Source organism: Pongo pygmaeus, chromosome 5, assembly GCF_028885625.2.
Source record: "Pongo pygmaeus isolate AG05252 chromosome 5, NHGRI_mPonPyg2-v2.0_pri, whole genome shotgun sequence".
NCBI classification, from domain to species: Eukaryota; Metazoa; Chordata; class Mammalia; order Primates; family Hominidae; genus Pongo; species Pongo pygmaeus.
In genome coordinates this window covers 153,444,612-153,732,969 of record NC_072378.2, presented here as the reverse complement: position 1 = coordinate 153,732,969, position 288,358 = coordinate 153,444,612, and the positions used below count along the sequence as shown (strand labels likewise).

Sequence of the window (288,358 nt, the reverse complement as noted above, 5' to 3'; positions counted from 1 at the left end):
TATCTTTTGATTTTTATTTTTTTGAGACAGGGTCTTACTCTGGCTCCCAGGCTGGAGTGCGGTGACTCAATCACGGCTTACTGCAGCATTGACCACTCCAGGCTCAGGTAATCCTCCCACCTCAACCTCCCAAGTAGCTAAGATTACAGGTATGCACCACCACGTCCAGCTAATTTTTAAAGTTTTTATAGAGATAAGTTTTCACCATGTTGCCCAGACTGGTCTAGAACTCCTGGTCTTAGGCAATCCTTTCACCTTGGCTTCCCAAAGTGCTGAGATTATAGGCATGAGCCACCGTGCTGGGCCTGAGGGAAGTTTTGAATGAGATAAGGCTGAAATTGTGATATTATAAAATTTATGTAATTATGAAACTGTGCCAAAACCATCTTTAAATGACAAAAAATTATGAGGTTGCCTGCCCCAAATTTTGTCCAGAAACTAGAAAAAAGCCCCCAGATCAGGATTTAAACTCCAGAAAACCCAGGACTATATATACCTAATAAGTTATATAATGAGAAATTTCTTGTTCTTAAAATTTTGTCTGAACCTCAAAGCAGAGGAGTAGGTAGGAATTCTGCATTCTAGGGAGTGATCAAGAAGCTGCCATTCCTATCTCTCCAGGGATTGTCCAGCAATTGCAACTGGTTGTCACCCTGTCCAGCCCACATCAGCAGAAGATTGAGGTATGTCTAGAAGAAAGAACCTGTGCTGGAAGTAGGTTTTTGGCCTATGGATGAAGAAAAGAGGAGAGATGCTGCCCCCTGCTCACAGTGAGCTCCAAAAGAGGGCTCTCCAAGAGATCTGCTTGAAGAGATGGAAGTTTTCTGTAAGAATGAGAAGTTGGCACCTCCCTCCCTGGCTTGATGTTTATTTCCACACCAGTGCGCCAAAGTCAACTGGTAAAAGAGTTCTTGGGAGAGTTCAACTTGGATGCCCTGGATTTGGTAACCAAGGAAGAAAGGGAAACTTGGAAGCATCGAAATGATGGGAAAGTGGAAGTGAAAAGCAAGGAAGAACAGAATAAACAGACTTCCTCCCACTCTTCTCTCCTGAAGGCCCACTAATGATAGCTGGGGCTTGAGCTGGAGAGAAGGAGAAGGTTTCCATCAGATGTGAGCTTGAACCTGATTGGAAACCTTAATACCTCTAAGTGAATGGGTCGGCCTCAAATACCATTAAAGAAATGGGGAAAGGAGAAATAGGCAGAAAATGTTTGAGGGCAAAAAGACAAACACATTTGCTACTTGTATCTCTTTGAGTTTAGTCCATTCAGTAAAATGCAAAGCACATATAAATTTAGATAGAGAATAGACAGTTGTACAACTTAACATATTAAAGTGTGAAGTATCATGAACATATTTATTCCTTTTTTAGTAAATGTTAACTTATCTCTGTTTTTTCTATTTTTTCTATTAATATGAATTTTATTCATTTATTTCCTAATGTTGAACTATCTTATTAGTTCTATAATGGATGTATTTATGATGAAATCGTCTTTTAATATGTTGATGCACTGTTTGCTAAATTTAGAATTTTTTAACCTTATATTTATTTATAATTAACCTTAATTATTTATAATTAAACTGAACTATAGTTTTATTTTGTTTGTGTTTTGTTTGTATTACCTTATCTTTGGGTTTCAGTGTCAATCATCTAATTTCATAAAAAGATTTTTAAATGTTCATTATTTTTTCCATCTCCAGAATAATTTTTTTTTTTTTTGAGATAGAGTTTCACTCTTGTTGTTCAAGCTGGAGTGCAATGGTGCGATCTCAGCTCACTGCAGCCTCTGCCTCCCAGGTTCAGGTGATTCTCCTGCCTCACCCTCCCAAGTAGCTAGGATTACAGGTGCCCACCACCACACCTGGCTAATTTTTTGTATTTTTAGTAGAAACAGGGTTTCACCATGTTAGCCAGACTGGTCTCAAACTCCTGACTTCAGGTGATCTGCCCGGCTCAGCCTCCCAAAGATTACAGGCATGAGCCACTGTGCCCAGCCTCAGAATAATTTTTAAAACACTACCATAATTGGCTATTGTTCCTTTGTAAAAATAACTTTTCTAAAGTATCAGTTTCTGTATCTTGTGTGGGCAATTTGGTCATTTGTATTGCAAAAATGCAATGCTAAATTGACAAATTCACCATCATAAGGTAATTTTTAACATGGGTCTTATTGATAAATCAGTCAAGTTTTAAAAAATAAAAAAAATTTGAACAACATAAATACCACCGTTTCAAATTTTACAACTTAAGGCCTATAAATGCCTAGATTATGACAGCATTTGTGGGCTAAAGGACCTTTGTCTGCTTTCCTGATCCTTCTGTCTGTATCTCTGCACACTCACAGAAGGCGGTCAGTGGTGGTGCCTGCCTCTTGACTAAAAGCAGGGAACATCAGATAACTGATTCCACTAGGGGATGATCTATGAATGTGTGAGAATATCCCATGTAAGACCGATTTCAGAGGGCTCCAACTCCTAAATGCAATTCTACAAATGCCATTAAGATTGCTGCCCTGGTTCTCCCAATGCACAGTAGTACAGCACATAGGCGCTGAGGCTGAAGAGCTGCAAATGGACTTGGAATGAGGAAACAGAAAACCTCATTGCAGGCACATCCTCTTCATGAGGGCAGTGCCTTGCCTCTGACTGTCAACTTAATGACCACTTCCTCGGGTGTTTGGCCCTTGCGACCCACCCACTCTTAGGGTCACATCTTCCCTCCAAGCAGTGCTGTCCAGTGAGATTCCTTTCAAGATAACCTCATGCTATGTCCCTTTCACAGGAGTCACATCTGGTCCCCAGACACCTATATCACTGCACTGTTATCTACAGAACAGTAAATGTCTCTCCATGCAAGCGCCTTTACTCCATTATCAAGCAGAGGCAGCCCCAGCCTCTTGTTTTTATGTTTCTCTTAGTGAGAGTCAGTCTCAAACCCTTAAGCTGTCTCATAGACAGAGAGAATAAACATCTACTCTATAAAGAGAGAATATTTTAGAAATTAACGTTCTTGGAACTATAGAAGAAAATAAGTGAAAACAGGAAAATCTGAAAAATAGAATAATAAGGGGAAGACTAAATTTAGAACATATTCAAATATAAAGCTACAAAATTCCAATCTTATTTGAAATCAACAGTGTTGGGAGAAGGTCTGGGGCTATTTCTACAAACATCACAGAGTGTGAGTGGGAACCCACAGGAAGAGGACACAGATGTTTCCCATCTCTCCCAATCCCATGGAGACACAAACTTGGGCTGGGCAAGTTACACTTTCATCTTGGAATGTGCTCCGACAGTAAGACCTTACCAGCCTGCTGCTCTCATTCCTGTAGGTTAATGTAGGTGCTGTCTGGCCAAAGAAGCTGCATAATTGTGCTAGAAGCACCTGAAGACCTTATGGAAAATTGAAGCCAAGTGAACCCATCTTATCAGGAGGAAGAGAAGCCACAGTTCTCCACTAGTGTGCTGTCAGGCAATGCAGAGAGAGCTATCAGGGATAGCAGGGGACAACTGTCTCTCCACAAATTGGAAGAAAAAGTTCATAAAAAGATCCAAACACATATAGGGACTCAGTACATGATAAAGGTAGAATCCCAAATGATGGAGGAAAGATAGATTACTCAAGCAAACAGTTTTGAGACAGTGAGATAAATACTTGGAAATACATATGTCAGTGGGATCCAAACGACGCCTAAACATAAATAAATTCCAAATGCGTCAAACATTGAACTTGTTTTAAATTATAAAACCATGGCAACATAATTCAACATATACGTAAACACATATACATATATACTTGTAGGTATTTTATTTTTAAAATACAAATAGAAACACTATGTGTGCTCCTCTGCATCCTGCTTGTTTCTACCTAATAATACATGGACACACACAGACATCTCTTGGAAGATTAAACAAGCAACTGATAACAGTGGCTGCTTCTGAGGATGAGTGCTGGTGGCCTTTGAAAGAGACTCCAGATACTTTATGCCTCTTACAATTTTGTCCCATTTACTTATATTGCACCTTATAAAATAATAAGTAAATTCTTGAGGAATCAAAAAGAATTCAAGACAAAGTGAGTTTTGAGGAACTATATGTTATGGGCTGAATTGCATCTCCGCAAAATGTATACCTTGAAGTCTTAATCCCCACTACCTCAGAATATGACTGTATTTGGAGATAAGGTCTTTATAAAGGTGATTAGGTTAAAACAAGGTCCTCAGGATGAATCCTAATCCATTGTGACTGGGTGTAACAGGAGGAGATTAGAACACAGACACGAGCAGAGAGAAGACCATGTTGGAAACAAAGGGAGAAGACAGCCATCTACAAGCTAAGGCAAGAGGCTTCAGAAACCAACCCAGTCGACACTTTGATCTGGAACTTCCAGCTGCCAGAATTGTGAGAAAACAAATTTCTGTTTTTTAAGTCACCCACTCTGTGGTATTTGGTTACGGCAACACTAGAAAACTAGTATCACACACACACACAAACACACACACACGTATGTATATACAGATATTTACATAAACGTACATACATATATGCAGTAATGAAAAATTGAAAGCTGAGTTTAATTGGATTTTGTGGTTTTATCTGTTGTACTAATTGGAAATGAACGTTTTCTTTAAGATTTATATTAATTCGCTTGGATATTAGCATTCTTTACTTTTTAAATAAACTCAGGATATTGTCTTTTTTTCCTAACACAAATGCTGAGTTTTAAAGGGAAATCACCCCTCATTACCCAGACAAAACAGTTCAAGGAATCATATGGTAGCCTCTGTAGGGCTTTCATAAAATTAATTGGTAATCTCATTATATTCCTTATGGAAAAGACTTTCATTAATTATTTTTAGACCTCTTAAATGGAGTGGCAATTAACACTCATTTTCACTTCTTTTAATAATCAACACGTGGGAACCAATAGCTAATTGCCAAAGCTCAAGCATCCTGATATACGGCAACTCAAATCTCAGGATTGCCAGAGTCAGAAATAGGGATTCCATCACGGAGTGGATGGGGAGGAGGGGACGCCAGAGTGACTTACTAGATATAGAAAGGAGGGTAGGAGCTCTGTTCAGTTTGGAAAACCAGGCACGTCAGTTGTTCTTATTTTTCACTCTGCAGCATCATATTCACAATTTAAAATAACCAACACACAGTGTCCATTTTATAATATACAGTGAAAATGAACCAAGCGTGAATATACCATGGTAAGTCATTGAATTCAGATTAGGAAATTTAGATTTTTTTATTGCTTAACAGCAAGATGATTTGAAAGGAAAAACAGGAAGAAGCCATATTTTCTCCTGTTGTCCCCCTCTCCCCATTCACCTCTCTGCAAAGTACACTCCCTTTCCAAGCTCGCAGGTTTCCAGAAGCAACTGCACTCCTTGCTATACACCAGACTCCTTCTTTATTTTCCTCACTCTCAGCTTCCAAAATATTTAACATTTTTCCAAGTCATGCTGGACATGATCATTGAGGGATATCAATTGTAAAAAAAAGAAATGATGTTTCTGCTGCAGCTTGGAGCTCTACTCATTCATACGGCAGCAAGAGCAGAAAGGGTTTTTTTTTTAAGTGTTTAAACCTTTGTGAAGTTAAAGTTGATAATGAATTTCAATAATGAGGAAGGCATAATGCCTGCCCCCTAGAAGTTTACAACCTATATCATTTTGTTTTATTTATAAAGAATATATTGATACATTATTGCCCTTCTGGTATTATACTGTTATTCTTCATAATACTGGAAGGGCAATAACATATCAATATCAAAGGCAGTTTTTAGTAACTTTTAAGGAGAACGATTCCTGATCAGATGAATATCTACATAGGGACTGGGGGCTGAGGGCAAGTACAGGTTAAGTTGGCACACTTCTTGTCTGGATTTCCAACAGATCTGGGCAGATTTTACAACAGAATGAGATTTCAGTAGCTCTTAAATGATGAGATAGAGACATGTTTTTCCTAGGGCATGTAATTTTCCAAATATTCTAGCATTTACTTCCATCCTACCCTCTTACTCAAGAGCATGACTTAAGACTATGTGTTTAGCCTGTATCTGTCCTTTTCCTAAGGGTTGCGATTTAGATAACCCACAGTCAAGGACAAACTTGAGATACTGAAAAGCCAGCTTTAATCTTCAGCAGGTATTTGTTGTATATGAGTAGGCGGGTATTAACTGAAATAAAATGATAAGATCATGTCTATAATATTGTTACAACTTTTTCCCCACCATGTATCACCTAAATTACTACCAAGTCAAGTGTGTGCACAGAATTATCCTAGTGTTCTTTCCAAATGCATTTTGAGTTTTTTCAGGATTTAACATTTTTTTCTAAATGCAAAAGTATCTTTTGATGTAGCTTACCCTCATTGGGTGAAAAGCAGCAACATGCCAGAAATATTGTGGAATAAGAATGAAGAAAATAATGCCAGTGCAAACCATCTATTGCCTCACAGTCCAATACAGTAACCACTAGCTACACACAACTATTTAAATTTAATGCGTTAAAATTAAATGAAATTTAGAATTCCTTTTCTGAGCCACATCAGCCACATTTCAAGCGCTTAACAGCAACTGGCAACTTGTAGCTATCATATAGGGCAACAGAGAATGTGAACATTTCTCTTATTATAGATTCTATTGGATGCTATTGATCTAGAGACATTTTTAAGTTGATGCTGAAAGTATTACTTGATGATTATTTCTGCCAGAGCATCCTGAGTTTTCACTAAGTAAAAGATAAAGTAATTCTGAATTTTTGTTTGGTATTATCTATGCACAAAAACATATTTAAATGGCTTGCAATTATTAATATCCATAACTACCCTCTGTTTTGTAAGAATTATTTAAATAAAAAAATCATTTTTGGCAGAAAAATAGAATGGAAAAGAGAGGCTCAAACTTCCCACTAGTGTTGGAGCAGTGGAGGAGGAGGAAAGCTGTTGGTCTCTTCTGTGCAATCAAAGAGGAAAATGAAAAAGGAGAATGGAAGAGAAGATTATCTTGATAGAACTCTATATGAAAAAGCCCAAGATAAAACTACATTCCCATAGAGCTGGAGCTAGCAAACTTTGAGGTTTTCTTCCCATTCATAGAGACACTTTGAGGTTCTTCAGCAATCCATTCATTTTGACTTCCTTTAATAAAATACTTAACAGAAGGGAAAGAGGGTGAAGGAGCAAAATATCCATTTGATACAGGCAGTTCCAGCTGAGGAAAATGAATTAACATTATCACCTCATGTTTTTTCATCTGTAGAAAGGTTAAAAGCACTGCTTTTAAGCAATCACTTTCAATAATTTTGTCACCATCCTTAGGGTACTTGTAGGAAGAAAGAGAGGAGCAATAACCTCCTTTTTAAAAGCACCAGCTTTACAAATTATCTTAAATAATTTGTTTTTATGTCATTTTGTATCACCATAATTTTTCCTTCCATTCTAACTTTGGTACTCTGGCTTTTCTTCACCTAGCAATTAAAGTCCTTCAGAGAAGCCAAATTACAAGTAAAGCAGCTGTTCAGAGCTGAGATAGAGACAGGAAATTGTGGTTTCCTTAGCAATGAGAATTATTCGAATGCTTTCAGAAGCGAGTTTCTTGGCTTCTCCTTTCTCTTCTGTCTGTTCGCCTTGCCATCCCTCACAACCTCATTCACAAATTTATTTTTCTCTTGGTCTTATACACGTTTTTGCTATTTACCTTAGGATATATTTTAAATTTATTTATGTATGGTAATCACCATAATTTGACAATTATCCTATGTATATATGCAGTGAGACATTACCTTGTACCCTGTAAATATGTACAACTATTATGTGTCAGTGACAAGGAAAAAACTAAATTTAAAAAGTGTCCAAAATAAGTAAATAAATTAACTTTTAAATTCCTTTTCTTCAAATACTACGATATTTAAAATCACACGTATCATATTTACCATCAATTGACAGTGCTGCTTACCAAGTATACTGACTGAACAGTGGCCTCCAAAATGTCAAGTCCTAATTCCTGGAACCTGGAAATGATGTCACCTTATTTAGAAATTTGGACTTTGCAGGTGCAGTTAACATAAAGATGTTGAGATGGGCGTGCTGTGTTAGACTACCTGGGAGATCCGTAAATGCTATTACACATGTTATCATAGGAAAGACAGGGGGATCGCTCCCACACACACACAGGCATTGTGAAGATGGAAACAGAGATTGGAGTGATGTGGCCACAAGCCAAGGAATGCCAGCAGCTCCCAGAAACTGGAAGAGACAAGGAAGGATCCTCCCCTAAAGCCTCTGGAGGGGGCATGGCCCTACCAACACCTTCGCCTCAGACTTCCAGCCTCCAAAACTGTGAGAGAATAAATTTTTGTTATTTTAACCCACCAAGTCTGTGATAACTTATTATAATAGCCACAGGAAACTAATACAACAAGAATAATTTAAAAGTGTTACTATCCTTTTCCAAACAGGCATAAAATATAAGTGTTATCACATGCCAGAAGTCCAGTGAAAATGAGCACACCATAACTATTAATAACTGGAATCTCTGTTGGGTTGGTAGTTGCAGATATTGTCAGAAAAGTGTATTGCTAATTCTTAAGACTGGAAATCAACCCACACCTCTGCTTTAAAAAAGCAATTATAACCCTAACAATATTCTGTGCTGTAACCAATAACGGTTACCAGCCGTTAAGACATTCCTGCTAACATTAACTACTGAAATTAGTGACTACTTCCAAAGCAGACATGAGAGAATATTGGCTGTCTTCATTTTCTCTGTAAAATCCTTTCTGTGTCTAAGATGGAGTGAAGCCACTTTATCCTCTGTCTCTGGTTAGTAGACAAGCAGTCCTATGTAGGGCAAGCAACTAGGAAAGACAGCCCCTGTGCTGCACTTGATGGAGGAAAGGGCCATGCTGTCCCCTGCCAGCTGGATTGGCTGCGACAGAGGGAGCAGCTGTGCAGGAGAGGCTCTCCAGCTGTCAACTGAGAACATGCAATGACTATGTGCAAGTGTCTCTCCAGGCTTGCGAGTCAAGCCATCAAGTGTTTCCTAAGCATGTGGGATGCGATTTGGGATAAATGAGCCTTTCTAAAAGAAGGGAAAAAAGGATTTTCTGGAAAGGTACTCTGTTCCAATTTGGATATAGATCATGTACAAATGAGACCGTGGCAGAGTCTGCTTGAGGGAAATGCAAAACAGAACTTCCTCTCCTAGTGCAATCTTGAAGGTTGTCCTACTCAAGTGAGTGTCTTAAAGACATCCCCTAAGCACTGGCTGGGGTGTCCAATATATTTCCCACCCCACTAACTTAAGGACTGGGGTAAAGTTACAGACTTTATATATGCTGTACAAAAGTGTGGCTTGACTGTATCACTTGTGAAAGGGGATATGAATATCAAGGGGGTGGGGGGACAATAAAAACAGAAAAAGCTAAGATACTTTTCAAGTCCTCTGAATGGAGTCTTAACATAATTCTGAGGGGGGAGGGCTCCAGTGTCTACAGACACTCAGCAGGAGAAAATGAAACATCTATAGGGTACTTAACACATGACAAGCACTGTACTAGGCACTTTAAGTCTGTTATTTCATGCAATCCCTAACAAAAACCCTGTAGAATATCATTCTCCCACAAGCTATGAGATTTTCCTGTTTTTATAAACAGAGACAGACTAAATAACTTTGCTCGAATCACACAGACAGTAAGTGGAGAAATAAAATTTTGTATCCAATTCCGCATGACCTGAAATTCCATCATTATATCCAACCAGGAATTCTAAGAGAACTTGGTGAACCCCAAAAACCCATCAGATTAGTGAGTCTTCCATTTCTTTATAATCATGAGAGAGGAGAAATCAACAGTTGCCATGGTCTTCAAAACAGATGAGGTGAAGAACAGCTTCTGTAAGGCTATAAAAGCAGCTTGAATCCTTTAGAAATAGACAGATTTATAAGCCTACTGTTAGGACAAAGTAAGCTGAAAATTCCTCAACTCCAGTTTTGTTCACCCAGCTCCCAGTCCCACATATACATATCCTACCCTTCTATTAGGATAGAAATGGAAAACTTTCCTTCGTGGCAGTTGTGTCTTTGTTAATTAAGATGATAAGCCTTTACAATAAAAATCAGGCCAAGAAAGAATGTGTATTTACATAGCAGGGTCAACTACATCATTTTTGCAAGGAAGTTATATTCGCAGAAAGAATGTGCATCCCACACGTAAACCAGCAGTCTCCAGCAGAAACAAAATTAATTCTTGTATTGACAAAGTATGTTTACCTTTGTGTGTTTTAGGAAGGATCACTGCCATGGAATAACTGGAAGTGAAAAACCAGATGCATTTTTACCCTTTACCCCCATCCAATAAAATAGAATTCAAACTACCCCAGCACTTGGAATCAGCAAAAGGCTAATCCGAGGAAGATCCCATGATATCTCACACAATGTGGTCAAGAAAGGAGGGGCTGCCATGCTGGTTTCATTTGAATGAAGGTAATTTATGTGAAGAATAACAGGAGATGGGAGGTTGTAAAGAAAATAGAACTATAGGAAGAAATTAATGATGAAGGAAAGAGACAATTGCAGGGGCAAATCTTTGTGTTCTCTAGAAGGATGACTATGCTCTTGAAGAGATGGGCAATCACTCTTTGTGACAAGAAGGATATCAGGTAGCACTAGTTTGGCAGATTTGATGGAGAAAGAATGTGGAAAGCCTCTTCTGGTTGTCTCTATTTTCTCAGTAAGCTATCAGCTAAGAATAAGGAAGTGGATATTGAAGAGTTGAGGAAAGAGGAGGACGTGTTACATAGTTACTGAGAAAGTTGACTATATAACAATTATCCATATGTCCCTAAAAACATAGTTAAAATAGATAAAACTTTAATGGGAGTTTGACACCTCCAAAATCATTATCAGGATGTATTGGCACATGGCTCTCAGAAACTCCTGGACCAAGCAGACAAAAATAGAGAAGGTAAGGAAGATTTGAGGAACGTGATTAATAAGTTTGAGCTAACAGAGATCTAGTCTCCTATACAACCCCTCTTTCCAAAAAAAAAAAAATAGCAATAATGTGCTTTAAATCAACTACATGATGTCTCAATGAGGCCCAAAGTTATTATCACATATATTGTTCGTTAACCCATTCTAAAAAAATTACAAGTCAATAAGCTCTTCCTATCAAAAAAAATAAGTTAAGAACCTAAAAAAAGAATTCACTCACAAATAACTTGTGGGTTAAGGAGAAAATAATAATATACAGTACAAAATATTTAGAACTGCATGATTATGAAAGTGGTATTTTTCAAAAAATAGAGGATACAGAAAAAAAGCAAGAAATGCACAAAGCCATGTAAAGAAAAGTAAATTAAATCTTAATTGTACCATCCAAAACTAATCAATTAACATGTGTTGTGTAATCTTTCAGGCTATCTACACTACTGCAAGGCAAGTTCCTTCATTCTTAGGAGTGTGTTTGCCAGGGTGAACATTCAGGTCTAGTGGATAAAGTGCTTTACACAGAGCATCCTCCAAAATAAAGGTAAGTTTTTTCCTAAGGAGAATTTCATGGAGCAAAAGATTTTTTATTTCATTACTTAATGAAATATAATATTTTAATTAAAATTTCTATGTAAGGTGATGCTTACAATGAACATTCTTTCTATTTCCAATATTTTTATTCATCTCAAATTCAGTATGGCTTAAGACGGGAGGTGTGTTTCTAACTTGATTTGCTTGCCAATTTATTTTCAAAAATGTTACCCAGTTACCACGTATTAAAGAATCACTCTTTTCCTCTAAATACCCCAAGGTTTGTCCTTTCTAATCTCTTTATCTGTGTTTAAATTAACCCTTGCTGTATAAGAAAACCCCACAAAGCTCAGGGACCCAAACACTAAGAATTTAGTCTTGTTTAGGAGCCTGAAAGTCAGTTAGAGTGCTTTCTGATCACTGCTGAGCTCAATCACATACCTACAGCTAGCTTCAAAGTGGGTGGAAAACTCGAGGCTCTTGGGTGAGTTATTTCATGTACTGGGGGTCAGGTGGCCCTAGAATAGCCTAGGATGGCTTTGGTTGGAACCAAAGAGAAGAAAGAGAGCAAGGATACAAAAGGATAAGTTCTAATTTGTAAGAATCCCTCAAGTCTATGTTATATCACACTGGCTCACCTCTTCTTGGCCCAAGCAAGACACATGACTGAGCCAAATCAGGGTAGAAGAGGACTGCTAAGTTATAGTGCAAAATACAATGGAATACAGGGAGGCCATCAACATAAGTCATTAGTAAAATTAGTCTACCATGATCTGTGTTCAGGGATGAAAGCTCTATAAAGGAGTTTAATATAAGGTAGAAATATTCAACCTAGCAGAAAATTTTTTTAAATCTTATTCCTGAGAAATTTATGAAGTAGATTTTATTGTGAATGCTATATCTTTTTTATTCTACTTTTTAACTATTTAATGATGACTATTTTCATTTATGTATTTCTTTTTCAAACAAATATTATTTGATTTGGCCATTTTATACTTTTCATCTGTGTAATGACATGGTCTGAAAATAACATAACTACTATTTATGGTTTTGTGTCTAATTCAATGTGCTATAACTTACAAAACAATTTCTTGTTCCAAAATAGATTGTAGATGTTTCTAATTTTTAAAAATGTAATATAAAGCTAGCTATTAATTCAAGATATTTCTTATAAAATGAAAATCTTTTCATTCTATTTTATAATCTAGAATGAAGTTGCATTTTATATAACTTGATATTTATCCAGATGATCAAAAAGTCTCCCTTGGATATGAATATGAAAAACTATATTAATAAGATTCCTATTGATGAATTCCTTTAAAAAATCATTAGCACTATTTAATTATTTTTGTGGTATTTGGCTTTATTTACTCATGTTTAATATTTTTGTCTATATTTATAAGTGGAATATCTCTGTAATATGGTGTATGTTTGGAGAAAACTACAGAAGTTTTGCTGTCGAGTTGGATTGGGAAGACATCTATGTCCCCAAGGAGCTTAAATAATATATAAATTATCTGTTTCTGTAAAATTTGGTGGCTATCACCTGTCACATCTCTTCAGCTTGGTTTTAATTATCAGAAGCCCAATCTAAACTACATTAAGCACAAACACATAATACATACATTTGTGTTGGCTTATAGAACTGACAAGTCCAGAGTTACATAATTGACTTTGAACTTTTCCTGCTTCAAGTGCTCAAATGTAGTCTTGCAGCCTCTATACCATTCTTCACTACTCAGGTCTGCCTTCTTTTGTGATTACCTTATTCTTAGGCAGACGTACTCCATGTAGTAGAAAAAAAATGGTCAAGAAAAGCTCTAGGTTTCTGATACCTACAGAGAAAAAAAAAAATGACCCTTTCTCACTCCACATCTACACATTGAGTAATAACCTTGGCTGAACTTGTTTGAATGACAACAATCACCTGGGCCAGCCTGGAAAAGGAGGTGAACAAATAGGATTGAATGCACCCAAGTCACAAACCTACCTGTGGACAGGATGTTTAGTGCATTGTGAAACCTCATTAACAAGTCATCTTCTACACTGTCCTTGGTGAAAATTTTACTTTCCACCCTATCAATTATTATATCTGTATTGTAAGTATTCCTTGTTTTATCCTAGGCCATTGGATTTTTTTAGAAGAAAAAAATGAACGTGTAATTAGGGAAGAACAAATTACTATAGTGAAACTAATATGAAAAACTAAGAAGTTAGGATACATAAACAGAGAGGGGATAATCAAACACATTTTAATCTAACAATTGTTAGTGTCCTCATTACTCAGCTAATTCTATTAAATCTCATACCTATAATGCATTATGAATATTTTATATTAGATTATTATATTTTATATTATCCTCAAGAATAATCAGAATACTAGAAAATTTCACTTCATAAATGTTTACACTATGAAAATTCATATGAATCTTTATGTTTTCAACAAAATAAAGTCACAGACTTGAACAAATTACTATAGTGAAACTAATATGAAAAACTAAGAAGTTAGGATACATAAACAGAGAGGGGATAATCAAACACATTTTAATCTAACAATTGTTAGTGTCCTCATTACTCAGCTAATTCTATTAAATCTCATACCTATAATGCATTATGAATATTTTATATTAGACTATTATATTTTATTTTATCCTCAAGAATAATCAGAATACTAGAAAATTTAACTTCATAAATATTTACACCATGAAAATTCATATGAATCTTTATGTTTTCAACAAAATAAAGTCACAGACTTAGAATATAAATTTCTGATTTTCTAACCTGCAATCATCATTTAAGCCCAACAATAGAAAAAAGAAATCTTTCGATGCTGCTATTTTCTTTTGTAAAAAAAAAAAAATCAATAGTGCACATATAACTATCTTAAGTACACTAACTTCAAAACTATATAGACTATGAATTTGTGCTTGCATCTTGGCAATCCAATTTTAACATATTTCTACATAACTGAGTTTATCCTAAATCTAATTTTCTATAGTTTCCTAACCTTGATAAGAATTCCCTAATGAATATTCATTTTCAAATACAGCAAGAATAATATTACATATTTTTAATAATATAAATATAATATTTTTTAACATAAATTGAATGTTGGAAATAGTCTCAAGAGAAACTAGCTCTATGGTCACTTAATTTTAATTGATCAGGGATTTAGGACTAATTGCTAGTACTTTTAATTACCTTTGAATTTTCATATTTCAGCACTTTTCTCATGATTACTTGGCAACTAGATCAGATTCTTAATGTTTTTTCCCTACTTGAAATATTTTCCACTGCTCATCCTCTTTGCCTAATTGAGCTTTCAGGGCTCAGCTTAGACATCACAACTCAGGAGATCGTCTCAAACTTCTCGTTCAGATTATATCTCCCTAGTATACGTCACAATTGAACTCTGTAATATTTCTTCGCATTTGTATCAGTGTTTATAATTTTATATCAACTACAAAGTAACCTCCTTGAGAACAGGTATTTAATCATTTTTTTCACACTTTATTATTGACATCTAGAACAATGAGGAATACATAGGAAATAATAAGTATTTACTAAATTTGTTAAACAAACTGATTTAGACTGTTGGTGCTATAATTAATAACAATGTATTCTATGCTTGAAAATTGCTAAGATGGTAGATTTTAAGTGTTCTCACCAAACACACAAAAATAAATATGTAAAGTAATGAATATGTTAATTAGCTTGATTTAGCCATTCTCCAACATATAATTACTTCAAAACATCCTGTTGTCCACTATACCTATATAGGGTTTGTGTTTTTCAATTTGAAAAAATACATACATATTTTATTAATGTTTCTATTCTCCAAGATGTGAGCTCAGTGAGAACAGAAGATTGTCTTGTCACTACAGCTTGCCAGTTCCACACCCAGCTTCTAGCAGAAGGCAGGTACTTAATACACATTTGCTAAATGAAGAATGGAAAACACCAGCAAAAAACATTCAATTCTGAGATGGTGACAATGGAGAAAGTTTCAATAAGCAGATCTCAGATGGACAATGAGCATAGCAGACAACAATCTGGCCTGCAATGGAGTTTGGGTCAACCACAGGGAAGAGAAGAGATGACATTTCAACTTGCCCGGAGCTGAAATGCACAAGTTTTCGGAAGTCCCTGAATGATAAAAGTCTGCATATTTTGCCCTTTTTAATGGCAAAAACCACAACTACTTTTGCACCAACCTAATATAAAGGTGCTAGGAAAGTATACAAAATTTCTGGTAACCCTCTGTGTACCTAATTAATTGCCTGAAGAAATCCATGTAAAATAAATTGATTGTATTTGAGTTGATTTCATGGAATTCTGCTCATTTTTACACTGCTAGATAGTGACAAACATTTCCGAAATGATCTCAAGGTTTTGTAGATAGAGACCAGCAAAGCAAGGACTATAATCTCTTACTGAGCAATCCAAGTTGACTGCCAAATAGACTATGCCCAGTTTGGATCAAGTATTCAACCTTAGTCAGAGTGTCTATGGCCAAGGGAGCAAAGTGACATATCATTAAACTGGCTACTAAGTGATAAGACTTGACCTGTGACCTGTGGTAGGTGAGAGAGTTGAGTCTCCAGAGAGAAATGAACTAGGTAGATACCATCTAGGTAAACCAACTTTAACTCACTACTTTATTTCCTGACATCTTAAGCTTCAACTCTTCATGAAGGAATACCAAAAGCAATTAAGGAATGTCCCCTGAAATTTCCCTAGAAAGTATCCAGAAGTTATATGGACCATACCAAGCAAATATGGGGAAGTGGCCCAGATATTTACTTGCCCAACTTATTTTAGTCTTTAGCCAGACTCCATAACTATGCTTTCCTTATGCTGAAGTATTAAAAAAAACTATCTAAGGGCCCTTTTTCTGATGTCTGAAAACTACCTATGTTAATTCTCAGTGAACTCTTGCCAAATATGCCAGATACAGGGATTAATATTATTTGTAATGACTTTTATGCTTAGAGTTGTAGTGTTTTATCCTGCCTTACAACCAAAATACCTCTTCACTAAGCCTTCCTTTATTTAGAGGGAATCATTTAGAGGGATAGAAATTCAAATCGGAAGCCACAGAGATGTAGAATCCAGAAATCGAAAAGTAAATGCCTGCATTGGCCGTGACTCTCATATCACTTTGGAACAACTCCGCAAATAACTTTTTTCTGGAAATACTGCAAGAGAGAGACATAAGTGCATAGACTTTATTTATGGTTTAACATCATTTACAAGAGACAGATTGCAGCGACTTCTTCATGTCTAATCCTTTAAGTTTAATTTGGTCACTCTGAAACAATTTTAGCACAGACAACAGCAAGTTGGCCACACCCATATTTGTGTATTTGTGTCAAAGCTTAATTTTTGAGTCATGTAGAACAAGAAAAAAATCTCACCCTGACTCCCCCAACCCCTACCACAATTCTAGACAATTGTTCATCTCTACAATCCAATCAGTTATCCCAGAGCCTGATTCGAATACTCAAGTCTGCAATCAAGCCAGAATTTCCTTTCCCATTCTACCACTACTTATTTTCACCAATACATTGTCTAAAACATTGGATTTTTAAAAATGCAAAATGTTTTTAAAACCTGGAAAGTAAGTAGGCTTTCCCACAAATGCATTATCTATAACAACATCTTCAGCAATTTTAAATTTAAAAAACTGTTATCACAGAATTCATACAGACTCACTGGGGAAAAATTATAAAATAGAAATAGGTAAATTTTTTATAATCCCACTATTCTTTAATGCAGAGATAACTATTGTTATCATTTTAAGTAGATAAACTAATATATATTTTCTAATTATAAAACATGTATTTTCTTTTAGAAAAATGGGATAAAGCCTATTTAATAACCTAGTTTCTTGCCTAGTATTTCAGGAGCATACTTACATGTCAAAAAACTTAATGGCTAATATTTCATGATAGGAATGTGTTTTGGGCTGAAATATATGTCACTCAAAAAGATACGCTGAAGTTCTAACCCCTGGTACCTCAGAATGTGACCTGATTTGGAAACAGAGTAGTTACAGAAGTAATTAGTTAAGATGAGATCGTACTGGACTAAAATGGGCCCTAACCTAAACAACTGATGTCCTTATAACAAGACGGCTACCTAAAGACAGAGGCACATGGGGGAAGGCCATGCAATAACGAAGGCTGAGTGGAGAGAGGCTGCCACAAGCCAAGGAATGCCAAAAACTGCCAGCAATCCGTTAGAAGTTCAGAGGCTGCAAGAAAGGATTCCCCTACAGGTTTCTCAGGGTTTCCCCTATGCATTTAACACTACAAGTGTGAAATCAAGAACTATGAGAGACTAAATTCCTATTGTTTATGCCACCCAGTTGTAGTCAATTGTTGTTAGAGCAAACCTAGAAAACTTTGGTACTGTGGTAAAACATTTAAAACAATAATGACAGTAAAAAGTCCCACAGAATGAGTGTGTATATATAACAATACACAGAAGAGTTCTTCAGTTCCACAAAAGGATTAGTTTTAAACCCATACAGTAGCATGAGAACTCCATTTAATTCTAAGCTTTAACTTAATAAGTATTTTAATAAATTACAGAGGCTATTGTGAGAAGTTCATACCCAAGAAAAATTTTTTAGGAAGCAACTTACGTTTACCAGTCAGGATCCAGTCAGAAGACAGAAACTCCATCAGGAATTTGAAAAGGGAAAATGGAAAGAATATCTAAGAGGTAAAACCTGGTTGCAAGGGATACAGAGGGAGCAGCCACAGACCAGCAAATCTTCACAGGGCCGAGGGAATGGTGAACAAGGAGGAAACTTAGAAATATCGAAGAAGGGTTGGACGAGGTGGATCAGGCCTGTAATCCTAGCACTTTGGGAGGCGAGGCGGGAGGATCACGAGTTCAAGACCAGCCTGGCCAACATAGTGAAATCCCCATCTCTACTAAAAATACAAAAAAAAAAAAAAAAAAAAAATTAGCCCGGCATGGCAGTGTGTGCCTGTAATCCCAGCTACTCAGGAGGCTGAGGCAGGAGAACTGCATGAACCTGGGAGGTGGAGGTTTCAGTGAGCCGAGATTGCGCCATTGCACTCCAGCCCAGGAGACAGTGCAAGACTCCACCTCAAAAAAAGAAAAAGAAAAGAAAAAAGAAAAAAAGAAATGTTGAGGAGGCTGCAGGGCTGAGATTTAAACCTTGGAAGAGATGGCATGAGTGCCACATGCTGCCACCACTTGGTCATAGAGAAACGTAATGGAACCACTCATGGTGGAGCCACAAGAATATCATGTTGTTTTCATGACCAAGAACCTTGGTGGAGGATGCTGCTTGTGAAGCACAGAAGCAGTTCACTGCAGTGGTGATGAACATATGTGCCAGGGGTTGTCTTGAGTAAGACTGCACTTACTCAAGTAAGTAAGAGGGCACTGCAGCTAAGGGGTGTGCTGCTGTGTCCCCTTCATGCCAACGTCCTTAATGTTTCATGGGAAACAGAACACAGGAGCTGAAAAATCCCTCCCTCCTCTTCCAGCGCTCCAGTGTCTTCTCAGGAAAGCCTAACCTCAAGCCAGCTGGCCCAGGCACCTGCAATCTTCAGGATGTAGTTGCAACATCACAAAGCAAGGCAAACCAGGGTGAGCTGGGAGCTGAGAGGCAATAAATTAATAACTGGCATAAACTCCTCCTTTATATCTGTCATATCTACATATCTTTATTGACTTCAATGGTATTACAGCCACTCCGCTTCTACTTCTTGATTCCCAGACCCAGGTCTTATGATTACGGGGGAGAAAACATCCCATAGTGCTGATTCAAAGACTATACTGTGTCCTATAAGATAAAAGCCCCTCCTCTCGAGGTATAGTCTTCTAAGTAGCATTGTCACTGAGACCTCAGGAAGCCATTCCACCTTTCCAGTAGAACAGTTGATAGTGTATGTCTGAAGACCAGTGAATTCCCTGGGCATGAGGCACTGCTGCACTTCCTTCGCTATGAAATGAGTTCCTTGATCAGAGGCGTGGTGGCTCAGGCCTGTAATCCCAGCACTCTGGGAGGCCAAGGCAGGTGGATCACATGAGGTCAGGAGCTGGTGACCACCCTGGCCAATATGGTGAAACCCCATGTCTACTAAAAATACAAAATTAGCTGGGTGTGGAGGTGGGCACCTGTAATCCCAACTACTCAGGAGGCTGAGGCAGGAGAATCGCTAGAAGCCGGGTGTGGAGGTGGGCACCTGTAATCCCAACTACTCAGGAGGCTTGAGGCAGGAGACGGAGGCTGGAGTGAGCCAAGATCGCATCACTGCACTCTGGCCTGGGCAACAAGAGTGAAATTCTGTCTCAAAAAAAAAACGAAGAAGCAGCAGCAATGCTGAGCAGGATATTGTGACTGTAGATAGTGCATTTTGTGAGTTCATGGACAGTTGTACTGGCAAAAATGTCACAGTCAGGGAAGGTAAATTTATATGCAGAATACACACCTTATCCAGTGAGGGTGGCTCTACACCCACCATGATGGAAACAGTTTGGTGTAACCTCTCAGCTACCACGCCTCGGGCTGGATCACCCAGGCTTCAGTGCCACATTGAGGATCCAGCCTATTTTGGGGAGGCTGCGTACTCAGCAATAATCAGTAGCCACAACAGCCTATTTGGAGGGAAAGCCTCTGTTGTTCTGCCCATAGAGAAGCTTCATCTCTGTCATCACGGTCTCTCTGTTCTGAGGTCATCGAAAATCAAGCACTGATGGGGTGGAGGAAGAGGCAGATTGATATCCACCTAAAGTTATCCATCTGATTATTGAGATTGTTAAGAAGAACAGTTTTCGGGCCAGGTGTGGTGGCTTACACCTGTAATCCCAGCACTTTGGGAGGCCGAGGCGGGCAGATCCCCTGAGGTTGGGAGTTCAAGACCAGCCTGAACAACATGGAGAAACCCCGTCTCTACTAAAAATACAAAAAAATTAGCCGGGCATGGTGGCAGGTGCCTGTAATCCCAGCTTCTCAGGAGGCTGAGGCAGGAGAATTGCTTGAACCTGGGGGAGGTAGAGGTTGCAGTGAGCCATCACGCCACTGCACTCTAGCCTGGGTGACAAGAGCGAGACTCCGTTTCAAAAAAAAAAAAGGAAAGAAAGAAAAAAGGAAGGAACACCTTTCTCCAAAATCCTCTGCAAAATTCAGGACTCCTACTTTGCCTGTCTATGGAATGCTACATTCAGTAGTACTTTCAGTCCATCTCTGTGCATTTTTGTCTTTTCCAGTGTTTCCATTTTTCATGTGCAGATCTGTTCATTATGAATAGAATTTTAAATAGTTATTTTTAGGATGAAAAATTTGATTGTTGACATCTAACTTAAATATTGGATGTTTTCATCATGGAAGACATAAGTGCCGTGACACACTCTTTATTATATCATTAGGCATTTCCTGTGGTTGTGACTATTAAGTAGGTATTTATTTTTAATGGGGTTATATCTAAAGTCATGTGGATTATACATATAGACCACGACTTTAACCTGTGTCCCAATTCCATGTTCCCCCAGCTTTGAAGATCTAAAATCTGATTGAGTTTTTCAGTTACAGGTTTTAAAAATATATCCTTCCAAATTTGAAAACTTGTGTTAGCAGCACACTTTTCAGTTAATCAAGAACTGTCCCATCCTTGAGCCTGGCATGGACTTAGAGTAAAATTTCCAGGACTTCTAAAACTGTAACTTGAGTAGAAATAATCTGAACATATTATTAAAATGGAGAATCTGATTAGGTATATCTGGCATGGAACTTGAGATTCTGCATTTATAACAAATTTCTAGGTTGTGTTGATGAAGTGCCAGTCTGTAGGACTATATTTCGAAAACAAAGGAGTAAACACACAAAACATGTGCTGCTCTGGAGCCCACTCTTACCAGTTTATGGAAGCCTGTTGTTAAATTTTCAGGAATTTTGCAAGCTGGTTGTTAAACATAGTGTTTATTAAAAGTTAAATTACATGAACTTCTAATTAAATAAATAATACTAAAGCAAAGAAAATAAATATGCAAAACTCATCACTTCCTAATTAATTTCCTACATTTACTTTGATCTATGCCCTTGAAGTTATCCATGTCTGTCATGCCTGTGCGATGAAAATATTTATAATGGTGTCCCTCAGTACATCTCTTTCCAGCTGTATTTCGGTGACACTGCATTGGTAGTTTGAAATAGTGGTAGTATTTATAGCACGAAAATTGGCAAACACTACAAATCAGTTCCTTACTTTTTTTTTCGAACAGCCTGTTGTTAAAACGTTTACCAGCACACCACTGGTCCATAAGCAGAGCCTTGGTCCTTTAATCTAAAATATTACCTTAGTCCATTCTAACTCCTATGACAAAAATACCATAAACTAGGTAATTTATAAATAACAGAAATTTATTCCTTGCAGTTCTAAAGGCTGGGGAACTATAGTCAATGCACCAGGAGATTTGATGTCTGTTGAAGGCTCACTAGTTCACAGATGGTGCCTTCTCACTTGGTAGAAGGAAGAGACAGTTCTCTGGGCCTCTTTTCTAAGGACACTAATCCCATTCATGAGGGCTCTGCCATCATGACCTAGGTACCTCCTAAAGGCCCCACACTTTGATACTATTGCATTGAGGACCATGAACATTCAGACCATAGATACCCAAAGGGTAGACCAGGTAAACACAATGCTCTGTAACTACACTCAAATCCCACTTGAAAGAGACAGAAATAGGTCCCACTTTATTTCTTCCATATCTGAAAAGAACAGTACTCTGCACTGAAACGCATAATGACTAGGACAAAAGAATATATTTAGGGGCCACTGAAATTTGCAGGAATGAACACATGTTTAACCTGGCTGTTATAAGTGGCTGAGAACTTAACATAAATATTCTGATGATTATATTGTTTCTGCATTTATACCTTAAATAACACATTTATATTTGTTTTTAGTGATAATGTTCTTGTCACATTATAATAAATCAAAGGGTTTTAAAAATATTTCTTTGAAAGCTCTGGCTCTTTTGCTATGTCAAGTAAATGGCTTTTCATTTAAAAATTCCTTTTGAAGTGAAATTTTTGAGACTCTGTGGATTAGAATGTATGCAGGTTTTAGAAATCCATATCAATACTCAAAAAAAAATAGCGCAAACTAAAGTACTCTCTGCAATAAGGCTTTCCACAGTTCCTGGCTTTATTTACATTTTAATTGGTGCAAATATTCATATATTTACCTTCACAAGGAGTTTTCCAGGTTCTAATTTTGTCTTACACATATTTTTAGCCTTGATATATGTAGGAACACTTGGGTAAAGCTTATCTCCAATAATAAACTCTAAAAATATAAAATCTATTTTTCTTTTTTTTCTTTTTTTTATTATTATTATTATACTTTAAGTTTTAGGGTTTTTTCAATCTGTAAATACTTCACTCATTTAAGCTGAATTCAAATATTTCGTCACTCCTTAATCTCCTTTGATCACAAAAGCTCAAAATAATCTCACCCACCTCACCTCTGAATTCCTGTAGCATTTTCTGCTTGGGGAAGAAAATCAATCAGAGCACCATTCCCATAAGACTTTATTCAAAAATATCTGGCAGGAGAAGACCGTGAAGGAGGATAGAAGCATTCTAAATTGGGGAAGGAAGTGGAATATTTTAGGAAACTTTGAGGTTGGTCAAAGTTCAACTCTTTCTGGAAATACTTCTTATTTCCAGAAGGATTTTTCATGTGGATTAGCAGCCATTGTTTGGCAGCCTGGATTTTATCAAAAGAGTGAAGAGAAATAGTTAGGGTTTATGCTACATGCAAGAGAGGCTGGAACAGCTGCCAGGGACAGGGATATATTAAGGCCATAGCGGAAAAATCTCAGGTCTCTAGTCCTTCAGTTTTACATGTATCTATCCATCATTTGTCTTTTTTAAATGTACCCTATCCATCAGGGTTCTCTAGAGGGACACAACTAATAGGATAGATGTCTATATGAAAGGGAGCTTATTAAGGAGAATCGACTCAAATGCTCACAAGGTGAAGTCCCACAATAGGCCATCTGCAATTTGAGGAGTGAGGAAGCCAGCAGTAGCTTAGTCCAAGTCCCAAAACCTCAAAAATAGGGAAGCCAACCGTGCAGCCTTCAGAAGGCCCTAGAGCCACTGGAGTAAGTCCAAGAGCCCAAAAGCCGAAAACTTTGGCGTCTGATGTTCAAGGGCAGGAAGCATTCAGCACAGGAGACAGATGAAGGTCAGAAGCCTCAGCAAGTCAGTTTCTCCCACCTTCTTCTGCCTGCTTTACCCTAGCCGTGCTGGCAGTTGATTGGGTGGTGCCCACACATACTGAGGGTGTCTCTGCTTCTCTCAGTCCACTGACTCAAATGTTAATCTCCTTTGACCACACCCTCACAGACACACTCAGGAACAGTAATTTGCATCCTTCAGTCCAATCAAGTTGACACTTAATATTAACCATCACACTAACTAAGGTGACCATAAAAATTATCCTTGACACATAGATGAGTGAAAATAAAGGCTATTAATAATTACCCTGGGAAAATAGGCATGAACCACATACTCATCATACGTTCAGATAGTTTTATCATTTTTTTTCTGTTTACTCTGCCCAATTAAATTCTAAGTCTCCATGTATCACAAAACAGTACCAAAGAGACCTTAAAAATATCACTTGATTGACTGGAGTAAAATGATAAATATAAAAGACTCTTTCTATAGAGGATTCACTAATTATAGCTGCAACATCCTTTCAGGTAGTTTTTTTCCAGTTCATATTTATTACACTCTTCCCCAAGGCATACTTGCTGTTTGTGCCCTTACACATCAATGATACCGTGAGGTCATCCAGCTAGTTGCCCTGATACACACTACCCCATTATTTTCCTTCTTTTAAATTTCCAAAGGAAAAAAAGTATTACTTCTTTATGTAAAGGAGAAATGTAATATATATGAAAATTAGTAAATTCTACTGACTCCAGGCATTTCAATTTGTGGGAAATCATTGCACTTTTTAGTAGGACAGTCTTCAATTCAAGCATTATGGCTTTTTAATTATGAAACTATGAGATTTTAAAATTATACATTTTTTCAAGCCCAGTATTTACTAAAAATGTGTAAGTAAAAGGATTTTTATGTAGGTTACTTAGAACTATATCATATCTATGAAATAGAGAAGATAAATAAGATGGGACCAAATTACCTGAACACATAAATATTTAATCTGTTTCCCATTTAGAAAAAAAAGAAAGAAAGAAAGAAAGAAAAATGCAGCTTGCTGCCAGAGCTTATTTCTCAGGGTAAGCAGGAAATAGGTTAAGTTGGTAAATTAGGAGAATACAAGATTAAAAAATCCACATCCAAAGTGCTTTGTATTATTAACTGATTTTATAAACAACTTACTCTGCTTGTAAGTTTCTATCTCCATCATCAAAGTAGAATAAATTCATTCAACTCAGCCAATATTTAATAAGCATTATCAATATGTGGGAAACAGCCCATTGCTGAGGCATTTCATATTAAAATATTAATAGAATAGGATACCTAAAACTGAGGGACTCATAGTCCCTGATATGGTTTGGATCTGTGTCCCCAGCCAAATCTCATGTCCAGCTGTTCTTCTCAATGTTGGAGAAGGGGCTAGATGGGAGGTGATTGGATCATGGGGGCAGAATTCTCATGAATGGTTTAACACCATCTCCTGGTGCTGTTCTCATCATAGTGAGTGAGTGAGTGAGTGAGTTCTCGTGAGATCTGGTTGTTTAAAAGCGTGTGACACCTCCAGCTCCTGCCACGTAAGACATCTGCTCCCTCTTTGCCTTCCACCATCAGTAAAAGCTCCCTGAAGCCCCCCCAGAAACAGATGCTGCCATGCTTCCTGTACAGCCTGTGGAAACATGAGCCAATTAAACCTCTTTTCTTTATAAATTACCCAGTCTCAGGTAGTTCTTTATACAGTGTGAGAACGGACTAATATAGTCATAGTCCTAAAGATAGAAACAAATATGTTATCAACTAAGTCCAAAAAACCCCACGGTTTAGGTATCTTCAGAGAAATGCATAAAGCATACTGTAGTTGACACAAAGCATAATTCTACCTGAGGAATCAGGAATAACTTTGAGTTCGAAAAATAGTCAAATGATTCAAGCTAAGGAAAAAAATCCACATTATTTTATTTTCAGCACTAGGCAAGTATTTTTAAATCAAATTTTATTCTAACATTGATTTATGATTACAGTTAATTTTGGAAATACACCAAATAAAAAGTAAAACAGAAATCACTCAGAATTCTACCATGCTTAAATATCCACTTCTATTCTTATATTTTGTTTTATTTTTTCTATAAAGATACTTTATAAATAGAATTTGAAATGAAAACTTATTAATCTGCTCTTTATTATTTAACATTATTAACTATGGGGATTGTCTCTGTCATCATATATATTTCAGAAACATAACTTTAAATGGTTACAACATAGTCTACTTTAAAATTTGTCTTTAGTAAAATAGGAAAGAAAAACCTGTTTTTGTTTTTTAGTAGCACAAATACAACTATGATGAACTCTCTTATAACACATTATAGTGTGACTACATGCTTTTTTCCCCTAAAATAAATGCCGAGAAGTGAAATTACTGAATCAAAGGAAATGAATATTTTGATGCAAGAAACTAAACTCCCTTCAAAAAAGACTGGTAATTCATGGATCTATCAACAATGTATTAGAATTTTCAATTACCTACAAACTCAAAGTTGCCATTATTACTTTAAAAACAAAAGAACAAACAATAAACCCACACTTGTCATATTAGTAGGTGAGAAACAGATTGTCACTTTATTTTGCATTTCTTTGCTAATTGGGTTAAACTTTTTCACACTTATTTACTCCTTCCACTTCTCTTATTTTTTTTCCTCAACTATTTATGTTGCCTTTAAGAGGCGTTTTTTTTTTAAATGCTGAAAGCTTATTGACTGTAGTAAACATTGCAAATGTTTCCCAGATTTGCCTTTGCCTTTTAATTTTATCATTGATTTATTTTAATTTTTCTTTGCCCCACTTAATGATTTCCAACTATTAAATGACTTTTACCTGAAATTCTAAATCTCTAACACTAATATTGTAAACCTTTCATTTGCCTGGTAAATCTTTGCCTATTCTTTTATTTGGAAATCCTTTTGTACTTTTTTTATGACACTCCTAATAAGTAAGATTTTTGTTTTTACCTTACCAAAGAGCTGCATCTTTAAATTAAAACAGCCTTCTGAAATGTTTTATATGATTTTAGAATATTTTTCTTTACCTTTGTGATTTTAAAAATTGCCACAAAATATTTACAATGGGTATCTTTTTAATGCTGTTGCTTATAATAACACATTCCTCTCAAACAGAACACAAAAATGTTTTTTTCTTAGCTCAATTTTAGCTCATATATCTGCTCTAGCTTCTGTTTTTTTGTTTCAGGATCTTGCTGTTTCTTTTGTTTTCTTTACTATATAGGCTTTTTTAGAAGTTTTATTTTACTTTTAGGATCCGCAGTGTTTCAGAAGACATACATTCTATTCTACTGTGTTAACCTTTAAGTTTTTTGAGTTTTTCTAATTCCCATACTGGTCTTTGTTAATGTAATATTACATCAGCAATTATACAGCAATTGCTGTTAATATTATATGTTTTAAGTATCTTCATTTTAATTTAGAAAATATTTTGATTTTGTTCTTTTTGCTCAAGATTGCTTTAGCTATTCAGGGTCTTTTCTGGTTCCACACAGATTTTAGGATTTTTGTTTTCTATTTGTGTGAAAAATATCATTGATATTTTGATGGGGAATGCATTGAATTTATAGATTGCTTTGGTTAGTATGGATATTTTAACAATGTCCATTTTAACCCATGAGCAAGGGATATCTTTCCATTTTTTGTGTGTCTTCTTCAATTTATTTGATAAATGTTTTATAGTTCTTGATGGAAAGATCTTTCGCCTCTTTGGTTAAATTTATTTCTAGTGCTTTTTTCTACTTATTGTAAAAGAGATTGCTTTGTGATTTCTTTTTCAGGTAAGTCTATATTGGCATATAGAAATGCTACTAATTTTTGTATGTTGATTTTGAATCCTACAACTTTACTAAATTTATTAGTTTCATTTTAGGCGGGGATGGAGTCTTTGGGGTTTTCTGTATATTAGATAGTGTTGTCTGTAAACAGAGACAATTTGACTTTCTCTTTCTAATTTGGATGCCCTTTCTTTCTCTTGCCTGATTATTCTGGATAGAAATTTCAGTACTATGTTGAATGAAAGTGGTGAAAGTGGGCATCCTTGTCTTGTTCCAGATCTTAGAAAGAAAGCTTTTAGCTTTCCCCCATGTAGTATGATAATAGCTATGGATTGTTTATGTATGGCCTTCATTATGTTGTGGTATGTTCCTTCTATACCTACTTTGTCGAGAGTTTTCACCAGGAAGTGATGCTAAATTTTATCAAATTCTTTTTTGTTCGTTTGTTTGTTTCTATTGAGATGATCAGATGGTTTTTGTCCTTCATTGTATTGATGTATTGTATGATGTTTGTTGATTTGCATATGTTGAACCATCCTTATATCCCTGGGATTAATTCCATTTGACCATGATGAACAACTTTTCATATGCTGTTGGATTTGATTTGCTAGTATTTTGTTAAGAATTTTTGCACATATGTTCATCGGAAATATTGTCCTGTAGTTTTCTTTTTCTGTTGTGTCATTGTATTGTCTGGTTTTGGTGTCAGGGCAATGCTGGCCTCATAGAATTAATTTGGAAGAATTTACTCCACTTTGATTTTTTTGCAATAATTTGAGAAGAATTAGTATAAGTTTCACTTTAAGTGTTTTGTAGAATTTAGCTGTGAAGCCATCTGATCCTGGGATTTTCTTTGATGAAAGACTTTTTATCACTGATTTAATTTTGTTACTTACTGGTATATTGAGATTTTCTATTTCTTCATTATTCAATCTGAATAAATTGTGTATGTCCAGGAATTTGTCCATTTCTTCTAGGATTCCCCATTTGTTGGTATATAATTGTTCATAATAGTATCTAATGATCTTTTGTATCTTGTGATGCCAGACTCCATTTTTTTCTTTTCTTTTCTTTTCTTTTTTTTTTTTTAGAGTTTGATAGATTATTTAGTTTCTTTAGAAACATACAATGTACCCAAGTTATAGCAAATAGTTTTATGCATAGGTACGTGTCAATTGAACTTTTATTTTATTTAATTGTTGTTAGTAGACTCCTTTTTCATCTCTGACTTCATTTATTTGAGTCTTCTCTTTTTTTAAAGTCTAGCTAAAAGTTTGCCAATTTTGTTTATCTTCTCAAAAACCAACTTTTTTTGTTATTTTGGGCTTTTTGTCTGTATTTTATTTACTTTTGCTCCAATATTTATTATTTTTTCCCTTCCACTTATTTTGGGTTTGTCTGTTTTTGGATGGCATCACTCCACCTGGCTTCAAAATATACCACAGAGCTATAGTAACCAAAACAACATGGTACTGGCATAAAAACAGGCACATAGAGAAATGATACTGAATAGAGAAAGCCTAGAAATAAACACACACAACTACAGCCAATTGATTTTCAACAAAGTGCTAAGTACACCACAGAGAAAGAACAGCCTCTTTAATAAATGGTGCTGGGAAAAGTAGAAATCCACATATAGAAGAATGAAACTAGACTCTTATCAATTACTCAAAATAAACTGGAGATTTAAACATAAGACCTGAAACTGTGAAACTACTAGAATAAAACATAGGAGAAAAGCTCCCCGAAATCGTTTTAAGCAAGGATTTTTTGGATAAAACCTCAAAGCATGAGCAACAAAAGCAAATATAGACAAATGGGACTATGTCAAACTAAAAAGCTTCTGCACAGCAAAGGTAACAATCAAACAGAGCAAAGAAACAACCTACAGAATGAAAAAATTTATTTGCAACAAATATCCAAAATTATAAAGAATTGAAACAACTCAACAACAACAAAGCAAGTAACCCAATTTTAAAATGGGCGAAAGACCTAAATAAATATTTATCAAAAGAAGACAAATAGCAACAGATGCATTTAAAAATTGTCAATGACTCTAATGATCAGGGACATGCAAATCAAAACTACAAGGAGATCAGGCACTATCCAATCAGAATAATGACTATCAAAAAATCAAAAGATGACAAGTGTTGGTGATGTTGTGGGGAAAGGGAACTTTTATACCCTTTACACACTGCTTGTGGGAATGTAAATTAATACAGCTATTATGGAAAACATTATAAAGGTTCCTCATAATATTAAAAATAGAACTACTATGTGATCCAGCAACCACACTACTGGGTATATATCCAAAAGAAATGAAATCAGTATGTCAAAGATATATCTGCACTCTATGTTTATTTCAGCATTATTCCAATAGCCAAGATACGGAAGAAACTTAAATGTCCATCAATGGATGAATGAAAAAAAAAAGTTGTATATTGGGAGGCCAAGGCAGGCAGATCACAAGGTCAGGAGATCGAGACCATCCTGGCTAACACGGTGAAACCCTGTCTCTACTAAAAATACAAAAAAATTAGTCAGTCATGGTGGCAGGCGCCTGTAGTCCCAGCTACTCGGGAGGCTGAGGCAAGAGAATGGCATGAACCTGGGAGGTGGAGCTTGCAGTGAGCCGAGATCGCGCCACTGCACTCCAGCCTGGGTGACAGAGAGAGACTCCTTCTCAAAAAAAAAAAAAAAAAAAGTGGTATATATACACAATACAGTATTATTTGGCCACAAAAAAGGATGCAGTCTTTATGGATGAATCTGGAGATTATCTTCAGTCTCCAGAAAGAGAAATATTGCATGATCTCACTCTGAAATATACAAAGTTGTTTTCACAGAGGTAGAGAGTAGAATAGTGATAACCAGAGAATGGGGGAAAGGGGTTTTGTGAGAGTTTGGTCAATGTGTACAAAGCTACAGTTAGACAGAAGAGATAAGTTCTGGTGGTCTATTGCATCTATAGTAGGATGACTAGGGTTAACAATAATGTATCCTGTAAATTTCAAAATAGCTAGAAAAGAAATTTTTGAATATTCACATCACAAAGAAATGTTAAATGTTCAATGTGATGGATATGCTAATTACACCGACTTGATCATTACAAAATGTATACATGTATGAAAACATCAAGTTGTTTCCCATAAATATGCAGAATTATTATATGTCAATTATACATATTAGAAAATAAAATATTTCACTATTCTCCATCATTCCACTGAATCACAATATACTACAGTTCATATTATTCTTTTTTTTATCTCCCCAACCTGTCATTCAACATCTGATTTTCATTTCACTTCTGTGAACTGGTGTTATTAAGTGATTTTTTAAAAGAATATCATATAGGTGGCACTTTTATGTACCATTTCTATATTTGAATATATTTTTATCTCCCTTAACAAACAAAAGACAAGTTGGCTAATTATACAATTATTAGATCGAATTACAATTCTGCAAAATATGCTCTATATTTTTGGCATTTTGGATTGCATCAAACATTTTAGTAGATGATGTTTTTTTCTCCATGGGTGTTTTATAAGGAGTTTGTTATACTGGAAGGGGTTGGTCATTTGATTTTTTAATTTTGCTTTCTTTGTACAGACTTAGGATATGTCACAGTGTGAATCTGTTCTCATTATTAATGAGCCTTTCAATTTGCACATGCAAGGTAGTTTTAATCAGTTATAGCTTTAACTATTGTTTCTCTCTTATTCATTTTTAATATTTTTTTCAGCAATAAGATCAGTTCTTTTATTTTCTTATTGCTGTCATTTACCTCTGCATTCTCAAAAAACTTCTAAATATTATCTTCCAAATAACTATTCCCATTTCTCACTTTTTAATTCTGACGGTTACCCAATCCAGGGTGGATTATTATTCTATTTTCCTCACTGTCCTTCTTTGTCTCAGGTATATTTTTTGTCATCACATCCTATATCTCCCTTTAGGGTTTTTTCGATTGTTTCATTGGAATGATGTATTATTGCATCCTATTAGGATTTTCTGTTATCTACCTAATGTGTTCTCGTCAACGCTTTAGTAATAATTTTTAAATTCACCTTCTCCCTCTGCATGTTCATGATGATGTTTCTTACCCTGGTCCTGCACTGTTTCTTCACAGGATTTTATTACTTTTCTCTTTTTTCAATAAAGCAGAACATATAGAGATGAAGCGTTCACCAACAGATCTGTTATGTGATTTGCCCATGACACTGCTAATCTTATGTGAGTGACAGTTCAATTGTGTTCTCAGGTTTATAGCTAGAGAGCAGGTTACTGTGCAGAATCCCAAGGTCAATATCTAGTCTCCAATGATAATTTATCTGGTGCAGTTTTGCTTCACTGGGGTTGATTCTTTTCTTCTATTCATTATTTCATTTCTCTGAGTTAAAAAAAAAAATAAATCTCATACACAGAACCCACTTTTGCCATGCTTGTTCCACGTTTTTTTTGCGTGTCTTTTTTTTTTTTCTTTTTTTGTCCTCTACGTCTTGTTAATTGTTAGGTCAGTTGTTGTTTTATTTTTATGTTGCCATTTGAGCTTTCACATTTGTCTGTGTCTTCTCAGATATTGGTGAGAAATTTTAAAGTGCTACATCCAGAGCTTCTGAGTAGAGGTTATTTAAAAATTGAATATAAACCCTCAATTCTCACCCCTAGTGAAGTTCTTCCTCATTAATTCTTAACTCCCGACTCTTCTAGCTGTATATTGTCCATTGTTATGGAATGAATTGTATCCTCCCAAAATTCGTATATTGAGTCCAAACTCCCAGTACCTCAAATGTCACTGTTTTTGGAGACAAGGTCTTTAAAGAGGTAATTGAATTAAAATGAGATCATTAGGATGAGCCCTAATCAAACATGACTGAGGTCCTTTGAATAAAAGGAAATGTAAACACAGTTGGGTACAGAGGGCAGACTACATGAAGACTCAAGGAGAAGGCAGCCATTGACAAACGAAGGAGAGAGGCCTGGAACAGATCTTTGCCTTAAAGCTCTCTCAGACTTCCAGTCTCCCAGACTGTGAGAAAATAAATTTCTGTTGTTTAAACACCAGTATGGTACTCTATTATGGCAGCCCTAGCAGATTGACATGCCCATTCCCTCTCCCATACTGATAGAGGACTGTATCACCCACTCTCATCTTCCTTCAAACCCTCTTTCCCTTTTCCACCATCCTCACTCTCAGCTGACAATCCTGCTTATTATTTCACTGAGAAAAATAGAAGCAATCAGAGAAGAACGTTCATGGACACCACCACCACTTCTACCCAGGAACACATATGGCACATATATGGAGCAAATACAGAACATATAGGACATCAGAAAACTTTGCATTGGCTGTTCCTATTGCTGAAGCACTCTTCCTTGCGATATCCCAAGGACCAATGTATTCCCCTCCTTCAAATAAATGCTCAAATGTCACCTTCTCTGAGAGTTCTAGTCTGCCCAAACTAGTTAGAATAACAATGCACTTACAATACCAAACCCACCTGTACCCTGATTAATTTTTCCACAATACCTTCTAATATTCTATACAGTTTATGACTGTATTATATTCATTATTTATTGTCTGGTCCAAGTACGTAAAAACATATGTCTATTTGTTTGACAGTATATTTTATGCCTCTAGATCAATGCCTGGCACATGAGAGATATTTGTTTAGATACCTCCATATCTATTTATAAATAGGTATTTATTAAATCTATTAATAAATTGAATATCTTCAAACAATAACAACTTTCCTCAACCCAAACTCTCTGTATTGTTTGTATCATACTTAGAGAAAGAAAAAAAAAAGATTTGACTTGGCATCATATAATGAAGAGCAATAGGGACACCACTTTTCTGGGCGCAGCAATTGAATATCAGTTTCCTAAGACAGTAATGGATTTGGCATTATAATGAAACCACCTTCCTTACTAAGCAGAAGTGCCTTCTCTGCTACCTTATACCTGCAACAGTATAGAGCATGAGGTATCCACATAAACATCTAGCTGCAGTCTCCCTATCTAAACCACTATTCTTAGCAAACCTTCTTTACTGATTTACAGGCTCTTCCCTCAAAGCTGTTCCACTCTGATTCTCATTGTACAGCACCTGCCAGGCTCATTCCCCAGGGTATGTTTCTGTTCTTTTGCCCTTATGCTCATTCTTCTCTGAGATGAGGCAGTGTTACACAGAGCTCAAGGCTGTGAGATTTGGAGCCAAGTAGCCTGAATCTGGGTCCTCCCTCTGCCCCTTCTTGGTCAATTTGACTTGTCTTATCTTCAGTTTCCTTATCCATAAAATGGACCTAATGAGTGTAGAGCTTACAGAGTTTGTGAGGATTGAAATAGATGATGCATGCAAACTATTTCATAGTGTGCTTGCAAATAGTAAGTGCCATTATCAAATAATGTTACCTGTATCAAACATTTGTTACCAGGTATCAAAAAATGTTACCTGTTGTTGCTAATTGGCTCTGGTATCCATCCAATACAGAAGATGATTTTTTTTCTTAGAAACCCTGGCAAGGACAATTTGTTTCATCCTGTTCCCTTCAAATTGACATCAGCTACACTAGAACTTTATTTTGTATGTTTTCTTGGATATTGTCACTTGGGCTGCAGAAAGCAGACACATTCGTAGGTAAAACTAATTTTTATCTAACACTGCCCTGCACCAAGCTTGCCTTTGGAGCTCCTAAATGCTTGATGACTATGGATATCAGGGTTATCACAGGTCTCCAGTGGAGAATTGCCTGGCTACCTGACACTCAGCCTCCACTCAGCCTCCCCAGGAGAAATTTTTGTTGTTGTTGTTGTTCTTGTTTTTTTTTTTTTTTTTTTTTTTGCTTCATATGCTGTTTTACCTCTAAGACACCAATTAACTATCTGGACCTGTACTTAATTTTGTCTTATTAGATTTTCATCATTTTATCTCTAATGTCTCTGATTGTAAGCTAGATAGATTCATATGAAAATTCTCTAAATCTTGTCAATTCTCTCCCACTTAGACACAAACCATGGTTATATAGAAAGATGATATCAAGTCATACAAACAAGTCATACAAATTAGTTTTCTCAATATATCCCAATGTATGACAGCTTCATTTGGTAACATTTTATTGATTCCCTAGTGTGGGCTAGTCTTGAAAAAAATAATCATAGTTCCTGTTCCAGCATTTTATAATATAATAAAGGAAACAAATCTTAAACAGTTATTCCCAAACACTGACAAAGCAGTGAATAAAACAGCCTGAAATATAATATAGTGGGTTGTTAATTTTATTATGTCCAAATAAAGTTGCTTTACAAATGAGTACTGTTACACTCTAAGAATGCTTGGTTGTTTTAATACAAATTTTTGGTGAAATCTGTTAAATTACTTCTTTATAATCAAAGAAATGTGTGAAAGAAGAAATCTGTAACTTCTCATCATAATTCCTGATAAGAAATTCTTGTACATGATTGATATTCAGTGAATCTATTTTGAATTAATGCATGTATCTATATCTGTTATTTCATTAGAGAGAAAAGGACTTTATGAACAGGAGCTCAACTCTGGAGTTCAGCAAGAGGACCATTTTGATGTAGCCTCACAATTTACTGGAAAAATTTCACATTTTACCCTAGATTTATGGAGTGTTTGATCAAAAACAATTCAGTATGTTTCAGAGTCTCCTTCCAGTACCTTTGGCTTTTTGCCCAGTTTCAATCAAAGCAACATTTTTATTATCAAGTGGCTCCTTTCTGTCCCTTTGATGTAAATTTAGCTTGTTAAATGCATGCTCAGTTCATTCCTATCGAACTTTTTCTCAGCCTGATTCCTAAAGGTAGACAGCATTTTTAGACCCACCTCTAACTCTTCCACTTGCCCTATCAAATCTCAGAATTGCAAACATTCAGGTAAGGACCAGCAAGGACAAGGGGAATGCAAGCATCGATCAAAACCCAATACATGGCACGCATGGTGGCTAAAATCTGTAATCCTAGCACTTTGGGAGGCCGAGGTGGGTGGATCACCTGAGGTCAAGAGTTCGAGACCAGCCTGACCAACATGGAGAAACCCCATCTCTACTAAAAATACAAAATTAGCTGGGTGTGGTGGCACATGCCTGTAATCCCAGCTACTCGGGAGGCTGCGGCAGGAGAATCACTTGAACACGGGAGGCAGAGGTTGCAGTGAGTCAAGATTGTGCCATTGCACTCCAGCCTGCGCAACAAGAGCGAAACTCTGTCTCAAAAACAAACAAACAAACAAACAAAAACCAACACAATGATTTTGGAATCTGGCCAGAGTGAACCAGTGGTTACATTTCCATTTCCTCAGCTGGAAGTTCAAGTGTCCATCAAAACCCCTCAGTGCCATTAGGCTTCGGAAAATACCTATAGCTTCTCTTTACAAACTTTTGGGAACCCACATCATTTGTACATGAATATTGCTGAGAATAGTACGTTACTGAGGTAATTTTCAGCTGATGGTTAAGGCTGCCCACACTGTCGAATGTATTTACTTTATTAATGCCAATATCTATTTTTGAAAAAAAATCTAACAAATTACTTAACTATACTCAGTATATAAAAACACATCTGTCATGCCAGAAATTGTTGACTTATCCTGATGTGCTTTGGCTCTAGCTAGATTTTAGCAAAGACTATTGTCTCTTTAATTGTTGCAGCCCACATTAGATCTTAATCTTTCAATGAACAGAAACCAAGTCTATATTTTCCCCACTGGATCCCCAGAATTCTCATAATAAGAGCTTAATTGTTGCTCAATAAATATTTGTAGAATGAATAAAAGATGATTAAATACATAAATGAACAAACTAACTCTTAACAAATGATTTTTAGTTCTTGACCCAAACCTACCCCATGCCTGGAAACATGAAATCTGCAGCTAGATTGTTCAATAATGCTACATTCCTAAGCTTCCATTTTGTATTGCATCTAAGAGTCCTTCTCTAATTTCCATTTGTTAGAAATCTTTGATCTCATGCTTATTTTAATCCTTTTGTTGATGAAGCCTGGTTCTCTCATCCTCACCATGTAAACTGAAATGCCTCAGCTCTATTCTCAATTCATGGTCATCTGACTCTTCTCTGAGGCATACTGAAATTTCAAAGTCAACCAGCAAAGAAACATGAAACGAAAGAAGCTGGGTTTTAAAGACTTCCAGTAAAAGTTGCCTTGAGGTTTTTTTCAATTATTCTTTGTCACCCTAGATAACAGGTATTAGGCAAACAAAAACAACCTCAGTCATCATGGAAGATATCATAATTTGCTACAAGATTTAGATGTCTATCTTACTCTCATCTTCCAGGAAACTTTCAGGGGTTCACTTGACAGAGAAAACGGATGCCTCAATTATATCAGATTAGGATGTAGCTCTATGTCCTTGATGAATAATATTAAAAATGTAAGTAGCTACATGAATATTTCAAAGCATTATAAATATAGCAACTAATTTCTTTTACTTTTAATTTCAGGAGAGTTTGTAAAATCTTTCCAAAGAGGTGTCAAAAAGTCATTGTTAGTTTTCAGATCGAGTCTGATCAAGTCTGAGCAAGTCTCATCAAGAGTGCAGACTTAGAGTAGATGCTTGTCTCCATTACTTCCAATGACCCCAATAAAATAATCACACATAAACAAGCTTACTACATCAGAGAGAATGGTCCATCCTAAAACAAGAGGTTTTAACAAATGTCTGAAAGACAGAAACAGAGTAAAAGCTTGTTGACAGATTTAAAACAGCATTGAAAAATATGCACAGGAATATGACAGCAAAGGAAAGATTTTATCTTTAAGACAAGAGTCCAGAGGGGCTCCAGACACAGGTTAACAAGCAAAAAGGATGACACGAGAACAAAGGGAGCATGATATAGAACCTTCAGAACTAGTGCCTTAAGCTTGAAATCTCCTTTGTTTCACACTCCGAAGGCAGTCCAGGTTTTACCCTGGCAAACACCTGAGAACTCCAAATAAATCTACCAAATAACTATGGAAATGAAGGGCTGATGGAAAGATTTCTGGAGCTCCAGGAAAACCTTACCCATTCTGGCAGGTTGGAGGTCCCAGTCTAAAAACCAGCTCCTTTCCTGCTCATCCTCAAGTGAAGCCTGCCATTGATAAGCCCTTTCCCAGACACAGAGATCACAGTCTTATTTCCTATTCATTAAGACCTAGTGGGAAAACACCCTACACACACAGCATTGAGAGAGCAACCCAGACTAGCTTCCTTCAAATTCGACCAAGTCCTGAATCTTAGATGTGAACAAACAACTAAAGATCACCAGGCACATGGAGAAAAACAATAGCCCTAAAAAATAAAAGAAAGAAAAACCTCCAAGAGAACACACGGAACAGACTGAATAGGATAGTTTTATTTTTTTTGGAATCAGCCTATGAGCACAGATGAAATATTTCTTGTGGTTGCAAGTTTAGTACAAATGTAACCCTGAGAATGTAAAAGTAAAGGCAGAGTTGATATAAGGTGGGAGAGATGGGAGAAGCCGAAGCAAAGACAATGGTAGAGTCACTGGTAGCATCATCCTTCAAGGGGGTCAAGGGTCTCAAGTGATATTGCTTAAATTTGATGGAATAAGAAATAGAGTCTATTACTTAGTGTAACTAAAGAAGAGCCTTATCAAAAAGTATAATAAGAGGAGGGGAGAGCATACAGTAAGCTCAATCCTATTCTTTTGAATCTAAGCAAATAGGTAAGTCAGCAAATCAAATGATACAAGAGAGTAAATTACCAAAACAAAAAATATATGAATTCTTCATATTAGTTTTCTCTGGAAAATGGAACTGGAAACGTTGAAATTATACAGGGGACTATTGTTTTTCTATTCTAATAAATCTTTCTGGCTGGGCACAGTGGCTCATGCCTGTAATCCTAGCACTTCGGGAGGCAGAGGTAGGTGGATCACTTGAGGTCAGGAGTTCAAGACCAACCTGGCCAATATGGTGAAACCCCATTTCTACTAAAAATACAAAAATTAGGCAGGCTTGGTGGCATGCGCCTGTAATCCCAGCTACTCAGGAGGCTAAGGCAGGAGAATTGCTCAAACCCAGGAGACGGAAATTGCAGTAAGCCGAGATGGTACCACTGCACTCCAGCCTGGACAACAGAGTGAGACTCTGTCTCAAAAAAATAAATAAATAAAAGAAAAATCTTTCTGTTTTATTTCATTTGTATCTTGTACACAAATTGAAAATATTAATATTAAAATATTAAAGGAGATTAGTGGAAGAGAGAACGATTTTCTCTGACTAGTGGCTGGATTTCCAATGTTTAGATGTCATGAGCCATAACTTATTGAATTAGTTTCCCAATTGGTACAAGCATTGGGTGGGTTGACTACACAGTCCTTAAGGACATGAAAAGGTCAGATCCATTTACCCAGAAACTCCCAGCCAAAATCCCACATGTTTCGTCACAGAGTCATCGTGTGTGGCCCAAGGTGGAGAATCGCCATCTTGGGCAGCAGTCATTTAGACAGTCCAGACACAAGGCTCACTGCCTCTTCTCTTGGCTCTGTCCACTACTCATCTCCCCAATTCTTCCTGTCTCTGATCCTCCACGTTTGTCATCCTTTCTTGACATAGATTGTGGCCTCCTTTATTTTAACGACATTCAACCTGGACTTGTCTCAAGATCTGTCTCTGGTTTAATAACCCAATTCCAATTCCTGCTTATCCCCCGGATTTATGGTTTGGTTTTGGCATTCTTTGCCCTTAACTACTTTGGTGACCACATCATCATCATCAAAACCTAAACACCACAGTGTGAGACTGCCATAGACCAAATCATTTCTACAAGACACCATACAATTCTGAAGACATTGCAGTGACACCCCCTGAGGCTCACGAATTGATGTCATAACTTAATAGTTATATACAGGATAGTTCAGATTAAGGAAATGTCACCCAGCCAGAAACCTGGTTAATTTAAATTCATAGCACTCATCATTCTCTGAAGGGTCTTTCTAGGGCTCCCTTCCATTCATACTATAGCCTAAAATTTCTCTAGTAACTACGTTAACTATTTAAGTTAGAGTTCACTTTTACCAATTAACTAAATTAATGTGGTAAAATTCTGTAATTCACACTTCTTCATAACTTAATTAATTATTGCATATATTATAACGTATCTCAAAATTTACTTATTTTACACTGACCTTTGTACAACAGAGGGTACTCCAGAACGAGAGACAGAGACATCAAGATCATAATAATATTGGGCAGAGCATTTACCAACAAAAGTGCCACAAAATGAAGTTTCAGTAAATATCTTCGTATTCCAGTGGTAGTTGCCTCACATTGCTCAAAATAAACAAAACAAAACACAACCCTCTTTCAAATATCAAAGAACTCTATTTAATCGTTCACTAAATAAAAATATCAATTGATCTTGTCACAGAAAACTTAACAAAACTCAGTCATTATTTTAAAGGAAGCATTTCCAAGGATTTATTCTAGTAAAAGGAGCTCACGGTATTGCAGTAGGGATAATGCATGCTGAATTCTTTCTTAATTCTTCACTAGTTTCAAGAACTTGAGTAAGACTTGTAATTCTTCTGAGCCTCTTTTTCTTAAATATCCAAATGGGGATGTACTAGTCTGAGTTTTTGTTTACAAACAACAGAGGCCAACTCAGACTAAATCAAACAGAAAGCAATGTATTGGAAGGCTACTGGATTGCTCAAAGCCTGAAGAGTAGCCCCACTATAGGCTCATAAAAGGCTCAGAAATCAGGGGAAGTGAGATAACACAGAGGAACATTCCGCTTAAGACAACATCTCTGGAGCCTGCGGCACAGGCATCTCAGACGCAGGGAATCAGTTCAGACATACCCACTGAATCTTTGAATTTTTACCCAGGCAGGGACACCTTGATGACCATGCCTGCCACCTACCTTGGGAATCTCTGAAAATAAATATAATAGCTAATATTTTTATAGCACTTACCACGTGACTGGCACTTTTCTAAACCCCACATACATAATAATCCTCACAACATTACACAAAGATGACTTACTTTTATCAGGTAACTAATAGGGTTGTTCATTTTGATCAACTGACTAATGAGGCACATCCTATGATTAGCCCCATTACATAGATTAGGTAACTGAGGGACAGAGATGTCAAGTCACTTGCGGAAGCTGGTGAATGGTGGTGCTAGAATTTTAACCTGCCCATTACACTCACTTGTATGTCTTCTAATGGCAAATAATAGACCAATCTCACAGATTATCAGGATGCCTGGAATGTAGTGTCTGCTCAGTAATTACATGATAATGTTATTTTCCCCTAAGGCTTCATGAAACAGAAATAACTGATTATCAAACATTTCATAATGGCTTGCTAAGGTGTTTATATTTCAAAAATGCTGGCTGAATTCTTACAGTGTGAGAGGGTACAATCTCTCTTTAGTAGAAGACATATTGACATCTGCAGATCAAAATTCCACAGACAGTATGGAAATACACTGGTGATAAAATCAAGAAAAGGACCTTAGCACAGTGCTTCCCATCCATTTCCCATCATGACATTCAGAGAAAAGGACAATATTCATACAGCACAAGAATGATACCAACCAGAGTATTGGCAGCTGGAGCTGCCCCAGGCCCCGCCTGGCCTTTCCTGAGAAGAGAAGGAATCAGTATCTCTGGACACCTACAACTCATTCATGACCAATCAGTATGAGTGACATGCAGCACCCGTTTGCCTTAGAGAATGTCTCAAATATCAATAATTAATATTTCAGATTATGCTTTAATAAAATATTCCATTTATTCTTTTTAAAAAATCACCAAAAGATTATTCACCAAAATCCTCAAAGCTTCTACTCGTCTCATATGCACAGATTTTCAAATTCATGCAAGCAGCATTTTTAAATTATGCTGTCATAGCTCTCAAACACGAACATGGAGGTTAAAAGAAATAACTGCTTCGTTAGTGTTGATGCGCCGGACTGTTGCTCTCTGTTGAGTGTCTACCTCTGCTTCCTGGGAGACATCTTCACGCTTGTGGAAGGATGCCATAGTTCACAGAATGCAGCGTGGAAAATGCTGCTTTACATAAAATAATCTTTTCTCTTTCTCTCCCTATCTGTACACCCCTCTATACTAAGCTATTTATATTTCTGCAAAGGTAGCCTCCTTTGTTCACCCCCGGCCTTCGCATTTGCATAAAGCCAGAGGGATCCCATTTCTATTCTAGGAAACATAACCTGAACCATAATGGAGGATCGTGGGCAATTCACACTTTTTTGGCCACCTAAACAACCAAAGCTACCTGGAAAACCGTCACATAGGAGAAGCTACTCCATTGAGACCCTGGCACAGTCTTCCCCACATCTCCCCGTTGGACATTCAAGGATCTTTGTAACAGCAGAGTCTTTCTCATGACTGAATAAATTAGGAGCCAGGAAAATGAAGCTATATAATAAAACCAATTTTAAGACGATAAACTGCTCTTAATGAGACTATTGCATGCCAAAATCAAATTATTTTATTAACAATGTAAAAGACCAAAAAAAAAAAAAAAAGAAGCCCAAAGGCTTAACAATAAATCTCTTCCATTAGTTGGGATATTTTAGGCAAAATATTTAATTGACCTCTTTCAAAACTTCTCTTCACGAAACACAGTGTGAAAATCACTAGAGTAAATAGCTATTTTTTATTGCAAAGTTAGCCATGTCCTAAAAGTCCTAAATTCACCCCAAACATGCCAATTAAAACGCAATTGTGCTCTTAAGTAAAATGTACTGCTTTCTTACAGCCTCAAATGACTATAGCACAATACCAATTAAATTAGCATAAATCTTTCTTTCCCAAAGTAAGAGAGGATTATTAATAATGCATCAGGACACATTCTCTGGACAGGCCAGGTTTTCAAAGTAAAGTTCCCATTACCTGACTGTGCTTGGAGCTTTTTGGATTTACATTTTAGTGTGTGAACAGCTTCCAGCCTCTGAATAGATCACAGGTGGAGCTGCATGGCAGAGTCTCTAACCTGTTGTCACAGGAGATTTCACCAGTGCACAGCCATGTGACAACTACAGCCATCTGGGGGGCATCTGGGAGGCAGCTTCAGCCTCCATTCTCCAAGCACCAAAAGGGAAGATTTCACTTAGTATGAGGGAAGATGTGAACAAAGTTAATTGTGTGCATTGGTGCCATTATTACTTATTGTTACATCTCTTCTTGCAGCTTTGATAGGTGATCTTAGAGATCCCATCCTAATTTTTAAAATCATTATTTTAGGAGGAAAAGGTTTACTAATAACAGCAAAACAAAACAAAACCATTCTCAGTTCTGAACCACTTCTATCAAAATCCCTGGATCTTCCCCTCCAAGTTCGCCAGCAGAGTCCCCAGTCTTGTTCAAAATCCTATCTGCTGCAGCTGCAGTCTCTGCTTGCCCCTCTCTGCCATGGGGCTCCTCCCTCCTGGAGGGATCCTTGTGCCTGGATGCAACCACACCCTGAGACTGGCACAATGCTGTTCCCACCGGGACCTCTGTCCTAAGGTGGGTGCAAATGCCTCCCCACAAAGTATGGAATTTAGAATCCCAGAAAAGTTAGATTTATAACCCAGCCATATTTTGTAAGGGACTAGTCTCTATTCCCTGCTCCCCCATTCCTGTCTGAATGCTGTATTCAAAAATAATTGAGTTGTGTTTGTTATCAAAGGAAGTTATACACCTTTTGAATCTAGAAGTAATATGTGGGCTCACCAATTAGTTTCTTGGGATTATAGGATAAACCATATCACATTTCATAGACATATAGAAATGGAGAGTTAGAGTATGTGACTACTCATAATGACAGTAAGTCTACAAACCTTTAAAAATTAATCTAATTTTTGTGTGTGTTTCTGTAGGTGTCTATATTCACAGTGTACACACACACAGACACTGCACACACAGTGTCTATATTCACAGTGTACACACACACATATTCACATTCACGTGTGTTTATACACTGCACTCTTCTCACTATAAACTCTCTCTCTGGCAATGCCATCCATACTCATATCTTCAGTTATCGCCAATAAAAAATAGCTCACAGATGTGTACCTTCAGCCCAAATAATTCCTCTGAGCTCCAGCCTTGTCTATTCAATGTCTTCTCAAAATATCCAAGCTGAACATACATCATGCCATCCTGTGGCTCCCGTTTCCCATGGGGCAGGATGGGATTACAGGGAACCTTGGGCCTCTTTCAGTGTTTTCCATTGTACCTGCATCCACTAGGTACGTAGAGTATAAAACAGACACTTAACAGTCATCCTGTTTCCTTCTTTTTCCTCACCCTCGATATTCAATTGATCACCATATAATTTGTGTTTTGTTTGTTTGTTTTTTTATTTTTCTGGGACAGAGTCTCACTCTGTTGCCCAGGCTGGAGTGCAGTGGCATGATCTTGGCTCACTGCAACCTCCACCTCCATCTTCCAGGATCAAGCAATTCTCCTGTCTCAGCCTCCCAAGTAGCTGGGACTACAGGTGTTGTGCCACCAAGCCCAGCTAATTGTTGTATTTTTAGTAGAGACAGGATTTTACCATATTGGTCAGGCTGGTCTCGAACCCCTGACCTCAGGTGATCCACCATCCTTGGCCTCCAAAAGTGCTAGGATTACAGGTGTGGGCCACCACACCCAGCCATAACATGTGTTTTATCAGGTATTTTTCTGGCCTAGCCAAGCCTTTACATGTCCTTTGACATCATTACAGGTCCAAACCATACAGGATTCTGCGTAAGTTGCTTTTTGCCACACTAGATCAAAGCAAAAGCCAGAGTTGGGAATATAAAGTAAAAATTATTTCACATGCTAAACACCCCAGAAGGCATTTGGGGACCAGATACATCCTTGGGATTTATTAAATATCCAAACCAGCTAAAACCTATAGCTATCATCCCATCATCTCTCTCCAGCCTACATAATAAGGTGACTATAAGGAAGGAAGGGACTCAAGGAGAATAGTAGAAGTTATGGTTACAGCATCGGTCTGTAGTTTTGTGATGCACCATCACGCCCACTGACACCATCCCTACTCCCATAAACTCAGGTGAGGTGGGCTCCAAGAAAATCTCTTATAGAGATTGGAAGATGGATTTTCATTAGCTTCTCTTTTTCTGGTAGATTTGTTTATATAGTTTACATATACTTAAGTAGTCACAATACACTTGTGTCTATTAAGTAAAGAAAATAAAGAACTAAAAAGAGATGTCAGTTTAGATAGGCAGCCCAGAAACAGCCTGATTTCCTACCTTTGCTTGGGCAAGGATGAGTAAGTGTCCCATGGGTCTGGTAGACACTGTGGAAGTTCCTTGGGTGCGACTCATCTTGCCAGCACCTTATGCAGGATGGTGGCTCCTGGGCAAGGAAGAGCCAGCAGTAAGAAGGCACAAGCAGGATGTGAGAGATGGGAGCAAGGGCAGTGGAGCAATGAGGCAGCAAGAAGCCCCACTATGTGCTACGGAAAGAACCCACACATGCTCCATGGAAGACGGTGGCATTTGGGGAGCTGTCCCAAAGGGGACACTTGAAGCACATTAGAATTCACCAGAAAAACAATGATGGTCAAGAGAGGATGGCATCGTCATCACCACTAAGAAAAAAAGCATCTGACCCCTTCTCCCTTCATCTCTTCTCCAAGTTCTCAACATACGAAAGGAGAAATGGCTAGTGGAATGGGGAGAAGGTATGGAAACACAGATAGCACTTTGTCATTTTTGGAAGTTCTTTAGCCAAAGCTGGAAGAGAGGAGCATTTGAATGTGAACATGAGACTGAAGTTTTAAATGGGCCCAACGTGAACTGGACTAAATGATTAAACATGTGCAATCGGTATGGATCTGTTCAGATGTCACTAAGGGATGGGAAAATGAGATCTGACAAGGTTTACTTGAAAGAAGTAAGGGGATAAAATAAAACTATTTCATTTCATATTTGTGCTTAAAGAAATGTAGACCTTTTAAAAAACCAGATGTAAAACCTACTATCATCTTTCAACTAGACAACTATGTTAAATTGCTCCAGGTCTACCAGCATCCACTCTGGTCTCTCTCAAACGTGATTATGAAAAAATTACATCTAACTGTGTCACCCTCCTACCTCTAATTAAAACCCTCCCATTTCAAGACCCATTATTTTTAAGACAAAATGAAATGTTTTTATGTAAACTATGAAGATCTCAATTTGGATTCCACCTAACAACCCAGCATCATGTTTTTCCAACCTCTCTTCCTTTGCTATTTACTCCAGCCTTCTTTCAATCCTTCTTCTTGCCACTGTCTCTCATGCCACAGGACCTTTGCACATGTTCTTCTCCCTGGATTCATCCCACATTTTTCACACTTAACTCTGAATAATTCCTTGGATCTTAGCTCAGAAATCGTTTCCTCAGAGCACCCTTTCCTCTGTCTGTTACATCCTACAATTAGAACTCTGAAAGCATGTGAATCACTCCTTCACGTATTTATCAGAGATGCAGTTTTGTATTAGTGTGTGTGTCGTTATTTGGTTATGTCTTTCTCTCTCTCTGTGTTTCTTGTCTTCTCCCGCCTCCCAACATTGAGCTCTGTGATGACAGAAATGACGTCTGTTAGGACTCATTTTTGTGTCCCCATGGTCCAATACAGTATCTGGCACATAGATATAATAAGTCAATGTTTAATGAATAAGTGAACTACAAACTTTATATATTAGGATAAATAAAAATAATTGCTACTAAATTTACAACCCTAGAGTCCATCCATAGCTTTTCTCTTAAACAAAATTATTGTTATTAAATATGCCAATGATCTTAGTATTTTGGTTTCGCTGGTCACAGTCCATAAAAACTCGAAAAGTTCACCCTGAAATCCAAGATGTAAACAAGATATCAAGTGTTAACCCTGTAATCTGTGTGCCCCGGGCCACAGAGATGCTGCTCCCTCAACATCCTTAGGTCCTAGAAAGCATTTAGGTAAACCAACTAGGGAACAAAAGGTAAAGAGTAGAAGAATACAGACCCACTAACAAGACCAAGCTCCCAATACAAAATGGAAGGGAAAGTATACCAGCAAAAGTACTGCAATAGTGGGTACATAGTTAAGTCCTCAGCAAATGCAGGAGGATTATCATAATTATTATATAGGCATGATGTTTTATTTGCTAATAAATCCTGACCATGTGCAAAATTCAGCTGCAATTTTGTGTTTAATTTTTAAATAAATCACTGTTTATAAAATTCTGACCAAGTTAATTTGTTTTTTTATACTCTTTATAGCAAACTTGTCTAAGGATCTAACTTTCTGGAACATTTTTTTCACATTTTTAAGGAACAAATAGTACACTATGTTATTAGAATTCAGAGACAGTATTAAATTAAATTATTTTATATTTCTCTCTGGACACAGCTGAACCTTACAAACATGCAACAGCCAACCTGCCCAGCACCAGGCAACACATGGAAAACCACCCAGATTTCTCTAAAATTATTGGTTAAGAGAAACTGTCATGGCTCAGTAGTACTTTGTGTTTTTGATACTGAAGCAACGTCAATGCTAGATGAACTTAGTGAGAATTTGGCTGCTCACCTCTGGGAATATCATTTGAAAATAACCTAATGTTTTTCAGGTTACTCTTAGTGTGATTAAATAATTTCCAAACGGCTGCTCCAGGGTGAAGGATTTTTTTTTCTTTCTGGAAATAACTTTACCATTTTTTTCAACCCCAAAATGTCATCCTCAATCTACAAAATAGATCATAAAATAAAACATTAAAGTAAAAATCAAACCTTATATGTACATCAAAGATTCAGCCTGTGTCAAACAGTGGCAAGCTTTATAAAGAAAGGAAAGAAGATAGGCAGCACTCTTTGGAATAGAAGTGCTCTAATCTCTTACTAACAACTCTTTGATTTAAACATGTGGTCTAAATACTGTAAGCACAGGAGTATCGTACAATTAGAAACATATTTAAGACGAGAATTTTTAAAAGACGTATTTATCATATTTATGCAATTCTGTACTTTACTCAATATAAAAAGAGTGTATGCAATCTTATTTATATATTAACCACTATCATGAAAACTATGGCTTAGATATAGCAGTGATAAAGTTTTTCAGTAATTTTTCTTGAGACTAGCAAGGTTAATCATTAGGATTAGTTAACATGAGAATGGCGAACTGCCTCTCTGTTTTTTCTTGAATTTCCATGGTGAGCAATAACCAAAAAAATTAGTATTCCATGTTATTCACGATTCTCCTATTTCATGACTTTATCAGTATCATTTGTAAAAAGAAATTATGTTTCTGTGGTCACTACTGTGAAAAGTCATTAAACAATGCAAGCGAAAAGCTTATGATAAAAGCAGCATGCTTTCATTCTATTGCCAATATTCCACCAGTGAAGGCTACACATCTATCCAAATCATGTGGGGAGGACTGAGATGCATGAGTAGGGTGGAGAAATAGTTGAGACCACTGCCCGTTTTATGAGAATATAATGTTCACAACTCATTTTCAGGAAGCCACGCTCTCTGTGTTTCAATAACAGTGATGAGTTTGTCCTGAGTCATCCACACTCTTGCCCAGATGTTTCTGTGAGTCAGCGCTTAATTTTCAACAAGTACATTCCAGGAAAACAAACATATAGCACAAGATATTTATATTAATTTTTAAATGTTTATGAAAATCAACATAATATCAAATTACTATAATTTCTAAACAATCTCCTATAATTATGTATAGATTTACTCCACAAAATGATTTAGGCCATCAATATTTTTTAGCACTGGTGGCTGAGGACTCTTGCTGACTTCCTGCAGCTTAGCAGGGACTCTAGGTAACGAGCAGCTTAACAGGACAATTTTGTATTACTCATCATTTTATTCATTCAGTAAAATGACCCCATTCATCCACTGGGGTCATTTCACCGCGATTCCCAAATCATTCAGGGCCACACAGATTTTCGGCGCTTCGTTTCACAAGACAGGAAGCAGAAAAGATTTTCCAACTTGGCTGCTTGCTTAGCAAGATTATAGACTGTTCTGATAAATCATTCTATTCACATTAGGCTGCACGATCATCTTTTCAAGGCAGTTTGTTTGAGGATCAAGTCATGATCATGAGGACTTTTTCATAAGTTAGTATGTTCTAATCAATGAAGTTGAGAGATGATAGATCAATTTGGAAAAGAAACCAACGATTATCATTCATATCTACTTAAGTCATAATTACTCTTATAAATGAAAACTATATAATTAAAACACTGCTTGAGAACAAAAACAAATCTTGCTTTATCAGGGAGTTGTGCAAAGGAATATAAACTGAGGCAACAGAGTCCTTTTTTGGGACTGATGCTTAAGATTACAGAATATAGCCAGTGCAGTCTGTTTATGAGAATCTGAAATACTAGACAAGGCCATGTCACATAATCGTTGAAGGACTGTCACAACCAAAAATGGCTGCCACTTTTCTGAAAAGTCACACTGGGGAAGTGCTAGACCCAGTCAATCACTCTACAGATCTCACACTTAGTGATAAGAACTGCTGAAACTCTGAAAGGAGAAAATTAACAATAGACATAGAAAAACAATTGGAATATTTCAGAAAGTACTACATTGCAGGAGTACTACTATGAATTTTAGTGGCCCTATTAAAAACCCTCTTCTAGAGAAGACATGATAGAATGTGCAAATTTACTTGATTTTTGTTAAAACCAAGTCTTGGTGAGTTAAAATAGGGAGTCCTCCTAAACTGTAGGACCTTCCTTTTTCTTGTCCTGCTCTATTTACATTGATTGTCCAATAAATAGAGGTTGTACAAGATAGAAATCATGAGATGTTCTGCATAGTTAATACCAGCAGTGGGTTTATAATAATCTGTATATCTATTTGATTATTCAATATAAATACTTAGAACGAGGAAGCTTAACTTGAAAAGTGACTTTATTTAGAAGGGTAGACATGTCATAGATAGGTAATTCCTATCCTTCCATTATTTTATGAAATAGAATTGTAAAGAAAATATGTCGTTACAGAAATTCATACAATATTTTTAAGCAGAGGACATTTTCACACCTGCATTTTGAAAAATATTTTTGAAAGACAATATAGAGATTTTGAAGAGCATAAAATCAATTAAAAGTCTATTTCAATGGACTTGGGAAAGCAACAGCCTAAGACTGGACATCTTATCTGTTTGATCTATGCCCCAGTCCACCACCACCCCTTATTCTTCCACCACTGTTCGTAAAAATTGAAGTCAAAGCCAAGTAAATAATCATTGCAGCTAAGGTATCTGATATGGTTTGGCTGTGTCCCCACCCAAATCTCATCTTGAATTGTAGCTCCCATAATTCCCACATGTCATGAGAGGGACCTAGCGGGAGGTAATTGAATCATAAGGGTGGGTCTTTCCCATGCTGTTGTCATGATAATGAGTAAGTCTCATGAGATCTGATGGTTTTATAAAGGGGAGTTCCCCTGCACACGCTCTCTTGCCTGCTGCCATGTAAGATGTAACTTTGCTGCTCATTCGTCTTCAACCATGATTGTGAGGCCTCCCCAGCTATGTGGAACTGTGAGTCAATTAAACTTCTTTCCTTTATAAATTACCCAGACTTGGGTATGTCTTTATTAGCATCATGAGAACAGACTAATACAGTAGTCATCCAAAGTGTCTAATTAGAGTCAAAACTCATGAACAAGGGAAGGTGATGGGCAGAGAAAAGACCAGCCCCAAACCACATTTTGGAAAGAAAGGCAGGAGTTAGAGGACTGAGGTGCCAGAACTTAGCAATGAGCACTTAATTTTATGTATATATACTTTAAGTTCTGGGATACATGTGCAGAAAGTGCAGGTTTGTTACATAGGTATACATGTGCCATGGTGGTTTGCCGCACCCATCAACCCGTCATCTAGGTTTTAAGCCCCACATGCATTAGGTATTTGTCCTAATGCTATCTCTCCCCTTGCCCTTCCACTCCCCAACAGGCCCCGGTGTGTGATGTTCCCCTCCCTGCGTCCATGTGTTCTCGCAATGAGCACTTTTTAATGGAGGCAGTAGGGAGATCCTGCCTTCAGCTGCTGGTAGAAAAGAAGCTCTCAGTGAGAGATGAGGCCAACTTGAAAAGCAATAGTACAGGCAAGCACTGGTGCGGGCTGAAAGACCCATTGCAAATGTGGTGGAGAAGCAACCACAAATGTGAGTACCTGATGTATTGGAGAACAAAGCACAATGCCACAGAGATTCTGCATGCAGGTGTGGAACGGGGGAAGCTGGAAAACTTTCCCATGCTTCTATTTGGTTCCAAAGGTTGAATGATCCCAGACCACCAGACCATATTCACAAGAAAGTTTAAAAATGCAACTAATATCAAAATAACTGGTTTCTATATTATTGTCTAGTTAGGATTGTTTCATCACCTACTCCAATTCTGCAGATAATTTGGAATAGACTAAACCTTTCTCTCAACTCTTTCCTATTTTCATATTTTATTAATTTTCATGTACTCACAATGTATCAGATATTTAGGATTTCATGATCAAATAAATATTATAATGTTTATTTTTAAAGTTACTAAAACTAGACTTAATTGATACAAGTTCTCACTATGATTGCTTCTTTATGTTTTAAAGTAATTTGGAAATGGCAGGGATTTTGAATGCCTTGAGCACAGCTTTAGAGATACACACTTTAGTTTCATGTGTAGACTAAAATTTAGATAGAATCCAGTTAAACATCTCAAAGGAGTTTGTGTGATACATAGAATAGTCAAGGAAACCACTTATCACATAAAAAGGGGACAGGAGCTTTACAGAAATTAAACTTCAACTGGTATCAACACTTATTTTTTATTTCTACCCTCTCATATGTTGTTTCCTTCCCTAAAAATTACAAATACAGATAAATATAAAAATACAAATTTTTATATGAAGGTTTTAATATTATAATTTAATCTTAAAAGTAGCCAATTTATTTTTAATATTTTTATTAAAAATAAATTTTTAATTGTGTAAATTTTTCAATTTAATTTTATTTTATTAAAAATTAAATATTTTTAATTTAAAAATAAATTTTTATTGTGACAAAACATATAACATTTGCCATTTTAGCCATTTTAAAGTGTACTATTCAGTTGCATTGATTACATTTACAATGTTGCACACTCATCACCACCATCTCTTTCAAAATTTGGCACCCATAACTGTACCAATTAAACAATAACTCCCCATTCTCTCCTCTCCCCAGCCCTTGGTAACCTCTAATCCAATTTCTGTGTCTAGTTGTCTAATCTAGATATTTAATAAAAGGGAAGTTATACAATATTTATCATTTTTTATCTGGCTTGTTTTACTTAGCATAATGTTTCCAAGGTTCATCCATGTTGTAGCACACATCAAAATTTTATTACTTTTTATGGCTGAATAATATTTCATTATATGTGTGTACCACATTTTATTTACCCATTCTCCTGTTGATGGACACTTCACTTGTTTCTACCTTTTGGTTATTATGAAAAATGATGCAGTGAACATTGTCATACAACTATCTCTTTGAGTCTTTTTTTTTTCAATTATTTTGAGTATATGCCTACGATGGGAGTTGCTGGATCATATTCTGTGTTTAACTTTTTCAGAAACTACCAAACATTTTCAGAATGGCTGCACCATTTTATATTCCTATTCACAATGTAAAGGAGGTTTCAGTCTCTCTACATCCTTACCAACGCTTGTTATGCTTTTTCTAAATGATACACATCCTAGTAGCTGTGAAGTGATAGCGCACTGTGATTTTGATTTGCATTTCCCTAATTACTAATGCCAATTTATTTGCAAAAAACACCTTTAATACACTAATTAATATTACATGTTTCTAAATGTTCATTTCTAATATTTTATTTTCTTAAGTTGCCTTTAAAACTTTATATTCTTAGTTCAATATTTTAAAATGTATTTTATAAGAGAGAATAAACTTATTGGCATTTTAAATTTGCAATATAATCTAGAGCCAAAATTCAGCAATATCGTGATGAAAATATAGCTTTATTAGGTTTGTGCAAAAGTAATTTTTTTAAAGTACAAATATGCATGAAGCATTTCAAACAAAACTGACAGCAGCAGAGAACACCTTCAAATCCAGATACTGTCACATTCTTTAATAACAGCTTCTCATCCACCTGACTTAAATAATATATAACACTGTTACAGTTCTGTGAGAGACTTTTTCAAAGGTTATATAGAGGACTTTTTCCTTCTATTGTTCCCTTCTTGACTAAAAGTACATGCCTGATTATTAAAAAATCTAACTTTATTTTAAAATACCTTAAGAATGTCATCTAGTCCACAAAACTTTGTAAGACACACACAAAAAAATTGCCTGTCTTTAAACTTAATCCTCTTTCCAATTCACGCCTGTGTTCATATTCTTATTTTATTTTTCTCAAAGTGTAAAAATTGGAATTTATTTTTTAGGTGCTGTTGTACATGACAACCTGGAACTAATTATCATACTTTAAACATAAGCAAAGTGATTCTACAATTATGATATGTAGACAACTTCATAATTAACCTATAATTTAGATATCCAGTAATTTACATGCATTAAACTATGTACTCTGTGTGGAGACATGCAGATTACCTATTCCTGATATTAACATATAGCTCCCTCCAAAGAACTTTTTGTTTTCATAATTTATTCTCCATTAAAGTATATATTAATTTAATATTTCCTAATTTCCTAATTTGCACTAGTGTGGAGAAAGAAATGAGTAATGGTTGAACATACTATGATTAAATTATATTCAGTAGTCCAGTAACTATGAAACACACACATCTCATTTCTTAATGGCATTCCATTAAAAGTTCTAAAGCAAGGAGTAATAGAAGGTTTTCTGTTTTCTCTTTTTAAAAATGAAAGTCACTTAAGAAAAGGATTGCCAATTTATCTTTAAGTTTTTCCTCTTTATCTGTTTCCAACAGCCACACTCACCAACAAACCTCTCCCACTCGAAAGCATTGAAATAGACATGCTGCAAATGCGAAGGATGTATGTCTGTGATGTGAACACAGGAGTGGGTTGCTTCACTTCCAGCTCCTTCTGGAGGATTTAACAGATACTAATCCTGAAAAATACACAGAGAAAAGCTTCTTTCCCAAAACATATGCTCACACACAAGTCATTGTAGTAGTGAGCAGGGGAGGATCCTTTAACAGCCCTAACTTTAAAAAGGGGACTGTGACTTTTACTTACTATCATCCTAGTTTAAAACATAAACAATTATTGGTAGGTTGAAAATACCTGTGGTCCAGAAGCCCCTAATGAATGCCCTTCACCAACAATTCTTTAAGTAATAACGTGTACTAATGGACTGAATATTCACCAAAAAGAAAGAAAATAGAAATATCTGGCCTAAAAATAAAAAGCTGGCAAGTGTTTTACACTGGTCTGAACTAGTCTTACATCTACTAATGAGGATAAAATACATCTTGACCACTTGGCTAGGATGTGTCATCTTAACAACAATTATATATATACTTAGAATGTTTGCCTTTGCTCCTAGAGGAAATTGCTACATCATGTCTGATTCTAAGGGACTTAACTTACAAAGTGGGATAAGGAAATATAATACTATATTGCAGCAAAATCCCAAGGTTTCTGTAAGGTAATAGTGAGAGAAGTACTGACCAGGTGTACTTCAGCTTGCCCGAGAGAACTGTAACACCCAATTCACCCTAATGCTTAAAAAAGGATGTGCCACTGAGGAAGCTCCATCTTTGTTTTTCTTTCAGACAAGCCCTAAGGAACAAAGTCAGGAGACTCTCAGGCAAGAGCTTTTCACTAACTTACTCTCTGAATTGTAAAGAAGAAGTCATTTAAGTGATCAAAGGGGTTCTGCTGTTAGCTAATTACCTGAGAAATCCTAAGGAATATATGAGTTCTCTCTCTCTCCCTCTCTATCTCTCTCTATTCAAAAGCATATCTGAGAGTGAGATAAGGAATTAGTTCTCTGCTATATATCTTTACCAAAAGAAATGCTTGGATATTTTGGTCAGTCATAGTACATCACCTGGAGTTCTCATTTGCCGTAAATTAAGAAAATGAAAATAATGGTGCTTCTAAACATCAATCACACACAAATACTTCCAGCTTCTCTTGATAAATTGGCACAGATATCTCAAACAGGAATGTATTTTCAGTTGTTCTAGGTATACCATGTATAATAACGAGCATGCTATGCTATATCTTTTACTATACCACACTTAGTTTTGTAATTTTATATTTCATATGTATTAGTCTGTTCTCATGCTGCAAATAAAGACATACCTGAGACTGGGCAATTATAAAGGAAAGAGGCTTAGTAGACTCACAGTTCCACATGGCTGGGGAGGCCTCACAATGATGGAGGAAGGTGAAGGAAGAGCAAAAGGATGTCTTACATGGCACCAGGCAAGACAGCGTGTGCCGGGGAACTCCCATTTATAAAACCATCAGATCTTGTGAGACTTATTCGCTACTACAAGAACAGTATGGGGGAAACTTCCCCCATGATTCAATTATCGCCACCTGGCCCCAACGTTGACATCTGAGGATTATTACAATTCAAGGTGAGATTTGGTTGAGAACAGACCCAAACCTTATTGTCATATAAATACCCCTAGACCTAATATTCAAGGATTTATTTAAGTCTATCTTCTCCAGCTTTCAGGAGAGAATTTTTATAATTTTAATTTATAAATTAAAAATGCAAAGACCATTTTTTTTCAAATTAGGAATCTACAGTCTTGCTGGTACTCAAAAGAGATATCTCACATTTGTCTTTGCAGCCAGTTTTCACCTATGATGACTACTTAATCACTGCTCCACCTTTCTCAAGTCTTCATCCGATGTCTAACAATAACTTTTTCCAGACTCTTGCTTCTCATATGAGCATAAACAATGCTATTAATTCTTCAGTGCATGGTTAAAATAAAGCTGTGGCGTTCAACAAAAAACTTTATTACTCTTGTTTTCTAGCAAAATCAGTGATCTCAAAACCCAAAAGAATGGCCCAGGGAACACAAAACAAATGCTAATGACCATCCAAAACCGAAATAAATATTGTCTTCCCCCTGGGTCTAGGTCAGAAACGGGAATTGTCCTAGACTTCTGTCTTTGTTGAAGGTTGAATAAACACTGAACAACAGCGTGGTGTCTATGAAAATCACCATGGTTCACCATATTTATGACATCTCACTGATGGGACCTAGTGAGTAGGAAGTAGCATGTGTGTATCCTCAATACCTTCTTAAGAAATGTGTATTCCAGAGTACAGATGATAAAGTACCAGGAAATTCAGGGAGCTGTAACCACAACAAAATTTTAGGTATCTAATGTTTGAACTGTTCCTTTCAGGTCCACAATGAAATGCATGTTGCTTTATTTTGTACATTCCATTGCTAAGAGAATGTCACAACACTCGGTTGTCTCTTTGAACTTTGGAGGCACTACATACTGCATTAGGATATTCTGCTCTATTTACCAAGTAGCCCATGAGGCTGACAGCTTTGAGTGGAATCTCTACAAGTAAAGACACTAAAACTGCATTCAGCTGGGTCAGGTCCCAATGTAAGAAGCCATGCTAACTAGTCTCTATGAACTATTGTCCAGTAATCTATTATGCCATAACAAATAACCCCAAATCATAATTATTTAAAACTACAACAATCATGTCTTTAACTCACAAATCTGAAATTTGGGCAGGGCTCTGTGGAGAAGACTCATCCCTCTTCTACAATGTCTGGGCCTCAGTTGAGCTAACGCAAATGGCTGGGGTCTGGAATCGTTCCATGTGGTCTCCACCTATGATCTTTCCATGTTGCTTGCATTTCCCTACAACATGACACCTTCAGGATATTTGAATTTCCCTTATGGATGCTCAGGGCTCTAAGTGGGAAAAGTAGAATCTGCCGGTCCTTTAAGAGGCTATCCTCAGAATTGGCTATGCATCACTTCTGCCATACTTTATTGGTTAAGCAAGTTAATAAGCCAGACCAGATTCAAGCACAGAGTGATTAGAAAACTTTTCAGTGAGTGTTGTAAAGAATATGCAGCCATCTTTAATCTATGATAGTCAATGGATCCAAAGCACTCAAATTATCTGTGGCTGAACAGGTTTCTGTAACAACCCTATGGTAGGCCTCAAATTCAAAATCATAGCTGTGGACAAAGGTATGCCCTCCTTTTTGTTTTTTGTTTTTTTTAAGACAGGGTCTTGCTCTGTTGCCTAGCCGGGAGTGCAGTGGCACAATCTTAGCTCACTGTAGCCTCCAACTCCCAGGCTCACACAATCCTCCCACCTCAGCCTCTGGAGTAGCTGAGACTACAGGTACTGGGACACCATGCCTGGCTAATTTTTGTATTTTTTGTAGAGATGGGGTCCCACCATGTTTCCCAGGCTGGTCTTGAACTCCTGGGCCCAAATGATCAGCTCACCTTGGCCTCCCAAAGTGCTGGGATTACAGGCCCTCCTTAACAAGTAGCTGCTCTCTTTTTGAGAAATGGTTCCTGTCTATGGCCATAGCACCCTGAACGCACCTGAACTCATGTGATCTTGGAAGCTAAGCAGGGTGGGGCCTGGTTAGTATTTGGAAGGGAGAAACTGCTCCTGGCTTGTTGTTAAAATCCTGATACAGATTAACACATGAATATAGACACCAAGTGATCAAGTGACCTGAGCATGACATCAAGTGGGTGTCATCTGATATAGTATAGACTTACTGAAGACAGGCAGGACTAAATAAGCCTCTGTTTCCAAGTGGGAAAGATATGTACTTTATCAGGCTGTGGCAGCTCCTGAATGTGTTCACAGTAACATGGGTGGGATCTTCATATTCCCAGGATGTCTGTCTTAGTCTGTTTTCACACTGCTGATAAAGACATACCCTAGACTCAGTGATTTGTAAAGAAAAAGAGGCTTAATAGACTCACAGTTCCAAATGGCTGGGGAGGAATCACAATCATGGTGGAAGCTGAAAGGCATGTCTTACATGGCAGCAGGCAAGAGAGAGAATGAGAGAACCAAGCAAAAGTGGTTTCCCCTTATAAAACCATCAGATCTCATGAGACTTATTCACTACCACAAGAACAGTATGGGGCTAATCGCCCTCCCTTCCCCTGTGATTCAGTTATCTCCCACTGGGACGCTCCCACAACATGTGGGAATTATGGAAGCTACAATTCAAGATAAGATTTGGGTGGGGACACAGCCAAACCACGTCAATGCGTACTCCTGCTGCATGTTAGTAGTTAGCCCCTAGGAAACACCTGGGCATCATTCAGCATTCCCTCTGACTAGTTGAGAAAAAAAACAAAAACAAACAAACAAAAAACCTCAAGTCTGGTTTACAGATGGTTCTTCATGGCATCCTGGCACTACGCAAAATTGGATCGTTAGGCCTCTGCTTTTACCATTTTGAGTTGTCCAAAAGGACAAAGTGAGGAAACACCTTCAAGTGGGAAGAACTTCAATTACCATATTCCTTATCTATTGTGTTATCTATGGTAAATGATTCTTACTATCAAGGAGAGAGGTAGGATTGTTAATGTATGATTGGAGATAAGAAGGAGTATGTCTATTATTCAGGGAATCCTGCTAGTTCCCTCCTAGTCTGCCCACATGCAGTTGAAGGAGTGAAGGAAATAATTCAGCATCTTATAAATGCAGGATCAAGAGTGCAAACTTCTCAGGAATAAATTTCAAGTGACCTGTCATCTCAGGAAACTTTCCAATAAAGGTGTTGGCTGAAAGCAAAGGAAATATGAAATGAGTAGTTAAAAAATAAATTATTGTATATCAAACATGACCTCAAGAAAAGCTGTAAAAATGAGAACTATCATGAGGACCCCTATTTTTTTCATTGCTCTGTTATGTTCTCATTTTTATATAATTCCTTTTATTTTCCACTCTCCCTTCTACCTGTGATTTTATACAGTATGTGTAGGTAATATCTCAGTGCAGAGATTACAGGATACAAAAATGCTGCTGAGTTATAAACTAAAAGGAGGATAAACATTAAGCAGAAATTAATGCAAGAACTGATGAGACTGTGTCATCACTTTCAAAGAGATGGTTTGTTTTTGTTTGTACAAGGAATAGATGCATTATGTTACGCAGTAGCACTTTGAAGTTATGATGAGTTTATTTGGAACTTTAAATATCAGAAGATGGAGAGGGATGAAATGTTGAAAGGTCCAAAGGATGTAGTGGGGCACAGATGATACATTGGCTCACTCAACACCAATTCTAGCCCTCTCTTGAGCTTTCCTTCCTATATTGTAATGACTGGAAATGGAATTTGCACACTAACTACCAAAGGAGCATAAATCCTATTTTAACAAATGCAAACAGTATCATCCTGTGAAAACCAACTTGTATTCATGATTGTTCAAAAGCTCTTAGCCAAAAAGAAATAGAAGTTAACCTCCTTAACCCGATAAAAGAATTAACCAACTACAGTAGCAAAAAATCACACCTCATGCTGAAATATAGATGCATTCCTATTATCATTTATGCTATTCCAAACTAACACAATAAATCAAGAAAAAGAAATGCGATGTAAATATTTAAGTAAACAAAAATGTGTCATCATTTTCAAGTGACACATTAGCATACCAAGAAAATAATAGTAATGAAAACAATTATAATACCATTTAACATTTATTAGGCCCTTATTATATCAGACACTTTACTAAGCTGTTTATATATATTAAATAACTTAGTGAAAATAAATTATTAACAAAAACTACATTTTTACAAAAAAATAGATTCTTTAGGTAAAATATTGTAATTTTTTAAAGTCTGGCAAGCAGTTGGATGTGTGCATAACATACACAATAAAACAATGTTCCTGTAAATAATAAAATATTTTTTAAAAGAAAAAATCTAGTTCCCAAAATAAATAAATAGATAAAAAAGCTAGGAATAACCAAATAGATGATGGATAACACCTATATGAAGAAAATTGGAAAATATCATTGAAAGACATAAATGGACAAATGGCAAGATATGCCCATGTCCCAGAAGAAAGAATTTAATACGATATATATTTCACTTCTCCCCAAGTTTATATATATATATAATTCAATGCGATCTAAATCAACATACCAATAAAATTTTTGCTAAAAATTGACAAGCTGATTCTAAAATACATGTGAAAAAGTATATGTATAAGAAGAACCAAGAAATTAAATGACAAAATACTAAATAAAGAAGCAGGACTTATTTTATAATAATGGTAACTAAAACATTTTGTTACTCCACAGGGAGAAACAAATATATCAACGGAGACAACTTTGGAAACAATGGAAACAAAGACCAAAAATAAACCTGCACATCAACAAAAACTCCATATATGACAAAGGCAGTGTCATGAATTAAGTCAGATGGAAAAATAAAATAAAATACGATCCTAAATGCATTAAATAAACAAGTACATAAAACAAGCCAAGTAATTCAAAACTCAGAAAAAAAATAGAAGAATTTTTTATGATATTAAGACAAGGAGAAATTTCTTAAAAAGATGTAGGAAACTCAAATCACAAAGAATACACAACAAAATCAACATATTCCACATGACAAATAGTTATAAACAAGGCTAAGAAACAAGCAATAGACTAGAGAAGATGTTTGAAACATATATAGCATGCAATAAGTTATTTTTTCAGAGTTTATTAAAAACTCCTGTACATAAAAAATTGAAAAATTAGTAAAGCATTTGAACAGCAATTCACTGAAAATGAAACTCAGATGGGCAGCAAATAAATTTTCCATCTCATTGGCCATTAGACTGGGTGCATATAACTGAGTTTTGGAAAATGGAATATGGGCAGAAGTGATGAATGCCACTTATGGTTCTGGGAAAAGAAGGAAATAAAATGGAGGAGGAGAAAAAAAGTTGTAAGAGGAAGAAGAGAGGGTAGACAAAGAGAAGGAGGAAAACAAAAAGGAAAATAAGGAAGAGAAGTAGAAGCAGCTGCCATCCCCACTCTCTGATCCTCCAGCTAGCTTTCCCTCTGCTAAAACGAAAGCAAAGAAAATGTATTCATGATGGCAGGGCTAAATGATAAAGGAGGGCCCCCCTTCCCCACCACCTTCCTATTTGTTATGCAATATATTAATTGTTTAGGGTTTGTTACTGCAATATGGCCTAACCCTAACCTAATAGGACACTCAACCTGGTTTAGCCACATCTGCCACATCCCAGCTAATGACAACTCCATCCCTTGAAATATTAAAAGACTCGATGCTATTTCCACCTCCTCTTTTTCTTTAACATCCAACATCCAGTCCATCAGAGAATCTTACCGTTCCACCTTCAGAAGACATCCAGAATCTAACTTTGACAGTCATCTTCCAAGTGATCATCATGTCACTTGGATTATTGTAATGGTCTAAAAATTATTCTTCCTGCTTCCTTACTCATCCTCCTATAGTCTAATCTCAACCCAGGAATCATAGTGATTCTCTTGAAATGTATGTCAGAATTTCTGGAACGCGATTATGTCAGCAGTGTAGTTGTTTTAAGTGTCCCAAACTTCTCTTGAAAACCAAATAGAGAAGCTAGTATAGCTAAGACGATGGGAACAGCAGCCCCAAGAATGTGGGTATATCCTGGGGACAAAGCAGCTACAGCAGCAGGAGATGCACTATCAACAGTTGTGGTGAGAGAGCATGAAGTGAAAGACAGCTAAATAGCTTAAAAGTCATAAAGACCAAAAAGTCAGTCATAAATAGACATGACTCCCCTGCCTCAAAAAAAAAAAAAAGATTTTTCCCCGAGAGGAAATCTGGGAATAAAAAATGACTAACAACAATTCGTGATATTGGAAAAAGTCCTTACAGCCTCACAGCTGCAGATCAGTGCCAAAATTACACAGATATTGGGGAAGCTAACATGGGTACTGTGGTTCTGGCCTTCAATAAAATCTCACATACTTCCCTCCAGTAGGACAATGCCTCATCCCATTGGAAATAGCAAAACTGAAAAAGGAAGGAACCATGAGAAATGAAAGGAGGGAGAGAGAATGAGAGAATGTTTGATAAGCTCAGAGAAAGGAAGTCTCAGGAAGTACTTTAAGAGCAAATGCTTTTTAGCTACTCTTGCCACCAAAAAAAAAAAAAAAAGTTGCTATGTGAGATGATGGATATGTTAATTTGCTTCACTATAGTAACCATTTTACTATCTACATAACATCATGCTGTAATCTTCAAATATACGCAATCCAATTTTTTAAAAAAAGAATTCAGAACATATAGGAAAATATTTATCATTATTAATGGATAAATAAAAAGAGAGCAAAAAGAGTAAATGCAAGACCTGATGCTGAGAGCACAGCCATGGAGGACAAGACAGTAGACCTCACAGATGAGTGGCAGGGAAGCCTTTCTTTTTTTTTTTTTTTTTTTTTTTTGAGACAGAGCCGCACTGTCGCCCAGGCTGGAGTATAGCAATGGCGCGATCTCGGCTCGCTGCAACCTCCACCTCCCGGGTTTAAGCAATTCTCCTGCCTCAGCCTCCCAAGTAGCTGGGATTTCAGTCGCCGGCCACTATGCCCAGCTAATTTTTTGTATTTTTAGTGGAGACAGGGTTTCACCATGTTGGCCAGGCTGGTCTTGAACCCCTGACCTCATGATTTGCCCACCTCGGCCTCCCAGAGTGCTGGGATTACAGATATGAGCCACTGTGCCCAGCCAGGGAAACCTTTCTTAACCAGATATGGCTTAGAGAAACAAAGTGACTTGTAGAGAGAGGACATATTTTTAACCTTTCCTGGTAAAAACAGAAAAAAATTCTTAAACTGTGCTACAGAGAAAGCTACCTTGTCTTGTCTTTCTCCTATTAACCCAGAAAGTTCCATCTTATTTTGTTCCCTGTTCAAACATCACGGACACAAAAAACAAAAATACTTTCTAGCACCATACCAAATTATTACAATAAAAAGTTGAATGAGGCCTTAATAAAATTAAGACAGAGAAAATTCGTCAGAAAAATGAGGTCATGGAACAGATGAAAACTGTAATATAATATTTAAGTATTAGAAAAGAATGAAAGCTTTGACAAAAACAGCACAAAGAAGCAATAGAAAAAGCTCAGAACAAGTGAATAATAAGTAAAAAAAATTAAGAAAAAAAAATTTCACAAAAGAGGACTAAATTAGAAAAACACAAAAGCAAAATGACACCATAAAAGGTATAGTAAAGGAAATAAGAACAAAGAAGGAAGAAAATTGAGGGGAAATGAAACAAATTTTTTCAATGATTCAAAAAAAAGGATTTGAGAAATATTTGCCTGATAGGCAGAATAATGGCCCCACAAAGATGTCTACATCCTAAACCCTGAGGCCTATGAGAGTTGCCCTGCATGGCAAAAGGCAACTTTTGCCTTTTGAGAAGTGGTTAAACTGAGGATGTCCAGATGAAGTAATTATTCTTGATTATCCAGGTGGGAGCAATATCATTACCAGGGTACTTAGAGGCAGCAGGTTTAGAGTCAGAGGAGAGGTGACAATGGAAGGAGAGGTTCTAGGGATATAGGCCCGTGAGTCAGGTCATACAGCTTCTAGAGGCTGGAAAAGACATGAAACTGATTCTCCCCTGTAGCCTGCAGAAGGAACAGAGTTCTGCCAACCCATTTTAGATTTCTGACTTCCAGAACTATAAGAAAATAAATTTGTGTTGTTTTAAGCCACTAAGCTTGTGATAATTTGTTACAAACATCAGCAATAGGAAACGAAAACAATGTGATAGACATACAATACAGGAAACCTAAGGGCTAACATACATAAAATTGATGTCTTCAAAGAAGAAAACAAAAATAATGAAAAAGAACAAATATTTAAAATTGTAATTGAAAAATATTTCCTGAAATAAAATATTAAAAAGCATAGCATACTCTGTGTCAGATTTTGGGGTCTGGGTCCAGCCTATGCTGAAGTCCGAGGGGAGTGGGTGAATGAGCAGAAAAAACACTCGGGGGGCCGTAGGCAGGTAAAAGATGATTTTATTCAGCAGCAGCTCTCATCAGCAGCTTCCTCACTCTAGCTCTCTACACTGCTCACCTTTATCTCGGCTGTTTGCTCGGGCTCTGTGGCTCCTGCCGCCCCCACACCTGCAGCAGCATGGCCAGCTCTCCCTAGCCTTCAGGGTCAACAGCTTCACTCTTTCTGTCTCTGGGCACCGGTGTGAGCCGTGCTGCGGCTCCCCTCTGTCCATCTGCAAGAAGGACAGCTCTGGTTCTCTTTCTCTCTTTCTCTGGGTGCCAGTGCACCCACCATGTTAAGCCATGTTGAGCCAAGCCGAGCCTCAAGAGCCCCTATACAGCATTAGCAGGGCAATTATACCTTTTACAGACGATAGTGGCTCAGAGCTAAGTATGAACTTACACAAACAGGTTATATAACAAATGGAGGTGTGCACCTGTGCCCCAAACTCACTGAGTCATGCAGGCCTGGACATCCGCCTCTGCTTATTTCTTGACCAAAGCACATTCATGTACCTTACACTCCACCCTCTAGGCTGAGGCAGACACAGGCCTTGGACACACAGGTTTGATACACAGGTTTGGCACATAGGCCTGACATATCAACTTTGGGTGTGCAGGCCCGATACATACACACAGGCTTGACACATAAGCCTCACACATAAGCTCTGGGCATGCAAGCTTGATACACAGGTTTGGGCACACAGGCCTGATACATACACATAGGCTTTGATAAACTGTCTGGCTAGAGATGCAGGTTACCACAGGTGTCACCTCCTTGGTGATTACCACTCACACTGCCCTGAGTTTAGCTTATTAGCTACTTCGCCCACACCTGGTTTTAAACCACATGGTGTCAGTACTAGGCTGTTGTCAATACTGCAGCAGCAGCAGTACTCTGGCTAGATCTATCTGTATACCACGCCCCATCAGGAATGGGGGTATACCCTTCCTTATGGTAAAGGCTCAGGATCTAGGGGTGCCTCAGGCCCCATGGCTTTATCTTGCATTAGGGCTACAGACCCTAAAACCTCTTGTAACTCTGCTGGTAAGGGACTTGTACTCAGTGTACTTTACTGCTCTAAATAGGCGCTCCACTTCGCTAAAGTGGATGTCTGTACCTTCCCAGTTTCAGGGCTTGTAACCCATGAACACACCCACCCTGCTGTCAGGTAAGTCATCTGCACGACGACTGTAGCCCATCCCGCCACACTCTTATGAGCCTGAAGGGCAGCATATACAGTTACCAACTGCTTTCCCAGTCCGAGGTGGTAGTTATCCATGAACACACCCATCATGCTATTAAACTGCTTCTTTATTAAGGAATACCAGAGCTCAGCTCCCTTCCATAGTTGGGACTAACAGCCCACTGGAGCTTCCAAGCATTCCATGCACTGCTATAGGCCCAGCCAAAACTATCTGTGATTGCATGTACATCTAGTGTAAATGGGCATCCTTGGTTAGAAAGGCTGTTTCAGCCTTATCATCCCAATCTCAGGCAAGAGGAGGTGTTGCCGCTTCTAAACCTGCAAGAGAATTGGAAGTTAACATAACGTCATTAACAAAATCATGACACACGATGGGGCTATGCAAATAGCCCCGCAGCAACACTGTAAAAGTCCATTGTCGCCCTCCCATGAAGGCAAACTGTTCCAGGCTCTCGGTGGATTGTCTCAGTTCCGTTGTCAAATGGTCCATTAAGTCCGTGACAGACAGCACAGCTGCCGAGCCATGCAAAACATCAGCCCCCGGAGTGTCCTCAGGTATGGAAGAGACATACAGTGCATAAGCGGAGAGCCAAGCGGCCAATGCCAAGATGCAGAGACACAGGTTTCACTTTCATTGACCAGCCTTTATAGCCATTAATAAACGCAGCTCTGCCTGAAAACTTATCCAGATTCAGGGACCAGTAAGTCCACATGTGGCTCTGGTTGTCTGGTGCCCCGCACGAGCCAGGCATCTCGGCCAGTTCTCTTATCAAACAGAAAAGGCTTTACACTTCCGCCAACTGCAGCAGGTACTTTTTGAACTGGAACTCTTGGGCAGGACAGGGTTGCATAGCAATGTCCTTCTCCCCAATGACTTGCAGTAATTTTGTACGTGACACCGACATTACTTACTTCACTCCCACAAGTCAGCGGGGGCACAGGGACCACAGGAAGTGTGCTCCACCACAGTAGAGGGGCTCTGGGCGCACCCTTGGGGCCCAACAGCTGCTCATGCTCTATTTTCCGGTGCATCGCTGGGCGAGCCTGTAATGGAGGTTCTTCCTCCTCCCTGTGCTGTGTCCCGCAGGGACTGGGCATGCACTTTCCGCAGCACAGTCACAAACGCCCATCTGACTCTGCAGCAAAGGCATACTTTCGGTGCTGTGCACTTCCAGGTGCTTCAGCTCCTTCTCCACACTCATAGGAGACCAGTCCACCGTCTCCCACATTTCCATTGGGACCCATCCAAGCAGCACCACTGCCACCGGGTACCACAGCTCTTGCTGCGGCCACATAGCCGACCCAGGAGCCCTCAGGGGCTGAAGACCCACTCACCTCATCCCATCCTCATGGCCAATTGTCAGATCCTGGGGTCGAGGTCCAGCCCATGCTGAAGTCCGAGGGGAGTGGGTGAATGAGCAGAAAGAACACTCAGGGGGCCGTAGGCAGGTAAAAGATGATTTTATTCAGCAGCAGCTCTCATCAGCAGCTTCCTCACACTAGCTCTCTACACTGTTCGCCTTTATCTCAGCTGTTTGTTCTGGCTCTGTGGCACCTGCCACCCCCACGCCTGCAGCTGCATGGCCAGCTCTCCCTCGCCTTCAGGGTCAGCAGCTTCACTCTTTCTCTCTCTTGGCACCAGCGCGAGCCTTGCTGTGGCTCACCTCTGTCCGAAAGACAGCTCTGGTTCTCTCTCCCTTTCTCTGGGTGCCAGCACACCCGCCATGTTAAGCCATGTTGAGCTGAGCCGAGCCCCACGAGCCCCTGTACAGCATTAGCAGGGCAATTATACCTTTTACAGACAATAGTGGCTCAGAGCCAAGTATGAACTTACACAAACAGGTTATATAACAAGTGGAGGTGTGCGCCTGTGCGCCAAACTCGCTGAGTCATGTAGGCCTGGATATCCGCCTCGGCCTGTTCCTTGACCAAAGCGCATCCATGTACCTTACACTGTGTATCTGAGAAAACTGACCAAAATTATGACCATCACGTCATATTCCAAGTAATAATTATTATATTCTTAAAATGAGTTGGAAAATCCCTATGGTATCCGGACAAGAAGTTAAAATCACTTACAAGGAAACAACCACCAGATTGATACAAGAATTCTCAATAGCAACATTTATGTTAGAAAAAGGATGTAGCCTTTTTAAAAATAATTTAATGGGAAGAAAATGTGAGATGAGAATTTTATGTCTAGCCAAAGTCGTCTTCAAAATAAAAGCCACAGACAAACAGCTATAAATATGCAAGATGTCAAGGGATGTCATTCCCATAATTACTTCCTGACAAATCTACCAAAAAACCCAAATCTACCAAACATACATTTGTTAAAGGTTTAGGAAATATTTAACTTAGTGGAACTAAGGTTAAAAGATGGAAAACTGGTGAAAAAATAATATGTACTTTTTATATGTTCAAATATTAACACTAACAAAAATACAAGGTAGGAATAATGGATAGTGAAATAAACTTTTCCCATGTGCATTAATGGGAGGTAAATATTACTTGAAGCTAACAAATGAAGTAGTACATGCTTAAGCATATTTAAGACTGAAAATATATCTAACAGTTAACAATATGTTGTAAATGAATAAATGAGGTAGTAGCATGAGTACTTTGTGATGTAATGGTGAACACTAAAATAATGCTAGTGATTAAACTTGGAAGGTAGGGGCAAAAGTGAGGGACTAACTTTAGTCTTATTTATAAGAAAGTCAACACAGAGTATATTAAAAAGAGGTGATTAAGTAACATTTTTAATGGTATAAATTAAACTACAAGTCTAAAAGTCAAAACTTCCTAAGCACCAAAAGAAATACTGATAGCAAAGATGAAAAAAAGGCAAACACATAATTGAAATAATTTAAGTAGAAATAATGAGCCATATAGAAAATATATTATAAAACAGAATAACAAACTGAGACCAAAAATATAAATCACTAAGTAAATGTAAACTAGCTTAAAAATTGGCTGGGCTTGGTAGCTCACACGTGCAATCCCAGCACTTTGGGAAGGCTGAGGCGAGTGGATTGCTCGAGCTCAAAGATTTGAGACCAGCCAGAGCAACATGGGGAAACCCCATCTCTACCAAAAAAAAAAAAAAAAAAAAAAAAAAAAAAAAAAATTAGCTGAGTGTGGTAGCATGCACCTGTGATCCTAGCTACTTGGGCTAAGTGTGGTGGCATGCACCTGTGATCCTAGCTACTTGGGAGGCTGAGGTGGGAAAATCACTTGAGCCTAGGAGATGCAGGCTGCAGTGAGCCTTGATCTTGCCACTGCACTTCAGCCTGGGCAGCAGAGTGAGACCATGTCTCAAAAAACAAACAAACAAACAAAAACCTAGCTTAAGTCACCTACTAAAAAATTCAGATTACTAATGCAGCCAAACACAATTCTTTCTTTGTACTAAAACAAAAGTGCTACAAGCTATATTTCAAAAAAGCACGTGACATAATAATGTCTACCAAAAAGCACAACAGTTCGAATCCCCTAATTCACTCCACAAGCAACCTCTTTTCCAGTTTTTATTATCATATATTTGATTTGCTTGTTCTTAAATCCATATAAATAGAATCATTTGGGTCTGATTTCTTTCTCTCAATATAATGTTTTTAGATTTATCGACATTGTTGTATCAAAATCATGTACATATTTTATTACAAATAATTATTTACTTTAAATACTGTTTTTTTAAATATGAACTAAAATGGAGGTCAAGGCGGGTTTTTTTCAGCAACATAAATGTCTGGCGCCATATGTTTAAAAGATATTCATTTCCTCCATTGATTCCCATTGGTCACTCTGTTGAAATTTATTTAACTGGTAAGGTGTGGATCTATTTCTGGGTTGTCTAGTCTGTGTCACTGACTATTTATTATTCTGAAGCAATTACCATAATGTCTTGATTATTGTATCTTTTACAGGAAGTTTTAAATCGGATTTTATATATGACTTCCAAATTTTTCCTCTTTTCCAAGACGGATGTGTCTGCTACAGGTATTTATGTTTACTGACGTTTATAAAAATTGCATTAGAAATACAATACAGATTCTTTTCCAAAATTGACTTTGTATCCTTAGGCCTTACCAAAGAAACTTATTGATTCTAGTAGTTCAGGTTTTTTTCTTAAAATGTACTATGTTCATAATCACATCATCTGCAAATAACACATTATTTCTTTCCAATCCTTATACCTTGTAATTTTTCATCATTTATTGCACTAAGTAGGACCTCTAGTACAATAGTGAATAGAACTGGTAAAAGTAAATTTCCTTGCCTCCTTCGTGATCTTAGAGGGAAAGCATTTACTATTTCACCATTAAATATGCTATTTACTGTAAGTTTGATGTAAAGTGTCCTAATCCAATTGAGGAAGTTCTTTATTCTTATTTGCTAAGAGTTTTTAACATGAACAGGAGCTGAATTTCATCAAACACATTTCCCCAATTTATTTAGGCAATCATTTGTTTTATTCTTCTTCGTTCTGATAATATAGAGAATGATATTGATTGATTTCCTTATGTTAAATCAACCTTGAATTCCTGAAACAAACCCAACTTTTATGATTTTTATGATCCCTTTAATTTATTGACAAATTATATATATTAATAACTTTGTTAAGAATTTTTTGTCTACATTTAAATTAGTACTATTGACCTATGATTATCTTTTCTTAAAATGTAATTGTCCTTTTCGGGTCAAAAGCAGGGATATTCTAGGCCAGGTGCGGTGGGTCATGCCTGTAATCACAACACTTTGGGAGGCCGAGGTGGGTGGATCACTTGAGGTCAGGAGTTCGAGACCAGAAACTCTGTCTCTACTAAAAATACAAAAATTAGCCAGGTGTGGTGGCATGCACCTGTAATCTCAGCTACATGGGAGGCTGAGGCAGGAGAATTGCTTGAACCTGGGAGAGGGAGGTTGCAGTGAGCACAGATCGTGCCATTGCTCTCCAGCCTGGGCAACAGAGCAAGGCTCCATCTCAAAAAAAAAAAAAAAAAAAGCAGGGTTAGTCTAGCCTCATAAAATGAGCTGGGAAGTGTTCTGCCTTTTATTTTCTGATACCACCCATACAAGTTTGGAATTATGTCTTTCTTAACTGTCTATAAAATTCATCATTAATGCCATCTGAGCAGTTTTCATGGTGAAAAAATTTTAATTACAAATAAAATTTTTTATAAAGTATCAGGAGAGTCGTGTGTTTGTCACTTTTCATGCCATATTAGGTAAGTTTGTGTCTTTCAAACATTTTGTCAATTTTATTAACTGTCAAATTTATTGAAAAAAACATTTATTATATTCCTTAATTATTCTTTTAATTGCTATAATCTGAGATACTATCCCTGCTTTTCCTCTTAATTTCAGCAATTGTGTTTCATTTTTTAATTGTTAAGTCTTGACAGAGGTTTATCAATATTATTCATGAGTTTTAAAAACTTGTTTTTGGTTTTGTTGGTCTTCTCTACTGTTTTTTTCTCTTTCCTAGATTCCCTTTCTAAACTTTATTATTTCTTTCCTTCTTACTTTTGGTTTGTTTTACTCTTCTTTTTCTAGCGTTTTGAGGTACAAGCTTATTTCATTTATTTTGTATTATTTTTAATTTCTAATCATTTCTTGGCCTGATAATTTTTTCTGCTTTTGTTGGAAAAAGGGAACAGAAGTTAGGACTGAAAAGCAGAAATAACATGAAACTTTGGACATTCTCACGATGTTTAAAACATTGGGCAGTGCAGCAAAGGTGAAAGTGCAGCCCAACTGACTCCGGACTCTTACAAAATCACTAAAAAATATAAAATCTAAAATAAAAAATACATTAAGTTTAACACGCTAAAGAACACTGCAGGAAAAAAACAGCAGTAAACTTAAAAGACAGGTTGAATGACATAAATTATTCCAAATAGAGTTAAAAATTTTTTTGCTTGGGTGTTGTAATATTAGAAAAGTAGACTTTAATACAAAAATTGTTATTAGAGATAAAGGAAATTGTGTAATGCTATAATCAATAAATCCAATTGTGTGGATAAATGTGTAATTCAATATCTTGGATAATAAAAGTTAGATGATTTTTTTTCTTTTTTTTTTTTTTTGAGAGGGAGTCTCGCTCTGTTGCCAGGCTGGAGTGCAGTGGCATGTTCTCTGCTCACTGCAACCTCTGCCTCCCAGGTTAATGCAATTCTCCTGCCTCAGCCTCCCGAGTAGCTGGGACTACAGGCGCATGCCACCACCCCCAGCTAATTTTTGTATTTTCAGTAGAGACGGGGTTTCACTATGTTGGCCAGGATGGTCTCGATCTCTTGACCTTATGATCCACCTGCATTGGCCTCCCAAAGTACTGGGATTACAGTCATGAGCCACTGCGCCCAGCCATCAGATGGTATTTTTAGGTGTTGATAACAGAACTGAAAAATATATCCAAAAAAGATAAATCATATAGAAAACATTATTTTATCAAAAAGCAGTAAGACTTAAAATTAATAACAAATTAAAAAACAAAAAGTCTCTTCCACCTAGAAATTCTTTTTTCCAAGGGCAAGAGAAATTAAAATTGTAATTGCTGGAAAAATACTATGTACTTTAATCCTTGAGAAACCATTTGAACAATCCTCAGTATAAAATTTATAAACTCAAATATTTATAACATTAAACATGAAAAATTATATTGTTCACATCCTCACTATTATCGCTTACTTTTTGATTGATGTATCATGGGCTAAGAGAGATTTATTAAAATTTTCCATTGTTAATGTATTTCTATTTCTCCTGCATTTTTTGTAATTTCTGCTATATTAAAATTTACACTGTGTTAAACTTATTATTTTGAATTTTGTTCTTTATAAAGTAGCCTTCTTTGTTTTAGTCAATGCATTTTAGCTTGAAATAATGCCAAATTTGAGGACTCTCCTTTCTTTTTAATGAATTTCCTGTTATACATTTCCCAACTTCTTCTTTTTAACTTTTCTGTATCATTTGTTTCAAGCATGTCTCTAGCATATAATATGGACTGGTTTTACTGTAATCTAACTGAAAAATCTCTTTTTGTGATAAGAGTAATAAGCCTATTTATTTTATAAGAGTGATAACCCTATGTATTAGTATATGAGCCCTGTTTAAGTCTCAATTCTGTCATATAATTTATACTGTTTACTAATTAAGTTTGTGAGCTTTAATAAAATTAGCAATAATAAAAATTTGTTTCTAGTCTTTTCCCTTCCTCTTCTCCTTCAACACCTAAATCTCTTCAATATTACTAGCCTTCTTAGCGTTTACCTTTCTACTAAAATATTGTTAAGTATTTGCTAGCTAACAATGTCTTGATTTCTCACTTTAAATAATATCTTTTGACTTCCTGCTATTGTTTAGGAAAACATTTGTGAGCTCATTCCGTTTTTCTACCCTCTCTCATTTTCCTCTAAATTTCTGTTAGCTCAATTGTTTCTACATCATCAAAGCACACAATATATACAGACTTAAGATGGTTTAACTTAACAATTTTTTGATTTTATGATGGTGTGAAATCATCACAATTTTGACCTGTCAAAATTTGAATTCTGATATTTTCCAAGGCCTGCAGTATGTGGCATGATACTCTCTTGCAATAGTGGGCAGCAGCAGCAAGCCACGGTTCACAGTCAGCCACTCCATCACCAGGGTAAACAACTGATACTCTATAATGCACTGTGTTGCCAGCATATTTTTGATATTGTGTTTTGTGTTTTTGCATCCCATTGTGTCTACAAAATGCCCATTTGTCTTACTGTGTTTAGTGTTGCTATAAAGGAACACTGGAGGCTGGGTAACTTATAAAGAAGAGAGGTTTGTTTGGCTCACAGTTCTGCAGACTGTGCAAAAAGCATAGCACCAGCATCTGCTTCTGGTGAGGGCCTCAGGCTGCTTCCACTCATGGCAGAAGGAGAAGGGGAGCCAGCATGCACAGAAATCATATGGCAAGAGAGGAAGCAGGAGGTGGGGAGGTGCCAGGCTCTTTTTAACAATCAGCTCTCATGGAATGTAATAGCATGAAAATTAACTCTCGACAAGGGAAGGTATAAATCTATTCATGAAGGGTTTGCCCCCATGACCCAAACACCTCTCATTAAGCATGGGTATTATGCTATGTTATGTGCAAATGTTTATAGCAAGTCCTCGGTAGCTCCAACACTGTAAAAGGCATCATGACTTTTATAATGTGAAGGTCAGTGGTGAAGCAACAAGTGCCAATACTGAAGGTACTGAAGCTTTTAAGGAAAAGCTGCATAGGATAATGTGGCTGAGAACTATTTGCCAGAGTAAATATTTAATGTTGATGAAACAGATTGTTCTGGAAGTGTATGCAGAGCATACTATACTACTCTGTTTTGCATTGCTATAAAGGAATACCTGAGACCGGGTAATTTATAAAGAAGAGAGGTTTATTTGGCTCATGGTTCTGCAGGAGGCACAAGCATGGCACCAGCATCTGCTTGTCTTCTGATGAGGCCTCAGGAAGCTTTTACTCATGGCAGAAAGCAAAGGAGAGGCAGATGTGTTGTATGGCAAGACAGAGAGAAGGACGTGTCAAGCTCTTTTTAAACAACCAGCTCTTGGGTGAACTAATAGAGTGAGAATTCACTCATTATTGCAGGGAGGGCACCAAGTCATTTATGAAGGATCCACCCCTATAACCCAAACACCTCCCACTAGGCCCCATCTCCAACAGTGGGGATCACATTTCAACATGAGATTTGAAGGGGACACACATCTAAACCATATGACATACACATATTGATCAGGGGTTAAAGACAATGCCAGGATTCAAAGCACTCAAAGTTTAACAATTCTTTAGGGTAGAAATGTTGTAAGGTTCCAATTAAATCCCTTTTTCAATCTACCACTTGGAGAACTCTAGAGCATTCAAAAATTTGAGCAAGCACACACTTCCTGTTTATTATTGCCATAGTAAGAAATATGTAAATACCAAAAAATCTACACAAAGTTTAAAGTGAAACTGCACAAGAATAAAGACAAAGAGAATATCTCAAGAGACCTCAGAGAGAAAAGATAAGTCAAAGAAAAATGCTAAAGAGACTGACAACTGACTTCTCGGGAGCAACAATGGAAACTAAAATAGATGAAATATATTCAATTCCACACCTAAATAAAACCTTAAGGAAACATGTGCTTCTATAAATCAGGGAATAGTTATGAGAATATTTATATTAGCAATGTTTTTAATAGCCCAAAGAAACTACTGAAATCTTGGACACGTAAATGGTGATATAGTCACATAGTGGAATAGTATGTAGTAATTAAAATGAACTACAGCTCATGTATAAATGTGGGTAAACTCAAAACTCTAAACCTAGCTTTGCAAATCACGAGAGAATGTTTACTATTGCAATCACAATGTTTACTATTGCAATCACAAGAGAATGTTTACTATTTAATTACGTTCATGTAAAGTGTGAAAATACCAAAATATTCAAAATTATTCAAAAATATTCCAAATATTTTTCATTTTGTTGTTTTTATTTTTGGTAGAATGATTTATTTTCCTTTAGAGAGATATCTGGTAATGGAATCACTAGGTGGAATGGTAATTCTGTGTTTACTTCTTTTTTAAATTTTTAATTTCTTTTTATTTCAATAGGTTTTTGGGGAACAGGTGGTGTTTGGTTACATGAATAAGTTCTTTAGTGGTGATTTCTGAGATTCTGGTGCACCTATCACCCAAGCAGTGTACCCTGTACCTAATGTGTAGTCTTTTATCCCTCGCCATCCCTGACCCTTCTCCCAAGTCCCCAAATGACACATAAGAATGTGTCATTCTTATGTCTTTGCATCCTCATAGCTTAGCTCCCACATGTGAGTGAGAATATACAATGTTCAGTTTTCCATTCCTGAGTTACTTCACTTAGAATAATGGTCTCCAATTCCATCTGCCATATATTTGAATGCCATATAATTGAATGCCATTATTTTGTTTCTTTTTATGGCTGAGTAGTATTTTATTTTATATATATATATATATACCACATTTTCTTTATCCACTTGTTGATTGATGGGCATTTGGACTGGTTTCATATTTTTGCAATTGAAAATTGTGCCACTATAAACGTGTGTGTGCAAGTATCTTTTTCATATAATGACTTCTTTTCCTCTGGATAGATACTTAGTAATGGGATTGCTGGATTAAATGGTAGATTTACTTTTAGTTCTTTAGGGAATCTCCACACTGTTTTCTGTAGTGGTTGTACTAGTTTACATTCCCACCAACGTGTAAAAGTGTTCCCTTTTCACCGCATCTACACAACATCTATTTTCTTTTATCTTTTGATTATGGCCATTCTTGCAGGGGTGAGGTGGTATCACATTGTGTTTTGATTTGTATTTGCCTGATAATTAGTGATGTTGAGCATTTCTCTGTATGCTTGTTGGCCATTTATATATCTTCTTTTGAGAATTGTCTATTCATGTCCTTAGCCCACTTTTTGATGGGATTGTTCATTTTTTTTTCCTTGTTGATTTGTTTGAGTTCTTTGTAGATTCTGGATATTAGTCCTTTGTCAGATGCATAGATTGTGAAGATTTTTTCCCACTCTGTGGGTTGTGTGCAGCCCTGCTGATTATTTCTTTTGCTGTGCAGAATCCTTTGAGTTTAATTAAGTCCCTTCTATTTATCTTTGTTTTTGTTGCATTTGCTCTTGTGTTCTTGGTAATAATTTGCCTAAGCCAATGTCTAGAAGGGCTTTTCCAACATTATCTTCTAGAATCTTTATGGTTTCAGGGCTTAGATTTAAGTCTTTTTTCCATCCTGAGTTGATTTTTGTATAAGGTGAGCGATAAGGATCCAGTTTCATTCTTCTATATGTGGCTTGCCAATTATCCCAGCACCATTTGTTGAATAGGGTGTCTTTTTCCCACTTTATGTTTTTGTTTGCTTTGTCGAAGATCAGTTGGCTATAAGTATTTGGCTTTATTTCTGGGTTCTCTATTCTGTTCCATTGGTCTATGTGCCTATTTTTATGCCAGTACCATGCCATTTTGGTGACTATGGCCTTATAGTATAGTTTGAAATCAGGTAATGTGATGCCTCTAGATTTGTTCCTTTTGCTTAGTCTTGCTTTGACTATGTGGGCTCTTTTTTGGTTCCATATGAATTTTAGGCTTTTTTTTTCTAGCTCTGTGAAGAATGATGGTGGTATTTTTGTAGTTGTTAGACAGAGTTTTGCTCCATCACCTGGCTGGAGTGCAGTGGCACGATCTCAGTTCATTGCAGCCTCCACCTTCCAGGTTCAAGAGATTATCCTGTGTAAGCCTCCCAAGCATCTGGGATTATGTGAGCCTGCCACCATGCCTGGCTAATTTCTGTGTCTTTAGTAGAGACAGGGTTTTGCCATGTTGGCTAGGCTGGTCTCAAACTCCTGACCTCAAGTGATCTGCCCACCTTGGCTTCCCAAAGTGCTGGGATTACAGGTGTGAGCCACTGCATCTGGCTGATGGTGGTATTTTGATGGGAATTACATTGAATTGATAGATTGCTTTTAGCAGTATGGTCATTTTTACAATATTGAATCTACCCATCCGTGAGCATAGGATGCGTTTCCATTTGTTTGTGTTATCTATGATTTCTTTCAGCAGTGTTTTGTAGTCTTCCTTGCAGAGGTCTTTCACATCCTTGGTTAGGTATATTCCTAAGTACTTTTTTTTCCAGCTATTTGAAAGGGGTTTAGTTCTTGATTTGATTCTAAGCTTGGACTAATTTTTGTACATTAATTTTGTATCCTGAAACTTTGCTGAATTCATTTACCAGTTATAGAAGCTTTTTGGGTGAGTCTTTAGGGTTTTCTAGATATACAATCATATCATCACTAAACAGCAACAGTTTGACTTTCTCTTTACCAGTTTGGATGCCGTTTATTTCTTTCTCTTGTCTGATTGCTATGGCTGGGACTTCCAGTACTATGTTGAATAGAAGTGGTGAAAGTGGGCATCCTTGTCTTGTTCCAGTTCTCAGGGGGAGTGCTTTCAATGTTCCCCCATTCAGTATAATGTTGGCTGTGGGTTTGTCATAAATGGCTTTTATTACCTTAATGTATGTCCCTTCTATGCTGATTTTGCTGAGGGTTGTAATCATAAAGGGATGCTGTAGTTTGTCAAATGCTTTTCTTGCATCTATTGAGATGATCATGTTATTTTTGTCTTTAATTCTGTTTATGTGGTGTATCACATTTCTTGACTAACTTATGTTAAACCATCCCTGAATCCCTGGTATGAAACCCACTTGATCATGGTGTATTATCTTTTTGATATGCTAGTTGGATTCAGTTTTGTTGAGGACTTTTGCATCTATGTTAATCAGGGATACTGGTCTGTAGTTTTCTTGCTTTTTTTCTTTGTTATGCTCCTCGCTGGTTGTAGTATTAGGGTGATACCGGCTTCAGAGAATACTTTAGGGAGCATTCCCTCTTTCTCTATCTTTTGGAATAGTATTAATAGGATTAGAACCAATTCTTCTTTGATGTCTGATAGAATTCTGCTGTGAATCCATCTGGCCCTGGACTTTTTTTTGTTGGCAGTTTTTTTATTACCATTTCAATCTCGCTGCTTGTTCTTGGTGTGTTCAGAGATTCTATATCTTCCTGGTTTAATCTAGGAGGGTTGTATATTTCCAGGAATTTATCCATCTCCTCTAGGTTTTCTAATTTATGCACATAAAGGTGTTCATAGTAGCCTTGAATAATCTTTTGTATTTCTGTGGCATCAGTTGTAATATCTCCCGTTTCATTTCTAATTGAGCTTATTTGGGTCGTCTCTCTTCTTTTCTCGGTTAATCTCACTAATACTCTATCAATTTATCTTTTCAAAGAACCAGATTTTTCCTTCATTTATCTTTTGTATTGTTTTCATTGTTGTTGTTTCAATTCCATTTAGTTCTGCTCTGATCTTTGTTATTTCTTTTATTCTGCTGGGTTTGGGTTTGGATTGTTCTTGTTTCTCTGGTTCCATGAGGTGTGACCTTAGATTGTCTATTTGTGCTCTTTCAGACTTCTTGATGTAGGCATTTAATGCTATGAACTTTCATCTTAGCACTGGTTTTTCTCTATCCCAGAGGTTTTGATATGTTATGTAGTGATTATCATTCAGTTCAAAGAATTTTTTAATTTCCATCTTGATTTCATTGTTGACCCAATGATCGTTCAGGAGCAGGTTATTTAAGTTCCATGTATTTCCATGGTTTTGAGAGTTCCTTTTGGAGTTGACTTCCAATTTTATTCCACTGTCGTCTGAGAGAGTACTTGATATAATTTCAATTTTCTTAAATGTACTGAGGCTTGCTTGGTGGCCTATCACATGGTCTATCTTGGAGAATGTTCTATGTGTTGATCAATAAAATGTATATTCTGCAATTGTTGGGTAGAATGTTCTGTAAATATCTGTTAAATCCATTTGTTCAAAGGTATAGTTTAAGTCCATTGTTTCTTTGTTGACTTTCTGTCTTGATGACCTGTCTAGTGCTGTCAGTGGTCTATTAAAGTCTCCCACTGTTATTGTGTTGCCATCTGTCTCATTTCTTGGGTCTAGTAGTAATTGTTTTATAAATTTGGGAGCTCCAGTGTTAGGTGCATATATATGTAGAATTGTGATATTTTCCTCTTGGACTAGTCCTTTTGTCATTATATAATGTCCCTCTTTGTCTTTTTTAAAAGCTGTTGCTTTAAAGTTTGTTTCATATGATATAATAATAGCTACTTTTGCTTGCTTTTGGTGTACATTTGCATAGAATATATTTTTCTACCCTTTAAGTTTATGTGAGTCCTTATGTTTTAGGTGAGTCTCCTGAAAACAGCAGAAACTTAGTTCGTGAATTCTTATCCATTCTGCTATTATGTATCTTTTAAGTGGAGCATTTAGGCCATTTATAGTCAATGTTAGTATTGGGATGTAGTCCCAATGTAGTATTGGAAGTACAGGTGCATATATATTTCATAATAAAGAGTATATAAGCAATTTAAAACATATTAATATAAAATAATGTGTATGTACACTTTGGAGAATTAAAACATTTGCCAATACCTCAGAAGTCCCTAAGCACACTCTTTAATTCTGGATTTTGTGTTGATTCACTCTTGTATATTAAAAAATAACTTTGCTACATGTATATTGTATTTGTTTTCTACTGCTTCTGTAATAAATTACCACAAACTTGGTGGCCTAAAGCAATACAAATATATGATCTTATAGTTCTATAGGTTTGGAGTCTAATGTGGGGCTTGCTGGGCTGAAATCAAGGTGTTCATAGGGCTGCATTTCCTTCTGGAGGCTCTCAGGGAGAGTCTATTTCCTTGCCTTTTCCAGTTTCCAGAGGCCACCCACATTCCTTGGCTCATTGTCATTTTCCACCTTTGAAACCAGCAACATTGCCTGTCTCTGACTCCTCTTTCTTAGTCATGGCTCACTCTAACCACAGATGGAAAAGATTTTATGCCTTTAAGTTTCCATGTCATTAGATCAGGTTCACCTGGACAATCTCCTCATCTCAAGGTCTTTGATGTCATCATAACTACAAGGTATTTTTTGCCGTGTAAGGTACTTTTTGCTATGTAAGGTAAAACCATATTCACAGGTTACAGGGAATAGGTGTGGATATCTGGTGGGGGGGATGCATTGTTCTACCTACCACATGTATATATTTTCAAAAAATATTTTGGAGGAGTTGTGGATTAAGATGGCAGACAGGAAGCAGGACTAGCTTGCAGCTCCTGTTCGGATGGACAGAGCAGCATGTGGAGACTCACACTGTGAACTTTTGCTCTAAGAACTACCACAGGAAATTACTAGGAAAGCCAAGAGACTCCACAGACACTTTGAAGGAACTGGATTACTGTTGCAGGCTCCCTGAGTTGCTGAAAAACTGTTAATGGGCTTGCTTTCTCAAAGGGGAGGTTCATTATCTGGGGAAAGTTCTCAGCCCTGGTCACCAGCTGCCTGGAAACAGACTTTGTGCCATTAGGGGAGCACAGTGGGAGTGAGACTTGCCTTTAGGACTGTCGGCTGCATGGCAGCGGGGTGAGGCCAGTGACTGCTGGCTTTCCCCCCACTTCTCTGGCAACGTGTATGACTCAGCAGAGGCAGCTATAATCCCTCTGGGAATATAACTCCATTGGACTATGAACCACATCCCCATCCCTTTCAGCAGCTGCAGCAAGCTCCCTCCAAGGAGACGGTGAGCTCAGACACATCTATCCCTGAGCCACCTGGTGGTCTTTCTCTACTCACCCTGGTGGCCAAAGACAAAGGTCATAATCTCTTGGAGGCTCTATGGCCCTGCCCACTGCCTGAGAAACCTGAATACTTAGCCAGGTGTCCCTAAGGCAAGTTTGCATGCTCTCTACAGGACTGCAGCTGATGCACTCTTGAAAGCACCACCTGCTGGCTAGAGGCCAACTAACACAAAACCAGTGCACTAAACAAAAACACAACCAAGGACCGTCAGAGAGTCCACTTGACACCCCTGCTACCTCTACCAGAGCAGGTGCTGGTATCCATGGCTGCAAGACCTGAAGATGGATCACATCACAGGACACTTTGCAGGCACTCCTCGGTACCAGCTGAGAGCCTGGTAGCTCTGCTGGGTGGCTAGACCCAGAAGAGCAAAACCAATTACTACAGTTTGGCTCCCAGGAAGCCCCATTCCTAGGGGAAGGGGAGAATGCCACTTCAAGGGAGCATGCTGTGGGACGAAAAAAATCTGAACAGCAGCCTTTGAATCTCAGATCTTCCCTTTGACACAGTCTACCCAAATGAGAAGGAACGAGAAAAACAATTATGGAAATATGACAAAATAGGGTTCTTTCACACCCCTAAATGGTCATACTAGCTCACCAGCAATGGATCCAAACCAAGATAAAATATCTGAATTGTCAGAAAAGGAATTCAGAAGGTCAATTATTAAGCTAATCAAGAAGGCACCAGAGAAAGGTAAAGTCTAACTTAAAGAAATAAAAGAGATGACACAGGATATGAAAGGAAAATTGCTCAGTGAAATAGAGAGCATAAATAAAAAACAATCACAATTTCTGGAAATCAAGGACACACTTAGAGAAATGCAAAATGCACTGGAAAGTCTCAGCAATAGAACCGAACAAACAGAAGAAAGAACTTTAGAGCTTGAAGACAAGGCTTTCAAATTAACACAATCCATCAAAGACAAAGAAAAAGGAATTTTGAAAAATGAACAAAGCCTCCAAGAAGTTTGGGACTATGTTAAACATCCAAACCTAGGAATAATTAGTGTTCCTAAGGAAGAAGAGAAATCTAAAAGTTTGGAAAACATATTTGAGGGAATCATCGAGGAAAGCTTCCCTGGCCTGCTAGAGATTTAGATGTCCAAATACACGAAGCTGAAAGAACACCTGGGAAGTTCATCGCAAAAAGATCATCAACTAGGCACATAGTCATCAGGTTATCTAAAGTAAAGATGAATGAAAGAATCTTAAGAGCTGTGAGGCAAAAGCATCAGGTAACTTATAAAGAAAACCTATCAGATTAACAGCAGATTTCTCAGCAGAAACCTTAAAAGCTAGATGAGATTGGGGTCCTATTTTTAGTCTCTTTCAACCAAGCAATTATCAGCCAAGAATGTTTTATCCAGTGAAACTAAGCTTCATAAATGAAGAAAAGATAGTCTTTTCCAGACAAACAAATGCTGAGAGAATTTGTCACTACCAAGCCAGAACTACAAGAACTGCTAAAAGGATCTCTAAATATTGAAACAAATCCTTGAAATACACCAAAATGGAATCTTTTTAAAGTATAATTTCACAGGACCTAAATAACAATAACACAATGAAAAAAAAACCCAAGGTATTCAGGCAGCAAGCACGATAAATAGAAGAGTACCTCAATAATGAAATATACACTTATGAAATATATATAGATATTATTATAAAATGCATATATTTATTATGAAATGTATTTCATAATAAAGTGTATATAAGCCTCCCAAGTAGCTGGGACTATAGGTGCACACCACCATGCCAAGCTAATTGTTTTTTTAGAGATGGGATCTTTCTATGCTGCCCAGGTTGGCCTGAAACCACTGATCTCAAGTGATTCTCCTACCCTGGTGTCCCAAAGCACTGGGATTACAGGCATGAGCCACCATGCCCAATCTAAATGATATATTTTATATTTAAAAAAACTGTTTAAAGACAAAAGCTATAGGCTAGAGTGTCTGCTACAGAGGAGCATCACCTTGAGTATACTGAATGGACATCTTCTAGATGGGAATTTTCTCAATGCCCCATGACTAGATGGATAACAGGGCAGAGAGTGGAGATGGCAGGAGAGCTTCCTGTATTCTCTACCCTTTGGGATAGCAAGGCTGTGTGAATTTCTCATGATTGTGTAGGGGTCATGAAACTCACCTGTGAGCCAACTTACTGCAGTCCCAGTCACAAAGGCCATCTACTAATTGAGCAGGCCTCAGCAATAAAAGTCTGTTGGGAGACCCCCCACCGCGTGGCATAAACTGGTGTGAGAGGGGCTTGTAGAAGTACTGGAGCAGCAGCTGCATCTGAAATATCAGGGAACTGTACAGGAGGAGTCTGCACACTACCCCTCCAAAGAATCCAACGGTGCACCTGTAGTCCCTGATATTCCCAGTGTCTGGTCCTCACCACACCCATGAACATGCCAGCCTATTAGTGTCTGTCTCCAAAGCACAAACAGCCACAGGGAGAGAACTGTGGCCAAGACCAGTTAAGCAAAGACATGCTTGCCCTTTTCTCTACATCTTTCCTCCCTGATCCCTCCCACCCTGTGGAACTGGACCCTAGCACAAGGAGGTGGGGAAGGGAATGACGGAGCAGACTGTACCCGGTCTGCATTCCAAGTCCCTTCAGCCAAAAGCCTGTCCTATAATAAGAAAAAAAGTTGTAGAACAGATAAATTAAAATTTTAAACTGTACTGGAGTTAGTTTAATAACGGAAAGTGACCAGATAATTATGGAATCTGCACAAGATATCATAAATGAATGTGAAAAGGAATTTCACACAGAAAAGTTTAAAACTGTATTTGGAAAAAAGAAGACTGTCAACTTAATATTCTACCCAACCGAGACTGCTAAAAACAATGTTACATAGATGTTTATGGGGGTCACAGGGCAGGTCACATGATCTCCTCTAAGCAGCAGAATGTAATGCTAAAACTCAAGGGGGATTGTAGCTCCTGTATCAAGGGCTATAGTTCAGCCACTCTTTCACCGTAGATAACTTATCTAAACTTCAGTTTACTCATGTATAAAATGTAGAATAATTTCTTAAAGTATGTTTTTAAGTTTGCAACTTAAAAAATGATAATAATAGTACCTTTTTATAAGATTGTTGTGAGGATTACATCGAATTATGGATACAAAGTACTCACCAGGAGGCTTGACACATGTGAGCTCTTATTGAACGTGAAGTTTAATGACTGGCTGGGAGTAAGAGCTAAAGTGTGAGTAACAGCAGAGAGAAAGGGATGCTGGTGATGGGGGAATTGTATTGGTGATGGAGTGGAAGGGAACATTTCAGGCAGTGAGAACAACATAAGCAAAGAAACAAAGCAAGAGAAACAAGCATTGTGATGTCAGCAGGGTGGGGGAGGGGTGGTATACAAACATTTTGGTGTTGCCAGAGCGTAAATTTTTAGTCAAGGAGAAAAGTCTGAAAAAGAGAAGTAAGGACTAAATGGTGAAAAGCTTCAAGTACTTAGTTCCTACTCTTTTTTTTTTTGAGACTGGTTTTCACTCTATCACCCAGACTGGAGCGCAGTGGCATGATCTCGCTCCCCCTCCCAGGCTCAAGCAATTCTCCTGCCTCAGCCTCCCGACTAGCTGGGATTACAGACATGCGCCACTATGCCTGGCTAATTTTGTATTTTCAGTAGAGACGGGGTTTCTCCATGTTGGTCAGGCTGGTCCCGACCTCAGGTGATCCGCCGGCCTCGACCTTCCAAAGTGCTGGGATTACAGGTGTGAGCCTCCGCGCCCGGCCTAGTTCCTACTCTTATGTGCTCTGCATACCAGAAAAAGGTACAAACTCTTTAGCTAGCATACATCCAAGGTCCTTTTTGTTTTTTTGTCTTCGTTTTTTGTTTTTGTTTTGTTTTGTTTTTTGAGACAGAGTCTCTCTCTTTCGCCCAGGCCAGAGTGAAGTGGCGCCATCTCGGCTCACTGCAACCTCTGCCTCCTGGGTTCAAACGATTATCCTGCCTCAGCCTCCCAAGTATCTGGGATTACAAGCGCCTGCCACCACGCCCGGCTGTTTTCATATTTTTAGTAGAGACGGAGTTTCCCCATGTTGGCCAGGCTGGTCTCGAACTCCTGATCTCAGGTGATCCACCTGCCTCAGCCTCCCAAAGTGCTAGGATTACAGGCATGAGCCAACGTGCCCAGCACCAGTAATCAAATCAAATCCTTTTTGATTTGATTACTGCCAACCTTTCAAAATTCATAATTTCATGCACCACATAGATAGATACATATCCTGGACTCCAGCGCTACTTCAGATTGCTTAAACACATGGAAAGGTCTCATATCTTACTTCTCTGCTCACATTATCCTTAATGCTCTTGAAACAATCTGGCTCTTCCTTCATCTGATGAATTCTTTTTTTTTTAATTTATGCAACTGACATCACCATCAGGAATTCTTCTATTATTTTTTATTGTTATTATTATTTAACAAATATTTATTGGGCACTTCGTCATATATGCCACTGTGCAAGAGGCTGGAACTGCCAACGTTAGCAAGCAAAGTCCCTGCCCACAGAGACAAAAGTCTCATGAGGGAGAGGGTCAAATAAACAGGCAATTACTAAACCATGTTATGACTGAGATCAGAGCAGGTCACTACGAGAAGCCTGGATTCCTATCCAGGCCACTGTGACCAGAGAATGTTTTCCTCCTACCAAGAATTCCCTTTCTCTGTTCCTTTTGCCCCCATTTAGACTATCAGAAAAAGGAGGAGGAGGAAGAGAATAAGAAAATGAAGACATGTTAAAATTTATTGTGGTTTTAGTACATGTCAGAAGCTATGATAAAACACTTTACATGAACACGTTATTTAATTTTCCCCAAAACAGTAAGACATCTAGTTGTTATTCCCATTTTAAAGATGAAGGAATCAGAGGTAAATTAACCTGCCAATGATACTCAGCTAGGAAGTGGGAGAGCCAAAACTCCAGCCTCAATCAGATTAACTCCAATCCCAAGCTGTAAAACATTGCACCACACTATTTGTAAGGGAAAAAAAAAGTCTCAGTTTTTTAAAAAAAGATGATTATAGATAGAGGGAAATTATCACAGTTCCCTTTCAAATATCTGTCTTCACCATTAGCCTATGTCCTCAACGCTAAGAGATTCTCTAGGACTTAGACAATAAAGCATACAGAGGCTCTATCCTTTTTTAAATTATTCACCTTTCTTCTGCAGATGAACCTAAGAGACAGATGAACCACAGTTAGCCTTCAATAAATGTTAGTCTGAATGCACAAATACAAACATGAATGAGTCAATCCTTAAACGAATGAATTAACTCAAGAACTGGTAAGATTGAACACATGGAAAGAGCCACAGAGCTTTAGGGGACAGTGACAGTGGGCAACTGGCAAAGGTCCAGGCCAGGATGGCAAGGTGCCAGCATCATAGAGGTCCAACCATAGGCAGCAGGCAGATGCCCTGGCAGTCAGGCAGGCCCTGTGTCAACAGATTTAGCAACAGGAAATAGATGGAAAATCAGGCAGGCAGGTGGTTGGCATCAAGGATTTTGGAAGTAGGTAGCCAGTAGTACAGCACTATATCAAGACCTCATCCCATTGAAGGACTTGGGTGATAGAATGTCACTCCTATCCCAGACAACAAAAGTGGGCATTCAGAGGCGTGAGGATCGACACAAAAGAGCAAGGTCTGAAGCCGGGGTACAAGGCCCAAGCTGCACCAGTATGAGAGGCTGACAGATGCTGAGCCGCCAGGCTGTGCTTTAGGCCCCTCTGAATTTCCTCTGTCTGGAATCCCTTTTGCTCTTTATACCTGGCAGCCTGGCAGGGACAGTGAGTTAAGCCTATTCACAGGAATTTATTGGTCTCAGTTGTGGGGACTGGAGGGCTCTAGGAGCAGAAATTCAAGCACATCATTATTAAAGGAAAGTTTCTGTGATTAGACTGATACCAGTGAAGTCTTCCTTGATTCCTCAAATTATTTTATGCCACATATCCAAAAAGCAAATCCTACAAACTCAACCTTGAAAATATCTCCAGCATCTGACTACTCTTGAACACTTTCACTGCTAGTACTCCAGTCCTTGCCATCATCATCCCTCGCATAGACAACTCCAATAGCCCAGCATCTTCTGCATTCTGTCCTTCCCCATACAGCCTATCCCCAGTGCAGTAGCCAGCATCATTCTATTCTTATTCTGCCTCATTTTCTATTTGGTTGTTGTCTCTTTCTTACCTACATTTAGCAGTTTTTTGTACAACAGTCCTTCAGTGAAAATCCTTTAATACATCTCCAAGTCACCCAGAGTACAAGCCAACCTCCTAAGCTAAAGGTGGTATATAATTACCTTCCTTTTCTCTAACATCACCTCTTGCCACTCCCTTCATTTGTTCCTTGCTGTTCTTTGTCTATGACTGGCATACCCTGACCTGAGGGCCTTTGCCCCAGCTGTTTCCTCTGCTGGAATGCTCTCTCTCCAGAGATCTAGAACTCAACCCCTTGCTTTCTTCAGACCTTGACTCAAAATTTCACCTTCTCAGTGAGGCCTTCTTTGCACCCCCACATGTAGTTCATAACCCCTTCCTACTCACATGCATACATACTTCCTATCCCCTTTCCCTGATCTGCTTTTTTCCCTTAGCATTTATAATTGTCAAAGTCTATATTTTTTTCTTATTTACATTGATCTTTGTCTGTCTACCTCTTTAGAATATAAGCCCTGTATGGGCAGAGACTTTTGTTTGTTTTTGTTCCTTGCTGTATTCTCAGTACCTAGGACAGTGCCTGCCAAACAGCCACATAATAAATGCTCAGCGTATATTGGCTGAATGAATTAAGAAAACTAGAGGTGAATTACACTTCTGTGTAGAGCAGATTCTGACTATGACTGAAGTTAATTTTAATTTTAGATTACAGTGTCAATAAAATTGAGATCCTTGATACCACATATATATGCATATGTGTATATATCTATGTGTGTGTGCATGTGAGCTAGAAGGGGTTAGGAATTATATGTGGGTTGCAAAGAAGACCTCACTGACAAGGTGATATTTTGAATCAAGGTCTGTAGAAAGCAAGGGGTTGAGTTCTGGTTCTACTATGTGTTGTGTGTATGTGGTGTGTGTTTGTGTGTGTGTGTGTGAAAGACAGAGAGAGAGAATGTGCATGTATTTAGAAGGCATTGTGCCTTTTTTTGATCAAGGGGCTTTTCAGAGCTGTTAATATGCCAATGTATTTATCAAATCCTAAGAAATGAATTTAGAAGTCAATTTTTTTATCACCCAAGCTTATTCACCAAGTGAATTCATTGTTCTCAAAGTACTAATTTTGGAGGGAAAACAACAGTGTGGGGGTTCTTCAAGAACTATGGCCCTGATACTTGTGAATCCCCTTTTTCCAGATTATTTGACCCCCTTGACTAAAACAGATATTTGAAATACTAGGTAAATCTGACTATAATAATTAAACATTGTCATGTTCTCTAGATAAGATAATTTTGCTTTTTTTCCAAGGAAGACTGTTATCCAACAATATGATAGATATGATAGGTTTGCTGAATGTGAATACGCAGGGTCCATCTAAAGAACACTTTTATAAAGTATTTAGGGTGACCCCAAACCAACTCTACATTGTCAAGCCTTGTGGGAATATTGTGAGAATATATGATATACAAAATTGGGCATAAATGATTTTAAAAATCCCATAAAGATGTTTATATCTATTTCTAGGGACTCACTCAATTACCTTGAGATAAATTTACTAGCACTATTCTGAAAGAGTAATAGTAAGCCTTTTAAGTTCAAAGTTGGTAAGTTAAACAATTAAAGGAACATTAATAGCTAATGACTTATTCAAAATTAAGTACCGGCCAGGCACAGTGGCTCACACTTGTAATCCCAGCACTTTCGGAGGCTGAGGTGGGCAGACCACCTGAAGTCAGGAATTCGAGACCTGCCTGACCAACATGGAGAAACCCTGTCTCTACTAAAAATAACAAAATTAGCCAGGCGTGGTGGTGCACCCCTGTAATCCCAGCTACTTGGGAGACTGAGGCAGGAGAATTGCTTGAACCTGGGAGGTGGAGGTTGCAGTGAGCCAAGATCGCGCCATTGCACTCCAGCCTGGGCAACAAGAGCAAAACTACATCTCAAAAACAAAACAAAACAAAACAAAACAAAAAAACAGAAAAAGATAATTAAGTACATTACACAGAAAATATAAAATTCTATATTTCATATTTTAGCTTTTGGGGAACAGGCTATCTTTCCTTTTTCTCTTTTCTCTTCTCTTCTTTGAATACTGATGAAGAAACACAAGTATTTTCCATCTAAATAAGTTCCCTGGGATGAATCTGTCTCAATGGTTTGATTAAAATCAGTTGGAGAAACATGTTTAGCCCTATTTACTAAAAGTATAGAAAAAGTCTTCTGAAGCAGTCATGTTCTAATTATCCTTCCACATTCCACTCTGGAAAAGTTTGCCTGGCTGGAGCAGTCAGGGTTTTCTAGATTCAAGCAAACAATTAATTTCCTTTCCCTCTGCTTTTCAAAGGAAAAACAGCTTCTTTTAAATAAATAAGCATGTAGGAAAAGAGAATGAAATTTTAAAATGCTACAAAGTTTCTTCCTGGAAATACTTTTGTAGGGTACCAAACTCACTGAGGTAATTTCCAGCTCTCCTAATAATGACAAATATTCCTAATTATGGATAAATGTACACTAAATACTTTGATGTTGATAGTCTGCACTTTTGCAATATTTTCTGTCTGCAAATATCTTCTCTGCGAATCTCCTTCATGCCTTACTGTAAAGCCATTATACCTAAACTGCTGCTGTGTCCAGAATTTCTCTACTTGAAAAAAGACACATTCATTATGGTAGGGAAATGCTCATGATCAAATGCTCCTTTTCATAATTACCACATAGCTGTTTAATGATGACTGGCCCAGTGAGCTCTGAAATTCTGTATAAAGAGAAGGCATCCCCATTGCCAAAATGAACTGAAATCCATTTCTGAGCCCTATAGGATAATTTTATATAACATTTACATTTTTTTGCAAAAAAATTGAAGACATAATACCAGGCATATAGTAGATATTAATGAAGTTTACTGAATTGAATTATTGATCCGGTCATCACTTGATGTCAGTGGGGTTGCAGATAACTCCCTAGACCAAGTGTCCTGGTCTGTTTCGTGTTGCTACAACAGAATACCTGAGACTGAGTAATCTGGTTTATTTAGCTCACAGTTCCACAGGCTGGGAAATTCAAGGGCATGGCCCTGCCTTCCACTGAGGGCTTTTATGCTGCATCACAACAGGGCAAAGAAGGTCAAAGGGGAAGTGGACACATGCAAAGAGACAAGGCCTGAGGAGCATCCTGGTTTTGTAAGAATCTCCCCTCTAGGGAACTTGTTTATTCCCATGAGAACTTTTCCAGTCTCCTCCGAGTGAGAATTCACTCACTACCTGGAGAACTGCAGCAAGCCATTCATGAGGGATCCACCCTCAGCACCCAAACACCTCCTGCTAGGCCCCACCTCCCAACACCACCAACTTGGGGATCAAATTTCAATACGAGTTTTGGAGGGAACAAACTCAAACCATACCACCAAGATATACACAGGGACTGCAAGTGATCAGACTCCACAAAGTGAATGTCATTAAAGCTGTGGTTGTTTCCACCCAACTAGTCAACTCTCAGATAGTAGGCAACATTTTCAGTCCTAGAATACTATTATTACAGATTCTGGCTCATGCATAAGGGATTACACAAAAAACTACAACCATGAAAGAAAGTCACCAAGGGGTTACATTTGGTTTAAGCAATTAAATGAATGGCAGAAGAGCCAAGTTGTCATACAAAAATTGCCCAAACAGCCATTATAAGCATTTACGGAAGTAAGGGTCCCTTTTTTATTGAATATGCTTGTTTTAAAAGTGGGTTCTGGGAACCTTACCCTATCATCTAGTTTAAATGAGCACCCCTGCATGCAGCCATGTGTGATGAGCTAGGCAGAGGAAACAGTGTAGTCTATCATGGCACCATCTGTGATAGGTTGGGCAGAGGAAACAATGTGGTCTATCTGTTCACTTCTGAAAAGCAACAGATTCTGAAAGGCGGCAATTAGGATCCAAGAAGAAGCATCAGCAAACAATAAAGAACACTTTTTCTAAGTTTGTTATTTATTCAATCCGTCCTTCATTCACTATTTACTGAGTATATACTATGTGTCAAATCTTGTTCTGGGCACTAGAGATAAAACACTGAAAAGTGAAAGCAAAGCTCTTGAGATTCTTTAGCAGGGGCTGAGGAGAATGAATAAGCAAACAAATGAATCCAAGCTGATTCAGACAGTGAAGTGTTTTAAAGAATGAAATAAGGGGATCCAACAGAAAAGAACTCACTGGGGCAGATTAGATTGGGTGGTCAGATGAAGCCTTCTGAAAAGTGATATTTCCGCAGACACCTATGTGATATTAAGGAGTCTGCTATTCAAAGATCTGGTGCAGAGGATTCCCAACAGAAAGAACAGCAAATACTATAAGTTAGATTTCTTCAAGAAACCCAAATAAGCAGGTCTACATGGCTAAAACACACTAGCTATGATCTACAGAAGCGTGGTATAAGATAACTAGTTAGGGACAATAGTATATAGAACCTTCTAGGCTGTGGTAAGAATTACAAATTGTGTTTGAAGTGCAATGAAACAAAAAACTCATTTGAGCGTGTTAAGAAAGGGTATGACACAACCTGATTGTTTTTATTTATTTTTTATTTTTATTTTTTTTGAGACGGAGTCTCGCTCAGTCGCCCAGGCTGGAGTGCAGTGGCGCAATCTCGGCTCACTGCAAACTCCGCCTCCCGGGTTCACGCCATTCTCCTGCCTCAGCCTCCCGAGTAGGTGGGACTACAGGCGCCCGCCACCACGCCCGGCTAATTTTTTGTATTAGTAGAGACGGGGTTTCATTGTGTTAGCCAGGATGGTCTCGATCTCCTGACCTCGTGATCCACCTGCCTTGGCCTCCCAAAGTACTGGGATCACAGGCGTGAGCCACCGCGCCCAGCCTCTGATTGTTTTTAAAAGATCGTTCAGCTCTTAGGAGGGTGTTGTTCGCGGTTGTGGAGGATAGAAATGAGCAGACAGAATAGGAGGCTTTTGTGGTTGCCCAGGTAAGAGATGACAATAGCCTGGACTAAGTTTATGGCATAGAGAAGGAGCAAAGTAGATAACTTGGAAATATATTTTGGAGGTGAAGAAAACATGACTAATTAATGGAGTGTGGGGATGAAAGAAAGCAACAAAACAAGGATGACTTCTAAATTTTTGGAATGAACAACGGAATAGAACAATTTGAGGAGGAACAGGTTTGGAGGGGGTGGATATCCACAGTTCAACTTCTGAGATGCCTGTTAACCATGATAATAATAGTTATCTACCTTGCAGGGTTGTTGTGAACAACGAATATGAAATATGAGGAGAATTTAGATCTGTACCTAGCATGTAGTAATTGTTCAATAAATACCAGCTACGACAATTATTCCTCAAGTGGAGATGTAAAGGTAGTTGAGGACATAAGAGTTCTGTGTGAGGCCAGGACAGGACTGAAGATATGAATCTGAAAGTTATATAGGATTCAATGCTGCTCAAACCATTTTTGGTGAAGAACTTTTATCTTTATCCACCGCGGATCAATACTGCAGTGGACTAGCTGTGTTTGTCTCTCCAAAATTCATATGTTCACATTCTAACCCTCAAGGTGATGATATAAAGAGGTGGAACCTTTGGAAGGTGGTTAGGTCATGAGGGTGGAGCCCTCATGAATGGGACTGGTGTCCTTATAAAAGAGACCCCAGAGAGCGCCCTTGCTCACTTCCACCACCTGAAGACATAGCAAGGAGTCAGCAGTTCATGAGCTCGGAATTGGGCCCTCACCAAATAAGGAATCTGCCTCCATCTTGATCTTGGACTTCCCAGTCTCCAGAACTGTGAGAAATCAGTTTCTGTTGTTTATAAGCCATCCAGTCTACGGTATTTTGTTACAGCAGCCTGGAAGACAAAGACAAATACTCTTGTGAAATCCAACAAAAAGGAAGACACTTTGAAGAGCACTAGTACTCAAAGCCATGGGAGGCCCTGGAGGAGGCCCTGAGACATATTTAACTCAAGTACCGGTGAGTGTATGAGGGTGGAGGCACAGGAGAGTTCAATAGGCTGAAATAACACAACCCTTGCTTACATGAACACACAAGCAAGGGGAACTCACGCAGATTTACAAGTAATCTGTTTTAATTAGGTGTAAGAAAAAAAGCCCATTCACTCCTGCAGGAACTCCCTCCTCTTCCTACAGATGTGGTATCTGAAGAGCAAAACACTGCTTCTCCACTTCCTCCGCACAAACACTTCAGTCTACTCATTGGAGATGCAATCTAGCGCTCGGGTTGCATTAAGTATCCCAAGCTCCTTCCCTACCAAGCTGGGCTCCACTTGGGCACAGAACGATTATCAGACCTGGTAACTACCAAGCTGTCCCCTAAGGATGCTCTAGGCCCCAAGCATCAGCACCTCCGTTAATAATTCACCACTCTTGCCTTGTCATCGGCTTTTCTCACTCAAAACTCTGCTCCAGCGAGTGGTCCGGGCGCCTGAGGCAGCTGGCATGGGCTAGGCCAGAGAGCACCTGCACTGATTCTCAGGAGAAAAGGTCCTCTTTCTGGGTGAGGAAGTCAATAAAGTAAACGACGCTTCACAAAGTCCTTCGGGAAGCAAAACTTGCTTAACTTCACACTTCCTTGAACCCCCACGCAGGGAATGCTTCCTCCGGGACCCGGGGCAGGCAGACTGCTGTGCCTGGCAGGCCAGCTCCTGGGTGCGAGGCTCTCGCGCAGCCCAGGACAGCAGCGCGCGGGCTGCGGGCGAGTGGAGTTGCAGGGGCCCGGGCGGAGAGCCGCTGTCACCCAGGGAAGCTCTCGGGACTCCGGGGCTCCCGCGAAGCTCCGGACGGGCGTCGCCGAAGCCGAGTCCCGGCCGAGCCCCTCCGCACGGTGGGCGCCGCGCCCAGGCTAGCGCGCGAGGTCGGGCGGGGCCTGGGGCCGCCTGGGGAGGGGGCGGGGCCGGGACTCTCGCGGCCGCGCGCAGGGGCTGGGAAGCTGCCCCTCCGGCCGCGCCGGGCGAGGGGCTGCGCCGGCCCGCGAGGCGCATGCGCGCTGTCGAGCGGCTCTCGCTCCCTCCCCGCCCACCGCTCCCTCCTCCCCCTCCCCCTCCTCTGCATCCTCGCAGCTCTCCCTCTCTCCTCGCCCGCTGGGTGCTGAAGTTGGGCGGATGGCAGCAAACCGGCTCCGCTAGAGGACCGAGCCGCCCAGCCCCGCTCCCCCGGACCCATCGGCGCGCTGCCCACACCTCCAGGCGACCGGGTAAGACGCTGCCTCCAAAACGAGTGGTGCTAAGTAAATGACATCAAAATGTCTGCTTTGCACCAATGGATGAATTTTTTTCAAGGTAGGGGGGAGGTGAAGGAAGGAGGGGGCGGAGAGCGCGACCGCCCATGCCCCGGCGGGGGCGGCTGCGCGGCACTGGGGTCTCAGCTGTGGCCGCGGCGCCCTGAGCGGGAGCGGGGGCCGCCCCACGGGTCCGGGAAGTTGAATCCCGCGTCGCTGCTTGGACGCGGTCCGCTCGCCGCTCTCAGCTGCTGCGGGGAACCGGGCGAGTGTCCTGCCCGCCGGGGAACGCTCGGCCGGGTCCCAGAGTTCCCGCGGAGAGCTGGGCGCCTGCTGGGGGCGGCCGGGAGGGCCGGGCCGGGGGCGCGGGAGACCCCGCGGGGGCGCGAGGTGCTGCGGGTTTTGTGCGGTTGGCTGGGAACGAGGAGAATGTGCCATCAACAGTGTCCAATCGACTGATCACCTCGGGTGCTGTGTTTCCTCCCTTATCTCTCTTTACCTTTGGGAAAATGCACTGCTCAGGTGGGGAAGGTGTTCGCCGAAGAGGTTGCGAAAATGAATCCTTTGACCAGCAGTAAAATAGCAGGGGTGTGTGTGTGTGTGTGTGTGTGTGTGTATGTATGGGGGGTGGGGGGTCTCTTTTGTTCCTTCCCCTCCCCTTAGTCAAAGGAAAGGGAGTCCTGGCGTGTACGGCGCGGGGTGGATTCCACAGCCACCGAGGGGGCGAGGACGAGGAACGCCCACCAACCGCGAGTCGCTGCCCGGGTGGGCGCATCGGAGCCTCCTTTGCTGTAGGTGATGATGGTCTTTCCGTGATCGATGGAATCATAGTTTAATCTCTGCCTCCCCGCCAGCCTCCCTGCTGTCCCTTATCGAGTGCTGCGGTAGAGGCTGGGTGCAGACACGGCCGCTTTCTCCTCTTCTCTCTGCCTCCCTGTCTCCCTGAATAAAAGCCGGAGGACTAGAGGATGGCGGAGGGACAGAGCTGGACTCGGAAGCCGCGGGTGGGAGCTGCTCCTCGCGAGCCGGAGGCTGATGGCACCTTGTCGCGGGCAGCCCGCGCCAGCCTCGGGAGTCCCTGGGCTCCGGGAGAGCGAGCCGGGGTCGCCTGGCCACAAAGATGCCCGCGCGCCCGCCCTGCGTACGGGACCCGCCCTGCGCCCTGAGCCCTGAGCCTCGCCCGGAGCCCGGGACGTCGGCTCACGTGGGAGAACCCCTGTCGCCCGGGGACGATTGACCCTGGCTCCTGGCATAACTCTCCTGACCTCCCCTGACCTTTCCATAAATGCTTCTTTCAAAAGAGTCACCGTAAGATTTGTCTGGAGAACTTCACACGCTTCAGAGTTATTTCTTTCTTTTCTTAAATTGTTTTACGGCGAGATTCTCTCCAGCGTGGGATGGCTTTCACAAATAATAAAGAGAAATCTTAGTTTGGTTCCCATCTAGAATAAGCAGTTCTGAGGCTGGGTGCCATCTGCATTTCCGGCTTTCATACATACTGGTTTTCCGGGTGATGAACCCTTCTGAAAATCATTTAATTGAAGACGTGAGAATTGATTTTTATTAGTTTAGTGGAAAATAATGCTTTCCTCCTTGATTCACAACTGCCAGACGCTGCGTGTACGAAATAATTTGCAAACCGTGAAACATTTAAAGTACATTGTACTTGTTTCCAAAGTCTTCTGTAGTGAGACTATTATCCAAGAAATATACATTATAGCACTCCTATCTAATGAAAGGCTGATTTAATACAAATGAATGAGAAGTTTGACCTCCTCCAGTTGTTACTATTGTTAAGCCATTTCTTCTGTTAACATGAACTAAAACAGTAATTAGCACACTCATGGAAGACTGGATTTATTCACTAGTTTTTATGATCTTTTGAAACCCACACTTAGAGCCACCATAGGAGAGGAGTTCATTTCGTTTTAGGTAACGAGAAAAGAAGTGTTTGTTATTACAAAAAGATTGGGTGGTATTATTTATTAAATAAGATAAATCTCCATGGCAATGACACGTGATCTCAGAGCCACGGGCACTCATCCTTCCTCCTGAAATTAGTCTGAACGACTAAGAAAACCGTCTAATTTACAGAACAAATGACATAAGGTATCTGTTATGCTGATTGATTTTGACCCTTTTTGCTATAGTTCCGCAACTACTCCTTGGCGTTTAGTCCCCACGAAAGAGAATTAACAAGGAGAGTTAATTTACTGTCCTGTTCATTCTAAGGCAAACAGCATTTCCTTCTCAAATAGTATCTCTTTGATTGTAGGGCTCTTCCTCTGAGGTACTTATTTATTTGAATTCATCATGTTTAAGGTCTAAGTTCCTTATCATTCCTATGACCATTTTATACTTTTGCATAATAATAAATAATAATAATAATAAACCTTCCTTAACATTTCCTACCACGAGGGCCACGGTCTTTGAAGAAAAGAAGAAATATATATTCTTACCCGTTTGATCTTATTGTAACAGCCGAGTAAAAGTGAAAATTTAAAATCTGAATTGATCAAAATTCTGGTTGACTTACAGAGTAAAGTCTAAGAAAGAATTTACCTTTTAATCTAAAGCTGTAGAGATAATAGCCTTTGTGTTAGAAGTCCGTTTGCTAAAATACATGGGCTTTCCTGGAAAAGGAAGGTAGGCATGGATGATGAGATACAGTGCTAAGAGGGCTGGGAGTCCATTCAACCACATTTCTGCTGAGAATCCTGTTTCTGATACTCTCCAACTCTGCTTACTTAACACTGAGAATACTACACTAGCAAAGAGGGCAAATCGAAGGACCACTATATACCCAGAGGATGAGAATAATGCTATGCGATGTTAAAAGCATTTTATTTCACCTGGTTGGTATAGTTAGAGTATAAGTGTGAATGCATTGTGGAGGCGTAAAATTATATGACATTTCCAAGGGAGTGTCATGGGTCCTCACAAATATATTTTTATGGAAAACCTTAAAATAATCCTTTGCTATAGGTAGCCAATAGGTAGCCAAGACTTTCAATGTGAGATTGATGGATACTCCCACCTTCCTTCTCTCCCTACCCACACTTATCTCTGAAAAAAAGACACTTTCCTAACTTCCAAAGAAATTCATTTAGACGATCATTCCTGCTATTGTGCCAGCACCTGGCACAGTATGTGGCAAAGGCAGGTGTAAAATAATTTTTCCTAAATTAATAAATTTTGCAGGGTTGACATGGCTTGCAAAAGTCTTCCAAGATAAGAATTGCATTTTTAAAATCAGCACTTATACTGTTTACCAAGTACACTAGTTGGGCTCCTAAAACTCATGTTTATGGGCCTACATCTTTGGAGGAAGCAATTTTCAGAATTGTCGTTCTGGGAATATATATGTGTTTAATACAACATTCATATTACTGATTTGTTTCCCAATTATAAAAGCAATATTTGCTTATCTTAGATCCCCTACAATACAAAATTACCTATAGGCAGATATGGATGTGAAGAGCATGAATTTTGGGTCAAGCTGGCCTTAGCTTGTATTGTGGCTCCTCCCTTTAAAAACTTTATTGCTGTAGGCAAGTTACTAATCTGTCCTGAGCCTCAGTTTCCTCAGACATACAAGAGGGACGAAGGCAGGATGCAAGCATAAATACAATGCAATATATATAAAGTACTGAACATAGTGCTTGGCATGTACTGAGTGCTTATACTTATCTCAATACCTAAAGAACTGCTATTGAAAACACAGCATAGTTTACCACAAGTTTATTTCCTTTATATAAATGTAGCATTGTTTTAAGAATTTGAATCATATTCTAGAACAGGGGTCCCCAACCCCTGGGCTGCAGACGGGTACCAGCGCATGACTTGTTAGGAAGCCAGCAGCACAGCAGGAGGTGAGTGGCTGGTAAGTGAGCATTACCTCCTGAGCTCCTCCTCCTGTCTGATCAGCGGCTGGCGTTAGATTCTCATAGGAGCGTGACCCCTATTGTGAACTGTGCGTGTGAGGAATTGCGGTTGTGCACTCCTTATGAGAATCTAATGCCTGATGAGCTGATGTGGAACAGTTTCATTCCAAAACTATTCCCCCACCCCTACTGCCATCCGTGGAAAAATTATCTTCCACAAAATGGTCCCTGGTGCCAAAAAGGTTGGGATGGCTGTTTTAGAACTTCATACTTCTAAAAAAAAATTAACATTCCTTTGTTGCTGTTTCTCAAGAAATTAAAATTGATATTTTTAATGTGATTTAGTGACTGCAAAATAGTTCACCTTATGGATGTCTTTATTTAGCCATTCTTTTATCTTTGGATTTTGATCCTTATGCCTAAATTTTGTATGCGTATCTCTATTGCAGTGTCTCCTTTGGGCACGATGCTTAGAACAGCTAGTTCTTGCCAACATAATGCCGTTCTTTAAAAAATCTTTGCTAACTTGATAGGTGAAAATAATATTTTTCAAACTTTTATTTCTTTGGCTACCAATAAGACTGATTACTTTTTGACATACTGATAAGCAGTTTTTGTCTTTGAGGATGGCTCGTTCAAGTCTTTAGACTGTGTTTCCACTGCTGTTCTGGTGCATTTTTCTTACTTGTTTGAATGCTAATATTAATTTTTTAAAAGGCAGAAGCAAACAAGGAAAGGAAATGCTCAGTGACAAAGGCTCCATGTGGCAAAGACTACAAAGATCACTGTGGTTAAACCAGAAAGGCTGGATCAGCCAGGGTATCGGGATTCATCATATACTGCTACACCCCTGAGTTTTCCAGCCTTTACAGTTCTTTTTAGAAGTCCAGAATCAGTAAACAATTTGCTCACAAACACCTTACTATGAGAAGCTTGTGTCTGAAGAGTTCCCAGATAGTCATGGATTGTTTCTGCCAGTTGCCAATGTTATGGAAGAACTTCTGAGTTTTTCTGAGATAAAGGGGTTGAAAGGAAAGATGGGAGTACACGGAGATCCTAGGGACATTCATTATGATTTCTCATCAGAATGAATCAATTAAGCTTAATTATAAAACTGTGTCAGGTTAGAATCATATCTTACTTCAACTTGTAAGCTCTAGGTGAAAGAATTTAATGTGTTACCTTAACAAGCTCTGTATCTGTGATGTTTCACATGATTCGGTGGTCTTGTAAGCTCCTGTTTTTGGCTTTTTAAGTTCTATAACTTTTGACAAATTTGGTTTCAAAAGTTTAATTATCTAGCTTGGAAAATCTGTAAATTCCTTAGGTATTAAACTATCTAGAAAGTATAAATGTTTTTGTTTTGTTTTTCTGAGACAGGGTCTCACTCTGTCACCCAGGCTGGAGTGCAGTGGCTCAGTCATGGCTCACTGTAGCCTCAACCTCCCTGGGCTCAGGTGATCTTCCCACCTCAGGAGCTGGGACTACAGGTGTGTACCACGACGCCTAGCTAATTTTTGTATTATTTGTGGAGTCGGGGTTTTGCTTGTCTTCAACTCCTGGGCTCAAGCAATCCACCCACCTCAGCCTCCCAAAGTGCTGGATTACAGGCGTGAGCCACTGTGCCCAGCTGAAAGTGTAAAATTTTATAATCATCAGTGGTACCAGTTTATCAAATACAGTAAAACCTGAGTAATTCAGAATTTATAATGATGGGAGGTCCCTATAGAAGAAGCAATGACCTATGGTGGAAAATAAAATCTATTTCAAATAGAAATGGATTTGAATTTTTACTCTACTATTTATTAGATGTGCAGGCTTTTTCATGAAATTATAGAAGTATTTTATACTTAGTATTCTAGCATGAGTAATAAATATCTAAAATAGCTGAATTTCTTAAGCTTTGTATGTGAGATTTTTAAAAATTCCCTGTGTCAGTAAATATAATTCTATTGTAATCAATGATTGTGGTTCACAAAGCAAATATTTACCTCCTTATCTTGGGTCACAGGCTTTTCACAGTACAGTACTGCTGATTGGCTGTTGAAATACACAGGTTATAATTCAAGAGTCATGGCATTACAGTAAAACAGACACAACCTGGGGGAAATTATGACATAAATGGAAGGAGCAGGTGAGTGTTTATTTCATTTGAAAAATTATCTTGAATCTTCCCAATAATATAGTGAGTTAAATCCAGTGAAATCTCTTGCGAAAGTTGTTACTTTCTCTATTTTCCAGTCTCTATGAAAGGTGGGAGCCTGTTTTTTTGGTGTATTTATGATAAGTCATGTAATCTACAGATTTTATGAGTCAATTTTGGCTCTTGGTAGACCACCCTATGTCCATGTCCTATTACCCTAAACTCTCCTATTTTTTCAGGATTTAATTAATCAAACTCAACAAATATTTGAAAGTTTGCTATTTGAAACACAGCAATCCATATGATTTAATTCATATGAGGTAAAAAAGCTTATGGAAAATTGCACTTAAAAGAAGGAGACTTTAAAAGCAGAGAATGTAATTTGGTGGAAAGAGCCCAGGTTTTAGATTCGAATAACCAGGGATTTAGCCTTCATGTCTTTGAGCCTTAGTATCATTATCTGTAAAACTGAAGACAATTTAAAAATGTTAAAGGATTAAAAGAAATTATGTCTATAAAATCCTTCATATATTGGTACTCAGTATGAAAGTGTTAGGTATTGTACTAGACTTAATAAATCAAAATAGATGCAAGAAACATCATGTAAACAATAAGTGCTTGAAGGGGTTTTAATTTCGTGCCAGTATTTGTCTTAACTAATTGGTCCTTATTAATGTTTAGGTTGTTCTCCATGTATTTCCTGTGTTGTCCTTTCCTGACTAGTTTGTTTCACCAACCTGCTTATAAACATATTTGAGCACCTACTATGTGTTAGGCTCTGTGATATTTTTGGATACAAATATTAATTAAACGTGGCCCGCTTCCACAAGGAGTTCACATATAAGCTTCTTCAACTTATTTTTCTTTTATCTGGTGAGTACTGGTCATTCTAAGCTTTGAAGTCATAGCTAAATACAACATGGGAGTAATAGGCAATGATTTCCTTAGGGTTTAGCAATAGACCATTTGATCTCAAAATTTAGGAGCCTCTACCACTAATGTTCAAGCAAGCTGCTAAGCAGAGACTCAGATATAAGGGGAAGAAAAGCAGGAAGTGGCTCTGTTGGTGGATGATTTAACAACCTCCACCATAATATCAAAACAACAACAGACTGGAGGCTTAACCCTCTTTGTGAACCGACCTCAACACCCAATTCCTTCTCATTGAAATGAAGAAAATGTGTACATACATCTGTACTACGCCTTTTCCCCTCTCACTTGTAGGCTACCCTGCGTAATTATTGTAATGTAAGGTACTCTAAAATGCTGGTGTAGGGGGCAAACAAAGGGGGAAGGAGAGTGAGATCCCTGCCCTTCTTCAGGGTCCACATTTCCCATGCACTAGCAATATTTTAGAATTTTTTCCTGATACTGCTGCAGTTCCATCTTTGATTACAATCTGTTTATAATATAGTACCTTGACCAAAAACCCAGAATCCTCAGTTTGGATGAGAAATAAATACATTTAATTTTGAGAAAGAAAACCATCTTCAATATCAACTTGTTAAAATCACTAGGGCAATTTCTAAATCTAGCAGTTAGATTTGCTCCAATCTGGAAAGATTTTATATGATTTATAAGATCAGAGTGAAGACTTCAAACCCTTTCTAGAAATATGTGATGAATATACAGTTAATATATCTAAGTATGGGAATGAAGGACATTGACATTAGGAATGAATGAACTTGAAGGTAAGCTCAGCACTCCTGTCAGCCACTACATTTAACATTCTTGTCATTAAATCTTTGACCGGGCTCTTAATAAGTAAAAATATATGCTAATGTAAGATTTGAACCTATTTCTTTCTCAATTTATTTCTACTCAGCACTACCATACAGTAATTTACCTGTGACCTATGAGTTTAGTACGATCAAAATTCACTAGAGAAAAGCAAAGCAAAACTAGTATCTTTCATTAGGGCACTAAGGCATAGACATGCTATAAAGCAATACAATGACCTATATAATTTACAAACTATTATGATTAACTGAATGCCGTATTGTGAATTGGAGTATTTAATACTCCAATTTACTCCAGTGTACATTGGAGTATTACATACTCCAATTTACTCCAATGTACTCCAATGTAGATTGGAGTAAAAGGCTTCATTGTGAATTGGAATACTAGCATTTTCCCTACCTACTGTTTGGGTGAGGCTTGACATTTGATTTTCCCCATTCTCTCTTAATGATTATTATTGTTATTAGTATTTCTAAATAGATAAATTGAGGAGAAAGGAGTATCTTTGCTTTTCGTACATCTAATAGTTCATAGAAAAATAGGTGTTTACTCATATTTTATGTAATTTTAGGATATTTACATAATTTTGTTGCCTGAAATTTAAAACATATCAAGAGCTCAGGTGTTCTATCTGCCAGGAAAAAACAAACAAACAAAAAACCCTACTGTCTTATTTTCTTCTGGTAGTCAGGAATAAACTTCCCTGATTGTAATTTCTATGCTAGTTTATGAGTAAATAATATTGGCAATTTTGACTCAAGCTATTGGAGTCCATATTTTCTTCATCTACTCAAGTCCAGTAACTTCAATTTTCACTGATGAAGAAACATTTTAAACTAAATTACTTTTAGTAAATTCAATGTCTAATGACCCACCTATGTTTATATAAATGATGGATTTAGTTGAAAGTTACATTTATTTATCATTTTAAATACTCAAAACCAAGCAATAGAGAAATGCTTCCCACACTGGAATTGTCTCCAAAATGTAATATTTTGAAAAGATGATTTTGTGTGTCAGTATATGCATGTATGTGTGTTTCCCCTTTTATTTATGGGAAACAACTGACATGATGCCTGTGTAATCATAGCCAAATATTCAGGAAGAAAGGATACATACTTGAGAATAGAGGGGGAGGCACAAATGAGATGAGAAGGAGAGTCAAGTAAAAAGCAAGAAGGCTGGGCTCAGAAAACAAGACTATTAGTTAAAAACTCATTATATCTTAAAGTATAATATCATTCAATACGTTATTATGTAACTCTGCTATGTTATGTAACCACTTCCAGTTTTGTGAATTCATGTGACCTAATCTTAAGAAGGTAATTTTTTCCCATTAATTCAGTAATTTCATTGACTGAACATCTGAGTAATGCAAGTGGGGTTTCATAAGGTAGAATTCCATTAAACAAATGTTAATTCCAGGAAGGAAAAAATGTGAAGCACTTTTCTTGACCTAACATAGGTTATGTTAAATAGTTTAAAATTCTCGTAGGTGATACTGAAATTCAGTCACATTGATAAAGAATCTATTCCCAAGTTTTCTTTCTAAATGCGACTATTTTAAGTACATCTTATATAAAATCAATTTTATCTTTGTGATGTAAAGACCTTTATGTCTTGTTTCAAAATACCAGCAATGAATAAATGTGTATGATAAGCTTTTTTTTTTTTAATCGAGCAACAGGACATTGCGATGACTTAATATCTAAAATATTTATTAAGACTTTGGGGGAGTAACAAGTGAGCTTGGAAAAGCTTGTCTGCTCATTGCCACTGAGATTATTTTTAAGAGAATGTGAATTTATGGCTTAGTAGGATCACTGAATGTAGTTACTCAGTGAGGTGGCTGATTGCAACCAAAATCAACTTTGGCACTTGGTGTGCTGGCCTCTGACTGTTAGCCCCAAGAGAGTTCTAGTCTGGTTAGATTTTAGGGAAAAAAAAAGAGGTTATGTTCCTGAAAGTAGAGTTCGGAGGATACAGTCTAAAATGTTATGTTAGAGAGAGGCAAAGGAAAGAGAGAAAAGTCTTTTGGTGCATTGGTAAATACAGCCTGTGTGGATCTGAATTTCTAAGTGTTTGCATTAGATTTCCAAGTTTTCTTCAGTTTCTGCTATTCATCAGTTTTACCTCTTCTGTTTCCTGCCTCCTTTTTCTTAATTAATGTGCTGTGTAATTCAATCCTTACTCTGTACCAAAGAATAGCAAAATTTAAAAAAAAAATAACCAAGTCTGAGGGAGCCTAAAGAATAAAGATATAAGACCTATATGTAAATTTCTGTTATTATTATATTCTAGGAGAGAACTAAAATGCTGTGAGAACTCAGCAGTGTGAGATTAATTTTAAATGGCTAGACCAGGATCTGGCAAAAGTGTCATAGAGGTTGTGACATTTTCTCGGATTATTGAAAGATAGAATTTTGACAGACAAAGAAAGGTGTCCAGGCTCAAAAACAATGTAAATAAAGATAGATGCAGAATTAGGAAAATTAAAACAATTTTGTGCACAATATATCAAAAGCGTACAGTACTCGCCGGAAATCACTAGATGATAAGGCTAAAAAAGAAGACATATACTGGCAGCTGTTAATATCAGAGTAAAAAGGTGGAATTTTCCTTTCTAGGCAGAGTGCTGCTGAAGCTCTCTAAGCAGAGGATTACCAGGTGGGAGCTGTGCTGTGGGACAGGCGCTTCATCAGTCCATGCAGGGGGGAGGTCAAGGGAAGTAGGAACACCACAATTTCAGCTGTCCAGGTGAGAGAAGACGAGTCCTAAACTGAGTAACAGCAAAGGGCAGGGTCCATGGGAAGATGATGATGTGAGAAAATGTTTGAGTCAGAGCCTTCAAGACTTGGTGAACAAAAAGATCTAGAAGATGTAAGAGGAGCTATAAAGCTGTCAGGGAGCATTTTAGCTTATGAGTCTGGGAAATAAAGATGTCATAAGACATGGACAAGTCAAACTGATGAAGAGGTTAGTGAGGAAATAAATTTTCAGTATGGGGAATAGTTTGACATAGCCATCAGAATTCTCGCAGATGTTTAGCACGCCATTGATTAGAAAGCCTCAGGGATATTAGTTGATTAAGTAGGAAGTAACAAGTATGATCCTAGGCTATGTCAGTAGAGCCATATAGCGTCCAGAATGAAGTTGGCAATCGTTGTGTTCTATTCTGCATATCCAAGTCACAATTGCAATGTTATTTTGAACTTATTTTTGACACCATGGTTAGAGGTCAAGAATATAGGTGGTGAAATTCACTGACAAAACAAAATAATTTGTGTGAGACATGGTTGGAGGAATTTCTACTTTCTTAACCTGGAAGACAGTGGTTTCCCTGGAACATATGTGTGTTTCACCATTTGGAGAAAAGCCGTGGGAAAAGATTATACATTCTAAATTGTCCCAATGATATGATGAAAATAATAAAACCACCTTGCAGAGTTGTGGAGAGATAATATGTGCAGTGCCCCTGGAACACATTTCATATTCAATGTGTCTTAGCTCTTATTGTTACCTTAGGAATAGCATTAGAATCAGTGGACACGTATCATAGACTTGTTGCCATCCTATTGGAAATAACCTTTTTTTTTTTTTTTTTTTTGAGATGGAGTCTTGCTCTTGTCGCCCAGGCTGGAGCATGATCTAGGCTTACTGCAACTTCCGCCTCCTGGGTTCAAGCAATTCTCCTGCCCCAGCCTCCAGAGTAGCTGGGATTACAGGTGCCCACCACCACACCCAGCTAATTTTTTTTGTATTTTTAGTAGAGACAGGGTTTCACCGCGTTGGTCAGGCTTGTCTCAAACTCCGACCTCAGGCGATCCACCCGCCTCAGCCTCCCAAAGTGCTGGGATTACAGGCATGAGCCACTGCGCCTGGCTTGAAATAACTTTTAAGAGTCATAGCCAGCTGGTTAGGTAAGCAGCCTTGAAAGGTAGCAAGTTTAATGTCACTGAAAAAGTGTAGGGTAGACAAATACTTGGCAGAGATGTCATGGAGGAAATTCAATGACTGGGAGGGTGAATGAACTATAAGACCTCATTCTAACCCTGAGGTCCAGATGGTACCAGAGAATTTGGACTGCAAACCCAAGAGAATGACTAGAGCTAGAAATAAAACTTGAAAGTCTTTTACATCCAGGTAACAATAGTAGAAAAGTGTCAAAGGAAAGACAGCAGAGAGCAAGTGAGCTTACAATAGAATCCTGGAGCATATCTGCATGAATGGCCATGTGGAAAAAGAAGGAAACGAAATATATACACATGCATACATACATGTATACATGCATATATTCATATATGTACACATTCATACATAAGATAGAATAAAAATGTGTTATAAAGAGAATGAAGACACTGTAATATGCCATAAAACCGAGGATGTGGAGATTTTTACCAGTTTTATTCATACGTATAATAATCCTACACCAAAGATTAGAAAAAGTTTAAGAAAGAAGATCAGCTGAGTTATGTCATGTGGCAGAAAGGGTGGGTAAGATCAAGACCAGGATGACACATCAGATTTTGCAATGAGGAAGTTACTTGTGATTGTTTAGAAAGCACTTGTGGTTAATGATTTATACATCGTCTATTTCCAAAAAGTTTGGGGCAGCTTAAATAAAAGCACTTTCACACAAGGCAGTAAAAATAAAACAAAATAAAGATAAGAAACCACCAAGAGAAATAAATGGGGGAAATAGTGAATGTACCACAAAACCTGGGTAAGATCGTTATTGTAATAGGAGCACTACCTTTTAGCTATGTGGTTCCTGGCAGCCAAAATAAAAGGATAACAGGAAAGATTACCTATAATTCATTGGTTAATGAAGGAAAACAGATCTTCAGAAGAATTTTTGTTTCCTGGCACTAAATTCTATGAAGAGTATATCCCGTGCATTCTTAGATAAGAGACAGTGACATGTTAGACAATGTGATGAACAGTGGTTCTGCTGAAGATGCAGGTTTGCTTTAAATTGCTGTTTCTTTAAGGCCTTGAAGGTCAAGTGTGCAATATTAAGATGAGGTTGGTAAAAGCCAATAAGGCAGCAATATTTCTTGTGGGCATAGACCAGATGGGCATCTGAATACTCCTGGGTGTGAAAAATCAGCATAAGAGAGCATTAGGGAAGAGGACATCCAAGAGAGGAGATGCAAGGATAGTTCCATGAACATGAGGAGAGACAACACCAAGTGCCCTGCAACCTCCTTTCCTTGGCACTTGCCACTCCCTCTGCCTAACAAGCTGTCCCCCAGTCTTTCTCATCATTCAAGTTTCCATTCAAATGTCACCACTTCAAAGAGACTCTAAGAACTGTCTTCCTAATGTGGTCCCTTCTTCATCCCTCCTCATATCTCCCACTCTCTAACAATAATCCATTTTATTTAACAGTATTTACTGCTCTGTCAAATTATTGTATTTATTATTAGTCTCCCTCATTCCAGAAACTAGAATGTAACCTAGTACACCAAGCAGTGCCAGTGACTGATATGTTGAAGGAATGAATGTTTTATGAAAGGGAAAGAACTCAGCTCAGTACTGATGTGATAATAAATAGGATGGTACTATTGGGCATGGAGTAAATGCTTCCTAAAATGTTAGCTGAGAAGAAGATGATAATTATGATAAGGACATAATTTTGTCCTGAAAATATCAAGAACATTGGGGTTTGGAGGAAGAGCACATATTCTCTGTATACTTTTCTGTCCTCTCACAAGGTGCAGGAGTACTAATATTAATGGTACTAATATGAATTGATCATGATTATAAGGGGTGGAGCGTAAGTGGGAAGAGTACAAAGAGTCCTATATCATGGCAAACCCCTTTCCCTCTCATATTGGATGAGATTGTTTGATAGTGCCTGATATGGTTAGGCTTTGTGTCCCCACCCAAATTTCATCTTGATTTGTAATTCCCATCATCCCCACGTGTCTAGGGAGAGACCTGGTGGGAGGTAATTTGATCATGGGAGCGGTTTTCCCCATGCTGTTTTCATGATAGTGAATGAGGTCTCACAAGATCTAATGGTTTTATAAGAGACTTTTCCCCTTTCACTCTCATTCTTCTCTCTCCTGCCGCCATGTGAGAAAGTCCAAGCTTGCTTCCCCTTCACCTTCCGCCATGATTGTAAGTTTCTTGAGGCCTCCCCAGCCATGTAGAACTGTGAGTCAATTAAATCCCTTTCCTTTATAAATTACCCAGTCTCGGGTATTTATATTTTTTTCTTTTTTTAAATTATTATACTTTAAGTTCTGGGATACATGTGCAGAACGTGCAGGTTTGTTACATAGATATACATGTGCCATGGTGGTTTGCGGCACCCATCAACCCATTATCTACATTAGGTATTTCTCCTAATGCTATCCCTCCCCTAGTCCCCCACCTCCTGACAGGCCTTGGTGTGTGATGTTCCACTTCCTGTGTCCATGTGTTCTCATTGTTCACCTCCCACTTATGAGTGAGAACATGTGGTGTTTGGTTTTCTGTTCCTGTGTTAGTTTGCTGAGAATGATGGTTTCTAGCTTCATCCATGTCCCTGCAAAGGACATGAACTCATCCTTTTTTATGGTGGCTTAGTATTCAATGGTGTATATATGCCACATTTTCTTTATCCAGTCTGCCATTCATGGGCATTTGGGTTGGTTCCAAGTCTTTGCTATTGTGGAAAGTGCTGCAGTAAACATACATGTGCATATGTCTTTATAGTAAAATGATTTATACTCCTTTCGGTATATACCCAGTAATGGGATTGCTGTGTCAAATGGTATTTCTGGTCCTAGTTCCTTGAGGAATTGGCCACACTGTCTTCCACAATGGTTGAACTAATTTACACCCCCACCAACAGTGTAAAAGCGTTCCTATTTCTCCACATCCTCTCCAGCATCTGTTGTTTCCTGACTTTTTAATGATCACCATTCTAACTGGTGTGAAATGGTATCTCCTTGTGGTTTTGATTTGCATTTCTCTAATGACCAGTGATGATGAGCTTTTTTTCATGTGTTTGTTGGCTGCGTAAATGTCTTCTTTTGAGAAGTGTCTGTTCATATCCTTCACCCACTTTTTGATGGGGTTGTTTGCTTTTTTCTTGTAAATTTGTTTAAGTTCCTTGTAGATTCTGGATATTAGCCCTTTGTCAGACAGACAGATTGTAAACATTTTCCCGCATTCTGTAGGTTGCCTGTTCACTCTGATGATAGTTTTTTTTGCTGTGCAGAAGCTGTTTAGTTTAATTAGATCCCATTTGTCAATTTTGGCTTTCATTGCCATTGCTTTTGGTGTTTTACTCATGAAGTTTTTGCCCATGCCTATGTCCTGAATGGTATTGCCTAGGTTTTCTTCTAGGGTTTCTACAGATTTAGGTTTTATGTTTAAGTCTTTAATCTATCTTTGGTTAATTTTTGTATAAGGTATAAGGAAGGTGTCCAGTTTCAGTTTTCTGCATATGGCTAGCCAGTTTTCCCAACACCATTTATTAAACAGGGAATCCTTTCCCCATTGCTTGTTTTTCTCAGGTTTGTCAAAGATCAGATGGTTGTAGATGTGGCGTTATTTCTGAGGCCTCTGTTCTGTTCCATTGCTCTATATATCTGTTTTGGTAGCAGTACAATGCTGTTTTTGTTACTGTAGCCTTGTAGTATAGTTTGAAGACAGGTAGTATGATGCCTCCAGCTTTGTTCTTTTTGCTTAGGATTGTCTTGGCTATACGGGCTCTTTTTTGGTTCCATATGAAATTTAAAGTAGTTTTTCCTAATTCTGTGAAGAAAGTCAATGGTAGCTTGGTGGGGATAGCATTGAATCTATAAATTACTTTGGGCAGTATGGCTGTTTTCACAATATTGATTTTTCCTATCCATGAGCATGGAATGTTTTACCATTTGTTTGTGTCCTCTCTTATTTCCTTGAGCAGTGGTTTGTAGTTCTCCTTGAAGAGGTCCTTCACATCCCTTGTAAGTTGCATTCCTAGTTATTTTATTCTCCTTGTAGCAATTGTGAATGGGAGTACACTCATGATTTGGCTTTCTGTTTGTCTATTATTGGTATATAGGAATGCTTGTGATTTTTGCACATTGATTTTGTATCCTGAGACTTTGCTGAAGTTGTTTATCAGCTTAAGGAGATATTGGGCTGAGATGATGGGGTTTTCTAAATATACAATCACGTTATCTGCAAACAGAGACAATTTGACTTCCTCTCTCCCTATACAAATATCCTTTATTTTTTTTCTCTTGCCTGGTTGCCCTGGCCAGAACTTCCAATTCTATGTTGAATAGGAGTGGTGAGAGAGGGCATCCTTGTCTTGTGCCAGTTTTCAAAGGCAATGCTTCCAGCTTTTGCCCATTCAGTATGATATTGGCTGTGGGTTTGTCATAAACAGCTCTTATTATTTTGAGATACATTCCATCAATACCTAGTTAATTGAGAGTTTTTAGCATGAAGGGGTGTTGAATTTTATTGAAGGCCTTTTCTGCATCAATTGAGATATTCATGTGTTTTTTGTCATTGGTTCTGTTTACGTGATAGATTACATTTATTGATTTCCATATGTTGAACTAGCCTTGCATCCCAGGGATGAAGCTGTCTTGATCATGGTGGATAAGCTTGTTGATGTGCTGCTGGATTCAGTTTGCCAGTATCTTATTGAGGATTTTCGCATCGATGTTCATCAGGGATATTGGCCTGAAATTTTCTTTATGTTGTGTCTCTGCCAGGTTTTGGTATCAGGATGATGCCAGCCTCATAGAATGAGTTAGGGAAGATTCCCTCTTTTTCTATGGTTTGGAATAGTTTTGGAAGGAATGATACCAGCTCCTCTTTGTATCTCTGGTAGCATTCAGCTGTGAATCCATCTGGTCCTGGGCTTTTCTTGGTTGGTAGGCTATTAATTACTGCCTCAATTTCAGAACTTATTATTGGTCTATTCTGGGATGAGACTTCTGTCTGGTTTAGTCTTGGGAGGGTATATGTGTCCAGGAATTTATCCATTTCTTCTACGTTTTCTAGCTTATTTGTGTAGAGGTGTTTATAGTATTCTCTGATGTGGTTTGTATTTCTGTGGGATCAGTGGTGATATCCCCTTAATCATTTTGTATTGTGTCTATTTGATTCTTCCCTCTCTCCTTCTTGATTAATCTGGCTAGCAGTCTATTTTGCTAATCTTTTAAAAAAACCAGTTCCTGGATTCATTGATTTTTTTGAAGGGGTTTTCATGTCTCTCTCTCCTTCAGTTTTGCTCTGATCTTAGTTCTTTCTTATCTTTTGCTAGCTTTTGAATTTGTTTGCTCTTGCTTCTCTAGTTATTTTTATTATAATGTTAGGGTTTTGATTTTAGATCTTTCCTGCTTTCTCTTGTGGGCATTTTAGTGCTATAAATTTCCCTCTAAACAGTGCTTTACCTGTGTCTCAGAGATTCTGGTACTTTCTGTCTTTGTTCTCACTGATTTCAAAGAACTTATTTATTTCTGCCTTAATTTTATTATTTACCCAGTAGTCATTCAGGAGCAGGTTGTTCAGTTTCCATGTAGTTGAGTGGTTTGGAGTGAGTTTCTTAATCCTGAGTTCTAATTTGATTGGACTGTGGTCTAGAGACTGTTTGTTATGATTTCCATTCTTTTGCATTTGCTGAGGAGTGTTTTACTTCCAATTATGTGGTCAATTTTAGAATAAATGCAATGTGGTGCTGAGAAGAATATATATTCTGTTGATTTGAGGTGGAGAGTTCTGTAGATGTCTATTAGGTCCTCTTGATCCAGAGCTGAGTTCAAGTCCTGAATATCCTTGTTAATTTTCTGTTTTGTTGATCTGTCTAATATTGACAGTGGGGTGTTAAAGTCTCCCACTATTATTGTGTGGGAGTATAAGTCCCTAATAGGCCTCTAATAACTTACTTTATCAATCTGGGTGCTCCTGTATTGGGTGCATATATATTTAGGATAGTTAGCTCTTCTTGCTGCATTGATCCCTTTACCATTATGTAATGCCCTTCTTTGTCTTTTTTGATCTTTGTTGGTTTAAAGTCTGTTTTATCAGAGACTAGGATGGCCACCCCTGCTCTTTTTTTTCTTTCCCTTTGCTTGGTAAATATTCTTCCATTCCTTTATTTTCAGCTTATGTGTGTCTTTGCACATGAGATGGGTCTCCTGGATACAGCACACTGTTGGGTCTTGACTCTTCATCCAATTTACCAGTCTGTGTCTTCTAATTGGAGCATTTAGCCCATTTACATTTAAGGTTAATATTGATATATGTGAATTTGATTCTGTCATTATGATACTAGCTGGTTATTTTGCCCATTAGTTGATACAGTTTCTTCATAGTGTTGATGGGCTTTACAATTTGGTATGTTTTGCAGTGGCTGGTACTGGTTTTTCCTTTCCATATTTAGTGCTTCCTTCAGGGGCTCTTGTAAGGCAGGTCTGGTGGTGACAAAATCTCTCAGCATTTGCTTGTCTGTAAAGGATTTCATTTCTCCTTTGCTTATGAAGCTTAGCTTTGCTGGATATGAAATTCTGGGTTGAAAATTGCTTTATTTAAGAATGTTGAATATTGGCACTCACTCTCTTCTGGCTTGTAGGGTTTCTGCAGAGACATCCGCTGTTAGTCTGATGGGCTTCCCTTTGTGGGTAACCTGACCTTTTTCTCTGGCTGCCCTTAACATTTTTTCCTTCATTTCAACCTTGGTGAATCTGACAATTATGTGTCTTGGAGTTGCTCTTCTCGAGGAGTATCTTTGTGGCGTTCTCTGTATTTCCTGAATCTGAATGTTGGCCTGCCTTGCTAGATTGGGGAAGTTCTCCTGGATAATATCCTGCAGAGTGTTTTCCAACTTGTTTCCATTCTCCCCGTCACTTTCAGGTACACCAATCAGACGTAGATTTGGTCTTTTCACATAGTCCCACATTTCTTGGAGGCTTTGCTCGTTTCTTTTTATTCTTTTTTCTCTAAACTTCCCTTCTCGCTTCATTTCATTCATTTCATCTTCCAGGGCTGATACCCTTTCTTCCATTTGATCGCATCGGCTCCTGAGGCTTCTGCATTCTTCACGTAGTTCTGGAGCCTTGGTTTTCAGCTCCATCAGCTCCTTTAAGCACTTCTCTGTATTGGTTATTCTAGTTATACATTCTTCTAAATTTTTTTCAAAGTTTTCAACTTCTTTGCCTTTCGTTTGAATATCCTCCCGTAGCTGGGAGTAATTTGATCGTCTGAAGCCTTCTTCTCTCAGCTCGTCAAAGTCATTCTCCGTCCAGCTTTGTTCCGTTGCTGGTGAGGAACTGCGTTCCTTTGGAGGAGGAGAGGTACTCTGCTTTTTAGAGTTTCCAGTTTTTCTGCTCTGTGTTTTCCCCATCTTTGTGGTTTTATCTACTTTTGGTCTTTGATGATGGTGATGTACAGATGGGTTTTTGGTGTGGATGTCCTTTCTGTTAGTTTTCCTTCTGTGAGGGGAAAACTGCCTACTCAAGCCTCAGCAATGGCAGACGCCCCTCTCCCCACCAAGCTCGAGCATCCCAGGTCAAGTTCAGACTGCTGTGCTGGCAGCAAGAATTTCAAGCCAGTGGAGCTTAGCTTGCTGGGCTCTGTGGGGGTGGGATCCGCTGAGCTAGACCACTTGGCTCCCTGGCTTCAGCCCCCTTTCCAGGGGAGTGAACAGTTCTGTCTCACTGGCATTCCAGGCACCACTGGGGTATGAAAAAAAAACTCCTGCAGCTAGCTTGGTGTCTGCCCAAATGGTTGCCCAGTTTTGTGCTTGAAACCCAGGGCCCTGGTGGTGTAGGCACCTGAGGGAATCTCCTGGTCTGTGGGTTGCGAAGACTGTGGGAAAAGTGTAGTACCTGGGCCGGAGTGCACCATTACTCACAGTACATTTCCTCATGGTTTCCCTTGGCTAGGGGAGGGAGTTCCCCAACCCCTTGCACTTCCCTGGTGAGACAACGCCCTATCCTGCTTCGGCTCGCCCTCTGTGGGCTGCAGCCACTGTCTAAGCAGTCCCAATGAGATGAGCTGGGTACCTCAGTTGGAAATGCAGAAATCACCTGCCTTCTGCGTTGATCTCACTGTGACCTGCAGACTGGAGCTGTTCCTATTTGGCCATCTTGCCAGCCACCAGGTATTTCTTTATAGCAGTGTGAAAACAGACTAATATAGTACCCATTTAAACTTTGGAGACTATCTGTGCGATTATTGCATTAATAATGTCGCAAGGTTTTTTCTAAAAGTCATTAGTCAATGCATCCTTTTATGACCCTTCCTGGTAGCTAACAACAAAACCCTTATTATATTGAAGTCTTTGTGTGTGTGTGTGTGTGTGTGTGTGTGTGTTGGCAGTAAAGAGTCCATCAAAATTGCCTAAAATATAAAGCAACTTGCTGACATACAAATGTAAAAGCAGAGGTGCTGGTAGAGAGAAGCTCATCAGAATTGAAGAGGAAACTAGAACCAGGAAAGGAAAGACTGGAGATAGACTAGGAAGTGAGCCAAACATCTCTTTGAATGTGGACTGGTTGTTTAAAAGAACTATGGAGAGGAGAAGAGTAACTAGAGGAAACTTAACAACAGCCTGAGGTGGGTAGTAGAACCAAACAAAACTCTCTGGACACTGATTTTGGGTTTATGGAGCTTCTTGGCTGTGAAAAGCAAAATTATCAATGGAGAAGGGTCAGGAAAAATACCATGGTATTTCCTAGAATATCAATTTTATTCATTCTTGAGAAATTTAAAATGTTTCCATATCAAAGTAAAAACAAATATTAGGAAACAGTATATCATTTTTATGGATTCATTTGTTTATCTAGTTGTATGTTTTTTAGGTTAGACCTCATGTTTGGAAGAAATTTTGATTATTCAGGCACCATGCTGGGCTTTGCCTCAGGGCTCCAGGGGGCAAGTTTGCAGTTTAGAGATAGTGGAATTTCCCCAAGGTTCTGGACAAGCAAAAGGTTTTAGACTCATATAGAATGATAAGTTTAAATGGCACCCTGACACTCTCTGTGTCCATGGGTCCTTTTTTTCCTCATCTCCTTATCTCTAATATTTTAACTCCTAACTAGAAGAAAGATGTTGTGAGACAAATGTTACAAATTGGTTTTTTTCTAATGGCTTTACTTGAAGCATCTGAAATGACAAAAAGTATTTACAGCTTTGCAAAGGACAGGTTAAAATACAATCTAATTTTCCTTCCATGCTGAAAGAGGAGGTTTGATCATGATATTATCTGTATTACTTAGTCCATTAACCAAATGTGTGGCTGCTAAAACAAACACACAAGTAAGCAAAGACTTTCCTGACTATAATTTGTTAGATTTTTCCACAAGAGGATGTCCAATCTAGTGAATGTTGCCTGTGTGTAATTGACCAGGTAAGAAGATACTCTTAAAAAATGGAAATGAACATTTAAAGGAAAAATAATTGCCTCATAAACTCATTGGGAAAGTACCCTTTGGAATGCAAATGTGAAATAAGGTAGATTTTAATATACACTCATCTCTTATTTGAAGGCAGAACAGTGAACTGTCATTCAAAAGAAGGGGATAAACAGGAAATTGAAGTTGAAATAATAAAAATGAAAAAAATGGCGTTTAGCTGCAAATTTTTCAAACCATGGAGTAAGAAACTACATTTACTTCCTGTTTTGTTTTATTGTTTATTTGCTTGTTTCTAATGTTTGATTGCATTTGGCTTTTATAGAAATAGTCTGGGAAAGAGGAGTAAGTGATTTTGATTTAAAAAAATGCTTATTGAGCACCCACTATGTGCTAGCACTGTTCTGAGAGATGCAGACTGACTAGGGAACAAAACAGACGAAAATGCCTGCCCCCATGAGATGGCTATACTTGGTCTTTGAGGTTTTTTTAATTGGCTCATAGAGCTCCATTTGGACTCCTTTGTAGAGCAAGGCTATAAAGATTGATCTGTCTGTCTACACACAAACACACACATGCACACTCTTTCATTCATACATTAATTAGGTACAAATATATAAGGCTAAGTGAAGGGGTACCAGAGGCATAGTGGCTGTATCGGATTGGAATGTAGGGGAATTTTCTACATCTTAATTGTTTTAAAAACTGACATCAGTCTGTTTCAAACCAATATGTTGTACTACTACAAATGTATTAATTGCAGTATAGAAATATTGGAATGAGAGGTCAGAAGAAGGAGATTCCACTCTCTTGCCTTCTCTCATTCAAGGAAATACATGGCTCATAGCATCTGAAGTTCTGTGCACAAGGGGGAGAAGTGAGCTCATTTTTTCTCAGGCTGGAAATCTGACTTCCCTCCAGGAATTTCCCAGGAATGAATGCCTGTTTCATCTTCATCCCTGTGCCATTTCTGCCATTTGCCTGCCAAACTTGTTTCCTAGTGCTCTGAGGTACATTTCTGAGAATTTAGAACATAATTAACTGAAGCAGAAGAATTTTGAGGTACACCAGAAAATTTAGATCACATTTAATGGAGATAGAAAACCTAAAGGAATATGTTCCTCAGATGCATATTAGGTGATAAGATGGAATGCAGCAATTTTATTTTGTCTAAACTTTTGGGAAAATTATGTACGGAGGCTGTATAATGTGCTCAGCCAGAATGGGAATGAAATGAATGAAGAGCAGAAGCAGCCTCAAATAACAAAAAAGGAGGTGGCACTTTTTGGGGGACGGGAGAGGATGGATATTTTGGAGATTGCCCCATAACTGACATGAACTCAGGGTTTCCAGTCATATCATAGGAGAAGCACTATTTCCTGAAAGCACTCATTTGGAGCAATCTGAGCTCCCCTTTTACCTGTGATTTTTTTAAATGACATATACACAATAACGGATGGTTTTGTTTTCAAGAAGGGCACTGAAGCAAGAAATGAGAAATTATCAAGAGCTGTTAGGGATTTGATTGCTGCTAAGGGGAAATGAAAGAAAAGAATCTGAATGTATTCCAGGAAAATATGTAATGATAGCTAATGCACCAGTTGGTGTTTTATTTGTTTTGAAATGATAGATGTGGAGAAGACATAGCAAGTACTCCACCAACACTTGCAACTATTAAGGTGACAGAGCAAGTGATATTTCTACAGCTGAGACTTTTAAATATTAATTTTTTTAAGTTGTGTGTTTGGGTGGAGTTAAAATTTCATTACCATAGTCCCCAATATAATAAATAATATAATATAGGCTTCAAGAAGTTGATTTTGTACTTGAATTTTTTTTTTTTACAAACGGCATAAAACATTCATTACAGAATTTATTTGGTTTAACTTATAAAAACAGCTAAAGGCTCCCAGATGAAATAAAATATTTAAATAAAGTATTGTTAAATTTGTATCAAACTTGTTTTTGACATTTCAGACATAACTACAATATTAGGTGTTTGGAGAGAACATGGTGCCAGTGATTATGAATAACAAACTACTTTTTTTTTGAGACGAAGTTTCGCTGTTATTGCCCAGGCTGGAGTGCAATGGCGCAATCTCGTCTCACTGCAAGCTCCACCTCCCGGGTTCAAGTGATTCTCCTGCCTCAGCCTCCCGAGTAGCTGGGATTACAGGCACCCACGACCATGCCCGGCTAATTTTTGTATATTTAGTAGAGACGGGGTTTCACCATGTTGACCAGGCTGGTCTTGAACTTCTGACCTCAGGTGATCAACCCTTTTTGGCCTCCCAAAGTGCTGGGATTATAGGTGTGAGTCGCCACGCCCGGTTTATGAATACCAAACTACTAAAATATTATTTTAATCCAGAGATGACATCAAGAGAAATGAGTTCTAGCTCTGGCTGTAGAACTCTGTGAATTCTAGTATGACAGAGAATTATACATATGGCCCGGCACAGTGGCTGACGCCTATAATCCCAGCACTTTGGGAGGCCGAGGCGGGCAGATCACCTGAGGTCAGGAGTTCAAGACCAGCCTGGCTAACATGGTGAAACCGCATTTCTACTAAAAATACAAAAAATTAGCTGGGTGTGCCTGTATTCTCAGCTACTCAGGAGGCTGAGGCAGGAGGATTGCTTGAAATCGGGAGGTGGAGGTTGTAATGAGCTGAAATCGTGCCATTGCACTCCAGCTTGGGCAACAAGAGGGAAACTCCATGTCTATATATATATATATATATATATAAAATCACTATGAATTAATGTCATCAGCACGTTTATGATGGCTACCATTACTCTCCAGGATTGTTGATCAACAGGGGACCCAGTTGCCTTACAAAACAGTGATCTTAGTGAATTCTCCCTTCCTGAAAAAAAAAAAAGTCCTGAATGTAAACCCCAAACCATTCAAGGGCCAGCCTCTTCATCCCTTTTCTTCTACCCTCTCCTGCTTGCAAAATCCCATATACTTACCCCTAGAAAATGGTTTCTCTTTTGCCACTTCTGTGTGCCTTTGCTCAGCTGTTTCCCGCCTGAAATGCTGTGCATGCTTCCCTTTACTTTTCTAAGTCCCGACCATCCTTTAAGGTCTAAGGTAAAGTCCTAAGGCCTTTATGATTCCTTGCCTGGCCACCTCATAGTGGCGTCCGCCTCCATTGAAACTGCCTGCATCAGAATGAGACATGTGCATTCCTGTCTTCTCTATGAGTAACCCCTTTCCTTCTCATACTCTTACCAAAGGGTGGCTTCTACACAGTCCCCAGGAGTCGACCTTGACCCCCTTCTCAGTCACACCCATATGTAAACTGTCCATAACCAGGGCTCAGGCTACCTCTTCAGGACTCCTTACCTCTGTTCTGTTTCTCTGTTTCTGCTCTCCCAGTTCCCATCATCCTCTTGCCTGGACTGTTGTGGCAGCCTCCCTGCCTCCACTGTCATTTCGCTCCACTTCTCTTCCATGCAGGTGCCGAAGTGTTCACATGAGACTCCTGATGCCACACTACAGTCTGAAAGCATTCAGTGCCTCCCCATTACCTACAGAATGAAATCTAGAAACTTTTGCATGGCTCCTCCCCTGATTCCTTCTGCCTGTCTGTCCTTGGTTGCCACCACCTCTCAGACACCTTATGCCTCAGCCACATTGACGAATGAATGAATCTTTAAAAAGTAAGCCATGCTATTTAGGCCTCCTTGTTTTTGTGCATGCTGTCACCTCTGGATGAGATGTTTTACCTGCCTTCATCCACTTGGAAGACTTCACCTTACATACTGCTGTCAGACCTCACCTCAAGTATTTTTTTAAATTAAACTGTCTCTGGCTACTCCTGGCATGATCATAATTCTGAGCTTGCCTCTCCAGCAGCGAACACTCGGTATAGACCTTCCTGATTTCACAGCTAAGTTATAAGCTCATTGTGAGTGGCAACTAAATCATCTTTTTATTTTTTATTTTATTTATTTTTGTTAGTAGGCTGAACCCGGGGTGGCAGCAGGATGCGGTGGGCACTTCTAAATGCCCAGCACAGATAATAGGTCTTTAATAAATATTTATTTGTTAGCTGTCCATGGAGCTGTCAACCCTCTCTAGAATAAGCCACATTTTATAGCACAGCAACAAGGTAGACAGAACAACAACTACGTGCCAGGTAGCCTGAGATTAAATTGGACCATGAAGTAGACGTATTTGGGATGCCTAGGACAGTTTTTGAACCTGACTGGGTTCTAAATTCCATGAGGCTGCTGTCCCTAAGGTCATCATTTTGTTCTGTGTAAATCCTAAAGTCCTTACATTGGCCCTCAAAGCCCAGTGTGATCTGTCTAGCCTCCCCCATGCCTTTGGTACTGATCACCTTCCACTGCACTGGAGTGCAGTGACGTGATCTCTGCTCACTGCAAGCACCTTCCTTAGCCACTATTTAAAATATAAATTCCCCCATCCTCCCTCCAACCTGTTTCTCTCTATAACTCTTAAATATTCCATGTGATTTTAGGTATTTTATTCATTACTGTATCCTAGGTACTAAAATAGAGCCTAACTCACAGTAACCATTCAGTAAATGTTTATTGAATAAATCAATGAATCCATCTGACATGTGCAATAGCTTTTCCTATGTATCCAACAGATACATTTCTCTTTGAATTATCTTTATGTCCATGTTCTAATTTCAGATCTGGGAGCTGGTTAATGTCTGACCTTAGTCAAACATGTTCTGGATTCAGAGTCATTTATCTTGGGTTTCACTCCTGGCTCTGTTACTTTCTAATTATATGACGTTGAGTGAGTCATTCAATTTTTTTAGGCCCGGTTATTCTCATTTATAAAAACAGGCCTAGTGATACCTAGTGAATTACTAGGAGTATAACAAACGTGTCAACAACTATCAAGTTCTATAAGCATGTTATTCAATAACACTTTTTATCTACTATCTGTGCAATGAATTGAAGAAACAACATTGAATTAAGATGAGTTTGAACATAATCGTCAAACAGATACGGATTTGAATTATGTCTCTCCCCTTATTAGCTGTGTGACTCTGAAAACCTGGGTTCTGCTCTTTTTCTGTAAATACATAGGATGTTTTATCTCACAACTGATTGAAATATCAAATGAGTAATGTGTCATGTTTCAGTAATTCTAAGGTACATATTTTTCACATTCCAGAAATCAGTACACATTTTATAATCAATGATATCTTTGGTTCAATAAGATGTGGTATCCTCTTCAAAGCTTTTATATGTGAAGCTGGATGGTAATTATGGTTTAGAATCTTCCAGGTCACTCTGACGATTTTAAGATGTTTACCTCTCTTCCTCTATTGGGAAAAAGTAGCTTCTACTTACTAATGATAATGTGGTTTTGTCTTAAAATGTTTAATAGCCATTCTTATGTGGATTGTCTTTAAAATTTGTTTTCTGATTTTACCCAAAAGAAAAGAAAAGATACATTTTTAAAGCATTAACAACATAATAATTTGCTCAACTTATTTCTTCTCAAGAATAGGCTGGCATTTGGTTTTTCGAGGTCTCTCTACCTGTGTGTTTGCCTCAGTTTGGTTTACACTTTCTCTTGCCTTTGGTTTGATCATGGAGGACAAGAATAGAAGAATATCCTGGCAACCTCAGCAACTGCACTTTAACATAATATGGTTGCTAGGAGAAAAGGGTGGTAGCAGCACTTGAGAGGAAGTGTGGCTCTGCTGTCCTGGAGGAGCCGGTGGCAGAAGCCAACAGCTCACAACAGCATCCTCCACCCCGCCTTCTGCTGAAGGTCATGGAAATATAACTGTCGTATCAGTGGTAATAATTATGGCATATATTAAATAAATTATGAACACAAAGGGAATAAAAAGTTACTTCTAGAGATGTCATCATAAAGATATGAAACATCTCAGCCCATTATTCCTTAACCACTGTTCTATTAAACTGAAACTCCTAATGCTGTGTTACAGTCCAGCAGCAGGTCACTACTCAAATGTTAGATCCTCCTGTATATCTTGTGATTTATTGTATTGTCCCTGGTTTTCAGCTAACGAAATTGGAAAAGAATAACTGAATAGTGCTGTCTGGGTTATTGTAAGAAATTCTATACCCATTAGCCATATTCTTTATTCACTGAACTATAAAAATTCTGAGATGGATGTAGTATACCTCCATAATGCTTTTCAATAGCAAAAGCTTGTTGTAGAATTCATTTTATTCATTCAGCGGTTATGGCTGAGAGTCTACTAACTGCCAGCCACTGAGTATCAGGGCAGTGACTAAAAATAAATATTTTAAGATAGAATGCATAAAACAAGACACATACACAATGAACATGGAATGCCTAATGTTTGCATTGTAGTTTTTCTTTATTTGAAGGGGACAACAAAATGCTTTGGGCCTAACCCTTATTAGCATTTGAAAGAAAGTAATATTCAGAAAAGAAAAACATTTGAGGATCTGCCCACATAGGCCAGGCCTCAGTTGACAACTGTGATTAGATTCCTCCACATGTAGAGAGGGGCCTGGAGGAACTCTAAGGGACCATCTCTGTGACACTGACAGCGTTACTCACTCACTATCATGAGAACGGCATGGGGGAAGCCACCCCCATGATCCAGTCACCTCTCACCAGGTCCCTCCCTCAACATGAGATGAGATTTGAGTGGGGACACAGAGCCAAACCATATCAGACCGTGTTTGTTTTACTAGTAAAGATATGTATCAAATATAGAGTTCCAGTATAATTGATTGGTTTGTTCCTGCATAGTCCAAATCACATCGGTAAGAATGTGACAACTCTAGAACTAGTCTGTCTGAATTTTCACACAGGTTCACGTACATACATATACATTATTCTTGTAATTTTACTTGACAGGTAAGATGTGTTGATTTTGCCTGTTTTACCCCTAGAGAAAAACTAGAGACAAAGTGTGTCTCTGTCATGTTCCATTTCCTATCCTCCCTGCTGGTGTCCCATCAGACTCTCTCAGAGCATCATCTGGGGTCCAACTGTTAGTACTGAGTTAAGTGATGAGGCTTACTTATCATTTCCCTTAATAGAAGACTGTGCAGAAGCAAAATGCCTTCGAGTACAAAGGCGGATCGTTGCATTGATGGCAGAAATGCCAAACAATGGATTTGATAACTTGTTGGTAGGTACCAATTCATAACCACCTGTATTAGTCCATTTTCACACTGCTATAAAGAACTACCTGAGATTAGGTAATTTATCAAGGAAATGTTTAATTGACTCACATTTCTGCAGACTTAACAGGAAGCATGACTTGGGGGTCTCAGGAAAACTTATAATCATGGCGGAAGGTGACAGGGAAACAAGGCAGGTCTTCTTTTGGTGGCAGGAGAGAGAGAGAGAGAGAAAGAGAGAGGGAGAGAGAGTGAAGGGGGAAGTACCACATACTACGAGAACTCACTCACTATCACAAGAACAGCAAGGAGGAAGTCTGCCCCCATGATTCAGTCACCTCCCACCAGACCCCTCCCTCAACACGTGGGGATTACAGTTCAAGATGAGACTTGGGTGGGGACGCAGAGCCAAACCATATCACCACATAACATATGTAGTCACCAACAGTAGCATACACTGTTAACTGCTAAGGCCAACCCTACCAGTCTCCAGTTCCATTTTATGAAGGGATTCTTCTGTATATAGAAGTGACATCTGCCATCACTTTTAAATCGATAGCATACAATATAATATGATCACTAATAGATGCAGTCTTCCCTTGGTCTCCATGGCGGATTGGTTCCATGACCACCCGAGGATAACCAAATCCATGTACACTCAAGTCCCCAGTTGGCCCTGCAAAACCCACATATGGGAAAAGTCAGTGCTTCTTATACTATGCACTTTCGCATCCTGTGAATACTGTATTTGCAGGTCACTTTTGGTTGAAAAAAAAAAACTGTGTATAAGTGGACTCCGCAGTTCAAATCCGTGTTGTTCAAGGGTCAACTGTATAGAGTATTCATAGTCTTTGAAATCTAACACACTAGGTTCAAATTTTTATTCCATTGCTTGGAACATGGACAAATTACTTAAATTTTTCAAAACTCAGATTTCATTTTGTTGAAAGCAATACCATAACCAAATTAAGTTTAACCGAGTTTGAGCAAAGAATGATTCGTGAATCTGGTAGCCTCTGAGCCTGAATAGGCTCAGAGAGACTCCAGTACAGCCACATGTTAGAAGATTTATGGACAGAAAAAGGAAAGTGATGCTCAGAAAACAGAACTGAATGGCAGAAACAGCCGGATTGGGTACAGCTTGGCATTTGCCTTTCTTGAACGTGTTTTGAACAGTTGACCACCTTTGGCCAAAACTTGGTGATTGGCACAAGAGTAGGTTACCGTCTGTTTATACCTTCATTTAGGTTATAGTTCATGATGTCTGGGGAAAGCTTTAAGCCAAATTTAAAATATTTAAGGGGCTGCTTTAGGCTAAACTTGATTTAACAACTTCTAAAATGGAGAGAACATTTAACTGGTAGACGTTCCTCTAGGAACGTTCCTATCAGGAGTAAGTTAGATAAAAGGAAGACTTCTAGCAATAATTCTTAGATATATTGGCATTTAAGCTATTGTTTCCATTCCTTTTTTTCTTTTTCTTTTTAGGTGATGGGTAATAATTTTACATACATGTAGGATATAGAGTGATAGTTTGATAATATGTGTATACAATGTATAATGATCAAATTGGGATAATTAGCCTTTTGCTGTATGAATTCTAATTCCAGTTCTAACATTTGATTCTAGTCAAAGGTTGATATGGAGAATTATGTCAGGATATAAACAAATATCTAGGAGAAATAACAAGTTTCTGGAAGAAAGAACAGATAAACTATGTGACGAATAGGAGTTTATTGTTGCCTCTTACAAAAAATATATGATGTAGACAAGAAAAATGTGGCAGTATATGCACATAAATAAAAGTAATTTTGTCTTTAATTACATAAATTGCCTGATATTAGCCTCATATAAAATTTGGATTAATCAGAATGCTCAGGGTATGTAGTCTTTAGATAAATGATCTGCCAGGTTAATTAAGGCTTCTTTATTAAGTCTTCTTTAATTTCTTAGGAAAAATTATTGTCAAATTGAAAATGTATTAATTTCCCCTTCTGCCCTATCAAGGAGAATGTACTAAATATAGCCCTTGATTTGGCAACTAGTAGCATCCTGAAAATATCATTATTAAAAGCAATTCTCATATAACAAGCTGTAGATTGAAACAGAAACTGGAAGTAGAGTCGCTATGTGACATTTGAGGGACTGGGTGCCAGGTGCTGTGATAAGCACTTTCATACATATTTTCTTATTTAATCTTCACCCACTCTGAAAGTGCTTTTCTGCTTGTGGAATAATAATTGTACAGATAAGGAAACTGAAGTGTAGAAAATTTAGGTAATCTGCTTACACTTAGTTATTGAACTAATGAATGGTGCAACCAGAAACAAATACAGGACTTCTGATTACAAATCCTGACATCTTTTTTTTCTACCCAAACGCTTTTGTATTGTTCTTCACAAAGCCACTTGTGAAATACAAAATCACTCAGATTCCAGCAAGGGAGAAACTTGGTATGGGCAAAATGCACACTTCCTCTAGGACAGATACAGCAATTTTTTTCTGAATATATTTTAGAAAAGGGTTTGTCTCACTTATGCTTCTCTAATTACAGCAGCGTAAAAAAAATAATTCAAGTTAAGTCGGGGTAATACTTATTTGAACTTAATTGTCTGTACAGAGATATTTAAAATTTAGCCCAAATATTCTCCACTAAATCTTCAAATAAAGATTAATTAAAAGTCCTAAAGCTATCTAAATATAAATTAATAAGTAGTAAATGTTAAAAATAAAGAGACAAAGTTGCTTTTCTCTAAACTCTCTTGCTAGGAGGAAAAGAGAAGGTGAAGCATGAAAGTCATGCTTTCATTTTAAAAGTGTGCAGAGTGAGTAGATTACACTTTTATTTCAACTAAATCGTGTGTATTTGTGTCTGTGTATCTTACTGGTGTGTTCATTTTCATTTTTCAATCCACTGTATCTAGAGTGATCAGATAATTCATCATCCAAGTCAATTTCATTTTAGAAAGTGAAAAGGGGCACTGGAAACATTTTTTTTCTGGGGGGCGGTGGACAAGAGATATAACCATGAACATCTCCAAGCAAATCAGAATAAATGATCACTTAACATTGACCCCAAAAATCTTCTGCTCTAGTATTTTTGTCGGTTCCTTCTCTTTTACTCCATCAATGCACCAGGTATAGTTCTGGCTAATTTTCTGGTTTATAATGTCAATTTCAGATTCAGGTTTATTCTGTTAAGATCATAGAATGATAGTATTCTTATTGGAAGCAACTTTATTAAAAATCTGATTTTTGAGGTCCCCTTATGTGGCAGACAACCCCACACATTAACTTGACTTTGACTTTTAAAACAGAGTTGCCACCCGGTATCTGATACATTGATTAAACCGTGTTTACTTTGAACTCTTTGTGATTCTTCTCAATTGCCTGTCCCTTAGGTTTATAATTCATGGAGAGAAGCAAAGTAGCACAGGACTTCCCTGAGGTAGCTGATCACCATGTGGGGGGCTGAGACCACAGAAATCACTGCATGAAAGATACAATAATAATATAAGAAGGAGAAAAGCAAAGTGCCAAACAAAAGCAGATATTTTATAACATTTTAGAATCAATAAATATGTTGAATGCATGTTTGGTTTTAGGAGTGGAAAGTGTTAAAACCTGGAATAAATTTTTCCAAAACAAATTTAAGTGAGAAATCTAAAAGCAGTGGTTCCTGATATGTCATCATTGAAGGTATTAGTTGGTCATCATGGAAATGTTTACTTTCTCTCCCCTTACATAAGTCACTACAGGAACTCCTCCTGACTAAGGTCACCCCCTCATCCATACTCCAATACCTGAAAGACTCTATATTTCCCTCTTTTATTCCTGTAACCCACTTCTCTTTAATTGCTGATAGGCCTTCAGCAGCAGCAGTAATCACTGTACATCCACCCTCTTTTCTGGATACTCCTTTTATTTTCTCGATCTAAGAAACCTGACTTTTCCATTAAGTCATTAATTTCCTGGCAGCTCTTGGAAGTGATAGTTTTTCACCCATTTCTACCACTACCCAAGAGGCAGAAAAGAGGCAATGATGAGTGAGAAGAATTACTTATTCCACCTATTGAACAGTGGTAGAAAGGGGTGAAAAACTGTCATTTGCAAGAGCTCCCTTAAAATCTCCAAATTTGAGCCCCACATCATTAGATTAGATCACCCTGTACCACTGATTACTGCCATCGTTTTCTTACTCCTGTGTCACTCACCCTAATTTTCACCAATCTTCACTCCAGGCATACTGTCGCTCTCACAACCTTCCTCCTCTTTCTAATCACTTCAGAGATCCCTCCTAGAGTTTCTTGACCTTCTCTTTCCTAGTGATCTTGTCCTCCACACTATGCTAGACATTCACACCCATGTCATACCTCCTTAGACTGAGGCATGAATTCAGTCTACAACACCTCCAGAATCTCAGTGTTGCCCAAGTCTTTGACCCCACTGCATGTCCTGCTCCCAGGCTTCCAAGGATCCTTTGGCTACACAAGGACCTAAAATTCATGAACTTACTGTTCTTCAGTCCCTTAATGTCATATCATTCCTGGGTGCCGAACTTTTCTTTTAAAAAATATCATTTATAAATCACTATTGTGGGAGGCTGCGGCAGGAGAATTGCTTGAGCCTAGGAGGTGGAGGTTGCAGTGAGCTGAGATCGTGCCACTGCACTCCAGCCTGGGCGACTGAGTGAGATCCTGTCTCAAAACAAACAAACAAACAAACAAAGAAAACTATTGTCTAAGCCCTACCAGGCACGTAATGGTTGTTCAATAACCATAGAATTAAAGGAGAGAAAATATTTGGGATCAAAATTTACATAGGTCATTTTTCCTTGCTTTTGCTCATAAGAAATATTTGATAATTGTTTCATGCAGTTACAAAACATTTTATTAAAAGCCACAAAGAACAGCTGACTAGTTTATTTTTTCCATGATTAAGGAACAAATAAATCAAAGTGCCTGTTAAGCTATTACGTTTTGTTCTGAAGTTGCAAGCCAACAAGTTGCAACTTGTTGAAACAGCCAGAAAACAAACAGGTTCTTGATGCTTCCCCTATTGTCAATGTTGTTATATTTAGAGGAAGAGGCCCTGGTATGAAGAAGGGACAGAGTCCACTTTGGGCCATGTTTTTCAGATGCTGTCTATCATCTTTCTGAAATCTTTTTAAAAAAGTAAATTTACCTGAAATAGAAATTAAAGTTAGAGGTGTTCAATTTTGAATAAATCATCCAACCTGAAGACCTAAAAGCCAGTTCTGTGACCCTATTATTCATCAAACTTGATATGTTAAAAGGTTGTAATAAAAAATATTCCTCATAGAAAAAATTTCCTAAAGTTTACATACATTTTACATTTTAATGTGAATTTTTACTTATGTGGCAACGATCATATAGCTATGACAGTCTTTGTATTGGAAGGGACTTGAGATCAACATCTAGTTTGATTGCTTGCCTGTTACAGAAAAGTGAAAAGGAAGCCCAAAGAGATTAAATGGCCAGCTTAATGTGATAAAGAAATGAACACAAACTGACACTCAGAATCACCAATCTGCAGCCACTAATGCTTATTGAGCATTTAAGTCGGGAGTAAACACTTTGCCAGGCATTTTACATGCATTGCAAAACCCTCAGTGAGAATAGGTTTTATTGTCTTAAATGAGAAAACAGCCCAGAGAGGCTAAATAACATTCTATATTGCACAGCAAGTTAGCAACAGAGCCAGACCTCAGCCACATTGAACTCCACTTTTCCTCAGCACTTGCTACTCTTGGCTAACATTATGCCCTTGCAGATGATGTATCTTCCATCTGGCAGGCCTGCTGACCCTCCTTCCCTCGTCTTAGCAGCCAGCTGAAACATCATGACTTGGAGAAGCCACTCCAGCCTTCCGCTGAGTTCCAGTAGCACCTTGTTCAAAGCTCTGTCAAAGCTGTTTATCTTGTAAATTATTTCTACTCAGATTATAAGATTTCTACTCAGATCTTTCTTCCCACAAGACTATTTGCTCCTTGAAAACTCCTGCTTATCATTTTTCCTTACATTTCTTAGAGCTAACACATATCGAGAACACAGAAGATGCCTACCATGTTAATTGAATGTGTATTATAACACTACAGACAAACTGTATTTTAGAAAGCTGATGCTGCTTTGAATTTTAAGAGATGAAAACAATTTGGATCCTAAGTATCATTTGTAATGTTTTGCAAATCAAGCTATAAATATTATTATAGACTCTAAAGAATTAAGTGCCTTCCCATACGGAGATTTATATATCCTTTTATTCCTCAACAAACATGAATAATATGTATAATTAGATCACTTCTCATAATCTGCCAATAAAATTGCACATACGGCATTCTGGTAACCAGTTTGATATCTTTCCTCTTTAAATACTTACTTTAGAGAATCCCATGAAGTAGTTTTTGAAATTCAGTTTTATATCTCTATAAAATAATGTATCTAATATCCCAAAGCCTGCTATATTACAGATTCAATTATTAAGTGGGTACGTCTTCCTAGAGTAAATACACCTGGTATTTAATTTCAAAATTTATTTTTTAAGTGTGCATTTTTCCAGAGCACAAAGTAGAAACAATTTAAATTGTGAACATAACAATACTATTTCAGAAATGTTTTTCCTATTTTATTCATGTCGTGTTCTTTTTGCCACTTCAGTTTTTAAAAAATATCTATTACATGGTGACCAAGATATAACACTTAAATGTTTTAATAGACTATCTTCAATATCCAAGAATATTTCATTGTTAAACATAATGGTTTTCTCTTTCTGTTACTCAGGATCTCAATGATTCGCTGAGAAATAAACAAAACCAAATTTCATAAATACTAACCTAACCACAAAAAATGAGCCACTTAAATTTCTATTTTTCCCAAATTATTTTCTTAAAAACATGACTCTTTCAGAAATTCCCAGAAACACATACCAGGCCAACCATATTAAACTCTTAATGGATATATCAGAGATTATGCATCATTATTAATATTTTTATTTTTGGAGACAAGTATTTATCTTCTTTAAGTATGAAGATTATGTTAACCACAAAATTCAATTCACAATTATATTGTGAATGTAGTAATTATAAAAAATGTTTTAAAATGTTTAAAAATTCAACATTCTAATTCAGAAATTATTTGTAGAGCTTTCATTGATAAAACTGGTTATACTCTTTGAAAGAATGTATAAAAGCCCTCAATGAAGATATGTGCCCATGTGTAAATGAGGAAGGGAGAAGAAAGAGAGCCAAAAAATTATTTTGAGACCACCTGCCATTCTTTCTCCCGTTGATTATGTAATTTTCAAATTACTGACATATCGAGAATATCTCAAAACACTACAAGAAAAGCCTGACAAAAAATTAAAATTATTATGTTGAAGCTGATCTTTTTCCTAGTAATCCTGAGTCAACCTTCTTAAAAGTGTTCAGTGTTCTGAATTTTCTTATTTGATTTTCAAAAAGTATCAAAATGAAAACTTGGAAATTAGGTAGAGAAAAGCAAAGGTACAAGGATGAGAAGTTACCTATAATATTATCTAATTATCAACATTATTATATTATGATATTATCTAATTATCAACTTTAAATGCATATCATTTAAAAAGTTCAGTAGGCCACTGAGCACAATGCTCACACCTGTAATCCTTGCACTTCGGGAGGCCGAAGCGAGTGGATTGCTTGAGCCCAGGAGTTCAAAACCAGCCTGGCCAACATAGCAAAACCCCATCTCTACTAAAAAAAAATACAAAAATTAGCTGGGCGTGGTGGCATGTGCCTGTGGTCCTAGCTACCCAGGAGGCTGAGGCATGAGAATCGCTTGAACCCGGGAGGCAGAGATTGCAGTGAGCCAAGATCATGCCACTGCACTCCATCCTGGGCGACAGAACGAGAGTCAGTCAAAAAAAAAAAAAAAAGTTCAGTATAGATGTGTGTAATATATTTAGGAATAGTACATATGGAAAGCCTCCTCCATTGATGATACCAGATATTACATAATCATATTTATATAATGCACTTTCATATACATTGTGACATTTGGGCCCGAGAACAATCTTATGGGGTACTAGAGAATTTCATCCCTATTTTTACAGTTGGGAAAACTAAGGCTAAGTAAATTTAAGTGACTTGTCAAAGATTACCCAGGGATTTAGTATAGGTAGGGCTGAAGTTCAAGTCCCCTGACTGCAAGATCAATGATCTTTTCACTAGAGCACTTTGAGTCTCCAGAAAGCTGCAAATGGAAATTTATTGTATATTAATCACCTTATCTACCAAGTCAAGATTGTGTTGAGTAGGTGCCATTCTGGGTGCTTTTCTGTTCTCTTTGACTATGTGGATTCTGTAAAGTGTGTGTACGATTTATCCTCCCCCTTAGGAACCTTGCCTGAAATGTGTTCCTGTATTCTCACTTTTCCGCTTGTTTAGTCCTCATCCTTAAAGTAAGGCAAGAAATGATCATAATCAGGAGTTGAGTCCCTTGCCTGGTGCTGAAGAAGCTTGTGGAAGATAAAGTGAACATTTTCCTAGTGGAAAAAAGAAAGATGAACCAAACCAAGACTATAGTCGCAAATATTGCATTGACTTCCAAAAAGGTTCACCACACTGGGTACCAGTGAGAAGTCATCCTTGGAGAACCATGAGTTTCAGAGATACAGAGAAAATCAGATCAGATTGATAATCTAAAATGCAGTTCATCTGCCTGTAGATAGCATGAACACACCATAAAAAGAGCCGTTGTTTTTATAGCCATTCACACAATAGCCACTGTTTTCATAGCCATTAAATAGCTATTAATGCAAATCTCTATTGTATTAATGACTATTCAAAATTAGAATCAAATGAGACACTAGATGTATGGTATCTTAAAAAATAAAAGAATGTTTCAAGTACATAATACTTGGTTGGAAGACTAATTAATTCTTGATAATAATATTTCCTAAGTAGCATCTTTATGTTTTTTGGTTTCTTTAAGTAATTTTTAGTCTTTGTTAGGACTCTCCCCCCTGACAGAGGAAGCGTGGAAATTGAGTAATCTGAAGCCCTGATAATGTCAGGAGTTAGTCAGTCCATTTCCCCCCACCTTTCACTGGTTTTCAAATGAAAGCGAATCATAGAGGGAAATTGAAACCATAACTGCTTCTGTAACACTTTGTTCCTTAGGGGGTGGCTGGACTAAAAGGATGCACAACAGCAAAACGCACTTAAGGTACAAGTTATATGAGTCATCAGACACTGTTTGTATAATTCCAAAACATTCACAGGCTAAATTGAACCAGGATAATTTGTGAGCAATGTTCTGACCTCTAGCATTTCCAAGTCTTATTTGACTCTGTAGCTGAGAGGTATTTTTTAAGTGTGCCACTTTAGTTTTGTGGCATCCCAAGCCCATTCTGCACCAAGCCATATGTAATTGTACATGTTTTATCCAAAAGGCAGAATGAGTAAAGATGGGACTGGAGGCAGGTGGAGACAAAAGGCACGCTGTGACAAAACAACCACATTAACTCACAGGCAGTTGCTTTAGAAAACTGATACCAAAATACTGTAGTTTCCTAGAGAGAGCTTCATAAAACATATTGGTAAGAAACTTCAGTGTCAAAAGCCAAACAGCAAACTCTCTTTTGACGTGTCCTAAAGCAATGTTACCTGAGTCTTTAACTGCTTCCTTCAAAATCATATAGTTAAATTTGTACCTTGGTGTTTAGATATATCAACATGACAGCATTTTATACAGGCAAAGAAGTACCCAAAGTGAACAGTTCTATGCCCCGTAAAATTTGAGCACAGGACTTGTGTAGGTGGGTTTAAAGAAGCTGAATTATGTCTATATTTTTAAAAGACAAAAATTCAAAAAGTAAGTCCAGTAATCTTTTGGAATTTTTTTAATGATTGGCTTAAGATTTTCAGGTAGTAATAAATATAGTGGTAAATATCGATCTTGAGATATATCCAGCTGAATCTGGACGTCACATTTCTACTAGTTTTCCCAAAGGTGGGAATTTTTTTCTGTTTTATCTAAAAAGCTCGTGGCTTGATCTAAAGATGTGTCTGGTCAAATATTGATTAAAAATTGAGATTCTTGTTTTTCATTTCCCCAGATTTACAGAATATGATTAAATGGAAACAATATTTTAAGGTCAAGTACTTTTATTAGAATCTTTGAAGTATGCCGGCTGGGCACGGTGGCTCCTGCCTGTAATCCTAGCACTTTGGGAGGCCAAGGCAGGCAGATCACTTGAGGTCAAGAGTCCGAGACCAGCCTGGGTAACATGGAGAAACCCCGTCTCTACTAAAAATACAAAAATTAGCCATGTGTAGTGGCACACATCTGTAACCTCAGCTGCTCGGGAGGCTGAGGCAGGAGAATTGCTTGAACTCAGGAGACAGAGATTGCAGTGAGCCAAGATTGCACCACTGTACTCCAGCCTGGGTGACAGAGCGAGACTCCGTCTCAAAAAAAAAAAAAAAAAAAAAAATCTGTAAAATATGGTTTTTAAGTGTCATATCTTTGCATAATATGTAGTTATGGAGATTTTAGCTCAACAGCCATTAATGTAGACATTTTCTTAAAATTATTCATGTATTTACAGTTGGCAAAATCATTTGAGACAGTTCTCCAAACTAGCCATTATCTTCATGTTCAAGAGTGGAATGCAACATCTCAAGAAACCAGGGGAATGTATTTTAGAATCAATTGTGCCTTTAGATTGTTTTCCTAGGCAGTAATAAAATGTGAATATCATTCTGAAGTAAGATTAATGAGTGAGAATCTATCCCAGGTTCATGCTATTTCTAAACCAAATTCTTTTTCCCTTGTAACTTTCTGGCTATATAATTAAGGAAATGCAAATACCAAAATTTTCTTTAAAATATATATAAATGTTTACATTACTTGGTATTTATAAATATTTTCATCCTTGCCTAAATCATTGATTTCTTATTTTTAAATTGTTTTTTTAAATGGTCTTACTTTGTTAAATGTTCTTATTGTAGGGCATAAGCCACCAGAGGAAAATGTGTACAGTAGTCTCTTTATCCTCAGGGGATTAGTTCCAAGACCCCTGTGGACAGCTGAAACCACAGAACCCTATATATACTATGTTTTTTTTACTGAACCCTATATGTGCTGTGTTTTTTCAATCTGATTACCAAAACAGCTGTGACTGATAGAAGGTAGCATATACAGCATGGACATGCTGGACAAAGGGATGATTCACATCCTGGGCTGGAGACAGCGTGAGATTTAATCATGCTACTCAGAACAGTGCACAATTTCAATCTTATGCATTGTTTATTTCTGCAATTTTCTTTCCTTTTTTTTTGGAGATAGGGCCTCATTTTGTTGCCCAGGCTGGAGTGTAGTGGCTCAATCATAGCTCACTGCAGTCCTGCAGCCTCCGACTCCTGGGTTCAAGTGATCCTCCTGCCTCAGTCTCCTGAGTAGCTGGAACTACAGGGGTGTGCCACCACGGCTGGCTACTTTTTTTTTTCAGTAGAGATGAGGTTTCACTATTGCCCAGGCTGATGTCAAACTCCTGGGCCCAGCAGATCCTACTGCCTCGGCCTCCTGAAGTCCTTGAGTTACAGATGTGAGCCACCATGCCGGGCCTGGAATTTTCGATTTAATATTTTTGGACCACAGTTGACCTTGAGTAACTAAAACCCCAGAAAGCCAAACCACAGTTAAGAGAGTCGGGTATTATATTTTTACCTCTACCTGCTTTAGAAGCAAACACCTTCAGTAACCAAGAAGTTACCAGTTTCCCAACTTTTCCTTTTTCATAAATTGATAATAATTTTTATTTTAGCTAAACTGATCGGTTTCCTTAACATCATACAGCAGATAGCAGTTATGAAAAGGAAAATTTAAACTGGGAATAAAAAATGATTATTCATACACTGTTCAATCCTTCAGTTAATCTAAGAGAAGCAGTTAATCAAGAGTAAGATGCTGCTGCCAAGGGAGTTGTCTGCTAATGATTATGTGGACTAGACACTGATGCCTGGAAAAGATTTATTAGCAGTTTATCTTTTATGTGGAAAAAATATTCATAACACATTTGGTAGACTTAATCTAGACATATTAACCAGCATGCTGTAAAAGTTACAAAATAATTTTTAAAATTATATATACTTATATTACATATACAGGTATAGGTGTTTTTTAAAAAACTTAATGCATCTTTCTCTTTTCTCTACAATCAGTTAAACTATTACCAGATTTATTTATTTAACAGCTTGTAAAATATCCAATGATAGCAGAGAAAAACTAAGTCCAAACAGATCATGAATGTGGTTAATTTTCCTTAGGAAAAAAAAATCACCAAGTCGTCTTTATCAACTTCAGTATAACACTTTTTGGACACATCTACTTAGATTTTCTAAATATCATTTTCTTACACACAGACTAAAGTACCATGTCTCCTTAATGTGTTGATGGCAGAAGCAACATTCACTAAATGACTGGACCACTTCCTAATTGTTCATTTTGACTGCTTAATCACCAGTATTACAATTGGGTTAGATCCATTATTTTCATTTTTATCAAAAATGGACTTATTTCTATTTCTAGATGAACTCTTAGAGTTCTAATTTCAAAAATATAAATGTTTTTTATTAATTGGATTCTATTGGCAAAAACCACATATGTCTATTTCCCCCTACTCAAACCTCTTAATAAGAAATAAATATATAGATAGATATATACATAAATACCTATGCACATTTGTAAAACGTGTTTCATAATGCATGCATACCAATAATGCAGAAAGAAAAAAAAATAGTACCATTGGTGATCAGAGACTTTGAAGCATCCCTAAAAGACACACTGTAAGAAAAAAATCACAGTCCAAACAGTGTTTGAAAAAAATCCTTTTATAGGTGGGAGCAGTTCTTGAGATTCTGCAAACACATAGTCACAAAATACACAAAGTAGGATGTGTTCCTGGGAAAATCATTAGGTGAGCAATTTCGAATAGTTGAAATATTACTCATTTCTTTTTCCCTTATAATAATCTGCGGGCAGCTGCAGTGTTTACCCTAGGCCAAAGTACTGAATCTAGCTAAAAATACATGGTACTATCTCAGGGAGGTCTAATCTGAAATATGAATGGATAAACTATTTTGGATATACCCCCAAAATAAGCTACCTGCACAGTTACTTCCAGTGGGCCACACTCTGCACCCCACAGTCACCAAAAGCATCTGCACATGGGCAGATAAGGAATCTCTCATGCCAGGATGAGTAGAAGGAAGACCACCAGTACCATGAAAGAGATGCCAACAAGCTGAAGAACTGACATCTGAGAAAACAAAAGACTCTAACATAAGAATAATGATTTCCTCAGTTTATAAGATCCAAATATCTCGCTTATAAAATAAACATATAAAAAAAGAAACAGACATATTGGAAATAAAAAAGCAATTTAAGAAAAGTGTGCTTTATTTAAATTTATGCATTTATTTGTAAACTTATGAATAATTGGTCAGGTTCAATGCATGTGAAATCTTTAATCAGAGTAACAACATAAGGGTTCAGTCTTATATCAAACTCAACATCTGTATTAGTTATTTACTGTTATATAACAAATTGCCCCAAAATTTAGGAGCAAAACCAATAAATATTATCTCACAGTTCCTGTGGGTCAGGAATTGAGGCACAGTTTACCTGAGTGCTTCTGGCTTAGAGCATCTCACAAAGCTGTAATTAAGGTGTTCGCTGTGGGCAACAGTCATCTCAAGGCTCAACTAGGGAAAAATTCACTTTCAAACTCACTTACATGGATGTTAGCAGGAGACCCCTAGTCCACCCTGACTGTTGGTCCTCTAGCAAGGACTGTATCAGTTCCTTGCTACCTGTGCCCTGGCATGAAATGACAAAGTGAGGAATGGAAGGGAGAGGGAGCCCAAAACAGAAGCCATGATCTTTTAATAACCTAACCTTGGAAACAACATCCCAACACTTTGGTCATATTCTCTTCCTTAGAGGTGAGTCAGTAAATGTAACCCACATTCAAGGAGAGAGGATTATACATTGTTGTGGAATACCAGAAGGCAGGGATCATTATGGGTGATCTCAAGGTCCTCAGAAGTCTTCTCCCTTTACGTAATCAGCTGGAAGCCTTGAATTTCATTCTTTAAATTAAATCCAGGGATGGAGGAGGCTTCTTGGGTAGTTTCTTAATTAGAGCTCATTAAGTATGTTCTCTCTTCACTGCAGGCTGAAGAGATGAGACATTATCTGCCTCCCACACACCCAACATACAGTGGTGAGACACACAAAGGATAGCTGCTTATAAACATTTCAGAAAGGGGAAATGGAAAGCTCAAAAAAGCCACTGATTCTTAGAAATCCTGACATCCAACTGGGCAAATGTTGAAAGTTCTTGATTAGATCGCAAAGCCTAGAAATGATTTTCCATGGCTCTCAGGTCTGCCTGAGTTATCTTTTCTTTACTTTGGAATGGCAGCATGTGTTTGCAGCTGACTAGTATGTGTATTTGTTTTTATAGAAGATTGGAGGATATAGATTTGATAGATAGATAGCTTTCGATAGATAGATAGACAAACATTAAGCATTATTCCTAGGTTGTGAAATATTTTTCATCATTATGTATATCTGTGTTTTCTACATCTTCTCCAGTACACATTTTTAGCTGTTTGTTTGTTTGTTTGTTTGTTTGTTTTAGACGGAGTCTCACTCTGTTGCCCAGGCTGGAGTGCAGTGGCACGATCTTGGCTCACTGCAACCTCTGCCTCCAAGTGATTCTCCTGCCTCACCCTCCTGAGTAGCTGGGATTACAAGCGTGCACCACCACGCCCAGCTAATTTTTGTATTTTTAGTAGAGATGGGGTTTCGCCATGTTGGCCAGGTTGATCTCAAACTCCTGACCTCAGGTGATCTGCCCACCTCAGCCTCCCAAAGTGCTGGGATTACAGGTGTGAGCCATTGTGCCCAGCCTTTTGTATTTTTCTTAAGGATGGGAGAAAACTTACTTAATTCAAATACCCAAAGATGATGTAATGAACTGATTTTTACTATCAGATCAGAAGACCAAAAAAAGTGTAAACTATACTACCAACTTACTAATTCATGTCAAGAAATATTACTGCTAGCATTCTTTTCCTGCATAAATAATAATGTGAAAGCTAAGTCATAATGAGAAGGTTGCATGATGAACTCCTAGGTTCATGTGGGACATGTGTATGTTTAGTCTAGGGAAAGTTATGTTATTAACCTCCCTGTATCTTAATTTCTTCCTCTATATGATGGAGTTAGTTAAATAATAACGCCTACCTCTTGATGTGTTTGTGACAGTTAAGTGATTTAATATATTCTGTGTGCTTAGAATTTTGCCTGCTGCTATTGGCAGTAGTAATAATAGTGTGTAAGCACATGGAACCGAAAGAAGATACCTGTTCTGGAAGCAACATTGTAGGACTTAGCGTTTCCTTCAAGGGGTGGTTATAAATCTATTATCTATCAAAGTGTTTGTGGCATGACTTCTTCCTCTAGAGATCTTTCACAGTTTCTTTTCAGCATAACTTACAGGCAGGCCAGTTTATACAGTGAAAAATGAAATCAGTGATCACTGGTATTTTGTTTTACCCTGGTGATACAATAGTAATTTTTTTCATACTTAGAATGAACTTTCAGATAGCCTGTGAGTTATAAAACATACTTCTAAAACCACTACATCAAAATTTATCATTAGTTCCAAAAATCAATTCATATTGAGTATGATGAATCATGGCATCATGTCATTCTGTGTTTTTTTAGTATTTTTCATTTTTTCTGTTTAGAAAAATACAAGAATCAGATGATCATGATTCATGTGATGGTTAAATTTATAAAAGAATTCTAAAACAATTATTTTAGCAGTAATCAGGATAGCTGAAACCCATGAGTTAGTAGGGATGTAATTATCTTTCAGAAGTCTGTCTCTCAGACATACACAGATAAATATGATCCCATGAACTCCCAAGAACTTTCCTGAATTGTCAGACAATAAAAGTGACCAGGTTAGAAGGACAGCCTGCCCCCTCTACAGTTGTTTTTCCTGTATGAATCTCTCTAAATAAGGTCATTTAAATCTGCATGGTAAGCTCATGATTTTCATACTTGCAGACTGGGTACATGGGCTCTATTTTTTAAAGGGTAATCTCTTGGACACTTAATGGATTTGTTAAAGAAAAAAATGTAAGAGTAATGAAGGAAATGTAGCTATGAAACTTCAGTTATATTTATTAATGCCATTTATCGTTACAGAGAGAATCAGACATTTTGTGATTTTTCTTTCAGAGTTGTGCTACTCAAAAGTTATTATCCTTGGACTAATCCTGGTATGTGACTGATAGCTTCTGATCAGCAACAGAATATAAATTAATGCACTGCTTCCCTTATTCTTTTGCAAGCCCCTTATCTCAGTGTGAACTGGTAATAAACATTTTACAGACAGACTTTGAGCAGTACTGAGCTGGAGTATTGCAGGTGACGTCACTTCTGTTTCCTGCCCTCTGTACATGTTATGGCACAAGGGTCTGGTTTTGACCCAGCTGCTCATTTCCAGTGTTATCCTGATGGCATTCACTTAAGTGCTTTGTATCTTGGTCTTCTCTGCTTGAGGAGGATGTGGTACCTGATAATCTCTGAAGTCCCTCGCAGAGCTGTAATTCAAATTTATGCAATGATTACATTTACGTTAGTTATAGCCGTGGCTAGCAATAGAGAAAAGGCTAAGTCAGTCATGGAAATTAAATATAGTATCAAAGTGTTGACTATGGATACTATACAAGATAGAAACATGATTATATAAGTAAAACAAACAGTATGTCCTATGCCATTGGCATATATACCTTACTACAACCATGGAAAAGTACATATAAGAGAGAAGACTGAGCATAAATTAAAACACAGTTTTAAAGCATTCTGAAACTATGACTTGTACATTCATTTCGTTTATCTAAATTTTTGTGACGTTATCTCATTTACAAATATAAATAAATAGCATACAAACGTACTCAAAAATAATATCCCTATGATTTTTAAGTCTTTTTCTAAGTACTTTAATGGATGGAACTGCCCTATTTTCACTATTTGGAATTTCCTGTGGCATCTCTCAGTTCCTTGTTCTTGCACCACTTAAGGCTCTTCCAGAGCAAATGTGTTTATACTTCTGGCCACTCCAGAGTCAAAGACACCATTCGCTGGACAGTGCTTACAAAACGTCCTATTACATTAACAGAGGCACAGCTCCTCCTAGCTAAGGCTGTCTGTCCACCTCTCCTTGAGATTGTATTCCAGTCTTCTGAGGAACCTTAAATCACTTCCATTTTTAAAACTAAAATGTCCTCCCTTGACCCTGCAGCCTTTTCCAGCTGTTCTCTATCATTCCTTTCCCTTTCACAACCTTTTAGAATGAGTCGTTTAAGCCAAGTGGCTCCCTTTGCTCACTTCTCTGTCCCTCACCCACCTTCAATCAGTCCACCACCCTCTGACTCTGTTAACAGCCCAGACCTTCTCTGGTTGCAATGACCCCCATGTAATTAAATCCATTGACTCTTTATTTCTGTGTCAGTTGGTTTTAGAATCCACTCTAGAATAAAATAGAAAACAAACGTGCTAAGGGATTTTATGTAGCACCCAGGTCTCTAAGAGGGCCAGGAAGACAGGCTCTATAACTGATCATCCAGGAGTAAGACCCAAATGGAGCAACTGTAGAGAAAACACCACTGCTACATCTGTTCTGCATTGATAAAGCTCCAGGCTGGATGGTAGTAGCTCTGCTACCCTCATCTTTGAGTAACCAAATCCTTCTACTACCTTGTATGCCAGAAGACCATTTCTCCCCAGTGTGGCCATCTCCTCCTTCTGCTAAATAAAGGAACTAGTCATTCATCAAAATTTCAATGAGTTATTCATCACTACATGCTGACAGCCTGAGGCCACCTGTCACGCCTGAATGTTATGCATCAATACTGCAAATATTCCTATTTTTAAAAACGAGATTTATAATGATTTTTAATATTTATGCATATTTTATAGGTGTGTGTATGTCTTCAAAAATAAACCCTTTATCAGGAGAGCTGTATTATACTTTTTCATGTGGCAAAACTAACATTGTTTATGTAAAATGAGAATACCATTATATAATTTGTGGCATCAACAAATTCAAGCAAGTTCAGTTTGCCATTTCAGATTTTTCTTTGTTAAAATAAGGCTCCTGTGTTTAAATGTAATTGATACTGTAGCAATACTTGACTTGCATTTCATTTCCAAGATCCAAGCCATAAAGTGGTATTTACTGATTCAGTTTCTTGTTTGTTTCCCTTTCTGTCCTCCCCCATCAATATTGTCCAAAAGTTAATGAATTGTGTCCATCAAAGATTAGTACTAATTACCTTATTTCCATAAAAACAGACTTACCACTCTGCCAGCTTTTTCTTCTGCAAGCTTGCCTGTAGGAAATGATCCATTAGTTAAAAATTAAAAAGAAATTAGAAAATGTTTGTCTCCATAAATCTGGCAACAGCATAGACCTTGGTTTGTTTCAGCTTTTTTCCAAAAGAGAATTTTTAAAAATCTATTATGACAACTATAACTATTTTCTTTACTCTATTTCCTGAAAGTTAATGAAGAAAACTAATTTTCATAGTCTCATGATGTATTATTTGTAAACAAGACACAAGTGTTTTCTCACCATTGCAATTCAGATAAACATTTAATTAGAGATACAGTCTTATGTTGGAGAAGATGGTGACAAGAATTTGTAGGGGAGAGTTTCAGAGGAGGGAACTTTTCAGATAAAGAACTTCAGAAATCTGCCTACGGTCTTCTTGAGTCTTTCCGGAGTACTAGGCCATGAATGTAAAAGTGAAATTCTACAAAGCCAAGCTAAAAACAAGAGAAGAGCTGTAAACCAAAAAAGTTCCCAGGTCTTACAGTAGGCAGAAAGCCGTTCAGACTCCAGCCGGAATGGACACAGCATCCAAAGTAATCACCTGGAGCATTTAATGTGGACTCTGGTGGGGTCAGGCCTACTAGTAGGACTGCACTGGCCCTGGAATGATGGCTACTCTAGACTCATGCAGTAAAGCTTAAATATGGGCCTTGATTGGTATGATTAATGGCCTGTCAGGACTAAGTCTAACTTCCATTAAAAGATGAAAACAAAATTTATGTATCTAACAATGTAAAATTAACATAGTATCCAGTGAAAGATTACTATACATGCAAAAACACAGTAAAATATGATTCTTAGCCAGGAGAAATATCAGTCAAGAGAAACAGAATTTTAAAAGAATATAGATTATGGAACTAGTAGATAAATACTATGGCAGTTATAACAATGTTTAGGAATTTAAATGAAAACATGAACATGATGAGAAGGAAAATGGCAGATATAAAAAAATTACAAAGTAAAACTCATAGGTAAAAATTCACATAAAACCATTGCATGGGCTTAACAAAAGATTAGATTGTGGGAAAAAATTGAAGATTTAGTGATAACTTGAAGATTTAGTGATAGAATTTATCCAGCTTAAGACACAGAGAGGAAAAAAATACTGAAATGAAAATTGACACAGCCTCCATGTCAAGCTGTGTAACATATATGTAATTGAACTTCCAGAATTTGGAAGGGAGCAGTGCACAAAATTTATTTGAAGAACTAACAGCCAACAGTTTTCCAAATTTGATGACTTCTGTAAAGTCACAGTTCCAAAGAGTTCAATGAACTCCAAGCAAGTTAAACCACGCCAATATATACTATTAGTAAAAGCCAGTAATAAAGAGCAGTCTTAAAAAGAGCCAGAAACCAGACACATGCACAGTGTATGGAGAAACAAAAGTAAGTATGACTACAAACTTCTCCCAAACACTATGCAAGCCAGAAGATAATGGAATGACATTTTAAAGTGCTGAAAGAAACAACCAGGAATCTTTATATTTTCCCCAATCTATCATTCAAGATTGAAGCCTAAATAAAAGCTTTATCCAGTCATCAATAACTGAGAAAATATGTGTCAAACAGAACTGTAATGCAAGAAATATTAAAGTTATTCAGCCACAAAGTAAATAATACCATGTAGAAACAGATCTGCACGAAGCAGTGAAGTCTGTCTTAAATGGAAAATGTGGGTAAACATGAAATACTTTCTTTCCTTTTCTTTTTTTCCTTAAATATTTGTTGATTCATTAAAACAAAAAGAGTAACATGTATTGTAGGACTAATAACATGTAAAAATACCATGTAAAACAACAGTAGCACAGGGAACTGGGGGCATGTGAAAAGAAAGTATGCTCAAGAAAGAAAAAAGGGGAAAAAAAGGAGGAGATGAGGCAAATAGAAAATAAATGGCAAGATGGTAGACTAAAATCAACCATATCAATAATCACTTTAAATACAAACGGTCTAAACATTTCACTTAGAAGCTAGACATTATCAAGACCCAACCATATACATTATCTACAAAAATACTCACTTAAAATATAAGGTACAAGTAGGCAAAGATTAAAAGGATAAACAAAGATATACTGCCAAATCAGTAACCATAAGAAATCTGGAAGAACATATGAATGTCAGAGACCTGGAGTTCAGAATAAAGAATATAGCCAAACAGAGGACATTGAATCAAGAAGACATAACAATGATAAATGTGCATCTAAACAATAAGAGGACTTCAAGGTATCCAAAAGGAAACTAACAGAACTGACAGGAAAAACGGAAAAATTGACAATAATAATTGGAGATTTTAACATTCCTTTCTGAATAATTGGTAGAACAAGTAGAAAGGCGGGAGAAGGGATAAAGAAGAGTGAATAGCACTGTCAACCAATCTAATTGAAACTTATAAAACACTGCATCCAAATGCAGCAGAGTATACATTATTTTCAAGTACACATAAATATACATCACAATAGATGCTGAGCCATTAACCAATTATTCTTAAATTTAAAAACTAAATTTAAGGTAAAATTTTAAATATACACAGTATATTTATTCCAAAATGGAATTAAATTAGAAATTAACAAGAGAAAGATACCTGAAAAATACAACAAATAGTAGTCAAACTACACCTTTCGAAATAAATCATGGATTAAAATAAAAACACAGGAGAAATGAGAAAATGTTTTGAACTGAATGAAAATAATATTATAATTTTTATAATGCAGCTAAAGTAGTGCTTAGGTGACATTTTACAGCATTCAATGCTTCTTGTGTTAGTAAGGAAGAAAGAACTCAATTACCTACAATTTCAAAAAAATAAGCTAAAATAATAAGAGAAATTTTAATTCAAAATTAGAGAGAATGAAATAATGATTTAAGGCAGAAATCATGAAAATCGGGCCAACAGAATTGATAAGAATTAATACAATATTGATAATCATAATGATTTCAGATTAGAAATCATAAAAATCCAGCAAACAATAGAGATAATTGATAAAAGATGGTTAACTGTAATAATAAGAAAATTGATAAACCTCTAATGAGACTGAAGGGGAGGGAACAGAAATTACCAATATCAATAATGAAAAAAAGAGGAGGGCAGCACGATAAATCTTATAATTATTGAAAGAATAAAGAAACGCTATCAGCAACTTTATGCCAATGATGAACAGCTTACATAAATTTCTTGAAAGACATCAAAACAGAGGCTGGGCATGGTGGCGCACGCCTGTAATCCCAGCACTTTGGGAGGCTGAGGCAGGCTGATCACGAGGTCAAGAGATGGAGAGCATCCTGGCCAACATGGTGAAACCCCGTCTCTACTAAAAATACAAAAATTAGCTGGGTATGGTGGTGTGTGCCTGTAGTCCCAGCTACTCAGGAGACTGAAGCAGGATAATCGCTTGAACCCAGAAGGCGGAGGTTGCAGTGAGCTGAGATCGCACCACTGCACTCCAGCCTGGCGACAGAGCAAGACTCCGTCTAAAAAAATAAATAAAAATAAAAAACAGAAAAATCTAAATGTCTCTATAACTATTAAGTTTGGAATCCAAAACTTTAAAACTTCTCCCCAAATAAGGTCCAAATAACTGGTTAATTATCTCAAATATTTAAAGAATTAATACGAATCTTCACAAAGTATTTCAAAAAATAAAAGGAGGAACACTTCTCAACTCATTTAATGAGACCATCACTGCCCTTGTATGAACATTAAATAAAAAAAAAACTACAGATCAATATCCTTTATATTGATAGATACAAAAAAACCTTTAAAATGTATTAGCTATTCATATCCAGCAATATATAGAAAAGGTAAGAGATCATGACAAACTGAGGTTTATTCCAGGATTATGAGTTTGATTTGATACTTCAAAGTCAGTTAATAGAATTTCTTGTATTAGTGAAATAAAAAAGAAAGCCCATATGATCACATCAGTACATATTTAAGAAATTACAAAATTCAGCATTCATTTGTGATTAAAAACAAATTAACAAAGTAGAAAGAGAATTCCCACAATCTGTTAGCATTTATGACAAATCAATAGCAAACACCACAACAGTGGTGAAATCTGCTTCCTTTTTATTATGATTAAGAACAAACCAAGAATGTTGGCCGGGCGCTGCGGCTCATGTCTGTAATCCCAGCATTTTGGGAGGCAGAGGCGGGCAGATCACCTGAGGTCAGGAGTTCAAGACCAGCCTGGACAACATGGTGAAACCTCGTCTCTGCTAAAAATACAAAGATTAGCCAGACATGGTGTCACATACCTGTAGTCCCAGCTACTCAGGAGGCTGAGGCAGGAGAATTGCTTGAACCTGGCAGGCAGAGATTGCAGTGAGCCAAATTGGACCACTGCACTCCAGCCTGGGTGACAGAGCAAGACTCTATCTCAAAAAAAAATAATAATAATTAACACTTCTTTTCAACATTGTTTTAGATACTCTAACCAGTGTAATAAGGTGAGAAAAAGAAATACAGGCAGAAAAGGAAGAAGAAAAGCTGCCTTTATTTATAGAAGACATGGTTTTTGTAGAATATCCTGAGGATTTTTTTTTTCTTAACTACTAGAGTTAAGATGTTAACTAGAGCTAAGAGTTTGGAGTTAACTAGTTAAGAGTTAAGAGTTAACTAGAGTTAAGATGTAAATTTAGCTAGTCAGGATACAAAATTAAGATGCCAAAACCTACTGTATTTCTGTATGCTGGCAATGAATGACTAGAAATTGGAACTAAATGATACCGTTTATAATATTATTTAAAATCTGATATATATATAGATAAATCTTTCTACAGTATGTAATACCATTTACCAAAAGCACCTGGCATTGTTTTCATTTATATGATTGAAAATAAAGTTGCTAAAAGTATAAATTTTGTTAACTTCATTTATTTATAGAAAAGTGAGCCAGAAAATTTTATGATTACTCATTATATCACATTAATAAAGTATTATTATTTTAATATATAAAATTATGACACCAACTTTTAAAAGCAATCTGTAAGTTTATATTGTTTCTTATGTGTAATTATAAACTGTATTGTATTTTATAAGTAATAAAATATTTTTAAAAGGAAAAAATGTGCAAGACCTAAACTCTGAAAAAACAATAAAACAGCACTGAGAAATTTAAAAAGATAGAAATATATGAAGAGATACCATGTTCATGGACCAGTAGAGTTAGTATTTTTAGGATCTTTAATTTCCCCTAGTTAATCTAATTCAACCTCAATGAAGATCCCAAAAGGCTTTTTGTAGAAATTGACAAAGTGATTCTATAAATGTATACAGAAATGCAAAGCATCCAGACTATCCAAAACAATTTTGAAATAGAAGCACAAAGTAGAGAGGCTTACAAAAGCTGATGATAAATTTCCTATAAAGATAGTGTAAGTTGGCTGGGCGCAGTGGCTCACGCCTGTAATCCCAGCACTTTGGGAGGCCGAGGCCGGCAAATCACCTGAGGTCAGGAGTTCGAGACCAGCCTGGCCAACATTGTGAATCGCCTTCTCCACTAAAAATACAAAAATTAGCCAGACATGGTGGTGGGCACCTGGAATCCCAACTACTTGGGAGGCTGAGGCAGGAGAATTGCTTGAACCTGGGAGGCAGAGGTTGTATTGAGCTGAGATCATGCCATTGCACTCCAGCCTGGGTGATGGAATGAGTCTCTTTCTCAAAAAAAAAAAAAAAAAAAAAAAAAAAAGATACCGTAAGTCATTTGCTCACATTAGAGACTCCAAAAATAAACTCACAGCCATATGGTCAGTATTTCTTGGAAGACAAAAAGCATAAGCCATGAGAGAAAAAAATTAATAAATTTAACTTCATCATAATTCTAAGTAGCTACAATTTAGTTTTGTTGTCAATGATAATTTTCTTTCTTTTATTTTTTTGCCCCAGCTTTCTAATTATGAAATTTTAAAACATACAGGAAGATATACCACAATTTAGTTTTGTTGTCAATGATAACTTTCTTCCTTTTATTTTTTGCCACAACTTTCTAATAATGAAATTTTAAAACCTAGAGAAAGATATACCATTTAAAAGGCCACAGATGTCAGAAAACTACTCCTGAACTACTTCAGTATATATTATCAAATAATAAAGGCCATCTCCTACTTAATCACAGTACCATTATCACAGCTAGTCAAATTAGCAATAATTCTATAGTCTCATCTAATATCCAGAGTTTCCCCAATTGTCCCAAGTATTATTTACATCTATTTTTTTCCCAAGCAGGATCTAATCCAAACTTATCTAGAACAATCTCCCTGTATTTTCCCCCCCACAGCATTGATTTTGCAAGGAGCCCAAGAGAACTGTATTTTAGAAATTCCCATGTTTGATATGTCTTATTGTTTCTTCTTAATATAATTTAACTTCTTCCTTTGTCTTTTTTGTTTCTGTAACTTGAAAATTAGGTTTAGAAACTTGGTGATATTCAAGTTAAATACTTTGTGGGAAGACTAGTAGATGAGTAGTATCTCCTGTTGCATCAGTTATGAAGCACACAATGTCAGGTGGTCCCTCATTAGTGATGTTTTCTAAAAGTGGTCACTAAAACATTGCTTCATGATGAAAATACATTTTTTCCTTTATAATTAGTATGGAATCTGTGATATTTGGGCCCCATACAAAGGTTTTGTTCTCAGTCTTTCATGTTGTGGTTTCAGAATCCATTGGTAATCATTGAGTAAATCAATTAGTTTATTGGGAAAAAATGATGTTTTTCATTCTATCATTAGCTTGCACTCTTCTGTAAGACGAAGCTTTATATTCCCCTATTTGGTGTTACTGTGGACATGAATTTGTATTTATTCAGTGTAGTAAAATCTATTGTATATATTATTTTTAAGATGCTTAAATTACTCTGACTTTGGCCAGGAGCCTCTTCAAACTGACTTCTGTTTCTGTTTATGTGAACCCATTTGGTCTTTAAGCATTTCTCTACTGTCTGGCACAAGATGCCTTTGGCTCGTCTTAGGATTTTTCTGTGTCAGACCTTGAATCACTATTTCTCCATCCAGCTCTGGTTCCTTTTTGTGGGGAATGGTATTTAGAACCCAGGATCCAGATACTATGTATGTTCATTGCTACTGGCGTATCATTGCTTCTGAGACTTTCCAGTGGAAAGAGCAAGGAAATACATTTAAAAAATCACAAGGTCCTGTGAATAATTCTAATTCAGTTGCAATATTACAGTTTTTCTTAACTTCTATATTTCTCTTTTCTCTTACATTGATAATATTGGTTCATAAGAATATTCCATTTATTTATATTTTTATATATTTTTGTTATTATGTTGTATATAATAGTTTCATAATGACAATAACAGTGTCACTACCAACAGAATCCTACCAGGTGAAATTTAAGATTTCCTTGTTTATATCCAACCAAGGATATACAGAGTGTAATGTTTAAAATTTGCCTAAATGGATTCTTCCATGTATAGTTATATTAATAATTTAGTATACATTAAGGTTTATTTGTGTTTGTATTCAGTTTTAGAATTTAAAAATTTTTTTTGACCATGAAATACGTAGCTCAAAAGTCAAAGTTCTGTAAAAAGCTACGCTCTAAGAAATCTGACTTCTAACTGTCCCTATTTCCACTACTGTATTCCCACCCGCCTACTGTAAGTAAGCATTATTACTATCTGGTTTGTCCCCTATGTGTCATTGTTTTGTAAAAGTAAGCAAATATGTATGCAGGTGTGTATGAATGTGTATGTATGTGTATACACACACAAAAACTTTTCTTTTTTATACACATACACAAATTAATACATTGTTTTCTTTTTCATTTCTCATTTAACACATATGCTGAAAATTACTCGATATCAGTTTATAGAGATCTTTCTCATTTTTTTAACAGATGCACAGTTCTCCATTTTATAGATGTGCAGTGCCCTCCAGGGAGTTTTCTTAGGCTCTACTAACCATTCAGACTCAGAAGACTCTCAGTCTGCTTAGAAGGATAAAGGATGAGAACCCTGGGGGCAACATCAGTTGTTTCTCTCTATTGTTCGTGCAGCAGTCCGTGGGAGTGACAGCCCACAAGGCAGTTCAAGAGCTCTTTTCTCTAGGTGACACATCTCAGGTGCAAGAACATGAGATCCACATCAGACAGGGTAGAGGTAGGGATGGGGGAGGAGGCTGGTGGGGAGGCACCCAGCCTCCCACAGAAGCCAGTATCTCTTGCAACAGTTGAATAGACACAGTTTTCAGGGCCTCCATGAGACGTATGCCCAGTTACAAAAGCGAAGGTACTTATAATTTATTTACAATTCTCCCTAGTTCAGATGCAACTTACAAGTCAGGGTCTCATTTTTATCAGAACCAGAATTGCTGGGATATAGTTGGCGTTCTACCTTTATCAAGTTGCTAGGATTAATGTTGGACAGTTAAACAAAAGTTTAGACAAAAGTTTCAGTTTACTTAAAACTAGATTACCTAATTTATCTTTGCAAATACTTTTTAAATATAACACAGAATAAAATGTATGAACTCATTTATCTATATTGTTTCTTACGCATCATTTCATAAATTCATCCAAGTGAAAGAATCAGCCCAATCTTGCTCTTAGTACTAATCAGCATCCAGGGGAGGGCAGCGCAGGATTTCATGCTGAACTGCACTAAACCGGGAGCAGATGATGGTCCCTGCCTCGCCAAGTCTTTCGTAAAAGTGTACTTCCAAAGAAAAGCTTTAAAGAGTGGATTTTAGTTTTCTTCCCAAACTGAGATATCCATATAGAAAGCAGACTACCAGTCAGTCAGTAAATAATCTTGTCTCTGATACCAGCCGTGGACTGTTGTATATACCAAAAAATCCTTTTTAAAATATTAGCCCAATTAATGATGAGAGTGAAGATTGCTGACAACATCCAATTTACAAAAGCTAAGAAGGAATTTCTAATAAACCGTATCCTGTTTATAACGTCTATATACCTGGCAACTATGAAGGCAGCCTTTTCCCCCATCAATTACAGAATTAAAGAAACATTTTTTATTTCATGTGCTCCACAGTTGTATCAACATGGTAATTAAAGAGTTCCAATTATTTCCAACATCCATTCCCTTTAACAGGGAGTTTTGTAGTGAGGAAGCTGTTGGAAATGAAGAGTGTTCTTAGTAACTTTTTATGTGACTGGTTAAAGTTAAGGATGCAGACCCAAACTAAATGAAGAGGATGCATTAAGAGAAAGATTACTCATGTTGAATTGATTTTGCCCACCTGTTAAAACCCTGAAACACTAACTTGCGATCAACAGAGCACTGCTGACTGTGCTGATTGTGTATAAATGAACAGCCAGAAGTAAATTCAGTGTTATACAAACAAGCCACAGAAAACACGATCAGTTTTGGAAATGTAAAACAATTATATAAGTTTGTCTCATAAGTAGGGGCAGCTCTTTTCTGGAGGATGTTGGGGTTCATTTCCTCATCAAGAATGTTTTAAATGCTGAAAACAATCTTGTTTTTATATATCGAGTGACATGAAATACTTGTCTTAATAGTGCTAAAATGCAACGGAATTGTTACACAACTTGACGTAGATCTGAGTTTCATTTCCTTCTTATTTTAGGTCTGGATATTACACTTGGCAACATACAGTAAGCTTGAAATCTCTCTCATTATATTTTGTCATCAAGCAATCAGTACACAGGACCTGAGGGAAAATGGTCCAACAGGACAGCCCTCCTGGCTGGATATCCACCATTTGCCCCTGCAGAATATTACCTTCTCTCCCGTTCCTCCTCTGTCCCAGGAGACTGATCTATAATGGTTACATCAATTGGTTGGACCCATAGCAAGCACTGACAGGAGATGAAAGGGAGGATGGAGTGGCTGGGAATATTTGTTTCCTGCATAGTCACCTAAGCTGATGGCTTTTCTTGGCCTACCTATATTCACAGCTTTGGTGGGAAGACTGCTCTCCACCCATCCCTCTCTGTCACTAGATTCTGTTAACTGCTTTCTCTCCTTGTGCCTGCATGCCCCAGAAGGGTAGTATCACCTACTACTTATCACCTAATCCCAGGGTGCTGCACTGTCCCTGGGGTTTCTCAACATTTGCCAACACCGTTTTTAAACAACCCATTTCTAAACACTCTAAGTTTGACTGTGCCCTTGGTTACTTTCTGGGACCCTGACTGCTAAACATTCTTTGATAGAGTATCTTCAGATTTTCAAAGGCATGTCTGTGGCACCTCAAGCTGAGTCAAAAAGTCGTAGATGCTAATAAGACTCTCTAAAGTGGAGCAAGCCCATTTGGAGGAAAAGATAGTTACTGCATCTCCTGGGCTGGGGTGGAGGAGGGATTGAAAGAGACAATGGAGCAGAGCAGGATGATTGCACAGAAGATGAGAGATGCATTTCCTTATGGGAATTCTAGTAAAATAACATTTACACTGTTTTCTGAAATATATTAAGAAGCCCCTTGGTGATGTATTTCCAGTGAAGGGGACACCTACATCCTACAAACTCTCATTACAAACTAACTCAATGGAATTGGTATGTCATCGAGATGGAAAGCAAGACACTGCCTTTGGCCTGATATGTGTGTAGTAGGAACTTAATACATGCATGTTTGCTGATTTTCTGAGTTTGCAAAGCTTTAGTTATAAACCATAAGACATATATTTTTAAGTTTGGATCAAATATTTCACAACTCATATGAAGTGGAAATCAAATACTGTAAGTTTATTTGTGTGATAAACCATGAACAGGTATTTAAGTGCTGACTTTTATAGGCTCTCTTGCTGAATAAAATAATTTAACTCCAGTGATTCCAAGTTATTATAGAAAAGTATAGAAGCCTAGACCATTGAGGGAGATTGACAATTCATGCATCATGGATGGACTCAGCCAACCAACCTTTCAGGGCATGAGGCCTCTACTTCTTCTAGCTGTGATAACTTCTTGAGCCCTATAAGGGCTTAGCCTTGGAAGTTTGTGCTAGATCTTGTTGCCTAGGAATTATTGACAGAGAAAGAAGGATCAGAGACTCTGGAGATATCAGTCTTAAATTTAAATGTATAGGGATATTAACTGGACTTCCAGTAACGAAGTGATCTCTCTGATTTCAGTTTCCTTATTTATAAAATGGCAATGTCTACCCTATAGGTTTGTTACGAGGGTTGTATGACAATCTATGTAAAAACTCCTCAATAAAAGAAGAGCTACGTGCATCCCATTTCTATTTAATTATATTACCTATTTCTACCCAACTGGGTAACACATTGCTGAAGACCTTTACTTCATGAGACTGACTTTTGCTGAGACCTATGATAACCTATGTGTGTTATTTGTTAATGCTTTAATTGCTTACGAATTATTTGGAATAGAGCAATGCTATTATATGTTTTCCAACAGTGTGGTGAATTGCTTATATTTTTTCATACTTCTTAATATTTCTGCTTCTTCATGACAAATAATCATCATTAACTGAGCAGCCTGGACAGTTGGACACTCCCTTAGATGCTGGGAATACAAGTAATAATGTGATAGGATTCTTAGCCTCAAAAGACTTGTAGAGAAAGTACAAAAGTATAAAAATAAGGAGACTTAACATAAATTGAGAGCTCACTATGTGCCCAGTGCTGTGCTAATTACAAAGATCTTATTATTTAACACAATCCAAACAACAACCTGGTAAATTAATTAATATCTCAATTTTATAACTGCATGACTTAGTGCTCAAAATAGTTTAGATAACTTGCCGGAAGAGTGAGAGGTAGAGGTGCAGTTTTAACTGTCAGCTACTACTATAAAATAGATTATCCCTAACAATGCTAGTTCTGATATTTGGTACAGACAAGAAGTGTTAGAACATGGCTACTCAATGTGTAATCTGTGGGCCTGTGCTCATTTGCAAAACAGTTGTTATTGGTTGTTGTTTCTTTAAACCAATAACAAAGACAAAAATTGAGAACAAGCATTTAGAAACTTTTATAGCAATTTGACACAGCAGTTTTATGTCTATTAAATCTAATAGTGATAACTAATTGGGGTTTGTGTTTTGCAAGTTTTTTTCACTTTATTATTCATTTTTATTGTATTTGACAAAAGTATTGCTCCATGGCTGATTGGAAATTTAAAAACAAAACAACATAAAAACCACCTTGGTGCTACACCACTGATAGAGTCACTCTTCTAGCCAGGAGGATTAGTGAGGTGGGGAGTGTCATGGATGAAGTAGGAATTATGATGAAAATATGAATAGCTGATGAGAGCCAAGTGCCTACTCTGTGCCCATTGTTATGCTTAGTACCTTATAGTTTATGTGTATGTGTGTTTATATCTATGTCTATAGACTGTGTGTATATATATTAAGATATATATGATACATGAGTGTGTGTATATATACATATACATATATGTACATATGTACATATACACTATGTACTTATATATTAAGATATATTATAGATGAGTGTGTGTACATACACACATACACACGTGTACACACACGTACACACGTGTACAGATACACACATGTACACACATGTACACATACACATGTACACACGTGTACACATACACATATGTACACGTGTGTGCACATACACATATGTACACATACAATATGTACTTATATATTAAGATATATGATATATGAGTGTGTATATACACATATGTACATATACACATATGTGTATATACACATATGTACACATACAATACGTACTTGTACATATACACATATACACATATGTACATATACACATACATATATGTATATATGTATACATATGTGTATACATGTATATGTATATGTGTATATATGTATATGTATATGTGTATATGTGTATATATACATACACACATATACATATATGTATGTGTATATGTATATGTGTATATATATGTATATACATACACACACACACACACAATCTTCCATGTGGTACTGAGGGATGGCTGTATATATACAGCCAGTATCCATGGCAGATTGATTCTAGAACCCCCAAGAATATCAAAACTCATGATGTTCAAGTTCCTTTACAGTTGGTCCTCCATATCCACAGGTTCTCTATGCTCAGGTTTTGAGGGATCAGATCAAATCCACTGTTAATTTAATCATAGATGTGGAATCCACAGTTATGGAGAGCCAACTTGTATACATAGACATAACTATTTAATATCCTAGAACTTTATAAAGTAGATATTTGTTATGCCTCCTTTATCTGATTATGTTCTATATTTTGCTGCCAATATCCACTTCTCTCCCAAGAGTTATTCTTTGCTAAAAGCTGAACCAACTGGGCTGCTTTCATTACCAGTGCTCTTCCATGGATATGTGAGAATAGAGAATCATCATACTTCCCCACACCCCCACCAAAAAAGAAAACAACTTGTCATTTTACTTATTATTTCTTCTGTATATCTGAGAGTACTTTAGTGGGAGGTTGGGAATAGCTGTGTCAGGGCTGCTGAGTAGAGCCTTTATTCCTTCATCATCATGCGAAGCCTTTCTAGTAGCTGCTGCCCACTCTTCCTGGAATGAGCAAAAATGTTTTGCTATGTGAGGAGTGCTGATTGAATTGATTCCATCACTTTTATACTTCCTGGAAGTTGATGTGTTTTTTAAAAAAACAAAAAGGGCAAAGATGGAACCAGCATGAGCTGTGTAACAGGACCAGTTTGCTGAGAATACATTGTATTAAAGGTAGAATGATGGGAAGACATGATTTTGATTCAACAGACATAATAATGTACTGAAGTGAAAGAAGACCATAAATCCTCTCCAACAATTTTTTTAGTTTTTAATTTTTGTGGCTACACAGTAAATATACACACACACACACACACACACACACACAAGAGGTGTATATATGTATGGGGTACCTGAAATGTTATGATATAGGCATGCAATCCATAATAATTATATCATGGAGAACGGCATATACCCTCAAGCATTTATCCTTTGTGTTACAAACTATCCAATTATACTCTTTTAGTGATTTTAAAATGTACAATTAAGTTATTATTAACTATAGTCACACTGTTGTGCTATCAAATGGTGGGTCTTATTCATTCCTTCTAACTATTTTTTTTCCACCCATTATCCATTCCCACCTATCTCCCACCCCACACCCCAATACCCTTCCTAGCCACTGGTAACCATCCCTCTACTCTCTGCGTCCATGAGTTCAATTGTTTTGATTTTCAGATCCCACAAATAAGTGAGAACATGCATGCAATGTTTTTCTTTCTGTACCTGGCTTATTTTACTTCACATAATGATCTCCAGTTCCATTCATGTTGTTGCAAATTACAGGATCTCATTCTTTTTATGGCTGAATATTACTCCATTGTGTATATGTACCATATTTTCTTTATTCATTCTGCAGCTGGACACTTAGGTTGCTTCCAAATCTTGGCTATTGTAAACAGTGCCACAACAAACATGGGAGTGCAGATATCTCTTCAATATGCTGATTTCCTTTCTTTTGGGTATATACCCAGCAGTGGGGTTGCTGGATCATATGGTAGCTCTACTTTTAGTTTTTGGAGGAACCTCCAGCTCTTCTCCATAGTGGCTGTGGTAATTTACATTCTCACCAACAGTGTACAATGGTTCCCTTTTCTCCACATCCTTACCAGCATTTGTTATGGCCTGTCTTTTGGATATAAGCCCTTCTAACTGGGGTGAGATGATATCTCACTGTAGCTGTGATTTACATTTCTATGATGATCTTTGATGTTGAGCAGATTTTCACATGCCTATTTGCCATCTCTCTGTCTTCTTTTGAGAAATATCTATTCAGATGTTTTGCCCATTTTTTGATGAGATTATTATATTTTGTCCTATAAATTTGTTTGATCTTTTTATATATTCTGGTTATCAATCCCTTGTCAGATAGGCAGTTTGCAAATATTGTCTCCCATTATGTGACTTGTCGTTTCACTATGTTGATTGTTTCCATTGTTGTGCAGAAGCTTTTTAACTTGATGTGATCCCTCTTGTCTATTTTTGCGTTGGTTGCCTATGCTTGTGGGGTACTACTCAGGAATTTTTGTCCAGACCAGTGTACTAGAGAGGTTCCCTAGTGTTTTCTTGTAAAAGTTTCATAGTCTGATGTCTTAGATAAGTCTTTAATTCATTTTGTTTGTTTGTTTGTTTGAGACAGAGTCTCACTCTGTCACTCAGGCTGGAGTGCAGTGGCACTATCACGGTTCACTCCAACCTCTGCCTCCTGGGTTCAAGTGATTCTCCTGCCTCAGCCTCCCAAGTAGCTGGGACAGCAGGCATGCACCACCATGCCCAGCTAATTTTTTGCATTTTTAGTAGAGATGGGGGGTTCACCATGTTTGTCAGGCTGGTCTCAAATTCCTGACCTCAGGTGATCTACCCGCCTTGGCCTCCCAACGTGCTGGGATTGCAGGCATGAGCCACCTTTAATTCATTTTGATTTGATTTTTGTATGGTGAAAGATAGGGATCTAGTTTCATTCTTCTGCGTTTGGATATCCAGTTTTTCCAGCACCATTTATTGAAGAGACTGTCTTTTCCCCTGTGTATGTTCTTGGTACCTTTGTCAAAAATGAGTTCATTGTAGTTGTGTTGATTTATTTCTGGATTCTCTATTCTGTTCTATTGGTCTGTGTGTCTGTTTTTATGCCAGTACCATGCTGTTTTGGTTACTATAGCTCTGTAGAATAATTCGAAATCAGGTAATGTGATTCCTCCAGTTTTTCTTTTTGCTCAGGGTAGCTGTGGCTATTCTGAGTCTTTTGTGGTTCCATATAAATTTTAGGATAGCTTTTACTATTTCTCTGAAAAATGTCTTTGGTACTTGATAGGGATTTCATAGAATCTTTAGATTGGTTGGGGTAGTATGGACATTTTAACAATATTGATTCTTCCAATCCATGGACAAGAAATATCTTTCCATTTTTTGGTGACCTCTTCAATTTTTTTCATCAGCATTTTACAATTTTCCTTATAAAGATCTTTCACTGCTTTGGTTAACTTAATTCCTAGGTATTTAATTTTATTTGTGGTTGTTGTAATGGGATTACTTTTTTGGTTTCTTTTTCAGATTGTTCGCTGTTGGCATGTAGAAATGCTACTGATTTTTCTGTGTTGATTTTATATCCTGCAACTTTACTGAATTTATCAGTTCTAATTTTTTTTCATTGAAATCTTTAGGTTTTTCCAAATATAAGATCATATCATCTGCAAACAAGGAAAATTTGACTTCTTCCTTTCCAATTCAAATGCCCTTTATTTCTTTCTCTAATCTGATTGCTCTAATCAGGACTTCCAGTACTGTTTAATTACGGTGGTTAAAATGTGCATCCTTGTCATGTTCCAGATTTTAGAGGAAAGGCTTTCCATTTTTTTTCCCATTCAGTATACTGGCTGTATTTCTGTCATATATGGCTTTTATTATGTTGAAGTATGTTTCTTCTATACCCAGTTTTTTGAGGGTTTTTAATCATGAAGGAATGTTGAATTTTATAATATCAGATGCTTTTTCAGCATCAATTGACATGTTCTTTGTTTGTTTGTTTGTTTGTTTGTTTTTGTTTCTGAGACAGTCTCGCTCTGTCACCCAGGCTGGAGTGCAGTGGTGCGATCTCAGCTTATTGCAAGCTCCACCTCCCGGGTTCATGCCATTCTCCTGCCTCAGCCTCCCGAGTAGCTGGGACTACAAGCGCCCACCACCACGCCCGGCTAATTTTTGTATTTTTAGTAGAGACAGGGTTTCGCCATGTTAGCCAGGATGGTCTCAATCTCCTGACCTCGTGATCCGCCTGCCTTGGCCTCCCAAAGTGCTGGGATTACAGGTGTGAGCCACCAGGCCCGGCCAAGATGTTCATGCTTTTGTCCTTCATTTTGTTGATGTGATGTATCACTTTGATTGATTTGCGTATGTTGAATTCATTTTTGCATTCTAGGGATAAATCCTACTGGGTCATGATGAATGATCTTTTTAATGTATTGTTGAATTTATATATTGACCTGTAGTTTTCTTTTTTTGATGTGTCTTTGTCTGGTTTTGGTATCAAGATAATACTGGCCTCATGGCATGGAAGTATTCCCTCCTCCTCTGTTTTTCAGAATAGTTTGAGTAGGATTGGTATTGGTTCTTCTTTAAATGTTTGATGGAATTCAGCAGTGAAGCCATCAGGTCCCAGGCTTTTTTTTACAGGGAGACTTTTTATTATGACTTTGATCGTGTTACTTGTTATTGTTCCCACCAACTTACATTCTTATAATCTTATGTTCCCACCAACAGTGTACAATGGTTCCCCTTTCTCCACATCTGTTCAGATTTTGGATTTCTTTCTGGTTCAATCGTGGTAGGTTGTATGTGTCTAAGAATTTGTCCATTTCTTCTAGATTTTCCAATTTATTGGGACATAGTTACTCATAGTAGCCTCTAATGATCCTTTGAATGTTTGCGGTATTAGCTGTAATGTCTCCTTTTTCATTTTTGACTTTGTTTATTTGGATCTTCTCTCTTTTTTTCTTAGTCTAGCTAAAGGTTTTCCTACTTTGTTTAACTTTTCAAGAAACCAACTTTTTGTTTCAGTGATCTTTTTTTATTGTTTTCCTCATTTCAAATTCATTTATTTCTGCTCTGATCTGTATTATTTCTTTTCTTCTACTAATTTGAGGTTTGGTATTATCTTGCTTTTCTGGTTCTTTAAGATGCATCATTAGGTTATTCATTTGAAGTTTCTCTTCTTTGTTGATGAAGGCACTTATATCTATAAACTTCTCTCTTAGTACTGCTTTTACTGTATCCTATAGGTTTTGGTGTTTTGTGTTATCATTACCATTTGTTTTGAGAAATTTGTCAATTTCCTTCTTAATTTCTTCATTGACCCACTGGTCATTCAGGAGCATGTTGTTTGATTTCCATATGTTTTCCTAGTTTCCAAAATTCCTCTTGTTATTGATTTCTAGTTTTATTTCATTGTGTTCAGAAAAGATGCTTGATATTATTTATTTTTTTAATGTTTTAAGACTTGTTTTATGACCTAACATGTGATCTATCCTTGAGAATCATCATGTGCTGAGGAAAAGAGTATGTGTGAAATGTTCTGTAAATATCTGTTAAATCTGTTTGGTCTATAGTGCAGATTAAGTCTGATGTTTATTGACTTTCTGTCTAGAAGACTTATCCAATGCTGAATGTGGAGTGTTGAAGTCTCTAGCCATTAGTGTACTGGGGCCTCTTTCTTTAGCTCTAATCATATTTGCTGTATATATCTGTGTGTTTTTATGTTGGATGCACATATATTTAAAATTGTTATATCCTCTTGTTGAATTATCCTCTTTATCATTATATAGTGACCTTCTTTGTGTCGTCTTATAGTTTTTGTATTGAGATTCATTTTGACTGATGTAAGTATAGCTACTCCTGCTCTTTTTTGATTTCTGTTGGCATGGAATACCTTATTCCATCCCTTTATTTTCAGTCTATGTGTGTCTTTATAGAAGTCTGTTTCTTACAGGCAACAGATCAAGGGGTCTTATGTTTTTATCCATTCAGGCACTCTGTATGTTTTGATTGGAGAGTTTAGTCCCTTTATATTCAATGTTATTACTGATAAGTAAGGATTTACTCCTGCCATTTTGTTGTTTTCTGGTTGTTTTGTTGTCTTTTCTTTCTTCTTTCTTTCCTTCTTGTCTTCTTTTAGTGAAGGTGATTTTCTCTGGTGACATGATTTAGTTTCTTGTTTTGTATATTTTGTGCATGCATTGTATGTATTTTGGTTTGAGGTTACCATGAGGCTTGCAAATACTATATTATTATCCCTAATTTTAAGCTGATAACAACTTAACACTGTTTGCATAAACAAATAAAGAAGCAAAATGAAAACTAATAAAAAACTCTAGGCCTTAACTTCATCCCCCCACTGTTTTTTTTTTTTTTTTTTTTTTGAGATGGAGTCTCACTCTGTTGCCCAGGCTGGAGTGCAGTGGCAGGATCTCAGCTTACTGCAAGCTCTGCCTCCTGGGATCATGCCATTCTCCTGCCTCAGCCTCCCGAGTAGCTGAGACTACAGGCATCCGCCACCACACCTGGCTAATTTTTTGTACTTTTAGTAGAGACAGGGTTTCACCATGTTAGTCAGGATGGTCTCAATCTCCTCACCTCCTGATCCACCTGCCTCAGCCTCCCAAAGTGCTGGGATTACAGGTGTGAGCCACTGTGCCTTGCCCATCCCCCCCTTTTTAATTTTTTGTTTCTATTTATATCTTATTGTACTGTCTATGTCTTGAAAAGTTGTTGTAGTTATTATTTTTGACTGGTTCATAGTTTAGTCTTTCTGCTTAGAATAAGAATAGTTTACATACCACAGTTACAATGTTATAGTACTCTGTTTTTCTGTGTACTTTCAGTGAGTTTTGTGCCTTCAGGTGATTACTTATTACTTATTAACTTCCTTTTCTTTCTGATTGAAGTACTCCGTTAGCATTTCTTGTAAGACAGCTCTAGTGTTGATGAAATCCTTCAGCTTTTGTTTATTTGGGAAAGTCTTTATTTCTCCTTCATGTTTGAAGGATATTTTTGTCAGTTATTATTGTAGGGTAAAAGTTTTTTTTTCCTTCAGCATTTAAATATGTTATGCCACTCTCTCCTGGCTTGTAACTTTTCCACTGAAAAGTCTGCTACCAGATATATTGGAAGTCCATTGTATGTTGTTTCTTTTCTCTTGCTGCTTTTAGGATCCTTTCTTCATCCTTGACCTTTGGGAATTTATTTATTAAATGACTTGTGATAATCTTCTTTGGGTTAAATCTACTTGCTATTCTGTAACCTTCTATAATCATCTTGTAATTGGATATTGATATCTTTCTCTAGGTTTGGGAAGTTCTCTGTTATCCCTTTGAATAAATTTTCTACCCGTCTCTTTCACTACCTTCTCTTTAAGGCCAACAACTCTTAGATTTGCCCTGTTGAGTCTATTTTCTAGATCCTGTAGGCATGCTTCATTGTTTTTTATTCTTTTTTCTTTTGTCTCCTCTGACTGCGTATTTCCAAACAGACTGTCTTCAAGTTCACTAGTTCTTTCTTCTGCTTGATCAATTCTGCTTTTGAGACTCAGATGCATTCTTCATTATGCCAATTGCATTTTTCAGCTCCAGAATGGCTGCTTGATTCTTTTCAATTATTTCATTCTCTTTGTTAAATTTATCTGATAGAATTCTGAATTCCTTCTCTGTGTTCTCTTGAATTTCTTTGAGATTCCTCAAAACAGATATTTTGAATTCTCTATCCGAAAGGTCATATATCTCTGTTTCTTCAGGATTGGTCCTTGGTGGCTTATTTAGTTCATTTGGTGAGGTCCTTTTTTCCTACAACTATCAACAATGTCTTGATAGTTGTAGATGTTTGTCTGTGTCTGGGCATTAAAGAGTTAAGTATTTATTGTAGTCGTCACTGCCTCAGCTCCTTTGTACCCATCCTTCTCAGGATAACTTTGCAGATAGGACTTGGGTGTTGTGATGTTAGCTGTGTCTGCTTTAGGGGGCACCCCAAGCCCAGTAATGCTGTGGTTCTTGCAGACTTGTACAGGTACTGCCTTGATGGTCCTGGGCTCTTTAGTTAGCAGGTGATGAATCCTGCCAGGACTGGGTGCTTCCCTTCAAGGCAGCATGTTCCCTTCTGGCCCAGGGTGTGTCTAGGAGTGTCGTCCAGAAGCTAGGGCCTTAAAAGAGCACCTCCTGACTCCGATTATTGCCATATCCTGTTTGGCTGAGCATCCAAGATGCAAGACAAAGTCTTCCCCACTCTTCCCTCTCCTCTCCTCAAGTGGAAAGAAAGTATCTATTTTGGAACCACAAGCTGTGCAGCCTGTAGTTAGAAGAGGGGAATAACAGCATTCCAGTAGCTGGTAGCTGCCCTGGCTGGTGTCTTGATAGGTCACATGCCCCCAAGTCTACTATCTCTGCACCCAGTTCAGCACTAGGACTGCTGTAAAAGTTGTAGTCCTTGTAGCTTAGACTGCCTTCCAAGTTCATTAGGGCCCTAGGGTACTTTAGCCCACAGTGGCAAGGTTTGAGGGAACTCAAGTTCCAACCTCTGGGAGTAGTGATTCCCCTCCAGCTAGGGCTAATATAAACACTCCCTCTGTGAGAGGGCATCAACTGAATTTGGTCCAGTTTTCCCTTCTGCCCTAACAGTACAGCACTGAGTTCAAAGCCTTAACAATTGTTGTGTTGTCCCTCCCTTAGTGCCTAGAGATGCTCTTCACACCTGGCCACTGCTGGGGGTAGGGAGGAGAGGGGGCAGTTTACATGGTGGTTCAAGTCTGTTTCTTTCTACCTCTTCAGTACCTCTTTCAGTGACATGATATTAAAACCAAGTACTGTGAGTATGCACCTGATTTTTAGTTCTTATGATTTGCTCTTCTTGTGTAGATAGTTGTTAATTGGTGTCCTTGGGAAGGGTGGGGTGGGCGGGAGGCACGGGGATCTCCCATCTTGCTCCACCTTCTCAATGCCATCTTTATTCACTCTCCAACAAATTTTTACCTGGAGTAGAACACAGATGTTTTGAAAAGGTTGACTGATTATATGATTGTATCTTTTGTATAGATATCAGCTAGTTTAAGACAGAATATATAGAATGTAGCTTTGGAAAGCATAGATAATGTTTGCTCTCATACGCTTAATATCTGGAGAGATGGCCAAATAAAGCTGTTCTTCAATATACAGGTATTATGAAGTACAAAAGAGAGATCACAGGTAACCTACATTGTTTTAGTTGTAAAAAAAAAATAACATATAGGGAATAGGAATAGCTCCTGTCTACAGCTCCCAGCGTGAGCAACGCAGAAGACGGGTGATTTCTGCATTTCCATCTGAGGTACCGGGTTCATCTCACTAGGGAGTGCCAGACAGTGGGCGCAGGTCAGTGGGTGCGCCCACCGTGCACGAGCCGAAGAAGGGCGAGGCATTGCCTCACTCGGGAAGCGCAAGGGGTCAGGGAGTTCTCTTTCCTAGTCAAAGAAAGGGGTGACAGACGGCACCTGGAAAATCGGGTCACACCCACCCCAATACAGCGCTTTTCCGACGGGCTTAAAAAGCGGCGCACCAGTAGATTATAGCCCGCACCTGGCTCAGAGGGTCCTACACCCACGGAGTCTCGCTGATTGCTAGCACAGCAGTCTGAGATCAAACTGCAAGGCGGCAGCGAGGCTGGGGGAGGGGCGCCCGCCATTGCCCAGGCTTGCTTAGGTAAACAAAGCAGCCAGGAAGCTCGAACTGGTTGGAGCCCACCACAGCTCAAGGAGGACTGCCTGCCTCTGTAGGCTCCACCTCTGGGGGCAGGGCACAGACAAACAAAAAGACAGCAGTAACCTCTGCAGACTTAAATGTCCCTGTCTGACAGCTTTGAGGAGAGCAGTGGTTCTCCCAGCACGCAGCTGGAGATCTGAGAACGGGCAGACTGCCTCCTCAAGTGGGTCCCTGACCCCTGACCCCCGAGCAGCCTAACTGGGAGGCACCCCCTAGCATGGGCAGACTGACACCTCACACGACCGGGTACTCCAACAGACCCGCAGCTGAGGGTCCTGTCTGTTAGAAGGAAAACTAACAAACAGAAAGGACATCCACACCAAAAACCCATCTGTACATCACCATCATCAAAGACCAAAAGTAGATAAAACCACAAAGATGGGGAAAAATCAGAGCAGAAAAACTGGAAACTCTAAAAAGCAGAGCGCCTCTCCTCATCCAGAGGAACGCAGTTCCTCACCAGCAACGGAACAAAGCTGGACTGAGAATGACTTTGACGAGCTGAGAGAAGAAGGCTTCAGGCGATCAAATTACTCCGAGCTACGGGAGGATATTCAAACCAAAGGCAAAGAAGTTGAAAACTTTGAAAAAAATTTAGAAGAATGTATAACTAGAATAACCAGAATAACCAATACAGAGAAGTGCTTAAAGGAGGTGATGGAGCTGAAAACCAAGCCTCGAGAACTACGTGAAGAATGCAGAAGCCTCAGGAGCCGATGCGATCAACTGGAAGAAAGGATATCAGTGATGGAAGATGAAATGAACGAAATGAAACGAGAAGGGAAGTTTAGAGAAAAAAGAATAAAAAGAAACGAGCAAAGCCTCCAAGAAATATGGGACTATGTGAAAAGACCAAATCTGCATCTGATTGGTGTACCTGAAAGTGACGGGGAGAATGGAATCAAGTTGGAAAACACTCTGCTGGATATTATCCAGGAGAACTTCCCCAATCTAGCAAGGCAGGCCAACATTCAGATTCAGGAAATACAGAGAACACCGCAAAGATACTCCTTTGAGAAGAGCAACTCCAAGACACTTAATTGTCAGATTCACCAAAGTTGAAATAAAGGGAAAAATGTTAAGGGCAGCCAGAGAGAAAGGTCGGGTTACCCTCAAAGGGAAGCCCATCAGACTAACAGCGGATCTCTCGGCAGAAACTCTACAAGCCAGAAGAGAGTGGGGGCCAATATTCAACATTCTTAAAGAAAAGAATTTTCAACCCAGAATTTCATATCCAGCCAAACTAAGCTTCATAACTGAAGGAGAAATAAAATACTTTACAGACAAGCAAATGCTGAGAGATTTTGTCACCACCAGGCCTGCCCTAAAAGAGCTCCTGAAGGAAGCGCTAAACATGGAAAGGAACAACCAGTGCCAGCTGCTGTAAAATCATGCCAAAATGTAAAGACCATCGAGACTAGGAAGAGACTGCATCAACTAATAAGCAAAATAACCAGCTGACATCATAATGACAGGATCAAATTCACACATAACAATATTAACTTTAAATGTAAATGGACTAAATGCTCCAATTAAAAGACACAGACTGGCAAATTGGATAGAGTCAAGACCCATCAGTGTGCTGTATTCAGGAAACCCATCTCACATGCAGAGACACACATAGGCTCAAAATAAAAGGATGGAGGAAGATCTACCAAGCAAATGGAAAGCAAAAAAAGGCAGGGGTTGCAATCCTAGTCTCTGATAAAACAGACTTTAAACCAATAAAGATCAAAAGAGACAAAGAAGGCCATTACATAATGGTAAGGGGATCAATTCAACAAGAAGAGCTAACTCTCCTAAATCTATATGCACCCAATACAGGAGCACCCAGATTCATAAAGCAAGTCCTGAGTGACCTACAAAGAGACTTAGACTCCCACACATTAATAATGGGAGACTTTAACACCCCACTGTCAACATTAGACAGATCAACGAGACAGAACGTCAACAAGGATACCCAGGAATTGAACTCAGCTCTGCACCAAGCGGACCTAATAGACATCTACAGAACTCTCCACCCCAAATCAACAGAATATACATTTTTTTCAGCACCACACCACACCTATTCCAAAATTGACCACATACTTGGAAGTAAGGCTCTCCTCAGCAAATGTAAAAGAACAGAAATTATAACAAACTATCTCTCAGATCACAGTGCAATCAAGCTAGAACTCAGGATTAAGAATCTCACTCAAAACCGCTCAACTACATGGAAACTGAACAACCTGCTCCTGAATGACTACTGGCTACATAACGAAATGAAGGCAGAAATAAAGATGTTCTTTGAAACCAACGAGAACCAAGACACAACATACCAGAATCTCTGGGATGCATTCAAAGCAGTGTGTAGAGGGAAATTTATAGCACTAAATGCCCACAAGAGAAAGCAGGAAAGATCCAAAATTGACACCCTAACATCACAATTAAAAGAACTAGAAAAGCAAGAGCAAACACATTCAAAAGCTAACAGAAGGCAAGAAATAACTAAAATCGGAGCAGAACTGAATGAAATAGAGACACAAAAAACCCTTCAAAAAATTAATGAATCCAGGAGCTGGTTTTTTGAAAGGATCAACAAAATTGATAGACCGCTAGCAAGACTAATAAAGAAAAAAAGAGAGAAGAATCAAATAGATGCAATAAAAAATGATAAAGGGGATATCACCACCAATCCCACAGAAATACAAACTACCATCAGAGAATACTACAAACACCTCTACACAAATAAACTAGAAAATCTAGAAGAAATGGATAAATTCCTCGACACATATACTCTCCCAAGACTAAACCAGGAAGAAGTTGAATCTCTGAATAAACCAATAACAGGAGCTGAAATTGTGGCAATAATCAACAGCTTACCAACCAAAAAGAGTCCAGGACCAGATGGATTCACAGCCGAATTCTACCAGAGGTACAAGGAGGAACTGGTACCATTCCTTCTGAAACTATTCCAATCAATAGAAAAAGAGGGAATCCTCCCTAACTCATTTTATGAGGCCAGCATCATCCTGATACCAAAGCCGGGCAGAGACACAACCAAAAAAGAGAATTTTAGACCAATATCCTTGATGAACATTGATGCAGAAATCCTCAATAAAATACTGGCAAACAGAATCCAGCAGCACATCAAAAAGCTTATCCACCATGATCAAGTGGGCTTCATCCCTGGGATGCAAGGCTGGTTCAATATACGCAAATCAATAAATGTAATCCAGCATATAAACAGAACCAAAGACAAAAACCACATGATTATCTCAATAGATGCAGAAAAGGCCTTTGACAAAATTCAACAACCCTTCATGCTAAAAACTCTCAATAAATTAGGTATTGATGGGACGTATCTCAAAATAATAAGAGCCATCTATGACAAACCCACAGCCAATATCATACTGAATGGGCAAAAACTGGAAGCATTCCCTTTGAAAACTGGCACAAGACAGGGATGCCCTCTCTCACCACTCCTATTCAACATAGTGTTGGAAGTTCTGGCCAGGGCAATTAGGCAGGAGAAGGAAATAAAGGGTATTCAGTTAGGAAAAGAGGAAGTCAAATTGTCCCTGTTTGCAGACGACATGATTGTATATCTAGAAAACCCCATTGTCTCAGCCCAAAATCTCCTTAAGCTGATAAGCAACTTCAGCAAAGTCTCAGGATACAAAATCAATGTACAAAAATCACAAGCATTCTTATATACCAACAACAGACAAACAGAGAGCCAAATCATGAGTGAACCCCCATTCACAATTGCTTCAAAGAGAATAAAATACCTAGGAATCCAACTTACAAGGGACGCGAAGGACCTCTTCAAGGAGAACTACAAACCACTGCTCAAGGAAATAAAAGAGGATACAAACAAATGGAAGAACATTCCATGCTTATGGGTAGGAAGAATCAATATCATGAAAATGGCCATACTACCCAAGGTAATTTACAGATTCAATGCCATGCCCATCAAGCTACCAATGACTTTCTTTACAAAATTGGAAAAAACTACTTTAAAGTTCATATGGAACCAAAAAAGAGCCCGCATCACCAAGTCAATTCTAAGCCAAAAGAACAAAGCTGGAGGCATCACGCTACCTGAATTCAAACTATACTACAAGGCTACAGTAATCAAGACAGCATGGTACTGGTACCAAAACAGAGATATAGATCAATGGAACAGAACAGAGCCGTCAGAAATAATGCCGCATATCTACAACTATCTGATCTTTGACAAACCTGAGAAAAACAAGCAATGGGGAAAGGATTCACTATTCAATAAATGGTGCTGGGAAAACTGGCTAGCCATATGTAGAAAGCTGAAACTGGATCCCTTCCTTACACCTTATACAAAAAGTAATTCAAGATGGATTAAAGACTTAAACGTTAGACCTAAAACCATAAAAACCCTAGAAGAAAACCTAGGCATTACCATTCGGGACATAGGCATGGGCAAAGACTTCATGTCTAAAACACCAAAAGCAATGGCAACAAAAGCCAAAATTGACAAATGGGATCTAATTAAACTCAAGAGCTTCTGCACAGCAAAAGAAACTACCATCAGAGTGAACAGACAACCTACAAAATCGGAGAAAATTTTCGCAACCTACTCATCTGACAAAGGGCTGATATCCAGAATGTACAATGAACTCAAACAAATTTACAAGAAAAAAACAACCCCATCAAAAAGTGGGCGAAGGACATGAACAGACACTTCTCAAAAGAAGACATTTATGCAGCCAAAAAACACAAGAAAAAATGCTCACCATCACTAGCCATCAGAGAAATGCAAATCAAAACCACAATGAGATACCATCTCACACCAGTTAGAATGGCGATCATTAAAAAGTCAGGAAACAACAGGTGCTGGAGAGGATGTGGAGAAATAGGAACACTTTTACACTGTTGGTGGGACTGTAAACTAGTTGAACCATTGTGGAAGTCAGTGTGGCGATTCCTCAGGGATCTAGAACTAGAAATACCATTTGACCCAGCCATCCCATTACTGGGTATATACCCAAAGAACTATAGATCATGCTGCTATAAAGACACATGCACACATATGTTTATTGCGGCATTATTCACAATAGCAAAGACTTGGAACCAACCCAAATGTCCAACAATGATAGACTGGATTCAGAAAATGTGGCACATATACACCATGGAATACTATGCAGCCGTAAAAAATGATGAGTTCGTGTCCTTTGTAGGAACATGGAGGAAATTGGAAATCATCATTCTCAGTAAACTATCGCAAGAACAAAAAACCAAACACCACATATTCTCACTCATAGGTGGGAATTGAACAATGAGAACACATGGACACAGGAAGGGGAACATCACACTCTGGGGCCTGTTGTGGGGTGGGGGGAGGGGGGAGGGATAGCATTGGGAGATATACCTAATGCTAGATGACGAGTTAGTGGGTGCAGTGCACCAGCATGGCACATGTATACATATGTAACTAACCTGCACATTGCGCATATGTACCCTAAAACCTAAAGTATAATAATAATAAATAAATAAAATAAAAAATAAATAAAGTTGTTCCTGAAATGTTAAAAAAAAAATAACATATAGGTATGTTACATCAAACACAAACATAAATGGGATACATTTCATGTGTTTTAACTTCTTCTGGGGATATTTCCACATAGTATTAATCTCTTCATTCCTATTTAAGATATTTAAACATTGTCTTGTATTGAATTTCCACAGCTGTTATCCCTGTTTGTGTAAGTATCTTAAATCATTATATGAATAATAACAATTAGGAGAAACAGTCTCTGGAATACCCTTTTTCAAACGTTATTGTTTTTGTTTTGCATATTTTTTCACATTTTAAGTGGTTTTTCTTCTTTCTTCATTTTAACCTTGTCTTCTTTATGTGTATTGAAATATTGAGCATGTCTGCTCTCTGAAAAACAGTTTTATGAATCTCAAAATGAACATGTCACATAGATGAAAGTGCTGTCAGTATTTTCCTAAGTAAACACATTATGACTCTATATTAAACACAGAGTTTTTATTTTAGAATGGCACAGTGAACGTAATAGGGCCATTCTAAAGGTTCTTGTTGTCACCATGCAGTATTTCTGACAAAAGCTGCTCTAACTGTAATGCATTTTTGTCCCCATTAAGACGTTCACGCCAAGCTAATGCTGCTGTTCCAAAATAAAACAAAGCCTGAATAAGTCAGGTAAAAATTGGATTTTTAAAAGCATTACTTTGTCCATATTTGTCTTCCAGTCTTTCTAAAATTTCTAAGCAATTGAATGAATTTCCACTTCATTTTAACTGTACACATCTGGCCTCTGTTAGAGAACTTAAGTGCTCACCTGTACTAGAAAGATGCCTTCTCATTCTCCTTTTTTCACTCATTTAACATACATTTACTGAACTCACTGGTTCTCAAGGTTATTCATGATGCTTCTTATCACATGGCATTCTCAAAATACTAGCATCAAAATAATTTTTAAATGGTTGTTCTAGATGAAATACTGGGTTCAGAATTTCATAATGGGTTTTTAAATATCACTGCAAGGGTGATAGATTTACTGTGTATTTGGAATTCCAAAATACACAAACATTAGTAGGCACCGACATTTTAAGAAAAAAACTGCGATAAACCTTAGTAGAGATATTTCTCCTGATTAGATTATTTTTTTCCTCTCTGAGCAAAATAGAACAATGGCTCCAGCTCACAAAATATCAGTGCTTGGTTGGAACTTAATTGAAACTTATAATTATTTTTTCTTGTGTACCAAGAGTACTAAGATGAATGACCCAGCCTCTGCCCTCAAAGAGCTCAGAGCCTTGTAGGAAAAACCTACAAATGGCAAAACTCTAAGTCAGTAGGGAATTACAGGCCAAAGAAGATGGAGCAGTGCTGGGCACCTTCCCAAAGGACAGGAGGGTCTGCAAAGATTTTCTGGGGAAAGTGCCTCTGCCAGGTGCTGGTGAGACCAAAAAGGGTGAGACCGTTCGGGATGTCTGAGTCCAGTGAGAGAAGCCAGCTTGTACATAAATACAACTCAAAGTGGCAGGTGCACAGTACCATGTGTGAACACTGAGAGGGCCTATTTCTGCCCAAAGAGCAGGAGAGGGTGAAACACAGAACAGAAGTTCAACCAGCCCTTAATCTTTTCTCTCACTTGGGGCTTCACTAGGACACTCCGTGTCCTTCTGACTCTGGGAAACAGACTTCCCTACACACCAATCACAATGCCTAGTAGGTCAGACCTTCAGGGTCACAACTCAGTGTGGCCTGAGCCAGTGCTTCCCAGGTCTCAGTGTCTATATTACTCACCTGACCTGTAACTCTGTATTGGTTGATACTGTTAACATGCAGATCAGACACAGGAAGCCTCAGATGGGTCTTGAGATCCTCATTTCTAACAACCTCCCAGATGGTGGTTGCCCAGATGCCTGCCGTCTGATGGTCCAGGAACTACATTTTGAATAGCAAAGACCCAAATTTTGACTTATGTTAAAATTGTTATTTGGTAATTACCAAATAAATCTATCACCCTTGCATTGATATTTAAAAACCCATTATGAAATTCTGAAGAAATATCATCAGCTTTTTATTGTAAATATGGAAACAGAAGTTGGTCCAGGAGTAATACTAACATTAGGAACAATTGTTATAGTTGGGATTACAAATTATCGAGTGCTTTTCACTTGGCTCCTTGTTACAATTGTTAGTAGAAACTAGCAATAAATAGGGTTTCTTTTATTCCTTACAATTACTGAGTGAAGTAAATATTTTCCTATTTTGCAAACAAAGGCAGAGGTTAAGTGACTAATTCAATGCCACACAGCCAGTACAAGGCAGAACTTTGTGATTCAATTCCAGATCTCTCTTACTCCAGGGCCAATACCCCCTAAAGGGCATAGTCAAAAGAAGCAAATAGAAAGTTGATAGAAGTGCAGAATAATAAGAGTAAAAAATGTGATGACCTGTAGCATAGAAATGGCTTCACCTTCTGGGGACGAAAACTAGCAGCTGAGCTACACAAGGTGCCCCTGTCAAACCGCTCTGTCGAATAATGCTTTCAAATGCGACCAATAGATATACATGAGCCAAAACAAGGAGGCAGCTGGTGCTAATCTGATTCAGTACTTTAATAGGGAAAAGCACCGGAGCAACTATTTTATAGTCTTTTTATGTATTTATATATAACTATGTATATATAAATATTATGAACATGAAGAGAGAATTGCTGACTCGCCATCAAGTGACATTTCAGTGAAGATTATATATCAAGTAGGAAAAGAAATTACATGGATATATTCACTGATGGAGCCAGATTCTGACCACCCAAAGTAAGGACCAGAACCATATTCTTAACAATTATTCACTCTGAATGCACAAAGAATTTATTTCTTGAATTTCTGATCATTTTAATATAATCATAAAAATGGCGATTTTGAAAAAAAAAAATTCACTAACGAGTATACCATTCCAGGAGTAGTAGTAGTACTCCAGGACAACTCTTTTTAGATAAATGGGTCATGAACTAAGAAGTGACATTGAAAGCTTGCTCAGTTGCATAGATATATGCTGGCTTAGCTGAAGCAGGGTAGTTATCAGAAATTTTAAATTGAGAAGTGAGTTGCTTTTCCTCACAGGAAAAATTCATCACAACTAAGAATAACTATCTGTACTTGGCGAATTGATTCCTTGTCCACCCCAGTGCTAAAGTGGGCTTCACAAATTTGGCTTATTTAGCAGATAACTTTGTGGGGCCCCACACTGAATCAACAACTACATGGTAAAACTGGATGCTTTCAACAACCGTGACAAGACAGCAACGGTTATAATGAAGTTTGATTGTTGGATAACGAGTTGATTGTGGGTACTATGAGTCACTTTAGACTCAGTTCATTTACATGTGATAAAAAGTACGGTGTCAATGGTGAAATAATAAACCAAACCATTAGTCTTTCTTCCTCACTGACTAAGCCTTTGTGTAGAACCCTGAGATAGGAAGATCCCAGCCAATGGATACAAAAACTTTACATCCCACCATATAGGGGAAATGATCTCTCAGCAGGAAGATAATGATGAAAACCTTCAACGTCTGTAGCACTAAAACATTGAACCACACTAACTTTTTGGCAACATTATGAACAACTCTCCTCAGTGTTACCTTGAAAGAGCTACCACATACTGCACACTTACTGTAATTGCAAAGATTTGTTCCAAGTATTTATGTGTCAAATGCATTCGGCCCTTATAGCAGAATGGATGTACTTATGTGTTCTATTATTATCAATTATTATCTGCCAATGAGGAAACAAGGATAAGAATAGGTAAAGTCAGGGGTCCCCAACCCCTGGGCCACGGACAGGTATTGGTCTGTGGCCTGTTAGGAACTGGGATACATAGTAGGAAGTGAGCAGCAGGCCAGTGAGCTTTACTACCTGAGCTCTGCCTCCTGTCAAATCAGCAATGGCTTTAAATTCCCATAGGAGCATGAATCCTGTTGTGAACTGCACATGCGAGGGATCTAGGTTGCACACTCTTTATGAGAATGTAATGCCTGATGATCTGTTATTGTGTCCCAACACCCCCAGATGGGAGTGTCTAGTTGCAAGAAAACAAGCTCAAAGCTCCCACTGACTCTACATTATGGTGAGTTGCATAATTATTTCATTATATATTACAATGTAATAATAATAGAAATAAAGTGCACAATAAATGTAATGTGCTTGAATCATCCCAAAACCATCCCCCACCCCCATCCGTGGAAAAATTGTCTTCCATGAAACTGGTCCCTGGTGCCAAAAAAGTTGGGGACTGCTGGAGTAACTAACCAAAGGTCATCCAGTTGATAACAGAGGCAAGATTTGTACAGAGGCAGCCTGACTTTAGAGCTTGTTTATCCACCATATTGTAATACAGCTTGGGAGTGGTGATACAAGAAACTGCCCTGTTTATATTTGTAAGTTTAAGTCCTAAAAATTTGGCGACTTCAAGAGTGAGATGAGAACTAATTTTGATGTGTAGACTCATTTCTTTTCCAATTCAGCCTAATTTTCCAAAATTGATCTTACTGCAATGGCATCTTGACCATTAAGAAAGATGGAGGAGCATTCTTTTTCTTCCAAAGTTAAGAATATGAAGCTTTTATTTTTATATTTACATATAATATATATCAAAATACCCAGATGTTATGTGGATTTTAAAATAAAATATAACTTTACATTGCAGCAGGTCATTCAGACTTAATTTTTCCCTTCCTCTGTGAGAGATACTTTGGGAAAGGATGAGGAGCACCATTCAAACTTGACACTGTGCTTTAGGGCTGTAAGAATTGCATGTGAAACTTCCAAATCTCTGCCTTGGGAAAATAGATATTTTTAATAATCAGAGAAATCTGTCATATTCATCATCCTCAATAATTAATATTTATTTTGCATCTACAATAGAGAACACTGGGATTCCAGGAAAACACACACACACACACACACACGCACACACACACAGCCCTTCCTCTTAAGAGTTTTTCAATCCTATTGGAAAACAATATCTAAACAAAAGGGTGAAGAATAATATTAGTCAATGCGCAAAGATTGACAATATAATCTATAAGAATGTACAAATTGATAGAAATAGGGATTCATCATCTCACTCCCAGCTGTATTTTGAAGAGAGCAGCTAGGTTAGGCAGCCCATTTCAGGAATAGTAACCTCAGAACCAAGAGAGATTTTCTGTCTAATCATCTATGTAAACTTGAGGCCCCTTTAAATCAACCTCTTTCAAGGACTTGTTCACCAGTAACTTAAATACTCAAGAATGCTTGGCTTGAGGCTCTTCTTACAGGTGAATTAAGATCTTATCTGAGTATCAGTCAGACTTTCCATATATGGAATAAAGAGTCTTTCTATTGCTTCTATTTGTCAATCCATGTTCTAACCTTTGGGATCTTACAAGTGAATGCATATCCTCTTATCCTCTTCTACATGGCATCACCTCAGTGATTAGAAAATTATGATTCTGATTATCTTTCTCTTCTTTAGAGGAAACACCTTTGTTCTAAAAGTAGTGTTCTTATGAGACGCTCATGAGTTTTTGTTAACTCTCCTCCTTTTAGTCTTCTGAACATATTTCAATTTATTTCTTAAATTGTAGTGAGCAGAATTGAACATAACTGTTTAACCAGCCCAGAGAATATCTATTACATCTTGTTTTAGAAAACATATTTCTGTTAATGCATTCTAAATTGCCATTGACTATTTTAACATCACACTGTTGGTTAATGATGAATTTACTGGCCCGAATTTTTCATATGCTCTTTTTAAACCATGTTTCTCCCATCCTAGCCTTAACAGTGTTTTTAGACCCAAGTTCATATCCTTACATTTATCCTTTTTACATTGTATTTTGTTTTATTTGGCCCATTGTTCAACCTGTGAGATGGTTTTGATCATTGCACCTGACCCTGGGGAAGGGAAAGAAGTAACAGAGTAAAACTGTGGACAGCTAGAAGTTAGAGCAGAATTTCCCCTCATTTCTTGGAAGATATAACTAATGCATGACAATGAAAAACCTTCTCTGATTAGTACACTTTATTTATGTGTGTTCCTTATTAATAAATTTGCCTAAGCTTTGAGGGGAAAACCATTGTGCTGGGTCCATTAGTATTTATTCCATACCAGCTTTCCCTGTACCTCACTATAAGGACTAGATGAGTGTTTTTACAGGTGGCTGATAGGATGCCAGCTGTAAAACACTTTCCAGCCTTGCTCAGCTCAAAAAAAATCTGAAGTCCCAGTTTCTCCTGCCTTGTTCTTCTCCACCATGTGAAGTCAAATGGGTTTTTGACACTTCCTCCATAAGGAGGTAGGGATGACAAAAAAGAATTGACCTCCACATATTCAAAAATATTTGAGAGTTTCAGTCCATAGTTATGCTTCATTTTACATAATTTTTCATTTTTTTAGCTTATAACATTAAGAAAATGTATTTGGCTTAAAAAATTAGAATTGGTGAACTCAAGGAAAAAAAAAATAGTAGACAGATTTTTCCCTTCTGTATTTACTGATAAACCCACACCAATCCCCTCAGCACCAGTTTGCAGTGGTACACAGGAAGTAGAAGCAAATAGGGGTTCCAGGATGTGATCACAATACCTGAGGGCATGCAGCGATTTTCCATGCTTACTTATCATGGACAGGGATTTGGGAAGGACCTTCCTAGGCACTGTCACTAAGCAGCTCTCTGAGATAGTGCCTCTTCCACCTGCTCTGTGTGTCTAATTATTCAGATGCCCCAGCTATGTAGCAAAATATTATACCTCATTGCTTGCTGGGCGGTCCAGAAGTTTAGACTGGAAATACAGATAAGATGCTGAACTGCTGGTATTCAGAGACTTAGAGAATTCTCTATCAGTCTGAAAAATAGGAGTGATCTGTTCCAAATGGTATGGGAACTACACAAAGGAAATCAATGAGTAGGAATTTGTTTCCAGAAGGAAGATGATTATAGGACAACATACACAATTACTTCAGAAGAGCACAAATAAAGTGTTTGCCTATGATATTTTTTTAAGCCAGCTGAAAGACATAGAAGAGAGTGAAAGTCTTGCAAATCTTTTTATTTATTTATTTATTTATTTATTTATTTTATTTTTGAGATGAAGTCATGCACTGTTGCCCAGGCTGGAGTGCAGTGACGTGATCTCGGCTCACTGCAACCTCCACCCTCTGGGTTCAAGCGATTCTCCTGCCTCAGCCTCCAAGTAGCTGGGATTACAGGCTCCCGCCACCATGCCTGGCTAATTTTTGTATTTTTAGTAGAGACGGGGTTTCACCATGTATGGTCAGGCTGGTCTTGAACTCCTGACCTCAAGAGATCTGCTCACCTCAACCTCCCAAAGTGCAGGGATTTCAGGCGTGAGGCACCACGCCCAGCCTCAGTCTTGCAAATCTAACAAATAATATTTGAACCCCTCTACAGTGATTTCAAACCACAACAATCTCAGAGATTTCGTGAATAAATGGATATCCAAGATGGCATTTACCTCTAAATGTTTCAAAATTGAGTATTTAACAATGAGAAAATTAAGGTATTCAGTTCTCAATAAAGTTTTTGAGTCTTTCTGCAAATTTTCAGGATATAGACAAGAAATTCCTGCCTGGTATAAAGCTATATATATATATAAATAAAATGTGTGTGTGTATGTGTGTGAAAAAGAAAAGAAAATATAGATAAGTATAAAAGATAATAAAATAAATGGTCCCATACCCAAAACCCTATTTCTTTCTTTTCTTTTTTCTTTTCTTTTCTTTTTTTTTTCTCTCTCTCTCTCTCTTTCTTTCTCTTTTTTTTTTTGACAGGATCTTGCTTTGTCACCCAGGCTAGAGTACATGGTGCGATCCTAGGTCACTGCAGCCTCGAACACCTGGGTTCAAGCAATCCTCCTACCTCAGCTTCCCAAGTAGCAAGTACCTAGGACTACATATGTATGCCACCATGCCTGGCTAAGTTTTTTGTTTTCTGTAAAGATGGAGACTCACTGTGTTACCAGGCTGGTCTCAAACTGTTGGCCTCAAGTGGTCCTCCCAAAGGGCTGGAATTACAGATATGAGCCACTGTGCTCTGCCTCAATACCAAATTTATGTAACTATAAATATTTTGCTTTTTCTTCAGATCTTTTTTAAAGAAATGATTAAAGTTGAAATTCTTTCTTTTCCAATCACGCCCTGATCGTTATCCTCCCAAACACCCAGTAATGGATCCAGTCCATGCTCTGTAACTGCGTATGTTACACATATACTCCAGAAAAGATATATATTATTGTTTGTTTTGTATGCTTATGAAAATTATGTTGATACTGTATTTAATATTTTGCAGCATTTTTTAATTCAACATTGTTTTATGATTGCCTCAAGTTGATTCATATAGATCTAAGTTACTCATTTTAAGAGCTGTTTTATATATTAACGTATAACAATATCACCATTTTAAAATTCATTCCTGGAAAAATGAGAATATTGGTTGTGTCTTAGCTCAGGCTGCTATAGCAAAATGCCATAAGCTGGATAACTTAACAACAGAAATTTATTTCTCACAGTATTTCTCTAAAAGTTGAAAGTCTGAGATCAAGGTGCCAGTATGGTTGGGTCCTGGTGAGGGCCCTCTTTTAGGTTGCAGACTACTGACATCTCATTTTATCCTCACAGGGTGGAAAGAGAGCAGGAGAGTAATCTGGGGGTCCCTTTTTTAAAGGCACTAATCTCATCCATGAGGCCTCCGCCATCACTGTCTAATGACCCGTCCATAGACCCCACCTCTTAGTATCACCCTGAGATTAGATTTCAACATATGTGTTTGAGGAGGACACACACATTCAGTATTTAACATTCTGCTCCTGGCCCTCCAAAATTCATGTCTTCACATGCAGAATACATTATTTCCATCCCAGTAGCCTCAAAAGTCTTAACTTGTTCTAGCATTGGTTCTCAAGCCTAAAGTCCAAAGTCTTATCTAACTATCATCTAAATCAGATATGAGTGATTCCCAAGGTATCATTCATTCAGAGACAGAACTCCTCTCCAGCTATGAACATGTAAAACCAAATATTAGGTTGGTGCAAAAGTAATTGCGATTTTTGCCACTTTTAATGGCAAAAAACCACAATTACTTTTGCACCAACCTAATAAGTTATGTACTTCCAAACTATAGTAGTGGGATAGATGTAGAATAGATATTCCCGTTTCAGAAGCAAAGGAATAGGAAAGAAGAAAAGAGTGACAGCTTTTAAGTAAGTCCAGAACCTAGCAAGTCAAACTCCATATCTCAGGGCTGGAGAATAATCCTCTTGTGCTTGATGCTGTGCACTCCAGGCCCACTGGGGCAGAGGTCCCATTTTCCAGACCCAGTAGAGTTCAGATATTGCTCTGCACCTCTGCCAAACTGGGGTCTCAATCCCAGGGTTCTGCTGGGCAGGCACCAAACCTCCACAGCTCCTCCCAGTCCTGGCCCCATGCCTTTGATTGGAGGTAATCTAACTTGTTGAAAATCAGGGAATTCTTCCTCCACCCTTTGCAATATAGGATGAAGCCCTGATGATCTCTGAATCACTTTTTTGTGGCCATTCTTCCCTGGTCTTGAAGAATAGATCATGTTTGCAGCTGAAAAGTCTTATGGTCTTCCCTGTAAAATCCAAAAAATCTGACAACATTTCTTCATTCCTTCCCATTCAGTTCGAACTGGCAGTTTTCCTGCTGAGGTAGCTAATTCAGTCCATGCTTCACACCATACTAATCTCCTTATCAAATGGTGGCTTGGTAATACTCTTAGTGTTCTCTTTTAAACATGCTTTCTCATTTAGTGCAATATGGATTGGCTGAGAATTTTCCAAGCTCGTAAGTTCTAGTTTCTTGTTGTTTGATAAGTCCCTCTTCACATCATTTCTCTCTTCTCACATTTTACTAAACAGTCAGGAGGAACAAAGCCGTGCCTTCAATACTTTGCTGAGAAATATCCTCAGCTAAATAGCCAACTTCATTGCTCACAAGTCCCAACTTCCACAAAACACCAATAATATGAACACAATTCAGCCAAGTTGTTTGCCACTTAATAACAAGCATTGCCTGTTCTCCATTGCACAAGATGGAGAAAAGACAGTAAAATTTACAGTGTTAATGAGGATAATAACGTGTTTTTACTTCAGTCTGAGAATTCATCAAAATGGCCTTTACTATCCATATTTCTACAACATTCTGTCCATGATTACATATGTATTCTTTAAGAAGATGGAAGCTTTCTCTACAGCTCTTCTCTTCCCTTTCTGAGCCCTAACCAAATCATCTTTAAAAGTCCCTTCATGACAATCTTGGCTTCTTCTAGATGCACTTCACAACTCTTGGTTAGTTCCAAAGCTGCTTTCACATTTTTAGGTATTTGTTATAGCAGCACTCCACTTCTCAGTACCAATTTCTCTCTTAGTTTGGGCTGCTATAATAAAATACCATATGTAGGGTGGCTTATCAATAACAGACATTTATTTCTCACAGTTCTGGAGGCTGGGAAGTTCAAGATCAAGGTGATGGCCTATTTGGTGTCTGGTGAGGGCCTGCTGCCTGGTTGTAGATGACTATCTTCTTTCCATGTCCTCACATGGAGAGAAGAGGAACCAACTCTCTGACCTCTTCCTATAAGAGCACTAATCCCATTCATGAAGGCTCTGCTCTTGTGATCTAATTACCTCTGAAAGGCCCCACCTCCAAATATCATTACATTTGGGGTTACATTTCAACATATGAATTTGAGGGGGACATAAACATTCAGTCCATAACAGGTTGTTTCCAATTTAAGGTGTTAAATATACTGTAATTAGTGTCTTCATATACAGGTTTGAGTTTCTCCAGTGTATAAACATAAAAATGGAATTTGTCATAGGTTATATGTATTGTGAACTACATGTAGTCAATATTGTTCTTCAAAGTGATTTCTCAATGTATATTCCTACCATTAGTGTGAGGAGTTTTTAATTTACCCAGTACTCTTCCAAAATTGATATTGTATGACTTTTTAACAGTGGAAAATTTGGATGTGGAATACTTTTTTATCCACACTTCTCTGATTAATAGTTCTGAGCATCTATTCATTTAATTTGGAGTATTTATATTTTCCTCTTTTATGAACCACCTGCAAATTTGTTTGCCAATTTTTCTATTAGGTTTTTATGTTGTTAAATTGCAATCTGTTACTTATTATTATGGATAATATTCCTTTGTATCTTCCAGTATGATTCTCTATTTTTCTTTTATTTATGGTTTCCTTATTTGCTCAAAAGTTTTTAATAAATTAAACTATATAAAAAAAAGCTTTTCCTTTTGAGCTTGATCTTATAGTAAGAAATCCTTTTCTGCTCTGAAGCTATAGCCTACATTTTTATGACAGTTTTAGAATTTGTAACATCTATTTTTTTATTCATGTTTTGAGTTTATTTTTGCATGTATTATCACTTGGAGGTGTAATTTTTTATATGTAAGTGCAAATATCTCAACACCATTTTTGAGTAGTCTGTCATTCCTGAATGATAAAGATGCATACTCTAATTTAAGCCAGGATTGCATAAATGCCTGAAGGTTACTCAGCTCTCTGAGAGTTTTATTATTTTGATCTACATATCTGTTCCCATGCCATTGCCTAATTATTATGACTTCTATATTATTGATAGAACAAACACCCCCACTTATTTTTATTTTCAGGCATGTCTTCAGTCTTCCATGTAAGTTTCAGAATTCATTTGTTAAGTTCCATGAATGATTGAATTAAAATTTTTACTGCAATCACATTGAATTTATTTATTTATTTATTTATTTATTTTGAGAAGGAGTCTCGCTCTGTTGCCCAGGCTGGAGTGCAGTGACGCGATCTTGGCTCACTGCAAGCTCCTCCTCCCAGGTTCACGCCATTCTCCTGCCTCAGCCTCCCAAGTAGCTGGAACTACAGGCGCCCGCCACCACACCTGGCTAATTTTTTGTATTTTTAGTAGAGACGAGGTTCCACCATGTTAGCCAGGATGGTCTCGATCTCCTGACCTCGTGATCCACCCACCTCGGCCTCCCAAAGTGCTGGGATTACAGGTGTGAGCCACCATGCCTGGCCTTGAATTTATAAAATAATTTAGGACAATTAAGATTTTGGTCTTCTCACTTGAGAAAATAACCTAACTCTGTATTCAGGTCTTATTTTATGTTTTTTGATAAAGTTTTATAGTATTTCTATAGAGTTCTTATACAATTTTTGTTATAAGTATTACCAGTTACTATTTTGGTTTTGCTATTGATTTGAACTATGCCTTTACTTCTCTTATATATTCAAATTCATTATTGCTAGTGTATTAGAAGTATATGATATTTTAAAGCTTAAACTGGCATCCCTCTTGAACTGCCTCTAATACTTGTCTGCCGAATCTCTTGGAAGTTTTATGTTGATAACCATATCATTTGTAAAGTTTGTATTTTCTTTTCCAATTTGTATTTATTTTTTCTAATTTTGTTGCATTGGCTGCAAAATTAATAATTTTGAACGTTGGGTATATAGACTTTATTGTTTTCTTCTTATTGTTAATAGGAATGCTGTAAAATTCACCATTCTACAGATATTTGTGTACCTAGTATGTGCCAAGCATTGTTACAACAATGAACAAAACAGATGAAAGTGTCTACCTTCATCAAATGTATTGGCTGATTGGTTAGACAAACAAACAGGTAAAACTTGTAGTACGACTAGTGATTATACATTATATGGAGACGAGTTAAACAGGAAAGGGTAACAGGTCATACTGGGGATGGGGTGAGGAGTCCATTTTTAAATAAGATGGTCATGAAGGCTTCAAGGAGAATGTAACATTTCAGTGGATACTCGGAGTGAAACCGTAAGTGTGGAACAAGTGCAAAGGTCTTGACACGTAATTGTACCAAGCATGGCTGAGGAGCAGCAAGGAGGCCATTGTGACTGAAACAGAGAACAAGAGGCAGAGAAAAGGAGATACATTCAGGGGAGTAACAAAAAAGCAGACTGTAAGAACTTCACTATGAATAAGATGGTAAGCCACTGGAAGTTTTGGATTGGATTTGAATGGAAGAGTCTTTGCTGAAATTATCTGACTTAGGTTTGAAAGGCTCATACTGGCTTCTGTCTTGAGAATAGAATAAAATGGAATTGTAATAGGAGATAGGAGGTGGTAGAAACAGAAGATGGGTAGGGGATACCAGTTAAGAAGTCTCACATTTGCTGATCTGCTGATGTGACATCCAGATGAAATAGAGGAGTCAAGGATGAGTCCAGGATTTTTTGGTGTGAAAAATGAGAAGGATGAGGCTTCTCATTCAGTAAAATTGGAGAAACTGTGGGAAGAACACGTTTTTGGGAAAAGATAATGAGAGCAGATTAGAGCATGTTAAGTTTGAGAAAGCCAAGTGAAGATATTGAGTAGGTAGTTGGATATATGCATCCTGAATTCGGGAAAATTATCTTCACTGGGCATGTAAATTTGAGGATTTTGTGCAGAAAGCTGGTAGACCCAAAAAAGTCTCAATGAGTTCATCAAAGAAGTGATAGAGAAGAAAGACAGAACACTGTGGCCATTCAAAATTTGGAAGTGAGGAAGACGAACAGGAAACAAGAAAGTAGACTGCAAAGAAGTGATGAGAAAGCAGACATGTGAGTGTGGTGCCCAGGAGGCAAGAGAAGAAAGTATTTCAAAGAGGGTGGAGTTAAAATAGTCAGTTTGGACTACTATAGACAAAGTATCATAGTTGGGTAGCTTAAAAACAACGTAAATTTGATTTTCACAGTTTTGGTGGCTGAGAAGTATAAGATCAAGATGGTGGCCTATTTGGTGCCTGGTGAGGGCCTGCTTCCTGGTTGTAGAAGATTGTCTTTCTGTATCCTCACATGGTGGGGAAAAGCAATCCAGTTCCCTGGCCTCTTCTTATAAGGGCACTAATCCCATTCATGAGAGCTCAGCTATCATGAGCTAATTACCTCCCAAAGGCCCCAGCTTTTATTACCGTCGCAATTGGGGTTTGGACTTCAACAAAGATTTTGGAAGGGCAAATTCTGTCCATTGTAGTGTAAAATGCTGTTGGCACAGAAGGAGATGGCAAAATAACTCTTGGACTTAATAATATGGGGACACTGAGATGTTCTACAAAATCTGTTTCATTAGAGGATTAGGGCAGCCCACCCATTTTCGTAATTGATGTAGTCTTAAATTTCATTCTTGAGTGTATCTAAACAGAGAAACGTAGACTTTTATTTTAGCCGGTCATTAAGTTCAGCATCCTATTTTACCAATTTCAGTTCTTGTTTCTTATATTCTACCCCTTCCCTCTAATTTTGTTTTCTTCTGACTGAAGTAGGTTCCAGCAAATATTTGAGTAATCAACTCAGTGAGTTTATCAGAAATAATCTTCACTCTTGAATTTTTATTTAGCTGCATATAAAATTGTAGGATGATTATTATCCCTCAGCACTTGGAACACATAACTCCATTGCCCGCCATCTTCAGCATCTAATATTGCTCATGGAAAGTCCACTGTTGATCAAAGCATTACTTGTGTGTGGGTAATTCGGCTTTTGTCTTTTATCTTCTAGATGTGTTTTTACTATTTTGTTTATAAGTGTAGATTTATTTTTATTCATACTACTCAGCATGTGGTATATTCCTTTATGTGAGGCTTTGTTCTGTTTTGTTTTCTTCCAATTCTAGGGAGTTCTTGGCCAATTTTCCTTAAAATATTGTGACTTTCCTGACAATCCATTATTTCTCCCCTTATGAAGAAAATCTTGTTGGGTATATATTGGGGCCTTTCAATGTTACTGGTCTGCTTATCTCAATTCTTTTTTCATGTTTTAGCTTTTTATTGCTCTTTGCTGAATTCTGAGTATATTCCTTGGCACCATCTTTGGGATTGATTGGGAAAGAAATGATTATGTGTAAATCTTTTCATAGCTATTTGTGTTTGTTTTTACATTCGCATTATGTCTTTTCCTATTTCATATTTGCCAATTTTTGTTTTATAATTTATTTTATTTTATTATTTATTTTTAATTGACAATAATTGTACATATTCGTGGGGTACATAATGATGTTCCAGTACATAAAATGTAGAGTGATAAGGTCAGGGTCATTAGCATATTCATCATCTTAAACATTTATCATTACTTTTTGTTGGGAATTTTCAATATCCTCCTTCCAGCTATTTAAAACTATATATTATTGTTAACTTTAGTCATCCTACAGCGATGTAGAACACTATAACTTATTCCTCCTATCTAGCTGCCATTTTATATCCCTTAAAAAATGTATCCATATCCCTCCCTTACTCCTACCCTTCCCAGCCTCTGGTATGCTATGTCCTTCTTTTTACTTCTATGAAATCGATGTTTTTTAAACTTCTACTTATGAGTGAGAATATGTGGTATTTAACTTCTGTTCCTTGCTTATTTCACTTAATGTAATATCTTCCAGTTCCATCCATGTTGCTATGAATGACAGGGTTTCATTCTTTTCAGTGGCTAAATTAGTATTCCATGATATATATACACCGCATTTTCTTTATTCATTAATCTGGTTTTGGACACCTTGGCTGATTCCATATCTTGGGTATTGTGAACAGTGCTGCAATAAACATGGAGGTGCAAGTATCCAAAAGGCATCCAAATTGGAAAAGGGGAAGTCAGATATGTTTTATAATTTATTGTTCTCCCATTTAAATTGTATTCTTTCCTTTATCACATTGTTTATCTTAAATATATGTTTGTTAAACTAATTTTAGGTGATTCTGTTATTAGCATTTGATCAGGAATATATTAATCTCCTAATTGTTGAGTTGGTTGTCTGTTTTCTGGTGTTAATATGGATTTTTGCTTTCAGGTAACACATTGAGTGAGAGATGTATTTCTTACTGTCACTTGCTCTTCATAATGTAATGCTTTTCATTTGTTTCCACTAATCCCTTAAGACCCTTAGTCTTGAAGCAGCTCTTTTATCAGTATCTCAGGATTCCCTGCCATCTGCCAGTGATTTTGGAAAATTCCCTGACCCAGTCACTGAACAAATAAGCTGATTGGCTGAAGTCTAATCTGGATGGCTTTCTCTGCATCCTACCCTTTCTGTAGCTAGGCATTACTGAATAGTAGAAATTATTTTTTCAGTACCTTTTTATGAATGGCACAATCACAGCCCCTGATTTTATGCAGGCAACCTGGAATCAGACTCCCACTCTTCTTAGGGGAGCATCTGACACCTCACTGGAGTGTGGGACCTTTGTCCGCTTCTGTTTCAGTATCTGAATTGCAGAATTACTGTGGTTGTAGACCCCATTTACCTACGACTGTGGTTTTCTGCTCTGTTTCTGGTCGAAAAATATGTTTGTCTGGTTTTCAAGAATACAGTATTTTTTAAAGTGTTTATCATTGTATTCAGAACTGAAAATATCATTTTAAAATAATGAGCTCATAATGCCAAAATAACCTGAAGCACTTTATAGTTTTAATAAGTACTGCTTTCAGCCACACATTTGACAATATATGTGTATGATTTACATACATTGCATATTTATGAAAAACATCATTCAGTAGATTGCATTACTTTTTCTAAGAGTTCATGCTAAATTTGATGTTACTCAAAGACAAAACTTTTTATTTTAATGCTCAATACAGTCTTAGATCAGGATTGGTCCTATAAATAGGTAGCAACTCATTTGGCCTTATTTGTAAGATCACAGATAGGACATTCTGTATCCCAATATTTATTTTATCTGTCATGATATATAAATTCCACCAGAGTAATTCCCCTGAATTTGGTGACTTTTATTTTCATCCAAGTCTCCGTTAAATAAAAATAAATTTGGGGGACAGAAGAAGAGAAGCTAATGCCTTTGCAACACTGACACCTAACAGAAAATAAGGCCTTTTGGTAATGTTATTAAGGTTAGGCCTCTGGAGGATGAGTCAAAAGTGCCAAAAAGGATATTGTGTTTCAAAGGAAGTGAGAGCGCGCCAAGAATAAACTGGATCTTCCTCATACTCTTATATAGTTAGAAACCATGGAACAATCATTTATAAAGCTCAATTTACCTTACTGTAAACATTAGTGGAAAAACGAGTTACATACACCCTCTATAATCACTGAATGGTGTCCATAAAAAAGGCAGATTTAATCATTGTTGAGTAAAGAAGGGAGTTAAAAATACATTTTCAAACCTTATCATATTTACTTTACCAACAATCTTGATTACGTGGCAACTTTGTTGCCATAATTTTATGCAGCAGATCAAGGTAGACGTTCCTCCCCAAAGTTTTTAGTATATTCTTCTAAAAAGTTTTCCTGAGAATTTTTAATTTGACATCTCAAGCTTTCTTATTTTACCTTTTCTTAAATTACCTCCCTCCTCCCTTAGTGAAATGAGCCTTCCTTCAGTATAGGCAATTTATCCTTATTGCTTTTTTCATACCCAGTTTTTTTTTCTCTCTTTCAGCCAACTGGGTCCTGAAGTAGCTGCAATGCGAAAAAGGCAGCAGTCCCAAAATGAAGGAACACCTGCCGTGTCTCAAGCACCTGGAAACCAGAGGCCCAACAACACCTGTTGCTTTTGTTGGTGCTGTTGTTGCAGCTGCTCCTGGTATGTCATGTTACCTGTAGGATGCCACACCCAGGCTTGGCAGGCACTAGCGTGAACATGCATGCCAAATCTCAGAACTGTAGAAACTGCTCAACATGTCTTTTTTTGTTCTTTCTTTGCAAGTAGGACTTATTGAAGACTATCATTGGTTTCATGCAAATACTTTCACAAACAAAATATATAATATTTCCCCAAAATCTACATTTAAATTGATAATAAGGTAAAAAAAAATGAAGAGGTGTTTTATATCATGTTTTTCTCCATCCATGCTTCTTAAAGATATGGGTAAAAATAAGATTTTAGTTACATTTGTATTTATCAATAAGCAATATTCTCCAATGTTACAGTCAAGAACATTAAAATAACATCTAGTAATATTGCATGTAGTATTGAATGTGTTTTTTTTTTTAGTTCTCTGCTGCTACTTGATAGGGTGTTGAGCATTCAGCTGTATGACCAGATAACTGTAAGTCAGGGTAACAACCTCTGCCCAGAATTCCTGCCAATAAGGACAGAGAGAAGAGTCATTGACTCACAGCTACCTATCTAAAAGGTCAGTGGCTGTGCTTGGAATGAAGTCCAACTCAGTTCATTGAAAAATCCTGAAATTAGAGCCAGAGAACCTGCTTCCCATTGTAGTGTTATCACTGGCAGGCTCTGGGACATCATGCAAACTCATAATTTCTTTGTCCTTTGATTTCCTCATTGGCAAAATGATGAAGAGTTAGACAAGCTAATTCCCAAGGTGCCATCTAGTGCTAAACGTCCATGATCCAGGGAACTCAGAGAACCTGCTCGAGTTCCGGATTCATAAAGTGCCTAACATTTATGCAGATGAGATTCCTCAAGGGGATGCTGGACTTCATGGAACTTTCCTTTGAACCATACATTTTGGGGTCTTTTAACATCCAGTTTACAAGTGGATCTTCTAGCCCAGCAATGGTCTTCTGGGTCTCCCCAGACTAATTCAGAACCTAGAGAAAGGCCCATATGTTGGAGTCATCTCTCTGTGTATTATGTCTACAGTTTCCCAACATATATCGAGGTTTCTTTTTTGATATGGCAAAACGTTGTATCATTGTGGCCAAAAGAAGGTAAAGAGGGCTGTACTAGAGTGGTACCCTTGGTGATGAACAAGCTCCATCCACTCTAGAAAACTCCAGTTTCAGAAAAACATCAGACATTGTAGTAATCTGGAAAGCTTAAGTAGTTTTTATAGATATCAATATTGCTTCCCAGATGATGATTCTTTGTTACAGAAAGTCATACTGTATTAGTCCATTTTTATGCTGCTATAAAGAAGTACCTGAGACTGGGTAATTTGTAAAGAAAAAGAGGTTTAATGGACTCACAGTTCCACAGGGCTGGGGAGGCCTCACAATCATGGCAGAAGGTAAAGGAGGAGCAAAGGCATGTCTTACATGGTGTCAGGCAAGAGCGCATGTGCAGGGGAACTGCCCTTTATAAAACCATCAGATCTCGTGAGATTTATTCACTGTCATGAGGATAGCGTGGGAAAAAACCATCCCCATGATTCAATTACCTCCCACCGCATCCTTCCCATGACACATGGGGATTATGAGAGCTACAATTCAAATGAGATTTGGGTGGGGACACGGCCAAACCATATCATATACATAATTTGTTTTCTTTGATTATTAAGCCTTAATAATTTAAGATGGAGGAAACAGAGTTTGAGATGAAGTAAATATTTCAATCATAGTTGTGTAATCTTTTTCTGTGTCATGCCTAAAGAGATTATCTAGCTCTGGTCTTAATCTGTGAAGTACCATGTAGTGACTTACTAGAGTGGTTCTGAAGTCAGACTGCCAGGGTTCAAATCTTATCCTCACCCATCTCTATCTGCGTGACCTTCAGCAAGTTAGTTAAATGCCAGTAATAAAAATCCCTGCCTTGTAAGGTCATTGTAAAATTAAATGAGATAAAATACATAACAAGCCAAGAGCAGTGTCTGACACACAGTAAGCATTTAATAAGAGTTAGCTCTCTGGGCTATGGAACACTTCATATTGGAAAATAAAGATCACTTTAAAGAGGAACTGGCTTGAAATACTGTTTTAAAAAAAGATTAGTTTGTAGCTATAACACGAAAATTATCTTGGAAAAGAAAGCTATTTTATTTTAAATTCTGTATAAAACATCACCAATATATTGTTACACAAGGTTGAGGAATAGACTTCTAGTGCTCATTTGCACTATACCAGGTTCCTGTAATCGGTATATGATTTTCTTTAGCTGCCAAAACTTATTTCTGAGTTGCTTTGGGATTAAAACAGCAGAACAGATAGAATACTGAAGTTTCTTTGTGCTATATGTATTAGCTGCCATATAGATATTTAGTGAGATTTGCTTTTATCAATTTTTAAAGGACACATAAATAACAAAACATTTAACATTAGCACATGAGCAAGAGATTATTGCAGTACACAGACAATAGATGGAGAACAAAACAGCTTTTGGAAGCTGCATCAACTCTCTACACCTCTAGAGTAGATCCCCAAACATTGGGTACATTGGCTGCATGCTCTGTTAGCTCTAGACTAGCAATGCCCTTGTCAGGAACTGCATTTGTTGTCAATGAACATTGGATGCCTGAGTCTAGGCCATAAAATATAGTCTATAAATTTACAAGTCCTTCTATATATGATAAATGATAGAAAATTTCTAATTATTATAAACCACTTGATTATTTATTTATTTATTTATTTATTTGTATTTGAGACAAAATCTGCTCTGTCATGCAGGCTTGATTGCAGTGGCACAGTCACAGCTCACTGTAAGCTCCAACTCCTGGGCTCAAGTGATCCTCCCTCCTCAGCCTCCCCAGTAGTTGGGACTGCAGGTGCATGCCACCACACCTGGCTGATTTTTTTTTTTTTTTTTTTTAGTGGAGTCAGCGTCTTGCTATGTTGCTTGGGCTGGTCTTGTACTCGCGGGCTCAAGCAATCCTAAAATGCCTCAGCCTCTCAAAGTGCTGAGATTTACAGCCATGAGCCACTGTGCCTGGCCACTTAATTTTTTTAAAAAGATAAAAGTTAAAGTTCTTTGAACTATGGATTTTAATTATGACTATATTGTCTTACTGCAAATGAAAATGTCCTTTACCCATATGTTTTTAAAATATCATTATTTTTATACTTCAAGTTTATAAAAGAAAATTGTAAAGGCCTTCTGGAGTAAAAAGAAAAAGAAATAAATGTTCTTCAGATTTTCCAGGCTAGGTCAAAGGAGCAGAACAAAAAGAAACACTAAAAATGTAATTTAGGGGCTAAAAAAAAAAAGTTAGAAATCAAAATATGAAGTAACTGTCATTCGTGAATGGGACCAGTTGTCATGTGGCTGAATTTACTTCCTTTTAAGGAAATAGAGTGGTAGGAAAATAAATTTCTATATCTAGTAATAAATATAAATACCTCACCCTAAGCTTCATGTTATGGGTTTTTTAACAGTGTAATATTTCCCTCAAATTTGCACTTCTCATTCATATTTCATTGTCAGCTCTTCTCTCATTTTTAAATTGATTCCTGTCTTTATAACATTACCACCACATTTTTTGCGAGGAGGATACAGAGAGTGAGTACATAACTGCTGAATGTTTCCATAGTTTCTTTCAAAATTCTAAACTGTTCAGACAGGCTTCATAGTAATTTAAGTTGGTCCATTTGCTATCTCTGTCATAGAGGCACTTTCTCCCCCCACGTCAGTCTCTCTCCTTATCTCCCTTTTCTCCTCATAGCCCTTGCAATTAAAGAAGAGAAAACAGGAGGAAGCGGTTTAGAACCATTGACATCCTTAAATACACAAGCAATGGATGCCCAAATCCAGGGCATAAAATGAACACTCTATAAACATGCAAGACCTTCTATTCATGGGACTAAGCTAGGGTGAAGAGACCATTTTGTCAAGACCATTTGTCTACAGGTTCAAGGTTGACACTGGCAAGTGGAATGTCTGGTTTCTTCAGATAGTAACCTTCTTCCCTTTTCTTTATAAGAAAGAAAACTTTGAAAGATACTGAAGGCTCCTCTCAAACTGCCTTCAGTCAGGACAGCGTGAAGCAGTGAGGTTGTTCAGATGCTCACACGTGAGATAACACGTATAAAAGTGCAGGGCAGACTAGAAACTGCTGTGTGCTTACAAAAAGGAGGGGAATCAAAATGGCCATAGGAAAGGTAGAGCTTTCAAAGTTTATTATGAGCTTAAAGCTCATTTTCAAATCGTCCTACGAACTCCCTTGCAACATCATTCAGAGGTTGCATTAAAATAACCCATGCTACTTTTTCACATAAAATCTTCAGGTACTAATTCCTCTTTTAATACTGACGCTTCTGTGGGTGTCCCATCAAGCAAAACAGGGTTCCGTGTGTGTAAAAATTAGAACTTCAGAGACCTCAGCTACCATCTCTCCAAAATGTTTACGTTGCCCTCTGCTTAGCACATCATGGTGGTGAGATGACGGCTGTGGAGAGGAGAAGAATGAAGTATCACTGGCCGCAGCCCTGGCTCCAGCTTGCAGTTTTCAAGAGAATGGTTCTGTCTTTAGCTACTTTATAAATTAGACTTAGGTATAAGCTTTCATTTGGAAAAAAAAAAAAAGCAATGTTTGGAAAATGCTGTGTCTATTTTTACAGGTAAGGAAACTGATGGCTTGCTGATGTCAATAGACCCATTAGGGACCGAGGTGGGACTGAGATGCAAGCCTCTGAATGTCTAGTCCATTGTTTGGTCCACTTTAATGTGACACTTCCAAGCTTTTCATTTCCAGGTTTGATATGAGCCATTTCCAAACACAACTTTCTCAGTTGAATTCACAATCTCGTGCTCTCCCGGTATTGCCCACGAGATTTGGCCCACTGCACTGGACTCTTCTCAAGAGAGATTGGTCACAGATTGAATTTAGTAAATTAACTAGCCTTTTGAAAGCTAAAATTGTCTCTCTTTTGGATACATTAGTTCCCAGAGTTTCCAGACCATGGGATGGATCTCACTGAGTAAATGTTAAGTGCTTCATAAATATGCTTTGGGCTGCCCCTCCCTCCATTTCTAACAAGTACCATGGCCTCTATAATTCAAAACAGTGCAAAAATAATGTCCTATTTTATCCTCTGATGCTGTCACACTTTAGCTCTCTGCCAAAGGAAATACTAAGATGCATGCTTTAAAAGTCAAAGGATATTTTTTGAAAGGAAAAACAAAAATCCATGCCTGCACCATGGTAAAGAAACCACTCCCTGGAAATAAAACTCCTCACACAGGCAAGGTGAATCATTTCATCTGAGGCACCAGGGAATACATGGTTTCCTCTGTGCCTGTCACCCTCGGAGAGCTGATTCATCTCACATGGCAGAATATGTTATTCCTGCAGAATAACTCACACTGCACAAGATTTCCAGAGTACTTGTAAACAGACCATCATACATATCACTTACAAGGTAGCAATACAGAAGTCTCCAGTTTGGAAACTCCATCTTGCCATGGCATGGGTAAATTTCCTCAATGTTTTTATCAGTTATATCAACTTTACACAATCCAAAGACATCTATCAAAATGAACCCAAGTTTCTCAGGCCATATACACAAAACCAGAGTGGACAATAGGACTATGGACTGAATGAGAGTTAATGGTAGAAGGAGCCTCACTCTGGTGAAGAAGTCCAGAGTCCCAAGAAGCCAGGAGGAAGAAATTGTAGATAAAGAGGTGGCAGGTGCATTTGGTGACAGGGCTCTGCACGGTGAGGTCTGCTGACCCCAGATACCCCAGTCAGCTTCAAGGTTCAGACCCGGACAGAAAACTCAAATTTCAGCCAAAGCTGACTCACTCTACATGGCAATGTAGTGAGGACTATCTATGTCTGGATGGGCCAGGATGTACCAGAGCTTCAGGGATGACCTTGGTAATGGACTGGTGCTGTTCGTACCCATGGCCATGGCTCCCTCTGCCCTAGAGAAGGCTGAACACATGAAAGGTCAGAGTTTGACTCACCAAACCACTGAACCATTTTTTATATGCGTGATACTCCTGTCTGCCCCATGTTGTTGTTTTTTAGGTTAATACCTTCAGTAAAAATTATATTACATAGATCTTGTATTTGAATTCACAAAACTCCATATTGGTCATTGCTGCCAGGCATTTTTGTAAACAGATAACTGAAGTTTCATGCATTAAAATAGCAAAAAATAGGCCAGGTGTGGTGGCTTATGCCTGTAATCCCAGCCCTTTGGGAGGCCGAGGTGGGTGGATCATGAGGTCAGGAGTTCGAGACCAGCCTGACCAACATGGTGAAACCCCGTCTCTACTAAAAATACAAAAATTAGCCGGGTGTGGTGGCGTGCGCCTGTAATCCCAGCTACTCAGGAGGCGGAGGCAGGAGAATCGCTTGAACCCGGGGGGCTGAGGTTGCAGTGAGCCAAGATTGCGCCACTGTACTCTAGCCTGGGCGACAGAGAGACTCTGTCTCAAAAAAAAAAGTTAAAAAATGCATATTTTGGCTTAGATTATTTGGCCAGTATTAGTAGGTGTTTAACATTTGTTGAATGGGTGATGGATTTGGATTTGCCAATTGAGCCTACTTTATGAAATATAAAAACTTGTGTCATAGAAATTCTTTTCAAAAATTACAGGCACGTTCTCCCAGGCCACCAGATTTTTTTTTATGCACCATTTTTCTTGATGCTCCTGTGTGTGTGTGTGTGTGTGTCTGTGTGTGTGTGTGTGTTTTAAAGGTAGTAGTACTACTAACTAGTACAGAGGGGCATGAATTTGGGGAGGGAGCACTGAATCTGTTTAGCATGTCTGAGATATAAAGTCAAGAAGAACAAAATAGAAGACTAGGGAGATAGGCAATGACAAATAATCAAATATCTTTTCCACCTTATTAAGGAGTTTACACCTTTTTAGAGATGGGAAGCAATTGAAGAGTTTTAAGTAACGAGGGGACGAAATCCATTTTATATTTTAAGTATTCTCCTGAGGGAATGGAAAATGTATGGAAGAAAATACAAAAGTAAGGAGGATGTTAAGAGACTTTTATAATAGCCTTGGTGAGAGATGGTGGGGCCCAACAGAAAGAGACAATAAAAGGGATGGAGAGAAGTGCATATTCAAGAAAAAATTAGGATATACTGCCAAGAATTAGTGATAGACAAGAAAGAGAAGGATGACTCCGTATTGCTTGCATGAGTAGCTGGGTTGCTGGTGATCCCATCAAATGAGAGGACACTGCAATAGGAAGTTATTTAGGCCAAGGATACAAAGATAAGTTCAACTTGCTCTCATTGAGGTATCCAAGAGTTAGTTGTATAAATGAATTTGAAGCTTGCAGGGCAAGCATGGATGAAATATGACAATCTGGGACTCATCAGTTGCAAGAGATGAGAATGATTGGCCCTGGTGAGTATTCCAGGGTGAACACACCACATTTAAAGAACAATGGAGGAGTGAGAGAGTTGCAGACACAGTGGAGAAGAGGTGATGTGAGAAATGACATGCAAAACGCAGCAAGGGGGTCGGGCACAGTGGCCCACAACTGTAATCCTAGCACTTTGGGAGGACATGGCAGGAGGAAAGCTTGAATCCAGGAGTTTGAGACCAGCCTAGGCAACACAGTGAGTCCCCCTCTCTACAAAAAATGTTAAAAATTAGCCGAGTGTGGTAATACACGCCTGTAGTCCCAGCTACTCAGGAGAGTGTTGTAGGAGGATGGCTTGAGCCCAAGAGTTGAGGCTGCAGTGAGCCATGATCACATGACTGCACTCAAGCCTGAGTGAGACCCTGTCTCAGAAAAATAAAATAAAACACAGCAAGGGACTGTTACAGAAGCTAAGAGAATTGAGAGTTTCACAAAGGGAAGTCTGAGGTTGCAAATACACCAGGGAAGTCCAATACAATAAGAATCATAAAACATTTTGTGATTTGACCAACCAGAGGGGCTTCTTGGTGAACTTTGAGAGAACCAAGCTTCTCTGTAAGATGTACAACGAGGAAGAACTTGGAGAAAGAAAAGCTACCGACAGAGAAAATGAGTGAGCCCCTCTTTGAAGACTCTAAGACCCCATATGCTCTTCCTTCAGGGTGAAGGTTTGCTTTGAGAGAAGTTGGAGTTTCCTTCCTGACTCATTCAAAGCAAATTATTCATTTTCCAAGGCAATATGAAATTCAACCATTCCAAATCCAGGTCAATTTTATTAGCTACCTGGACAATATTTAACAACTTCCTCCAGAAAATTCCAATCAGTAATGCAAAAATGAGGTTGACTTCTTTGCTACCCTTATGTATAAAATTTCATAGTTGTGTTACACCTGATTAAATTAAGTATTAACCCTACTTTTGCTTCTCTCATTAAAAGTCTTCATTATTTCTTATGGGCCTAATCTACTGTCTTTCATGGTCTAGGTGTGGTAGACCTATTACAATCTGCCTGCTGTTTTGGGACATGATTCAAGAATTACTTGTTCTGTTTTTGTCAGATAAGACAATCAAATTCACTTTTTGTGAAAATGAAATTGATTTTATAATAATTATGCTGGACTGGGTGCTATAAATTATAGCATGTATAAATGCTATAAAGTCCATATCTTTGTTTCAGACATTAATATGTTATGTATTAATGTACATCTTTTTGCATGGGAACGTCTGTTCCTAAGTGAAACACAAATTTCTGTCACTGACACTTTGTGTATAAAGCAATATACTTTTTTTTTTTTTTGAGAGAGTCTCACTCTGTCACCCAGGCTGGAGTGCAGTGGTGCGATCTTGGCCCACTGCAACCTCTGCCTGCCAGGTTCAAGCAATTCTCTTGCCTCAGCCTCCCGAGTAGCTGGGACTACAGGCATGCACCACCACACCTGGCTTTTTTTTTTTTTTTTTGTATTTTTAGTGGAGACAGGGTTTCACCATGTTGGCCAGGCTAGTCTCAAACTCCTGACCTCAAGTGATCTGCCTGCCTCAGCCTCCCAGATTGCTGGGATTATAGGCGTGAGCCACCGCTCGCAGCCAAAGCAATATAGATTATTTAAAAGTACAGAGCCATTTAACTGCCAATTCCATAGTAATAGTGGAACAGTAACTTCATGTGTTTCATTCTAGAGGTAGTCTTGCCATATTTGACAATTACATACAAATTCTAATGGCATGTCTTCCTCGGAAAGCTGACTTTCAAGAGGCTGTATGGGATAAGGAAAGACCAATGGCACTGGAATTTTACAGACCTGAGTACATTCCAGTTTTATCACATGTAACTATGAAACCTTTGGCAAGTTACTTACTACCTCTGAACCTCGGTTTCTTCCTCAGTAAAATGCGATTACTAATGTACACAAATCCCTGCGTAATCCTTTATTGATAGGTATTATTTCTGTCCCTTTACAAGTCTCAGGCCCGGAGGAATTTACCAGACTGTGTAGGATCTGGCTATTGCAGGCTTGGCAATGTTCTGTTTGCATGTTGTCAATTAAGGTAGGAGATGCTGTTTCTTCAGTCTGTATCACTTCGCCCTTCCCAACTCTCACATTAATCGGCACAGGTATACGTCAGAGCAGCCCTGGAGCATGCATTGCACAGCCACGGGACTCCCAGAGTATTGTAACTTTTATATAGCAGGGTTTTGTTTCTCTACAGATCAAGATTGTTGTCTTCCATGGTGTCTGTTCTCAAGGAAGCCCCACACATTCATCCCATACGTATTCACACACACACACTAACTGGAAAATGTGAGGGAAAGGATGAATGGGTAGATGAATGAGCAGTCCTGCCAGCTATCACATATATTTCTGAATATTCACTAACAGGGTTTTAACTTTTTCACTCTCCTTTTTATGATAGGGACGCAGCCTTCTAAAGTCAGAAGCTTGAGCTCCAACTGAACTAATGCACTTGACACAGATGATCACATGCCATTTTAATAACAGTCACACTGTTATTGCTCCTAACTAAATAGAAGTCCATTTGGCCTTTTCACATCTAAGATATTTGCTTTCCCACTAAGGCATTCACTTAGTTATAAATTATAGGTAAAATTACAGTGGGTTGAAGGAATAGCTTAAAATAGGATTTTAATCAACGTGAGAACTGAGGTAGAGAAGATTCTGATGATTGGCATGTATTTTTTATTTTTATTTATTTATTTATTTATTTTGAGATGAAGTCTCACTCTGTAGCCCAAGTTGGAGTGCAGTGGTGCCATCTTGGCTCACTGCAACCTCCACCTCTAGGGCTCAAGTTATTCCTGTGCCTCAGCCTCCTGAGTAGCTGGGGCTGCAGGCATGCGCCACTATGCCTGGCTAATTTTTTGTATTTTAGTAGAGACAGGGTTTTGCCATGTTACCCAGGGTGGTCTCGAACTCCTGAGCTCAGGCGATCTGCCCACCTCGGCCTCCCAAAATGCTGGGATTACAGGCATGAGCCACCACGCCTGGCCTGGCGTGTTATGTAAAGTATATCTTTGTATTCACACCTGTAATTCTCTTAATTTTAAGGAAAAATAAAGAAACTCTGTTTATGCTAAATAAGAAGCTTTGGTCATCTAACTGAACATAAATGTACAGTGTAGATTTTGATTTTCACCATGTAATTACTTGTTAAATGAAGTTGGCATTCCAAATCAAATCAACGTGTCCATGAAGGAAATCCAGGGCTTGGGGTTTCAAAGGAAAATTTAATATAGATAAAAAGATTGATTTTTTGATACCTATCTTTTTGAACAGATGCGTATATAGAAAGAAATTGGCAACAGAGAGAGAGAGAATCAGAGAATGAAGAAATTTGTCTTCAATTTCTATGGGTCAAAAGAAGAAATGAATGTTCATGTACCACCCAAACAGAAATTGAAATAATGTGGAGAATCCATTCTCGGGATGGCTCTTTTAAAATATTGTAAATAAAAAATATTTCCTACCTGTTGGTAGTTAAAACCCTTTTCTAATTTATTTGTTCTAAGAATGTATGACCTAAGTTCTGTATTATCCCAGCATGAGACGGTGGAATGCAAAACGACTTCTTATCAGAAAGGATAATGACAATGTTAATAACAGTATGCCTGCCTGTTTTTAAGACTAAAGTATTCCCAAATCAAATTACTTTGGGCCGGGGTCTATTCAGAATATTTTGTAAATACCAAAAAGGAAAAATGGTTGCAGTTATGCAAACCTTCCAAGATTAAGTTTATCCTCTTCGACTTTGATTGTTACACTCACCAAAAAACTGAATGACTCCTTTTAGATTCCTTAGAAAGATATAATTATCAAAACTCCTTAAGAGAATGAATAGACTTTTTTTTTTCAAATAAGGATATTTACCCGCAGAAACTTTTTTTCACTTTTTCCTTTATTCTGACTTGGTTAAAATATTGTATTTATAAAGGTAACACAGCCATCTAGTGGACAGATATTTGATAGCTGATTATTTTACTTGAGTTTAAGTTCATGAAACAAAAGCTTAAGCCAAATGAAATACTTGTTTCATGACACACGGCACATGATTACAAAATGTGGAGTGAGCCTTTAGAGGGGCAACATGGGGTATTTTTAGGCAAGTGTTTTATAACATTTCCAGACACAAATTTCTAACCACTGTTCCCATCCCCGACACACTCCACTCAAAACCATACTCTATTATAAAAATGTAGAAATGAAAGAGGTGAAGTTCAAATCAGATTTAACATTGAGTTTCTATGTGTTTGAAATGTTGTATGTTATGTGGTTACCAGCCCATCTTCTGGTGTCTTTTTGGTTTGGGGTTTTAGTTTTTTTGGGGAGTGGGTAGTCTTTTATAAGCGAAACATCAGTTCTATTCTCCTTTCCTTGTTGTCCTCTCCCCACGTTATCTTTGCTAATGGAAGAAAGTCGTACTTCCTAGGATGGCCCTCCTCAGCCATAGCAACACCCTGTCTGCAGTTATTAACAGTGTTACTTTTGTCCTTCTTCTTTCACACTTTGCTGTCAAAACCTTCTATAACAACTCCTTTTTGTTCATCTCAAATTCCAGGGAATTAAGAAGTTACTCTTCATCAAATTCTACTGCAAACTCAGGCCTCTGGGCAACAGCTCCTATGGAGTGATAGCTGTGGGGTGATACCTTAGAGAGGGCATTTATACTCAATGCACTGGATTGTACTAGGAGGTTTATTTTTCCAAACCTTAAAGAAAAATCATTTGTGTAAACACTTGCAATACCACAATTAACTCTTCTACGTAAAGAGAAATGGCATTGCAGAGTGAAAATGAGCTTGAGACAGGAAGTCAGAAGATGGTAATTCCAATCCTAGTTCTAATAAGTTTGAGTTGTGGGTATTGTGTAAGTCAGCCCCAATAACTGTTTCCTTGTAAATAAAACAAGAATGACTAATAACAACTCCCCTGCTTACCTTCAAGGACTGTTGTGAGGAGGAAGTCACAAGGTAATGGATGAGGAAGTGTTGTGTAATAATGACAAAGGAGAAGTCTCTATTTACTCAGGTGGAAATAAAAAGCTCTTTGGTAAACTTGGAATTGGAATTTTAATATGCAACCAACTTGCCCTTCCATTCAACTAAGCATCTGTAATAATGGGCCTTTTTGTCACAAGCTTTTATTTTTTGTTTTACATCCTTGTGAAGTAGTTCATTGCCATTATCCCCATTATGAATGGTGAAAACAAAGCATGGAAAGCTTAAACCATCCTAAATGAGGTATATTCTACATTTGGAGTCCACCGCATCATTTTCTTGGATAACACATACTTTGCTGCCTGTTTTAATCTCCTGGTCCAGCCCTGCAACATCTGATATGTGCATTCTGTTCTACATTTGTATTGTGCCCCTGCATGATTTTATCCCCACTCTGAATGAGATCCCCTTTGTCCAGGTCTCCAACTGGCAAACAACTGCCCATTTTCAACCCAATTTAATCATTACCTCTTCTGTGAAGCCTTTCTCAATTCTCTTATGCAAAAGTACAGGTACCATCAAGGGTGTCTAAGAAACCCCATATGCACAATTCTGTCTGAGTTCTTATCACAATGCCATGTGATGTTTATTTACCCGTCTGAGCTCCTCAATAGCAGAGCCTTTGTCTTATTCATCTTTTATGTCCAACCCAGGGAACGTTGCATGAACCAGTGTTTCATACACATTACTAAAGTATTGCTAACTCCTGTAGTATTTACTGTGATATCTTGAATGCTGAAAATGAAATATTTAAAGAATAATCTACCAATTCATTTTCAGAGCCTGAAGGATGTTGATTTCATTTTTGTACCAGGAGCTTTGAGGTAGAAGCTGTTAAATAAAAAGAAAAGATTGATATCACAGTGTGAGACTATTTCAATATTGAATAGACTGCTTTTACCAGTGACAGTAGTTCTCTCTTGGAGCCTTGATGTCACACCGTATTAAATTTAGGCATCTTATTGATTCTTCAGTTTAATTTTTCTGTAAATATATGTGGTTTCCTGACCAGCGTCTATCCCAGAGTTACCATGGCTACTGGTAAGTTTTATCTTCTTCGCAACCATTTTAACAGTTTTTCTTAAGAACCAATTGTTTTCTTTACAATAGAAGAGTGTCTTCCAAAATAGACCCTGTGCATATCCATGATGACAGATCAGTAGATAAACTCTATAATTGGCAGCAGGTAATGTTTTTTCTCACTCCACTGTCCACACTCCCCTGTAAACAAACAGTCCACCCACACAGAGAGGGGGCACATTTTCTTAAGTTCTAAAATGTCACAAGTATTTTTCCTCCCTTTTCAAAATCACTATTTAGAAAATATCTAATGGGATTTTAAATGCTTATTTTAGTATATTTGTCCAAGGATATTGGCACTTTTCTTCCATAAAGTATTTAAGGTTTGATCAAGACCCCCACAGTGAGCACTGTGTATGTGTTTAGTTCTCTTTGTGGCTTTTATTGCTTAAAAAGTAGAAATGTTAGTTTTAAATGTTACATACATAAAAGTCAGTGGGGGAGTGTCTCTTCTTGGAGAGATATGGGCTAAAAAGAAAAAAAAAGACATGTAATCCCAGCACTTTGGGAGGCCAAAGTGGGTAGATCACAAGGTCAGGAGTTCAAGACCAGCCTGACCAACATGGCGAAACCCTGTCTCTACTAAAAATACAAAAATTAGCTGAGTGTGGTGGCGGGTGCCTGTAATCCCAGCTACTCAGGAAGCTGAGGCAGGAGAATCCCTTGAACCTGGGAGGCGGAGCTTGCAGTGAGCTGAGATCATGCCATTGCACTCCAGCCTGGGCAACAGAGCGAGACTCCGTCTTAAAAAAAGAAAAAAAAAAGTGTCTCTGTGGGACCCTCAAAACTGTTGATCTGGTATTTTCCTTTTAGGGCTTTCCTTAAACACATATAATATATATAAGATGGTCTAGAGCAAATATTTCCAGTGAATAAAAAAAAAAACGATGCACTACTTGGAGCAGGACAGAGTAGGACAGACATTAGTCAATATTAAGACAGACAAACTGTTAAGTATTAATCCCTTGCCTATTTTCTCCATTTCTCTTTAACTTAAAATGATACTTTCAGCAGTTCTTGATAACTGAAACCTTGAAACCCATTTTTTAAGACCAGTAGTAAAGGACAGTTAATAAAAAAGACAACTTGTCTGTTGCCGAAGTTCAATTTTTACAGGGCAAGTCTGTGGTCAATATTAGATCAAGAGCTGCACAGTGAACAGTTAAAACATTTACTGAATGTCTGTTGTAAGTAGTTTTAGTCCAAATGTGTGTCCATATTTTACCATCTGTAGAAATGAAAGATGTAAACTCAACCTAATATTTCATAATGATCGCTCTAATATGGTAGCATTTGGCATGTTTGTAAATATCACAGAAACAGAAGAGCCAGAATTCATGTTCAGAAACTCGCGATTCATGCCTGTAGACTCCAGATTTGTCACTCTACAGCAAAGGCACAACGGAGAAAAAATTTCTCAAAGATGTTTAAGGAAATGAAGTATACCTGCATCATGTGTACTGCCTTCTGTGGGACAGTGTGTGGAAATGTAATAAGAATAAACTCAAGGAGTTTATTATTTAAGCAGGGAATGAGAGCTCTTTTGCTAGTTGTGTTATAGTGCCTTAATATGTGTTTGCACACACACATATAAGCTCAGTAAAGGTTGGCAGAATGAGTATCAATTTCCTATTTTAAAAAGAGCTGAATAGAATTTACCAAAAAATTGTACATTTTATATATACAGGAAGTTTTACAGAATATTGTCAGCAGTGTATCCCCCCCTCATCCACTTTTCCCATCATTACTGGAAATACATCGAATTCCAGAGAAGAACTTTCTTACTCATTCATGAATCTCCTCAAAATACTTATCTGACCTATTTGTATAGTGACATAGAGGACTGAGGTTTCCTAGGCTATCTCAAACCTCAAACACACTCACAGCACTCACACGCAAATACCTCCAAAATTATGCGCTCTCTCTGAATTCCTCCCCAAAACTACATTAAGCTGAAGGCTTTGCTGTCTCTAACCCTGGGACTGCTGCCTCCTGCAGGGGTCTAGTCAATGTGCAGCAGGTCCAAGGGACCATCTGCTCTAGTTTCTGCTCCCCAGAATCTTTTTGGGCTACATTACCTTTCCCTCCATGGTTCTACACCAATAAACCTGCCCCTGTCCCTAGAAATGGGTAGAGGCAAACTCAATGTATTTCACTATGAAATCCTATGTTTTCTATGTCCTTTTCCTGACTACAGAATCCTTTTCAATTCCTGTTGGGTTCTCCTTTTTCCAGTAAGTCTGCTCTCTCAGGTCAGTTTTCCTATCTAGCCTCACTTTCCATTGTATGGGCCCGCTTGTCAGAAACTAATATTTCCCTTTGCTCCATTCTCTCCGTCCTCACGCTTGCACTTGAGAATGAAAGAATGAATTAAGGAGACATTGTCTTGATTTCTCTTATCAGACTTTCCAGATTGAGAATAACTACTTGTTGGGCACCTCTTCCTAAACACTTTCTTTCCATACCAACGATGTTTAGTGACCCTTCTTTGCATTCACATAGTAAGTGGTCTATGACCTCAGCGTCTATCAGCAGCCATGGTTCATAGTAGGCACTCAGAAATACAGGGTTTTTGAACAGGGTAGGCTTCCAATTCCAACTATACCACCTGTTTAGTGTTCAGTTTTGGGCCAGCCTCCCAGACGGGTCTGCACCTCACTTTGCTCATCTGTAAAATGGGGATAATAATATTAATAGTAAAAGAATGGTGCCCAGCACATAACAGGCACTAGAAAATCATCATTTCCATTGCCTCTTATTTTGAGTAAGTGAAAGAAGGAACAAATGAGAGATGTTATCTGAACTTCTTGTGCTCTCTGCCAGGCTCTTAAGCTCCTCGGCTTCTAGACAGAGGGATCAGTTGGCTAATTTGGGAGCTCAAATTTTCCCGAGCCACTGAGTTACTCTCCCTACCCTGCTTCTTAGTATCTCCCATGACTTCACCTGTTATTTCTAGTCTACACCTAGAATTTTCAGTGTTCCGCCCTAAAGCACTGCTCAGCTTTAGGGAGCAATTGTCACTGGACAATTCTTATTCTTATTCTTGTTCTGGGCTACTAAAACCTTCGGCATTATCCTCTGTCCTCTATGATGCTGTAGAATTCCCAAACCTATGCCACACAGACACATACTCCTCCCACCCAGTGCTCACCTGTTCCAAATGCTCAGTTACTGGTCTGTCCCTTTCAAGACCTTGGAGATTGATTTACTGGGGTGAAAGGGCAAAAACAAAGTCAAATATAAATCCGGTAGCTCGATTTTAGCAATTGAAGGAATGATATTATCAGTAACAATGTAAATTTAGCAAAATCTGTATTAGATTCTGACACATTGTATCTTCTTAGCTCCCAATCGGGGAAAATTAATGGAAAACAGACTATGAATAGAATTAGCCAAAAATCAAAATGACATTTTGTTTAAAGAGTAAGGTAATCATATGTGTGTGTATATACATACATGTATATACATAATATTAAAGCATTTAATCATGTATCTCAGAAATATTAAGTAATTCAGATTATGTAAGGATGAAGTCAGAATATTTAACAATATCCACTTTTGAGAGTCTGATTTACTTTATAATTTTATTTAAAAATTATTCTCTTCCCTTTGACATGGGCTTGCCCATCATTTATAAATGGTATTGCTCTTTTATACTTCAAATATTCTCACATAGTTGAATATAAGATCTCCTGTGAAATGTTTCTCCAGAAAAATTTATTCTTTTCTTCAACTGATTGAATTTCCCTTGACAAAATTAAATGTTCTGCTACATTACAGCCTCACTGTGAGGAATGAAGAAAGAGGGGAAAATGCGGGAAGACCCACACACACTACAAAAATGGAAAGTATCCAGGTCCTAGAGGAATGGTGAGTGTGAGAACCACATAGCTATTGTTTCTTGCATTTATATGCCATTTACATCAACTGCGTGCCTAAGTATTACCCCTTGCTTCATGGTACTCTTCAAAATGATTTTGGGAAGTGAATGTAAATTCAATCTGGAAGATCTCATTTTGTCATTGCTGTTGCTTTTCAGCAATTTTTCTATTAGCTATGTTAAGTTATTGGCTAAAACATGATCTAAATTTACTTTTCTCTTTAAAAAAAAAACAAAGATTGTCATATTAATTAGCACCCAAAATTGCCCTAATTCATTACTTCTCATTTCTGAGAATTTAAGTTTTTCTCTTTATAAGAGAAGTGTCTAAACACACACACAAATGATATGGAATGTCGAAGTGAGTGAGGAAGGGCACCCAGCGACTCCTGGTTCCTTTTCCACCAGAGCAGACTCTCCCCACGTGCTTCCTCCCAAACAAGAGGTACCTATGGACTAAAATCAAAATACAAATAGTCCAGTCATATAATTGTAAGTGCTTTCTTTTTCTGCTTTTTATGAGAAGGTTTTAATAATGATGCTTCATGGTAATTTTTAAGCTTTTTAAAATTAAAAATTGTTTTAAGTGAATGAGGAAGTGCAGAGATTATGGAACAGTAACAATCTATTTGAAATACCTGGTTAAAAAGGTAAATATATATATATTTACCTTTATATATGTATTTACCTTTTTATGTGTATATGTATTTACTATATATATATATATATATATATATATATAAACATACTTCTTTGGCCAAATGTCTTTTAGGTTGGAAATTATTAAGTAAATCATTGAATAGGAAAAGATCAGAATCATTTTAACCATAAGACTCTCCAAGCTTCTGTCTTCTACTTCTTTAATGTATAAGCAAGTGGATTAATTACTAGTGGTTTCTGCAGTCACCTAGTCACTAAAAGATCTGTATATAGTTTTAAATTCCCCAATGTCAGTGTCATTATAGAAGCCCTTTGCTTCCAATTATGATAACTCCATTCATGACTAACAATTCGTACATAAATTTTCATAGAAAAAACCTTTTTTTTTTAGAGGCGGGATCTCACTTTGTTGCCTAGCCAGGAGTGCAGTGGGATGATAATAGCTCACTGTAACCTGAAGCTCCTGTCTCAAGTGATTCTCCTGCCTCAACTCCCAAATAGCTGGGACTTACAGGCACATGCCACCACACCCAGCTAATATAAAATTTTTTTTTTTTTTTTTGCAGAGACAGGCTCTTGCTATGTTTCCCAGGCTGACCTCAAACTCCTGGACTCAAGAGATTCTCCCACCTCAGCCTCCCAAAGCGCTGGGATTATAGGCATGAACCACCATGCCCAGCAGAAAAATTATTAAAGTTTAGGAAAATATGTGACAAGTACACACAGTGTATTCTTATTTTAAATCAAGTGACAAATAAAAAAAATGGCCACCAGAGATGAGAAAAAAAAAACTGTATCTTATGGCTGGAAAATTGAAATCCTGATTAGAGGCAAAGAAAAAATTCATGTTGTCCTTAGTCACTTACAGACAGTTTCTGTCAACTTGCAACATATTGTTAAAGTTTGAACATTTCCAAGCTTCATTAGGAATGTACGATGACTGCATGCATATTATGTATAGGTCCCTTGCTATTTGAATGCTTGTCTCCCTACATGCCTCTTATGCCTGCGTGAATTTTTGTCAAAACCCTGAAATAACTGATGTAGTCCTGACAGATATTTGCCAGATCAGGCTGGACTGAGTGGCAAAATACTGACCACTAGATGGCAGCAAATTGATAGAATTTCTATCTGCGCCTCTCCTTACCTAGTCTAGCATTCACTGGTCACAAAGTTCCCTTTGATCACGGTCCCGTTCTGTCTCTGCAGCCAAAACCCCACTGCAGAGGAAGTCTTGTCCTGGTCTCAAAATTTTGACAAGATGATGAAGGCCCCAGCAGGAAGAAACCTTTTCAGAGAGTTCCTCCGAACAGAATACAGCGAAGAGAACCTACTTTTCTGGCTTGCCTGTGAAGACTTAAAGAAGGAGCAGAACAAAAAAGTAATTGAAGAAAAGGCTAGGATGATATATGAAGATTACATTTCTATACTATCACCAAAAGAGGTAAAAATCTGGAAAACATTGAGGTGGGCTTCCTAAGACCAAGGATAACCGTCAAGGGATGGCTGTCCATATTGGGTAGGGCTTGGGATGTGGAGAGGGTAGAAGATTTCACTGGGTAGATAATTCAGCTTCTATCGGGAGAATTTCCTTGAACACATGTTTGAAGGCTAGGTTTTCCTACTGTGCTTTGACTGTTTATCTCTAGCTGACTCATGTGGTAGTTCACTTGCTTTTCAGAACTAACACTAAGGAGCCTGCTTCAACACAATTTGCTGTGACAAACGAAAATGGAAAGAGAGAATGTATTTTAGGGTGGTATTTCGCAAAGCATGACCCCTAGATCATGTGAATGAGAATCGCCTGGAGCATTTGTTTAAAAAACAAATTCTTAAGGCCTAACCAGGACTTCTGAATCTGAATTTTTGGAAATAGGACCCAGAAATCTGCACTTTTAACAAGTTTTCCACATACATACTAGTTGGAAAACCTCTGGTATAGGGACTCAAAAAAAAAAATCTGACATGTTTGTTGATGTTTATGATTGAATCTTTACAGAAATGAAAAATGATCCTTGACCACTAATATTCTTAGGTGGGAAATGGAAATTATTTTACTTATTCTAGCTTTTCTGTTACTGAAAGTGCAAACGTCTTTCCCATTGCCAGAATGTACCTAATCAATAAGCAATACTTCTAGCAACCAAATAGCACTTTTCCATTGACTGTTTAAAACTTAATTTGTTCTTGAGAAATATTCCAGCTAACAGAGTTAAAAGCATTTGGTGAAGGAGTGATTAATAATGTGGCCAGGCCCTTGGAGCCCTGTGTGATGGAGCTCCAGAGGGCTTCAAAGCACTTAGAGAACATAGAGGTTCCTAGAATGTCTTCTCTTTTCCATCCCAGCCTCTTTTTGTCTTTTTTGTTTCTCCTAAACAACTGTGATTTTTACCTTTGCATTTAAATAGCATGCCCCTCTCTTGTGCACCTGAACATTTATGGGCTACAGTCATCTGTTCCTCCTCCAATACTTGGCATGGTCCCAGGCTGCCTTACACTCCTTGCTTTGAGATCTATAAAAGGAATTAGTGTCTATTTTATTAACCTCTAAGTTTGGAATGCTACATAAACTATTTCACTTCTAATAAGATATACAGTACCTAAGTTATTTAGTTTTTTTTTTAATTAGTTAGGTTAAAATGCCATTAGTATTCCAGAGTGCTCCAGGACTATTGTCTCTACAAAATGAGAAACCTTCTAGAATTAGATGCATAAAGGATTGATTTATTTTTTTATTTCCTACATGAACAGGAAAAATATATTCATAAAAGCAAGGTGGGGAGAATTTAATAAATGTAATACAATGTGACATCAGTAATAAATGTGTAGCCTCAACACATTTGTTACTGATGTCACACTGTATTTCTAACACCGGTATAATTCTGCATCCTAAAACTACATTCTTCAGGCTTCTGGCCTGCCTCGAATTTTAGTATCTAAACAACTCTATTTGTATTTTATCAGTATAATAATTTTATGCTAATTTTTATTATTTTAAAGTTATTGCATATAGCAAATAAACCAGATGATCCAAATGTGTCCAAATATGTGCTTCTTTTGCCTCTAATTATACAAAATGAGAGTCCTTGGGAAGATTATCTAGCCCATTTCTGCCCCCAAAGTATGTCAGATGTGACATCTTAAAGTGATAGTTGTCTAGATTACTTTGTCCATTCCTTTGTGCTATATTTGTAGCATCTTAAAATGATGACTGTTCCATTCTTTTTCAGTGTTAGGAGAAAAAATATTCTCCATACTATGTCCCTTATTTTTACAGTTTCTGTTCTTTAATGTTTAGTTTTTTATGTAAAAGATTTTCTTATTATCCACACAGCCCCTGATTTTCTGATGTCACTGATTGATGGAGCTTTGTAAAATACTTAATTTTTTCTCTTTGAGCCATGTTTAGAGTTACAATAGTGATTATTTAAATATAAACTAGTGAGTTTCCATTCTTTCTGCTAAAGTAATAGAAGTTTGTTTTCATCTAATTTTTTTTGAGACAGAGTCTCACTGTGTCACCCAGGCTGTAGTGCAGTGGCACGATCTCAGCTCACTGCAACCTCCACCTCCTGGGTTCAAGTGAATCTCCTGCCTCAGCCTCCCGAGTAGCTGGGATTATAGGCACCTGCCAACATGCTGGGCTAATTCCTGTATTTTTAATGGTGACAGGGTTTCACCATGTTGGCCAGGCTGCTCTCGAACTCCTGACCTCAAGTGACCTGCCTGCCTCAGCCTCCCAAAGTGCTGGGATTATGGGTGTGAGCCACTGCGCCTGGCCGTTTTCACCTAATTTCCTTCTTTTGAACACAAGTTTCACCAGAAAGTGACTAAAATCTCATTTCCTGATCGAGAACATGACCTTTCCAGAATGACATACACTAATGTTTGGTGTCATAACCATATTTACTCTCTCCTTTATGTTTCCTAATACCCATATTTTGGCCACTACCTGTTCTTTAATATCCTCAAAATATCACAGAGAGAAAGGAACAGAGACAGAGGTGAAATTCAAATTGTTCTAATTTTGCCAACTTGTAATTAACTCTTGATATAGAAATTAATAGACCATTGAAGTGCCATTGTTTAGCCAGCTTATTTCTATCCTGTCAACAGAGTAATTAAATTTGATCATTGTTTATGGCAAAAAGAAACAAGCAAAAGTAGATATTTTCAGTTATAAAAGATAATTGTTAAAAAGCTATGTTTTAAACCAAGGTATCCTGTTCATTGACTCTACTCATTGATACACTCAGCGCATGGCATGCACTTTCTAGCTATTCTGAAGCCCGTTCAATCTAGTATATACCTCACTGAACTTCCTGTGCAAAAAGTCATCCATTTCTAATCAGCCACAATACATTACTAACTTACATCAAGTTACCAGTCTTCAGATTTTGTTTTCTAACATTGGAGAGAGCACATGTCAGATCGAGAGAGCCCTGATTATACCGGAATTAGAGCACTGGACTAATATTCAGGTGCACAGGATTTTAATCCTGCCTTTGCTACATCCCAGTTGTGTGGCCTGAGATAAATCACTTTACCTCTCTGAGTCTCAACATTCAGTTCATTTGTTTACAAAAATAACAATAAAAATAAGCACAGAAACTAATAAACCAAATGCGTAATGGCAACTGTAAGGCTATGAAGCTATTGAAAAGGTCTGTTAGGCCGTTCTGGGCTTTCTACCTCTGAAATTCTGTACATGTTTCTATTTATTCAGAGTATTTGTGCTACTACTTCATCCTCTCCACCTAATGGCATAGCTTATCCATCATGGTCCTCCTTACTGCTGTCCCCACACTGAACCTCAGAATCTATTTAAACACAGTACTCAAGGCAGTTAATACCAATCTGAGTTCCTATCTATTTCTCATTTTGGGGCTAGACAATCTGAGCTTTCTACCTCTGAAATTCTATGCATGTTTCTACTTATTCAGAATATTTTTAAAGAACATGAACATTTGAATCATTATAAAATGGTAATGACTAAAAATTGTCATGATTTTACTATTAAACAGAAGGCCATTTTTCTTCACTAGACTTCATTTTACCTTAATTTGATTGCATATTTGTGTTCCTCTTTGTTAAATATAGAAAAACAACTACATTTTAAAAATTTTTATATATAGATAACTTTTTCCCTTAATGAAACTATTGAAGTCAATGTGCTAAAAATTACATTACCTTATTTTAAGAATATGTTTTATGCATTTGTAATAATTTGAGCATTATGTTATAAAATAAGGGATATCACTGGGCGCGGTGGCTTGCGCCTCTAATCCCAGCACTTTGGGAGGCCAAGACGGTTGGATTACAAGGTCAGGCGTTCGAGACCAGCCTGGCCAACATAGTGAAACCCCATCTCTACTAAAAATACAACAAATTAGCCAGGCGTGGTGGCGGGCGCCTGTAATCCCAGCTACTTGGGAGGCTGAGGCAAGAGAATCACTTGAACCTGGGAGGTGGAGGTTGCAGTGAGCCAAGATCGTGCCACTGCACTCCAGCCTGGGCAAAAGTGCGAGACTCTGTCTCAAAATATATATATATATATAAAAACATATTTTTAAAAGATATTTGCAATTAGGAGGTGGCATAACTTCTGTTCTTGGTATAGTGTACATTTTATGAAGGAAAAGGCCAAACTAAAAAAAAAAAAAACTAGAAATTTACACATTTGTTTTAAAAAGTAAATTTTTTTAAAAGTGATGTCTTCAAGGGCAAAACAAATGAAGACAATAAAGAGGCCTTTAAGCCTAATAGTAGACTTGCTCCACGTAGCAGATTTTGGTGGCAACTTATATTTATTATTGAAAAGATGTGTTAGGCCAATCTTGCATTGCTATAAAGAAATACCTGAAGCTGGGTAATTTATAAAGAAAAGAGGTTTAATTGACTCACAGTTCTGCAGGCTTCACAGGAAGCATGGTGCTGGCATCAGCTCAGCTTCTAGGGAGGCCTCAGGAAGCTTATAATCATGGCATAAGATGAAGGGGGAGCAAGCACATCACATGGGCAAAGCAGGAGCAAGGGGTGGGGAGGTGCCACTCACTTTTAAATAACCAGATCTCGCAAGAATTCACTCACTATCACAAGGACAGCACCAAGAAGATGGTGCTAAACCATTCATGAGGCATCTGCCCCCATGAACCAGTCATCTCCCACCAGACCCCATCTCCAACACTGGGGATTACATTTCAACCTGTGATTAGGGTGGGAACAAACATCCAAACGATATCAAAAGACAAACCTAGCAAAATAAATAACTTGAATAAAAAGTCTACTTAGAGGCTCTTATCAACTGTAAACAGCATTAAGCTACTGAAAAAAGAAATAACTATAAATCCTTCAACAAATATAAGACATTTATCTGAATTGAAGAAAACTGTGGTCCAGTTATGTAGAAATCTGCCTAGTGATGGCGTTGTCGTTACCAGGACTATAAACTGGATCTGTCACTTACCATCTGTGAGCCACTTTGCAGCTCACTTTAGTGCGCTGGAACCTCCACGTCCTAGTGTTATGAATGAAGGCATGGAGAAAGCCCAAAAACCCATGAAATCTGTGATGTTCAAGCTCTGGGGAATGGTAATTGTAATCGTAGTAGGAGTTTGCTTTTTCTGATTTTTCTAACTTCCCAGTTACCATCTGAGAGAAAAAAGTAATAGACCTATTTGAACACCAGAATTATCTACAAAATAATGCTTATGTGATAGACACGCAGATTCTGTGTGTCCATGTAGATACGTCTTTAAGTGAAATTATGTGAATTTAGCACATTCAATGATTTAAGTCAGTTTTTCCAAACAGAACTCACTTGACTGTATTTTCCTAAATGTATTTTTATGCACGCATATTATCATTCAAAAAATATTTATTGACTATTTCCTATGAGCCAAGCACTGGGCTAGATGTTGGGGATATGATGATAAACAAGAGACACTGGCCGATCCCTTAATGGAGCTTACATTTTAGGAAGACAGACAAATCTTGTTGAAATAAGTAACTAAAAATTGTGATGGGCTGGAGATTGAATTAGATGGAATAGAAGTAGTCAGGTAAGGTCATTCTGAGAAGGTAAAATTCAAATTGATGCAAAAGCCAAACACATTGGGTTTGATCAAGATGATGTCATCATTATGATCAATTATTATTAATTACTTTACATTGGCTTCATTATTGGCACAGTGGTCTTGCCTATATTATTACAGTCTGAGTCTCACAACAATCTTTCAGCCACGAGGACAGATGGTACCACTTTACAGCAAAAGAAACTGATACTCAAAGAGGTGAAATGAATGTTTGAGGAAATTATAAATGTATCTGGTAGAGATAGAATGCAAGCCCAAGATCTGATTCCAAATGTGGTGCTTTTCCAAATATACCATACTGATTAATTCTCCCATTGCCTAATATTTTCTTCCTGATGTTACCTTAGATTTCTATAAACCCAACCGTAGAACTTCATACATGATGAGAAATAGCAACCTTAACCACAGGCCTGAACCCTCCTCTAGACCAGCAGGATATACTTTCCTATCATCCAGACACCACCAAGTGTATTACATTACAGTTTACCCTACCAATAATCTTTGTTCTAAAAGAGAAATTCAAACAACTGGTCTTATTTGCAATGTGTCATTATTTTCAGGAGAAATAATAAGCACAAAATAAAATGTGACTAAATGTACACAAAGTAAAAATTAAAATTGATAGGAGGATCATGTATTCTTTAGATTTATAACATTTAACATAGGAATACCAAATTTAGTTCAAATCAAAAGCAGAAAAGAAAATTTCCAGTGGCAGATGTTATCATTGGTAAAATTTGATATGGACTTATAAAGGGAAAAAATTAATCAGAATTTTACTTGGAAAGGAATTCTAAATAAAGAAACTTCAGTAACAGTAAAAATAAGAGAGAAAAATGGAGAAAACACTTGGATGTGATACATGAAAAACATTGTTCGGGAATTAAATAACATAAAGAAAGGTTCTCTACGGAGAAAAAGACTTTCAGTGAAAATTCATTATTCTTATATCATTACGCCAAAAATGTCCATAGGATCAAATTTTCCCTTGTGTCTTGATGACAAGAATAAAAAGGCAGGGTCAAAAGTTGGTGTACTCCCTTTCAGCAATGCTAACCTACCTTCATGTCCTCCTTCAATGAACAGGAAATCTAGTAAGATTAACCAGGATATATGACTCAGTTTAGCCCAGATTTTCCCAAGCCACACTAACAAGATTTCCCTGTCTTCATTCTCCTCGCTTTACCTCCATACTTTTGTTGACCACTTCGCTGTCATGACTTTTTGCTTGCAAGTCCCTTGCTTTTCTGCCTCCCTGTCTCCTACTCCCTGTGGGAATGAATGCTTCCAGGTTCACCGAGACCTATTGCAAAGTCACTTGTGTCTTTTTAAAACTTCAGTTGCTATGTCTCAACATTGCTGGACTTTTCAGCACTGCTCAAACTGCCAGTTAAATGCGGTCAAACCTATCATGCTGTCTTGTGTCCTGTCTCACAAGGGTAGTGCTTTTGTGCTATACATTCTGTTATTGCTGGAATGCACTCTTTTCTCCACACCACCTCGGTATAAGTCTAGTGGCCTGAGATAAGAGGAGACATGCATTGCCCGAGGATAGCTCTTATCTTGTGCTACTCAACTTTCTCTTCCCTTAGGATGAGTTCTTTACAGGAAATTCCTCAGTCCCTCATGCAATGGAGCCCAGATAAGATGGCTTTAGAAGCCATCCAGACACCCCTGAATCCTAGGGTGACAGTGGCCCAGGCCCAACTGGGATCCACCACCAATACCTTGTATTATAGATGATCCACATTCTGAAGCACAAAGATGCCACAAGATGAAACAATAGATTGTTATCCCCATGGGGTTTATCCTTATTATTTGACCTCGCTACACTTCTTTTGACTGATCGACAGCCTTTTCAGACAAACAACCTGATATTAAGGTAAATATTTTATTCTTTAAATAGAAATAACAAATGCATTTTTGTTATAGATTACTAAATATTGAACTGTATGATTTTACAATATTTCACTACTGTTTTTAGCTTGCAAAAAAATTAAAAATTAAACAATGAGTACATAAGCCATTTTATAATTTTATTTGTCTTAAGATAATAATATGATTCCATCTACTGAGAAGAAACTTTTACACTATATTTAATGATACTACTATTTAAGAAGTAAATGGCCCCCCTTTTTTTAATCTCTGATGTAAGGTTTCCTGCTCTATTGAAACAAAAAGTTCTCTCAAGTTTGAAAGAAAACAGAGGAGTGTGTTTGTTAAGAATTTACCTTACCATAACATGATGTTTCAGAATAAGATAAATCAGTTTATCTCAGTTTAAACTCCAGTGTCAGCATTTCCCTCTGGCATATAAATGCAAAATTATATTTTTAGATAAAATAAAAACGTTGGGGAAAAATATTCTGTGCTTTTTAAAATTACTTTGTACTTGATAGTGACCTCATATGGTAATAACAGAAAATAAAAACTGAACAATTCATTTCCAGAACATTTTTATTTTTAAAGAATTCCCAACAAAGACAAATGTGTAGTTCAGCCAAGTAATGTTTTTTAGGCTTGCTTCAGCAATACTGCAGGTTCAGTTACAGACAACCACAATAAAGCAAATATCACAAAACAAGTCGCACAAATATTTTGGCTTCCCAATGCATATAAAAGATATGCTTGGCTGGGCGCGGTGGCTCACGCCTGTAATCCCAGCACTTTGGGAGGCCGAGGCGGGCGGATCACAAGGTCAGGAGATCGAGACCATCCTGGCTAACACGGAGAAACCCCGCCTCTACTAAAAATACAAAAAATTAGCCGGGCGTGGTAGCGCCTGTAGTCCCAGCTGCTCGGGAGGCTGAGGCAGGAGAATGGCGTGAACCTGGGAGGTGGAACTTGCAGTGAGCCGAGATGGCGCCACTGCACTCCAGCCTGGGCGACAGAGCGAGACTCAAAAAAAAAAACAACAAAAAAGATATTCTTATACTATACTGTAATCATAGTATAAACAATACTTGGCAATAGCATAGCAACAGCATTATGTCTTAAAAATGTGCATACCTTAATTTTAAAATACCTTATTGATAAAAACTGCTAACAGTCATCTGAGCTTTTAGAGAGTCATAATCTTTTTGCTGGTGGAGAGAGGGTCTTGCTTCGACATTGATGGCTGCTGACTCATCAGGCTGATATTGCTGAAGGTTGGGGTGGCTGTGGCAATTTATTCAAATAAGACAACAATGAAGTTTGCCACATCGATTGACTTCCTTTCATAGAAGATTTCTCTATAGCATGTAATGCTGTTTGGTAGCATTTTACCCACAGTAGAGCTTCTTTTAAAATAGGAGTCAATCCTCTCAAACCCTGCTGCTGCTTTATCAACTAAGTTTATGTAATCTAAATCCTTTGTTGTCATTTCAACAATGTTCACAGCATCTTCACCAGGAATAGATTCCATCTCAAGAAACCACTTTCTTTGCTCATCTATAAGAAGCACGCCCCCATTCTTTAGAGTTTTATCATGAAATTGGAGCAATCAGTCCCATCCTCAGGCTCCACTTCTAATTCTAGTTCTATTACCATTTCCACCACATCTGGAGTTAGTTCCTCCACTGAAGTCTTGAACTCCTCAAAATCATCCAGGAGGGCTGGAATCAACTTTTTCTAAATTCCTGTTAATGTTGATATTTTGACCTCCTTCCATGAATCACAAATGTTCTTAATGACTAGAATGGTGAATTCTTTCCCGAAGGTTTTTCATTTGCTTTGCCTAGATCTATCAGAGGAATCACTATGGCGGCGATAGCTTTATGAAATGTATTTCTTTTTTTTTTGAGACGGAGTCTGACTCTGTGGCCCAGGCTGGAGTGCAGTGGCGCGATCAAGACTCACTGCAAGCTCCGCCTCCCAGGTTCACGCCATTCTCCTGCCTCAGCCTCCCGATTAGCTGGGACTACAGGCGCCCACCACACCTGGCTAATTTTTCATATTTTTAAGAGACGGGGTTTCACCGTGTTAGCCAGGATGGTCTCGATCTCCTGACCTCGTGATCCACCCACTTCAGCCTCCCAGAGTGCTGGGATTACAGGCATGAGCCACCACACCTGGCCTCTGAAATGTATTTCTTAAATAATACTTGTGAGTTGAAATTACTTCTTGATCCATGGGCTGCAAAATGGATGCTGTGTTAGCAGGCACGAAAACAATACTAATTCCCTTGTGCATCTTCATCAAAGCTCTTGGATGACCAGGAGCATTGTCAATGAGCAGTAGAACTTTAAAAGGAATCTTTTTTTCTTTGAGCAGCAGGGCTTGACAGTGGGCTGAAAACATCCAGTAAGACATGCTATAAACAGATGTGCTGTCATCTAGGCTTTGTTGTTCCATTTATAGTTCACAGGCAGAGTAGATCTAGCATAATTCTTAAGGGCTCTAGGATTTACAGAATGGTAAATAAGCATTCGTATCAGTTTAAAGTTACCAGTTAGTATTAGCCCTTAACAACAGTCAGCCTGTCCTTGAATCTTTGAAATCAGGCATTGACTTCTCTCTGGCTCTGAAAGTCTTAGATAGCATCTTCTTCCAATATAAGGCTGTTTTGTCTATATTGAAAACCTGCTGTTTAGTGTAGCCACCTCCATCAATTATCTTAGCTAGATCTTCTGAATAAATTACTGCAGTTTCGACATCAGCCATTTGCTGCTTCACCGTGAACTTTTATGTTATGGAGATAACTTCTTTCCCTAAACCTCATGAACCAACCTCTGTGAGCTTCAAACTTTTCTTACACAGCTTCCTTACCTCTCAGTCTTCACAGAATTGAAGAGAGTTAGGACCTTGCTCTGGATTAGGTTTTGGCTTAAGGGAATTTTGTGGCTTGTTTGATCTTCTGTCCAGACCACTCAGACTTTTTACATTTCAGCAACAGGTTGTTTTGCTTTCTTACTCACATGTTCACTGGAGTAGCGCTTTTAATTTCCTTTGCGAACATTTCCTTTGCATACACAACTTGGCTAACTTTCAAAAGAGGCCCAGCTTTTGGCCAGTCTCAGCTTTCGACATGCCTTCCTCACTAAGTTTAACTAACCATTTCTTAGCTTTTTATTTAATGTGACAGATGTGTGAATCTTCCTTTCACTTAAACACTTAGAGGCCACTGGCGGGTTATTAATTGGCCTAATTTCAATATTGTTTTCTCTGTGGGAAATAGGGAGGCCTGAGGAGAGGGACAAAGATGTGGGAATGGCAGGTCAGTGGAACAGTCAGTATACACACCATAGTCATCAATTAAGAATTAATTAAGTCTTATATGGGCATGGTTCATGGCCTCCTAAAACAATTGCAAGAGTAACATCGAAGGTCACTGATCACAGATCACCTTAAAATATATAATAATGATGAAAATTGTGAAATATTATGGGAACTACCAAAACGCGACACAAAGACACAGAGTGAACACATGCTATTGGAAAAATGGTGCCAGTCGACTTGCTTGACGCAAGATCGCCACAAGCCTTCAATTTGTAACAAACGCAGTATCTGCGAAAAACTGAATAAAGGGAAGCGCAGTAAAATGAGGTGTCCCTGTATGAGTTGGTCTGGCTAAGCCACAGAAATGTAGTCTGGATTGCCATCTCCCAACAAATCTAGTAGCCATCCCTGGGGTGTAGCAATCAACCCAATTCCATGTGGTCTATTGAGCTCAGGAACCTGGGGACACTGGATGGAATAGGACAGGCTTCAATAAGAGACTGTATTAGTTCCCAGACTTAGTCCGAACAGTGGTGGGAAAAGAAGCCAGAACTAAAAGGCATTTGCAGGATGCTTATGACAACATGTTTAAATATAAATATGGAAGGTTTGTATGTGAATATATCATGAAATAACTATGGTTCACAGGTCCTAGTCCTTGCTAAATAGTGAGGATTGAGGAAAACAGTCTGGACTCTGAGTGGTTGTTTACCACTTGTAGGGTTGTTCTAACATGGTGTTTCAGCGCAGGGCTTTAGTTCTGTTCCTCCAACCATGCCCTTATTGCCAAGTATTTTTCCCCATTTGCCTTTCCAACGTGTTTTACCAGTTCCAAGAGGATTCGCATTTAGTGAGGAAGGTGGAAAATCCTAAATCATTGCAGAATTTAATTTCTGTACACTTTTCAAATAACACTGTATTGATTATCTTAATGGTTATTCTGCATTCCTATTCCTATTTCTCCTCTCAGAGATCTCACTCCAAGCAATTGATCTGCTTCATCGTTAGTAAGAGGTCTTTGGATGTACAAGGATGTTTGCTAGTCCTTGCCAGGTAGATGTGAGACATGAAGCATACCGGCTCTTTGCATGCCCTGCCACACTCTTGGTTTCCTACTTTTGACACAGTAGGACTTGTTAGGATACGAAACTGTGGAGAGTTGGCATTTTATATGCATGTTAACTTTTGCCAGGGAACTCTTTTCTGCCAGTAGATTTTTATCTTCTTACCAATATTGCCAGCCTCCCCCAGTCACAGAATAGGAGGAGGTGAATTCACATTCTGGCTAGGAAATTTCTGTTATCTCAACCATGATTAGAAATTGTCAAAAACTCCTGAATGAATGCATAGAAACCATAAAACCAAGTAAGCAAAGACATCTGTAAACTAAATTTCTGGTTTAAAAGACTTAAATGGATTTTTTTTTTGTTTACTTAGAGCAAATTTTGAAGGAGAAAAGTACATAAGGTTGTGTAGTCTCAAAAGATGAACTCAAGACTTTTGGTAGTTGGATTTGCTCTTTAAAGTTTCTCTAAAATGTCACAAACCTACAGTTACTTAATTGAGGTCTTTTGAAAAAAATATTATTTAATGTATTTGCTCTTGTTTCTTTTTAGGTCAGTCTTGATTCTCGAGTTAGAGAGGTGATCAATAGAAATCTGTTGGATCCCAATCCTCACATGTATGAAGATGCCCAACTTCAGATATATACTTTAATGCACAGAGATTCTTTTCCAAGGTTTTTGAACTCTCAAATTTATAAGTCATTTGTTGAAAGTACTGCTGGCTCTTCTTCTGAATCTTAATGTTCATTTAAAAACAATCATTTTGGAGGGCTGAGATGGGAAATAAAAGTAGTTAAATAACATCAGAAACTGAGTTCCTGGAGAACTACAGTTTAGCATTCCTCAGGCTACTGTGAAAACACAACCGTTATGGTCTTTGTCTCCATTTTTATCAAGGTTTTCCATGGTTAAGTTTGGAGAAAATACCACACAAAACAATGAATTGCCAAATTGTTTGTTTTATTCAACACTCATTCTACTTGCAAGCAAAGTGTATTTGTAGTCCTATGAACAGTCTCCTCGTGTATCTCCAGAGACTGCATGTGCAAAGTAAAATGCTTCATTTGCCACATAGTTGTTGTAATATTTAATCCAATAGCATAACTTATATCTGTATGTAAGGACTTTTGTGCAATATGGTCTTAAGAAATAATTGCCAAAAAAATCGGCCATGGTTTGCATTTTTTAACATAATGTAAGACAGAAAAAAAGCAATTTTTACTATGTAACACTGGTATTCAACATTCTATATACTGTGTTTAGTACACTAATTTTGAAGCCAATATTTCTGTACATGAAAAAGAGCTATTTATCTCTGTTTGTTGGAAAATCCTAATGGGGATTCCTCTGGTTGTTCACTGCCAAATCTGTGGCATTTTCATTTCAGGAGAGTTTACTATGCTAAAAGCAAAAAACAAAAAAAAAAGGAAGAAGAAAAAAAGCACAAAACAATTTGAAGATATCCTATCTCAACGACAAATCAAAGAGTGATATTGCTTTTAATTGTAATAGAAGAAAATGAATTTATGTATATATCAGATGTCCAATACTGTAATTAATTTATTAAAGACTGGCTCTCCAGTTTTAAAATGGTTGTGTAAAGTTATGTACTTCAGCAAGAAAAAAATAATAATCAGCTTGATAACTTAGTTTTGGAATATAAAGAAAAGGACTTAATAAAGGAATGCCTACATGTAGCACTGTAAAACATTTTGATGAATAGCATCTGTCCTGTGGCATATTTTCCTTGAAAGTGAAATCCAATGAAAAGCTAAGTTTTTACCAGGAAAAGTTTTATAAGGGTTATGAAGAAAATAATTCTCTACTTCAGACCTTAACTGTTTTCACATAATATCTTAAGGATGACATTTTAAAGATGTTTAAACCAAACTATTAGTTTTCATCCATCATTAAAAGGCAGTACAGTGCTCAAATCTTCCAGCTGCCATATTATTTTTTATAAGTACACTAAATCTTTACGACAAAACACTTGCCTGACATTGTCATGTACTTCTGACCTTCAAGGAAACAATATTCTGTCATGCATAAAAGTGATAATTAAAATAATCAGTGTCATATTTATATCAAAGTGTTACATTTGAATATTAATATCCCCTGAAGACTATTTTTTTAATATTAAACTGAATGAATATAATACTGAGTAACCTAAAATGAAAGTTTTAAAAAAATTTATATCCACTGAGAACACTGGCCTTATATTAAGGATGATATTACAGTTACAGGTTTTCTTTGTCATTTTTTTAACTACCTCTCATTTTTTAATTTATTAAACATATTTTTTAAAAAAACAAGTTTGGGGGTTTCTTTTTAAATTTATTTTACTTGAAAGGTTGTCATCATAAGTTTCTTTTTCCATAAACTTAAAACATTTCAAAAATTGTTTTTTTAAGCAAGTATGATTTTCTAATTTATATAGAATTCAGGAGACATGAATAAAAGGGCTATTATCTATTCCCTATGCAAATGTTTTAACTGTTGCAGTGTTTGACAAAATGGGATTTTTAAAAAATTGCGGAGTAGAAAACAAAATATTCTGTTTACACTGGCGTTGCTGACTATCCTACCATATTCAGCACTTTTAAATACGTTATTTATGAAACTGTAGTTAAAATACAAGATAGAAAATATTTATAATAATCATTTCTTTTAACAAATGCCTGTGTTTTCTGAAAGTGTTAGTGTGTTAAGACATTTTATTCATGTCATTTAAATACTATTTGAATAACAGTTTTCAGTAATATGTTGAAAAAAAGATAGCTATGAAGATGTTTACAAAAAGTCATATTTTTTCCTAAAGAGTAAAGAAAAACCTAAAAGAATCATCACTTCTGTTGTGAAGTTCTATTGTTCCTAAATTATTTAATTTTTTTCTTGCTTAGAATTGAGTTTATTATGCTACTATGATATATACACATGTATGGTGTAGTATCATATTTGTTTCTGTGTTTGAGGCACAACAAATTGGTGCACATGACTAGAAAATATGTAATATACTGTGATACACTGCATGCATCAATCTTTTTAAATGTAGACTTTATATTCTCGTTGTTACTATATATGATGGTGACCTGCTAGTCATAAGTTATCTTTATAAGATACTTTGGACTATTAGATGAATTGTCTGTTTGACAATATCTTTAATATTTTACCAAATGTAAAAGATAAGGGCCCTTATAAAGAGTCCTAATCTCTAACCTGGGCATTTGTAGAACACAGATTTTAAAGTTGGTATATCCTTTTGAAACCTGATTAGGAAGTTGTGTTAAAAAAGATTCTAGAGCAGATTTACACATCAAATGTTGATAACCATGCTATGTGAGCATTTCTGTGCTAAACTCATATTTTTGGGTGAGGGGAGGGTTTCTCATTTAAGAGTATGTCTGTATATTTGCAACTCTACTAATTTTCTAAGTATGATATAATTTCTTCTGTTTAAGTTACAGAGCTATTATAAATAAACAAAAGAGCCTTCAACTGGTGTCTATGCTAACATTCCAAGAGCACAATATTTGTTTTATTAGAATTTGAGTTTTCCTAGTGAGTAAATTCCTCCCTGGGGAAAAATTAGCACTTTAAAATGGACACTTTGTGTTTTCGATTGCCAAGGTATCTTTGTATACTATTAGAATTTGCTGATGCACACAGAAAGAGATTAATGCACTTTCTGTAGTGCCTAACTTTAGATGTATCTATAAAAGAAAGAAAGTAGAGGATATAGATTATGTATATATAAATAAATTGGAGAGCCAGATTTCTTCAGAGATTGATCTTGTACATTAATCACACCAGTAATGGATGGATGGCACTTCTTTACTCGGGCTGTTATTATGTTATCCAAAGGTAGTATAGATGCTCTGACAGTGTTAGAGTGTGCACATGAACAACAAGAGCAAAACACAACTTTGATACTAAAGTTATGAAATGCAGAAGTCAAGACCATAATGTGATCTTTTTTTTTTTTTTTTTTTTGAAATCTTAAAATATGTACATAGACTGACCAGTTCTGATATGCGGTCATAGTGCATGGATGTTTATTAGTATCCTTTAATGCTGCCTAGGTTCTGACTTACAGAATGAAATATGTGTTGTTTATCTACCTGATAGTTCAGTTTTGCCAAAGGACTATAGGGATAAGTGAATACTGTTTATTTATTAGGAGCAAAAATACATTTTCATCCCATTAAGCTGATTTAAAATAAAGCCTGATTTTTACTTTTGAGTTTATCCATTTTTCTGTACCTTTAACTTATTTATACTTTTAAAAATCATATTGTAATTGTGACAAATTATATCTCAAAAAATACCAATTATTAGATGCTTTGGTGTTGAAATGTAAAAGAGAAGGAATTTAAAATACAATCAAAAAGTCAAAAATAAAACGTATTTGAAAACCACCTAAAATTTCTTGGCCAGGCACAGCGGCTCAAGCCTGTAATCCCAGCACTTTGGGAAGCCAAGGAGGGCGGATCACTTGAGCTCAGGAGTTTGAGACCAGACTGGCCAACATGGTGAAACCGACTCTAGTAAAAATACAAAAATTAGCCAGGCGTGGTGGTGGGTGCCTTTAATCCCGGCTACTTGAGAGGCTGAGGTGGGAGAATCGCTTGAACCCAGGAGGCAGAGGTCGCAGTGAGCTGATATCATGCCACTGCACTCCAGCCTTGGCAACAGAGTGAGACTCCATCTCAAAATAATAATAATTATTATAATAATTATAATATTTTTAAGTCTTAGACAGAAAATACCTATAGATAGAAGCCTATCAAACATGTATTTTGAATACTTTGATCTTGACACATTGCCTAATTATTTTGAAAGATGGTAAAGATATTTCCAAAAAATATTTTTGCCTATCTATTTACATTGACAGTTTACAACCATAATTTTCTAAGTATATTTTTCAAACATGTATTTTTGTGTTTTCCATCTTCAAATTTCTGACCAATGGGTTTGTTCTCCTGCAAAAACAATATCCAATCTGCAAAAATTTTTAATTCACTTGCTACAACTGCAAATATTTATCAATAAAACTGATAACCCAAAACTAGCTTCAGATTTTCTCTGCAGTGCTTAAAATATCCTTGCAACACAAGACAGTGCACAATGACAAGTATTATTTCTAAATACCCAGATTTGATTTATTTATAAGTATTTTTAAAATTATTACTCTTACAGGTATAGTCCTCTCGAGCCCCAAGTGACATCTTTTCAGATGAATTCAAGGGGCTGTTCAAGACTTTGACTCTAATGAAAACACTACAAAAGGCAAAGTGTTGCCCTAAGTGATAGAAGGTCCCAGTTTGGGAACTGATTTTATTCCTATGACAAAAGCTGTAAGATGAGTAAGCTTACTAATGGAAATGTATGTCCACAGATTCACTTAGGGAGCATAGTGTAAAAACATCAGGAACTTAAAATAATAAATTTGATTTCAAGTTATATTTCTGTCTCATGTGACTTTGGGCAAATCATTTATCTTCTCTGAATTCATTTCCTCATCTGCAAATGACAAATAAAATACGTAATTAACTATGAGCATTAAATAAAACAAACATGGAAAGAATAAAGTGTGGCATACATTATTATTTTATCAAAGTGCTTCACGTCGATAATTGTTATTGTATACTTGTATTAAATGTCATATTAATGCACTTTCCCCTATTTTTTTCCAAAACATACATTAAATGTCTGATTTAGCTACTCATCAAAACATACAATCATGTTTTAAGATGGAACACTATATCAGTGTTATTGCTTTTCTCAATAATGTGATCCCAAATCAGTACTTTGAGTTCACCATCACCTCAAATCTATAGAAATGTTTCTTTCAATGACATAGATAGATAGATAGATAGATAGACAGATAGATAGATGATAGATAGATGATAAATAGATATACAATTATAGGTTAAAATTAAAATTTAAATAAGATAAATCATTTGAAAGTTTTATTTCCAAAGGAAATAAAACAACATTCCCAAGGACAGAAATAATATCAAATTACTTGCTAAATATATAAATGAGTTATAGGGCTAAGACTAAGTTATAAGAGATTGACAATTAGAAAACACTTTTTAATATTAAGGTGGTATGATTTTCTTTAACAATTTTACAATGAAAATAAAAACTTAATAAAAGGTGGTAATGGGCAAGGCACGGTGGCTCACGCATACAATCCCAGCACTTTGGGAGACTAAGGCGTGAGGATCACTTGAGCCCAGGAGTTCCAGACATGTCTATGCAACAAAGTGAGACCCTGACTCTAAGAAAAACATAATGTATAAAATTTAAAATAGTAATGTGTCCATTAAACCTTTTATTTTAGAGTAGTTTTAGATTTACAGAAAAACTACAAATAGAGAGGTCCCATATACATCTATGGGTATTAATGAGCCAATATTGATCATTACGTTCATACTTCATTCAGATTTCCTTAGTTTATAACCTAATGTCCTTTTTCTGTCCCAGGATCCCATTCAGGATACCACATTACATTTAGTTGTCATGTTTCCTTAGGCTTCCCTTGGCTGTGACAGTTTCTGCAACTTTCCTTGTTTTTGATGACCGTTTTGAGAAATAAACTGATATTTTGTAGAATGTCCCTCTATGGGGATTTGTCTGATATTTTTCTCGTGTCTAGACACGGGTTTTTGGTTTTTGGAGGAACACAACGGTAAAGTGCCATGCTCATCACATGATATCAAAGGTACATGCCATCACCGGGACTCGTCTTAGCTGTGACAGTTTCTCAAACTTTAGGCTACTCTTAGCTGTTGATGTTGACCTTGATCACTTAGCTGAGGTAGCATCTATTATATTTCTCCACTGTAAAGTAATATGTTTTTAAAGAGATTATATTGAAGGTAAATTTTCTGGACATTTACACTGAGCTAAACAAATTCTAAACACTAATATTAGGTTCCACTAAGTGATTACTAATAAATGCTATAAAGAAAATACAGTGAAGTGGAAAAATAAAACTCCAAAAGTCTTAGCCTGAATATTCACCTAATAGAGGTGAAAGTGAACTTTTTCCCTTGAACTGTCTGCGCAATTAATTACAATAATCCTCCACATACTTTGGATATTAAAGATCTTAGTCTTACTAATTGTCATAAGAGGTAATTTAAATTTAAACTAACCATTTTGCTTATTGCATTTTTATATTGCCCTCCACTAATCAATGAACACTGAATATTGAAATAATGTAAAAGACCTGATATATTTCCCGCTAGCTTTAACCGATTTGTCATAAACACATTTCTTGTATATGATTTTTAAATGTTTGCTAAATATTAAAAAGAATTTCAATGTGTTTGGTTTTGTAAAATTACATATCGAATGTGTATAATTTTTTACTACCATGTTCATCACACTTAATCTATATCCATATATTGTACTCCACCAATATTTATCAGTGGACAATAAAGAAGTTTTGAATGCATGAATGCAACTTAAGAGGCACCACACTTGGTTATTTTGCAATGCCAGAATAACGGTGGGTATTCACAAATTGAATAGATAATCCAGATTATGTTTCCTCCAATTTAAGTTTCTCTGGTTTTCTTATTCCCCCCCTTCCTAGAATCAATTTTATCATTTTACCTATGTACAATAATATACTTCTGGAAAATGCTAGAATTTTCACCATGTAACAGAATTTGAGCATGACAATAATGTAAAAATATTCAGAAGTCTCGAACTATAGGTTTGAGTTTTCAAAGTAAATCAAAATACAGCTGTTTTCATTTTACTATATTGTGGAAACCTATGGATGTTATTGTAAAATGCATATGCATTAAACTGACTTTCTTAAAATGTTTTGAATTAATAAAGAATTCAACAATGTATCCTTAGAAAGTTACTGTTTCCTCATTGGTATAACACTATAGGAATAAAAGGTACACTTCTATGTGTTACTTAAATTGCTTATGCACTTGGGGGAAAATAAATTCTGGCTAGATTCTTTTATTGTTCTATAAGGTTTTAATTATTAAAATTTTTCACCTTTTATAAATAATATATTGTTGAAATGACTTATGTTCTGAGAACTCAACTGAGAGATATACCATGTTTATTTGAGTTCAAGTGATTCTCACCATTTCCATGGTTAAAATAAATTCAAAGTTAAGTTCAGACCTGGAAAACAATTGTTCTAATAGAGATAAAAACATCCTGATCAGTCCTGTTCTATCCTCAGATCAGGATTAAAATAAAATGGGTTTCAACAGCAGAACGACTGTATAAAGTTGTGTAGCTTGAACACACAAAGCGAAAAGAACTGAGATAATTAGGTGGAGCCTTTAAGTAACAAAAAACTATTTTTGCTTCCTGATGTTTCAAGAGTCATTTCATTCTTCCACTCATTCTGCATTTGTTATCGTGCTAAGAGATGAAGAGAGAGGCAATGCAAACGTTATTTTCTAAGAATTTTTATACTTAACAGTTTCGATTAGATGACCTAAGGATATTTTAACCTTGATAAGGGTTCCCATTTTTTACCATTTTATTTTTTATGAATAAATTAGAAGTTTCGTTCTTCTAATATATCACCTCTCTCAACAGTGAAATACCACTTAGTAGACGCTGCCCAAACCAGTTAGGTAGTGGCAGTTCTCAGATTGAGCGTTTAGCCCTTGCATTCCCAGGACTGTCTTGGTTGTGTTTATTCCCTCATAGTTATTTCTCCGTTGAGCTGTGAACAGGTCTTTTGAAAAGTGCAAAGCATTGTGCCAATAAATGTCGGTATTGCTGGCACCTATCCGCTACCAGTTTTTTGGAAAGGGATGAGGGTTGGACTCCTGGAGGCAGATATCTGAAGGCTTTGTTGGGCTGTAGGTTGCTGCAACACGGAATCACTCCACCCCTTTAAAAAGCTGACGATAAGTGGGACTAAGTGAAAATGAATGGGCAGGTGAATAACAAAGTCCTTTGAAAGCAAGTAAATGACGCGGCAGATGAAGGGCACGCATGTCTATTGTGCAAATTCATTCAGTGGTTATCTCATAATACACTTGTCACGTCCTTATTAACACGAACCTGACCCACCGTGAACAGAAACATAACCAGGGAAAAAGGAGGAGGAATAAACACACGCCTGTCCATAATAAAACTGGCTCTTGAAGACTCAGCGGCAGCCCTGCACTGGAGACTGACGACTTGCGCGGCTGTGATCTCCGCCCTGCAGCGGACCCTCGACTGCCCTGCACTGCGGCTCTGGAGGCCCCGACTCAGTGCATGGGAAAGAAATCCTCACTATCAGAAAACAGAGGGGCAATTTGCTGCTCTCCCTTTCCGGCCCAACACGTCACCCATCAACCGGGTACCTACGAAGAGGCTTTCAGAGGAGGCGCCCAAGGTCTCCCAGGCCCGCCCCTGCCCAATCACACTCCGCTCAGCTCCCTCAACTTTTGGCCTCCAGGAAGTTTGCAGCGTTCTCACGCTTGGCAGGAAGTTCCCGCCAAAGCTTCCGGAAAATCCTTTAAAAAACACCGCTTGCGCTGGGCGGGGCTTGGTGAGCTCTCACCCCTATCTCCAAGTTCCGGGTGTTGTCGCGAGGCCTGCTCTGTCCGGAACTTCCGGTTCCGGTCAGGGTCCGTGGTCTCGGCCTAACGATGCGGTCCCGGGTTCTGTGGGGCGCTGCTCGGTGGCTGTGGCCCCGCGGGACCGTTGGCCCAGCCCGCCGGTCCCTGAGCTCCGGTAGCCCGCCGCTGGAGGAGCTGTTCGCTCGGGGCGGGCCCTTGCGGACCTTCCTCGAGCGCCAGGCGGGGTCTGAAGCCCATTTGAAGGTCAGGAGGCCTGAGTTGCTGGCGGTGATCAAACTGCTGAACGAGAAGGAGCAGGAACTGCGGGAGACTGAGCACTTGCTGCACGGTAAGGGTCGGGCCCGGGGGAGAGGCGTCAGAGCACATTCTTGACTCTTCGTTTGACTTTTCCACTGCCCACACTACCCGAGTTTGAAACTCTTTACTCACTTGCAGCCGTTTTTATTTTGGATCAGCGGTCAGGACATCATTACGTGCTGTGATCGCATCCTCTCCTGTGGGCTCTCTTGTGCTCCTTTGCCACGGTGCTCTGCCCCCTTTAACATGCTTATTAGTTGCGGACTCGGGCAAGAGCTCATTAGCTCAGCAAGGATAAATAAGGCACTGTCCCTGTGATGGGCTCCACAGCGGTGTTTCTCAAAGTGTGGTGGGGAGACCCATTTGCAGTAGTATCAGGGCAGTGCTTGTTAATAGCAGACTTAGGACTCAGAATCTCAGACCTATACGTGGGTAAAGGTACTAAATTGGGAAATTCAGTATGGCCTAAGTATAGAATAGGTGGGACATGATGTCATAGAAACATGAAGCCAGAAAAATAGTTAAGAACCTTGCAAGACAAAGAATTTGGATTTATTTTTTATAGACCATGGAAAGTTAGCATATGTTTTTAAGCAGAGAATTCACGTCTTTGTAAAGAAAAGTTAATGGTGGCATGCGCTGAGGATGAATTGGAGTATTCTCCAGAAACCCTGGTGGCTGACAGGCCAGGAAGGAGGCAGTTGAAACAATCCAAAGAAGAAATGGTGATAGGCATAGGTCTGACTCACAAAACATTTTGAGGAACAAGTTAGGATTTAGTGGCTTATGCCCTGAGAAGGAGGAAGGAGAGAGTTAGTTCTAAGAAAAGTCTTAGGTTTCTGGCTTCAGCACGAGTGGTACTGTTAAGATGAAAGTATAAAAGTTGGACCGAATTTTTTAAAAAGATGAGTTTTGCATTGAATGCCATATTAAGTTAAAAATACCTCTGAAAAGGAATTCCAATAAAGATATCTATACTAGTCTAGGAGAAAAAATTACTGACATAGGAGAAAAATTGAGCCCAAATAATCATATGAGGGCTCTCGAGATATACAGTACATGGTAAATTAAACCTTAGAAATAGATGAGAACACTCAGGGAAAATGTGTTAAGATAGAAACAAGTCTAACAAGGCCAGAAATACACAGTATTTGAGGAGCAGGCAGAGAAGAAGGCTATAAAAGGTCAAGAAAAAAACAGCCAGAGCTTTGTGACCTTGAAGTAGATAAATAAATGAAGCTGTAGAAGCCAATAGAAAATTTCAAAAAGTAAGAGATCCTTGGCCAGGCGTGGTGGCTCACGCCTCTAATCCCAGCACTTTGAGAGGCTCAGGTGGGCGGATCACTTGAGCCCAGGAGTTCGAGACCAGCCTGGGCAACATGGCAAAACCCTGTCTCTACAAACAATGCAAAATTAGCTGGGCGTGGTGATGCGTGCCTGTGGTCCCAGCTACTTGAGAGGCTGAGGTGGGAGAATTGCTTGAACCCGGGAGGTGGAGGTTGCAGTGAGCCAAGATGGTGCCACTGCACTCCAGCCTGGGTGACAGCACAAGACCCTGCCTCAAAAAAAAAAAAAAAAAAAATCCTCAGTACCTGACATAGAAAGGTAAAACTCAACCTGTTCAGCTCACACTGAAATAAGTCTTTAGATTTGGTAATTTTGTCATTGGTAACTTGAATAAAAATAGTCGTGATATGATTATAGAATCCAGTGTAACAGCTTGAGAAGTAAATTAGAGTTAACAGGAGAAAAGTTATAAAAATGGCATTTTATCTCCAGAAATCTGGGTGGGAAAAGAGGGGTGACAATAAGCAGCTACTTAAAGGGTTGAAAAGAAAAGGACCCATTTATAATGGGAAACCATAAACATCTTTGTAGGCAAAGGGGAAGGCAGGCACATGGTAGGTGTCCAGTAAACATATGTTGATTTATCATATTCAAGAGAAATTAAAGAAGTAGTATATTACCATTGCCTGTGAGTAACTCCTCATTCTAAACCCTTTAGAGCTGCGCTGTCCAATATAGTAGCCAGTAGCCACACAGCTGTTGAGCTATTTGTGGCTAGTCTGAATTGAGGTGTGTAAGTGTAAAATACATATAGATTTCAAACACTTGGTATAAAAAGTAATATTTTTATGTTAATTACATGTTGAAATAATATTTGGAGCATATTGGGTTAAATAAAATATAGTATTAGAATTAAATTACTTCTAGACTCTAGTTCCAATCTCCTTAGCTTTGCAGAACTGAAAGGCACCTTAGAGATCATCCAGCTCAGAACTTTCATTTCATTCTTGTCATAACTGAGAGAAGTTGAGCCTATTGCCCTAACAGTACCTTAGCGATTAAGCTAGGGCTAGAATTCATTTTTGCTTTTCCTAACTCAACACATTTTCCATTCTACCAAATTTCTTCCATACCATCTGCTTGCCAAAATAATTTTCAGCAGTGCTTCCTGTACTTGCTTATCTCAGTTTTGCTGTTGTTATTCTCTCTCCTTGAGTTAATCTTTCTTTCCTTTTTCTGCCCATTCCAAAACCAACAGATTCCTTCAAGGTGCAACTGTTTTAATATTTAATCACATAGTGTATTAGTCTGTTTTCACACTGCTGATAAAGACATACCCAAGACAGGGTAATTTTTAAGAAAAAGAGGTTTAATAGACTCACAGTTCCACGTGGCTGGGGAGGCCTCCCAATCATGGTGGAAGGCAAAAGGCACGTCTTACATGGCAGCAGACAAGAGATAGAACTTGTGCAGGGGAACTCTTCTTTATAAAACCATCAGATCTTGTAAGACTTATTCACTATCATGAGAACAGCACAGGAAATACCTGCCCCCATGATTCAGTAACCTCCCACTGGGTCCCTCCCACAACGTGGGAATTGTGGGAGCTACAAATCAAAATGAGATTTGGGTGGGGACACAGCCAAACCATGTCACATAGGGGTTTAGGTTATTTTTTGTTTTTCTCTTCTAGAAAAATATAAAGAAACTAAAATTATCTATAATGCTTTCTTGAGGGCAGGTCTTATATATGTATTATCCCACTTCCCAGCATGGTTCGTTCTTAATAGATAAGCATACAAACTGATGCTTTGTAAGGGTTTGAACTTTCAATAGAGAGAACAATTAGTTAATAGCCAGAAATTTTCCCTTTCCTCCTCCTTTATATAGGCTGCATATCATCTATAGGGTAGAGGAATGAGAAAGTATGTTTTATAAGGTAAAAATGAAAATTCAAAGATGAAACAACAATAAAGGTAAAGCCAGAGAGAGAGAGAGAGAGAGAGAGAGAGAAGAGTACTTCATATAAACATTCTGTATACATTAGGCAGAATCTAATAAATGTTTTTGGGTGGATACTAAAATACTAATGAAACATTTGCTTATAAGAGAATAAATTTCTACTTTTTAATTGAATTTTAGTTTTACTGGTGTAACCGTCTGTATCCCTTCTGTCTTATTAGCTAAATGCATTCGTTATTATACAGTCTAAGTTGGAAGTCTAAAAGCATGTTTATTAAGGTGAATATTTCATGGAGATGAAATTATGGAAGAGTTTAGCTTCTTTATATTTTTATAGAAATTTGTACTTGTACTTTATCAGAAAAAAAAATTTTATACTTACATGCTTATGAAAACTAATGTATAAAATGGTGAAACTGATTGAAAGGACATTTATTGAAAGGCATTTATTGAATGGCATTTATTGAAAGGACAAGATAGACATCTTATTTTTCCCTTCAGCTATAATAACCATAAAACTATTTCCTAGAAGTCTGCTGTCAATTTAACACTAATTAAGGAAAACCTTAACTTCTGCCCTTTTTTTCCTAGATGAGAATGAGGATTTAAGGAAACTTGCAGAGAATGAAATAACTTTGTGTCAAAAAGAAATAACTCAGCTGAAGCATCAGGTATGGTATTTCTGCAAAGAATAAAGCATTTGTGCTATTCTCAGGCATTAAAGGTTATTAAAGGTTTATAAAAACAAAGAAGTGACTAGCTTGTTACTGTTTAGAATAAACTGGGTTTTTAAAATTTATTTTCTAGATTTATTGAGGTATAAATTGACCCCCAAAATTGCATATATTTAAGGTACATGATGTGATGTTTTGATATATGCATACATTTTGAAATGATTATGACTATCAATAAACTGGTTTTTAAAGAACAAACTTCACATGGTCCTGTTTTCATCATACTAAAAGTACTGTAGAGCTCTCACAGAAACATAAATGTCACAGTGATAGTATTTTCTGGAAAGGCAGCGAAATAGTGGCATATCTTCCTTCTTTTTTTTTTTTTTTTTAAGAAGACTGGAGGTAGACATGGAGCAGAAGAGGTTATATGAAAGGACTTCAAAAGTTTGTGGAAAACTGGAATTAAAAGATAAAAATATATATATAGAAACTTTAATTTATTGACATAAGTGCCACCAGCTATCAAGTTCAAGACACTTTAGTAAGCAAAAAGGTGATATACCAGCATTTAATGCATCCCTAAAGAACTGAGGGTCCTGGGAATTTAACCATGTCAATGTAGTCTTTTTTATTTTATTAACTAAGGAACAATGGGTACCCTTTACAAATTTTTTAAGATCAGGAAACAAAAAAAAAGGAGGAGCCAAATAAGGACTGTAACATGAGTGCCTATGGATTTCTCACTGAAGCTCTCAAAATTGCCTGTTTGATGAGAGGAATGAGCAGGAGCATTGGTGTAGGAGAGGACTCTGGTGAAGCTGTCCCTGCTATTTTGCTAAAACTCTGGCTAACTTTCTCAAAACCCTCATAGTAAGCAGATACTGTTCTTTGGCCCTCCAGAATGTCAATAAGCAAGGTGCCTTGAGAATCCCCAAAAAGACTATTGCCATGACTTTTGCCCCTAGCCAGTCTGCTTTTGCTTTGACTGGACCCCTTCCACCTCTTGGTGGCCATTGTTTTGATTGTGCTTTGTCTCCAGGATCATACTGGTAAAGCCATGTGTCACTTCTGGTTACAATTCAAAGAAATGCTTTAGGATCTTGATCCAATTTGTTTAAAATTTCTGTTGAAAGCTCTGCTCTTGCCTCCAGCTGATCTGCATGCAAAGGTTCTGGCACCCATCCAGTGGAAAGTTTGCTCACCTTTAATTTTTTTGTCAGAATTTTATAAGCTGAACCAGTTGAGATGTCTGTGGTGTGGCTATTGTTTCTGCTGTTAATCATCAGTCCTCTTCAATTAGGGCACAAATAAGATAATTTTTTTCTCACAAATTGATGTGGATGGTCTGCCACTGTGGACTTCTTCTTCAACATCATCTTGTCTCTACTTAAAATGAGTTATCCATTTGTAAACTGCTGATTTCTTCAGGGCATCGTCCCCATAAACTTTTCATAAAGCATCAATGATTTCACCATTCTTCCACCCAAGCTTCACCAGCAATTTACTGTTTGTTCTTGCTTCAATTTTAGCAGAGTTCATATTGCTCTGATGGGGCTCTTTGCAAACTGATACCCTTTTTAGTACCTCAAACTAGAGCCTGTGACTTGTTACAACAAGTTAGCATGAGTTTATTTTGTTACAAAATAACTTTGAAATACAACTTCTTGAAGTCCCCTGGTAGAGTGATAGTAGACTGTGAGCTCCTCAGGGCCAGGAATATTTATTTTGCATCTCTGACACTATTTAGAATGTCAGACCTAGAGTAAGTCCTCACGATTTGAAGAATTGGATTACATTGCTTTGGTTGTACATCTTTGTGAATCACAGACCATATAGAGTTAATGAAGAATAATTATATGAAATTAGAGCCACTCTTTGCTAATTCTGTAAAGCAGAGACTAAAGGTTGACAGCAATTACCTCTGGGGATAAGTGAAAGAATATGTTAGGTAAGGAAGGAGCCAGGAAGGGGGGTACTTACTTTTGAGAATCTGCTGCCCCTTTAGCCAAATGTGAAAATTACTAAAAATTAATGTTCCTATAACCTATGTTAGAGGGGGAGAATTCCACTATAAGGTGAATAGTGTAGCTCCCATTTTACCCATTTTCTAAATTAAATTTTGTGTGAATAAGAAGGATATGTGTATTAAATGTTTCTGTTCAGTGTCTAGTAATCAACAAACAGAAGTAAAATCCATTATTTGTTCAAAATTTGAATGATAATGTTGTATTGGCATAAGCTAGAGAGATGGAAAAGTAGTAACTAGCATAGCTTCTGACCAATGTCAAGTGTGATAGCAGTGTACTCAGGTATATTCAGGTTCAATTCTAGCTCTTCCACTTAACTTTTGAGTTGGGTAATGTTGAGCCACTAGATTATTCAACCCCTGTAAAGTTAGTTTCACATCTTAAGGTAGAACTGTTAATAATACCCAAGATTGTTTTAAGAATTACAGTATGTACAGTGCTTAGAATGCCTGCCATATATTAAAGAACCAATAAAATGTTGGTAGCTTTTCTTATTAATTCACCTAATCTAAGAAGTCTTTGTTCTAGATCCCCTTGATTAGAAACATACTATTGTAATGGAGAGAAGACTGATCTAGGCACAAACGTTTGTGTTCTTGTGCCTGCTTGGCCAGTAACTAACACTTCGCCCTTAAACAAGTCATTTAATCTCTGTTAAGCTGTTTCCTTTACATGTATAATTAAAGAATTGGACTAGATAATCTCTAAGGGCCTTTTTAGTTTCAAAATTACAAGTTTCTCTTCCATAATAAGAAATCTTAAAATAATACAAATGCAGTTTTGAGTGCTTTTGGTTTTCTGCCATACTAGGCCTTAATTTTCAAGAGGATGGATCTAGAATCTTCTTTTGCTTTCCACAACAGTATAATCTCCTAATCAGAGCAAGTACTTAGTTCTTATTAACTGAAGAAAGAACTGATATAAAGCATACAAGAACTCCAACAGACAATAAAACAAGCCTGAAGTTTTAGCTGAATCTTACAGCATTTATAATATGGTTGTAACATTAATACTTTATGGAAGTTACACATTATACAGTTCTAATTGGCAAGGTGGTTGAACAGTACTCAGCAATATTACATTATTTGCTTGGCGAAACTTAAATATTTAAAATTCCTGTAATCATTTAGCTTTTTATTTTTTGGTAAATTTTAAATCTTAATTATAGGAGGGGTGATATTTTTATATTTACAGATTATCTTACTTTTGGTTCCCTCAGAAGAAACAGATGAAAATGATTTGATACTGGAAGTAACTGCAGGAGTTGGAGGTCAGGAGGCAATGTTGTTTACTTCAGAGATATTTGATATGTATCAGCAATATGCTGCATTTAAAAGATGGCATTTTGAAACCCTGGAATATTTTCCAAGTGAACTAGGTCAGTAAACTATTCATTTTGTTTTGGGTAAAGTATTTAGGAAAAGAGTTGGAAAGACCATGACTAGGCTTTAGAACTTATCTGTAAGGATGCTTATGTAGTTTTATGCTCATCATTTACCTAATAAATTTGAATGCAAATACAGTAATTTTGAGATGACCTATAAAATCTAATGGAGAGTCTTTCAATAATACTAACCATCAAATTGCTAACAGTCTTTAAAAGTAGTCTTAGATGTGTTACTGATGTCAATTGATTAGCCCCATAAATGCTTTGCTTAGTACTTGTAAGCAGTAAAGATAAATATTATAACACTGAATATTTTAATATGTTTTACAGTTTCCATGTTTATCTCCTTTTATGACTTTAAAAATATACCTCAAGATAGTAGATGTGATGGTCAATTATTTATAAATGGCAGGAATAATAAAAATAATTCTATTTCCCTGTATTTTCAAGGTGGCCTTAGACAAGCATCTGCCAGCATTGGGGGTTCAGAAGCCTATAGGCACATGAAATTTGAAGGAGGTGTTCACAGAGTACAAAGAGTACCAAAGACAGAAAAGCAAGGCCGCGTCCATACTAGCACCATGACTGTAGCAATACTACCCCAGCCTACTGAGGTAAGGCATAAGCCCCTCTCCTTGGAATCCTGGGCCTAGCCCAGTGCCTTGTCCCCAGAGTAACATTCAGAGTTTACTGAATTGAGTATCTATATGGTCTTCCTTGTGTATCTTGAGTTGCATATTATCTCAGTCTAAAAAATATAATTTTATAATGCTAAAAAATTAAGGATTTGTAAATGATACAATGTTGCATTGTCTGTGTATTAGTATTTTCCTAATAAGTAGTTATTGTGAGATCATCTCTGTGGGTGAAATAATAACCTATTTAAATATGGACTGGTTGCCTTTATAATGACTTCTGCCTTGTGTGACTAGATTGTGGGGTATTAACAGCAACAATCCTATTTAACAAAGGTAATTACTTAACAGAATTGCTGCTTCATAACCTAGTTACATTAAAATGAAAGTATATTGTTATACTGTTCATATTGAGTGTACTTTATTCTCACAAAGCAAATTCTCAGTCTATATTTTTAAGATAACTTAGTGTAGGAGTTCTGTTTTGCCTCATTGCCCTTCTGCTGAAAAGTGATAGCAGATATCTGACTTGTTTTTCAGAATGAACTGTGAATGCTTTGAGAAGGAACTCTTAGTGGTTCCTATGCTACTTTTGGGAAAAAGTGCTATTTGGCTCTCTAATAGGCTTAATGGAGTTCCTTTCTTTAGGTCTTATTAGTTTCTTTAGATCTAATTTTTGTGTGAAGCATAGGTGAGAAACTAAGCAGTTAAGGGAGAGGGTAAAGTAGAATAAATGACAGAAGCCACACCTAGAAACCTAGTCACTTACATTTAAGCATCTTGGGGTGGAAGTTTTCAGGAAAAGATGAGAGACTGAGGTCCATGTATCATCTAATTCCTCTAGCAACCATAAGAGGGAGTCACACAGGGAGACATAGAGGTAGAAGGCCCAGGGAATGGTAGGATTCTTACTGTCAGCATTGCAGAGATGTCACAGAATGGTTCTTAGTTGTTCATGAAACAGTGCTTTTGATGGTGGCTCCCAGGACAAAGCATCACCTTGACCTCAGATCCCAGTGTTGAGGAATTGAGACTCATGACTTCTTGGCCACTTGCATTTCCATTTGGCTCATCTTTGCCTCCAAATATGTTTGAAATAAAACGAAACAGGCCCTTCCCACAGTTCTCAAGCTACCATTTTTTTTTTCCTGCTGCTAGGCTCTTTAAACTCAGAAAAATTTGAAAAAACCTTACCTTAGCTCACACATTCAGTTCTAAAAGTAGGCAGAATAGTATCAAGTTCTGCTGTTTCTGTGGTAAGAAATGGGTAAAGAGAAGCCAGGTTTTTGAGGACTAGAAAGGATTTGTTTTTCAAAACTGTACAGTCCTGTACTATTTCGACTCCCTACTCTTCCAAAAAACAAAAAAGTTTTAAAATGGTATCCTTCTAGCTACTCTCTCGTCTTAAAATTAAACCTCCCAAATATATGAATTCTGTACGTGTTGTATATTCTTAAATTGGTCGCTCTTGCCTTTATAAAGTTGATACATGTAATCTTTTAAAATCCCAACTTTTCTTCTGTATAGATTAATCTGGTGATTAATCCGAAAGATTTGAGAATTGACACTAAGCGAGCCAGTGGAGCTGGGGGACAGCATGTAAATACCACAGACAGTGCTGTCCGGATAGTTCATCTTCCAACAGGTGTGTACTTATTCCTTCAATATATGACACCAAAGAAATCAATTTTGGAATAATTTGACTAATTTTCCACTGAAATAGATCCTCAGTTACCAGAGAAGTGTATACTACTAAGGATTGTTATTAAATATTTGATTTACTTAGAATCCTTACCTGATACTCTGTGGGATAATTGCAAGGCGAGGAAGAGGGAGGGATCCAAACTCAGGGAATGTCTGTATTAATTACTATTTATAGAAGGTGTGGATGGTCCTTTCAAGTGGAGTTCTGAGTTTTACACTTAAAAAGAAAATTCTCATAATGAACTAATTATCATGGGTTCTTTATCAGAGAATGCTCTAAATCATTGGTTTTGAGCCTTTTTGCAGGGGAGGGGAACATGGCTTCCTTTAAAAAAAAATGATATATATGAAAGCACTGGACCTCCTACTCAGAAACACATATACAGTTTTGCATATAATTGCAGGGGCTTCTTTCCATTAAGTTCATTCACGTACTTCGAGGGGATCTGATTCTAGATAGTTAGGCAAAGAGACTATATCGAAATCTCCAGTATATTATAGCTCGAACTAAACGTCTTTCACAAGTATCACCACAGTGATTCACATGTGATAAAGAGCATAGGGATAGCAAATCTCAGTTATCTAGAAAGGAAACAAGAATCTTACTATGACTGATCTCAAATGGGCATAGTCCCTATTAACTAATAGTGGTTGAGGCCAGTACTGGATTGTTACGACTTTGTTCTTTTAATTATGAGAATATCCTTATGTTAAACTGGATGATGTCTTAGGTAATACAGAATATGAAACAAAAATTGGGGGAAAAAATGGATAGCCTAAAAAAATTAAGTGATTTTCTCTAGTAATAGGATTTTTCATATATCTTAGTTTCTATAAGTAGTTGTTACTTTTAAAACATGGTGGCTAGCTGAGGGGAAACAATCTGTATTAAATGATTTATGCTTATTGTTTAGTATGTATGCCTTCAGTATAGAAATACTTTGTGCTAGGCCAGGCGCGGTGGCTCACGCCTGTAATCCCAGCACTTTGGGAGGCCAAGGCAGGCGGATCACGAGGTCAGGAGATCGAGACCATCCTGGCTAACAAGGTGAAACCCCGTCTCTACTAAAAATACAAAAAAAAATTAGCCGGGCATGGTGGCGGGTACCTGTAGTCCCAGCTACTTGGGAGGCTGAGGCAGGAGAATCGCTTGAATCCGGGAGGCAGAGCTTGCAGTGAGCCGAGATCGCGCCACTGCACTCCAGCCTGGGCGACAGAGCGAGACTCCATCTCAAACAAAAGAAAGAAAGAAATACTTTGTGCTATTTGTGCTATTGCTCAAACTTAAATTTTCAGTTTTCTGATAAACTGCAAAAGTTAAGCTTATAGGCTCTCCCTTTAAGTCCTCTGTTTTTTCCCCTCATAAAGGAAGAAGAAAAAGGATGAGGAGGGAAAGGAGTATTCCTTGATAATAAGTAAAGAAGATTTTTCTATTAAAACTTTTTTAATTCTCGTAACACTATTCAGGTGTTGTTTCTGAATGTCAACAAGAGAGATCTCAGCTGAAAAATAAAGAGCTGGCTATGACAAAGTTACGTGCAAAACTGTACAGCATGCATCTAGAAGAAGAAACAAATAAAAGACAGAATGCTAGAAAAATTCAGGTAAAAAATGAATTTTAAAAATGCTTTTAAAGGATAGAAATATTTTTATATAACTCAGCTTTTTTTTAATAACTCGGTTTTTCTATATCATATTTGTTTTAACCTGTGTTGAAAACAATTCAAGTAGTCTAAGGGCTATCCTTCTTTGATAGTAATCTTACACCTCTGCCCTGTTTTCTATATTCAAAGGTATTGTTCTCACTTTTAATCCGTTACTAAAAATAAAGATATATACTGAGTCCTCATTCATTTTTAATCCTTTGAAATTTTAATTAGAAAGTTGGAAAGCAAACTCATCTTGGCTTTCTTCCTGTTTGGTATTTAATTTTTGTTGTTGTTGTTTGTTATTGAGATGGAGTTTCACTCTTGTCACCCAGGCTGGAGTGCAGTGGCGTGATCTCAGCTCACTGCGACCTCCACCTCCCCGGTTCAAGCAATTCTCCTGCAGCAGCCTCCTGAGTAGCTGGGATTATAGGCGCCTGCCACCACACCCGGCTAATTTTTTGTATTTTTAGTAGAGACGGGGTTTCGCCATGTTGGGCAGGCTGGTCTCGAACTCCTGACCTCAGGTGATCCACCCACCTCAGCCTCCCAAAGTGCTGGGATTACAGGTATGAGCCACCGCACCTGGCCGGTATTTAATTTTATAACTACAGAGCCTTTTAAGAATTCCTCAATATGGGAAACTCACCACCTTGTTACCACGGAAGATGACTGCATTAATTCACAGAGATTATATGTATTCGCGACTATAGGAATAGCAACTATGTGCCAGACTCTATAGTCATCATCACTGTGTAGTAGACACTGTATTTTGCAGATCGGGAAACTAAGTTGGCCCGGGGTCATAGAACATTGAAGTGGCTGAGGCAGGATTCAGATATTAATCTGATTTTAGAGTACATGTTCTTTTTTCCATATCATGTTCCCATGTCATTTGAGATTCTAAGTGTTTAAAACCTGGTTCTCACATTTTGATTCATGTTATAAATCAAGAACTTAAGTCTCCAAATAAGTTAAATTTGTAGGTTTAAATTGCCCTGAATCTAACTGCATCTCATCTTTTTCTGTATATACAGATTGGAAGTAAAGGAAGATCAGAGAAAATAAGAACATACAATTTTCCACAGAACCGGGTCACAGATCACAGAATAAACAAGACACTGCATGATCTTGAAACTTTTATGCGAGGAGATTATCTACTGGATGAACTTGTACAGTCATTGAAGGAATACGCCGATTATGAATCTTTAGTAGAAATTATTTCCCAAAAAGTTTAAGTTGATTTGTTATTTATAGACTTTCGTAGCTTAGAAAAATTCTACAGTACATCCACATAGGGTGAAAATACCCTTATTCTCTTAAAAAACATGAGTTAACACAGTTGGAGGTAATATGCATATTCTGAAGTCATAGATAATTTACACAGATCTCTCTCAATGCATTAGCAAAAATCATACAATATACAGATGGTCCTCAATTTACATTGTGGATAATTCCCAATAAACCCATCATGGGTTAAAAATGCATATAGCGTTAGCAACACAGCAGTCTCCTACTTAATGACAGCTTGACTTAACAATTTTCCAACTTTACCATGGTGTGAAAGAGGTATGATTCCTAAGTCCTAAGGAGCTCCTCAGCTTGAAATGGGGCTGCATCCCTATAAATCCATCATAAAGTCAAAAAATCCTAAAACATAAGTTGGTGACCATCTGTAATCATGACGTGGTGGTAAATCTCGGACGCTTCCTTACAATAAGTAGACAAAGGAAAATCATCCTTTGTCCTAACTTTTAAGAGGGATGAAAGAGAGCTATGATGTCCTAGGACTAAGAGTATCCCAGGAAAGAATACCCTTGAAAGGGTCTCCCCTTCCCCATGGTGAAGTCAGGCCTAATGGAGAGAGAGTGGCTACAGCCTACTCAATGATGGGGAAATTCCCTGTCTTGCCCTGGGCCAGAGCTGGTGTACAGCTGGTGGATCAGGTCTTAAAAGCAAAGAACCTCACACTCTCGACTGGTAAGCCAGAAGCCTCTTGCTAGGGTGTGAGCAAAACTTGGACAGGAACTCTCAGTAGATGTTTGTGTTTGTCAAGATTCTCCAGACAAACTTCCTTAAAAGGATTGGCTTATGTTATTATTAAGTCTAACAAGTCCAAAAGCTGGAGTGTGAGGCAGGAGGCTGGAAACCCAGGAAAGCTGATGGTGCAGGTCCAGTCCAAAGGTATTTGTTGGAGGATTCTCTTGTTCTGGGAAGAGGACGGTCTTTTTTTCTCTTCAGACCTTCACCTGACTGGATCAAGCCCACTAACATCGAGGAGGGCAGTCTGCATTACTCAAGAGTTCACTGATTGATTTAAATGTCAATCTCATGTAAAAGCACCCTCACAGAAACACCTAGAATAATGTTTGACCTTATAATTGGAAAATCAGAGCAAAAGTTAAATCTCTAAAAAAAAAAAAGTATGACCCAGTAGCTAGGAACCTGTGGCCCCGCCAAGTTGACACATAAAATTAACTGTCACAGTATCATCTTAGAAGTGAAAGAAGCCCCTTTATCCTGTAGTGCCCCTCTACCACCACCTACTGACAAAGAACATGGTGCTATCTGGCATGGGAGAAATGTTCAGTTTGCTATGGCTTGTATGTGTCCCCTCAAATTCAAGTGTTGCCAATGTGACAGCATCAAGAGGTGGGGCCTTTAAGAGATCACTAGGCCATGAGGGATTTTCTTAGGACTGGGATGAAGGCCCTTAATAAAAGAGGTTTCAGGGAGCATCCTGCTAGCTTGCCTTCTGTATGTGAGAACACAGCAAGAAAGCCCTAGTCAACAAGTGCCAGCTCCTTGATCTTAAGACTTCCCATCCTCCAGAACTGTGAGAAATACATTTCTGTTCCTTATAAATTACCCAGTCTCCTGTATTCTGTTATAGCGGCACAAAATGAAGATACCATACCTGAACACCTGAACATTCTTCACAAGGTAGTAAATGCACTGCTTTATTCTGGTCTCAGTATTGTGTGCTTAATAACGAAATGAGAAAGGGTGGATCAGGGCATAGGATGAACAAGTTACTGCTAGACCTCTCACAATGCCACTAATGGGTAAGATTGTACTTTCATCATTCTTGTCTCTTCGGAAGCTAACACCATGCTATAATAGGCAATAAATAGATGTCTAAAAACATCTTAAGTATTTTTCTAGAAATCTGGTGTATTGTTCGAAAAGAACCAAAATTCAACTTAATTTCAAAGGGCCTGAAGCACTAGTTAATCAAAATTCATTAGTTTTTAATGGTACTACCACTCTCAAATTTAAAATGTCATCTTACGTTCCTCTTCCTCGCATTGGATTTATTGCTAAAACCTGGTAAACACTTTTAATCTTTTTCAATTCCATTACCACTGCTCTTGTCCAGAATTACTTCACAGACTACTTTAATAGTCACCTGACTTCTCCCCTGCATCCTATTTGCTGTCTAATTCTGGTTACAAATAAGTAACTGCCAAACTAATCTTTCTAAAAAGCAAGACTGATCTCGTCACTCCTTTGCTCAACAATGTAAAAGCTCCCATTGTCTCCCAAATAAAACCAGCTTTCCACTGTGTATACAATACATCCATGATCTGTATCCAGCATCATTTTGTATTAGCTCACTTTATACACCCATGCCACATCAAATTAAATTATCATGATAAATGCAACTGCATTTACTCTTTCCCTTATTTTGTTCTTTATGTTGTAGAAGGCCTCCTTTGTGCCCATTTCTTCAGAAGACATCCCCTACAGCCATGGTTCTCATCCAGAGGGCCTTTTGTCCCCGCAGGAGACATCTGACAACGTTTAAAGACAGTTACCACAACTGGAAGATGGAATAAAAGAGATGCTGCTAAACACCCTACAACAATTATCTGGCCCAAAATGTGCTGAGGTTAAGAAACCCTGTCCTACAGATTATTCCCTTATCCTGGTACATAGAAGTAACTCCTTTTTTTCTATGAAAATTTCCACAATTTTTTTTTTCTTTTTGACATGGAGTTTCACCCTTGTTGGCCAGGCTGGAGTGCAATGGTGCGATCTTGGCTCACTGCAACCTCCGCCTCCTGGGTTCAAATGATTCTCCTGCCTCAGCCTCCCAAGTAGCTGGGATTACAGGCACCCGCCCCCACGCCTGGCCAATTTTTTGTATTTTTAGTAGAGATGGGGTTTCACAATGTTGGCCAGGCTGGTCTTGAACTTCTGACCTCAGGTGATCTGCCCACCTAGGCCTCCCAAGTTCTGGGATTACAGGTGCGAGCCACCAGTCTCGGCCAAAATTTCCACAAATTTAAATGTATTTGACTCATCCAGTGTTCCACATAGTTTTATTTTATACACCTTACCCCCACAGACATGCCTCATGATTCGTATTCAGAAATTATTTACTGAACACCTATTATGGCTATTATGTGGCAAGCCCACAGATAATAAGCACAAGGGCAGGTATCATGTCCCATTTATTTCCATATATCCCATTGTTTTGCATGTGGTAGGTCTGCGATAAGAATTTTATGAAAGAATGAAGGCAGTTCTCTCTGCACTTCATGTTCCACCTAAACACCCAACAACTGATTGATGCTAATTTGAAAAATGAGGTGTATACATCTATTGGCATCTAGTAAAATTCAGAATGTCCCCCTTTCCTTTATTTTTTGGTCACCAGGCTGGAGTGCAGTGATGTGATCTCAGCTCACTGCAACCTCTGCCTCTGGGCTCAAGCCATCCTCCCACCTCAGCCTCCCAAGTAGCTGGGACTACAGGTATGCACCACCATGCCTGGCTAATTTTTGCTTTTTTCGTTTTTGGTAGAGATGGGGTTTCACCATGTTGACTCCTGGGCTCAAGCAATCCTCCTGCCTCTGACTCCCAAAGTGCTGGGGTTACGGGCATGAGCCACCACACCCCGCCAGAGTGGCCCTAAGTTTCTCACTTAGATGAGAATTTTAACAGGTGCCAGTGAACTGAACCTATTGACAGTTATGAATAATAATTAAAGCTCAAACATTATTTAGTGTCGATGCAGTAACCCAATAAGCTGAAAAAAGCTAACAAATTATTCTAGCATGCAACAAAATATGCTTGGTTCTTTATATTACATTATGACAGAAATTTTGATTTCTCCAATAATATATCAGCCTTTTTCTGGAGAATAAAAAAACTGCTGAAGAACAAATCTAAGCTGAGGATAAGATCCAAAGGTTGTATTCCAGATGCTCAGCTAATTTAATGAGCCAGGCTCGGTGGCTCATGCCACCCAGCACTTTGGGAGGCCGAGGTGGATGGATCAGTTGAAATCAGGAGTTCAAGACCAGCCTGGCCAAAAAGGTGAAACCCCGTCTCTACTAAAAATATAAAAATTAGCCAGGCATGGTGGCGCATGCCTATAATCTCAGCTACTTGGGAGGCTGAGGCAGGAGACTTGCTTGAACCAGGAGGCAGGGATTGCAGCGGGCCAAGATCGCGCCACTGCACTCCAGCCTGGGCTACAGAGTGAGACTCAAGTCTCAAAAAAATAAAAATAAAAAATAATGTAATGAGAACCCTTGCCTGCTTCGAATTTTGTATTTCTGCCAGCATCTGAAAATAGAAGAGGTGAATACAGTTATCTCTAAGGTCAAACTGTGAAGTAACGTGAAATGTACTAAACCAACCAGGACTCCAGCAGATAGTGTTATAGACTAGCATAGCATAAGAGGAAAGGACATGGACTTTTTGAATCCTGCAGAGGGGCACTAGAATCTCTGCTTGCTAGCTGTGTGGTTTTGGTAGCCACAGTGAGAATTAACTCACACTGAGAAGCACGACCATTGTACACTGAAAATAATGCTAACCTATTGTGAGAATGAAAGGCTAACATTTACATTCTTTTTTACATAAAAAAGCTATCGTAGTTTCACTGTTCTATCAACAAATAACTACCTTGCCAAAATCCTTCCAACAGCTAACCACTGCAATCAGAAGAAAGTCTAAACTCTGCATGGAAAAACTACAAGGTCCCACAGGATCTGGCTTCTGCCTACCTCTCTAACCTCATCTCCTGTCTTTCTTGTTCACTAAGTTGTAGTAAGGCATTCCCTCTGCTTATTATTCCCTCTGCTTATTATGCAGCCCTGCATTGCCAGTTCAACGCATCTGGGTTCAAAGCCTCAGAAAGCGTCCTGACCACCCAAAATCCTTAACCTATACTAATCTGCATTCTCTACCCCGGATTACATTCTTTCATATCCTCTTTCGTGTTCTGAAATTGTTCACTGTCAACTTCTTTCCCACTGGTCTCTGTAAACTCCCTAAAGGACAGGACTTTGTCTTTTCAACCCTGAATCTCCAGGACCTAACCCCAGGGCCAGGTTACGGTGAGGCAAGGAAGCACAGGCCTCAGGTGCGTTTACGGGGATGAAAAAAATTGAAGTCATCAAGAGTGACACTATTTTAACATTTTTAAAAATAAAAAAGGCAAAAAACCCATAATGAACTAATTATCAAAATTTTAGGTAAAGACAGGATCCACCCAGCACTTGTATGATTCATCCTAATACTGGCCGCGCCCTACAACTAATTATCAAAATTTTAGGTAAAGACAGGATCCACCCAGCACTTGTATGATTCATCCTAATCCTGGCCGCGCCCCACCGGACTCGTCACTAACGGTACTGAACACTGACTACAGCCAAGAACTCACTCCGAGGCTGCAGAAAGGCACCAGAGGGAAACAGCAAACGAGGATTCGCCGTTTTGGAGTTCACATCCCGTTGCTTCACTGGGCTGTAGCCACAAAGATGAGTTCAGGGAATGCACTGCCCTACTTAAGTGCATATTCAAATTGTGAAAAGTTGAGCATCACTAATACTCTGGTACACTTTCATACTGACGTCCATGCCAGCCATCACTAAAAACTCCCTTGGCCACGGGGGTCCAGCCCAAGAGCGCGGGGACTTCTATTTATTCTTTTTTTGGGAGCAGGACTACTGTCTCCTACGCCTGGCCCTTGAAGGAAAGGAACAAAAACCCAGGAGAGCGTAGCTGCACACTCAGTAAACTTAACGTTCCTGTAAACTTAACGTTCCTATAAACCAGTAGCATCTGAAGTGTGGTTGAAAATACAAATAAACGCGCTTGCAAGGAAGAAGTGCCTCGGTACTATCCTCGGCCCCGCCGGAAGGCCCTGGGAGATGCAGCCACAGGTCTCCTGCTACAGCCGCTGTCAGCCCCGCGCAGGGAGGGCCGCACAGCCCCCTCGCCCAGCCCCGAGGAAAAAAAAAAATCGCGGGGGATTCCAGTGCGCAGGCGCCGACCCGCCAACTCCGCAGCCCCCCAGCTCGCCAAGGCGCCTGCGCAGAGGCGTGGGTCAAGGGGAGGGTCGAGTTAGGAGGGAGAGCGGAGCGCGCGCGTAAATCCTAGAGAGGCGGGCTAAGCTGGACTGGGGGGAGGGTCCGTCTTCCGGAAAGTCTGGATTCCCGGACGAGCCGAGTTGCCGCTCACCGAACTCCCGTTCGAGAGATGATCGAAGAAAGTCGGCTACCATTTGTACCCATCGAAGAGCTCCAGATGGAAGCCGGCGCTGAATTTGGGCTGAGATTAGGACTTGCAGAAGGCCGGTCCGGAAGACTGCGGAGGGAATCTTGGCGGGCGCACGCATGCGTGGTAGATCTTCCACACGTGTGGCCGGGCCGCGGCCTCCCCGTGCTCGGAGGTCCCGCCCCCGGCCGTAGCATCTTTCCGGACGTGGGGAGCCGGTAAGCTGGAAGGGGGCTGGGCTTCGCGGCTCGGCCCCGCCTCGGCAGCCTCCAATTGGGCGCGGACGAGGGCGCCCCCACCCACCGCCCTCCTATTGGTTCGCGCATGCAAGCGACGCGTCTCATTGGACCGCGCGGATTTAGGCACCAAATTCAAAGATTTTAAAAGTACCAGCTGGCGCCTTTTAAGAGATACAGGTCTGTGAAGCAGGCAGGTTGCTCAGCTGCCCCCGGAGCGGTTCCTCCACCTGAGGCGGACTCCACGTAGTCTGGCATGAGCCGGCGCCCCTGCAGCTGCGCCCTACGGCCACCCCGCTGCTCCTGCAGCGCCAGCCCCAGCGCCGTGACAGCCGCCGAGCGCCCTCGACCGTCGGATAGTGAGTGAGGGGAGCGGGCGCGAGGGGGGCGCGCACGCCAGGAGGGGTGCACGGGGAGGGGCGCAGCCTGAGACCCTGACCCGACGTCCCTCGGAGCCTGGACGCGCGGCCACGCCACACGCCCGGCCTCGGGCGGCTGCAGTGGTTCCTGGGTCCGGGAGGAGGGCGGCTGGGTGTCGGGGGGAAGCCAGATGAGCCAGATGTGCAGGGGCGGGATGGCGGGCCGCGGGGTCACGCCACCCACGCTGACCCTGGACTGCAGCCCCGGGAGGTGCGGGTCGTGGCACCCCAGGGCGCCCTTTTTCCTCCTCGGAAGACCCACCTACCCCACCCTGCTTGAATAGGCGCCAAATGCCCCTCCCCTCCCCCACCCCGGGGCCCCCGGCGGTGACAGGGCTGCGAGCGAGCAGCCCCCAGGGCCTGGCCAGGTGCCTCACCTTCTCCCCCTGCGCCCCTTTTCTACATCTGCCCCGCACCCTCACAGCTAAAGGCAGTTTCCCCGATTTTTCGCGGTCCCAGCCTTGCTGGCGGGCGCGGGAGATCGCGCTCGCGGTTATCTCCCGCCTCCTCCGCGTGTCCCGCGCCCTGAGGGGCAGCCCCACCGATCCCTCAGGAGTTCCAAGGTCTCCCTCCCTACTCCCGCCAAATGGAGAGACCCCCCCCAACTCATTGGACCAAACTCAACTGGGACATACATCCAAACAAAAACGTTACTTTTTCCCATTTTTTTCTCCCTTTGCCCGTTAACCCAGTCTCAGGGCCTGGAGTGCAAAGGGAAGATTTTAAAAAAAGCAATTTTTACTACGAACCTTGAATTTGTCCATAGTATTAAGATGATTTTGTGAGAATCGAAGAATTGGTGACTTTTTCCCCATAACTCATGAAGAATTAGATAATCCTTTATTTCAAAGCTTGTAGAGAATTGGAAGGCACTCAAAATGCTTATTTTTATCCTCTTTGTTGCTACCTCTAAATAAAATCCATATGCACTTATTTTTACCTGAGAAATAACCCAAAATGAAAAAATTTAGCAATTCGGCATTGTACTATTTTGTAATGACTCTTCTATTAAAAAAGAACTCTAGAAAAAAATACTTAATTTTAATTTTAATAGATTAAATATATTTCTAGAAGATCCTGGATCGTCAGTCTACCATCGAAATTCTGAAGCTTGATGGCTTTATGAGGGTTTTTATTTTTTTTCTTTTTTGATAACTCCAATTGTCTTTACTACCTTGCTCCTCAGAAAGAAATGACTGCCTGTTGGAATTTTTTCCCCAGTTTACAGGTTTGAGGAGATGAAATTAAAAATACATATATGTTACCTCCAAGTAGTTTTTAAAGTAGGCTTTTGTAAAATTTTCTCTTAAAGATCACTTTATGGTCACAAGCATTGGGCCTCTTAAATTCTTAAGGAATGGCCATGCCTAACGTTGACCACATGGTCGTTATCTGTAGGTATTAGAGACTGGAACTTAATTATTTAACAGAAGTGTTACAAAGATTTTTAAGGACTGCAGCCTCATTTATGATATTTAATATGGAGGATCAGGTCTATATTGAAAAGTTAAATGTAAGATCAAACATTGTAAAATTTACTTTTCTCTATGACTGGGCTGGGAGTTGGTAAATGAGAAGTTTAAACAATGCCATGTATGAGTCTTATTAGTGTCTGCACTTGGGGGAAAAATAGGAATAGGACATTCCAAGTTCACAAAGCTAGTCAAAAGGCTAAGCAAGGATTTTCATTCAAACTTGGATCTGATTCTTATATCTATACATTCTAATGGAAAAGTATGTGTTACTCTGAAATATATACCTCTTTGTGAAATGTGTTTTACTACTTTTAAATGTTAATGATTGGCAATGTAAGGAATATGAAGAGATTTGGCTTATGTGATTAAAAATAGATTGTATTGACTAGACCCTTGTGATAGGGACTTTGCCTTGCATTTAGTCCTGTTTCATTGTCTTACTCCTATTTTATGGATGAGGAAACTGAGGTTTTAAGAGTTAACTTCTTCAGTTTTCCCTACTCAGTAAATAGCACTGTATACCTTTGATTGATACTCAAGACTTAAACCCCAGGGTGTTTTTTTACTCTCCTTTTCTTCATATCCACATCTAGTAGATTAGCTGCAAGTTGGCTTTACCCTTCTAAATAACAGACCTTGAATCTATGCAGTTATTTTCATTTCCGCTACAATCCTTCGAGTCTGGGTTTCCCACACTCTACTTCTGTGATAAACACTTCTAACTATTCTCTTTGCTTCTACTTTACTTTCCTGCAATTCATTCTCCACAATTGCCAATGATCTTTTAAAAATGTAAACCAAACTTCTCCACTTTTGACCCAACCTACCCCACAAATCTGAGATCATTCTACCTCTTCAACTCTAATTTTCAATAATCTCCCCCAACTCAGCCCTACAGATATTTCTCTTCCTTGAACACTCACATTTTTCCTTGCTTCCTGTGTTTCCCACCATCTGGAACTCTTCCACCAGAATTCCATAAGGTGTTCAGATCTCAGAATGTCAGCTTTGCTGAAAGATCATCCCTAATTAATATCTTTCTCTCTCCCTACCCTGTCACTGAATGGATGTTGGATAAATAAGTGAAATGGTTCAACTGAACTCTTAGCCGTCATCTGTTTCATTCAAGAGGTTATGAAGCCATATAATATTTTCTGTCTTTCTGGATAATAAATCAATTATATGAATACTTCACATATTTCCCAAATTTGGCCTGGTCATTGGAAAACACTTAGCTAGTTAAAAGGAATGGATTTAACCTTTTGCAAACAGTTGCTTCAGCTTCCTTTTTTATAAAACATGATGCTATTCTATTTCTTCTGCAGTATTGTTATGGAAATGAAAAATACATTAATTTCACATCTTAAAATTAAATCTACAACCAACATCCAGATTTCACTCTCATTTAATACCTTTTTCCAAAAAAAAGGAAACCAGAGTGCTTGGAGAAATGACTGATTCTAGGGCTGAAACAGGGAAATTATAAGATGCGCTTAGAGCATCTTGTAGTCCCAGAAAGTAAGGGATGTTCAAAACACAAAATGATTTCAGTATGTGAAATGGACACCAGTGTCAACTGAAAGAGCTCACAATAGCAAAAGCTGTAACAATTTGAGCAATACAATTAATAGTATTGGATTATAACCCAAAGTCTATGAGTTTATACTGATATAAATGATTGGTAGTATGAATAAATAGGAGATTAATGGACAAATCTGCTGTAAAGAAGAATTCCAAATGATTTATAAATTTACTCCCCACTCCTTTAAGTGTGAGGTGTGCATAGTGACTTCCTTCCAAAAAGTTTCAAATGGAAAAAGAACAAAAAGGAGTAACTTTACATTTGGAGCAAGCTCAGAAATACTACCTCAGCCAAGTAATCAAGGCTAACATCAGTTCAAATCATAGCACCTTACCTCTGGTCTAAAAACCCACAGCCCCAGACTAAGGCTGAGAAAAACTTGACAAATCCTAATTGTGGAACAGGCTACAAAATTACCAGTATTTCTCAGAGTTGTCAAGGTAATTATAAACAAGGAAATTGTCATAGTCAAGAGGAGCCTAAGGAGATATGATGACTACATGTAATGTATCCTGGATAAGACCCTGGAACAGAAAAAGATTTTAGGTAGAAACTACAGCAGTCCACATAAAATAGGGATTTTAGTTAATAATGCAGCAATATTGGTTACTTTGTTGTGACATGCATTACTGTTAGTAATATAAGTTGAGCAATGGGTGTACAGGAATTCTGCACTATCCTTGCAGCTTTTCTGTGAATTCAAATAAGTTTATTAAAATTCTTTTAAAATACTAAACCTTTTTTTTTTCTTTTTTCTTTTTTTTTTTTTTTAAAGACAGGGTTTCCCTCTGTCTTCCAGGCTGGAATGCAGTGGTACGGTCACAACTCCCTGCAGCCTCAACCTCCCGGGCTCAAGCAATTCTCCAGCCTCAGCCTCCCTAGTAGTTGGGACCAAAGGCGCATGCCACCATGCCCAGCTAGTTTCTCTTTTTAATTGTTATAGAGATGGAGTCTCTTTATGTTGCCCAGACTGGTCTGAACTCCTGAGCTCAAGCAATCCCCCAACCTCAGCCTCCCAAAGTGTTGGGATTATAGGCATGAGCCACTGCACCTTACCTAAATACTAAATCTAATTATTCATGTGAAAATACATGTTGTTGCAAGAGGAATGTGGTAGTCATTTTAAGTCCTTAAGTGCCAATTTCGTGAGGAAGAGTACAGATTCTAATGTTGGTATTAACTAACAAAAAAAAAAATGGGAAACATTTTTATATCATATGTCTTCATTGTGTCAGGCACTGCCATTTGCTTGGATTTTGTCATAAGCAGTAACAGTCATGTCTGGTCTTTAAGGAAATTAAAGTACTTTTTAAAATTTCAATTTGGTAGTGCTTTAAAGTAGAGTTTGATGAGGTCTGAGAAGTTCCTTCCCCCCCACCAAAAAAAAAATGAAGCTCTCCATGAGTAATGGATTAGAAGCTAAATAAGCAAAGGAAGCAGAAAAGATATTCTAAGCAGTGAAAGGCATGATGTACAAAGCCCCTGGGATGGAAAGGTCATTGTTACTAAGGACGGGCCAGCTCACATGAGAAATGTACACATTTTTTTCTTTAGTGCCTTAAGTGTGCTTGCACCATAAATTCTGACTTTTCTATCATTTTTATAAACAGTATAAATGTTATTTGTAAGATCTGTTTTTCCAGAGCACCTCATTATAATGAGGAAGAGAAATCTGGCTCATTTAATTAACTACCTGTATTGGACAAACTAAGCTACACTTCAGTGTGCTCAATTGTAAAAATAACAATTCCCCATCCTACCTCAAAAGGTTTGTAAGCATTGGAAATTGCAAACTTCTAAACAAGTATAAAGTATTTGCATCATTATTAGCTCTAATTTTAAGGAACTGTCCATATTCAAAGAACAGTGTTGAATGAAAGAGGTTCTATAGGACAACCTCCCAGTAACTGTTCTAAAGACAGCAGAAAGAGAATGACTTTGAATTCCTGAAATATTTCCAGCCTTTTTGGTTTAGGCAGCTAAACAAAGCAGAGCGTGCCCTTCATAAGTGGCTTCTGCTTTTTTATCCTCTCATGTAAATTGTGGTCATATATAAATCAAACCTAATCTTTAGTTGATTTGAGGCAAAAATAGAAGCAATCTCTTGGCATTTTTTACTTTTCCTCTGAATAAAACTAAACCACTCAGAATCATTTGTTCTAGATTTAGGGTTAATTAGGGAGCTAGAATTTGTATATTCTTTGTTTTTTATGCAGCTAAACCCTTAATTTTAGGTTTAGTGGGATCCTGGAGCACATACTATGTGTCTTTCACTGTATTAACATTGGGAATTTACAGGCAGTTTCTCTCTACAAGTTACTTTCTATGAAGGTATCCATTTGTACTTTGAGTTAAAAAGTTTTGCTCTGTGTAAAAAATGGTTAAATTTAATATGAACACATTACCAATATTTAGTGCAGACTAAACATACTGATGCTATATACATTTACTTACAGGATAAATTGTTAGCTATATATGATTGGCTTGTGTGGGGATGGTAGATGGGGCACATTTTAACCTGGCATTTTACAGGATAAATTGTTAGCTATATATGATTGGCTTGTGTGGGGATGGTAGATGGGGCACATTTTAACCTGGCATTTAAGATTCAGGCTTTCTTAGCTCATGTCCCCATTGTTTGCCTACTCTTACTCTCTGCCTTCAACAATGCTAAACAGTTTTCTGAACCCATCTACCATATTCCTTCCCAGCGTTGTGCTGTTGCTCAAATTGTGAATGCCCTTCCCAGGCCACTGTTGCCTGACAAAATCCTAATCATTTTTTAGAGTTGTGGTTCTCAACTGAAGAATAGAGGAAATTTTGCATCTGGCCTTTTCCCCTCCCCAGTATTTGGCAATAACTGGTAACTGGAAACATTGCATCTTGGGAGTGGGGGCTGCCACTGGTGTCTAGTGGGTAAAGGCTGCTTAACATCCTACAATGCACAGGACAGCCCCTGAGAACAAAGAGGTATTCACTGCAAAATGTCTGTAGCATAGGGATGGTGAAATCTTGCTTTAAAGCTATCTTAAAATGCTGCCTGCTCCATTATGTCTTAACTGATTTCTTAGGTCCTGGGGGTTGGAGCAGGGTGGTAATAAAACCCAGAACAAGTCTTTTCCCTTTTTTCTATTTATCATTAATAGCAAGTTTATCTTAAGTTAGTTAAAGCAATTGAACAGTAATTTACACCTGCTGCCCTATCACTCATATTCTTAAATCTGGTTAATTGATTAGTGTCATTCTTATTTACCAACACTTACTTTTGATTGATAGCAGAACTATTCATTCTTATGGTTCTTTGGTAAATTAGTCGTGGAATGTCTTTGTTCAGTGATTAAAGACAGCAGTTTCCAGCACATATTAGACAAGGTACAGGGAGATGTCCCTGTACTTGAGTTTACTATCCAGTAAGGTAGACAAATGCTTTGAATATATTAGGTCACCAAGAGCACCCATCAGAATAAAACTTGGAGATAAGAGCTGTGGGAATTCAGGTAGACTTTAATTTATAGATGTTTAAATGTCTTATTAGTTCTTTTCTCCACGCTACCTATAGATTTCTTGATTAGTTATTTTAAGGCTTGCAATTATTGCTAATGGTGAAATAATACACAAAATTTTTATTATTTTTATCAAGATTATTCCCTCCCTTATACATTGTCCTCCTGTACTAATCTTAACCATTTTTGCTGTCAGTGGCTTGGGTTGTGCTTACGTCAAAGAGAACCATAATGTCATTTCAAGTCCAAGGAATAAACACTGAATCTAAAAGTAGTTGTGGTTACTTTAAGGATAACTTTGACCATAGCGCCTACTCTTTTGATACATCACATTTCCTCGTTTGTTCCATAAACACAGATGTTTATTATATAGCCCCTTTTTCCACTATTTTTTACTCAGTTATAGACAACAGTCAGATGTTATAGCCATGCAGATCCAAAAGCAGTCTGTTCTGAAGTGCCTTCTCAAGAATAATATAATATGTATATACTTATAAGATTTACTTATTTTCACATATTATTGTCATGTCAATAATTAAACTTGAATAACACCACAGCTATGTAAGCAAATACATGTAGACAATACCTAATGCTGAGAGATTGCAAAGTAATCTTTGTATATCCCAATTTAAGAAGTAGGGATGTGTGGAAATTTTGCCATTAAGATGTCAATGTTATGTTCTTTTTATAGGTTGTAAAGAAGAAAGTTCTACCCTTTCTGTCAAAATGAAGTGTGATTTTAATTGTAACAATGTTCATTCCGGACTTAAACTGGTAAAACCTGATGACATTGGAAGACTAGTTTCCTACACCCCTGCATATTTGGAAGGTTCCTGTAAAGACTGCATTAAAGACTATGAAAGGCTGTCATGTATTGGGTCACCGATTGTGAGCCCTAGGACTGTAGAACTTGAAACTGAAAGCAAGCCCTTGCATAACAAGGAAAATCAACATGTGCAACAGACACTTAATAGTACAAATGAAATAGAAGCACTAGAGACCAGTAGACTTTATGAAGACAGTGGCTATTCCTCATTTTCTCAACAAAGTGGCCTCAGTGAACATGAAGAAGGTAGCCTCCTGGAGGAGAATTTCAGTGACGGTCTACAATCCTGCCTGCTACAAATACAAAGCCCAGACCAATATCCCAACAAAAACTTGCTGCCAGTTCTTCATTTTGAAAAAGTGGTCTGTTCAACATTAAAAAAGAATGCAAAACGAAATCCTAAAGTAGATCGGGAGATGCTGAAGGAAATTATAGCCAGAGGAAATTTTAGACTGCAGAATATAATTGGCAGAAAAATGGGCCTAGAATGTGTAGATATTCTCGGCGAACTCTTTCGAAGGGGACTCAGACATCTCTTAGCAACTATTTTAGCACAACTCAGTGACATGGACTTAATCAAGTAAGTACTGTTTGGAATATACATATTAGCATAATACACTGAACATTGCTGTTAGTGGCTCAGTACCACCAGCTCATGCAAAAGCTGTTGTACAGGTTGAGTGTCCCTCATCTGAAATGCTTAGTACCAGAAGAATTTCAGATGTTTTTCAAATTTTGGAATATTTGTATTATACCATACAGATTAAACAGTTGAACATCCCTAATCCGAAATCCAAAAGTGCTCCAATGTGCATTTCCTTTGAGCATCATGTCAGCATTCAAAAGTTTTCAGATTTTTGGATTAGAGATGCTCAACCTGTTGTAGATAACCTTACAATGTTGTTTAATTGCAGTAATGACTTTTGCTGGTGTTTTGCTACCTATGTGCCACTAAGATGAAAGAAAACTTTAGAATTATGCATTTAACCTAGTCATTTCAAATTTTATATTCATGCTATTACAAAACTATTTCTGTTGGATTAGGATCTTTCTTCCTTTTAGTTTTGAAATTTCTAACATGTAAGTTACATCTTTGGGGCTTAACTGTAAAACAGCCTAGTTCCAGTCTACATGTCTAATAGGCATTATGACTTGTCACACCAGAAAGTATGAAGTAATTTTTGTTCTTTCTAAGCCATTTTTGGTGCTAGGGCTCTCCTAGGTTTGACAGTGATGAAAATATGAAGATCCACAAATAGGGATTTGTGACTTTGTTTTGTTTTTTTGAGACAGGGTTTCACTCCAGTCACCCAGGCTGGAGTGCAATGGTGGCTTACTGCAACCTCTGCCTCCCAGGCTCTGTTTATGACAATTTCTTAGAAACCTGGTGCTAACCACCATTTCTTTCTCAGTCTACCAAGGAAAATCACTTAGTCAGATAACTTTGAGAATTAAGGTGATTATGCAGGCTAGAATTAGATAGGACTTAACTGGGGTTGTTTATTTTGGCTTTTTGAAAAATTATCTAGAGGTACTCTTTGCAAGTGTGAGTTTACACTGGTCTTTATGAAACAGAGCTAAAGCAAAACAGATATAAACAGCTTCTTTTTCTTATTTTTTTTTGGGACGGAGTCTCGCCCTGTTACCAGGTTGGAGTGCAGTGGCACAATCTCAGCTCACTGCAACCTCTGCCTCCTGGGCTCAAGTGATTCTTCTGCCTCCTGAGTAGCTGGGACTACAGGCGCGCACCACCATGCCCAGCTAATTTTTGTATTTTTAGTAGACACGGGGTTTCACCATGTCGGCCAGGATGGTCTCTCGATCTCGACCTCGTGATCTGCCCGCTTCGGCCTCCCAAGGTGCTGGAATTACAGGCATGAGCCTAAACAGCTTCTTGAGGGACAATCAAATCAGTACCACAGATTCCACTTTTTCTGTTTAACATAGTGAGTTTCTAAAGTTGATTTCTAATAGCAGTGTGCCTAGAGTACTTTGAAATTTGCCTATTACTTTTACCAGATAGCTAACATGGTATCATACATACAGTGGGGGCTACTATTTGATGTTTGCAGATATTGTGAAAAAATACTGTACAAAGCAGTGGTTCTTAAGCCTCAATGCACTTAGAATTACTTGATGAGGAGGGAGCTTTTTAAAAATGCAGAGCCCTGAGCTTCATTTTAGACCAATTAAAACCGCCAGGCAATTGTAATGTGGTCAGGTTTGAGAAGCACTAATAATATAAAATATCTTTTTGCACTGCTGATGTTTTTCTACTGTATTCATCTCAGCTCTTTGTGATGCTTTAATCATTTCATTTCTGGTGATTTACTTTTCCAGTGTGTCTAAAGTGAGCACAACTTGGAAGAAGATCCTAGAAGATGATAAGGGGGCATTCCAGTTGTACAGTAAAGCAATACAAAGAGTTACCGTAAGTGTTTGCAGATGATGTTTTTAGTTAAAAATGCACTGCTAGTGCTCTTCTAGAAATAGAAAAGAAAAGAGGTAATCTGGAAACCCTTCTTTACAGTCGTAAAGTATTTCAGCCTTATACTGGAACTTAGAAACCACATTCAAAAATAAAGAAATCTCAACTCAATCATTTATTTCTTGGATTCTTCCTAGAAATAGAATGTCTAAAGTAACAAAGGGAAAATTACTCAGTTCTCAGACAGAGTTGACCATTTAGTCAATCTTAGTTGCCAGTTGTGTGTATGTGTATTTTATAACATTTGGAAAATTTGGAAAAGCTGTTTTACTTTTTAGGTATTAAGTACCATATAGACTATGCATCTAAAGTGATTTCCCATAGTATTTGGTTCACAGTTTCTGTCTATAAGTTAGGCTTGATATGTGTGAGTATTTAGGTGTTGCTTTGTTTAAGTACGTGCAGGTAAATTGCATGTAGGGATAAGTCTCTTACCTAATCTTGTTTGTCATTTCTTATATGTACAAACATAAAAATGTCTCGTTGAGGATACAGGAAATAATTTCTAAATTCCATTACAACTTTTTTTTTAAATTAGGAAAACAACAATAAGTTTTCACCTCATGCTTCAACCAGAGAATATGTTATGTTCAGAACCCCACTGGCTTCTGTTCAGAAATCAGCAGCCCAGACTTCTCTCAAAAAAGATGCTCAAACCAAGTTATCCAGTCAAGGTGATCAGAAAGGTTCTACTTATAGTCGACACAATGAATTCTCTGAGGTAATTTCTTGTCTAATCATAAATCTTAAAACATAAGAGATTTAGAGTAAGAAATGTAAAAGAACTTTCAAGGTCAAAATGTAACTTGGCTCTAGATAATAACTAATTAATTCTCTGACATTAAGAAACCTGATATTGATGATCATTTAAATTTAATTATAGTATAATTAGAACTATTAGGGATTTTGTTAGCGTCCTCTTCATTTCACTCGCAATGTGGATAACAAAAGAAACATGAAATTAGGAAAGTATGTAGAAATGTATTTCTATGAATATTAGGTACTGCTTGGCATTGTTTGTGAAAGTTTAGTGATTTTGAGTTCTAATTTAGAAACACTAAGAAAATAATGAAAAACCTAGATTTTTTATAAAATTACTCAATACTACATTTTGCATTTTCTGCCTTTAAGAACCGAGGAAGAGAGTTAAGTGGAAAAAGGCAAGCTTTCTGAACTTGAAGGCCTTTTATTATACGTTCAGATCAGTGAATGATGTGTGCTAAAAGTTCTACTCACACGTAGATAACTTTGCAAGCTTAATTTAGATAACTTCCCAAAATTATAGAATATTTTCTGATTCATGTTGATCAGTAAATATAAATCCTACATAATAAAACTAGTCTTAAATTTTATGCCATAGTGACTAATGCAACATACAGATTTATTCAAAAAGCATTTATTGAGCATCTATCAGATACTGCATAGATAAAGGGCAATAGTTAGGGCAGTAGTTATCGTATGTGTGACAGTGATATTTCATACACGTATTGGGGAAGGTGCAAGGGTGTCCTTCTTGGTTTTACTAACTAAAGTACATGTAATTCTTGCTGAAATTTGTGTATGGGTTTTTTTTTTTCTTTTTAGGTTGCCAAGACATTGAAAAAGAACGAAAGCCTCAAAGCCTGTATTCGCTGTAATTCACCTGCAAAATATGATTGCTATTTACAACGGGCAACCTGCAAACGAGAAGGCTGTGGATTTGATTATTGTACGAAGTGTCTCTGTAATTACCATACTACTAAAGACTGTTCAGATGGCAAGCTCCTCAAAGCCAGTTGTAAAATAGGTCCCCTGCCTGGTACGAAGAAAAGCAAAAAGAATTTACGAAGATTATGATCTCTTATTAATCAATTGTTACTGATCATGAATGTTAGTTAGAAAATGTTAGGTTTTAACTTAAAAAAAATTGTATTGTGATTTTCAATTTTATGTTGAAATCAGTGTAGTATCCTGAGGTTTTTTTCTCCCCAGCAGATAAAGAGGATAGACAACCTCTTAAAATATTTTTACAATTTAATGAGAAAAAGTTTAAAATTCTCAATACAAATCAAACAATTTAAATATTTTAAGAAAAAAGGAAAAGTAGATAGTGATACTGAGGGTAAAAAAAAAATTGATTCAATTTTATGGTAAAGGAAACCCATGCAATTTTTACCTAGACAGTCTTAAATATAAGTCTGGTTTTCCACCTGTTAGCATTTCAGACATTTTATATTCCTCTTAATTGATACCAACAGAAATATCAACTTCTGGAGTCTATTAAATGTTTTGTCACCTTTCTAAAGCTTTTTTTCATTGTGTATATTTCCCAAGAAAGTATCCTTTGTAAAAACTTGGCTTGTTTTCCTTATTTCTGAAATCTGTTTTAATATTTTTGTATACATGTAAATATTTCTGTATTTTTTATATGTCAAAGAATATGTCTCTTTTGTATGTACATATAAAAATAAATTTTGCTCAATTAAATTGTAAGCTTAATGTTTACCTTTTATAAACATTGTAATCCTGGAAACAACTGAATTAGGAAGCTGCAGTAGACTGCATTTGTTTGTGTGAAGGCATTGAATGGATTTTTGTGATGATTTTTCTGGGGAGCTGTGGGATTTTTAGGCAGTATCCTGATCCTGGTTTTTCCCCACTTAATAGCTTAATTCAGTAGTTGTGGGGTTGGGTCTTGAGATAAACATCTCGAGATGATTCAATACAGGAAGACCATAAAAGACACTGATAAATACTGATGTGCTAATTTATCTATCACTAAACCAGCTGAACTGTGGATTAAATAGCACCCCATCCCCCTCAAAAAGCTAGAAGGATTTAAATTGTATAGAGTAAGATGCCATCTTGGCTGCAGTCAAACATTTGTGCTAATAACAAGACCCCAGAACTAGGATGACTTTATTCCTTAATTCCAAAGTTAGCTACGTTTCAGTTTCAATTATGAATATGGGGAAATCCTAAGAGGTTGAATTCAGACTAGGCCCTCCAAAGATTCAAGGGTGGGCCTCGGATGCTATCAGTTGGGCCCCAAAGAAGTTTAAGGGCTTTGCCTTTCATCTCAACAAAAACCTAAGGTAGAGGGTCCCTCCTGTCAACTCCCAGGCAATCACTGATCTTTGTCACTGCAGACTTTTCAAGGATTGTCTATAAATGGAGTCAAAGTTTGCTTTCACTGAAGGCTATTTTGACATCTGTGTGTGTGCATCAGTAGTTAATGCTCTTTTCTTACAAGGCAGTATGCTGTTGGATATACCAGTTCACCAGTTGATGGATGTTTGGCTCTTTACTCCATTTTCTGCTATTACAATTAAGGTGCTGTCAGTGCAATCAAATTAGAACTCAGGATTAAGAAACTCACTCAGAACCGCACAACCACATGGAAACTGAAAAACCTGCTCCAGAATGACTACTCGATGAATAACGAAATTGAGGCAGAAATAAAGATGCTCCTTGAAACCAGTGAGAACAAAGACACAACATACCAGATTCTCTGGTATCATTCTCTGGACACATTTAAAGCAGTGTGTAGAGGGGAATTTATAGCACTAAACGCACACAGGAGAAAGTAGCAAGATCTAAAATTGATACCTGACATCACACCTAAAAGAACTAGAGGAGCAAGAGCAAACAAATTCAAAAGCTAGCAGAAGACAAGAAAGAACTAAGAAAACTGAAGGAGATAGAGACACGAAAAACCCTTCAAAAAATCAGTGAATCCAGGAGCTGATGTTTTGAGAAGATCAACAAAATAGACCACTAGCCAGACTAATGCAGAAAAGAGAAGAATCAAATAGACGCAATAAAAAATGATAAAGGGGATATCACCACCAATCCCACAGAAATGCAAACTACCATCAGAATAAACACCTCTACGCATATAAACTAGAAAATCTAGAAGAAATGGATAAATTCCTGGACATACACTCCCTCCCAAGACTAAATCAAGAAGTTGAATCCCTGAATAGACCAATAACAAGTTCTGAAATTGAGGCAGTAATTGATAGCCTACCAACCAAAAAAAGTCCAGGAAAGGACGGATTCACAGCTGAAATTCTACCAGAGGTACAAAGAGGAGCTGGTACCATTCCTTCTGAAACTATTCCAAACAATAGAAAAAGAGGGAATTCTCCCTAACTCATTTTACGAGGCCAGCATCATCCTGGTACCAAAATCTGGCAGAGAGACAACAAAAAGAATTTCAGGCCAATATCCCTGATGAACATCAATGCAAAAATTCTCAATAAGATACTGGCAAACTGAATCCAGCAGCACCTCAAAATCCTATCCACCATGATCAAGTCGGCTTCATCCCTGGGTTGCAAGGCTGGTTCAACATATGCAAATCAATAAACGTAATCCATCACAAACAGAGCCAATGACAAAAACCACATGATTATCTCAATAGATACAGAAAAGGCCTTCGACTAAATTCAACAGCCTTTCATGCTAAAAACTGTCAATAAATTAGGTATTGATGGAACGTGTCTCAAAGTAATAAGAGCTATTTATGACAATCCCACAGCCAATATCATACCAAATGGGCAAAAACTGGAAGCATTCCCTTTGAAAACCGGCACAAGACAAGGATGCCCTCTCTCACCGCTCCTATTCAACATAGTGTTGGAAGTTCTGGCCAGGGCAATCAGGCAAGAAAATAAACAAAGGATATTCAATTAGGAAAAGAGGAAGTCAAATTGTCTCTGTTTGCAGATGACATGATTGTATATTTAGAAAACCCCATCGTCTCAGCCCAAAATCTCCTTAAGCTGATAAGCAACTTCAGCAAAGTCTCAGGATACAAAATCAATGTGCAAAAATCACAAGCATTCCTATACACCAATAACAGCCAAATCATGAGTGAACTCCCATTCACAATTATTACAAAGAGAATAAAATACCTAGGAATACAACTTACAAGGGATGTGAAGGACCTTTTCAAGGAGAACTACAAACCACTGCTCAAGGAAATAAGAGAGGACACAAAGAAATGGAAAAACATTCCATGCCCATGGATAGCAAGAATCAATATCGTGAAAATGGCCATACTGCCCAAAGTAATTTATAGATTCAGTGCTATCCCCATCATGCTACCATTGACTTTCTTACAGAATTGGAAAAAACTACTTTAAATTTCATATGGAACCAAGAAAGACCCCACATAGCCAAGACATTCCTAAGCAAAAAGAACAAAACTGAAAGCATCATGCTACCTGACTTCAAACTATACTACAAGGCTACAGTAACAAAAAGCATGGTACTGGTACCAAAACAGATATATAGACCAATGGAACAGAACAGAGGCCTCAGAAATAACACCACACATCTACAACCATCTGATCTTTGACAAACCTGACAAAAACAAGCAATGAGGAAAGGATTTCCTATTTAATAAATGATGTTGGGAAAACTGGGTAGCCATATGTAGAAAGCTGAAACTGGATCCCTTCCTTATACCTTATACAAAAATTAACTCAAGATGGATTAACGACTTAAACATAAGACCTAAAACCATAAAAACTCTAGAAGAAAACCTAGGCAATACCATTCAGGACAAAGGCATGGGCAATTACTTCATGAACAAAACACCAAAAGCAATGGCAACAAAAGCCAAAATTGACAAATGGGATCTAATTAAACTAAAGAGCTTCTGCGCAGCAAAAGAAACTATCATCAGAGTGAAGATGCAGCCTACAGAATGGGGGAAAATTTTTGCAATCTATCCATCTGACAAAGCGCTAATATCCAGAATCAGCAAAGAACTTAAACAAATTTACAAGAAAAAACCCCATCAAAAAGTAGGTGAAGGATATGAGCAGACATTCCTCAAAAGAAGACATTTATGCAGTCAACAAACATATGAAAAAAAGTTCATCATCACCCGTCATTAGAGAAATGCAAATCAAAGCCACAAGGAAATACCATCTCATGCCAGTTAGAATGGCGATCATTAAAAAGTCAGGAAACAGCAAATACTGGAGAGGATATGGAGAAATAGGAAAGCTTTTACACTATTGGTGGGAGCGTAAATTAGTTCAACCATTGTGGAAGACAGTGTGGCAATACCTCAAGGAACTAGAACCAGAAATACCATTTGACCCAACAATCCCATTACTGGGTATATACCCAGAGTTATAAATCATTCTACTACAAAGACACATGCACACGTGTGTTTACTGCGGCACTATTCACAATAGCAAAGACTTGGAACCAACCCACATGCCCATCAATGATAGACTGGATAAATAAAATGTGGCACATATACACCATGGAATACTATGCAGCCATAAAAAAGGATGAGTTCATGTTCTTTGCAGGGACATAGATGAAGCTGGAAACCATCAATCTCAGCAAACTAACACAAGAACAGAAAACACAACACCACGTTCTCACTCATAAGTGGGAGTTGAACAATGAGAACACATGGACATGAGGGGAAGGGGGTGGCATCACACCGGGGCCTGTTGGGACTGGGGGACTGGGGGAGGGATAGCATTGAGACGTGACACTGTGCTGGCAGTCCTCATAGCCCTCGCTCGCTCTTGGCACCTCCTCTGCCTGGGCTCCCACTTTGGCGGCACTTGAGGAGCCCTTCAGCCCGCGGCTGCACTGTGGGAGCCCCTTTCTGGGCTGGCCAAGGCCGGAGCCGGCTCCCTCAGCTTGTGGGGAGGTGTGGAGGGAGAGGCGCAGGCGGGAACCGAGGCTGTGCGCGGTGCTTGTGGGCCAGCGAGAGTTCCGGGTGGGCGTGGGCTCTGCAGGCCCCGCATTCGGAGCGGCCGGCCGTACCTGCCAGCCCCGGGCAGTGAAGGGCTTAGCACCTGGGCCAGCAGCTGCTGTGCTCAATTTCTCGTGGGGCCTTAGCTGCCTTCCCGCGGGGCAGGGCTCGAGACCTGCAGCCTGTCATGCCTGAGCCTCCCCGACCGGTCCTCCTCCGTGGGCTCCTGTGCAGCCTGAGCCTCCCCGACCAGCGCCGCCCCCTGCTTCACTGCACCCAGTCCCATCGACCACCCAAGGGCTGAGGAGTGCCGACGCATGGGGCGGGACTGGCAGGCAGCTCCACCTGCGGCCCCGGTGCGGGAGCCACTGGGTGAAGCCAGCTGGGCTCCTGAGTCTGGTGGGGACTTGGAGAACCTTTATCTCTAGCTAAGGGATTGTAAATACACCAATCAGCACTCTGTGTCTAGCTCAAGGTTTGTAAACACACCAATCAGCACCCAGTGTCTAGCTCAGGGTTTGTGAATGCACCAATTGACACTCTGTATCTAGCTACTCTGGTGGGGACTTGGAGAACCTTTGTGTCCACACTCTGTATCTAGCTAATCTAGTGGGGACGTGGAGAACCTTTGTGTCTAGCTCAGGGATTGTAAACGCACCAATCAGCACCCTGTCAAAACAGACCACTCTCTCTCTGTAAAATGGACCAATCAGCAGGATGTGGGTGTGGCCAGATAAGCAAATAAAAGCAGGCTGCGTGGGCCAGTAGGGGCAATCCGGTGGGGTCCCCTTCCATGCTGTGGAAGCTTTGTTCCTTCCCTCTTTGCAATAACTCTTGCTGCTGCTCACTCTGGGTCCACACTGCCTTTATGAGCTGTAACAGTCACTGTGAAGGTCTGCAGCTTCACTACTGAGCCAGCAAGACCACGAACCCACCAGAAGGAAGAAACTCTGAACACATCCAAACATCAGAAGGAACAAACTCTGGACACACATGCAGCCTTTAAGAACTGTAACACTCACTGCGAGGGTCCGCAGCTTCATTCTTGAAGTCAGTGAGACCAAGAAACCGCCAATTCCAGACACAGCATTAGGAGAAATACTTAACGTAGATGACGGGTTGATGTGGGCAGCAAACCACCATGGCACGTGTATACATACCTATGTAACAAACCTGCACGTTCTGCACATGCACTCCAGAAGTTAAAGAATATATTTAAAAAAAAAAAAAAACTAAGGTACTGTAAACATTCATAACAAGTCTTTGTAAGTGGTTATATTTTCATATCTCGGGTAAATAAGAGTAGAAAGGTTAAATGGTATGCTGCATGTATTTTCAGCTTTTTAAGAAAATAACAAAGTGTTTTCCAAAGTAGCTGTGCCATTGTATGTTCTCAAGTAGTGTGTGGGAATTCTATTTATTTCATGTTCTTGTCAAAACTCGGTATTATTAGTCTTTTTAATTTTAGTAATTCTAATGAGTGTGTAGTAGTATCCTGTTTTAATTTTCGTTTCTTTAATTTCTAATGATGTTTAGCATCTTTCATGTTATTTGCCTCCACACATTTTGGTGATATGTTAAAATTATTTGCTTTTGCAACCTCACGAAAGAACTTGAAAAAAAAGTTATTTCCCTTTTTTAATTGTGTTATTTCATTGTTGAGATTTGAGAGTAAATATTCTGGATACAGGTGCTTTATCAGTGTATGCCTTAACTTTCATTTTCTTTTTTTATTATTATTTATTTTTTATTTTTATTTATTTATTTATTTTTTAAGGAGTCTCGCTCTGTCGCCCAGGCTGGAGTGCAGTGGCGAGATCTCTGCTCACTGCAAGCTCCGCCTCCCGGGTTCACCTCATTCTCCCTCCGGAGTAGCTGGAGTGACAGGCGCCCGCCACCACGCCCGACTAATTTTTTTTTTTTTTTTTTTTTTTGTAATTTTAGTAGGGATGGGGTTTCGTCATGTTAGCTAGGATGGTCTCGATCTCCTGACCTCGTGATCCGCCCGCCTCAGCCTCCCAAAGTGCTGGGATTACAGGCATGAGCCACCGCGCCTGGCGATCTTTCATTTTCTTAGCAGTATCTTTGGAAGTTTTTGTATATAAAGTTCAAATTATCTATTTTTCCTTTATGGATCACAGTTTTGGTGCTGTATCTAAGAAATATAGTGGAATATGTGGATCTAAGTGGGTATCCACTTGTTGAGCACCATTTGTTGACAAGACCATTCTTTCTTTACCAAATTACCTTTGCACCTTGGTCAAAAATCAGTTTTATATACATATGAGGGACTATTTCAGGACTTTGTTCTGTTTAATTAATATCTTTGTCTCCTGAACTCCAAAACCACACTGCCTGGATAACTGTAGCTTTATAAGTCTTGAAATCAGGTAATGAGAGTTCTTTATTTCTTTTCTGCCAAAAAAAATTGTCCCTCTTTTTCCTGAAGTTGTTTTGCCTATCGTAGTTTTTTGGTATTTCTACATAGATTTTATAACCAGCTTACCAATTTCTATAAAAACACGATGGATTTTGATAGGGATTACAATGAATCTATAGATCAATTTATACAGAACTGACATCTTAGCAACCTCGAGTTTTTCAATCCATTAACATAGAGTTCTTCCACTGATTTCCATATTTCAAAATCTCTCTTAGCAAAGTTTTATCTTTTCATTGTATGTCTTGGGCACTTTACGTCAGATTTATCCCTGTTTTTTGTGCTATTGTAAATGGCATTTTAATTTCAATTTTCAATGATTTATTGCTAATGTATTGAAATACAATTTATTCTCATACTGATCTTGTATTCTGCAACCTTGCAAACCTCAGTTATAATTGAAAGTCTATCACTTGTTCTCTGTAGGTGATTTTTGTCTTCTACAAATAAATACAGTTTTATTTCTTCCATTTCAATCTATATGGTTTGTATTTATCTTCCTTGCCAATTTGTACTGGCTAAAACCGCCAGTAAAATAGAAATAAAAAATGTTGATGAAGATACCCTTGCCTTGTTCCAGATGTTAGGGGAAAACATTCAGAATGACGTTAGCTGTAGGTTTTTCAGATATCCTCTTATCAAGATGATGATCCATTTTATTCCTAGTTTGTTGAGAATTTTTATTTCCAACAGTTCATTTCCAACAGAAATGGCTGTTGGATTTTGTCAATTTTTTTTCTCCGTCAATTCATATGACCATATGGTTATTCTCTCTGGATCCGTTAATATGAATTACATTGATTGATTTTCAAATGTTAAAGCAATCTCACATTCCTGGGGTTAATGCCACTTCACCACAATGTATTATCCTTTTTAAACATTATTATATATTTAAATATGTATATATATTTGTTAAGAATTTGTATTTATATTTATGATGAATATTGGTCTGTAGTTTTCATACAATGTCTTTGGGACATATTCTTTTCTTTTCAATTTTCTGGATGTTTGTGTAGAATTGGTATTATTTCTTCCCTTACTATTGCTGGAATTGTACAAGGGAACCATATGGGTCTGTCATTTTCTTTGTGAAAAGATGTTTGAAATACAGTTTTTTTAATAGATAAAGGGCTATTCAGGTTATCTATTTCTTCTTGAGTGAGCTTTAGTAGTTTGTATATTTCAATGCATTTTTAATTTAATTTATTGTATTTATTGGAATAAAGTCATCACAATATTCTAGTATCTTTAATATTTATAGAATGTGTACTAATGTCATCTCTTGCATTCCAATATTGATAAATTCTGTCTTTTCTCCCCTTATACTGATCAGTCTGACTACAGGTTTATCACTTAGATGGATCTCAAATAACTCATTTTTGGTCTCAGATTTTTCCCTATTTTTCCTTATAATTGATTTTTTGTTTTATTTCTTCTGTTTCCTTGTGCCTGAAGGACTTTAATTTGTCCTTTTTGTACGTTCTTTTTCTGGATTCTTAAGGTAAATGTTGAGTTCATTGATTTCAGACCCTTATTCTTTCCTAATATAAATATTTAGTCCTAAAAGTTTCCTCCAAATTCTATTCTAGCAGCATACCACTAAATCTGATATTTTGTCCTTTTCTTTTTATTCATTTATAAGTGTTCTATAATTTTCCTTTTGATTTCTTCTTTGATGTGTAGGTTATATATAAGTCTGTTATTTACTTTTCCAATATTCTGGAATTTTTCATATATCTTTTTATTAACTTCTAATTTCATGGTGGTCAGAGAAAACAATTGTATGACTCAATTCTTACAAATTTATTGAGTATTTGTTTATGGCCTATAATATGCTCTATGAAGGGAATATGGTGTGTTTTGCTGTTCTTTGGTAAAATGACCTATAAATATCAATTGGCTCAACTTGGTTGATAGTGCTCTCCATATCTTCTATATCCTTACTGATGTCTATCTATTTGTGCTGTTATTGAGTGAGAAGTATTCAGATCCCTAGCTGTAATTGTGGATTTGTCTATTTCTTCTTGTAATTCTATCAGTTTTTGCTTTTAAGTACAGACGCTCCTCAACAATGTGGTTATGTCTGGATACACCCACTATTAGAACTTACAGTGTGTTTATGTGTGCACAACTTCATAAGTCAAAAAGCATACTGAATGTGTATCCCTTTTGCACATTGTAAAGTTGAAAATTTGTAAGTCAGAGGCTGTTTGTATTTTGAAGCTCTGTCATTAGTTGCATAAATATTTAAGATTATTATGTTCTCTTAGTAAAATGAGCACTTCATCATTTTTAAATGACCTTTTTATCCCTGGATGTGGCTTTTCTATGGAATCTACATTGTTTTATGTTAAAATAAGCACTCCAGTTTTGTTTTTTTTTGAAATTAATATTGGCATAGTATATTTTTTCATCAATTTTTAACTTTTCTTGTAGTTTTCTATGGTAGTGTGTTTCTTACAGACAGCATATAGTCAAGTATTCATTCATTTTTTTAAATCTAATTCAAAAATGTTTGTCTTTTGAGATAATTAGACAATTTTCACTTGATGGGATTATTGATATGGTTGGATTTAAACCTACCTTCTTGATATTTGTTTTCTATTTGGTAATTGTTCTTTGTTCCATTTTTTCTCTTTTTTGCCATCTTTTGATTATTTTTATGGTTCCTTTATATCTAGTTTATTAGCTAATTAGCTATAATTCTATTTTGTGATTTTAGCTATTACTTTTGGATTTATAGTATTTCTTTTTAACTTATTTGAGTCTAGCTTCAAATATTATTGTATCCTTTTATATATAGTATAAAACTGCCATAGTATTTCTTCCCTCTAAGCTTTGTACTGTTATCATACATGTTAGTGCAATATATATACATATGCTACATTATTTTTGTTCCTTTGTTTATCATCTAAGATATTTATGTAATGAGAAAGTTTTCTTATACTTGTATTTGCCCACACAGTTGCCATTTCTAGTATCTTCATTCCTTTGGGTAGAAATAAATATATTTCTATCTGATAAAACTTTCCTTGTGCCTGAAGGACTTCCTTTAATTTTTCTTATAATACAGATCTACTGGTCTTTGATTTTTTTCAGCCTTTGTACATGTGAAAACATCTTTATTTTTGTCATTTTAAAGTTATTTTTAATTAACAAATGATTCTATATATTTATGGGGTACACGATGCTTTGATATATGTATACACATATACACACTGTAGAATGATTTAACATATCCATCACCTCACATACTTATCTTTTTTTTTTGTGGTGCGAACATTTAAAAATCTATGTTCTTAGCAGTCTTCAAATATACATACAATACATTAGTATTCACTATTGCCTCCATGCTTCACAGTGAATCTCCAGAACTTATTCCTCCTGTCTAACTAAGCTTTTTATCCTTTAACCAATATTTCTCCATTTCCCACCTCACTATCACCCACGCTAGTCCCTGGTAACCTCCATTCTACTCTTCACATAAAAGTGAGATCATTCAGTTTGTCTTTTGTCTTTCTGTGCCTGGTTGATTTCACTTAGGATGATGTCTTCCACATTCATCCATGTTGTTGCAAGACTGCCATGTGGAAGGCAAGCTATCTTTCTTTTCATAAGGCTGAGTAGTATCATGCTATGTATATATATCACATTTTCTTTATCCATTTATCAGTTGATAAACACTTAGGTTGACTCCATATCTTTACTATTATGAATAATACTGAAATGAACATGGAGGAGGGAATATCTCTTCATTTCCTTTGGTTATATACTGAGAAAGAGAATTGTTGAATCATACAATAGTTTTATTTTTAATTTTGGGGGGAACCTCCATACTGTTTTCCAAAATAATTATACTAATTTACATTCCCACCAACAATGTACTAGGTTTCCCTTTTCTCTACATTTTTGTTAACACTTGTTATCTTTTATTTTTTTGATAAGGACTATTCTAGTGAGATGATATCTCATTGTGGCTTTCATTTGCATTTCCCTGATTGATTATTAGTGATGTTGAACATCTTTTCATATACCTGTTGGCCATTCACATGTCTTCTTTTGAGAAATATCTATTCAGGTTCCTACCCATTTTTTAAACTGGTTGTTTTCTTGCTATTGAGTTGTTTGAGTTTCTTAAATATTTTGGATATTGGCCCCTTATCAGATGTATGGTTTGCAAATACTTTCTCCCCATCCCATAGATAGTCTCTTCACTCTGTTGATTGTTGCCTTTGGTGTGCAGAAGCTCAGTAGTTTGGTGCAATCCAATTAGTCTAATATTGCTTTTGTTGCATGTGTTTTTGGGGTTGCATCCAAAAAATTTTTGCCAAATCCAGTGTTAAGAAGCTCTTTCCCTCTGTTTTCCCCTAGTGATTTTATAGTTTCAGATCTTATATTTAAGACATTAACCCATTATGATTTGACTTGTGTACTTGGGACAAGATAAGGGTCTAATTTCATTCTTCTGTGTGTTGATATCTAATTTTCCCAACATATTGAAGAGAATGTCCTTTCCTTATTGTATGTCCTTGACAGCTTTGCTGAAAATCAGTTGACTGTAAATGTGTGGGCTCCGTTTTCTATTTCTTTGGTCTATATGTCTGCTTTTATGACAGTATGGGCTGTTTTGATTATTATAGCTTTTTGGTACATTTTCAAGTCAGGTAGTGTGATGCCTCCAGCTTTGTTTTGCTAAAAATTGCTTTGACTATTTGAGGTCTTTTGTTTTTCTATACAAACTTTAGGGTTGTTCTTTTCTATTTCTGGGAAAAGGTCATTTCAATTTTGACACGGATTGCATTGAATCTGTAGATCACTGGGTAATATGGACATTTTAACAATGTTAATTCCTCCAATCCATGAATACTGTATATATTTTCATTTGTTTTTCTCTTAAATTTATTTCATCAATGTTTTATAGTATTCAATGTATGGATCTCTCATACACTGAATGTATTTGGTTAATTGTATTCTTGATTAAATGTATTTCTAAGTTTTTCATTAATGCTGTCACAAATAGGATTGTTTTTTCGATTTCTTTTGTGAATAGTTAGTGTATAGCAATGATACTAATTTTAATATGTTAATTTTGTATCCTGCAACTTTACTGAAATCAAAGCCAGTCAAGAACATTACAAAAAAGGACAATTACAGGCCAAAATCTCTGGTGAACATACATGCAAAAATCCTCAACAAAATACTAGTAAACTGAATTCAATAAGACATTAATAGGGTTATTCACTGAGTTTTTCACTTGATTTTGTGCTGCTATAACAGACTATCTGAAACGGGGTAATTTATAATGAACAGAAATTTATTGGCTCCCAGTTCAGAAGGCTGAGAAGTCCAAGATCAAGGGGCTGACATCTTACAGGGACCTTTTTTGCTGCACTATTTTATGACAAAAGGGCAAAGAAAAGGCAAGAAGGCCAGGCGTGGTGGCTCACGTCTGTAATCCCAGCACTTTGGGAGGCTGAGGCGGGCAGATCACCTGAGGTCAGGAGATCAAGACCAGCCTGGGCAACCTGGTGAAACCCCGTCTTTACTAACATACAAAAATTAGCCGGGTGTGGTGGTATGCGCCTGTAATCCCAGCTACTCCAGAGGCTGAGGCAGGAGAATTGCTTGAGCCTGGGAGGCAGAAGTTTCAGTGAGCCAAGATCGCACCATTGCACTCCAGCCTGGGGGTGACAGAGCTAGACTCCACCTCCAAAAAATAAAAAGGGGCAAGAGATTGAACTTGCAGCCTGAAGCCCCTTTGTAATCAACCTTAATCCACTTATAAGTGGTGGAGCCCTTATAGCCTAAACATCTTCTATTAGGTTCTACCTTTCAACACTATTAGATTGGAAATTAAGTTTCTAACAAATGCTTTTAATTAATTTATTTATTTTTGAGAGAGGGTCTCACTCTGCTACCCAGGCTGCAGTACAGCGGTACGATCATGGTTCACTGCAACCTCAATCTCCCAGACTCAACTGATCCTCTCACCTCAGCCTCCCCAGTAGCTGGGACTACAGGTGTACACCACCATGCCCAGCTAAGTTTTTGTTATGATTTTTTTTTTTTTTTGGTAGAGACAGAGTCTCACCATGTTACTCAGGCTGGTCTTGAACCCCTGGGCTAAAGCAATCCTCCCACCTTGGCCTCCCAAAATGTTGAGATTACAGGTGTAAGCAACGGTGCTCAGCCCACACATGCTTTTTTGAGGACACATTCAAACCATAGCCTTTTTGTTCCCCTGGGCCCCAAAATTCATGTCTTTCTCACAAAATGCATGCATTTCATCTAATAGCCCCCAAAAGTCTTAAAAATCATTCCAGCATCAACTCAAAAGTCCAAAGCCCAGAGTCTCATCTAAATCAGATACAGGCGAAAGTCAAGGCAAGATGGCAAGAAGGCAATTTCCTTCAGGCATGAGCCTGTGGAATCAAGCAAGTTATGTGCTTCCAAGCGTTATGTGCTTCCAAAACACAGTGGTGGGACAGGCATAGCATAGACATTCCTGAGGCAAGACAGGTAGTCAGGGAAGTAACCATGTCTTTGGGACTCAGCGACTGCGCCATCAACACAGCAAGCCCCACAACCATGTCCTTGGGACGTGAAAACCACACCAATACAACAAACCCCAGGCGGAAGTACGGACCGCGTATTGGCGTCGTCGAGCGACTGTGGGGGATCCCGGGGGGGAAATCAACTGGCGCCGAACCGAGCTGAAGAAAAAGCTGATCAGCGCAGGCGGGTGTTGAACCGCGAGCAGCGTCTGAGGCACTGGGTGGTCCGGGCTGTGATAGACCAAGCGCTGATCACGCGGCACCACCTCAAGAAGCAGGCATCCAGTGCACGTGCCAACATTACTCTGTAGGGGAAGAAGCCTAGAAAACTCCTCCAGCAGATCCGGCTTGCCCAGATAGAGAAGGCAACCATAGAGGTGGAAGCCCCTCAAAGCCAGCCAGGACTATGGAACCGCAGCTCAAAATGCAAAAGAAGACAAAAGCCCCCCAGGATGTAGAAATGAAGGACCTTGAAGATGAGAGCTAAACCTCTTTCACTAGAAGATTCTCAACTGGAGCCCAAAGGACTCAGTGGTTGTTTCAGAGGATGTTGGGAAAAGCGGTGCCCCTTTTCACTCTCCATATTTCTCCTTTCTAATGGCCTACTGACTTCCCCTGGAGGGATGTCTTTGGGAGGGAAGAGGGTACAGAAGAAAGATTGGAGAAGGGCCTCTCTAGCAGTCAACTCCATTTGTGATAAAACCCTAGCACTCTGGAAAACAAACAAACAAACAAAGAGCACTCACTACTGGCTTCATAATCAAGCACAGAACTATCCTCAGTAGGAATTTTTCTTTTTTTCAGAGATGGAGTCTCGCTCTGTCGCTTAGGCTGGAGTACGATGGCATGATGCCGGCTCACTGCAACCTCTGGCTCCCAGGTTCAAGCTATTCTCCTGCCTCAGCCTCCCGAGTAGCTGGGACTACAGGCATGCGCCACCACGCCTAGGCCATTTTTGTATCTTTAGTAGAGACGGAGTTTCACCATGTTGGCCAGGCTGGTCTCAAACTCCTGACCCAGTGATCCACCCGCCTCAGCCTCCCAAAGTGCTGAGATTACAGGCATAAGCCACTGCGCCTGGCCAGGAAATTTATCCTGTAGACAGTATGCACATTTTAATTTTACTTGTCCGCAGACTGACTCATTGCTCATTATAATAGTAAAAAACACACCACTGGGAGGAGATTTAAGGTGTGAATGGGACCCACAGTGTATAAACAAACATGTACATGGCTGGGCATAGTGGCTCACACTTATAATCCCAGCACTTTGGGAGGCCAAGGTGGGTGGATCACTTGAGGTCTGGAGTTCGAGACCAGCCTGGCCAACATGGTGAAACCCCATCTCTACCAAAAGTACAAAAATTAGCCAGGTGTAGAGGCGCGTACTTGTAATCCTGGCTACGTGGGAAGCTGAGGCAAGAGAACCGCTTGAACCTGGGAGGCGAAGGTTGCAGTGAGCCGAGATTGCCCCACTGCACTCCAGCCTGGGCAACAGAGTGAGACTCCATCTCAAAAACGAAAACAAAAACAAAAACAAAGCAAGCATATACAGCTACTGAGCATGTGTACCCAGAGAACCACCTGTAATATACTTACTATTAGGTTGATGTAAAAGTAATTGTGGTTCTGCCATTAAAAATACAGCAAAAACTGCAATTACTTTTGCACCAACCCAATAGCAATGCCTTTTCCCACCCCCTTATGAATGATCATGTAAGACTTCCATAAAGAGAGTTTCCCTTGTAATAGTCAATGCTGTCTCATTCTCGAGCAGCCTACTCTGACTCAGCTCTCAGAGTGTACTATTGCTTTTGCACCTGCCTTTCAGAATATACTTACTCTTTTGCAATATATTGCTTCATACTGTTTATTGCTGTGTGTCTCTTGTTTAAATTCTTTTAACCTAGAAGATAAAAACCTAGGATTCACAATCACCATCAACATTTCCATTCCAAAAGGGAAAAATAAGCAAGGAGAAAGAGATAACTGGTCCCAAGTAAGTCCAAAAGCCAATGTAGTAAACAATGTTATCAATTTAATTTTTTTAGACAGGCTCTCACTCTATTGCCCAGGCTGAGTGCAGTAGCTAGATCACAGCTCACTGTAGCCTCAACCTTCCAGGCACAAGTGATCCTCCCACCTTGGCCTCCAGAGTAGCTGGAACTGCAGATGCACACTACTGTGCCCAACAATTTTTTTTTTTTTTTTTTTTTAAATATAGGGATAGGAGTTTGTGCTATGTGGCCCAGGCTAGTCTCAAACTCCTGGGCTCAAGCAATCCACCCACCTCTGCCTCCCAAAGTGCTGGGATTATAGGAATGAGTGTCACTGAGCCAGGCCAACAACATTAAATTTTAATGCTCCGAGAATAATCCTCCTTGGCTTTATGTCCCACCTTCTGGGTACACTGGGGTGGGAGTTGAGCCCCTAAGGCCTCAGCTAGTTCCACTCCTATGGCTTTGCTGGGTATATGGGTTGGAGTCAGGTGACTGCAGCTCTCCCAGGCTGGTGTTGCACATTGTAGTCCTGGTGTCTTGGGGGTGGACCCACCTTTATAGCTCTACTAGCCATTGCCCTAGTGGGGGCTCTCGATGGTGGCTCCAGCCCTGCAGCAGTCTACTGCCTGTGTTCCCAGGTTGTCCCTGATGCTCATTGAAATCTAGGTGGAGGAAACCCTTCCCCCACAGCTTTTGCATTCTGCACACCTGCAGACATAACATCATGTGGATACTGCCACTTACACCTTCTGAAGGTGTAAACTGCCACTTACACCTGAATCCCTTTAAACCATACCTGGGGTGGTCAAGGAGTACTGCATCAGAATGTGGGAAGCAGAGACTTGAGGCAGCCCTGGGGAGTAAACCCCAAGATCTTCAGGACACCCTAGGCTCTCTTTTGCAGGATTTCCTTCCCTCAGATCATGACACTCTGGGCCTATGATGGGAGGGGCTATGCTAGTAATCTCCAAAGTACCTTTGAGGTTATTCTCCCATTGTCCTAAATAATAGCTCTGGCTTTGTTCTATCCATACTAATCTCCCTATCAATCAGTTACTTGGCCACACTCTTGGTTCCCTTTCCTGAAAATATTATTTCATTCTCTACCACATGGCCAGGCTGAGAATTCTTCAAATTCCTAAGTTTTGTTTTGTTTTGAGACGGAGTCTTGCTCTGTCACCAGGCTGGAGTGCAGTGGCGCAACCTCGGCTCACTGCAACCTCCACCTCCCTGTTTCAAGCGATTCTCCTGCCTCAGTCTCCCGAGTAGCTGGGACTACAGGGGCGTGCCATCACGCCCAGCTAATTTTTGTATTTTTTTTTAATAGAGACGGGGTTTCATTATATTGTTCAGGCTGGTCTAGAACTCCTGACCTCACGTGATCCAACTGCCTTGATCTCCCAAAGTGCTGGGATTACAGGTGTGAGCCACCACACCCGGCCTGGCTTCTTTCACTTAACATAATGTCTTCAAGGTCATCCATGTTGTAGCATATATAAGTACATCGTTTATTTTTCTAACTAAACAATAGTCCACTGTAAAGATATGCTACGGTTTGTTTATACATTCAGCAGTTAATAGATGTTTGACTTGTTTCCACTTTTTGGCTATTATGAATACTGCTTATAAGAAAATTAATATACAAGTTTTTTATGTAAACATATGTTTTCACTTCTCTTGGGTTTACCTAGGAGTGGAATTTCTGGGTCATATGGTAACTCTACGTCTTGGTTTTTGAGGAACTGCTGAACTGTTTTTCACAGCAGCACATTATTTTACATTCCCACCAGCAAGGTATAAGGATTCCAGTTCTTCCTTTGCAGTTTGGGTGGGTTTTATTTATTTTTCTTGTCTAATTGCTTTAGCTGGAACTTCAAATACAATGTTGAATATAAGCGATAACAGTGGACATGTTTGACTTGTTCTTGATCATAGGGCACTCCTCTGGCTGTGCCACCATTGTATGTTGGGTATTTGAAGGACAGATAAATTATTCCTTTAGTCTATAGATTTTTAAATTGAGAGGAACCATACTTGAGGAATTCTATGTGAGGAACATACCTGAAGAGCCTCATCTATACCAGGACCTAATTTAAATATGATTCTGTCTTTTGAGCTGAAGCTACAACGGGATAATATAAGTTTTTTCCAAACTTTTGAGAGTCTGGGGAAAGGGTAAGTGTATTTTTCCTGTGAGAAGGATGTGAGTCACTGAGGACCAGAGGAGACTGTGGCAGTCAGCTTCTGAAATTGTCTCCAAAGATCCCAACCTTTTGGTATTCACATCTTTGTGTAATCCTCTCCCATGCTGTATCATGTTTGGTCTATGAGATGGCATGTCACTTTTGAGACTAGATTATAACAGACCTTGTGATTTCTGCCTCTCTTTTTCTCTTTTGGATCACTCACTCTGCAGGAAGCTAGCTGTCAATTATGAGCAGCCTATGGAGAAGCCTACACTATGAGAAACTGAGGTCTTTGGAAGTCCTGAGTGGAGAAAAACTGAGGCTTCCTGCCAATTACTAGGTCTGTGAGTCTTCTTAGGAGCAGATTCTCTAGCTCCAGGCAAGCCTTTTGGCAACTTTAGTCCCTGCTGACATTCTGAGTGCAACCTGAACTACAAAGCCGTACTGCTCCCAAATTCCTGACTTTTGAGATAGAATCTCGCTCTGTTGCCCAGGCTGGAGTGCAGTGGGGCAATCTTGGCTCACTGAAACCTCAGCCTCCCAAGTAGCTGGGATTACAGGCATGCACCACCACGCCAGGTAATTTTTATATTTTTAGTAAAGATGGGTTTTCACTGTGTTGGCCAGGATGGTCTCAAACTCCTAACCTCAAGTGATTCACTCACCTGAGCCTCCCAAAGTGCAGGGATTATAGGTGTGAGCCACTGTGCCCAACCAACATTTGTTGTTTTAAGCTTCTAAGTTTTGGAATAACTTGTTATGCAGGAATAAATAACTAATAGGAGTGGGCCCACCCTTCTAGGAGAATTGGGCAAGAGAAAGATGAGCAGCTGTCTCACATCTATTGATTTGCTATAGTAACTAATATTGAAAAAACTAGGTCTTCCCCAGGACTCTGAAACATGTAATTGTTTGACATGGAATTGATACTGGCTTAGGTACAGGATGACAGCCACCTTGTGGCTGTATAGAGTGTTCTTCAAAAGAGCTCACTCTCCCCAGGCCAAAATAGGTTTAAGACTGGTCTAATCACAAAAATGGATTATTTTGAGCCTGTTACATAAGGGAGAATGGATGAAGTCTAGATGTATTTTCATGGTTCCTGTGATATATATGCTACTTTTAAAAATTATTCATTCTTTACAGAAAGTCCTTCTACTAGCTTCAAGCTTACTGAAACTTCTTTCTTTGTATTCCAGCATCCAAAGAAGACCTATGTGTTTTCTAGATTGAATTAAATAAAGTCTATTTTGAAAGAGTCATTAGATGGCTTACGTTGTGGCAAGAATACAAGCAAGACTCAGAAAGGTCCTTAAGCTTACCCTGGCCAAATATGGACTGAGCTTGAAGGCCAGCTCTGGAGTGACTTCTGGTCACTTACCAGGCTATGTTCTCACATGGTTATATCTGGCCATCCTAACATAGTATGGGACCAACTGGAATTTCAGATTGGTTGAGTGATTATTTGATGGCAGATGCAGCTTCATTGAAACGTTTATTCTAATGAAGAAAGTTTAGGGTTGGCAGCCCTGTAGTAGCTCAGTTGGTATTTATAAATGGCGGGGATTATCCTTTAGTGTTAAAATCTCAGTGTGTTCATATGCACTGGTGTTTTGTGGGTGTTCTCAGCTTTTGTCTCACACAATTCGGTGAAACAAATACCATATTAACATATTAGCACTGAAGCCTGCTTGCCGTTCTCCAACGCTCACGTTGGAGTGTTATCTGGAATTCAGAAACTAGCATTTTCATGTCCTATGTCCAGAAAGTGTGTTATACCCAGTATATACAACTTGAAGATCTGCCATAAAGACTGCGTATAAGGTCTGGTGCGGTGGCTCACGCCTGTAATCCCAGCACTTTGGGAGGCTGAGGTGGGTGGATCACCTGAGGTCAAGAGTTCTAGACCAGCCTGACCAACATGGAGAAACCCCGTCTCTACTAAAAATAGAAAAGTAGCCGGGCATGGTGGCACATGCCTGTAATCCCAGCTACTTGGGAGGCTGAGGCAGGAGATTCGTTTGAACCCGGGAGGTCTAGGTTGTGGTGAGCTGAGATCGTGCCACTGCACTCCAGCCTGGGCAACAAGAGTGAAACTCTGCCTCGGAAAAAAAAAAAAAAAAAAAAAAAAAGAAGACTGCATATAAGACAAAGAAAAATGATAGTACCTCTACTAATTTCTTGAACTCCTAATTCTATTTTGATTGGCATTATTCCCTTTTTCCCCAATTCTGCTTCAGCAATGTAAACGCAACACCACAAGATGGTGCTGTTATAACATCATACTTTTGAATTTGTCTATTCATGTGAAGTTGACTGTAAAAAGGGATGAAACAATATTACTGCTATTCTATTCAATGTACATCATCAGAATATAAAATGAAGTCTGTATGAAGTGTTAAGCTAGGATAGGAAGATATAAGCAATTTACTTTTTGGTCTTGAGTACGAAAGACACAAATCTTGTTTCTCTTCGACATTTTTATCCACTGCTTATATTTAAAGTCTAGATCTGCACTATGCAATGCAGTAGCAACATGTGGCTACCACACACTTGAAATGTGGCTCTTTCAAAGCCAAATTGAGATGTGCTGTAAGTGTAAAATAAACACTACATACTGCACACAAAGAATGAAGAAAAGAAAATCTCAGTAATTTTAAATTGACTACATGTTGAAATAATGATATGTCGGATATAGTGGAGTAAAAAAAAAAATACTATGAGCGTTAATTGTACCTGTTTATTTTTACTTTTTTGTGTGTGGCAATTAGAATTTTTTTTTTGAGACAGAGTTTCACTCTGCCGCCCAGGCTGGAGTGCGATGGCGTGATCTCGGCTCATTGCAGCCTCCACCTCCTGGGTTCAAGCAATTCTCCTGGGGTTTCACCATGTTGACCTGGCTGGTCTCAAACTCCTGACCTCAGGTGATCCGCCCAACCCGGCCTCCCAAAGTGCTGGGACTACAGGAAAATTTTGAATTATATATGACCCACTTTATGTTTCTATTGGACTGTGTTGGTCTAAGACCACACAATAAATAAGTACCAGAGGAGTCTTTTCTGGCACCAAAACCTAAATATGTCATGGTATGGTAACCTAATAGTAACCTAATGCCCAGATCTCTCATAATTTTAAAAGACAAGTCAAGTTCTAGATATGGAGATCGGAGGGCATTTCCTAAATAAAAGAAGGAATAGCTTTCATTTGAATTGACTGTAATACTATCCTTCCAAACTCCTACCCCTCGTGGTTTTGCAGTGACTGACTCCTCATTTGACCTCTGCCCTTAAACTGACAGGAAACTACTCTTATCAACAAAGGTGACCTAAAAAGTGGTCAGTAAATATTTCTGGAATGAATCAATGAATGAAAGGACGACTAGATAGATTCAGGTAGACATCTTCTCTGAGTGTGAATGGAGTGCCATTAAACTTGGCTTTGCCTCTGCATTAGAACCTGCTGTGACCTTTTCAAATGCCTTCTCTACTCACTTTCTTCAGAAGTAAACTTTTCCCTTCATCCTGAGCTTTGAAGTCTCTCAAGAATCTGTAAGTCTAGGTTTGCAAAACTTTCCTTTGCTAATGCCTCGTTTGTTTTGGTTTCTAAGGCTTATATTTTGGTCCGAAATCCATTTACCTATTGGAGACAGATAGGAATGAAGATAATAGTCGAAGAGTCCAGCTGCACTTTATCATTTGGTTTCCAAAGGCTTGGACTTTATATTCATGTGAGGATTAGAGAATAGACAAAGTAATAAAAAGAAGTGGCTGGTCATTAGAATGAAAGTGAAAATGGAAGAAACTATTCACTCCTTTCTTTTAAGCACTGATAGTTAAATATCCACTACATTTTGTTAATATATATATATATTTTTTGAAACAGAGTCTTGCTCTGTCACCCAAGCTGGCGTGCAGTGGCATGATCTCGGCTCACTGCAACCTCCACCTCCTGGGTTCAAGCGATTCTCCTGCCTCAGCCTCCTGAGTAGCTGAGACTACAGGCACGCACCACCATGTCCAGCTAATTTTTGTATTTTTAGTATAGACGGGGTTTCACCATGTTGGCCAGGATGGTCTCGATCTCTCGACCTCATGATCTGCCAGCCTCACCTCCCAAAGTGCTGGGATTACAGGCGTGAGCCACTGCACCTGGCCAATAAAATTCTTTTTATGTTGACAATATGCAAAATATAACTCTATCCATGAGTAGAATAGGGTACATAGTCATATATTAGATATATCCGAACTTTTATTTATGCAAAGTACCTGTGGGATAATAGTGTCCCAAAATGTAAAGAATGATATTTTACCATTAGATATCTCTGGTTTGCAATGCTAACCTTTCCACATACTATTTAACCTTGGGCTAGTTTTTAACATCTATGAGCTTCAGTTTTCATACTTATAAAGAGAAGGCAATATTATCTATCTGATATTATTAACAAAATGATTAAATTTGAAAATACAGATAAAATACTAATGCAATTTCTGACACAAAATACATAAGTGTAGCTATTGTAGATCTTTTATTAAGGCCAAAGTGTTAATGCTTACAAGTATCTGTACGTGTATAATAGTCAAAATAATGAAGTCCCTTAATAAATAATTCTAGAATTTTGATAAGACTGGAACAATCTGATGCTAAATTTTCTATCTCGTATTTTATTTACTTCTGAGCATTGAAAAGCTTTTATGTCCTCAGTAGATAAGCAGAGAAAGTAAACTTACTACTAGAAAATAATTCTGTTAAAGTGTGGACTGAATGGATCTTAAAATGAATTCAAAGCTCACACTTAAAAGTTTAGAGCCATTCATTTATCTGTTTGTTTACAAAAACACTTATTGAGTGCCTTCTATGTATAACGAACTATGCTGGGTGACGTCTAATGCAGAGCCTTTCTCAACCAGGTGTCCAAGAGAGAACTGAGCTTTCATAACCTAGTGCATCTATTGTATGTAATGAGTTAATATTTTTCCTAGGCATCTAGAATGGTACAAGTTATGTACCTTCCTTGAGGAAATTAGGAAAATTATCATGTAAATAAGTTCCTGGGTTGTATGTCCAGGTAGGAAGTCCAGCTGAGAAAGTCTAGGAGGCAGGGAGAAAAACCAAAAATATATACTAATTAAAATAGAAGATAAAATGAAATAAATGCAAAATAAGCAAAATATAAAATGGAATGGAAGGAAAATTACTCCTAACAAGATGATCAGAACAAATAAATTACTGAAGGGAATCTTGAATGATGAAAATCATTGCCCTTTGTTTTTGTTCTTTCTCCTCTTTAAAATGTGCAACCTATTGTATTATGTCCTAGGATTGTTTCAGGGGTGAAATGGTCAAGAAGCTTAAGTGGTTTCTGGAGAAGTGGTAAGGGCTATTGAGGGCTACACTAGCAAATTATTGTGTGAATTCAGAGTGGGAAGGCTGATGTCTTCAGAAATTCCTTTGCTACTGTGAAAAAAAGTAAATGTAATAATTTATTTTCTCCTCATACTACGAAAACCAATATCTATTTCACTCTAAGAGTTAGGAAAATTCCATAGAAAGCTTTTTTAAAGCCCTAAGAATAGGATAGCAGAAGGGAAAACGCAGGGGTGACATTAGAGATTGTGACACCCCAGAGAAAGACATGCATTAGTGACCCAAGTTCTAAACACACCTAAGTAGTAATTTATTTTTAAGGACTAGTGCTAATTTTTTTAACTAAACTTTTTTTTTCTTTTTCTTTGAGACAAGGTCTTGTTCTGTTGCCTAGCCTGGAGTGTAGTGGCATGGCCATAGCTCACTGCATCCTGAAACTCCTGGGCTCAAATGATTCTCCCACCTGAGCGTCACTGGGACTACATAAACTTATTTTTTTTAAAGTAAAATATTTCAGCATTTTAAACAATGAAAGTTCTCACTCCAGAGGATAAATTAGAAGCATTTTAAATAAGTAGGCGGTGGGCTGGGCGAGGTGGCTCACGCCTGTAATCCTAGTACTTTGGGAGGCGGAGGCGCGCAGATCACGAGGTCAAGAGATCGCGACCATCCTGGCCAACATGGTGAAACCCTCTCTCTACAAAAAAATTAGCTGGGCATGGTGGCAATGTGCCTGTAGTCCCAGCTACTTGGGAGGCTGAGGCAGGAGAATCGCTTCAACCCGGGAAGCAGAGGTTGCAGTGAGCTGAGATCACACCACTGCACTCCAGTCTGGCGATAGAGCAAGGCTCCGTCTCAAAATAAATAAATAAATAAAAATAAATAAACAAACAAACATTTAAAAAAATAAATAAATAAGTAGATGGTGAATTGGAGGAGGGTAAGCAAGTAGATATAGTATAATACTAGTGGATTTCACTACTGAAAAATTAATTTTCTAGGACCAGGCATATAAGATCATACTCTTTCATTCTAGACAAACTAACATTTACATAAAAGTCACAGAGTCTCAGACGACAGATGCACAAGCAATGTCCAGTGTCAACACCATCTTCCTGAGAGACCTCAATAAAGAAAGGAGAATCCCTAGCCAAAGAGGGTAGTTGAGGGTGACAGTTTCTCACTGCTACAGGGAATACAGGGGATAGTGACAGAGTCATTCCGAGAATCTCCTGGCAACAAGGAGCTTGTCACTTTCCAGACCAAAGGGAAGAGGGAAGAGGACAGTAACAGTTCCCGCCCTTCCTCAGATGCCCGTATACAGGAACAGCACTAGTAACTTCATATAAAACGCTGTGCAGTCGTTGAGTTGGACCAGTCAACTTGCATTTAATGCCCATTGACTTTAATTGTTTGACTGCAAAGTCTGATGAACAAAGAAATAATATATTATTCCACATAGGCTTTGCTTGGAACTAAGGGGTGGGTAAGGAGTGCAGAAGTGGTTCCTAAGGCCTTAGAAGGGCATCGTCTCAGAAACCCATGAATCTTGACAATTCTAGCAGTACAAAGAAAGGAACGTCACATTTCCCGTTAGCAATTCATTCCTGAGAAGGTGGTGCACAGCAGATTCGTGATAATGCTTTTTGGCACGCTGATAGATATATTTTTACTTAAAATTATTTCTACTAAGATTGCTAACTCTGATATTATCCCTTGAGATTTTATCTTCAGTTTCCTTTGCATAGTTGTCACTCTGAAGGCTCTGCTGTGTGGAGTTAGCATGTGAGGCATCTACGGCCTGTTGATTCCTTAGACTTTTGCTGGGTATTCTTATGTCTTGTTCCTGGAAGATTTTCCTGACATGTTCATGAGCTTGAAAACTTTTCAAAAGCTCAGGATGTCAGTAAACTTGCCGTTTTCTGTTTCTATTGCACTTAATATTCCTTTTCATTTACTTCCTTGGGTTTCCACCAGAGGGCACAATAAGCCTAGCTAATACACAGTTTAGAGCTATTCAGTACACTAAGTGTAACTTTCTGGACTTGTTTACCGTGGTTCTAATTTCATTACTCCAAGGTGTTGTGGTTAAGAGTGGGGTCTCTGAGGCCAAACTAAGTTTGGATCCCAGCTCTGCTATTTGCTAGCTCTGTGATCTTGGAGAATTCCTTCATTTCCTTTCTGAGCAAGTGTTCTTGTAAAATGAGCATACCAATCTTCCTTTTGGGCTGCTGCGAGGATTAAACGAGTTTAGACACATATCCAAAGTACTTGGAATATGTCTGGCATATAATAAAGCACTAAGTGATAAATGATCTCAAATTTTAAGAAAATGACAGTTTTACTTACCTGGGAGTTACTTGGAAAGCATCAAAGAGTTGAAAGCTACTAAATAGAGATAGTGTTAGGCGTGTGGCAAGGGCTACTTAATGTGCATTATTTCTATCCAAGAGATATATGAGGAAGAAGTCTATGTTCATTTGCTCACTGATTCATCCCAAGCGCTAGAACAGTGCTTAACACATGGTAGGTGCTCAATAAATATGTTTTAAATGAATGGAAGATAACTTTATTGACTCATGTATACAGGTAAGAAAAATGGAGACTCAGGAAGTTGATAAAAGTTGCCCAGGATCATACAAGTAAGTGAAATACGTTGTACTTTCACCCAAATCTATCTAATTCCAAACCAACTTTCTTTTGACAGGGTTGAAGAAAATGAACTTTTGGTTGACTCTCATAAATGAACTGCCTGGCTGAGTTTCTCTGTTAGGAGGGAGACTGTAAGGCATTCTTTTTAGTAAGGCTTAATGAAGATTGTTTCACCAAGATTTCAATGGTACTTTGAAAAAAAAATAAGTTACTTTCAATCAAGTCTAACAAATATTCATAAATCATATTTTCCCTTAGGCATTTTGAAGTCTATTTTCCATAACCGAATGGAATAAGCAAAATATAAAGGAAAAAAACTTCATAAAGCTGCTTACATTTAAATTCACATTTTTCGAGAGCTCAATGGCTGATTCACAGTTCATGCTCAGCATACGTTTGTTGAATGCCTGTGTATGAGAGGGAAAGAAAACAAATAACTATAGCCAAAGTTTTCTAGTCCTTCAGTATATGATGAGCAGGCTGCTGACCAGCAGCTTCAGTGTCACCTGGAAACTTACTAGAAATGGAGTCCCATCCCATGGCTATTGCATCAGAATTAGCATTTTAATAAGGTCCCCAGGTAATTTATATACATATTAAGGTTGGGGAAACTCTGCTCTAGCCAATATGGTTAACTGTGGAAAACAAATGATTGATTCCTATCAACTAATAAATCACATCACATTGAGAATGTTTCAAAAGCAAGAAATTAGAAGGAAATTTATGCTGGGCACCATAAAACTCCAAAATATTTTTTGGGGAGGGGGTAAGTGAAACTCTGAGAGAATGTGTTAAAAAATGAAACTACAAATGGATGTGTTTATTCTTTTTAGAGACTTACACCCATCATGCCCATTTAGAAGAGGTTTCTCCAATTTTACAAATTGATTTCTTGCGTGGATTTACTTGCATGAAAGGTTTGATTTCCCTTTATTTATGGGCTTACATAGCCTGAAGTCATTTTATTGTCATATTATCCTTACACTGTGTGTGAATCATCAAAATGTTTTCCTTAAATCCAAGGCGGAGGTGGGGAGCCAGGCTAAAATGTATGAGACTGTCATTCTCTGTGACAGATGTCTCATGTCAAGTTATAAAACATTTCTGTCTACGAAAAGACAAAGAAATCTGCAGTGATATATACAAGGTTTAGTTACATGGAAATATATTGAAAAACATTTCTGCTTAATATACTATACTATATATAATACATGTATACATATATTATACATGCATGCGTATATGCATATTTTGTATATGTAGACATCTATAGCTATCATTTTAGTGGTTTATATGTAATATCATTAAATATAAATCATTTTTATAAAATGTGTTATGCCTTTTCATGTCTTTTCACAAGTTTACAGTCACCAAAATATATTTTTTTATAATAAAAATAGATATTTGTCTTTGTAAATAGTTAAAATTTTTTTTCAAATTTTATTTTTTTTTTGTAGAGACAAAGTCTCCCTATGTTGCCGAGGCTGGTCTTGAACTCCTGGGCTCAAGTGATTCTCCTGCCTTACCCTCCCAAAGTGCTAGGATTACAGGCATAAGCCACAGTTCCTGGCCTACTTTTAAAAATTATACCAGAGTATTCGTACTGGCATATCTTGGTAGAGTTTTTTTTAGTGTTCACTCTTATCTGTATAGTCCAGTACAACTAAAAATTATTAATAAACTAGCAATAATAATAGTAATAAAGTGATTTCCTCCAATGATTTACAAATTTTCCTTCATATACACATGATTTTTCATCTGAAAAACTGAACTTTTTCTTTTTAAAATATGACCTGGTTACTGCATTTTAGCCGTCACTTGTGCCTCTGTGACTTGAAACTGACTCATCTGTAATATATTCTATATATTAGATCATCTCTGAAATAACTTTTGATTTGGTTCAAAACCAAAATGATAGTGTTGTTTTTCCCATTAAATTGCTATGAATTTGCACAAGGCCATAGATTTTATATTTCTAATGTTTTGTCCTTACTTCAAATGTTATTGAATAAACTGGCAACATTGGTTGGCTCATTGAACATTTGAGGATTCTTTCCCTTCCGCCAAAGGAAAAGGGAAGGAAACAAACTGACGTCATCGGTGGCTGCAGTGAGTTCACCTGGAAAATACTGTGCTTTACCTTTCTATTTTGTATTTACTTCAATAAAGCAGGTGCTGTATTCTGCTGAAAATAGTTTTGTATTTGTTTTTGAAGACAGTTGTGCTAACTGCTTTTTTCTCTCCCTCTTGTTTTTCAATGATGAGTCCATAGAAACTGCACTTCTATGCGTTGGCAGTGTTGTAGTGATCTTTGGAAATGTAGTCAAATTGGAGAATTCCCTCAATATCAATAGTTTAGATCATTATCAATGGGAAAAATATTTTTATACACTTTTTTTATTTTAGTATATTACTGTTTTGTTTCATTTGAAAATAGTTTTAGTGTACTATGGAGTTCATAGTCAAGGTCCCAGTCTTATGATTTAATATCTGTAAGAAAAGAGAACAACAGATATAAGGAAATAAATACTTTGATTTTTTTGTCAGTTAAATAAATTCCATGGAAATTTGATCTCTGAAGACTAATAAGCAAGGCATGATGCTCAAATCGATAGAGTAATATGAACATTTTTACCAACAGCAAGACCATGTCAAGAATTCGTTAACTGAAAATGTTGCTCTAGATCAAATCACCCAGTAGAAGAGTAGTGTTTTTTAAAAGTAAATCAGATTATGTGCTAGATACTCTGGGGGAAGAAAATCTCAGGACAAAATAGTCCCATCCTTAAGGAGGCTTCAATTCAGTGATAGCCTTGGGAGTAATGCTGTACAAACGGTCAGCTTCTTTGGTGAATAGAGGTGAGCTCAAATTTCATTTCAATTACGCACAGATATATATACACACACACATATGTATCTATACCCACATATACATATAAAGATATATGTATCCCAAAAAAAGAAGAAAAAAAAAGAAAAAAGTAATAAAAGCAAAACCAAACACAAAAGATATATGTATCTTTATTTTGTTTGAACCAGGTTTATGAATTTTTATTTTTGTTTGTTTTAAAATGTATTGTCATAGAGTCATAGTATGCTCTTTTAATTCTTTTAATTTTTCTCTACAGTTATTTTACCTTTTTCAGTCCAATCTATTTTATTTGAGAATACCTTTTGTTTTTATCCAGCCTCTTAAAAATATTTTTATTAGTCTTTAAAAAATATCAGCTTTCGGCTTTTTTGTGCATCTCTTTATTTTGTTGATTTCTACATTATGAGTTTCTGTTCTTGTTCTTGCAATTTCCTTCTTTTTATGTCTTTGTACTCCTGCCACTGTTCTAGTTCTTTTTCTTGAGTTAAATAACTAAATGATCAATTTTCAATCTTTCTCTTTAAGCATATGCAATTAGGGTTATGAATTTCTTTCCCAATATTACATCAACTCTAGGCCAAAAGTTTTAATATGTATTTTTTTCCACTGGCATTTCATTGTAAATGTTTTATTAGTCCCATTACTAATTTTTTAGACTCAAACATTACTTATAAGTAAATACTTTTAAATTTCTAAATGAATAGAATTTCAGGTCTGTCTTTTGGATTTTGATTTTGAATTTTAATTTACTATAGAAAATACAATGAGAAGGTGGTATATATGATATTGATTTTTTGAGTTTTTTTTGGAGACTAGTGTGTAGTCCAATTTTATAAGTGTTCCATGTTTACTTTCAACAAATGTGTATTCTCTATTTGTTGAATACAGACTGCTATTTGTGCTTGTTAATTGTATTATTTAAGCTTTCTAAATTCTTACTATTTTTTGACTGTTTTATCTATCAATTTTCATAGAGGTATACTAAAATTTCTTGCTATGGTTAGGGATATATCTATTTCCTCTTGCATTATTGCTACTATAACAACAGGGATAGTTTCTGAGTAATGTGTCCTTAGGCAATTTCATCACTGCACAAACATCATAGAGTATACTTACACAAACCTATAGCCTACTGCACACCTAGCTGTATGGTACAGCCTATTGCTCCTAGGCGTCAAACTTGTACATCTTGTTACTTCACTGAATACTGTAAGCAATTGTAACACAATGGTAATTATTTGTATGTCTAAACATACAAAAGGTACAGTAAAAACATGGTATAAAAGATAAGAAATGGTATACCTGTTTAAGATACTTACCAT

The 288,358-nt window shown here is 37.9% G+C and overlaps 3 protein-coding genes and 1 pseudogene across 9 annotated transcripts; all 4 read left to right on the top strand.

Annotated features, from left to right (window-relative positions):
- The first annotated feature begins 93,300 nt into the window (after positions 1 to 93,300).
- RGS17 (regulator of G protein signaling 17) lies at positions 93,301 to 224,894 on the top strand. Of its 4 annotated transcripts, XM_054491207.2 has the most exons (7): positions 93,311 to 93,459; positions 98,748 to 98,857; positions 99,379 to 99,501; positions 185,465 to 185,608; positions 202,909 to 202,998; positions 204,878 to 205,112; positions 217,578 to 224,894. In XM_054491207.2, the coding sequence occupies exons 4-7, from the start codon at positions 185,490 to 185,492 to the stop codon at positions 217,764 to 217,766; spliced, it is 633 nt and encodes a 210-aa protein (XP_054347182.1). In that variant the 5' UTR covers positions 93,311 to 93,459; positions 98,748 to 98,857; positions 99,379 to 99,501; positions 185,465 to 185,489; the 3' UTR covers positions 217,767 to 224,894. The 4 variants fall into 4 exon arrangements, with proteins under 4 accessions (XP_054347183.1, XP_054347182.1, XP_054347184.1 ...); XM_054491208.2 differs by lacking the exons at positions 98,748 to 98,857; positions 99,379 to 99,501 and having other exon boundaries at positions 93,301 to 93,459; XM_054491209.2 differs by lacking the exons at positions 93,311 to 93,459; positions 98,748 to 98,857; positions 99,379 to 99,501 and adding an exon at positions 93,690 to 93,951.
- A 1,202-nt stretch (positions 224,895 to 226,096) lies between these two features.
- Positions 226,097 to 241,081, top strand: MTRF1L (mitochondrial translation release factor 1 like). 4 transcript variants are annotated; one of them, XM_054491203.2, is made up of 7 exons: positions 226,098 to 226,919; positions 230,729 to 230,808; positions 234,036 to 234,219; positions 234,679 to 234,842; positions 236,391 to 236,508; positions 238,035 to 238,171; positions 239,251 to 241,081. In XM_054491203.2, the coding sequence occupies exons 1-7, from the start codon at positions 226,661 to 226,663 to the stop codon at positions 239,449 to 239,451; spliced, it is 1,143 nt and encodes a 380-aa protein (XP_054347178.2). In that variant the 5' UTR covers positions 226,098 to 226,660; the 3' UTR covers positions 239,452 to 241,081. The 4 variants fall into 4 exon arrangements, with proteins under 4 accessions (XP_054347179.2, XP_054347178.2, XP_054347180.2 ...); XM_054491204.2 differs by lacking the exon at positions 239,251 to 241,081 and having other exon boundaries at positions 226,097 to 226,919; positions 237,936 to 238,166; XM_054491205.2 differs by lacking the exon at positions 238,035 to 238,171 and having other exon boundaries at positions 226,530 to 226,919.
- Positions 241,082 to 245,170: 4,089 nt separating this feature from the next.
- On the top strand, positions 245,171 to 258,726 carry FBXO5 (F-box protein 5). The gene is made up of 5 exons (XM_054491200.2): positions 245,171 to 246,323; positions 253,635 to 254,349; positions 256,110 to 256,200; positions 256,796 to 256,978; positions 257,842 to 258,726. Exons 1-5 carry the CDS (start codon positions 246,221 to 246,223, stop codon positions 258,091 to 258,093), a joined length of 1,344 nt encoding a protein of 447 aa, XP_054347175.2. The 5' UTR covers positions 245,171 to 246,220; the 3' UTR covers positions 258,094 to 258,726.
- Positions 258,727 to 263,286: 4,560 nt separating this feature from the next.
- LOC129039139 (uncharacterized protein C11orf98-like) lies at positions 263,287 to 272,477 on the top strand (annotated as a pseudogene).
- The last annotated feature ends 15,881 nt before the right edge of the window (positions 272,478 to 288,358 follow it).

Bases quoted from the DNA above. Each gene is read 5' to 3' on its own strand.
- RGS17 (XM_054491208.2), top strand. From the start codon at position 185,490: ATGCGAAAAAGGCAGCAGTCCCAAAATGAAGGAACACCTGCCGTGTCT. The intron at 185,609-202,908 runs GTATGTCATGTT...GCTACATTACAG, and splicing joins TGTTGTTGCAGCTGCTCCTG to CCTCACTGTGAGGAATGAAG. The intron at 202,999-204,877 runs GTGAGTGTGAGA...CTGTCTCTGCAG, and splicing joins ATCCAGGTCCTAGAGGAATG to CCAAAACCCCACTGCAGAGG.
- FBXO5 (XM_054491200.2), top strand. From the start codon at position 246,221: ATGAGCCGGCGCCCCTGCAGCTGCGCCCTACGGCCACCCCGCTGCTCC. The intron at 246,324-253,634 runs GTGAGTGAGGGG...TTCTTTTTATAG, and splicing joins GCGCCCTCGACCGTCGGATA to GTTGTAAAGAAGAAAGTTCT. The intron at 256,979-257,841 runs GTAATTTCTTGT...TTTTCTTTTTAG, and splicing joins GACACAATGAATTCTCTGAG to GTTGCCAAGACATTGAAAAA.
- MTRF1L (XM_054491203.2), top strand. From the start codon at position 226,661: ATGCGGTCCCGGGTTCTGTGGGGCGCTGCTCGGTGGCTGTGGCCCCGC. The intron at 226,920-230,728 runs GTAAGGGTCGGG...TTTTTTTCCTAG, and splicing joins GACTGAGCACTTGCTGCACG to ATGAGAATGAGGATTTAAGG. The intron at 234,220-234,678 runs GTCAGTAAACTA...TGTATTTTCAAG, and splicing joins ATATTTTCCAAGTGAACTAG to GTGGCCTTAGACAAGCATCT.